At 39.2% G+C, this 288358-nt stretch overlaps 9 protein-coding genes across 13 annotated transcripts; 5 read left to right on the top strand and 4 right to left on the bottom strand.

The window, feature by feature from the left end:
* Positions 1 to 399: 399 nt before the first annotated feature.
* On the bottom strand, positions 400 to 14383 carry zbtb44 (zinc finger and BTB domain containing 44). 2 transcript variants are annotated; one of them, XM_026328129.2, is made up of 6 exons: positions 14119 to 14383; positions 10376 to 11476; positions 9832 to 9916; positions 9214 to 9365; positions 8431 to 8731; positions 400 to 4833 (listed from the first exon to the last, which is right to left on the bottom strand). In XM_026328129.2, exons 2-6 carry the CDS (start codon positions 11439 to 11441, stop codon positions 4425 to 4427), a joined length of 2013 nt encoding a protein of 670 aa, XP_026183914.1. In that variant the 5' UTR covers positions 11442 to 11476; positions 14119 to 14383; the 3' UTR covers positions 400 to 4424. The 2 variants fall into 2 exon arrangements, with proteins under 2 accessions (XP_026183914.1, XP_026183923.1); XM_026328138.2 differs by having other exon boundaries at positions 4662 to 4833; positions 8648 to 8731.
* Positions 14384 to 15866: 1483 nt separating this feature from the next.
* LOC113124992 (A disintegrin and metalloproteinase with thrombospondin motifs 8) lies at positions 15867 to 31514 on the bottom strand. Its single transcript, XM_026298224.2, has 9 exons — positions 30472 to 31514; positions 28768 to 29007; positions 25180 to 25312; positions 24841 to 25008; positions 23778 to 24070; positions 21024 to 21210; positions 20219 to 20391; positions 19317 to 19492; positions 15867 to 18573 (listed from the first exon to the last, which is right to left on the bottom strand). The coding sequence occupies exons 1-9, from the start codon at positions 31204 to 31206 to the stop codon at positions 17829 to 17831; spliced, it is 2850 nt and encodes a 949-aa protein (XP_026154009.1). The 5' UTR covers positions 31207 to 31514; the 3' UTR covers positions 15867 to 17828.
* Positions 31515 to 32984: 1470 nt separating this feature from the next.
* On the top strand, positions 32985 to 46473 carry LOC113125653 (A disintegrin and metalloproteinase with thrombospondin motifs 15). Its single transcript, XM_026299245.1, has 8 exons — positions 32985 to 34202; positions 36301 to 36433; positions 37945 to 38112; positions 40146 to 40429; positions 40544 to 40721; positions 41322 to 41497; positions 42430 to 42605; positions 43244 to 46473. The coding sequence occupies exons 1-8, from the start codon at positions 33237 to 33239 to the stop codon at positions 44019 to 44021; spliced, it is 2859 nt and encodes a 952-aa protein (XP_026155030.1). The 5' UTR covers positions 32985 to 33236; the 3' UTR covers positions 44022 to 46473.
* A 45670-nt stretch (positions 46474 to 92143) lies between these two features.
* Positions 92144 to 124991, bottom strand: snx19b (sorting nexin 19b). 2 transcript variants are annotated; one of them, XM_026328715.1, is made up of 15 exons: positions 124926 to 124991; positions 123469 to 123751; positions 123031 to 123225; positions 121077 to 122297; positions 120447 to 120645; positions 120224 to 120324; positions 120016 to 120135; positions 119717 to 119841; positions 119260 to 119353; positions 118911 to 119070; positions 117664 to 117802; positions 97030 to 97214; positions 96520 to 96607; positions 93356 to 96132; positions 92144 to 92567 (listed from the first exon to the last, which is right to left on the bottom strand). In XM_026328715.1, exons 2-14 carry the CDS (start codon positions 123670 to 123672, stop codon positions 96018 to 96020), a joined length of 2946 nt encoding a protein of 981 aa, XP_026184500.1. In that variant the 5' UTR covers positions 123673 to 123751; positions 124926 to 124991; the 3' UTR covers positions 92144 to 92567; positions 93356 to 96017. The 2 variants fall into 2 exon arrangements, with proteins under 2 accessions (XP_026184500.1, XP_026184508.1); XM_026328723.1 differs by lacking the exons at positions 92144 to 92567; positions 93356 to 96132; positions 96520 to 96607; positions 97030 to 97214; positions 124926 to 124991 and adding an exon at positions 117015 to 117142 and having other exon boundaries at positions 123469 to 123672.
* Positions 124992 to 127414: 2423 nt separating this feature from the next.
* On the top strand, positions 127415 to 134469 carry il4i1 (interleukin 4 induced 1). The gene is made up of 7 exons (XM_026296819.2): positions 127415 to 127513; positions 127939 to 128153; positions 128923 to 129035; positions 130019 to 130220; positions 130342 to 130410; positions 130534 to 130670; positions 132723 to 134469. Exons 1-7 carry the CDS (start codon positions 127483 to 127485, stop codon positions 133489 to 133491), a joined length of 1536 nt encoding a protein of 511 aa, XP_026152604.1. The 5' UTR covers positions 127415 to 127482; the 3' UTR covers positions 133492 to 134469.
* Positions 134470 to 135300: 831 nt separating this feature from the next.
* timm8b (translocase of inner mitochondrial membrane 8 homolog B (yeast)) lies at positions 135301 to 138354 on the bottom strand. The gene is made up of 2 exons (XM_026296835.2): positions 138119 to 138354; positions 135301 to 137040 (listed from the first exon to the last, which is right to left on the bottom strand). The coding sequence occupies exons 1-2, from the start codon at positions 138218 to 138220 to the stop codon at positions 136873 to 136875; spliced, it is 270 nt and encodes an 89-aa protein (XP_026152620.1). The 5' UTR covers positions 138221 to 138354; the 3' UTR covers positions 135301 to 136872.
* Positions 138355 to 138611: 257 nt separating this feature from the next.
* sdhdb (succinate dehydrogenase complex, subunit D, integral membrane protein b) lies at positions 138612 to 144220 on the top strand. 2 transcript variants are annotated; one of them, XM_026298190.1, is made up of 4 exons: positions 138612 to 138704; positions 139325 to 139435; positions 142458 to 142608; positions 142851 to 144220. In XM_026298190.1, exons 1-4 carry the CDS (start codon positions 138656 to 138658, stop codon positions 143014 to 143016), a joined length of 477 nt encoding a protein of 158 aa, XP_026153975.1. In that variant the 5' UTR covers positions 138612 to 138655; the 3' UTR covers positions 143017 to 144220. The 2 variants fall into 2 exon arrangements, with proteins under 2 accessions (XP_026153975.1, XP_026153983.1); XM_026298198.1 differs by having other exon boundaries at positions 142461 to 142608.
* A 9267-nt stretch (positions 144221 to 153487) lies between these two features.
* On the top strand, positions 153488 to 157897 carry LOC113122679 (beta,beta-carotene 9',10'-oxygenase). The gene is made up of 12 exons (XM_026294178.1): positions 153488 to 153576; positions 153713 to 153902; positions 154133 to 154344; positions 154442 to 154557; positions 154748 to 154850; positions 155000 to 155128; positions 155647 to 155807; positions 155927 to 156094; positions 156264 to 156401; positions 156738 to 156920; positions 157069 to 157179; positions 157633 to 157897. Exons 1-12 carry the CDS (start codon positions 153540 to 153542, stop codon positions 157747 to 157749), a joined length of 1665 nt encoding a protein of 554 aa, XP_026149963.1. The 5' UTR covers positions 153488 to 153539; the 3' UTR covers positions 157750 to 157897.
* An 8676-nt stretch (positions 157898 to 166573) lies between these two features.
* Positions 166574 to 240198, top strand: sorl1 (sortilin-related receptor, L(DLR class) A repeats containing). 2 transcript variants are annotated; one of them, XM_026318406.2, is made up of 48 exons: positions 166574 to 166950; positions 178179 to 178295; positions 179011 to 179145; positions 180310 to 180471; positions 181152 to 181219; positions 193065 to 193245; positions 204095 to 204196; positions 206001 to 206170; positions 207307 to 207499; positions 207934 to 208051; positions 213605 to 213678; positions 214397 to 214485; positions 214820 to 214998; positions 215484 to 215670; positions 216538 to 216666; positions 217004 to 217089; positions 217829 to 218001; positions 218309 to 218440; positions 219447 to 219538; positions 220047 to 220293; positions 220437 to 220575; positions 220782 to 220955; positions 221101 to 221214; positions 221336 to 221458; positions 222609 to 222728; positions 222907 to 223032; positions 223467 to 223577; positions 224194 to 224325; positions 224796 to 224927; positions 225154 to 225288; positions 225955 to 226107; positions 226300 to 226476; positions 226812 to 226940; positions 227168 to 227294; positions 227539 to 227708; positions 228954 to 229066; positions 229840 to 229944; positions 230276 to 230342; positions 230627 to 230709; positions 230797 to 230887; positions 231014 to 231204; positions 231982 to 232101; positions 234618 to 234782; positions 235326 to 235500; positions 235961 to 236067; positions 236253 to 236445; positions 236575 to 236787; positions 237690 to 237757. In XM_026318406.2, the coding sequence occupies exons 1-48, from the start codon at positions 166630 to 166632 to the stop codon at positions 237755 to 237757; spliced, it is 6708 nt and encodes a 2235-aa protein (XP_026174191.1). In that variant the 5' UTR covers positions 166574 to 166629. The 2 variants fall into 2 exon arrangements, with proteins under 2 accessions (XP_026174191.1, XP_026174183.1); XM_026318398.1 differs by having other exon boundaries at positions 166630 to 166950; positions 226297 to 226476; positions 237690 to 240198.
* Positions 240199 to 288358: the final 48160 nt, after the last annotated feature.

The raw sequence follows: 288358 nt of genomic DNA on the forward strand, positions 1-288358 counted from the left end.
GGACAGGTTCTTGCAGAAAGATAGGTAAGTGGAGCTAAATCATTGACCTTCAGCTGACCAGTTGGCAGCATCACTGACAGTGAGCCAAAAAGATAAAGCTGCTCCAAAGCTCTGAGGTCTGGTGTGAGACAATGCAGCACTGAAGGAAAAGTGGCTGGGCATCAGCAATTGGGCAGGGGGCATGAGGTGCAGGTGAAAAGAATCAGGGAGACAGTGACTACAAATAGAACTGCAGAGGTAAGGGTAAAATCAAGGGACATGAAGTTCTTCAAAATAAAAGCCTGGGGCTGGAAGGGTGTATGGATCTGGATATGAAATATTTCATTTTTGTATTTCTCACAGTGTACAGACTTGCTTTAAACCTAAATATATTAAAGTAAAAAAACACCTCCAGACAAGTAGAGTTATTCTTTTTATTTACATTTGATACTTTTACAAAAATGACTTTTTTAATAACAACAGGACTGGAAAGCCGGAACACTAGCAAAGATTCAGTACAACCATAAACTCTAAAATACAGAGTGGTCTTGTCAGTTTAAACAGCCAACTGTGGAATATGATCCAGTTAAAACACTCAACACCACAAACACCAGTTCTCCCTATGCACTGTGCAGGTTGCATTACCATCTGGGATCTTTTTGTACAGTTTCTCCAAACTACAGTTTAAATACAGTATCAAAGACACAAAATACAACATCTGTCTCAAAGCAGGTTGTAATCAAGTAGCCTACAGTATAAAGAATATGCAACATGATATGAGTGTATATACTGTATATTTACAAATATATACACACATTGCAGACAGTCACAAAAGGAAAGCTACTAAGGCCCCCCCACTCCCACACAAAGCAGTTCTATTCACATTTAACAAGAATATCCAAAGATGCCATGAAACAGTAACCATAATACAAAAGTCACCAAAAATATATATGCCATTATGAAGAGCTACCATTTTTGTCTTATATTTTCTTACTTTTAAATAAACTATATGGACTGGAAAGCGTATACAACATCAACAAGTGTACATTGAAAAGGCATGTCCTGTATATAATCAAGATATTTTAAAACATTGCACATAAAGGGATAACATAGCGAAAGAAGAGGGCATGCTGAAAAACAGATCAAAGCTATGCTGGATGAAGAGTAATCAACAAATAAGGCCTGGACAGAATGCAATGCCAACTTAAGACATGCTCTCCACTTCACAGAACAATATGAACATGCAACTTTACAGAACACAAACAGCTGAATAGAACCAGTCATTTGATATCAAAGCCTTGTTCCTTGTTTCACAGATCAAATGGGGTCCTTGTCTATTTGATTCACCTTCAGTCACATTTGAATAAAACAAAATGATACATTCTTTTTTATTCACATATATATATATATATATATATATGTATATATATATTTCACTATTCCAAAGACAAAATTAAAACTTTGAAAACGACACCTGTCCATTTATTGCACACAATTGATTCACAAAAATATTTTGGGCACTTTACGTTTCAACAAACAGCAGCATTTCATTATAAAAAAGTTGTTTGAATACAGACATTGAACAAAACAGATGAAAAGCATGAGATACAAATGGAGAATAGAAAATGTTTAAAATTCTGACATTGTGCAACTAGAGTTAATAGGTCCATTTACTAAGGCTAGACTCTTAAATGCACAACATCATACAGTGTTTAAGGGGTAAAACAACAGGACCCCTTTTGCTAAAGATTATGGACCACTTAGAATGATTATCTCTTTTATTATGAGCAATTATTGATTGCCATGGCAAATCCCCAATGAGTAGAGAACATTTGGTCCTGTAGGCAAAAACTTGATTTGTACCCAGATAAAGAGGGCAAATGGCACAACTTTGAAAAAGTGGCTGCTATAATGGCACAGAGTAACTCTATTATTAGAGACCTCTCAGTGAATTTCAGTGACATTGTAATATTGATGCACTCATCACAGCAATATATATGATTTATCATTTACAATCAACCCTGTACATGAAGCTTTTACATCCTGCTAAATATGGGCTGTTAGTACTACTGTCAGAGAGCAACAGAAGGTTTTACAAAACAGTCACAGTCAGTAGCATTCAATTCGTGGATTATCACAATGGGGAACATTACCTTTTCAAAGTACAGGCACAACAAAGTACAGAATAACAACCATATTGGCACAACACAGGTGAGAGGGGTTGGAGGTTTGACCCAAAGTCAGAATAAGACGTTACTGACATTTGAAACCGAAACTGCCAAACTGTTGTTGAGCTCTTGCCTTACGCAACATATTTCTCATTTATAATGACTCATCTTACAGTATTTGAAATCACACATTAGCACACTCCTATTGCTTCTAAAGCTATATTATCTGAAAACTGTCCATTACAGAAAGCCATTATAGTCTGACTGCACCAATTCCTGCTTCCCTGGTGGCCGCTGTACAGTATATATATTTTTTAAATTTTAGTCAGGGAAATTTTTATAATGTAACTTTTCCCTTTGTGACAATTTACGAAAATAATACAAAGAATTTTGATGGTTAGTCCAAAATTCTGGGTTTATCACCCACAAAAAACAAATAACCAAAAAAAACAAAACAAAAAAAAACAAAAAAAAGACAATCATGGTGTACCTCCAGTCACTTCTCAAAAGCATTCACACCCCTTTTGTGTTGTTGATATTTGTGCATATGTATTAAAAATCATAAACTCAAACCTCTCATTTACAAATGTGTTCAGACTGACTGACTGACCCAAGCTTCAAGTCTTGAGTCAGTCTCTACAGGTTTTCTACACCTGGATTTGGGCAGTGTATCCCATCTGTCCTGGCACATCATCTCAAGCTCTGTAGAAACAGTGTCTGTACTGCCATCGTCAGGTATCTCCACAGTTGTTTAATGGGGTTTAAGTTTTGGCTTTGGGTGGACCACTTAAGAACAGTCAGAGACTTGTCCTGAAGCTACTCCAGTGTAGTCTAGGCTGTTTGCTTCAGGTCATTGTTATGCTGAAACCTGAACTGTTCCCCAAGTTGGTTTTTGTACTGAGATGCAGTCAAATACACCCTTTAAAAACCAGGGATATGAATATTTAATGAAGTGACTGTAGGTGAAAAATCACTTCAATGGCCATGCATTATTTTAGCACATGAGCATTAGCTGTTGATTATTTAGGACAACTATAATTTAAAAGCCATGAAAAATTATACATAAATATAAAAATGATAACACAAACTGTGTTTAAAATGAAAAAACTGCCATTTGACAAGCAGACCTAACCTCAGCTAGGATGAAAAGCTACCTTACATATCTTTGAACCCATTTCAGAGAACAACAATGCAGTGAGAAAACCTTGAAATTTGTGTTACACCTAAATTTCATATTTTGTCATTTATTCATTTGGATTTTAAAATAAGATGCATCAGCGCTAATATGAGTTTTCTTAATGTCCTTGGGTTCAGGTTTTATCTAACAAAAATTACTTGTAACAGGTCTGAAAAATGATATACTGCACCAAGGTCTTAATATGCTGTGACTATATAATTTCAAGTTTTAACATTTAAAAAAAAAAAAGAAATGTACTGTGTTTATACTGATAAAAACAAAAGCACATACTCACACCTGACGTATCATATTTCACAACACCCAACATACACAGCATTCAAAAAGTTGAAACTACAGTACAAGCTATTTCAATATATATAATATTGACATTTAACAGTTTGCCTATAGCGACGGCACTCAAGGAATAACACAGTCTCTGCCCATACAAACTAGCATTATCACTACAAATGAAACACAAGAAATCTTTTTCTTTAGCTCAATTTGCAAGTCTTGAACTGTCACTGTTGGCAAAGTCAAAACCTCTTCTTCCTCTACATGTTACTGTTAGAATGGGAGCTCTCAGGCACTTTCCAAAAATAGGGCAATGCTTGGAAAACAGACCTCAAATCGGCTAAGACAGAAATGACTTAAGCTAGTGATGCATTCACGTCATATGGGAAAAATTCAACCTTCCTAAAAATTACTTTAAAAAAATCTGTTCACTTATCTGGGTGACAACACTAGTCTTAAATTCAGGTTTGGATATGTGCTGCTAAAATACACCACCAACAAGAAAATAGCTTCAGTCAAGTCTAGGAAATAATGCTAGCATTGCAAAGAAAAAGGAAATGATTTGCTTTGTTGGATTTGATTTGGTGTAAAACTCACTTCAGTGCATCTCCGTTGTGTGTGGAAAACATCAAGGCAACTGTAGTCTTCAGGTAATTTTAATAAACAGCCTCTTGATGGCTTCACATGTTAAAGTTTCAACATGTGTATATGTCCAAGTCTTCTCTTTTAGCCAGCAAGGCATTCCAACAGATATTCCCATATGACATGACTGCATAAAATGACATTATGGGCAAGCAGAAGACTTTGAATCATTCTATGGTAATCGAAGCCAACTCCTTGGCCTGGGCATGATGTTGCTGCTGCTCTTCTTCAAACACCTCTGGGGAACTTTCTCCTACATTGTTGTCCATCTTGGTCTCCTCTGTCATGGCTGCTGTCTCATCAGCATCCATCTTGAGGGAGCCTGGGGCTTCTGGGGGATCGAGGGGCTCGGGTGAAAGGAAGCCAGAAGAACTCTCGCAATTCTGGGTAGAGGAGGACACCTGGGAGATGACAGGCATCTGGACTGAGGAGGAGGACGAGGCGGCAGTGTTGGTGGAGGTGGCGGTGCTGCCCAGGTAGACAGGGTGATGCTGGGACTCCTCCAGCTCATACTGGACTCCCAGCGCCTCCTCCTCCTCCTGTACCTGGCTCAGGTAGTCGGGCACGAGGAAATCACTGCAAGGACGGAGAGAATATGCTGAATTTAACTATTCTCCTATGTGACAAAAAAAATGAGAGTTGAACTGAAAGTAGTCATATTAGCCATTTTTCACAATGTCATAAATTTCCTCAGGATAAGAACAATGTGCAAATGGCCTGGTTCTCCTGAGGAAAAAAAGTAGCAATTTGGAAAGGGTTTTTGCCAGGAAGTACATTTTTCAGATTTTAGTACGGAGTTGGAAATAGGTTTGCACATTTATCTTTTTTTCCCTAAATCACAAAACAAAAGAGACTTTACCTCAAAATGTGGTCTATCTGGATATCCGAGGGATTGATAAATGAATTTCAAAACAAATGTTGCTAATTATGTAACAATAATGTACCATTAAATCTGACATCCATTAAAACAGGCCAATGATAAAGACTTAATGATTTGTTGATTTATCAATTAACCAAATTAGTTTGCAACTAGTTTATTAATTAATTAATTGTATAAAAAATTCAAGCAGTTTAAACACAGCTTCATTAATATACCAACAAAAACCGAATTGAAAACCTAAAGCCCATTATACAGTCTGTCAGACTGGATTTTCCTCATATTTTAGGCAGGCAAACCAGAAAATCAACGTCAATACATATGCTTCAAATAATCCCTCACTGAAAAACTAAAACAGGATATAGGAAGCCTGAGGTCATTTGCATGGACACTCCTGAGCTCTATACTGGGGCATCTCAAAACCCAGTGCAGGTGGTGGGAGACAGGAGGATGTTAGCCAAGCCAAGCTAACATTCATGCTGGAGAATGACTCCCACTCTCTGCATGAGACTCTGACAACACTGGGCAGCTCTGTCAGTCACAGACTGCTTCACCCAAAGTGTGTGACGGAACGGTACCGCAGGTCCTTCCTTCCTGTTCAACTGACACAGCTTGCAGTAGACAACTCCCCACATGCCTAGCTGACCAAAGACTGAGTACAATATGTCCATTGTTTTTTTTAATTTTATTCTTATTGCAAAAACCTTTGTAAATACCCAACTGTTATTTTTAACAGTACTGTTGCTATCTCCTCTATTTCTATTTGCTGCTGTAATATTTGGAATTTCCCCAGTGAGGGACAAATAAAGGTTAATCTGATACATAGGAATTAGTGATCATAAAGGGCATTATGTGTGTTAGACTAAGAAAATCAAAATGTGGCTGTGATAATACCCAAAGAAGTGCATTTGAATTCCAATGCCATTTTAAAGTGAGAGTACAGTGTGATCATGGTTGCACATACTGTAGACTAACATATACAGACTCTTAAACAGTGGGAATTAACAGCTCAGTATCCAGAATAAAAAGTTACAGCTGAGTGTAACCAGCCCCTTTGGCACAGAGTAGTATGGAAATCAGGAACTTAGAAAAAAACTGTCATTAACATATCAATTTCTGTGAAGCACTCATGGTGGGAGTTAAGAGCCTCACTGGACTGCTAGAGAATTTTCCACAATGTTATGATCTTAAGCATAGACCTTCTACTATAAAACTATTGAGGAGTCAATGGCCCATTTCAGTCCTGACAACTTGCGTGGGTTTTTAAAGTGGAAAAGTCTGGAACATAAAAACACACTTTGATGTAATAAAGACACTGTGTTCTGAGTTTCACGAGGCTTTGTGAGCTGGGCTATCAATATAAACAACCCACTCAATTTGGTTAAGAAAAATCCATTCTAAAAACAAATACTAAATGGAAACAATTGTATTTGCCATAGTGGCTATGATGGTGGTTGAAGTCATGTTTTATGGGGATTGTATGATCAAACATTTAATCACACTTGGTTTTCAAGATGCAACTTTTCCTCCCATGAACAAAGAGTACGACTATAAAGTGAGTCATTTTAAACAACACAGAACATATCTGATGTGCTTTTAGAAATGGGCTTTAGTTTTGGTTGGTATGTTCAGAAAACATAAACACAATTAATTTTGTACGCTTGTTCACCCACTTTGATTACTGCTGCTCTCCCATCAATCATGCTCACAAATGTATGGTCTTAGGACAATAAGGGGGACTTCATATGGAATGTTTGTTTTCATTGAAATGTGACTACACAGCAACATTGTGAACATGGCCACTGGACAGTTAGCCTGTCCATGGCATGACAAGCAGGCATCATCACTGCCTGGTACAAGTCATGCTGGTAAACTGTCTACTTATATCAACAAGAAATGGTGCAAGAATACTGTTTCCAAAAGTGCCAGCCAGACTATCGGCCAAGAGAGTCGATTGCTGTTTTTATTGTAGCAGTGTACCGGCCCCAATCACTAACTTGACGGGCACTGAGATCTGATAATCAAAGAACACACACGACAAACTTTTCATTATTGCTGGCAATCATTGAAAAAACTGTTTTGCTGAAATTCCACCAGTGTGGCAAATTTTCAGCAAAAGGAGAAAATATAGTGGAACTTGTTTACACACAACTTTTGCCAGAGGATGTCACCTCAGCCACAGGACTGTTTGGAAAGCATTGAGTGTATTATGTTAAGAGAAGCAGATTCCTATGAAGATTGCATTAATATGGAACACCACACAGACTGTGATACTTAGCTTACATCAGTGAGTGTATTAATCATGTCACAGTCACTAAAACCATTGACATAAAAGTTAACCAGAAACCATTGCTGACGCAGGTTTGGACTTTGCTGATGAGGTACGGTGTCTAGATCCAGGGTAAGGGTAGCCCTCAAAGCAGCAACAACTAACGTGTTACGTGACCTCAAAGAAGCAAACCAGAGTCAATAATCCTCTGAGAATATGAAGCTACAGCTCGTTAAATCCTGACTTCCCATGATCACCCTTGAAGGCAGTTACCATAGCACAAAGTTCCTGGATGTTCAGATCAGAGAAGCTGTGAGGATCCATCTAGAATTTTACACTTATCTTTATGTCTGTTCTACACTGCACTGGGACCCATGAAAAATGACATTTTCATTTTCCTGCATGTCCTTTACATGTATGGAAATGACAATACTCCTTTAACTGGCTCTGTTCAATGATAATAAAACCCACCTAACAACACTTCTGAAGCTCACTAACATGTTATATCTTGTTATTACGTCTTGTTTAATCCAAAAAATGTAGTGTAAAAACACCAACTCACATAACCAATAACGTGGTGAATTACAGTCTTTACACTTTTTGCACATATCAAACAAATGACATGTTTGTTCAGTAGTGGAAACTGTTCATTTGTAGGAAGATTTTGTTTCCTTTGGACAGAGCTGGTTCCCTAATTGATGTAATGCCAATTTAACTGCTGGGCACTGCTAAATATTTATCATACATACACTAGAGTAGTACCAATCTACTGATCTCAAAAACTGCTAAGCATATTTCCCAAAGTGTCTAACCATTAATTAAACTCCCCCCAAAATATACTCAAATACATCAGGTGCACTTGATCTGAGCATTCAAATCAATTTCAATCTTAAAATCAATTATACGCAACCAAAATCATAAAAGGAAAAATGATCAAATGAACCTCAGGTATTAGAAACTGAAGTTATTTTCTGATCCAGGTGAGATCTGAGTAAATGATGGGTGTCAGCGCCCCCGGACTCCTCACCTGCTCTGGAAGTAGTTTGCTAGTTCGGATGCCTCATGGTTCAGACTCCTCAGGTGTACAATTAAATTGCCAGAGTTGGTGAACATGGCGCCGCATGTTTTGCACTCGTAAATCCGCGGCTTGCGGATTATGTGTCGGGAGACCCTCATGTGGTGCTTATATTCACCGAAGGACGTGAATGTGGCGCTACAAATCTGGCACCGGAAACAGCGTTTACCTTCGTGCTTCAGCCGATGCATCTTTAGGGAGTAGGCCCGTGTGAACTTTTTCCCACAGCGGTCACACTGGAAAGGTTTAATGCCTAAGGAAAGTAAAGAAAACTAATCTTTATTTGATCTTTTAGCGTTTAAATATTATTTAAAAGTGATCATTTTAAAAAGACACTGTCTCCCACAAGCTACCTACCCAGGGTTTCAGCTTTTTCAGGCTACCTTTTGAAAGACAAAATACATATCTCTGCCCTAACTGTCGGCAAAGAAGGAAAGAAGAATGCATGGAAGAAAAAAGAATAAGAAAGACAATTTCTAGATGTGCTGCATTTTTTAACAAGTCATTATGCAGCCAACAATGCTTCAGGGGTACAATGCCAAACCAGTGGAGTAACACTTCCAAACACTTTAACACCCGGTTACTTTCAGAATTTGCATAATGCCTGTGTGATCCTGTTGCTGTTGATTACTACAAATGCTTAAATACACTGACAGTGAATCAGTGCACATGTGTTGCATTCCAAAGCTTCCCAAAATTAATAAGCAAGTTATCTTAAGTTTTGATTTGACATACCGGAGTGTATGAGCATGTGCTGCTTCAGATTTTGAATACGTGTGAATCTGACTCCGCAGGTTGGACACTGAAAGGGCCTGTCAGGGCCATTGGTGCCAGGCCGGGCTGAGGGGCTGATATAGAGGTGGTATGGATATTGAATACCTTCCAACCTGAAACACAAAGACATAAAATCAAAGCAACCTCATATTGGCCTTTGCTTGCAAGGAACTTACTTACTTAATACTTAAATTACACCCACTTTGATAAATAACATTTTCATAACATACATAATACACATCATTTCTTGTTAATTTTGGGAAAAAAAAAAAAGAAAAAAAAAAGGCCAAGCACTAGTTATGTCAATTTACTGGGAATTTTTGGACACACAAAAGAATCTGTTTAACAATGAGACATTCTATATATCATATTCAGTTGTTTAATCTTTGACATTCATACATTTGCTTGTCACATAAAATTTTTAATTTTATAATGAACCATATCTTTGCCATATCAACATGACATGTAAATTAATTACTTAAACAGGTGTGGCCCAGACACTCAGTTATGAGGTCCGTGTCTACAGATTCTTTGCTGCTTATGACTTGTCTTGCTACAAGCTGGACCAAATCATGATACCTTTCATCATCTTCTGCATGTCCTCCAGCATTAGAGGTGCTCTGCATGGATGGTAAGCCCTCAGACACTCCCTCATCCATTGACCCTGAAAAAATGGAAGAGAAAAAAAAAAAAAAAAAAAAGACTCAGGACGGTAGCTGTCTGCTAAATTTCTGCTGAATAAAGCCTAGAGCATGTCAGCTTAGACTAATATACTGTGGATCTGTGAGGGTTAAAGCACATATTTAAGGGGTGATGCTGCTGGATACCAATTAAGATGACAAGTGTTTCCTTCTTTCCTTTTTTATGGTATGTTGGGCCAATAAAATGTTCCACTTTCAGGCTAGTGCAAGGCTGGTTCAACTGTATGTTTACAATACAACACTAAACAAGGTCAAGAAACACAGTTACAGATACATTTAACACTAACAATAATTTTACTTTGTCGTTGAATATATCTATGTAACTCCTGACTTACAGTGAGGTGTTTAAACCATACCACCACGTTAGACATGAAAAACTAATTCTAAATCCTATGGACCCATTAAGTAAGGAGAAGACTCACCTATAGAGGAGGACTGTGGACTAATGAGAAGCTCCTCCTGCACCTGTTCACTTCCTGGCACTGTCTGCTGGTCACTCATTGAGCTCTGGGAAGCACTGACTGGTTGGGAGGATGCCTCCTGAACTTCTTCATCACTGAGTCTCTCCACCTTCACTCTCACATCTTCCTCTTCTGCTGCCACTGGTGAAGACACAACTTTGGAGCTTTCACATGTCAGATAGTCACTGAGCCTTCGGCTGACCACCACCTCTGAGGTTCCTGCAGCACCCTGCTCTAAACAACGCGGGCTCTCTGGGAGTTTTGATTTGTCTGAGTGGAACCTACGATCAATACCAAATGGGAAGGTCCATGGAAAGGCAAGGGAAGACTCCACTGGTTGGGCTGTGCTGTCTGAGAAAGAAGGGGAGGGGTTGGGGATCTGAGGGGAGGTATTGACCATCTGTGTAGTGCATTTGAGTGGACTCTCAGGTGATGCCATTGTTACAAAACTCTTGCGTTTCCGTCTCGATTCACGGCATATAGGAACATTTCTCTCCATCACGCTGCAGTCCGATGACACGGGTGACACACTGCCATCCAGTGGTGTTAGAGCACAGTTTGATGAGGCGCTCTCTTGTGCTGATTCATGTGGTTTATCTGGCGTCATGTTGTTGTTGTTGTTGTTGCTACCTGGGCTCCACAGAATACTTGATTTCATGAACTCTGAACACGTGCTTGCCACAGCAAACATCTGCATGTAACTTGCAGCTGCCAGAACATCAATGATATTCTCTGTGCTTATAGAGAGGGTAGATGTGTAGGCATATTCCAACAAAGGAGCAAAGCCACTAACAGTGACATGATGAAGGTCCAACACAAACTTGTCCTCATCCTCTGGCCGGCCCACTAGTTTGGAGCGGAAGAATTCACTGCAGCAGGCCAGGACCACTTTGTGGGCCAGGAAAAGCTTGTCTTGGACCCGGATGGTGACATCACAAAAGTGACCTTCATTGCGTAAAGCGTTTAGCTTCTCCAACATCTCCTGACTGTGGGAGGTTGAGCTGTGTGTGAAGGTTTTGAGACCCATATTGGAGTCAACTGACTCTGCACAGGAAATGCGTCCTGCAGGGAGACAGAAAAAAAAACCAAACAAAAACAAAACTTTAGTTTGCAGAAGTTAAACAATACAAACTATTTATCAGGACTCCTGATAAATACTATTACTAGTAGGAAAAGGAAAAAAAGTTATCAGTTTTAATAATAAGCTTAGTTATTCTTCTGTGATAAATACTTTACACATACTGTTTGCAAAAAAAAAAAAAAGAAAAGAAAAGAAAAGAAAAAAGTCAAATATCACTGCAAAACAGCAGTTCCATGGTGGCGGGGGTTGGGGGGCATGGAGGAAAAAATGCCAAGTTATGTAACAACAATCAAAGCAGATGCACAGCAATGCAAGCCAGACCCAAGTGGAGGCCAGTGCACTACAGGATGCTGCTCAGCAGCTGTCTGCAAGACATGTGGATTCTCTGAGGCATGAGATTTTCCATAAAACAAAAGCCCAAGTCAAGGGGCTCTTGCAGGGAGAGTGCACTCCCCCTCAGACACACACAAACTGAAGGAAAATACTCTTGGGCTATGCTGGCCCAGTAAAGACAAAGTGAATTATAGCCATGGACTGCAGTGGCGCAACAGGAGAGTGTCTAGCATGAACCAGCAAACCAGGCTAAAAGAAAAGAGTTTTATATTTTTCACATGCCTATAATGTCTCCTGAAGGAGAATTATTTAGTAATATGATCTCTATGAAGATGTTTCTGCCAAAGAGGAATGTTATTTTATTCCTGCATACAAATCAAATATTGTCAAATGGTTCTGAATACAAGTTTGACCTGTGACATAAAAACTTTAAAGACAGGGTTCTACAAAAACGTCACACTTTTTGAAAAAGTAAGATCAATATGATTTGGCTTTCCTATTAATTGTCTTATAATTTGTTTAATCCTTTGTCTGCTTTATGCTTAAATTGCACATAATCCTAAATCTTAATGTGGTGTCTGAAATATACATAACTAAATAAATTTATCCCCTACTTGACTCACTTGTAAAGCCACAGCCATAGCATGGATAGCCTGACAATCATTACAGTGTTTTTTTTTTTTCCTGTGTGGCTTCTGTTTTCTTTAAAGTGCCAAAAAATAGACCACTTGGAGACATTGCGTCCTCATTTTAAACATGGACAGAACAACTGATTAATTGGTGTGTAAGTAAATAAGTGTTAGCAGCAACGGTAGAACACTGTTAATGTTGCCCAAAGAAATGTTTATGTTGGTGATATAGCAGATTTGATTATTTATTGTAGGTGAGGACAGGCACTGGGCCTGTACGGTGGCCGACAAGGGCAAACGCGCCGCAAGAGACGAATGCTGCAAATACTGAAACGCTTCAACAACCAAAAACACACGCAAGAGAGAAACGCTGCATATTCATGGCACGGAAGTGCGCCAGGCCTCTAGGGGGACCCCGAAGTGAGGGATACTATGAGCAAACTTTGGTTAACTTTTAGAGAGGCGATATAAAAAAAGGTACAGACATCCCACCTTTCTGGGAAGTTTCGGCAGTCTCCACATATTCATAGTTGTTCCCTCATGCCCGCAAATTAGATACAATATCCCGGAAATCGTGCGAGTGACACAGAGAGACACATGTAATGATATAAGACGCGTCTCATGCGGAGGCTGTGTAATGAGACACAGCTATAATAAGTTTTCAATTGCAACAGAATGAGCATCCTCTGATGATTGGTCTCCTATGCGCTAATATGTGCTAAAAATGTTCTAGTCAATTTAAAGTGTCATAGAACATTGGGAGACATGTTTTGGCTGTTGCAGCGTTTCTCTCTTGCATGTGTTTTCGCTGTTGCAGCGTTTCTGTATTTGCGTTGCGACGCGTTTGCCCTTGTCGGCCACCGTAGGTTGTACAAGGGGGGCAGACGATCCGTCTAAGAGGATGCAGAAAAACAAACAAAAGGCTACATGCATGACAAGACTGCGGGGTCGAGTGTCCCTAAATCTCGACTGAACAAGTTGCTGGAACAAACATGTTTCCAACAACTCTGAGTTTAGCCAACATCGTCAGGCTGATATGTGAAGTCAGCCAAGAGCTGAAAAGCACATCCGACCCCAACTGTCAAAATAAAAGACAAGAGAAAATGCAGCGTTTGTTTTTTTTTTTTTTTTTGTTTTGTTTTTTAGCTTTTTTATTTTTAACGCGTAGACCTGTGCTCATTTTAGTATATCTACATCAAAATTAAAAATCTTTTTACCGATTTTAAACATCAAGTTTTAGTTGTTGCCAACAATTTGTGAAATAAGGTTACTAAAACATTTAGCTAACAATGTGTTAACGTTAATTTGTCATCTACCAACTAACGCTAAACCGTATTGTTCGGTAACGTATTGTTAATGTATTATATTTGTTCTGTAATTCACACTTCAATTTTTGGTAAATAGCTCCATACACCCATGACAATATATCAGACACGCCTTCATGGCCAAACTGGTTTATTTTGAAAGAAACACTGGCCGCGGGTAACTGCTGCTCATTAAGTTAGCTAACCACCGCTAGCGGCCGAGCTATCGCCTGCCCACACAGCACTGCGATATAAGGCGGTTCCACTGCCCTTATCGACGCTTAGACAACAAGAGGGTGAACACATACGTCCTCCGCAGGTTAGCCTTACCAGACAGAGAGCACGAAAGGAGTTTACCTTCTGGGATGAGGCCTCTGATATCGGCCGGGCCTTGGGATGCAAGCAGCTCAGCTGACAAAAAGCAGCAATAGTCGCTCCACTCCACTCGTTCACATTCCCTGCGCTGCTCAGGCACTTGTTAGCCTGCCAGCCGCCAAAACCCCCAGCTTAAATAGCGCTCACATGAAGCGCCATGACCACCAGCTGCAGCCTAAAGTTGTCGAGATGCAGTTTTCATCCCTTTGTGCTCCCTGCTGCTGTCTGCGCTCCACGGCTGTCCCCACAATGCAACGCGCACCTCGCACTGTACTCTACTGTAACAGGAAGTCTCACTGCGGACACGCTGTTTTCACTAATTCACATTCATATGACCACTAATAGACTCACATTTTGTTTTCTTATGATCTGTTTGGTGTTTTTGGAATATATTTATTACATCTACCTCGACTGAGACAAGCTAGAAATGTGTGTTGCTCATATTTCTCCACACCCTTTATTTTCAAGCTTATTGTATATTATGTTATCCTCTATATTGCATTATATTTACTGTTACTATAGTAATGATCATATTTTATTATTTTTATTTTTATTCTTATTCTTATTATCTTATTATAAATATTAAAATAATTCTTTCTTACCCATAAGACTGAGACTGCAATCACTGCTGGATAGTAGCTACTAACTAACACATTGTGTACACCTTGACATTTTTTATTATTATTTTATTATTTATTAATATTAGCCTGACAGCATGGCGGATTAGTGGATAGCACTGTTGCCTCACAGCAAGAAGTTTTCTGGTTTGAAACCCACCAGAGGCCTTTCTTTGTGGAGTTTGTATGTTCTCCTTGTGCTTGCGTGTCTTTACTCAGGATACTCTGGTTTCCTCCCACAGTCCAAAAACATGTATTTCAGGTTGATTGGTGACTCTAAATTGCCCATAGGAGTGAATGTGAGTGTGTGAGGTTGTTTGTCTCTATGTGGCCCTGTGATGGACTGGTGACCTGTCCAGGGTGTACCCCTGCCTTTCACCCAAAGAGACCCTAATGGAAGTAATGGAAACAGGTTTCTATCCCTGACAAAACTGATATGTGGTAGTTTTTAAATCTATTAGAATATGTTCAATAACCCAAATCACTCCAAATAATGATATTTGTAACCCATTATGACTGTCACATCTACTAACCTCAATTTGCTGTCAATAAACTGACATTAAAACAGGGTCTAAAGTCAGTGATGCTGTCTGTGGAGCGTTGGTCATCCAGGTGAAGTTGATGTTGAGTCATGGCAACTGGACTTCTAGAAAAAAAAAAAACATGAAAACTAGAAGTCTGTTAAAATGCTGTTCCTCCTTAGCCACAACTACTGAGTATTTCTCATATAGTTGTCTTTATTTCAGACATCTGAGCAGAGAAATTATTTTAGCGGGACTTCCTGAACATCTTAATGGATGTGAATTTGTAAAACACGGAGTGACTTGTCGGGCTTTTTTAAGAGCTGCCCACCCACCGAAAGAATTCCATTAGTCTGCCCTTAAGTGGTGGTTTTAGTGTCCCACAGTGGTCTAAAATAGTGCACTGGAAAACATGGCAAACTTGAACATTTGTGTGGAATTTATTGGTCATATTAAAGCAAGTCTCCTAGTAATGAATCTTTTGTGCACAACAGAGAAAAGGACCAAGAAGAGGGTTTTCAGTGTTATGGCTTGTGATTATATGTTGCATAAAAAATACCTTTCACGTGTAGAAATCAGTAATGGAGAACCATTATTGACATAAATGTGTTTATTTGAAAATTTTCATAGATAAAAATCTCAAAGGCAGCACGTGCCATGATAATTACATGTCCAAAGTAAAAACTTTACAAAAATAAATAGCTTAAAAAGCTGTAATAATAAAATAGTATGGTCCTTCACTGAAGGGATATAGGCCCAATGCTCCATCTAGTTTTATAACATACTGTAAATTAACAACAGGAATAAAGAAATCAAATATACATACAAGAGTCTGAAAACATTTGTGAACTTTTACATATGATGCATTAACAAATAAAAGTCTGAACATGAATAAAATTAATGTTATTTGTTATATACACAATACATAGTATGCTTATCATTTAACTTATTAATAACACCTCCAAAGAAACATTTGTTGCGTTGTAAAATATTTGTAACACTGTTCCTCAAATGCATTATAATGCACCACCTGGTTACAGTTAAACTATACTGGTAAAGGGATATTATCTGTCATGATTTTTTCTGGTCAAGAATGACCAGTCATTATCTAGGCTAACCTTTTACACAGTGTTTTAATTCCATCCATTTCTATAAAATCTACAGTTCATCTGCTTTGATGTAGGCTTTAACTGGTGCATTTTAAAGTTCATTGTCAGGTTTAGTGTTAGTGAATGGTTTTCTCATAGTTCAACAATATGATTTTCAGGATAACACATGATATATTCATCACAATTATGTTTTGCATTGTGTGTAGAAAACACAGGCAAACAAACAGGACCACACTTCCCAAAGGCTTAAAATCCAAATGCCTCAATTGTCTGTACCTACTGTAGCTCAATAATAGGTAAATGGCTCGATCAAAGCGTTGCTGGGGGTTGAGTGCTGAAGAGGACAATTGGAGGTATATTTATACTGTACTTGTGTTTGACAGCAGGTTTCATGCCCCTGTTCTATCCCCAAATTAAATGACAGCTAACTTAGAAAGACAAACTGCAAATTATACCAAACTTCATCCAACAAGTTAGTTTCTGTTTAAAGTGGGTCTAGAATGTTTCTCATGCTCGAGAAAACACACACACACAGCATCTTCATCTAGCATCTATACATGCATTACATGAGGTAGGTTTCCATTGTTTCAAATTTCAATAGTGGTTGTCAAAGGTCAACAAAAAATGACAAAACAATATTCAGGCAAATGCCCTTGATGTAACTTGAAGTGACCAGTTGGTAACATGGATGGATTATAAAACAATGGGCCCCTGGGTACAGAAGTGTAAAGACCCCCACCCCCATTACACTGGAGTAAGACACCCAAAGTTAAAGAGAGAAAAAAGAGGCTACAAATGACACAGCACATAATTGTTTTCTTAGAGACACATAGAACCTGGAGATATTGTGTGTTTTGTGTCTCTTTGTTTGGTTATTGCAAATTTATAATTGTTTTCAGAATAATTGCTCTGCATTGCTTCGTAATTGTTTTGTGTTTCTGAGTGTCATTTATAGTTATCTGTGTATATGATAATTTTGTGCTTGTTTTCAGGTGTTTTATGTCTTTTCGTAGTTATTTTGCATCTCGTTGGAGTCGTTTTTCATCTCTTTTTTGCTGTTTTGTGTCTCTTTGTAGTTGTTATGTTACAACTGTGCCCAGCGTGTCAGTTCAGCTAATCAATCCATGGTTGGCAGTGCAGTCGGATGAAAGTGGGAAAGTTCTCTGTGACTTTTTGTAGATGTTTTGTGTCTTTGCAGTCACTTTCTGTCCCTTTGTAGTTATTTTGTGTCTCAGTGTAGTTATTTGCACCTCTTTTTAGTTATTTTCTGTTTCTGTGTGTTTTGTTTTTCTTTTTAGTGGTAATCTTTGTGGTCATATTGTGTCTCTGTAGTTATGTCCCCTGACCCTTTGGGACCCTGGTCCTGTGCCTAGCATTCCTGTTCAGTAATCCACCCATGATTGGTTAAGTGCAGTCAGACCAAAGATTCACTAAACTCATGTTCTTCATAAGCACTCCTGGTTCAGACATTCTCCAGAGACTGCCTCTGGGATTTTGTTTGGATCACACTTCTCTGGCTCAACAGTCTTCCCAGTGTAGTCTATGCAGATGACACTGCGGCGGCGCTCCCCCTGTCCACAAGTTCGTGAGCAGGCAGACCAAGGTCCCATCTGCCATATGGGGCATGGCAGATCTCCACAAGGCCTGATGTCTATTGGCTTCAGGTCTTTGTCACAGTGGCTGGAGAGAAACCCTGCACTGTCTCTGCATTCAACAGTCCTCCTGGACCATCCGGAGCTGCAGCTCTTAGAGCACTCAGACCACTCCCCCGGCACCCATTCAGGCTCACCGAAGGGATGGATCAAATACAAAGACTGTGACGAATCCTTCTTCTCCTTGGATTTATTGAAACTCACCTCTTTAGGGATGAAAAAGGTATATTTGACCTTAGGAGGGTTAACATCCCCTGCGGTGGCCAGTAGTTGGATTGTGATGGTCTCTTTCAACTGCCTGAAACTCTGGATCCTCTCCAGTGTGGTGGAGGAGCCGCTGTATTTCAGCACAGCACCCAGCACGGGAATGTCCTGCTCCACTGTGGATACAGAAAAGTTACCATTGAGGATGTAACCACCGTTTTCTCTCTTGATAGCCAAGTAGTTCCCATCATGTTTGATTCCTCTGTGGCTGCGCTGTTTGATGTCGATGTTAGTGGCACCAACGGGAATTGTGACAATGTCATTGTATCCATATCTGGTAGAGAAAAGAAAACACTGGATTTAGATCATCTGTAAATATAGACATTGTTTTGCTTATAGAGCTGTAACGTAAGACATGCTTTCTTTCCTACAGAGAGAAGATGGACACATCTTTCATGTCCATAAGTTCATTAAGCAGCTGGAAATGGGAGAAATTTATCCTAACTTAGCGTGAAGTAAATCATTAGACTTGCTCTGTCCACAGTTCAAAAATACACCTACCAACGCTTGTAAAGTTCACTGGACAGCGTGATAAACAAGGCTTATTGCTTACACACAGAGCTGAGTGTGTAAGAAAGTGTGGATTCATTGAAATAAAGCAAATAAATCTCACAACTTTTCTTTTAGGTTTTAATGACCATTCCTTTTTTATCATTTTTTTTATCTCATCATCCTGCTCTACCAATAGAGACATATTAATTAAGCACAACAATATAGGACGTATGATTTAGATTTTCAGCAAATGTTCAAATATTATTTCCTCTGGATAATATATTTTTTGAATTAAGTTTTAACTTTTGCTGCTTATATGCAAAAATATTTGCAGAATTACTGCAAACATGGAAATCACTACTTTAATAAATACTATAAAAGGCAGCAGCTAACACAATGTATTCTTCCTGCTAGTGTGCTGGTCTCTCTTTTCCTCACAGCTTCATTAAAAATGCCTTGTTGAAATGTCTTAATCATTTTTATATGTAACAGATTTTCAGTTCAGTTTTTTGTTATGTCACTTACGTTGCTTTGTTATAGGAGCCTGTGATCTTTCTGCATGTGAGCCCACTCCCTCCACACACTCCACACTTATCCACTCTCTTATTGGATCCAATCACCTGGTCACAGCCTGCCTTAACACACTGTCCTTGGACACACACTGATGTGGTGTCAGGGCCACAGGTTGTCCCATCAATCACCTGCATTGACACATACAGTGGGCATTGGTTATGCAATTACAGGTGTAAAACAACAGCCGAATACATCTGAAAAGTAACACTGCCTGCACAGTTTTATTTGTTTTCACATTTGTTTCTATAATGCAGCTCATATTTCTTTATAACATGCAGCGACAATGGCATTTGAGAAAGAAACTTAACTCAGGGAGTTAACCTGAAGTTTTTCCAGAACCTTCATGGTCTTCATCAGTGGATGGAATTTACAGGTTACAATCAGATCATCCAACGCCTGATTGTCCAATACCTGATGATAACTTCCATCTACTGATGAAGACCATGGGGTGCGGTTCCGTATAATGCCAGCAGTTTTACCTTAAGTTAAGATTTTTTTGTAGATATAAGGTTTTCAAAGTCAAGAACCTTTAGACTGAATAAAAAGTGTAATTGCATTAAGACACCTTTACAATGCTACATTTTTGGCTTTTCTTCCACTGAACTGTTATCCTTGCAAAAATCAGACACCAAAGAAAAACCTAGATTCCAGCTGTGTTATGAAATTTCTAAAGATTAGGTTATTCTTATGTTTGAGGGTACAACTGTGCTCTGAATATCCAAATATATCACAAAATTCTTTTTTTAAACAGAATTTGCAGAAACAGAATTGATTAGAAGGTGTCAGACTGGGACAGCTGCTGAGTGAACATAATGTTTTGGCAAAATAGTTGATGTTGAGTGCACGTATGGTACCTTGGATTCAAACACCTTAAATTCACTGCTGCCTCTGGCCCTGCAGAACAGCTTACATCTGTCTCTGGGAGAAACACCAGCATACTTTGGTATCCACTGCTTCATGTTCCCATTGTAGTCCAGGTAGTTGGGGCTGTTGTACTTCTCACACTGCTCCTCTCTGAAACTCTTCCCTATGGATAAAAGGCAGAAATTGTACTACAGATGTAGGCATGTACTGACAGCAAGCTTGCCAAAATACAGTAGTCCCTAATTACATTACTCATTAAGTCAGCCCTTCCAACATATATAATTAATATAAGCTAAAGACATAATTTCCAATAGGTAATAACATTTGTTAATTCTAATAAATATTTTCTATTTTGGTGAAAAATCATAATGATGCAGTATAGACTACTGTGTATCAGGTTAGCTTTAGCCTTAATAATATTATGATCCAGTCCAGAAGAAAATTAATCAGTAACAATTTTAATAACCAGCTAAGTTCTCAAGTAAAAAAGCGAAAACTTGCCCACGTCAAGCTTCTCAATTATGAGAATTTTATGTTTGTCTTATCTGATCACAACCTTAATATCTTTGTGTTGGGCAGCTGGAAGATGTCAACTTACGTGATATTTATAAACTGTTCACTTATCTGGGAACATAATCACCAGATTAATTGTCATACAATAAAAAGCTAGGTCAAAATATTAAAAATCTGTATTTTGTTTTTAAAAATATGTCAAATATTTACAGTGTATCAAAACACTGGCAACAGCAGCCTCAAGTATTGGATTTTGAAACTCGAATAGTACAAATTTTTTACCTTCGTTGTTGTCACAAGGCTGAGTGTTGCAGGACTGGTACTGAACCCTCTGTCCCTCACAGTACCTCCCTCCGTTCTGAGGCACAGGGTCAGTACACTCCCTGTAGGAGAACTCTACCCCACCTCCACACGTTCTAGAGCACTGCTGCCATGGTCCCCACGAGCTCCAGTCTCCATCTTCAACCACCTGCAGTAAAACACCACACAATAAAAGTTGGGGTGGAAGAGCAGTCAGAGTAGTTGGTCAGAGCTCAGTGCCAAAGGCAATCTCAGTGGTGCAGCCCAAACCGCAGTCTGGGCTTCTGGGTTTGAGGCTGCACAGTTTGTTGGCGTGCCGTGAATCCAGTCTAAATCTGTGTTGAAGCTTGACACACGTCTGCTGTCTGATTCTACCCACATTCCTGCCACATGTGTCACACACCGCTGGTGGAACCTGCCATGCTGCAGCTTTGTAAGGCAAAACTGAATGTGTGTGTGTGTGTGTGTGTGTGTGTGTGTGTGTGTGTATGTTACTACTTTCATGGGTGTCTTTTCCAAAGGTTTTATAAGTTTGGACTAGCTAACATCTCAACTCCCAGCATGTCTGGATTCAAAAACAGATGTGCGATCATAACATAAGGAGAAGTTATCAAGGCAACCAAGCTAAAATGAAACACTAGGGTGTATAAATGTTTTAAAAGGACATATAAAAAGTCACCCAGCTGGTTTTAAATTCACAACATTCTAATAATGTTGTAATCCATACTCTTCGCTTATAGTTTTCATTCATGTATTTCTACTCAAAACAACATGCAGCTGCATTACAGAAGAAAAGTGTCATATCTCCCCTAACTAGAACAATGTATTTATAGACTGTAGAGTTTTGTATTGACTACTTTATTTGTGTTTTAACATGAAAGTTAAATGTTTTTCTGGTATGCAAGATTTTGAATGTTTGACTTTATATTGGGTTTTTGATTAAAATTGAATATCAAGTTTGAACCAAACTTATTTTATGATAGTTATTCTGGAACTTTCAACTGTGTTACATGATCTTCTTCAGCAGAACGACGAATGCCCAATTGTTGAAGAAAGCATAATATGTAATGGTCACATGGCTTAAAAAGTGAGCTTGACAGTTCATTCCTGGCTCAGGAAAAAGGCAGCTGACAAAATAATTTACAACAATATCCCACAACAGTTTTTGTTTTAAAGGTCAAGAATGAACTTTGAAACCGCAAATCTTATAATGACAATTTACTATTACAGCTATAAACCACATACTGATATGGACAGATACTTAAAGATAAGAACTGGAGTCATTTATGCTGCAGAACAGAACAGGACATTCAGCCTTGGATCTAATTTCCATGTATTTTAAAAAGCTTAGCAAAAAAAATACTTTGGAAAATCTACTGAGGGAAATTGTTTTTACTGTATTTCTGAGGAAGAAGGTGGCTTATCTAAACCTACGGGCAGCAGCAAGCAAGTACAGGCATGTACACAATGTCAGCATGCAGCATATAAGTTAGTAAATGAAGTCCATGGAGTGGAACATGGGTATGTGTTGCATGGTTAATGTGATCAGCTGGACAAGGTGTGACATTTGATGTTTGCAGTTTTAACACATTTTTGTATGTAAATGGCCTTAAAAGAGCCTTTAGACTTTTTCACTGTGGACTAAAACAATAGTCAAATGCCCATATGAAAAGTTTTCCCTTGCTGTATTCATTCTTAATGTTCATACAACTGACAATTAAATCCGTCCTTCGTAATGTGCACAAAATTCACAATTGTCATTCTGTGTAATAAAACAAGCAAACAAACAAAAAAACTACATTCCAAAGTTAATATGATAGTCAATTCTGCCTTTTTTGTTAAAAGAAAATCCTAAGTATCCCCTTTGAAATGGCTCAGCATAAAAACACTGTCAGGGGGAACACATAAAGAGAATTTTGTACTCTGGAAAATATCCACTAAATACAATTAAGGCTGTTTTGAGGCTGAATTGAGCCCTGCATGAAAAAATCCTGTTCCCTTCTTTATTCTAAAGGAACTGTTCCATCAGTGCAGGTGCTAGTGCAGGGGTTTCTGGTAAAACACTGCAGACTCAAAAAAAAAAAAAAAAATTTCCTGGTACTGGTTATTACAATCTATTTGTTGTGTTTCTAATTTTCCAGAATTATAAAATTCTGTTTGAGTATTACAAAATATTGTGCTGTTTAACTAGATAATCTATTAGTGCAACTGGACTTCATCCATTGTATTTTATTATCTCAAGTTACCACAGAACTAAAGCAATGGGCTGAAAGGTGCTGAAATATTGCGTGGAACTTAACATCAGATGCTCAGTCGCGGTACCTCTTGCAACTACATAAAAACTACCCATTCATGCAACTATAAATGACATGTAACTTTTGCTTGCTGGAACCACTGTCTCCACAACTGATAATCATAGTGTAAAGCTTAATGGTAAAACATACTGTAGCACATTGATAGAACAACAAGAGAAGGGTCAGAGCTCAACTCAGTAATGTCAGTTCCACAGCTAGGTTTGCTAACATTAGCCACCATATGCTACTGCTCATACTAACACAAGCAAGGCTGTGGCAGCATCTAGTCTAGTAAAGTTGCTTTTTAATGATAACATGAGAAAATTTTATTTGTAAGAAGGGCATGATACATTTTTTATATTGTCAAGTTTTCAAGTTTCATATTCTCACTTGAAGGCCAGTTGTAAATAAATAAATAAAATAAAAAAAGAAGCAGTCTTACCAGTGGCTGCATCACCTCCTGGGTGGACAGGCATACTCCATGGAGACAGGTCCCGTTGAGGCTACAAGGGGTCCCGTCAGCCCAGGGCAAGCTGCCATTCTTGGTGGAGCAGTTTTGTGTGCCATACTCCTGACACCAAAGCTGGCTGCAGATATCACTGTCAGAGGTGTTGGAGCAGTGTAAATACTCCTTTCCGAATATCTGTTGGCACTGTTGGTCCAGGCTGTATTTGGTGCCTGGAAGCTCACTTGGTAATGACATGGCATTGTCTGGGGTATCCAGCAGGCAGTCCCCTGTGATAACAACACAAAGCAACACTGTATGAAACTGATTATATTGTGGTGTATGGAGATTATGCACTCTGTATCAGTGTGACAATTGATATTGTGTTGCTCTGAGTGTGTGGCATGACAAAAGTGGAAAACTATTCAGGGCAAGTTGTGCCCTGACTATAAAAATACACAATAAAATTTGAACTAGAGCAGTGCATTTTATAGGCCTCACAATGCTCTGAATCTGGATATTTGACAGCTATTCTAAATCTGAATTTATTCATTGTTCCGCTAATGATTCTTTATTACATTCAGTAAGTTTTTGTCTGTAGCTGTCGATGACATCTGCAGTTTGGAATGAACATTCTCAGCCACATGAGTTTTTGCTGGAGGCATTTTTCAACTGATAAAGAACATATTTTGCTGACACCAGCTGTTGCTTTTGGCTGGGGAGGTGGAAGAAGGAAGAAGTCCATAGTATGACTCAGTGGAAAAGAAGGTTCACTGTTAGGTCTAGTAAGGATACAAACAATACAAGATGCACAACACAAGACTGGGAGAGGGTGCTACGGTGGAAAGGAAACAAAAACGGAAAGTGTGAGAAGAAGTAGGCAGACTAGAGAAACTATCACTGCAACCCATAATGTTGGGGGAGTGAGATGTTTAAGCAGGAAAGTCATAGCTAATGTTGAAGACGAATAACAGTATGTACTGAGCCGCACTGCCACGGCAGAGGTCCACATCTGTGTAAGTTTTGACACACTGAGGTGACAACCTGAAATGCTTCCTACCATGTCCGTTGTCAAAGAACTCAGTGATGTAGAGAGCACTGCAGGGAGACCAGGGTGCTGTCTTGTTGAGGCTGAGAAACAGAGGAGCCATCAGGTAATGTCCTCCCAAATCTCCAAATAGCCTCTCACAGGTCTTGGAGTCATCATGAGGCATACTCAACACATGACCTGAAGTAGGACAGGATGGTTTACACATGCTCAATAGTGTGGTTATGAATGACTGAAAATAACTTTAAAGTTACAGATAACAGAAGTTCTCCACTACACTACAGTTGAAAAGATTTTTTAGAATCCTATGTCCACAGCAGCCCACCCATATGACAATAGGTGTGACCTAACCAAGCTCATGTGCAGCTGTGAAGGCAGCTTGCAGGCCATTATCCTCAATAACGGAGCAGCTTCTTTTGGGATCACACATCGTCCCAACATCGGCTACGCCCAGCGTGTCGCAGCTCTTCTGTCCGCAGATGTCCTGTAACACAAACACAGGAATCATTGCAACTTGATCAACAAGGTGATAATGATGGTGTGAGATTCCAAAGGCTGATTCTAACATGGACATCTTTTGCCAAAGCTGATGGTCAGATTAAAGTCGGACTATTTTGGGCCACAAAAATGTATAATTTTGTTGTTTCTTAGTATGCTACTGCAGTGTGCCACATAAAAACACTGCACCAAAACATTGCACTAGCACAGTGCACAGCCAGTAGGTTATGCTTTTTACTGGAAGATTTTTATAGGCAGCTGCCACTGTGGTAATGAATAGTAGACCTTTCTAATGACTAAGGTAATTGAGTATAGATCAGTGATGTCATAGATACAGCAAAAACAACTGAGATCTTATGAGGTTGAAAAACATGAAAAACTGTTTTTTTATTCCAAAACCTGCACTAATTGCAATGAAAATGGGTGGAAAATATTACCACATTATCACAAAAACAAAACTTGCTTGTTAGCAGAATTAGCTATTTTCTCCAGTGATTTGGTCAGAGCTCTGAATTTTATGAAGGCTGTGGCAGGTTTTACACTGAAACTGCAGAATTAGATTCCAGTTTTAAGTTCAGACAGCTCACACTTAAAGGTGTTCTTTTTGCATTAATGAAGCACATCTGGCATGTATCCAGTGTCAACCTTACACTCCTGGAACAGATCGCACCCCCTAAAAGATTTCACGGTTTTGTAAATGTGCCTGATTAGTTTCTAGTTTTCCACAGTTTATTTGCATGTTATTTTTATTTTATGTTTGTGTTTTTACAATGATTCAAAAAACATGGCATTTAAGGTGTCTTGCCAGAGACCAGCAGCAACAGATCTGTAAGATCTCACAGATAACCAGTTCAGCTATTTGATGCAGTTCAGTTCAGGCCACGCATAGTCAATGAAGTGTTGACCAGTTACTCAGTGAATCTGTAATCATTCCTAACAAACACAGACTGTATCAGGTGTATGATATATTGCTAATATTGCCTTGATGCACTGTTCTTAATCTATAAAAGGGTTATATCCTTAAGAAACATAGGAACCATGTGTTTTGAACCATGCAGTTAGAGTTTAATACATTAAACATAGCAAGTGTATGGGCAGCCATGAGTGACTGGTTTATAAATCATGTAGGAGGGCGAAGTTGTTTTTCCAGCAATTTTGCTAAGGAAATAAATCAAAAACATGTTGGTTGGTGTTCCAGTGATAAAGCAAAGGAAATTAATAGCCATATCATACAGCTTTAAAGATCAGTTATTCAACAGCTGTATCAGAATTCTTTCACTGCTTCAGAATATGGCTGTCTGTGTATCAAAAATTCATCTGGGCTTGGAGCTGCAGTTGAATGAAGCTCGGCAAGTGTTTGTACACCTTATTCTACAGCAGCATCTGTTGCTCATATATATGCACACACTGGCACAAAGCTAGATGTGTGGGTCAAAGGCCATGTTAAAGCCTCTGCAGATAGTGCAGAGAAACACACACACACCCCCTTAAGACCACAAAAACCCATGAGAAAAATGTTTCCACTACATGCAAGAGAGTGTACGTTTCGAGTTTCACAACTGCCAGTAGTAGCAGCAGCCTTCTCTTGTGCCTGGCATGGCACACATTTTCAACCCCAATCCTGCCGCACACTCAAGCCCTAACCATTTAAAGTGGCTTCATCATGTCAGGGCTGATTTGTTGCGGCACTAAAGTTAGCTCATCCACAAGGAGCCTTCCGCCCTGTATATTTCTCATATCTCCGCAGAAATGGAAAAACAAACACAAACCTGGCTCATGTGAATGATGGTTTCCCCAGTTGAACAAATCCAGTGCCAGACTGGAAAAGCCCACATGTTATAATCATCACTTCCCTGATCCAGGGTCAGATTCACATGTCTTAACATCTTAACGTCATCCAGTAGGCGGATAAATGCCAACCCTGTCATCAAATTAAGCTGCAACCACGCTACTTAGCTAGAAAATGTAATATTACAGAAGTTATTTGCCTTATTTATGCAAACATGTTGTCAATGTGCACAGCAGATGAAAGAAGGCAGCCAAATACATGCAGAACAAACCAATCACAACTCAAATCCTAAGAACTTCTGAACTTATTTTCTGCTTCCACATGTTTGGACTAGGTTGACATTCCCCCTGCTTGGAAAAGATAACTATTCAACAATCTGATCAATCCCTTTTTAAGATCCTTGTTTTATTCAAAAAACAAGCTGTTTTTTCTTTAACTTACCTTGTTTCATCTTCTTTTTTCTAATCTCACATGCACTAGGAGCAATAGACAACACTGCATAACTGGCCCAAAGCAAGGGGGCTCATTTTCAGTATGGACCCCCCACATTAAACACAACTGGCCGTAAAATTCACCTGCATTACACTAAAACGCTTTGGCTTGTTATGAAGTTGACCCTTGCTGTGTTATTGCCTTCTGAACAGAGAACAAACTATTCACAAGATTGACTATATATATTCTTGCTATTCTATTACCAATATTCGCTCTGCTTTAACTTAAAGCTGGTGTGAGCAGTGAGACAGAACCAACCGTAGATTTGCAGACCATTGAACCAAAAAAATAACTGAAGATGCTAAACTGCCTTCTAGCACCGAGGGGAACTACATAGTTTTCGTTAATTCCATGTTGTTTTGTCACTAAATCATTTTACACAATGGCACTTTAACTGTTGCTCACATAAAACATTAATTAGTGGCACTTTAAAACTTGTGCCAAAATTCAACATGATATGACAGGACATAATGGAGCCAAAATTCTCTAGTAAACAAGCGATGCTACTGCTCATTTCAACACAGAATGTTGTGCTCCCAAATCAATTATCAGACCACTACTGGATTCAATTTGCATAAACATTTAGGAAAATTTAACTCAAGAATTGCTTATTAGCTTTTTTCAGAGATTTTAACCACTGTGTTCCTCAGTGGATGGATGCCCAGGAGGATGGCCCCATTGTCATCATGTGACGTGTATATGAGACTCCAATCATATACCAATACATCACATCACATAGCGGATGATGTCATCCTCTTCAAGATCTTTAGCGTGTAATGTGAAGCTGTGATCATTCTCCAGCCATCCAGTGATTCCTATTCAATGACCTTTGACCCATTCACGATCGATGCTGTTCTTGTCTGGTGTTCACAGTCAGCCAATATGGTCAGTTTCTAACGTTCATTCAGTGTCTTGTACAAGGTTCAGAAACTCCAGAAGACTATGGGCTGCAGTTTAAAACTCTGAAAAAAGCTACTAAGTGGACATTGATCAACAGCTTTTCTATTTCTTCCATGGTCAAGACTGAACTTTTATGCTCAAATGCCTTAATCACATATTTACAACATTATACGCAGACGATGGCATGTTTTATTGCAGAAACTCAACAGCCATTATGCATCTGAACACAGAAGCTAAATCAGATTTGTGCTGGCCCTCACCTCTCTTGTGAAGAGCGTAGCAGTGTCATAGTGCTCGGGGTGCCTCTGGCTCGGTGGATTGAAGAACTGCTGCCAGGAGCAAAAATTTCTCAGAGCCACACCTCCATTGCTGGACACCTCCGGCCCCACATCGTCATCCTCCAGCTGCAGCATCTTCACCACCACCAGGTTCACTGAGTTCTTTATGCTGGGGTGTTTGTAAAGCTGGGCGGCTATTGACATTAGGGTCAGAATGTAGTGCTATGGAGGACAAGAGACAAGACAAGATTTTTGAAATCTTGAACAAAAATTCCGAGACCTTGGACAACACAAAGTGCAGGACCTAGCAGACATAAAGCCAAATGCGTGGTAGCTGTGGAGTGTATGTAGCTGTTTTTGCATTATACAATGCGTATGTATCTGTATAACAATACTAACTTGTCTTGTTTTGTAATAAATTATGGTCTGAGTATGATTTATATTTGCCTTAACAGCATGCAAATAGAGTTTTCCCCTTCTAACACCACTGGTATTTCTCACACATTAATGTACAGTATGGGTGCACCTCACCAAGATGGCCTAAGAACTTTAAAATGACAAATATTAGTTGGAAATACATGCAGTATTTTAAGCTTATGCAAGCAGAAGCATAATTTAATGTCTGACTGTCTTCTCCTTGGTGAAGAATTCACTTTTGACCTTGATCACATAGCTGACACCAAATAGTCTTATTCGCTAGCCTTGAATGTGTAAAGGGTGATGGGGCAGGGTTTGCACAGCACTGTCATGGTTTTGTGTCTTAGTCTTAAATCATAGTGAATGTGTAGGATGTGTGTGATCTATAATGTAAAGGCTTCCATCAGCCTTGCGGGAATCATGTTTTCTAAAGTGTATTTATATTCGCCTATAAAACAATTTTCCACATGTATTATACACACAGCCACATGTTGCTCCAAATCATTTAAAACGCCACAGCTCATAGAAAATGAGAGTAGCGTGTGTGAAAACTTAAATATGATTGATTTGCACTGAAAATCCAATATGAGCCCAATTATTTAGTGGAAGCTTTGGCCACTTGACCCTGGTACCTGCCTGCTCCTGACTTGCTGTGGAATAAGCTTGTTTTTGGCAGCTGAGGAGCTTTCTAAGTATAAACAGACTACATTTTGGCTGCTGCATAATGTGGCAGGATCATGGATTGTCCTACTTTTTCAAAGTACCTCTTTCTGGTTAGAACCAGTACTGATATTAGTTATAAAGACACTATTCCTCACATTCTGTTCAATTTGAATATTTGACATTTTTATATAACATATTGCAGGAGTGGATTCAGGTGATTAAATAATAATAATGAGCAAAGACAGAATACAGTGAATCTCCCTGGATGATGCTGGTGATCACCTGCCAAATCGTGACCAAGTCCTGTGGAATGTGGTCCAGCATTTCTTGCATTTCTGTTCCCTGACCTCTTTCTCAGCCTGTGAAAAACAGGGAGCCCACAGATTTCCTCCCAAACTCACTCACTGCCAGAACATTTTTATGAAGCAGCACAGAAAAACAAATTCCTGCCACTCTTAATCTAAGCTTTGAGTCCTGACGGGGCAGACAGAATGAGGAGATAAAGAAAAAAAAGTGACGTTTGTTTATGGAGCGGTCTAAATTGCGACATTAAGATAAGGTTCGTTTTCCTATTAACTCTATGTGCATAAAAGATTAAGTTCTGACCTTTGTTTTATCTCCATAGAAATGGGTCATGGTTGAGTCTGCTACCACCAGAGTCTCTATGAACCGTGGCGCGGAAACAAAGCGTCTACGGCGGGGTTCCCTCTGTGCGTCACTGTCGCCGTGCGTAAAACTTTCCCCATTGTGCTTCTCCGCTCGACTCCGCTCTGCCGCGTGATCAAACAGGAGGGAAACACCGGGGCTTCGGGTGAATGTCTTCCTCTTGATGACATGCAGCTGCTCGGTAGAGTCTGGCCCCATGCCGCCGCTAAGTTTGGGCTCAATTAAATACTCTTTCCCCTCCGTTATGAAGGAGCCAAAGATGCCAGAGCACAAGCTGACAGCCACAACTGAGTTATGGTCATGATCTACGTTCCCGGAGTAAAAACAGCTCCTCAGCTCACCTTCACTATCCTCTGTCTGACTTATAAATTCCTGGAGATCTGCGTCCAGGACAGTTTTGGCACCTCTGGCGCCGCGTAAAACGCCAACATCTCTTGCTTTGATGCGGTGTACGGTAAAGGAAGGTGAGATAAAGCTGGTATCTGGTATGAGATTCAGAGTGAAGTCCTTGCCAAACGCACTGAGAACAAACCTCGGCTGTTCCTCGCTTCTTTTCCAAAAGCGACCGCTCACTCTTCCATTTATTCGAACAGGTACAATATCCTCTGATTCAAATAGAAGAGCCACGTTCATTGCGCACATGGACAAAAAGATCAAACGTATAGTGAAACACATCTTCTGCAAAGTATATTTCACTAAAAGACAAAAAAAATAAGAGCTGATAGAAACGTAAGTCCTTAGTATAAAGTGGCTCGTCTTCTCAAATCGATGACCTTTTCTCACAAAAAGTGATTATCCAGGGCTGTGAATCCAGTCTTGGCCAGAGTATCTCTGCTATTTCATTTCAGTCTGTCTGAGCAGTAGTTTCTAATTACCTAACCAGGCTAAATCTTGTTGTACTACCACTCACCAGCACCGCTGTAGTCTGGACATATCGGGGGTATTTATACTCTTTGCTCTTCCCTGGACATGAAGGGGGATTATTTTTGATATCCTCCGTTGCTGGAAATTCTCCTCCCACTCGTACTTCATGAGAAACTCGCGGATAATACGGATCCAATGAGAATAGGCCCACACCCCCCGTCTGAAACAGCTTGACAACCGCTCTCCTATTATTAACCCGGCGGGCTATATGGCAGCGGCAGGACATCTATAGGCTACTATGCATAGCTGGAAGTCCGCTACTCAAGTTATTTCGGAGCGGTGTGTGAGTGACAGGCCCCCACAGAGCCCAGAATCCCCGCGCCCCACCCCAAGGACGAGCTACTTTATTCCCGCACAATAGACCACCGCTAGACAGAGAAGGGCACAAATGCGTTGACTACTTGGAACTGACCACCACCGTCCACACTGACAGGGTGGAAAATATTATGGAAAGAATAGATTTAGCTCAGCGTGTAGTCCATATTAAAATATAGCAATCTTTATCTGGACGAACAAAAGAACGTTTTTGTAATATGTGAAGTGTATTTAACGAAACTATGGTTCAGTGAAAAATAGAGTGAGTCGTTCAAATAAACCAAAGACCTCACTGAATCCAGTTTTTAAATGACATGCAACAGCCTTCTGCAAAATTTGAACATTTGTATATTAATAACTGTTTTCCCAGCAGCCTGCAGGCTGACAATAGACGCATTTTATTCATGGTCTCACAGAGATCTTTACTAACAAAAACGTGATTACCCAGGGCTGTGAATCCAGTCTTGGCCAGAGTCTCTCTGTTATTTAATTTCAGTGTATCTGAGCTGTAATTTACCTAACCAGGCCACGCGCTAACACCGCTGTAAGCTGTACATTCTGCTGTACTACAAGACCTAACACATGTTCTGCCAGACACCATGTGCATAGCTTCGCTATGACTGTGCCAGAAGAATGCCAGTAAACAATAAAAATGAGCCCTGAGGCGAGATTCAATACACTAGCCGACAGATGGCGCCAGAGCACAACAGACTTGGGTCAAGTGTAACCGCGCGCTGATGCTTCAGTAAATGTCAGGCGCAAACAGGTGTCGCTCTTCGACCGGGTTTAAGTTTTTGCGTCTTATGTCTGTCTCCTGCTTGGGACATACTGAGACAAATATGTTCCTTTGTATTTTTATTCTTTTCCCGAATGTGAGTGTTTTCTTTATTAATGTAAAATTATTTCATCTGTTCTTGGAAACATATTCTCCACTAAATGGAAAGGGCTTGAGATTTTTGGAGAAATGCACAGAATGTGTTTAGGTTATTAAGTTAAAGTTTAAATCTTAATGTGCATTGGTTTGAAAGACGTCAACACGTCAAAAACCTCCTAGCAAACCAGTCAGTGTGTGTTGCATTTTGTCCTTGTGTCTGCCTGCTTTGCAGCCTTGAGTCTAGGCGGTGGGAGGGGGGTGATGCTCCAGCTGCTGTCACACATGCTGTACAGCAAAAATAATATTTGGAGAGTTACAAGTGGTTGCGGTTTGCAGAACAAACCAGTGACCAGTGAGCTCTCTCTTCCGCACCTACTCAGACTTCAGCTGAGAGCGACCATCGGTGTTTATGCACTACAGTGAAACCCAAAGGCTCAGAGAAGTTGGTAGCCACAGTTGTCACAGTGCAAGATGGGAAAGAAGCAGGGCAGCGGTGCACAAACGGTGCCCCCTTGCCATTGCGCATAACTTCATACTAGATGCAAACGCACCTCAGTGGACTCAGTGTGGAGTTCCCTGAGCAGGAGCAGAGATGGCTATACTTATCCGTTCTTTGATCATTTTTGCAAAACTCCTACTTTATTTGAAAATAACATGTTGCATGGAGGTGGATTTCTTCGTACCTGTCCGCGTGGACAACCAAGAGCACGAGAAGCAGCTGCACGGGCGCGCGGAACAGATGAATGAAAGACGGGTTATTTTTAGATTAAGTGCCTTCAAACAGGAATTTTACCTCCACCTGACGCTGGATTCTAGTTTCCTGGCACCGGGCAGCTTGCCGCCTGAGAGCGACTCATCAGCATCCAACGCCTCTGTAACCGCTGACCTTAGGGAGTGCTTCTATTCCGGTGATGTCAACACAGATCCGGACTCCTTCGCCGCGCTCAGCCTGTGCAAAGGTCTCCACGGGGGGTTCTTCTATAACGGCATGGAGTATTTCATCAGCCAGACTAGCGGTGAAGACGCAGGGGCCGCGTCTGAAAACTCCCTGGACAGGGTGCATGTGATCCGCCGCAAGAGACGCACTGTGCACTCAGGCGGCAACTTCACCAGCAGGTGTGGAGTTACACCTGACACCAGCTTCAACATTTCCCTGGAGAAATACAGGCATCTGAGCGCACTGGAGAATGATGACTTAACTGAAACTGTGTTGAAAACCCTAGGGAGGTCCAAAAGGTTTGCCTCCATTCCCAGGTTTGTCGAGGTGCTGGTTGTGGCAGATGAATCTATGGCCAAATTTCACGGGAATGACCTGAAGCATTACCTCCTGACCCTGATGTCTGTAGCAGCCAAGCTTTACAAGCACCCCAGCATTTTCAACTCCATAAACATAGTGGTAGTGGGCTTCATGGTGATAAATGAAGCTGACAAGGGACCCAAGGTTTCCAGTAATGCAGCCTTGACTCTGCGCAACTTCTGCTCCTGGCAGAAGAAACTGAATAAACACAGTGACAAGCACCATGAGTACTGGGACACTGCCATACTCTTCACTAAACAGGTAAGCAAGGAAGCAGTGAGCTCCATCAAACTCAGCTCTAATGAATCATATTGGTGCAAAGACTATTAGTTTATGTGCATGGACAGATAATGACAAAATGAGCCCTTGGGTGCAGACAGTTAAAGGGCCCCCTCACCTCCCCCACAGAGTCCCCCAAAATAAGAGAGATACAAAATTGCTACATTTTTAGCCATCTTGCCAAAGAGTCTTCGCCTCTCAGATACACAAAACCAAATTAATAATATAATTTATTGTTGTTTTAAACCATTTTGTGGTTGTTTTGCACCTTTTTCTTGTAGTTAAGTGTCTTTTAATGATTGTTTTAGATTCATTTGCATTTATTTTGTTTCTGTGTGGTAATTTATTGTTCCTTTGTGGTGATACTGTGATAATTCTGTGATAATTTTGCATCATTGTGGTCATTTGCCCTGTGTCTGGAAAGCTCATTCAGTCATGCATCTATGAACTAATGTGTTGGGAGGCCATGCACGTGCCCTTTATTTACTTCTGCAATTGCTGCTGTAATAAGTCACTTGGGGGACAAAAACAACCAAACTTTAAATGAAAGACCTCTGTCTTCTACAGAAAGCGAACTAGGTCTATGCCTACTTCATAATAATCTAGTAAGAATCTAAATTACTCCCTCATTCATTCAAGCTGATGTAAAGTGACACTAGCTAAAGCATTCAGCCTATAGTCACAGCTGCCAGATAATCCCATGTGGCCACCAGAGCTCTGACCACCAACTAGTAAATCCTTCTGCATAGTCACTAACTTCTCTTTGTCTCTCTCTCTCTCTCTCAGATGCCAGGTTGTTGTTTCTGCTTTTCATTATGTCCATGTTGGCTCTGGCTGGCCATATGATACACAACCGCTCTCCTTCACTGCAAAGCAAAAAATACAAAAACACTTCAAGGTTAAAAAGGGTGACAAATTATCCCAGTGCTGGGAAAGTCCTTTACTTACAATGAGGTCAATTATATATAGGAAAGTCTAGGTCCAGTGTCCTTGTAGGGCACAGTGAACACAGATGCAGTCTTGGAAAAAATCTTGTAATTGGTTATGGACAGCAAGTGTTGCGGAATACACATGGCTGGAAGACACTGTTTCTGGCATTGTCGGGCCTCTCTGTAACAGTGGGTTAACAAGGTCAGCCACTGTGTATTCAGGTTTACTTGGACACTGCACAAGCACAGGAGTGTCATTTTGATATAATATAATAACATAATCCCTGACCACAAAGTTCCAAACAGGAATAAGCCTTGGGTCAGAACACAGCAATGGTTATCCTAAGAAAAAACCAATGAGTCACAGCCATTATTCACATTATATTCACTTGTTCCAAAAGGAAAGGGCTTGTAACTATTCCTGTAATGTTGAGTGACAAGAATAAAAGTCTACAGCTGTGCTAGAGTCTCACGAGGCTGTACATGTACTTAGGCACAGGGGGGGTTTAATATAAATGCTATCATTAGCACGCTAACATGCTCACAATACTATAAACTTACCATGTTAACCATGTTGCTTTGGTGTGGTAAAATGTTGACTAATTATCAGTTTAATTAAGGCCAGTGGGAACTGACCAATTAAAATCATGACCTGATGATGGCACTAAATGAAAAGCTAAGGGCTGGCTGGTTTGTTGTTTTAGGGAAAACAGAGCCAGATACAGCCAAATTAGTAAAATGGTAGAACATCAAGGAGAAAAGAGGAGAAAGAGGAGATAGTAGATATAGTGGTTAACTTGTAAAGTCCTTAGTGAACTTAACATAGTTTTTCTTTACTATGTGTTGCAGGTAGGACTTATCTCATCCGCCCAATCTATCTTCTTACCTCTTTAACCAAACACCAACAACTCTGCGGTGGGCTATCCCTCTGACCCTTTGCTTCAATATATATTAAGAACAGAGCAGCAATAAGCAAAGCAGGGTCCCATGTGGTTTTTATTAGAGGGCTTCATGGTCTATTCATTCTGTAGCTCACGGCTCAGCCACACAAAACATGATTTGAACATGGCAAGTCCTATCTGATTCTCTCAACTTCCTAAAAGAAAAAAAGCGCCTGTTCAAATGTAACAATTAAGTCTCTGTGTCACCAGGATCTTTGTGGGGCCACCACCTGTGATACACTGGGAATGGCTGACGTTGGGACCATGTGTGACCCAAAGAGGAGCTGCTCTGTCATTGAAGACGATGGCTTGCCCTCTGCTTTTACAACTGCCCATGAACTTGGTAAGATGTTTGGTCTAATGTTGTAATGTGCAGTTGATTGGCAAGGACTGAACACTCACATTATGCATTTTAGATTTATGCTGATACACATTTGGACTGCAGCAAGTCTCAGTGTGAGAAATGCTTAAGGCACGAGCTGCGTATAACCTTAACTTCAAATATTAAAGGAGTCCTGCAGTTCGGATTAATAGACATATACGCACATAATCAGCGTACAAACTGCCAGTGGTTTAACTGCATGTACCTGACGTCTTTTTTGTAAATAAGTCCCTAATTACACAGGCTGAATCAAAACCAGCAGGTCTCTGGCTCTCAATGCCCAAGGTTGAGATCTTTGCATGTTTGATGTTACAGCTGCACAACATAACTTTGCACACTGGTCAATGCAAATTGCAAATGAAAGAGAACTAAAACAATTAGAACATCAGTCCTTAATTGAACTGAATAATTGACAGTCATGGGGAAATTGCACCAACAGACGTTCTGACTTCAGGAAATACAGTTTTTTGCTTTCTTTCTAAAAGGGCGATAAGAAGATTGGGAACACTCTTGTGTCAGTGCCTTCATTGTATTTCCTGATAAACAGTCTATGTCCTGGCTCCATCTTCTCCCTTTACCGGACAGTATTGTCAGTTCGCTCATTTTATTCTAGAAACAAAAGCCAAAAACTAAATTTCCAAGAATGCTGAACTATTATCTTTAATTCCAAAGATTCTTCTCTTCCTTCAAATCAGTGGACTGATTCGGAAGAAGACAGTTATTGATTGAGCTGTTTCATGGTAGATGAAAACAAAACTCCTGAATTCAGTATAGCTCTAATCAGAATTCAGATGGGTTCAGTGGGTCAGTAACATATACATTTTTTTGGAACATAGCAAACAATATATTATTCTTTATTCCTCTAGTATTTGTGATTTAAATACTACTTATCCTTCCTTGTTTACTTTTTGATGCTATTTAATGTATAGTATTAAGCTGCCTGTAGTTTTTCTCTCCACTCTAAGGATAATCCTGTTAACAATGCAAGTTATACTGTAGTTTCCTTCACATTCTTAATAATCAGGAGATCAGAAGGGTATAAAAATAGCAGGGCTCCTGCCAGATACACAAGTAACTCTAAGAGAGCCAGTACACTATCGTCATATATATTAAATAACAGTTTCCACCCAAAATGATCCTGGCTTATGCCTGAACATGCCGAAACCACAGTTTATGTTTTTGTTTTTTGGAAAGTACTTACATATCCATTTTAGGAATGGATATGATTTCCTTGGGAAATAAATTCCTGTCAAGGATCGTTTACAACATGGATTCATGCCACGCTGTACACTCCCATGCATAGCTGTATTCCTGTCCGCTATAACAAGAACTTTCAAAGTAATTGAAGTTGAGTTCTTTCTCTGGCACTTCACTGTATCTACCCTGTAACTCTTAAAAACTGCTTATTGTGTTTAGGTACTTGACTCTAACAAACTTTCTCACTGTTTCTCCACCCGACCCTCTCCCCTCAGGACATGTCTTCAACATGCCCCATGACAATGTGAAGGCATGTGAAGAGGTATTTGGGAAGCTAAAGGACAACCACATGATGTCTCCTACGCTGATTCAGATCGACAGGAGCCGGCCCTGGTCTGTGTGCAGTGCAGCCATCATTACAGAGTTCCTGGACAGAGGTCATGGTGAGTAAACACTGTCTGTATATGTCTCTAGACTCAGATGGTCCACTAATCCTGTCCAGGCTTCTCGCTCTCAGCTGGTAGCAATTTAATTGTACCCACCCTAGAAAACACACACCTTGGCTCTGTAAAACTGATGATTTCTGAATAACAAACATTTTTTATTCTTTCTCACTAATATGTATATTTGGATTAAATGAAACAGCATTTGAGTCTTGCTTGTATTCTCTGATGGACTCTAGCTATCAGAGAGGTCACTCATTCACACAGCATTCTCTCACAGCAGTGTCACTAGTAACATCCGATCCTTTTCATTCAGGTGTATGTCATAGAAACTAAACTTGTTTGAGACAAGCCAAGCCTGTGCAGAATCAATCATCAGTGGCCACACAATGCACAATGGTTAAATTCAACTTGCTCTCAGTGGAGGTCTTCAAGGGTACACTTGGTTCTGATGAATCAAATTCTACTCAGTCTACATGGGTCAGGCTGGGTTAGCTCCACTTCTCCTACAAGTCTCGGGTCTGTCCAGGGTCTAAATGGATCCAAATGGACGTGGGTGCTCCTGATGTGTTTTAAGGCAGAAAGGACAATGAGAACTATGAATTTTACAGTTTTCAAAGTAAACCATGGCTATGGGTAAATCTTTATCCAAAGGAATACACCAGGCACTGCCTATACAACTTCACAAGGCTAGACAGGCAAAAAATGCATTTAAAAAATTTGCATTTTGCCATGACAGGACAAATGACTCTCAGGCCAGGGGCACTGCTGATCAAACATCTGGGCTTATTTTATAGTATTTTTTTAATGTTTTCTCCAAATATCCAGCATCTGCAACAATACATGAGAGCCTGTTTTCTTAAAATGTAACTGCCAAATTTTAGATACCAGATTCTCACAAGCCTGAACAGACTGCAATGCATCAACAAGAAATAAAGAAACACTTCATGGCAGAATTAGACTTGAATCTGGAGTGTAGTAAACATTTCATACAGAAGAAACTGTACAGGTATATCCAAGGGAGGATTTTTTTTCTTTGAAATGTAATATTGATGATATACAGTATCCAGTAGCAACATTCAGTATAAGTGCTTAAATACACTGTGTCATTTTGTCAGTATCTCCTTTATGCGTTTTCCAGTGTATGTAAACTCTCATAAGTGATCGTAAGTGGATTCTGTGTAATAGATATAATTAAACACAGATTTATTACCTCCCCTCAACCTGCCCTCTCACTGGGCACAGCAAACAGGCATTTACTAAGTTTACCACTCCTAACCTAACACTGCTTTCATTTCTACGAGTCATTTGCTTAATCTAAACATCATGAGGTGCCTGCACTGTCTCATGCAGAGGTAGCTTTGCTTTTGTACAGAGTGAAGACCAGTTTGTTTGAACATATAAATATTGCTTGAATGAGAGGAAAGCATTTGGTTTTGTAGGTACAATAAATTTCCCCACAGTCCCTAACATTTATAAAAAGAAACACTGGTTTATGTAATATGAGAGGGATGATATGTTTGTCCCACTAGAAAAATGTTCATGTTATCATTTTAGCTCAGTGATTTTCATATTTACATGTTCTGCACAGAGTGTATCAGGGAATACTATTGACTCCAAAATTATGATTACGAATGATCTTACTAAGAAGAATGTAGAATTAGCCAGTGATGCACAAAGTATGTTGCTTTTGCTAAATGCTCACCAGGTAGTCACTAACCTAGTTTGCTAACAGGTCTTCTACAGTGGGTTTATTAAAGCCTTTGCACTGAAAACTGAACATACTTTACTAGACTCTTACTACAGTATACGTAAAAGAAGGTTGGTTGAAAGAGTATTGAGAAAATGTTTAACATTAAAGAAGGCTGATCAGTAGCAACTAAAAGCCACAAAAAACTCGGGTCATGGTGGCTTTGTATGAAAGGGTATTTGATATTCCACATTTTCAGTCATTAAGTCACTTCTATTTTAATCATATAAGGGAGTACAGATTCAGGGTGATTGATTGCAGTGCTGTTGGTTTGTTTCTGTAGGAGACTGCCTGCTGGACCAGCCTCAGAGGCAGCTGTCTCTCCCAGACAATTTGCCTGGCTCCAGCTACAGCCTGCACCGTCAGTGTGAGCTAGCCTTTGGGCCCGGTTCCAAGCCCTGCCCATACATGCAGCCCTGCTCCAAACTGTGGTGCACTGGGAAGGCCCGTGGACAGCTGGTGTGCCAAACTCGACACTTTCCCTGGGCAGACGGTACCAGCTGTGGCAACAGCAAGGTTTGCTACAGAGGGTCCTGCACTGATCGGAACAGCACCATGCACATTGCAGTGAGTGTTGAGAAACCAGCTGTTCATAATCATCTTTATGGGGATAAAAGGATGTACAGTACTTGACTCCTGTATATTCTTTTTTTTTTTTTTTTTTGACTTTTTTAACTTCAGGTAAATGGCCGGTGGGGGAAGTGGGGTGCATTTGGAGACTGTTCCCGAAGTTGTGGTGGAGGAGTTCAGCTGGCCAAGAGAGAATGTGACAACCCTGTTCCACAGAATGGTGGCAAATATTGCTATGGACTTCGCATCAGATATCGCTCTTGTAACCATAACCCTTGTCCTGAAACAGGTATGCTATTCTCTGTTTGAATACATTCAGACAGGAAAGCAATGGCTATAATTGACCTCTTCCCCATACAGAGAGCAATCATAGCTGATCAACTGTACCCTATCAACATCATATCACTGAACCCAGCATTGCTTAAGGCTAAGTGATAAAGAGATAAAGAGAAGAGATAATATCTTCACTGCTTTTTGGAAAACTTACAATCATAACCAAAAACCAAAATTTTCTAGAAATGGCAATGCTGGCACCCAGAATTGACTGATTTCAGAGCTTCCAGTTTTGAGGCAAGGTATACAATACTCTTTCTAAACATTAGTCATGTGATCACCAAGTATTTGTATCTCGCATTTTTGTTATATCTGCAGTTCAACTTTTTTGCCAGCAGGCTGTCCAGAGCCAATGTTTCAAAAAGTTTTTAAGCATTTTACAAACAGCAGCTCTGTTTTAAATTAACAGATGTACAAAAATGTAAAGACTGATTGGCATAGCAACACTAACCAAGGTTGGGTAGGGCTTAGTGAACAGTGAGATGCAAAACTGCAATGGTATCAATTGTGCTGGAGTAGTTGTCAATCTACTCTGTGGTTGTTTTTACATCTTCAGGTAAGAGTTTCCGTGAGGAGCAGTGTGAGGCGTTCAATGGCTTAAACCTGAACACGAACAGACTGGGTCCGTCTGTGGTTTGGGTTCCCAAATATTCTGGCATCTCTCCTAAGGACAAATGCAAGCTCATCTGCCGTGCTAATGGGACTGGTTACTTCTATGTTCTTGCTCCAAAAGTATGTATCTAACTTTCTGTTTTCACTTAACTTTTCTTTCTATCAAATGTACTATCAGATTGTTGGTTTCTACTGTTCATTAATCACTGACAAAGTTGAATTATAGCGCACATAAATTAAGTTCATTAGACCTGTCTATAGATATGATGTGTTAAAGTAGAGAAACACCAATGAGTTCTGAAAACTTCTGGGTAAATGACATATTGACTACTTTCACATTACCAGCAAAACATAATTACCCAACCTTCTGGCAGCTGATGTGAGCCTGATAATTACTGGCTGCAGCGTAAATGTGGTCATAGTTTGTAGACACAAAGTACATGAAGCAGCTCCGTCAGCTTTCATTATGCTGCAGTGAATATAACCTTTAAGAAATCGGGGAATTCAATACATATTCAGAGCTAAATGTCTATGAACTATCATACTTTCAAGTGAAAATTGATCTCCTTCTCATTCACCACCTCATCATGAGTCAAAACCTCACAGGAAGAGTAGCTGAAGCTTTTATTAGAAATAGTTGCTCAATGTTCAATAGGGTTTAGAGGTTTGGTGTATTTAATGTAAGTGTTTGCCCAGTGTGATCTGGCCCTTGTCTGCAATCAACTGCAGTAGATAAAGTAGCTGCTGTTGCTGCATAGATGGAGGGGTGAGAAAGGGAAACATGCAGGGTCAATATCACTTCGCAGCTGTGGTCTGTCAGCAACTATTAGCAGCAGTGCAAGCCAACATCTCGTTTACACTAAAGGACACAATACCCTCCGTCTTGTATTACTTTTGGCTTTCTGTGTATGTGGCTGTTGGGTTCAGGTTTGCCTATTTCAAATGTGAAGGCTGACTTGCTGCCTTTATTTCTTTGTTCCCTTCTGTTGTTACATATTACCCAGTGACATTAACCCAGCATGGTGTAATTTTTAAAACCTTAAACCCTACAGGTTGTGGATGGGACACCCTGCTCTCCCGACACTTCAGCTTTGTGTGTTCAGGGAAAATGCATCAAAGCAGGCTGTGATGGCAAGCTGGACTCGAACAAAAAGTTTGACAAGTGTGGTGTGTGTGGTGGGAACAACCAGGGCTGTAAGAAGGTCTCAGGATTGTTCACCAAACCTATGTGAGTAGTATCTTATCACATGACATACCACTATGTATAAGGTCAATTTAGAGGTCATCTACATTTTATTATTAGGTATATGTTACCACAGTAATGGCAACATTGAATAAGTAAATTTAAAATATATTTTCAAAATGATGGAGATTTTATTCTTTTCCATACTGAATACAGTATTCAAACATTCACAGTGTAGGTTGGAAAAAGTATGCAAAATGGCATTAGCAAATGCAACGGAACCAGATTGGAGGTATGGGTTAGAGCTGCCTTGACTTATAAAATACACCCAAACATTTTGAGCCTGCTATTCTAACAAAAAAAAAAAAAAATCCCCACCGATGTGTGTAGCAGCCTTTTTTTCAACCTGTTTCGTGTTAACTTGTCTCTCAACAGTATCAGAAATTTGTAGGAGAAAACACAATCAACCCCTGCCCAGTTCTTGCAGGCCCCGTGCAGTATTTTTGTAGCTGCTGTAGGCCCAACATATAGTTACATTTTTGGGAGATGCATGTCAAGTATTGTATAGCCTGTGCATATTAATTTTAGGTAGAAATGCTGTAAGTTACATCATAGTCACAAAATTTAAAATGAAATATTGGAACGCATCATTAATATTTTTCATCTCAACCATTCTTCTACAGTCACGGCTACAACTTCGTGGTGATGCTGCCAGTGGGAGCCGCCAACATTGACATCCGTCAGCGTGGCTACCGAGGATTGGTCAGCGATGAGAACTACTTAGCGGTGAAGAACCAGCATGGCACTTACCTCCTGAATGGCAACTATGTGGTGTCAGCTGCTGAACGGGACCTGCTGGTGAAAGGCAGCCTGCTGCGCTACAGCGGCACCTCCACATCTGTGGAGATTCTGCAAGCCACCAGACCCCTGCAGGAGCCTCTGACTGTAGAGGTACTCTCTGTGGGCAAGATGACTCCTCCCAGGGTGCGCTACTCTTACTACATCTCTAAGATGAGCAAGGAGGAGAAGAATTTGCGTAAAGACGAAAGAAGCCACAAAACGCAAAACAGCGTCTTAGCAGATAGCAACAAAGTGGAAGTTAAGAAGCAGGTTATGGGCAAGAAGCCAGCGAGTCACTGGGTGACAGGAGATTGGGATTCATGCACAGTGACTTGTGGTAACGGTCTGCAGAAGAGGCTGGTACAGTGCCAGAGCATGGAGGGGCATCCTGCAGTCGACTGTGACAGTGATGACAGGCCGGCAGCAGTGAGAACATGTGGGGATCCATGTCCCATCTGGGATGTAGGTGCCTGGTCTTACTGCTCCAAGTCCTGTGGAAGGGGCTTTAAAAGGAGGGCTGTGCGCTGCATGACTGAGAATGGTATGAGTCTACCCAGAGACCACTGCTCAGGGAGGAGGAAGCCTCAAGAACTGGACATCTGCATTATAAAACCATGTTAGAGCAGACCCGACAAAGCCCATGGACCTTAAACGAAATAAGCAATGACTGTATGGGTGTGCTGGGCAGAAATATTCTCAAATGTAGTCTGACTGTGTCTACATGGGCGTCTGCTCTACAGAAAAAAATTCCAATTGAAACAGAGAAGGTCCTCTGTTGTTTAAAACAACAGTTTACATAAAAGAAGAAAGAAAGCTGTCTTCTCATAAATTGTCAAACCATCTGTGGCATGTTTGACTCATGGTTAGTCTACCTCTAGTGGGACTGATTATACAATGCCTGCGCAAACTGTGCATAGGAAGTAACAGAGGAGGAAGTTACAGAGACAGTGATCACACACACCTGCACACAACCATAATTTCATAACAGTAATTACACACACAGAATGAGATTCCAAGGAAAGGACGGATGGAGGTTTGTGAGATTTAACTTCAAAGCTCACACTGTACTGTTATCAGAAGCAGATATCGCATCTGTGAATTAAAATTTTTCTCATCCAAGTTTGAAACACTTCTCATCCAAGTTTGAAAGTAGTACTGTATCTGCCACACTTGAAGACCTGCTGGGTCCGTGCAGTTTCTACACATTTGTTTGTTTCTTGATTGAGTTGGTTGTCGTTTGATGTAGAAAAATCTAATTTTACAAGCTTTATATCCTTCTAAATGTTTCAAAAGTCAACGTTATGTCCTGTGCAGTTGATACAATCTTTATCAAATTGATGAACGTCAAAGTATTTTTGAATATTTCATGTGACCAAAAACCTCAAAAATATTTTTTTTAAAAGAGGAAAATTAGTTTAGTCAGAGGTACAATGTTAGCATGATCTATACAGTGAATGTAGGCTGTTTGTATGGTGCATTTGTGTCTTTTCAGTGTAAAACAAAATGGTCAGTGGTATTTTTAATTAGTTAGTGGTTTTTAATCTATGCTGCCAAAGAATTTCCACAAGGCCTTAGTACTGGTAGAAGCACCTCTTTGCATGAACAAGACAGAAGCATGGCTTACTCCATGAGCCACCACTGTACATTACTTGCACCTTTAAAACGATCTTCGGACTGTTTAACACTCACCCCCTGGCAGCAGGCAACTCATTGATTACCAGAAAATGAATCAGCAGCAACACTGACAATCAATTCATTTGGTGACAGGACTCTTTGTTTTCTGGTTCAGCCATTTTTTTTCTTTTCAGCGTTAACATTGTACAGTAGTTTACAGCATTTCAACTGCCAAACCCACTGTGCTAGTAACATCATGTAAGAGTCAAATTGTGTTGCTCATTGAACAATGCAGAGCTATTGCTTTTGGTAATACAATATAGTATAATATAATACTAGAAAGTACTGCACAAAAGAAAAGATGTAAACTCACAATGGAAGAAATTGAACATTCACAAAATCTGAAATTAGCCATCTCAATAAAAGAAAGAACATTAGTTTAATAACCAGACTGTACTGTAAAAATGGATTTTAATGATAGAGTTTTAGCCAATCTGATGCTCAGTGCAAAGGTTGTTCCATAGGTCAAGGAATCAATACAACAAAAGTTTGATCATCCTTCAATTTTTAACCTTGACTCTGGTGTTATAAGTTTGTTTATACTCCTTCTCCAGACCATACAAGGCTTCATATGCACAGTACTTCAAAATGAATCCTAAATATACTGGCAATCAGTGGAATGAAGCCACAATAAGGGTAATATGAAAAACAACAACATTTTGCACTGGGTCATTATGTTTCATGAATTCAGGGGGTGAGTATTCTAATTCACTGTGTTGCTCTGTGTTAAATGCTTAATGGCTAGTGGCATTTCCACACCTTTCAAATATATCTGTATTTCTGCTGCATGGCTGCTTTAGCCCTTTATACCTTAGTATACGTCGTGTTTAAGTGTAAATTAGCCTTTTTTCGGGACCTACTATATGCCTCAACCATGAAAAGCAAATGGTTAGATTACTTGCCTTAGTCACAATCTTTATTGAACTGTAAAGTAGATCTTACATCATATACAAGCAGAAAGAAATTTAAAGGGAAATACACCCTAAATTACATTAAATGACCAAACAGCTTTTGGCATGATATTTGTTGTTTTGAAGGAACTGTTTTCTTTTTATTGGATAACTGTTACTGCATTTAATTTCCTAACTAGCTGGGTATATGTTTAGTAGAAAATGGATGGAAAACAGTTGGAACAATATTTGTTGGAAATCCCGTTTTAGTGTCAAACCTTAAGATTTGAAATGCAAGGGTATATGTCCAACTATTTTAAGAATATACTATATTCAGCAATAAAACATCGAAATAGTTTTGAAAAGACCCCACCTCAGTAGAGTAGAGTTTATATATAATTTCAACACACGGCGTAAAATATAATATCACAGAATCATGACAGAAAGCTCCTTGTATTTAAAGGTAGAGTTAAGTATAAATACAGTATCAACAAGTCCTTCAACCGAGACCTCATTTCACTCCAATGTCCAGTCTGTTTGGTTCAGATGGAACAATTATACCATCTAAAAGATGGTTTTTTGTTTTCATATCATGTATAGATGTTATTTTTACCTATTGTCTTTTGTATTGTATACTATGTATACATTCATCTAGCTGTATAAAATAAAGTATATATATGAGATTATAACCACTTGCTGAATCATCATTTATTATCTATCTGAAACTTCAGGTTTCTAGATCTTTTACATTAAAAAGTAATAAGGAACTATCCCTTTACAAGATATCGCTTGCTTCCTTTTGCTTCTGCAGTATGTTATATCAAATTGCTGCTGTAACCACAGTCTTTCATCACATGACATGAGACACTCTTGACACCTCAGCTCTTCTCCAACTGAAGCATGACTGCAGATGAGAACACTTTCATTCATCCACTTTGGCATTCTGCTGATTTAAGCTCCATTGTCCCAGTTGTACTGTAATAACATACCCCCAACTTGGCTAGCGCCTACCCAGTAGGCCTGATGAATTGTTAGTCACCCTCAACCCCAGGATTTGACCCATGTGAGGGTTCATTCATATACACTACACTCCAAAAGTTTGAATACACCTCTAAAGTTTTACAATGTAGGTTCAGTTTCATTCAAGTTTATTGCTGTACAATGCTATTTGGAATGCAACAAGATTATTTCTTAGGATAACAAGACAGAACAACATGGGTTTTAATGTTACAGTCATTAGATCTATGATTTCTGAAAATATCCACCTTTGGCTTTGATTACAGCTTTGCAAACTCTGACCAATCTGACTTCTTCACGTCTCTACTTTTGCAATAGTCCTGAGTTTGAAAAATCTGAAAATGCTTTCAACGCTTACAAAATTCAGCTGCTTGGCTTTTATCAAGTTAGAAGACATGAACATATTGCCTTTATTTTAAATTCATTACACTGGCGCCCTGTTTCATTTAGAGTGGATTTTAAAATTCTATTGCTTTTCTATTTCTTTTAAGGCATAAAATGGCATGGCCATTTAACCCCTTATTGGCTTCTAAATCAACTTAGATCATCTGACAAGGATTTATTAGTAGTTCCAGCTGCTTCCCTAAAAACTAAAGGGGATAAAGCTTTTGCTGGGGCCCCACAGCTCTGGAATATCCTGCCAAAAGCGATAAGGCAAGCTGAGTCTGTTACCTCATTGAAATCCTTCTTAAAACATATTTGTACAGGATAGCTTTCTCCAACTTTTTATGAAGTCATTTTTATGTGCTTTCCTAATGCCAATCTGCTTTTGCTCTTTCTTCTAACATGGCTTTTGTGTTTGACTGCCTTGTTTTAACTTGTTCTTTGTTGTATTTGTTAATTTGGAAATGACATTGTACTATTATTATTATTATTATTATTACTCAATCCCAACAAAATATTACCTATTGACATACTCAGCATAAACAAATATTAACACAGTATGAGTTTTCTTTATACTTGGAGCATCATACATGTCTGAAATATGTTACTACCTTTTGACACTTTTATTTATAATGACAGCTATGTCTGGCTACAGTAGGTTCACAGAGTCGTGACTCACACAAGCGGTTGTAAGTAATCATAACAGTGTGTGAAAAGAGTTAGTTGATGGAGAGGCAGGAGAAATTCTGTGTGGCACTGCAAATGTTTTACTTCAATGCATTAAACAAACATGAACAAAAACCTGCAGTGTCTGTTGTCACAGTTTGAGTCTTTAGTGGACATGGACTTGCTACTTCCTGCAGCATTCTGAATGGATCAGGGCTCTATTGAATTTGAGATCTGGCCCGATTTAGAAAATCACCTTGTGGAGTTCACCTTTAGGAGGTTTTCATCACAGTGGGCTGCTGCTACAGAGAGGTGTGAAGGAGCTCTTTTCAGGAAATCGCATTATCTACTTTGAACAGCAACACAGCAGTTATAACTGGTCTCTGCCAAGATCTGAGGGGATTTTGAGTTAACCCCCACCCCTTTCTCTAACCAGAGGCTGGTCCACCTATTCAGACCCTGCTCATATGGGATAATGAGCATGAAGGGTTAAGGTTTCCCAGTCCATGGGAAACGCTGAGGCTTTAAGTTGGCTTTTCTTTTCAAAAGACTGAATCACAGTCAGAATGACTAGTGTTGCATAATTAGGTGCATGTGGAGTTCTGTGAACAATTGGCCGTGAAGTTTATTTGCTAAGCCAAGACATCAGAATTTATAACAAGCATCGGAATCATTACTTGTTTATCAGAGTCGGGGCAAATACACATAAACTGAAATTAACTACCATTCATTGAAGTGCAAACAAGATACAGCAGTACATACTAACTTGAACTAGAATGCTACCAAGAACAAAAAGTAAAGAATAAAGCAAAACTAACATTTCACATTGGTATGTTGAGTATTTACACTATAGTTTTACATGTATGTGAGGTCAACTGTGGGGTCTCCTGGGAGCAGGGCTGGTTGGGTGGTCAAATATTGTGCCCTGATCGCTGCCCACATAACGGACTTGGACAGTTCTGTTGCTCAGGGAAGACTCAGTCGCTCAGTTTTTATATTCATTTTAATATGTGACTGAAATACTTTTTTACATTCATGCTCCTCAACCATATGCTTTATGTGGCATGGTTTGTGGGATTGTTGGAGAGTGTGTGAAATCCCCTACGTCTTCCCACATTAGAATATCAGGGATCATTTGACACTTTCTGTAAGTTTTTGAAACCAAAAACTCAACACACATACTTATTTCATACAGAAGTCCTTCTCTGGGCTGCATATACAGGACTGCACTGTTAACATAGAGAACATGCATACTTGAAAGTGAATTTACTTTTTTGTTTAGTTTACACTTTTTTCTTTCCAGAAACATTTATTTGTGTTTAAAAAAAAACATTCTTTGAGTTTAAGGTTAAATGGTCTTATGTAAGATCTCACAGCTAATGGTGGCTGGTATTTAGAGTCATTTTGTGTTAGAAGAGCCATGTGTTTCAGGACATGGAGTCTGACAGGCTGCCTGAAACAATGCTGGATGTTTGCTTGTGATTTATCCCTTTGTTTGTTACAACATTATATGATACAACAGGAAATGCAGCTGGGCTTTCAAAGTCAACATAAACAGTTTGAGCTCATTTCACTGGCGCCGGTGTCATCATATTTAATCTTGGCTCAGGTCAAACAGGAGTCCTTACTCTGGAGGAAGCGATGCTGTGGTTTGAATCAGTAAATCAAAGGATCAGGGGTGTGGATTTAATCTGCAAGAATGTATTGGTTGGTGTTGTGTCCCCTAACAAATCCTGTTGAAAAAGTGAAGGATTAAGAGTCTTCACCTAGAAATGACATACTCATACCACAGCCACATGTGTGACTTCAGTGTGTGGTTTTAATTATGTCTTGCTGCTGGATGCATTCAGGAGCGCAACAGAATGACTGGAATCTTTTTCCTTGCTGATCCTGTTAAACTTGGACTGTGTCGATTACCATGAAACCAGGAACATGACTTAGTGTACGTGACACAAAAATAAAGCTTTTGCTTTGTCGTTGAACTTTTACTTGAGGATATTTTCTGTAAAATATGGAGTTTATTTATCTAAACATTTACCTGTTTATGTATTTATTAATTGAAACATTTTTTTATTTCTTCTATAAACCAACTTTGTGCCTTCTCTCTCCTATAGTTTATGCTTTCTCTCTCTCTTTCTCTCTCTCTATGTCCTCTCTCTGTTCTCTCTCTCTCTCTGTACCTTCTGCAGGTGTCCCTGATTTATTGTTGCTGTTCTTTTCTCTCTCCTCTATCAACTCACCCAAACCAGTCGAGGCAGATGGCCACCAAAACTGAGCCTGCTGGAGGTTTCTTCCATTAAAGGAAGTTTTTCCTCTCCACAGTCACTTTCTCATCCACAGTCACTTGCTCCAAGTGCCTGCTCATAAGGGATTTGTGGTAAAGTGCCTTGAGATGATTGTACTGTGATTTGGTGCTATAGAAATAAAAACTGAACTGAAAGATTGGGGAAACAAATGCAAGAGGAATTTCTGGAAACCTATGCCAGTGAAAGCCCAGCAGATGATCTGGCAGAGGACAAAGGAAAACTGGTTTAAATAGTATGAACTAATGACCGTAGTGGAAACAGGTTAGGGGGACAGAGTCAAGTGACTCTGGAGCTGTTCAAGGGAAAAGTCTGCAAACTGAGGAATTGTGACAGGATAAGTATGACCAGCTAGCATTGTGCCTGCTAGCTGCCAGGAAAAAGGGACTGAGTAGAGGCCATTGCATCTTGTGCTAACTGACAGAGAGTCAGGAGGAAGTTTGAGGCTAACAGGTTTAGAAGTTGGATGCCAACTAATGGGCTGACCAACCAGGAAGCAGAAATATAGATAGCAGGACCGCCCATCAAATCCCCCCTTCTTCAAGATCCCTATAGTTTAATAGAGATAACATCCTGGTAGAAAGCTGAAGTGGCCACATTTATTTACAATATTTTGTTTTGTTTTGTAGCTTCACTAAGAAAATAAGCACTAATTCAAACTTGATCCTGTTTGGCTTCACCAGACCAGACAAGATCAATCCTAATGGAGCTTTGCTGTCATTTTATATAAGAAACTGTAACATACAGACCACACGTTCATCTTGTGGTATGAAACAATTAGTTTTAGTTTAGTTTGGTATTTACTGCATTTGCACAGGTTTTGTGATGTACTTTGCTTTGGCACCTCTGCTCCTATACAGCTGTGGTTTCACGTTAATATTTTTTTCCATTTAAAATGCAGAAACTTCTGCATCTTCAAAAAAGAATGAACGAGAAAGTAAAGTATTTTAGTTTTGCACCAAATAAAACTAAACTAAAACACAGGTGTTAGCCTATGTTACCTGACCCTAAATGGCAGCTCCCTTGTCTCACATGCATGCACACATTTCAAACATTTGAGTCTAGGACACAAAAAAGAACCAGTTCTGTTATCCTTTAAATCACAATTGTTTTAACATAAGAACATAAACACTGTACTATACAATTGTCTATATTTTTCAGTTTAACATATTCCTGTCCAGTCTGATCTGTCTGCATGATAACCTAATCCTTTTCCTCCTCTCTGCTGCACACAACAAAAAAAGCTGAGGACTAAATTGGGGGTTTTCCAGCGCCTAAGATTGAAGTTGCCATGGAGGTTTTGCAAAATAAGGACTGGGCTTAGTTAACTCCTCACCTAATGTTTCAACAGTTGTCCTGACTGTAATGAAAAGCAGCATGTTTAAAAATGACAGTGCCTCTATACAGTCCATTGCTCTTAGTTTTATAGTTTTCAAGACCGTTATAGCAGATTTACTGTTGTGTTTTTAGACTAAACTTTAATATCACAAGACATGTAGCTGCTACACAAACTGAGACAAAGTTACTGTGTATATTCGCAGATGCTACACTGAGTCCCAGTTGGTTAGAAAAGGTCAAGTTAATGAAAAAAATGGGAGCAGCAGGTTTGGGATCCAGTCTGCTGTGCTGCTGAAGACATTAGCAATGAGTGACTCCCCTGCCTGCAGAGACTGCACAGTTTAAACGCTTGCTTGCTCTTGCACAACAAAATTTTTTGTTTTTTTTGTTTTTTTGTCTGAAAAAGGTGAAACGAAGAGATGGCAGGAATCTGCTGAAGACGTCCTAAAGCATTGATCCCACACACCCTCTGCTCTGCTTTGGCTAACATACAAACAAAAGCATGGTCAAACTGTGAACTGGACTTAATGGAGAGAAAAGTGAGAGAAAGGGATAGAATCAGATCACCAAGAGATGTCCCACAGCAGTAAAAATGCTGGATTTAGTTATGTTGTGAAGGTGTAGGGGGTATAGGCAGCATGATTTTAATCTTAACTTGCTGTTGCTGTTGCTGCTTAAGTTTACACTAGAGTGGTTCACCTCTGCCCATGCTAAAGAGCCTCTCTGAGGGGAGGCAGCGGTTCAGGGGCCAGGCTCACAGCAAGTCAGTCAGGTGGAGCAGAACCAACCGGGAAGACATCTCCACACATATTCACACACAAGAACAAGGTAATGACATTTTTTTCAGATTCTTTCCATTCATAGATATGTAAGGTTTTCTGTTCTCATATATAGGAAGTGTCAATGATATGTAAAAGTATAAATGCATTTAAAATTTTACTTAAGAGTACTTAAAGTATAGTCAGCCATCGATACTTGAAGTACAAAAGTGGAAGTACTCAAAGGCACGTCTCACATTAACGTATATGATATTATTGGATTATATTTACTGATGTATTATTGTGTTCATCAATATAATACTGCAGCTGGCAAAGGTATATTCTTATACTTGGAGTTGCTCTATATGCTGCTGAAATACTCAAGTACAAAATACAGATACCTCAAAATTGTACAGTACTTTTCACCACAGAAACTAATATATATAATAAATATAATAATATAATATAATATAATTAACCTTTATAAATCTACTTTCATTGACTTCAGGTTTGTTAACTACTGTTCTTCTTTCAACCTATACTGTCAGTGTTTGAATTATGTATTCAGTATCAAAAAGATCAATAGAGTGATTTGTGTGTTATTGGTTAAAATGATTGCTCATAATTCTAATTTAAATACAAATTTGACCATATTTTAAGACAAAGTAACACATAAATGTAAGTGATTCTGAAGTGTAACTTTTTCTTGCCACTGTAGTGATTTGATGATGTACTCCCTGCCATCACATTCCACCCCATCCATCCACTCTGCCATGATCACTCAGCAGATGAACTGGATTGTGGTTATCCTCATGACAAATCGTCATCTACAGCTAAATTCTATCCACTGATTATGTTTAGTATCAGTCAAATGCTGAATTTCCCTGCCAGGGATCAATACAGTATTGTCATCATTTATACTGACTCCACTGTCTTTGCTTTGCCAAAAAGTGAGAACTTTTTTTTTTTTATAGAATTGATCTCTTCTAAATGTCAGGGCTGAGCTGTATTACATAAGGCTGTTGTTTTTTCAGGAAATATTTAAATCCATTAAAGCCATGCTTATATCATTATATTGCTGTGTGCATGCATGTACAGTATGTATGTGTGTGTGCGTGTCCTAGCATACAACACAATGTAGTGAGAAAACTTGTGGTCAAGCAGTAAAAGGCCCTTTTTTTATGATGGGTGTTCTAATGCTATACAGCGTGTTTGCAATGTAACCGCACTGGCTCAAAGACCAAGACTCTGAAACATATAAAATACTGAACTCTGATCTTGGTGACATAATCTTTTTAGGTTTGGCAAGGTATCAGGTGTCATTTTGGAGAGAGTAAGAGAAAAAGAATGATGTAAGCAGCATAGCAGAAGACTTTCATACAGACCATTAATCACTGACAGCTTCAAAGCAGTCTCATGTCACACACTGGACCACTTAGCCCAACTGTGATGGGAATCGAGAGGGATCCAAAGTGAAACCATATACACTAACCTACTCTATGACAGGTTCAGCCTTATTCAATTCTATAGTTACACGGCTGTGCAAGTTTAATCAAATTTTTGAACTTTCGGCAAAATTAAATGTGCATGTGTTTCCTCAACCGTTGCAGTTGTACTGCATTTTACATCATCAGTATCCACAGCAGCATGGTTGTGGATTCTCACTACAACGTACTATTATTTATTATTTAGGTCATATACGTGTGACAAATGATATCTTCCACCTCTAATTTGAACTAAGAATAGGAAAAGAACATGACTCTAGTGAAACACTGGTAAAATGTGCTAACACTTTAGAAACATGTAGACCTTGCACTCTGTGAACTGTGCCTGCCTAGGCACTGAAACCAATAACAGGATCTTCCTTTTAAGCTGGGTCTCCTTGTTTAAAGTTTCTCTGAACTTGAGAGTCTACACAGTATTTTCTTCTACACTACACATGTGAACTTTTCCAAACTATATCAAGAGCTGAGTGTGTATATATGTGTTCATTGGAGAAAGTAAGACAGGGTGAACAAGCATCTGGAGCCACTCGACTGGTATAAACAAATTATTAATCAAAGCTAAATAATCATCGACTCTTGTATGGAGCATGTTACACTGAGGCAAACTTCAACACCAGTGGACTGACTGGTGTGGAGATATGGCATGTTGATGATACATTTAGCACTAGTTTACTCAAGGAGCCAGGGATTTGTCATTGGGGATTATGGCAAGCCACAAAGACAACTTCTGAAGCAGAAGTGAACATAGGAACGAGTGGTTTGGCTTGAAGGAAATGGGCAACAGTTGGGTCTAAATCCTGGAAACTAGTCCTGTGACCACAACAGTACTCAGACTTCATATGATGGAAAGCATAAGAAGCAGAGCACGAGCTAACCAAAGCTTCAGTTTGTGCCTTTCACACAGAAGGCGCTTTAGGACCAAACAGTTGTAGGGACTCAGTTCTAGGAACCACCTAACTGAGGAACAGACCTGAGAACTACAGACATCAAAGGTCTTTTTACAGCTGACTGACTCAGTTTTGCATTCAACAGTGACATTAAACAACACAAAAATGTTCACATTTTGCTTTGATCCATCAAAATCTCAATGAAATTTCTCTGTCACAGGGGCAGCCAAACTATACTTCAGTGTGGATTCATTTGTGAGTTTTTTTCCATGTCAAAAGCTGTTATTTAGTTCCTACAGTTTCTACGCAGAAGGGGAACTTCTTCCAAAGGTTCTAAGATATATGAAAAGTTTCCTCTGGTCCAAAAGAACCCAGGTGTGAAGTGAAACCAACTCATGAGTGTGGGTCTAATGACTCTCACCCAATTTACATAGTTCACCTAATGCGCCTATTTGGGCTAGAGGTGGAGTGAAACAACCTGAAAGATAAACTGCAGGTTCCATACCAGCTTTCTCTTAGACTGATGAAGCTACTCGAATAAGTGGTGAAGCGTTTCAACCTAAAAGCTAGAAGTCCAGTTGCCGTGACTCAACCACTAGATAACTTCACCTGGACGACTTTGTATCTCCACAGACTAAAAAACAATGTTCTGCTCTACAACATAGATACTACCAACACAGTGACTGTCTTAAAGGGCCATAAACATGCTTGCAATTACTATCAAAGCGCCAAGACATGGGACAATAGGACAGTTATAACTCTGACTACCAGCTCTACATCATCATCCATGTTACACTGAGTGGTGGTCTGTTTCCATATCGCACTATGTAGCAAGACCACGCCTCCTGTAGTTGCTGTAGTACTGCGTGCAGAGAATTGTGTGTGGTAATGAGCTTTTCTCATTCTCAAAAAGAAAGAAAAGGAAGTGGATCAGATAAACCCTATGCCACAGAATAGAAATTTTTAGTCAGGATAACAAAATCTGTCAGTTTTTATTTACACCCTCACTTTCAAAGGGAGAGGACACTGTCTGGAAACAGCATTCACACCACCATATGATGTAGTCAGTTAGCGTTATACATCACTGTCCACTGTTCATCATTCTGACACACGTGAAAATAATTGTGCCATAAATGTCACTTTTATGAAATGTGGTGCTGAAAGGCATAATAGAAACATGTCTCAAATTGTGCCCCTTTTGCCAAAATTATAAAACTGAAAATGGGAAAAACATGTTTTATAGGGCTTTATCCGAAATACTTTAGAGCCCTATGAGCGCATTTCTCTTCAAAACAGGTGCTGTCTTGCAGTTGCAAGATATGGCATAAACTACTGAACATCATGAGATAAGAAACAACTTTATAAAACATGTCATTTTATTTTACCATGAAAGTTCATGCCTCATTGCAGCACAATGGTTAGCACTGTCACCTTACAGCAAGAAGGTTCCAGGTTTAAATCTTGTTGGCCCTGGGTTTGTATGTTCTACCTGTGTGGATTTTCTCTGGGCACTCCAGCAATGTTAGCTGGGATTGGATACCCCTACGATCCTGAATATGTCAGGATTAGCATTTGATGATGGATGGATGTAGGCTGTGCCTTCATATTGTGCAGAATGTTTCTGTGATCATCTTGATTGGTCCCAGGTCTAGAAAAGTGAAATTGAAGTCAAAGAACTCAGTAAATGTTTTGGTTTGAATTTAGACATTTGGCCTGCATGGTATCCAGATTGTTTGTGTCCTACAGAAAAAAGAAAAAAGAACTAGGGAGGAGACATGAAAGAGGGTGTGCTCTAGTAAAGAGATGTGAGCTTAATTTAGTGTTAGAATAAAAACAAAAGCCCAGCAGGTCAAGCTCTAATTGTAGCTAGGACCAGTGCAAGTCCAACCCACAGCAAGCATTAGACCAAAAGAAGTCCAAAAAAAGGAGAAATATGGTCTGGAGTTTTCAGTCAAGAACAAGAATCAAGTCAAATTTCTAAACCAGTATGTTACACCATGTTCCCTGTCTCTCATCTGAGTTTTACAATGACTAAAAGCAGCCAAACGCTTTCACATGTTTTCACGCTTTCTTCTTTTCTTTTTATCACTGCTTGAATGACTTCAGCACTACTGCATTCTTTAGGACCTGCAGTGAACAGTGGTTCCTCCTCCACAATCTGCCACACTGGCTGGAGATGCAGATTGGGCAACACTAAGAATGAAGTCATGGTTGTCAACATGAAACCCTTCGCTCCTTACATCCCCACACAGAAACCTCAGCACAATTTATCATGCCGCAAATGTCTGTCCTCTGAACTGTATTTGCTCTAATTGATAATGAGAAGAGGTCATGAGCCTCCAGCTTCAGTGTGTGATTATTTCAATGACTGTCAGGTGGTCAGTGAGCCCACTGTCTGATATTAACGTTCACCACAACATCCCCACAGAGGCATGGGTTACAGAATTACTCAGTCCTTGGGGTATTAAAGATGGAGGTAGTACTGGGTTTTGTGTGTACGTGTGTGTGTGTGTGTGTGTGAGGGTGTGTGTGTGCGTGTGTGAGCAAAAATAGTGGGAAATCTCAGGTTACCCCCACATCATTCCACCACAGCCTGCAATACATCACTGTCACAGTGAATGTAGGCTTGTTCCAAATAGTTTAGTCTGACAGCATTTTATTATGATAGCATGGTATTCATGCTAAAAGCTGCATTGTTGAAAGAAATGGAGAACATGGCTGTAGGTTTATTTTATAAAAAATTCAAAACACATAGGATACATGTTTTAGATCTCTGGAGGCCTCCTCATGGTGATGTGACATTGAACACAGCGTATTGAGATATTTTGCAAAATAAGTTAAGTATATAAGAATAAGTACAGAATAAGTGTAAAAAATAAGTTATCTGATGGTGGTAAAGTCACATGATCTTCAAAGGTGTCATCTTTTGAGGATGAAGAAACAATGGGGATTGGTGAGTTGTCAAAAGCCTAGATATACTTGGTTTTAACTATGTGTTTGTGTGTATATCATGGCTTCCTTACAACACAGTTCGATCTCTCAGGGGAGCCTGTAATTGTTGTGGTGTCTAGGTTATATATGAACAATTCTGGAATGAGACTGTACATCAGATAAACCCTATAACACAAAATAGAGACTTTTAGTCAGGATTACAAAATTTGATTGTCAGTTTTTATTTACACACCCACCTTCACACTGCTTGTGTTTTTCTCTGTTATTACACTCCACAGTTGGGTTTGGTTTCTGACACTTTCCTCATCTGCCTTTCAGTTACGATAAGGGCAATCCCTCTGGAACAAACCATGAAACTTAGATTTCCTCTGGTCTTTACTCAGAAAAGGGAGAAGACACTGTCTGGAAACAGCATTCACACCCACATGTGATACAGTCAGTTAGCATTATGCATCACTGTCCACTGTTCATCATTCTGACACAAGTGAAAATAACTGTGCCATAAATGTCACTTTTATGAAATGTGGTGCTGAAAGGCATAATAGAAACATGTCTCAAATTGTGCCCCTTTGCCAAAATTATAAAACTGAAAATGGGAATAGCATCTCTCACAGGGCTTTTATCCGAAATACTGTGAGTGAGTGCATTTCTCTTCAAAACAGGTGCTGTACAAATCAAATACCCTTTGTAATGTGAAAATACCTGATGTAGAAGGTTGAAATATCAACCCCCCCTCCCAAAAAAATTATTAGAAGAGTTAGGAACAGGCTTTTGGAGTCCAGTTACACTTCTATGCCAGGTGAACAGTTGAGCTCACAGAGGTTTGATTTCTGTGAAAAGATCAAGACAAGTTGAGAAGAAAATAACCCACCTCACGACTCAGGACAAAAGCCAGACCTGACCCATTATTTTGTCTGTGTGAAGTAAAGCCACAGAAATGCACGTGCAACTGCCATGCTAAACATCTGGTGCAGCCTGCATTTATGATGTCATCTAACAGCCATCCACGTAAGTTAACTCAATAAAGAAAGACAACTCCATTAAAAACGAGGGCAAATCAATGCAGCGTTGCTCATCAGTGAAGGTATGAGTCCTTGAACTTATCATGGATTGGGTTCACATTCAGTTTGACACACTTATTTACTGTATGCCTTCTGGAAATTCCTAACTTTCTCGACTGGTTTCAGTGGGTGCTACTTCCCGTAATGGTGACCAAGGAGCTACAGGCCTGTATCTATAGTGTAATTGTAGAGCCCTTCTTAAAGTGAAATTAGATTACATATTGAATTGATTGAGGATGTCTATTTTCAGGTATTGATCATAAACCAAAGTACTGAACAAATAAATATTCTGACCTGACATGGCATTAATTGAAAGATATCACCAAAGTGAAATGTAAAAAGTAATCGTGAGGGGAACATGGATGTCAAGATGAGCTGGATGTCAAAGAGAAGATATTTCACTCAAAACCACAAACGTCTACCAAAACTATCATTCTGCAATTACCTAGGTGCCATAAATGGTAATCTATTTGATAGATTTTTATGTATTTCACTGGAGAAGTGAAAACGACCAAAGAGAGGACTTGCTGGCTGAACTACCACCAAAACTGAATGACTGAGTATTTTCCACTGTTCGATAACAATCGAGTTTCTATATGCCATATGCTCACACTCTGAGGCTTTTTATTTGAGCGTAACAACACTGGTGGCAGAGTTTGGCATCCATCAGATGGTCTTCATACACTTATACCCTAGAGTCCATCAGCTTCATTGACCATAAAGTGGAAATATGTCCATGAAAGCCACTTGGGTGAAGTTTACCAGAACTTCCATGGGCTGTTGTGACATAAGCACTTATTAAGGTGCTGTTGGAGGATGTCCTGGAAATGTTACTTTAACGTTATTATAGTTTGGTAAAGTCTGTCTGAAAGAAGCATCTGTCCATCCACTATGTATACCACATATTCCTTTCTGTGGTCACAGGATCACTCACATTCAAACCTTTCAGGCAATTTAGAGTCACTAGTTAACCCAACCTGCATGACTGGGAGGAAGCTGGAGTATCTGGAGAAAACCCACACTGACACATGCAACATGCAAACTCCACACAAAAAGGCCTTCGGGTCGACCAAGGTTTGAACTAAAGGGAATGTGTGTCCCTGAAATGGCACCTCCCAAGCAGCCAACTTTAGACCCTTCTGTTCCAAAGTGATCTGTTCTGTTCCCTGATCTTGCCATCAAACTACTTTGCAATCTGATTCATCTTCTCAGTGTGGTGAGCATCTCTACAGAGTCATTATTTGAAAGTGCTGGTCACAATAACCTTGATGAGATCAGGTTCATCAGTGAGAATCTTGATGCCGTTAACAGGCAGTGGCACAAGGGAAATAAAAAAATATTGGTGAACTTGTTTTGACATTGCTGATGACAGAGTCCCCTATAACCAAAGCTGTGAACTGATATGGGTGTTGACTTGTGGACTCGGAGCTGTTTACATTGGAGGCAGAGTGCTTGTGCAGTTCACAGGGACCAGAAGCTGCTGGTTGCTACGATGTACTTGCTAACAGCTTTATGGATGGGTGGCACTTCAGCTTTCTCAACACCCTGAACATGTTTCCCAGGTGGATAGAGCCAGATGCAGGAAAATGGGATAGGTTCCTACCAGATTTCTTCTCATCCTGGACAATAATCCAAGGGTCCATAGAAGCAGTTGTGATTTGTGTGCCAAGCCCGAGTGAGGCCACTTTGCCATGGCTCATTCTGACAATCCATGGCTGGAACTCTGCAATGGCTGACTGCCCCACCTAGGGTAGTATAGTTGGGTAGCCACTGAGGCTCATGGCTCTTTGGATGTAAAATAGGATAGAATCAACCTTCAAGTCAGTTAGATATTTTAGTTAAATCAACCTAAGACTAAAGAAATGCAGCAACATCCAACTAACATCTAAAGTAACATAGCAGTTAAAAAACTTATCAGCTAAAAAGATAAAACTGCCCGATGGCAGTAACAACACACCATCAGAACATCATACAGTAATACCTCTGATTGAGGAAAACGCATACCATTCATTTGAAAACTATGGGCGGAACAGAGGAAGTTTGGTCTTTGTCAATGTGTTGCCATGTACTGTACATCCAAATATTGGCCAAACACAAGAGCCACAGTTTATTTAAGACAAAGCCAGTTTAATCTCCCTCCACCAGCTGCCTTCTTTTAGCAGATGAAAGATAGAAAATGGGAGTGAGGATCTTATGAGGAGCTGAGATTAAGAAGTGTGGGTGTGACAGGGCTGTTTGACTGCCCCACACTTCGCAGGTCTATTTATCATTTTCAGATTCCATATGTACAATGTGTTAGCTGCAGGGTGCAGTGGGAGAGGAGGAGGAGGAGGCTAGGCTCCGACAGCCTCTGATTGATTACCTGCATACTTCCCAATATTTCTAATTAAATCTTCTACAACAGAAAAAGAACAGGTGTCACATGCTCTTCCACCTTTCTCTCAACTACACAGTGAAGCTGGGATCAGTGACAGACCTGGAAAAGTGTCTGAAGAATGTTCTGACAACTTCTCTGTAGGATCACTAGGTCAGATGGAGAAATATGCTGCTGTTCTGAAGCAATCTTTTGACAAGCTTCAACTTCTGGTAACTCTTACTCTAACTCACGAAGACTCTAGTGTTTTGATTGACTCTCAAAGGATCTTAAACCAGCATGAATAAATAAATAAATAAATAATAAAAAAACAAAAAAGAAAAGTTGCTGCTTGGCAACAAATGGCACAAACTCAGAGTTTCGCCAGTGAACATAATACAACTTTAACTGTGATGATATCCCAACATTCAAAACTTATTCATGCTGCCCCAACTACAAATTGTTTAATCAACAGTTTGAACATTATTATTTAAACTACTAATTATTGTAAAATAATAATAGTTATAATAATAATAGTTAGTCCAGAGTTGTCTCTATATCAGTGTGGCAATAGAAGATAACAGCTTTTACTACCAAGTCATTCTGTATTAGTATTGGAATTTACGCAATTATTTACTGTATGCCTTCTGGAAATTCCTAACTTGGAATTCCTAACGCTGACCATTTTCATAATATATGAATTGTGATGCAGAAAACTAGACTTCCCAGATAATATTTCATTGTGTAATGAGTATGTGAAACAACATATCCTCACCAATGCAGTTCATTGCCTTTTTTTTTTTCATGCAATGACTGTGTGAATAGGGTGTGAGTGAGAAATGACTATTTGCAGTTTGTTAAATTATGTCAATCAATTACATTGCTCCCTATAAATCTCTGACAATTAGTGTCTGAGTGTAACGTCCCTGAAATTCAACACAGACTAGAAGGAGCTCTTTGTGTATGGACTTTATCCAAGCAGAGTGCATGTCAGTGGATGTCTATGTTAATGTGCATGGTAGCTCTATGCACAGCACTCATGTATGCATGACCGACAGCACCTGGTAGAGATTACCTGTTGCAGAGCAGAGCATTAATGTACAATTAGTGTAGTGCTCACGCCTGGCCTGCCCTGCTGGGCTAGTAAACAGCACGGGGGTGCTTAGCAGTTAGATTTTACAGCTAACACCTGCCCCTTATGGTCCAGAGGTAGACTTTTTCTACAAGCACACCATTAACCTTAAGAATGAGAGCTCACTTGTGGCACTGCTATGACTAATTCCTGCATTCTTTATACATCTTGTCAGAGTGGTTCATGATCATGGTGACAATCATTTCTGCCTTGGGAGATGATGTAATTTTAAAGTCAGCCCTTGTATGTTCTTTTATGTGCGAGGATAAGGTGTGTTTAGTTGGATCATGCTTTCCATTCAGGGGTCATGAGTAAAGAAAACGTGTTAATTTGTGTGATTTGTGCCTCATTTCTTTCTCCACATTTTGACAAACAAAATCCATTTTGTCCTCAATAAAGGAATTTGCTTGTTATCCACATAAGCAGAGAGTGAGAACCTCTTAAATCAGTTTCATTTGTTTGCCCCCTCCCCTGTCTGTAGTGAGTTATTTCTAATGGGATCTGTTCTCTCCAATACAATTAAAAGTAGCATTATCAGGTACTAGGCAAGTAGGGAATCACTGGGAGAAGGCAAGCAAACCATAATATAGGTAAGCATTCAACAGAAAGATTTTTTTGTTAGATCACTAGCTTTATGAAGTTATCTTTTTTATTATTCAGGATTAAACCATACCTACCCAGGGCCCACCTGTGGGCCTGAAGCTGTAGAAACTGTGTTTCCAGATGTATTACCAAAAATGATCATGAATAGTAATAATAAACTCACTCACTTCAGCCATCTATCCAGTTTTTGTTACATTTTTGATGACTAAAGTATTATTCTTACATATTTGCACAATATGCTTGCAAAAAGCCTATTCTGTGTTTAAAATGCCAGACTGAACATTCAAGACTGAGGGACAAACACTTATGTGATTGACATGTAACTATTAAGAAGTCCAACATGCACCAATCATTTGTGAAATGTCGCTGTTTTCTCTTTTGCTGTTGTGTTTTGTGAAATGTTGCCATGTTCTTACACCTTAAGGCCTGGTGGTCAACCCTTTATAGAGCTGATAGAGCTGTGGCCAGGGGCTGATGCTCTAACATACTGAGAAAATGATCAGCTGGATTCACATCTTCACTGATAGACTATGGGTTATTATTAAGGCATGTTATGCTTTGGCTCACAGGAATGATGGAAATGTGCAAATATATGAAAGTCATACACAACTGTTTTCATGTCTTCTCATACTGAGTATAGTAATAGCTTTAAGTTACAGCATAGTAAATCATCAGCTTCTTTTTGGAGATTAACTATTAATAATCATTCATTTTCCTGCCTATTGCAGCGTGACGCCAAGGAAGGACAGGCTAAAAGAGAAATAAAGGAGTTACAGCAGGTAGCAGCTCTTTTCTATCGTGGATCAGGCCATCTAGAAGTAAGGATGATGAGGGAGATGTATTGCCACATAATACAGAACCCGGAGATCAGGGCCAGTTACAAAAACAATGCTCTCTGACATGTCAGCTCAAGAGGATGGTGAAATGAAAGCAGGATCCAGTAAGTAAATTGGAACATAACTCTAAACCACAGAAATTTACTTAAATTTTGCCTAACTTTACTCTTAAATTTACTCTTGGTGTGTTACTCCCACCTGCTGATAAGTGGTGACATCATTGTTAGGATTGTGTAGTGCATCATTTTCGATCATCCACTCCTTCGGTTGTGAATTAAGAAAGGCCTCTACACCTGCTCATCTGTTTATGCCATCCCTGTCTCTATGCAATGACCAATCTGTTTAGTATGAAGGCAGTGTCAGTCAGTTCCACACACATACAGAAAACACTGGATTCTTTGTGAAACAGGTGAAGATAAACCATAGGCATTTGGCAGCAAAAAACACTCTACACATGTGGGTTTTGGCAAATCACATCTATTTATTAGCTGTGTAACAGGGTACTGTCAAAGCCACAAAGCAATACTTCACTTTGTCACGTTGAAAACCTGCAACTATCCTCTACCCAAATGACAGGTGAGGGTCAGGAATGATGTCCCGGGGGGACATGCAGGAGATGAGCTGGGGGTGAGGCATTAATCTTTCTGCAACTATAACTATTACGTACTTGGTGGTGGTGAAACTGATGTGAGGTCAGTGTACCAAGGAGCAAATCTGTGACACCATCCTCAGAGCCAAGAGATGAGCTCATCACGACATAGCTTCACTGTCTTATCTGGAAATGTCACTTAGCAAACATGTTTCATCAACACCACAATGCATCAGCTGTAAAAAAAAAAAGTACCACCAACTATACTAATCTATGTGTGTGTGTGTGTCTGTGTGTGTGTGTGTTTGCCATTGTGTTACCATCCCTGTAAAGATTCTCATGTGGTGAACAGACTTTATTTGGAATTCATGCAGTGTGAAGATTGAACATCTACTCTTTTGCATTTCCTGCCTGCCCTTCAAACAAGAGGCCCTTCCAAGCTAAACAATGTGCTGGAGAAATAATAAAATAGTAAAATGACACATGCCTAAATGTGCCTAGATACAGAGGATTTCCATCTACAGAAAACATATGACTGAAAGCACATCATGTACTGAACACAGTGTTCAAAGCCCAATTCCCATTTGGGATAAATTTTTTCAATGTAAGTAAATTTGATGCGGAAAATATAATGGAGCAAAGAGCTTGTGCAGTAGATCCCACCCTCACATTTTTAACATCTGACAATTCATTTCAAACTTTGCTAGGTCACTGAGGAAGCACAAATATTTAATATTATAAAGTAGATACTGCTTAGAAGTTTCTTCGAAAAATGTCTGCTTCAGTTACTGTGACACACGGCAGAGAACAGGTTTATTTAACTTGGGCAACAAAATTAATTACACTTAAGGGTATGGTTGTGGCTCAGTGTCTTAACCACATGTTGGTGGTTTGATCCCTGTCCTGTTCCCATGTGTCAAAGTGCCACTAAGCCATCTGGTGAAACATAATTGCTCCTGATATCCAAGCTGTGGTGCGGTGTAGGCATGGGTTACACCGGGCTGTCGCCCACTGCAGCTCAGCTCTGTCCCCGTGACAATTCTGGCAACATTCACACTTCTGGTTTAAAACATTCACTTCCAGACATGGTCTCATTCTGACCAAACAGAAATATAAATATGACTCGTCTGTGGTCATCAAACAACAAGATCATGCTTCCACACTGAGCTTTATGGAATTTACACATCACAGCAACAGTAAGTCTATTAATGATGCACATCTATTGCTGTAATGCTGTGATCTTACTATAGCCTCATTAACCTAAATGCTTTACAGCTCAGCTGCTGCACACACATTCATCGTTTCCACAGTGAAACAAAGCAGCTGTGGTCACAGTGAGTCCAGGATCATCAAAGCTGTGTCTACATTTCTGATTTCACCAAAAGTCAGAATATCATTTCCTCTGGAGAATACAGTTTTTTCTGGCTCGTTAAGTTCATTCATCCATCCATCCATTTTCTATACCTGCTTATTCCTAACCAGGGTCACAGGGATCTGCTGGAGCCTATCCCAGCTCTCTTTGGGTGGAAGGCAGGGGTACACCCTGGACAGGTCACCAGTCCATCACAGGGCCACATAGAGACAAACAACTACACACTCACACTCACTCCTATGGGCAATTTAGAATCACCAATAAACCCAGTCAAAAAACATGTATGTTTTTGGTACATGTTTTTTGGACTGTGGGAGGAAACCGGAGTACCTGGAGTAAACCCACACAAGCACAGGGAGAACATGCAAAGAAAGGCCCTTGCCAGGTTACAAACCTGGGACCTTCTTGCAGTGAGGCAACAGTGCTAACCACTAAGCCACTGGATTGTTAAGTTTTGCTGCATAAATCTGTACCATTATCGAACCTTAGACCTTAACTAATCACTGAAATAAATAACATAAAAATCAAAAGATTGTTGCCTTATATTACAGTTGTAGAGTGTAGTTGCAGACAGCTCTTTGTATTGACACTAATTTGTTGGGGCACCGCAGCTGGATACAGGGCAGTGGATTGCTGATTAAGCCCTAAAAGGTTAGGGAAAACAAAATATATAATGTTGTGTATCTGAGAATGGGCTCTATGGTACTGTGTGGTGCACGGTCAGCTGATGGCCTGCTACGACTCCATGACTGATGGGTAGCAGAGCTCTTGGCGCAGAACTTCTACAGCTGCACAATACGATGACGTAATGCTGCCAAGCCAGGCACTCGACATTCTGCTATAAGCAGGGGAAATGAGGTAGTATGCTTGTGTAGTGGCACGCAGCACCATATAGTACAGTACATATATACATTTGCATACATGTTCTGTATCTAAAGTTGGCATATGTAAACATTAAAAAACACTCCTGCACAGTATCCATACATATACCTTCACAATTACCCAGTGGTTTGTATGTGATATAATATTACATAAATAACATATCTGTTTCTTATTAAGACTTGATGTATTTGACAACTAATCACTTTAGCTTTATAGTTATATTACAGAGTAAATATATGCCTTTAAGCAAATAGGGATATCCTGTCACATATACTATGAGCTACTGGGATAAAGTCCCATACAAAATTTACTGCCAGTACAATGAGTCAGTGGAACAGCTATTATATAACTGAAGTATTGAGAGACAACCACTTACTGCATGCTGTGGTTGATACAGTCATATTTATGTGATTTCATATCCACCAAGTAGATCTTTCATTCTGTTTTTTATGGCATGTGGCTCACACCATTAGACATTATTCACACGTTGAATAACTTGAGACTAGATGTCAGCTGGAAAAAAATGAAATGATACTGTAAACCTGACATCTCTTTTGTCATATTTAAATATGTCCCACATTTGAATTTTATTGAACATACTGTATGTAGCAGACCTACAGCAGGAGCATATTTTCACATTCCAAGAGTGTTTCCAAGAGTTTTACCCTTAAGAAATTTATTGTTCTGAAACTGATAACCCCGGGCGCTAAGTGACCCGTGAAGGTAACGGCAGGGCACTGTAATCAAATACTGCACTGTCAAGACTCCCTTTGATCAAGAGCAAAAAACAGAATTTACACTGGCTCTTACTAGGAGAGCCCTTTGTAACAAACAGCCTCCCGTTGGTCATCCCTTGCCATAAATACATTAAGACTGTTCCTGGTTCTCTTCCAGAAATGACCGGAAACTTATGCAATGACTTATGAATTGTTATTGTTATATTTTTGCTTTGATTGCTAAATATGTAACATGTGTGACCAGACCTATGGAGAGCATGGCTGCCAGACAAGATAGAAGCCATGAAACAGTGTCTCCTCCTCATCTCTTGAGTTGTCTGAATGCTGACACTAACTCCAAACTTAGTTTCAGCTTCATACTTTATAACCTGCAGCCTAAAATCTGCAGTATAGCTCTTTTTTTCATTTTCAATTTTGTTATTTACTATTTTGAATCAATAGTGCCAAAAGTGCCATCTAACACAAATGACTACTCCATAAAATTGCTGTAAATATACACATATAAGTCACTTAACTGTATTAGTCGCAGATCAAGCCAGAGGAGTAGAAAAAATGCGACTTATAGTCCAGAAAATATGGTATTGTTGCCCATTTAGAAAACATTCTTAAATATTTACAACACTTAAAGGAAAGATTGGTCTTTCACATCAGACAGACCACTGAGACTGCACCATCGCAGCCAGGTGACTGTGATCCAATCACCAGCAAGGATGGAGCACCTCCTGGACCAACCACATCCTGTCAAGCATGATGACAGACCAATCAGATGGATTCCCCACCCAGCGCGGCAAGACAGAAAAAGACAGACACTCTCTCTGAGGAAAAGAATCTCTCAGGAAGACTCACTGAAAGAACACAGTTGCTTTCACCCAGAGTCCGACAGATAGGGACTCTCAGAGAGCACCAGCAGAAGATGAGGTGAGGTAGAAAAACTTTTATTGCCTACATGGAGGAGACAACCCAAAGACCTCCTCCCTACATGTCACTGACCTGTAGCAAACAGCTCACCTCAAGCTTACATCAGTAAAACTCCACAGGACAACTCTGCAGCGGCCAGGCCTCCAGGCCTGCAGTCAAGGACTTCAGGGAATACCTACATTTCTCCTGAAAACATGCCAGCAGACTGCAGTGGGATCAGCCCAGAGTGGAACGGACCGAGCCTCAGTAAACTCGTAGCTGTGCTGGTTGTTTCAAACTGATCTCAGTTGGTCTCCATAGTTACCTATGGCTTCCTCCAGAACTGCCATTTAGACCTCAGACTCAAATCTAGAATATAAATTGATTTCAAAATTCAGCACCACACAGCTGACAAAGTTAGTGACTATCTCTTGCACACATTAGGGAATTTAGTAACTGAAGGACCAAACATTTCCTTCAGGGGTGGGTGGAGACCAAGACAAAGCCTAAAGCAGAGTGAACTCTGAATCATCCGGTGGACAGAAACACCAAATGAACTATGAAACAAATGAACTGTTCTAGACAAAACCAAGCCAAATCAAACCTTTCTCCAGAGTTTTCATTATGTCAAATATCAGGTTGTGAAAACATTACGCTCAAAACAGTGCTATTGAAATCGACCTCCGCCTGCCTCTTTGCCAAATGATTGTCTGAAACCCATAAAGATAATATATTTCTTGTGCCACACTGTAAAATGCAGGAAACTACCTAACTGACTACTGGCACCTTAAATAAAACCTGCACTGTACATCTATCCCCTGGTGCGACAATTCACCCCTTTTACATTTTAATCATTCACCAAATAGTAGTAAAATGTAAAAGGGACATTGTTTGACAAAAAAAAAAAAACTAACTTCAGTTGAAACTTAAACCAAATAGAGCTTAGTGGGAGCGAGATGTAATGTTTTGTTTTTCTTTTTCCTCCCTTCAGTCTACCCTGTGCATGAGATGTGGAATGTGCAAACACTAGAAGACACAGACTCTGTAGGGACAACACTGTTTCCCTCCAGTGTATCTCAGTACCATAGTAACCCACCATAGGGGTACAGATGACTGTAGCCCTGGCAGAGAACAAGGCTGTGTCCGCTGACAGATGCTGTCTGAAAGGGGAAAAGGAAAGGAGAGAACTGGGGGATGCAGTGCAATTCAGTACGTACAGTACATCATCTGTTTACATGTGTGTGTCTGCCCATATCATCTGAGGAGAATCTGTCTTGTATTTGGCAAGGTCACACTGAAATAAAACATTTAGTTGTGATTTTAAAATTTCATCTCTCTCTTTCTCTCAGAGCCACTGGACAAGCAGACCTTGAAATAGGCAATTTCATGTCACATTATCTCCCGAGGTTCACAGAATCAGACCTAGTTATAAAATCTACAAAATATCAGTTCGAATCCACTGAGTGTATGAATCTGCAGTCAAGCTCTGTCATATTTCCTTTAAACCACAGAGGGAAAAACACCTCATTGTCATGAATGGATTATGAGACAGTGCTGCTTTTGTAGTCATTTTCAATAAAAAATATTAACATACAATGGCCCCGTTCTTGTCTGTTCAGTAATCATTCCAGGCTTGCAGGTCAGAGTGTTGTTCCAGCATACATGTTTATACACACTACTGGTATGGTCTTTCAGTCCCATCAGGTAGACCACAAGTGTATCGAGCTCCTGTTATGAAGCCTAGAATTGCAGGGTTCTATTGGTTTCTTACCAGAGGGGAAAAGAAAAAAAAACACAAAATCCTTGTTGTGTTTGTAGCAACCAAGGATACACTAAGGGTTTGTTGTAAAACAAAGGAGATTATTCCTTCAGGGATTAATAAATGTCCATTTGACAAGATATAATCTCTGGATGGAAATGGAATAAGTGAAAACATTTCACCATTAGAGTTGCACCAACAAATGCACCGGGATTTTATATTGGCCAAGATACACCATGGTACAGCTTTCAGTCACAACAGTCCTCAATTATGCCAGTGCCTCTGCGAGTCTATGCTTTGAGGTAAATGTTAACATTAGCCAGTTAACATACTCACTGTGCCAATGTTAAAGGTACTGTGTTGAGTTTTTGACTGCAGCATTCCTTTTATAAGTGGATCCCACTGTGTTTGCAAGTTTTGTATGTGCACAAGGACTTGCAAGCAAATTCCTGCAGATGGTTTCACAACAGTTGGTTGCAAAAATTGGTTGGGCCTCAACACGTTCAGTCTGCTGCCTGTCTGCACTGAGATCCTGTTACGGCTCATCCTGCTCGTACTGTCATTCCTTTGTTGTGTAATTTTCATGAAATGTGTCATTGCCAGGTAACTACACCAAATAACACCACATCGAATAACTTGAGGTATTTGATTATTAAAAACTACTCTTCTACACATAGTCAAATATATTGGTGATAAATTGACACTCATAAATAACACAACAGCGGGACTAGTATTAATTTATATAAAACCAAAATAAATTTGTGATAGAGACACTGCTGTAAAAAAGACATTCAAACAAGGCAAAGTAAATGGTGCATTTAAACAAAAACAGAGGGAATATTACATCATACAAATACTAAAATTTTAGGAATATGCATATGCTGAAACTTAAAAGTAATCGCAGAATAAAACCTCATAAAAACTAGTTAACAGAAATTTTCAATAAAATTATTCGATGTAGTGCAATAAGATGCAGATAAAGTGTACATAAAAGAATCCAACATTTTTTAACAAAAAAAAAAAAACTAGTGATAAAAACATGAAAGACTTGTGTACATTAACCTGCTTAGGTTGTAATAGGTCGGCTATACGTGTCAGTCTGGTCAGCCAATTTGACTGTTGTCTTTCTATTTAATAGGCATTATCAGCGTACATCAATCCTATTTATATAGGTCAGTAGGAGCCTACTACACCTACTGGACACAATGCGAGTCAATGGCAAACTGACGTTGCTAATGCTGTACCCGCACAGGCAGTCTTGTGTGGTTGGGTCCAACCTGCAATAGTTCTGTATCCCATATACTAAGCTGCCACTTTTTGATTTCAAGAGGTCAGAATGTCTGTGTTCAGCTCACTAGTTTTGTAACTTCTAACTGAATCTTTAAAATTAATATCCATTCCCTTGTTTATGTTTGAAATCAGCCTTATTACTGGTTACTGATGGAAATCAGTAGTATCAAAGTGTGTGTTAAGTTACTGGTTATGTGGAGCCAATGTTTCCTGGAAAGTAAATACTGCCATTTCACATTTTCTTATGAAAACCAATTTGTGCTAATGTTGGTCTTGGCTTGACTTGATTACACCTCCTGTGATGGAAAAACAGTCATGCCTTTACTGTTTTTATGTTTACAACAAGAAATACTAAGTCTGTCCTGCAATAGAGATACCATCCCTTGACTTTTATATAACAGGTTTCTTCTCTGTGTTTTACTAACAGTATTCTCTGTTGCAATAGGGAGATCTTATAGATTAACCATGCAGCCAAGTTTTTTAAAAATATTTTTTTCAATAATAGGAATCTGACAGGAATCTCCTGTAAATATACAGCATATGCATGCAAAATGACTGTTTTTTATTTTTATTTTTTAAAAGCAGAAAAGTTACTATTTTTGACACTTCCAATGTCTTACTGAGGCAATACACGGGTGACAAAATGGAACAGTTTCTGGCTGCACACTCACCAGGCCCTCAGACACAGTGTTTATATTTATAATAGGCCTAATGATGAAAATATATTACAGCATGTGGATGACAAAATGTTCTCTCCTTGAAATGTGACAAATGAACTGTTTTTTTTCTCAAGTTGACATCACTCATTTAATATGTTGTTCTGTAATAACAATCACAACTTTACACTCCACCTTGACAACATATGACTGCAATTCTGCTGTCACCTGATATGATATGAAACACTCTGTAAATGTTTTTCAGAGTTATTAAGTGGGGGACTAGCATGTCCCATGAGGATATGACAACATCAGTAATGTCATGTCAGGGACATATTGTAATCCCTCTAAGTATTAGTTTGTCAGAATGCAGGATATATTATACTGTACTGTCTACATGTATGTAATGCAATACTGGCCTTTACTCATCCAACCAACAGGTCATCAAAACAACCTACCTAAGTCATACTGATAGTCCTTATCACATAGTTTATGAAAACCACATAAAATGTCAGGTATTTCACCTCGAGTTACTTAGATATTTCAGTCGGGACTGAAGTGGTGCAACAACAGACCCAACATTACCATCCCTTGAATCATTTCACTAAGACAGCCAAAAAGCTAACTACTCCACTATCCCCTCGCACATGTTGTCCCCAGTGCACTTTGCATTGATTCTTCAACTTTTTTGTCATGTCAAATTATGTTCCCCCATTTTTTTCACACCCGGCCCAAAGTGTGGGGTGGATTTGGGCTGCCCCACTAGGTCTTCATCTGGGCCCCATAGTGTGGGGCCTGCACGTGCTCTTGCATCTCACGCCGTTAACGGGACCCAGACTGCACTGCCCGCAGTAACCCCCACATGGGCCTATATTGTGTGAAAGTGCCCACAGTATACTCAGGTGATAAGTGGTCCCTGTGCAGTGGGTATACTGTGGGCATACTGAGGGTATAACAATGTGATCCAAGTGATTCCAATGATGACAACCTCATTTTTGAAGAGGACTCTGCTCAAGTCTAGACTTTTAAAACATGGCAAAGTGTCGCTGTCGATGTGGGCATGCTCTCTGGGTCAAGTAAAATAAAATATGTTCCTATTTAGTAGCTGCAGTACAAAATACATCTGGGTCCAGAACATTGATATCAATGTGTATGCAGAATAATTGGCTTCTTAAATGAAGTGGTGATATTTTAATATTTATTGAAATGAAACTGTCTAAATATCTGTTTGATATATATTCTTTTATATTTATGAGTGCAACTCATGGCTTTATTAGTGGATAACAGCATTACAAATGAATGGAGCATGTTTTTCTATCTGCGTTTGCAATGGCTTAATGATTTAAACTGCAAAAGATGAACTTATTAATAGCGATGAGGTCCATGACAGCACAAAGGTTAAAGGTAGTTATTATTTGGCAGAACTCTGCTGTGAACGTGTCAAACTCAGTAGAAAGGAACATGCACACCAATGTGCAGAGCAATCAATCACATGATGTCATGCAGAAGGAGACAGCGTACGATGTCTAAATTAAGTCAGCTGTCTAAATACACGTTAATAGCGTGGTCCATATCTCATGTACCTGGTAGAGAATAAAACACACAAACCTTTTTACACCATTCTCTATTAAAAACACATCACAAATCAGACGCATGAATGAAGCAGCACACACTTTTCAGCACGTATGTGTCTGTGTATCTTTGTGTGTGCTTCTGCAGACCTTTCTCCAAACCACTCACTCCGGGAATGAACCATAGACTGAAGTATTTACATTACAATTACTTTGTCTGATGTCCAATCACACACCCTGATGAAGTAACAAAGAATGTATCTTGCCAATCCCTGCAGAGAAAACAATCACTGAAGGTTTGTCCCAGGAAACAGAGAAACAGTGCAAAGCTTTCAGGATCACACTGTAATATAGCTCCAGTTTTCAAAATAAAAAATAACCCCTAGAGTTTATATGCTTGCTGGCAATTAAGTTGTTTTTCAGCAGGATATTCTAAAAACATTCAGCTTGGGCCTCCCATAATCATGTATAATTTCTAGTTTTGAAATGAAATGCTAAACATGTTTACCTCCAATATGTTTTAAAAGAGACAAACTTGCAAAACCCTGAAACACGTGACAAAGTCTTAGCTAACAGTACAACAATTACTTCTCGTCACTGCAGTGCTTGTAAGAGTTTGGCCATGAGCCTCTAGGGAGCATGGGGCTAGAGCAGGTTGCTGCCTTATCCCCGTACAGCTGTCAAAACCTACAATAGCCTCACATCTGGCATCATCAGCCCGCTGCCGCTGCTGCAACGTCACCCTGTCTGAGGTCACTGCTGCTGTCATAAATGGTCACCCACCACCCTGCTGCCAATCATCGTTCAGTTGGATCTGCATTCGTGCAGGTCTACAGTCATCCTAGCCCATAAGAGTAGTCCATGGTGAGCTGTTTTATCATGTAAAGGAACCAGACTACTGTCTGTAGTTACATTTTAGATTTCCATAATGGTATTTGTCCTAGTCAAATGTGTATTTCCACTACTCAGAATGGTAATTAAAGATATCCACAATAACATTCTGCAATAACATTAGTGCAAACTATATTTGTCAATGTCTACGACATAGTACTCAGTGGATGACAGGACATGGGTCATGCTGCTCTTTCTTTAATATGCAAATGAAAAAATATGCACATGTAGTAACCACATCCTTAGCCCCGCCCATCAGAGCCCTCCCCTCATGCCGCAACAGTGACAGAAATATGAAACTGCAAAAACTGAAGATCATAAGATTGTCACTGGAAAAAAAACAACTTTGGCATTGAAAACCAACAAAATACCAACAAGAGACAATAGTTTGTTTTAAATGCCAAAGGTTTTCTTTTTCAGTACAAATGCCTCAGTGCCAGTCATCTTATTTTTCTGTTCTGATTTTGTTTTCAGTGCCAAATGTTATTTTTCAATGCCAAAGTTTAACTGTACACTGTTCTGGCTCTATAGTGTTGGCAAGGTTACCACTGGTTGGATCATGTTCAGAGACAACTTTTATTTTGATGAAGGAAGTGCTAGTATGCATTTGTAAATGGCAGCAGAGTTTGAAAAGGTGTAGCCAAGTGTCACGTTTTGTATATGTGCTGGGCTCAAGAGTGGAGACACAAAAACTAGGCAGGGTAAGGGAGAACAATGATATATACACAGTTTATTAGATACCTACGGCAAAACAATGAACTATAAGTGTGTCCAGGTGAACATAGGGAATTACACAGGACAAAAGTGTAAACACGATAGCTTAGCAAATCCAAGATAATTTAGAATTGCACTGCAGAACGACATGGAGCCTACTGGGGACAATACAACAAAGCATCTAGACAGGAACATAGGCTGAGATAAATACACTAAGGAAGTTAATAAAACACAAGTGAAAGTCATCAAGACAAATGAGAACATAAAGCATGGGAAACAGGAAATTATTTCAAAGTAAAAGTCGAGGACAGGAAGCTCAGGGCAGATCCTGAGACCAAGAATTGTCAGTGAATATATTTCTGATGTGTTGATTATCAAGATATCAAATCATAAAATTACAATATCCTAATTATTAATTGAATATAAATGCAATTTCTAGGAGCTTGCTGTGATATCTAAATGTACCCATGACTCTGACTTCCATATATACTATTCCATTTGTACTTCACTATAATATTTAATATTCAATACATGTAGAAATGGAAACAGAGGCAAATAAATTTTAAATTAAAAAATGTACTCATAATTTGCCAAATTTGCACAGATAATTCTCAGAAAAATTAGTGACTAGCTGACTAGCTGACAAGCTTCAATGTAACATAATAATAAGAACGTTATGTAGTAGCTGGTCCTAGCTGGTCATTTTAAAAGGCTAGCTGACTACACAGGTGCCAGAGTGCCACATAAAGCTCCACCGATCAAGATGTTTGGATTCAAAATGCATCAAATGGCTGTAATGTGAAAGATTTCACTTGTAGTGATGAACTAGGAGAATTAATAACCCGAATCTGCATGTCCATCCCTCTGCACGCAGCTTTTTAGTAGTAGCCTCACTGTTTTGGTTTATTAAGGCCCACAACTTTACTGTTCTGTGGGACAGCAGGAAGCTGTTTTCTGCCAAACACCTTTGATAAACAAGTTGTACCGTACCTGCCCAGCAATCAGTTAGTAAATATTTATTTTACTGACAAAAAATTTATTCGTTAAAAATGCCTGTGACCCCATAGATATTACAACATTAACTGGACAACTTGGACAAAGAAAAGGAAAAAATTATTATATATATTATACAAATTATTCAAGAGAAGACGTATCTACAACAATCTTTACTGTAGATGCATTTAGTGTCTGTGTATATGATTTGCTATGTGATGAACTGGGCTCACTTTGTGTCCATATTACAGTCAGAGTGAAGTGAGTGAGGGACGGGGGGAAAGAGGGAAATCACCCGCAAGGCCAGACCCAAAACATTAGTTAGTAACCACACAGCATGCTGGCCAACACTAACAGCTGAAACGCCTCAGTGAGTTTAATGCTCAGACGCCATCATCCAACCACCACACCCAAAGCCAGAGCAGCCAAAATCTCCTTTCTCTGAGCCCCTCTTTTTCTCTCTTCCTCAGCACATCCTGCAAGACACACATGGACTGAGCATGCTTGTTTATCACTGAATTTTCAATAAGCACTAACAGCATCATCCTCATTACGTCTGACAGGTCTGAGCTCTCTTGTTCTCCAAATACAGACACAATACTCACATCACATTTGCATGCTTTTCTTTGGTAAAAATCAATGACGTCATAATGCTGTTTCCAGTGTGTTGGGAGGTGAGTGCATGACCTTAGCAAGAGCAGATGTTCTGCATTAGTATCTGTGCTAGCTAACACTCCCAGTGGGTGGATACACACTGTTGTCAAAGACACATATGTCTGGATTTAGAAGAATTACAAGAACTTTTTTTTTTGTCATATTAAATATTTTCTGTGTGTGACATGCTTTATATGGCCCTTATGCAAACACACTGAGACATATTAAATATCTAATGTTTTTGATTAGTGTGGGATAAAGTGAATTAAAGTTCAGCTGAAGTTAGAGTTTCAGGCTCATTACTACAATTTGTACTGATTAATAAACACTCCGCCTATATATATATATATATATAGAGAGAGAGAGAGAGAGAGAGAGAGAGAGATAATGGTTAGAATCATATACACAGCATGAATATTCTGGAAATAGTTTGCCTTCTAGGGCCAAATGCTTACAACAGAACTTCCTCTCCCAGCCTTGGAGATTACATTGTCATTTTATGAAATTTCTCTGCGCTGCCCGATCTATTGACCAGAATTGATGGTGACAATCAAGTCAAACAGAAGAGGAATGTTAATCTCATGAGAGAAATACTACAATGACCAATCAGATAATTGGATTAATAGGGGACAGGAAAGTTCTGCCCCACATTAGCCCCTCGGTCTGAGCATGAACAAACGCACAACTGTTTGTAGGCATTATCATCAAAATCATATGGCCCCTCTCGTCCTCCTCTGGCTTGTTGTCATACGGCTTGAGCCCATGCAAATTGTTAAACAAAGCTTAAGTATTGGCCAAAGGAGGGCTCTTTCAAGTGACTGGCAATTATTTCTACGAATGCTTTTTAAAAACACAAATAGGCAATTAGAATATGCACTTCAGAAATGCCATGCATGTGTTTAAACTGGCCTGCAGCACAATTTAAGCGCTAACATTTTCCAAATGTGTAGTGACACACTGAAAGATGACATCATGAATGCATAAACCATTTTGTGTTGGAGCTCGCTGCAGTGGAAAGTCCCTCTGTTTCTAGTGAGATGTGAAAGCAAGGATCACAAAACTCCATAACACTCACTTCTGACCTTAGCTACCTCTGGAGAGGCTGACCAATCACACAAGCATGTTCCCACCAACCTCTGGATCTGTGTGCGTTCTTCTGTTTGTACGTGCATATGGGTGTGCGGACATACATGTGTGTGTGAATGCCTACGTGTGTGTATTCCCACCAAGTAGTTCCAGAGTCTGCAACAGGTGCAGCTGATTAACTAATCCCCCCTCCCTCTTAGTGGAACTGTGCATGGGGAAAAAACTCTACTCTGCTCTTCTCCCAGTGGGTATATTGGCTTTTTGTCTATTTGGCCCGTGTCCATGTAGAATAGAGAGATCTCAGCTGCTCTCTGTACTCTTCATTCGTCAGCCTCCAGAGCTCCAGGCTTAAACCTTGAGTCTTTAATTGCTTTAAGTGCTGTCGTCACTCTGAGGCTATCAAAACCTGAGCAGTACAACACGTTCCAAATTTTTTATGACGTTTTAGTAAGAGCACAAATACAGAGATTTGCCAAGGTTTGTGAAATAAAAGAGCAGAAGCAAGGGTTTCAATTTGTTATGAAGTGTTGGTGGTGGTGATGAAGGAGGACAGGAGAAGACCCAAATGCAGGACAAGTTCTTTATTCTGCCTGGATTTACCAGGCATAGGCAACAAACATCTTCGCCACTCAGTGGGTAGGCAGGCAATACAATCTCCGCCACTCGGCGGGCCAGGCATAAAACAGAAACGAAAAAGACCAACATAGACACATACGATAAGTTAATGCTCCAACAAAGAAAAAAGAAACACAGGAGGTATAAATACATTCGGAACAAAGACCTAATGACAAACAGGTGAAACTAATCTTAACTAATGAACACAAAGCCGCCCAAGCTTAACACAGTAGAAAAACAGGAAGTTAACCAAAATAAAAGTCCAAAACCTGAAATGAAACCTCACTCCATAACAGAATTATATCATTAATATGGCTTGATGTTTTCCTCATTGGATCCAATGATAAATAGCATCATAAAAAACCTAAACGCAACAGTCAAGTTGGATCAGGTCCCCGTCTGTTGAGGTTGACAGATAAAATTGTAATAAATGCTTCATATTTGCGACTGACATTGGCAATTAGGAAATTGAAATTAGGAATCTGACCCATATTGCACTTTTTTTCTTTATTTAGGGTTTTTTTTTTTTTTTAGGGCAATGCTCACTGCACATAAACTGCAAGCTCCAGATTTGTTATGATGCAAGAACCCCCAATTTCAGGGTTATGTACCATCACAGGTCCAGTGGTTCAGCATATGTATTAATATATTTACTTTAAAAAACAACTTAAGAATGGACTCGCGAAAACATGCAAGCCTAGAATCATTAAAGCTACAAGATAAGCCCTCGGATAAAAGATGATGAACATTTTTTCAGACATTACTTCCAGAAAAAAATGACATTATACTTGTGTAATATATTAATGAGTTTGAAACTATGTATAACAAGTTTTTAACAAATTAATATTGTTATAGTTTTTAAGCTTACATTTTCTATTTAATTCATTAATTAATTAACTTTTTGGTCAAACTACTGTTCTGAACGTCAAGAAACATTCATACTGAACATGTAACATTTGTTTGTGGAATCTGATCACAGGTTTACTCAGATGGCACTGATGTTATAGTCAGTTATATAATTATATATTAATATAATATATATAACTATTTTTATTGCAATTACCATGGTATGAGTTTTTTTTTTTGTTGTTTTTTTTTTGTCCTTGACTGAGACACTCACTCACTAGACATACAAGTGGGTGTTGAATTAATCTTTAGCCAAGCTTTCTTATTAGAGGATGTGAGGAGGAGTGATTCAGTTGATGACTTCCTGCTGAAACTCATCTTCTGGTCCTTTTTCTCTTCTTTTTATTTTGCTATAATAACGACTCTCCTTGTTCCCTCCACCCCCTGCTTCCTCCTCCTACTTCTTCCTTGCTTGTTCTATTACAGTGGTGGTAAAACTATTACCTGAAACCAGCTGCGGCCTTAGAAAACTCCCTTCCCGAATGCTGATATAAACATGTTCTTTTGATTAAATCACTGGCCACTGAATGAAATGTTATGATGTGATGTTAACTCGAGGTTCTAGTTCCTACTACAGTAGACCTGACAGCAAGGCTACCAGTAAAAATTCATATGTAGACATTTCTTACTAATGTAGTGTAGGTTTTATACTGACTTTTCTTCAAATTCAACTTGATTTTAAAGCATGTTTTGTGTTAAAATACCAGATCACAAGATGAGTACATTCCAATGTTCATCTTTATTTATCATACTGAATCTGTTGTAGATTTGATATGTTTTATCCACCTGTTACAGGTTATTAAAATGCTTTCAGTTTTGCAGCCTCAGGTACCCATGTTCCATGTGTCATGGATCAGATGGGTCAGGGTAAGACCTTAGCACCTTTGCTCCCCCTTTGCCTGCTTGTTGGCCTCTGTTTCCTGACTTGGCCACTTAGCACCCGACCCCCTCACACACTCCACTTGCCTCTGCCTGTTTGCTTGCACTTGAACTGTTTGAACTTTTAACTGGTGTCTCTGGGTTGTGCAATTGATTCCTGTGTTTCTGAGACATGGTTGGAGACAGAAGTCCTGTAGACCTTAAATAATCTTAGTTTCAGTTGTGCTTTTTAGGGTTATGAGCAGCTTTGTCTATTTTTGTTTGTTGGTAAAATTGCTATTTAACCTCTTTAACTAACACAAACACTTTAAAGCCAGTCTCATCACATGTGTTGGGAACAGCAAAAAAATTATGTCTGGATTGTCTTCAGGTTACTTTCCATTTATGTTCTTTTCCTGGAGGTCTGTATTATCACCGGTCTTAAATGAATGTCATTAAGCTATAAATAAGCTGTCCAGCCTAAAAGCCAGAGGGAGGCTAAATAATGATCGCTTATCTTCTTAGTGACGAACTTGTCTGCGTCATGGTCATTTTACTAATGTTTCATGTTAACTACACAGTGATGTATTGATACTGACACACCATAAATGTTTTGCATGTCTTGGTGACCTCTTTGTGTGTGTTACAGCTGATACTATCTAATGAAAGAATGTGATGGCTTCTCACAGTCATTTATGAATGGCCAGGACCCTACAAACTAATAGTAGAGCTCAAAGAGCAGCTGATATGGATTCTTACATTTAAAATCATTTCTAAATGTATTTCTTTCTCTTCCAACCACTTTTAGAAATGTGTTTCATCCTTTGCTGGGTGCAGCCTCTGATATAAGGCCCCTGGACAGCAGTAGGCACAGATGGACATCAACCCACAACCTTGCTAGGTGTGGCAGAGGAGATGAGAAAACACTGCTGTATGAAACATTTGATGGAGCTTGTATATTCCCCCACAGAGACTGAAAGATCTCTGCAAAATCTGCTGCAAACACAAATCTGATTGTCATCAATGGCAAGGTTCAAGCCAAGAAGTGTTTATGACTGACCTTTGCACATTCACTATTCATGATCTCTTGTTTTCATTCAGTTCATTACAAACAGACAAATGTTGCTGCCTGAAGAAATATAAATCACAGCACCCAAGAGAAAGATTGATGGCCTGCCTGAACAGCAAAAATTGAAACGTATTAAACCAAATGCAAAAAGAACAAAACAGTGCACTGCATCACATAAAGTTATCAGTGTCAACTCAAGTATCACGGGTAAAACAGAAGCACTCTGAAGCATGAACACTCTAGCCTTAAGACATCAACTGATGTGATATCTTGAAGTTTGTTACTAAGGGCTTGACACTGAAAAAGTTCACAGAAAAGCACTTTACTTTAAAAGTCATATTGTTTTCTGCAGAATCATCACAGCAGCAACTGCCTCCTACTGAGATGAGATTTCACTTCATCATCTCTTGTTTGTAAAGAAGCAGATGGGGCTCTTGGAGGAGAACAAAAACCTCTCATGCTTTGCATAAATCACATCCAGTGATTACATTGATGATTGGATAGCGATCTCACAAAATCTCATTCTATTCCCTCTCTTAAATATGTAGCGATTCTAATAGGTAGAGGGTTGAAAACAGCTGCTTCCATTCAAGGCATGGCCCCAGTTGTGGATAGATAGATGGATGGAGAATGGGTGGTCTTTCTCTAAAGACTGTCCATTATCTACTCTGCATATTTCAGACTGGAGCGCAGATATGTTAATTCCATTCCCCTTTGAATGATTAGATCTTAGAAACCAGCTGAGTCCTTAAGGATGATTACTGTAGCCAGGCTGAAATGAGAGCCTTTCTGATAACAGACAACAAGAAAAAGAAAGACAAGGAGACACAGAGAAATCATCTATTAAAACAGACTGGCATCCTAATTTACTGCTAAGCTCAAAGAATGGATCGCTGCAAAACTGTTTTGCTTTTACTGATCATCACATTCAACTTAAAGCTACACAGTGAAGTTTTTAACTGGGAACCATTTATGGGCAACACCATTCTGATACACTCACTGTGACAGCAGCTCTAAATCTGCACAAACTTTTCTTTTCACCACTACGAGACAATCAAAACCAGCAGTGACCACAACATTGAATACCATTTAAGGTAACATGACAAACATGGCAGCAATTTATTTATTTATACATCCAGAATCTATCAGGCTTCATTATTATAACAGTTGAGGTCAGGTTTCTGACCAGCAGGTCCACTTTTAGCTCTGCTTTTGGTCTCCATCAACTCCTGTGGGAAATGTGTTACAATGGCTAATATTGTCTGTCTGCTGTTGTCTGGGTAAGTAAGTATTACTTTTGTTTAACTTTTAGTTAGAGTCTTTTCTATCATTGCTCATATTACTATTATGCCATCTTCTACAAATGTCAAATCATATAACGTAAAAAGGAACGGCTCTTCTGTCAGGCTTTACTGAAGATAATGCAGTGATTTTTCTTTGTTTCAGTTCATCCTTTCAGTCGTCTGTCCTTAACAGGTGAAAGATGAACTAACTCCTGATGTAAACTGGTGCTGACCTCAGCTATGTACTGCTGGCCCCCGAGGACTGCAGTGGCATCAGGTCAAATCACTTCATGGCTCCAGCTTGAATGACTGTCAGTTAACCTCCTGTTCACCTCCTCACTGAACTTTCCTCTATAATTACAAGAGCGTCTTTCAGAAATGATCGTAACAGTTCTGCGGGAGTGAATGTGAAAGAGAGATAGAGAAAATGGGATAAGTGTATTCCTCTGCGTGTGCAGATATCCCCATGTGATGAGCAGACTGTTCATCTGATGAGGTTTACACAACGTACACTGAGCCAAAGCGCATATTTCTGTTGCAGCTTTGGAGGCGTGTTGATGTCTACTGCACGTTGCATGTGTGGCTCGCAGACACACACACACACACACACACACACACACACACCAGCACTGTGTTTGAAGGCATGTTGTATCATTCCCATTTGTGAGTTTTCATTGCCAGCATTGTTCTGTAGAATGGCAGGGATGTGTCTTCTTTTGGCACCTATTCACTTCAGGAATTTAGCAATCACGCAACAACATTGTTTCCATTTTCTGAAGACAACCAGAAGGTCGTGCTGCTAAGGACACTGGAAATGACATGTTAAATATAATACTGCTAAAACAATATAAGACGAGGAGGACAGACCCTAAAAATCTTCCTCCACATAGAAGCAGTTAGTTTTATCCTGATAAACACAAACGGGAAAATGTTATTTGTGGTTTTAGGGGGATTTGTGCTATGACAAGTACTTCTTAGTCAACAGCAGCCATGCCACATGTCATATTAGCATTTAGAAGTTGTATTACAAGTGCAAAAAAAGTAGTTCATGTCCCATATTTCTCTCAAAATGTACTTGCTGTTGCAAATAAAGAGTATGTACCATAAATGTAATTTGTAGGAATCTCTGCTTCCAGCCTTTTTGTTACACTATGATAAGCACACCCTGTACATTTGTAGTATACAGATATCTGAGTAGTATTTATTTTTCTCACCTAACTCTTGATGTTGAAGTTTGTCCTTAAATGACTTGTGTGCCTGGCTGCTGCTTACAAGTCAAAAATCCAGACCTATCAGAGCTGAAATGTCTGTGAGACATGAGAATGGAACTTATTCAAGTAAAAATGAGATAACTTCATGTCTTAAGGTCCTACGAATAGAATTTGTACATATTTTAATGTTTGAGTAATGATGGACACTGACAGGAGGGCATTTTTTTTCTCCCCTCACCTCTTTATTCACCATGACCTCACTGTCTGTTACAGTCTTAATCCAGCATGAACCGCACTGTTAAATTGACTGTTCAAAGCAGTTTGGTGTAATTTGACAAATGAAGGCTGAGTTCTCCGTGTTCCCAGAACACAGCTCGCCTGTGAAACAATAACAAATACAACGTAAGCCAATTATACATGTGGGGCAAATTAATATGGCAGAGGAGGATTCTGGTTACAAACACAGCTGTAGGGGTTGTTTTGACTGCTCAGAGTTTTGGCTGCATTACAGCAGTAAGGTACGCAACTGGCAAACAGTTCTTCCCTCCCCTCAGTATGACTACAGATCACCATTTATTTCGCTTATTTACTTCAACCCCACTGTTTTATTATCTCCCCGCTACCTTTAGACTGACGCAATTCTTCAGCAAAACAGCTTCGTACTGACAGTAAATTTCATCATCATAAAGATTCACAGACTTCAGCTTCAAAAATCACACGTTTTCCCTTTGACAGAGCAGTTTCTGAACAGACAACACCCAGAGCTTACTCTCCCCTCTGTGCATCCTTCCTTCCACAGCCTCCCTTTCAGAGCAGTAACAGGTGGATTGCTGGTAGATGACCATGCAGCACCTCCATGTGGTCTCTTTAAAAATGGACACTGAGGGAATAGTTTGATGATGTTGCCATCTAGAGGTGGAAGATTCACAAATGATCTGAAAAGTGTTACATCACTTGGTGATTCAGCCGGTTTGGTACTTTTGTGAATACCAAAAACCTACCTGACTTGCCTTTCGTTATTTTTACTAGGTCAGTTGTTTCTATTTTATGTAATGCTTTTGCTCCTCCAAGCGACAAATGGCATGAAAAGCTTATACAAAGACAAATGTCCTCAGATTTAATTTTATTTTTACTGATAATATTGCACAGTACAGTTTTTTATCTCAATGTGTTTTAATTTAATACACTCGTACCTTCTGTAAAACACTTTGAATAGCCTTTGTATTTAAAAACTGTTATAAACTGAAGTTTCCTTGGTGTGCCTAGGAGCCACCAGAGGTCACTGCAGCAGGTACACTCATGATAGATAACCATATTTGCACTAATTTAAAAGACAGTATGTGCATGTTAAAGCAGGTGAGATGATTTTTCTTAGCTTCAGATTTTGTCATGCAGTGACAGAGAAGGTGACATTTCAGGAGAAGCAAAGAGAACTGTCAACATAGTGTCACTCTTACAGATGTTCTTCAAAGAGGAAGCTCATGTAAGTTTTCGCTGAAAGAAAAGTTTTATTTAAAAAAAGCAAAACACTCTAAATCATACATTCAACAGCAAAGAACAAAATGTTCTTATTTGTGTGCTTTATTTTTATTTATTTATTTTGCTATAATAAGTAGCCTTTCTGCACGTCTGACCAGGCATTTTGAAATGTTTTCATTAGCTTGGACAGATTGGCTACGAGAAGCAGACCACACTCTTTACTGAACTGTTTTTTTTTTTTGTTTTTTTTTTTTGGTTTCCTTTTTCTGGCTGGCCACAGAAAATTCTATTTTTTGTTATTTTGTATGTGTTTCAAGATGTTAAAACCATAACAGCGTTGTCAAAGGAACAACTCCAGATGTCTCCAAGTGGCACTAAAGATGATTAAAAAAAAAAAAACAAAAAAAAAAAAAGCCAATCAGGTTTCCAAACATAGACAAAACAATTTAAGGGCAGTGAAATACCTTTTGGGGTTCTGGCTCAGGTTTTGCCCTTTAAAGGGCAGTCAGCTCAAACATGTATGCACTCAGAGCTCCAGTCCTGTGTGTGGATGTCTGTATTTTATTATGTAAGAAAGAAAACAAGACTTTGACGGAGAACAAAAGGTGGAGTGTGATTGCATAACCTATGCAGAACAAGGAGCATATGGTTTTCATGTAAATCAGCGCCTGATGCAGATGCTGATGCGATCCAACACTTTTAATTCACTTACTCTGCGAGGAGGGCATGTGGGTGCTGCAGAACCCTGTGCTAATGACATGGCGGATTAGTTCTGTGGTTTGGAAGGAGATGGAAATCTCCAGATGACCGCCGCTTTCATTATCATCTGCAAATGTTATTTGAAGTGGAAATTAGTACAATTTATGTTGGACTATTTCTCTTTTTGGTGCTAGGTACACAAACTGTAGTTTTGGATTAATCTGACTGATGACAATACAGTCTAATCCCAAAGTCCATTAAGTAGCTGTTGTGAAGCTTTCAATCATATCACATGATCTTTATTAGTTGATGGGACAAATGTGACAATAACGTAAAGAAATGTCTGACCGTCATAGCGAAATCATGTCCTCCAGACAAAGTAATATTAAAGCATAGCTGTGACATTGTCCAATTAACACCATACTAACCAAAACACAAAAGCTTCCAATAAGACTGATTTTAAAGCTGAAACAGTTAATCCACAGAAAATATGTTTACAACAATTACAACATACTTTTTCCATAATTATTTTTCAATCACGAATACCAAACATTCTCTGGTCCTAGGTTTCTGTTTTATATCACTGTAAACTGAATATTTAGTTTTTTCATCTGATAAAACGTGTATGTGGATGTAAACACGCTGCACTTAAAACAGTTAAAATTAAGTTTTGTAACTGCTTTATAAGGAAGGAAATAGATTCAACATGTTTGTTAGACCTGAAAGACTTACACATGTGTCTGAATGGATTACCAATTATGACTTACAGGAACTTCAGGGGGATTGTTTAACTGCAAATTTGTTTAGGAATTTGCACCACTAACAAAATCAAAATCTTGAGTAGTGTATTATCAGCATATTGTGGGGCCCTGTCTTGCCCAGGAGCCCCATGTCAAAAATGCAATTCGACTGCTGAACATGGCATGCAGAAAACCCAAGGGAGGGCGAGTACCCTAATATAGGAGTATTCTGCTGCGTTTACTGTATGTAGCTGGTTGGGAAAGTTTTTATTTTCATTTTTTGCATTTAATGAGCATCTAAACATATAAAACACACTGTGTGAATACTAAAAATCCTTGTGATTTAAAATCATCTTCAAAAACAAAATATAAATGCCATCCTAAAACTTTAGCTTTGTGTACAAATGTCACAATACAACACAACAACATGACTCTTCCTGCACATTTGGAAGCAGTTATTTGTTTTGGGGATGCAAAGTTGCATCCTTCTCTCCTGCATTTTGAAGAATTTGGTGCCTCCACCTTTTTTGAGTGTTCCATACCTTTTGACCTCTTTTTTGGGCTGTGGTTCAACAGACTTCCTTCATCACCATAAATACTCATTGCACCATACTCACCACAGGATACTTTTCTAACTTGTTAAACTGAACCACACTGTGCCCGGGACAGGATTTCCTCAGGCAGAAGCAGCTTAAAATCAAAATACTGCAACCGCTTTGTTGCAGGTCTCCCAGAAGATTGGTGGTCTGATCTGTACTGGATCCAGCTGTTTGTGGCAGCCAGATCAAAGAAATTCTGGATGGAGCAGACAGTCCATTTCCTTTTGTGGCTTGACATTGGATACAGCCTGATTAGGCAGTCACACAGCAGATCTACCCCACCCTTGCAGGTCAAGACACAGTGACTTGGCACTTCTCGTTTGTTTTGCCATCTTGTGTTGATGTTCTATTCCCTGGATATAAGACACCATGAAATGTTGATTATTGTCCAGACACCTTGTTATAGCAATATCTCAGGATTGCCTGACCATCATCTCTGATGTAACTCTGGACTTACAGATAGAGGGGATGCAATTCTTTATGATAGTCCCTGCTGCCAGGAGACCTTTTGCCTTTAAGAGATTGAGCACTTTAACAGAGGAGAAATACCGATCAGAGTATAGATGGGATCCTCGTAGTAGAGACTCTGTCATCCAAACAGCAGCATTTCCTCCAGTACCCACCTGCTCATCTCAGAATGTGTTTCAACCTTTGTAGACTGCAAAATGAAGCACTAAATCATTGGGACTTGCAATGACTGTCATGGTTAACTGATGCGTCCTTGTTGCACTAACTCTCTCTTTTCTGTTGGATTTTGAAAAACCTGTCCCTGGTCATGAATTAGGCAATGATGGGAACCTCTTCAAAGTACATAGAGTAAAATATATACTCAGAAAAAATTAAAATTAACATACTCTTCAAAAATTGTATTATAATATAGTTAACCTTCATAAATACAGAATAAACAAGGAATTTGACTAAGCTCTCTCTATGTACAAGAATTAAAAAAAGTTTAACTTTTTAAGAAAGGAAGGTAGGAGGTTAAAAATAAAGGAAAAGAAATTTTTAAAAAAGTTAGAAAGAAGTTAGAAGTTAGAATTATATTTTTAAATATGCAATATATATAGTGTATGAACTATCGCAGTATGAGTGTAAGGATTGAACTATAAGGTACAGATGTAGAAATATACATAGTTATTGCACAGTTATCTCTGCCACTCTATGACACTAGAGTTCATAAAAGTGACAGCCTGGGGGAAAGAAACACAGTCTCTGTGCCAGGTGGTTTTGGTATAGAGTCCTCTGTAGCACCTGCCAGAGGGGGAGAGTCTGTTTGTTGTCAGTTTGTGTCCAGAGTGTGAGGGGTCTGCAGAGAGGCTCCTTCCCCCTTTCCTGACCATGGACAGTACAGGTCTTGGATGGAGGGAAGATCAGCCCTGATGATCCTCTCTGCAGACTGGAATGTCCATTGCAATCTGTTCCTGTCTAGTTTGGTGGCCAATCCAAACCAGTGATTGAAGTGCAGAGGACAGACTGTATGATGGCTGTGTAGAAGGTGACCAGCAGCTGCTGTGGCAGGTTAAACTTCCTGAGCTACTGCAGGAACTACAGTTTCTGTTGGGCCTTCTTCAAGATTTGGTCTATGTGGGAGGTTCATTTCAAGTCCCGGGAAATTGTGGATCCCAGGAACCTTAAGATTTCCCATAAGTAGACACTGTGGTGTTGAGGCTGGTGAGAGGGGAGGGCATCAGGGGACATCATTCTCCTGAAATCCAGAGATCTGTGTGAAGATGGACGCCAGCTCGTCAGCACAGACTCTCAGACAGGAGGGGAACACCATCAGTCTTCCTGATCGTTTGTCTCTGTCGTACATCCTCCTCACAGATATTTAGTGCAGGCAGGGGATCTGGGTCGAGAGGGTGGGGGTTGCAGGCAGTCCATTCACATGGGCAGTAAAGGGACCCTTTTCTGCAACAGAAGCTGCTCAGGTTATCTGCCAGTCTTAGGTTTTTTGTGAGGGTGGTCTCCTGTAGTTGGTAATGTGCTGCAGGCCTCTCCAAGCTGATGCAGTCTCTGGCTGTGAAGCTGGTTTTTAGCTTTTCACAGTAGCTCTTCTTAGTTACCCTGGTCTCATTTGTCAGCTTGCTTGAACAGGGCCCAGTCCCCACTTCTGTAGGCCTCCTCCTTGGCCTGGTGCAGTTTTGTGAGGTTCCTCGTGAAACATGTTTTTTTGTTGCTGTACGTGCAGAAGGTCTTGGTCTGCACACACATGTCCTCACAAAACACTGTGACATCTTACATCAGGTTTTGATGTAAGATGTCACAGTGTCGTTGGGTTCGTTGAAGTCTGTGGCTGCAGTGTCAAAGACACTCCAATCAATGCAGTCAAAACAGACATCACTACAAAGTCCATGATGTCCTCTTAGCAGGACATTAGGACATAAACAGACTGCAAGCATAGTGTTTTAAAAAAGGCAACAATTGCATGTCCCCCACAGAGGACAAATATGAATTGTCAGGTCTCAGGAGGACACATGAGTAACAGGCTGCCAGTTGAACCCCACAGAGAACAGTACTAAATATTAAATTATAGTTCCAATGTGTAGTGTGCAGTTATGGAACAGAGCATAACAAATGGCCACAAAACTATTCTGAAACAAACATATTGATTAGACTGGCAAAAATGGCAAAAATGTGGGTAGGAGCTCAGTTTAAAAAGACAATAAGTGTCAAACTTCAATCAATAAAGCTCTAGCAACACAAAAAAGACTTACCACAGAACTAACTACCACTGTTAAATAGCATTCATATCACCAAAACTACTTTAAACAACTTAATGGTGCAGAGGAATTCAATTCAATTTATTTTCAATTTACTTTATTTGTATGGCGCCAAATCACAATACAATCATCTCAAGGCACTTTACAAAAACAAAAACAAAGCCCAACAAATCCCTTATGAGCAAACACTTGGCGACAGTGGAGAGGAAAAACTCCCTGTAACAGAAGAAACCTCCAGCAGAACCAGGCTCAGTTTGGGGTGGCCAACTGTCCCAACTGGTTGGGGTGAGTGGATAGAAGCCTAAACTACACACAATTAGAAACAGAGGATTACAGTTATGGATCAGTCATGGATTCATTCATCATTGTAGGATCTAAAATGACTTGGTTAGGTCAAGGAACTATTACAATTTGGGTTAAACTACCTTCTGTTGTCATGATGAGAATAACAGGCTTCACATACGTAAGACCTTAATGCCCGGTTCTAATTTGGTTCCATTAAAAGATCAAGTCTAAGTCACCTGGAGGGATAAAATCTGAGCCACCTGAGAATCTAACGTGAATGTAGCTATTATTGTGGTTATTAAGGTTGTGAAACATAAATAAAACAACACTAAGGAAACAAATACCAGTCTCCTGTGGGAAATAATATTAGCCACACTTTACTATGTTGTAGTAAAGCTTTTAATGTCATGAGCTTCAGCTCTCAGTGAATTGTATGTTGAAATTATTAAGAGTATAAAGGCTTCTTGCCCCCACTATCTTTCAAAGTTGAATATCTCACATCCAAAAGCAACAATTGACTGAAAACTGAACAAATTCAAGCGGCTGATGAAGGTGAAATCATGGAAAGTTCCAGAAATGGACCTGGAGGTGAAAACAAGCTTTGAAACTGTTGTGTGTAATTGCACTTGTATGCAAGTTTAATTCCAGGAAATTTCCCACATGCACGCAAGTTTTCAATACTCTTCCCACTTTAAAAACACTTCGATATGTTAAAGGGTGGCATTGGTGACTGGACTGAGTTGTCACCACAGCAACCTGACCTTCCCCAGGCTCTGTTAGCAGCAGCAGCAGTAGGTAAAAGCCCATCATCTCCTCCTCCCCTCTGGCTGCAGTTGCTACAGCAACACGATGAGTAGGTCTGGTCATGTGGGCGGATGGCTGTGGCTCTGGGTCTTCTACGCAAATGCTGCTTTGGCTACTGACACACAAAGAGCGCTCAGTGGAGGGCCTCCTGCCAAAGCCACTCTGAGTACGGACCATGTGAAGTCACTGCAGAGCAACTTCTCCAGTGATCCAGAAATAATGCAAATGTGTCTTCCTCCTCTTACCCTGTTCTTCTGTCTTCAAACTGCATGTAAATAAGGAGGCAGCCCTGATGTCACTCGGTCTGTATCTTCCACGGTGACATGAGGCGCCTCCTTAACCACAATCATATTGAAACAGTCTGGGAATCTCATAATTAAATTTATTCTATTTTCATTGGGCATTGCATTTTAAATGAACACTATTGTTTTGGGGGATCACAGCACTTTGGATCCCAGAGGACCCCTGCTATTGAATGATGGCCCGCCAAACCACCAAAGCAACATTTCAGTTTAGAGTTTAATGTTGTATTATAGTCTATTTGGGACTTTTCCTCCCTAAAGGCAAAACCAGAGGGAGAAACTAAGAATATTTTATTTACTAACATAAAGCATCTAGAAACACTAAATCTAACACAAATCATTAATCCTTTGTGGGTCACACACCATTCACAGACCCCTGATCAGTAAGACAAAGCTCTTGGAATAGCATTCCAGGAACCAAGGCTCAGACTTTTACTGGCACTGTTAACCTTTTGGACATCTCTAATATTTATATACAATCACAGTAACAGATCTGACGAGGTAATAAATTCTCAATATTATTTCTGTCAGTGGCATTTCACACCTCACTGGGGTACCTAATGCAGGACTGGGACTTCTGAATTGTCCTGAGAAAGGAAAAGGAGAGAGAGAGAGAGCACAGTCCAGGGCTGTATCAATCCATACAAAATGAAAAAACAGTAAATGCAATAATCAAGTTATCATTTGAAGTTATTTATAAGGATTCAAACATCTCCCAAATTAACTGCTTTAAACTCCTTAATGTTATTGTAAACTCAAAATCCGTTGGCTTTGGATTTTTGGTTGGAAAAAATAGGCCGTTTGATGATGCCGCTTTGGAATCTTTTACAAAAGGCTAAATCAATTTATTGGTTCAACTGGAAATTACAGTCATTAGTTGCACCTGTAGTTCAGACAAAATATGGAAAATATTGGATATATATCAATCTAAACTGTCTGTGTCGAGCCTGACAGATTATCCTTCACCTTGGAAACCTGACAAAATAGTCATCAGCAGATGGGGTTTGTTCAGCTGTCACATCATGTCAGGGACTTGCAGGTGTTTAACTTCTATTCCTTTAGATCATGTGATACAGAAAAGAGCTCCAGAACAAGCAGGTGAGTGGACTTTGAGTGGAATTTTTTTCGTCACGCGTTGTCTTCAAGTCTGGAATGAAGTCAGAAGCATGTGAGATGTCCTTACAGCGCTCAGCGTAATGGAAACATTCATCTATAAGCAAACTCCTACTATTAAAGACCATGTGCTACAGTCAATAGCTCCAGAAAAAGCATCACTTTACTGTATCACTTCTAAAAAAGCAGGTGTTACTCTGTTCCATTCCCATAACCATTCCCTACAGATTCATTTATTAATACAGTATGTTCCATAGCACAGTAACTTCTTATCTACTGTGTATGCCTCAGTGCAGAGTTATTCAGGAATACCTCATTACAAATGAATTCTTTGTCAGGTCATTCCTTGTTCTTGTTCCTCAGTAACTACCACATTTTTGTTTATTGTACTGTAATGGGTTTCACTGAAAGACATCTATTCAATGTAAATTTTAACAAAAATATTAGCACATTTAATCATTCATCCCCCTCTGTGCTTGTCTAATTGAGTCTATTACAGTTTTATCTGGAAAGCCTATTTAAGAGGATTTCCTGCAATGCTGAGTTGCCTCTAACTCCCCCCCCCCCACTCCCACTGTTGTTAAGGAAGTGGAGCTTAACAGAAACCGTTCCAAGAAATGGCCCTGACTTTTATTACAGGGTACTTAAAGCTTTTTATCCACACGTTTCTTCAACAGCAAGTTAAGCAGAGAGCTAGGGTAAAAATGAGAAACTCAAATGTGTGAGTAGGTAGAGTTCACTTCTGGTGAACCTCCAGACAGTTAAAACGTGCCTTGGATTAATTTAAAGCAAAATTTCTCAAGAAAAGACAGAGCAACTCACCAGTGTCTTGTAAAACGCAGGCACCACTTCAGGCCAATGAAATAACCAACAGCTGAAGCTTTAATCACTCATGTTTGGTAACTTTATTGTTATGGCAAATATACTCAGAAACAACCAGCAAATGTAGAAAAGCACGTGACACGATCTGTGAGAGCAAATAGAGAACAGATTCACAGTTTTACCATGCCATATGTTCACAAGTCACACACAGAAGCTCATAGAAAACAAGACAAAGAGGTGGAAAGGGCTGCAAAGGTGACAGGCCTGTACAATATCATATATATCTGTAACAAAGGTACAGTACAGGAGGTTGTGGCTCCCTGTATGTTTCAATGTATGTAGCAAGCTTAATAAATCTAATGCTGACACTTTGAGTTGTTCCACTGTTTTCACATAGTTTTACATAGTTTATAATGTGGACGATAACTGATTTTTAACAGCTACTAACAAGATAAAACAAGTGATTGAGTACTGACATGACATATTTTCTTGTAACATGAAAAGGAACATGTGAAAGCAAGACAATGCTATGATACAGCGGCAGCAATATGCAGAGAACATGTGCTGCATCAGTTTTAGCACATTGCCATACATAAAATACCACCAATGAGCAAGCAAAAATTAAATCTCTCCAAAACATAAGAAGTGTAACAGCTTCAGCATTATCTGACACAATAAAAAGTACACGTGCTCCAAGAGTTTCCCTGCAGACAGCTGGAACTGGGTGTTTATGTCCTACTAAGGCATGGTCAGTGGTTACACTGCAGCTGCATTGCTGCACGAAAACTTCATCAAGTTACCTCCAGGAAAAAGCACTTCATCAGAGAGGACGCTCCTCTCTGTCAGTCCTGACACCTCGCTCATTTGTGCATGGACGGAATTCAGAATGACTCATTTAATTATTTTAAGTAAAGGAATCAGTTAATACATAGACTGGATCGCACGTTGACAATGGAAAGGAAAAAATAAAAGTTAAGGCATGGATGAGACCATTAAAGCAGGGTACAAGTGCAAAACACTGGAAAGACTAACATTAAAATCTGACATCTGGAATGTAACATTTCTTGGCATCAGAATCCCATGAATTAACTTAGAAAGCAGATTCATCCACAAAAAAACATATCTGATATATTTTAAATAAGAAAATAATACACTTATACAATTTCTCAACTTTTATCAATTCCAAAAAGTCATAACATTTTGTACCTTCAAAAATGTTGCCAGAAAATGTAGAGAAACTGATTTAATTTATATTATATCATCACTCTGGCCATCACTGAACAGTAACTAATATTTCAAAACAGTCTGTGTTAAGACATTAGGGTTACACATGTCTATGACAGAGATACAAAGAATGATGGTGTTGTAACATATTTGGCACAGACATCTCTTCAGTAAACCACAGGAGTTTTCTATTCATTGTCTTTATTTAAATAGGAAAAAGGCAATGAGTGCCATGTTACTACCATTAAGGCAATAAGACCCTAAGGCAAATTTCGTAAGTGCAACAACCATGTTTAAAGTGAATGTGGTCTGTGCTCTTTTCAAACAGTTTCTAAAGTGACAAGCTACGGAATTTTTTCAAATGAATGCCCAATGCTGCAACCACCTTCCTCAAAATAAAATAAATGAATAAATAAAGCTATTAGCATTGATAGACACCCCCCCAAAAAAGTGGGGAAATATGTACTATGTACTTTACCCACCCTTTAAGTCTGGTGGTTAAATAAATATCTATCTAAAGTATTATCAAAGATGACGGACCACAAGTACAGTATATAGAGACACCAGCAGGTCACTGTTTTACAGAAACCTAGAAAAAAAAAATAGAGTTTGACCTACATCCAAACCATTCATAGGCTTATTAATGCAGAGTCTAGTTCATAAATTTACTGAAATTTACTGTGACATGTCTGTAAGCAAGCATAATATCTTTTCAACACAGCACAGTATGTACTGTAATTCACCTTCACCTGCATGACTGCAGGTTAAAAAAATACACTACTAGAGTCTTATGCTCCCTCAGGAAGGCTCAGATTTAGAAAGGAGAGCTCACATTATGACAGAATCACATCAACACTAGTGAGGTACTGAAGAAAAGGTCACCAGAGAACAGAAACAGTAATGCTAAATTCCTATTAAAATGTTTCGAGATTTGAGTTGGGGGCACGGGGGGAATCCAGGTTAGAGCAACAGGTATGGATTTTTCAACCCAGAGACTGTGGGAGGGCACGAGAGCAAAGTTTGAAACCCACATGAAGTGAGTTTAGCAGGGGAGTTTAGCAGGCAGGAAAAGGCTGGAAGTGGAGAACAGAAGAGGCTTTGCCACATGTGCAGATCTGCATTGCTCATCAGACACTTTCTGAGATCAAACACAAAGCAGGTAGTCTTTTGTGATCAAAGCTGCATGAAACGCAATGTGTGTGTGTATATACAGAGCCTCATATGTCAATACATCACCCCAAAATTAGAGACAGAACAGACCAATCTGAGGAGTTCAGACTGGGGACAGAGAATATTCAGTCTCACCATAAACGTGCACCTAAACACAGCAAACGACTAGGAGCAGCCCTGTTGTCACACTGCTTTTCAGAAATTCATCAGAGGTAAATGATCATGTGGATAATGAAAATTGTAAAGCTAGATCTAGAGGTTCTCCGGCTCAACCTTTTTGGTTCTGTAAGAGGGTCTGCAGCAGACTCTTCTGAAAATCCTCCTCAGGTATTTCGGGAACCAGAAACTCCAGGAGAAGGTCAAATATAGAGTAGACCAGGTGTCTAAGAGAACAAGAAAGGAATATTTTCTTTAGTGACTTCTTTAGTGCCACCTGGAAGGGGACAAACTATAACCTGAACACTGCTTGCAAGGATACAGGACTAATGGTTCACTGCTAGATTTCTGTAAATGCTGGTAAAAACCTACACAACTAAGCATCATATCAAAAGAGAAAGAAGAACATGGACAACTTAGAGGCCAATATCAGACTCTTATGAACCTCTTCTTGCTTTTCCTCTTCCACTTCTGCTACACATCCCATAATCTTCTGGGAAATTCTGGTGCTGTGGGTTGTACCTTAAGCTCTCCCACTCACTGGTGCCCTAGGCAAGTTGCCCGTGTTGCTGTAATGAAATGGTCACTGAGTGTGTAGTATAGAGTACAGTCACCTGTTGATGGAAGGGTCTTGCAGAGAGTCCAGTGCAGTCTGCCAGCTGAGTTTGTACTTTTCTGAACCCAAGATATCTGTGACTAAATCTGGAAACACAAAGACATGAAGAATTAGATAACACTGTGCACATAGCTGTTTGTTGTGTGCGTGCGTGTGTGTGTGTGTGTGTGTGTGTGTGTGTGTGTGTGTGTGTGTGTGTGTGTGTGTGTGTGTGTTCATCAACTGATGAAATTAAAGCATAATGTCCAACTGATGCTGGACATTTGAGGCTGATATTTGCAATTGTAAAACTTAAAAACTTTAAAAAATTGTTTTTAACATTAACTATAAACACAAAAAATAAACAAAATATTTGCCTTTCATTTATTTAAGAATTGTGGCCAGGAACTGTTCTACATGGGGCAATTCATAGTTGAGATAAACTGATTTGTTGGTCAAACTGTACAGTATTTGCAGGCTCTAATTTGCATAGTCAGCATTGTTACTCCTCCTCTGTGGGTACATGTACCTGGAAGGAGTCTCATCAGACAGTGCAAGGCTTGTAGCCTGGTGCTGTCCCTCTGCTGCTGGCTGCGTTCTAGTTGAGGTGCCGTAGGGAGCACTCCACCTGGCCATACAGCCTCCTGAATGACCTGCAGGTATACTGCCCAGTACCGGGTACAAGTCAGGTTGGCTACGCTCACATCTAGCCATCTGAAATTTATAAGCATACAACAGGTCTCAGGTTTAGTTTAGAGGATCGGAGTGTCTTTTTGTTAGAGGCTCAAGCAGATACTTTGAAAAAGTTAATACTCAAGTAACAAAATTCAACTGAGCTCACAGTGGAGCTACAATCAATATTGTTTGCTAAGAAACAACAACAACCGCCTGGATTTTGTGCACACGTCATTTGGGAACAGAAAACCAGCTATGTGACTTTTTACTCATATCTAGAGTACACATGAAATTTTAAAAGTTCTTACAGCCTTCCAAATTGATTCAATTTTCACAACTTAACAGTCAATTACAAAACTCCTCAAGAATTTCTTCTTCTTGAGTTTGAGATTTGGAGATCAAAGTGACAGTACATGTACATCAATAGGTATAATATGTACAAACAAACTGGTGGCCTGTCCAGGGTGTACCCCTGCCTTTCATTCGAAGCGAGCTGCGATAGATTCCAGCAGATCTCCGTAACCCTAAATAGGAATTAGGGGTTATAGATAATAGATGGGATGTACAAACAAGTCATACTCTACGAAATGTGTGATCAAACCTTATGAAAATCTCAGAACACATTTCTTAATTGACCCCTATCACATGATTTTTCTTTCAGCTTTTTAAGAGCATAAATGCTTGCCATAATTACATATTATTTTCAATCTGGTTGAACTGGAACACTGCCCCCATTCATTCAAGTGTATCACATGTCAAGATAGATTGACCTTCCCACAAATATTGTGCCCTTCACATCATGCATGAACTTATCAACACTGAGTGATCCTGTCTTGAGACTAGCTAATCCGTTTAAATGTAACCCATGCCTCGTTGCTTTCCCACACAGATTTGAAATTCAAGGTGCAGCAGTCTAATGTGGCATAATCTTAAATTGGAAGTGATGGGGCAAACTGAGCCAATCTTCCTTTAAATTTACATATTCTTAACATGATCAAGGATTGTTCCAATTTTTAAAGGTTTTGTGCAAAATTGTTTATTTTCTTTTTTTTGCCATTGTCTATTTTTTGAATGGATTAAACTATGGGATTTAAGATCTTGTGATGACTCTTTGGTCCTAACCGGACCTTTTTAAGGTTTAAGATTTAACAGCCAAGGAGTGAAAACCCAGACAGTCATTATCCAGACTGGATGACGTGTTTTTTTTTTTTTAAAGCATAAAACATCACCAGTGTAGTTAAAGAATTCAAGCATTTTATGGGTCAGACTTGTAAAGGTATAGGTGATACTAGCAAGCTGGTTTTATTCTAAACAGCAAGAAAATAACTAATTATATGCAAAATCATTATATTCAAGATAATTTAGATGATTTCAGCTCCTGCAGGAGTTTTCCAGGCCTTGCAGAAACCTTCAAAATGTGTAAGACCATGCAGATGCTGTTTTGCAACACTGCATTCAAAACCTGAGAGCGGTGTTATAAATCCCTGTCTGGGTCCAGTGGTCTGGTTCTTTTGCTCACGTCCCGTGGGCCTTAATGAAGTTATTTCATTAGCTTGTCCTGGCCTGTGACCATTCTGCTCAGTTCTCGCCTTCCACTATTTAACATATTTTTATTGCTTGGTGTTTAAGAAGAGCGTAAGAGATGCCAAAACCTGAATCCCAGTACTTTTCAAGTTGTACAACAGCAAGGGAAAAACAGGTGTAAGAAGCACAAATGGAGCTCATTTATGTAACAGACACACCCACTGCTTGATTCGTAAGTTTGACTCAACATGATTTCAGTCATTTTTCCATTCAAAATGCCAATACTTCACAACTGTGCCGCCTCGTTGTCATACACAATAGCAAATTAAATATCTACTGGTTGGCAAAACTAGCAATACAAAAGTGTCCCAGCTTAAGGATGTGTCTCTTTTTCATCACAGATATTTTACTGCCATACAGATATTTATCTGTAAAGTGCAGGAACACACAGACTATGTACAAAACACAAAAAAGTGAGTACATGACAGCTACAATCATAAGTAATGCTAGATTGTGTCTGATTAACTGTATTTCTTTCATTCAGAATTTTGGTATAGAAACTGGCATTCATGATGTCATCTATACATGTCTGTGCTTGTATTCACTAAACTCCATGTCAGCACACTCCCACATCCACTGTGCCCCACTGTCATAGCACTGGCCCGGTCCACACCAAACTTGCTGGATCCCATCCGACCCAAACAATTTTAGTTAGGTTTAATCCAACTTAACCATGTGCTGCCAATATTCATCAGGCTTCTTTTCATATTCTTCGGCAAAGTTTAGTCTTGCAGTTTTGTGCCGTTTCATACGTAATGGTTCTCTCCTTTTGCACAGGTTAAGTAAATGCAATGTCCTTCACATGGCGTGATCAGTCACTGAATCACTAATTTGCTTAAAGTTAGAAGCGCTTACCCATCTGTTTTTCAATGCAATGTTGCATATGTAGCAAAATGTCATCAGTTCTTGAGGGAGATCACAGCTCTTGTTTCTGAGAATATGGTTTTTCTTCATGCAATTAACCTTAATTAGGCATTACAGGCATTACTGCTTTTGGTGCAGTGATTTGAGTTTGACCACCCAGATGATTTCATCTAGGCCTATATTTGATTTAACTCCATATCTACATGTATTTCCATTTTCTATAAGTGCAAAGGACCCTCAGACTGAACACTAAACATATCCCTTAAAAAGTTAACACCTTATCTTTTAGTTGGAAGAAGCTCAACTAAGCTCAACTTGCCTCTGCAGAAGCTGATAACACAGTCTCCAACACAATGTGGGTCCAGACTCAAAATGAATGAGAGGGTGCTGGAACAGTAAGCAGCCTTTACACAGGTGCTGAAGGTTGACAGAAAAGAAAGACACATTGTGCCAAAATGGCAAGTTGTCGATGTTCTGGAGTCTGTTAAAGAAGGGCCTCAGTCCACTCTGAGATTTTACAGAACCACTGTCAAGTCAAAGCTGTGTGTTTCTGTGCTGGAAGCCATGTTTAAAGCGCAGCCTGAAACAACTCAGCCAACAACATCTGCAGCACAAAGTGCTGAAGTTAAGGAGCCAAAAAAGAAAGAAAACATAAGCTAGCCTCTTTTAAGCTTAAAGTTCTATAACAACAGACACATATTCCACCATATTTAAGAGAGGGGACTGAGGGCCAGCTAACGTAATACCCCTCAATACCCCGCTGCTAGAGAAGGGCATCCCATAAAATGGGAGAAGGTTTGTCACAAGTTGATTTCTTGGCAAAGAAGTAAAAGTATCTCAGAAAAGGTGGCAATATTTTCATGTGCCATATGCCTGAATTTCCTCTGGGATAAATAAAGTAAGTATCTATCTATCTATCTATCTATCTATCTATCTATCTATCTATCTATCTGTTTAAAACTAGGTAAAACACTGGTTGCATTGCTGTGGAGTTTCTCAGTCCAAAGCCAAACGCATCAAAAGTAATGTGTGGGAAGCACCATAGCTTCACAAACGCTCAGGGGAATAAGAAAACGTTGTTCTCTATGGTTAAAGAGTATAACCATAGGGAGATTTACAGTCGTAGCACTGAAGGGACAGTGGAATCACTCAGGAATTATGTTCATGCAGTGTGTTACTGTTTGCTTTGACCCGCTGTAACACAGGGGGATATAGTGAACTAGTCAGTGTGGGCTTGTCAGCTGCTGAGCTTTATTCAGCCTCTGTCAAAATACAGTTGTTGTTTTTTACTTGGTATGAAGTTGGGCTAATCCACATAATTTACAGCATTACCAGAATGTCCTTATATCAGTTCTGTTATCAGTGGATGTCTTTAATTGTACAGTTAAAACACTGTGTAGTAAAAAAAAATTAAAAGAAAGTAATAAAAATTAAAGTTGTAATCTACAGTGAAAAATAATATAATATGGAACAGATAAAAAAGTGTTCATCTTTAAGCTCTAAACAGCAGAAGCAAAAGCTATTAAATTATCAATGTAAGTCACTGGGCAATAGCATAGAAGTTCTGACTTTTGTCTGTGTATCTTGAACTTAAAAGTAAATTTTTGACAGCAGTTGACAGAACATATTGTATGGTGTAGGTACAACTGCAGTAAGCAGAGTGCTCACGTGAATATCAGCTTCACATTTAACTACAAATTTTGCAATCCTAATTGATAACAATATACGTATTCAAATAGCATTCTTTCAGCCGATTCAGTGGCTGCTGGAGATGCAATATTGTCTTGACACTGTAGGTGGAGCTCATGCAGGAAGTTTATAAGGACATTCTGTTACAGATTGACAGCCCCTTTATCAGAAAAATGTGTTTCCTTGAGTTCTGTCTCCTTGTAGTTTCTTTTTGCATCTTACTTGAGCTGGACCAAGACACAAGGAAAAGATGCAAGTCAGGGAAACAAAAATTCCATTCTTGAAAGTGGGATTCACCAAATGTTGATGCCCACAAAGTCCAACAATGGCAATAGCAAAAAAAAGCTCCAGAGCAAGCAGGTCAATGGGCCTTGGGTTGAGATGTCCATGTCATCTGCTGTTTCAAAAGTCAAGCATGAACTATAAGCTCAAAAAAAAAAAAGTATTGTATTGTGTATTTTGTATGATGACCAGCAGAAAACATTAACACAAATTGTCATTTTTCTCTGGTCTGGTTTATCGGATCCAAATCATGATAGCTCTGGAGAAAACCTATACTAATTCATTGAAACCAATGTCTGATAACAAAATAAAAACATAATATTACTGTATATATTAAGTACTGAGTTTATTACTTGGTTATGGTTATAATGTTCTTTCTACTGGTGGCTAGTGACACAGAATACAGAAAAATTAACATGTGGAAGTGTGTGAAAATGACTAAGGCTTTTAGTACTGGTACAAACATCAGTAATGATACCAAAGCAAAATAATCCTGTAGCTATGCTGATTAATGAGTTTCAGCTGTGCACACAGCGAGTAAACAAAACAAAAGCCCAATTTGGACAGGAATTATTTTTGTAGGGCAGGTGGGCTGACTTTAATATTACCTGCTGTGGTCAGTGATTTTAATCAAGTCCAGACTCCATCTGGAATCATTATGGTTTTGACATTATAGATTACACTGTAACTTCTCTGACACTTACACCACACCCCAGCTGGAAAATGACCTTACCTAATGAACAATTAGAGGGGAAAAAATGACAGAAGGGTCAGGTTGGGTGACTGTGTGAGCGTACGTCAAGTGAGTGAGAGCATTAATAGTCTGTAATGTGGGTAAGTTGGCAGCAGGGGTTTAAGGTTGATGTGTGGCTGCTTTTCAGACTTCAGCACGTTGTTCATTTGTGTAATGAATGTTTGTTGGCTGAGGTTGTGTTAGTTTGAAATGTTCAATTTGACATGTCATGAAAATGACAACAGCTAAACACACACCATGCGCAAACCACAAACTAAGTTAAAGTATTTTCACTCCATTGACGTAGTTACTACCGCACATGCAACAGCAGTAATTTAAGCAACTACGTCAAAGTGAAGCTGGCTTTTCCATTAAGTCAATTAGTTGCTCTTGGTTAGAATATATTATGCAAACTCTTCTAACCACCAATCCATATTTCTAAGGCATCATTAGTGGTCTGCTGTAACAACAAGCCCATTATAAACAAGAATATCATTACACTTTGTCATGTTTTATAGATACAATATTGTACAAGTTCAATTCAGTATTTGGTTTCAGCATCATTTTCTGCTGAATAATGCAATGTGAGTGCTCAACAATAAGGATTACAAATTATTTTTAAAAAACTGCTTTTGCTTTTTGAGAATTCACTGTCAAAAAGAATTACCAAATAAATAAAAAATCTAAATCTAAATCTTAAATAGGACTTAAATAAGTGGTATAGGATACAAATCGTAATGATAGGATGAATTTCACTTGTTAAGATGAATACCTTCCCCAGAATCTACTTCGCAACTGGTATGTTGCCTTTCCCTCTTCAGGTAGGAACTGGAACAAATTAGAGAGCTTAATTTCAATATTAATTTGATAAGAAGAGTACCCACGAATAAGATATAAAATGAGAAAATAGCAGAGGACCCAGTATTCCGAATTTATTCATTTAATGTATGCTTGCACTTTATGTGAATGATGTAGCTGCTGGCATCTCTATTTCAGGATACTATCTTGGTGAAACAACTACACTCAACTTATTATTAGTAGTAGCTAATAAAAATAAAAAGTAATCAGCATTTTATGTTTTTGGTTGCTCACCTCATTTTTGAGTGGAGGCCACAGGTTGTCAATGTCAACGAGGTTGCTACTTTAAAACTGCAGCGTTTTCACCTTTTTTAAACCAATAAACCCTGAACACAAAATCTGAGAGTGAGCTGAAAGAAAAGCAAAACAAAATTTTCTGTCCGATGCAACTTCCAGTTTGCCACTATTTAACAATCTGCACAACTCTTTGCTCATTCCATCATGACCTCTGGCACAAAACACTGAGCGAAACTGGTGCACACATTACAGGCTATAACAGGGTGACAACTTGTTGCTGGACATTAAAAACGCACATATAGACATTAAAACGCACAGTGACACAGACAATGCATGTCATTCAGAGAGAAACTCCTCAAGGTTTGAAAAGGACAGACTAGAGCAGAGAGACACGATGTGGAGTCAAAAACAGCATGACTGTAGTCTAAGTGAGCACATCACCGCTCACATAGACAAGTCAGTTATCTTAAATTATCTCCATATGTCTTAGCTACAGGCAGTGTCTCAAGAGTACAGTACAGTCCTGCCCATAAAAACCTCAGACTTCTTTTCAGAACGCTGCACGTGGAAACATGAAACGAACAGGATGGACACACACAGCCCCCTTCGTACCATTGCTGTCACAGCTGAAACTGCACAGCAAAATTTGATCTAAAGTTGTCTTATAACTACATTGTATATGTTGTGAAAATGTTTAGTATTTGGAAAAAGCAGACTTTTCCAAAATTTTATACAATTTGATTTTATTTACACCAATTCACTTTCACAGTTTTTTTTTTTCAGATTTTCCAGAGCTGTATAATATATCTTTAGATTAGAAGTGACATGAGTGTATAAAGTTTGTAATTTTTAACATTAAACCAAATAAACCAATTTTGTAGTTTTAATTATAAATAATTATTTACAGTTATTTGGTAAATGCAGATAAGTTTGAAAAATACATTGCTGACGTCAAAGGTAACATTTAAAAAATTGCCTGAATTCAAGTTCATGTTGCAAAATTTAAGTTACAAATTATGCAACAAACAGCAGAAGAAGGGAAAGAAATGCTGAGAAACTAAAACGTATCCTAATAAAGGGGTTTTTCCACATTTCCCAGGCTTTCTCTCTTTGTTTTCATCCATATTTTAAAAAATCTAATTCTGTTTTAATCTGGCTAAACTAGATTATAGTGCGGTTCCCAAAAACACAATGGTAAACAAAATGAAATTCAACTGGATAGATAAAGATCTTCACTTCTGAGATAAATTATAAACAACGATTCTGTACTATATTCATATTCTATCATCTGAAATTGGTTTAACTCTTGTCATTTCCCCACTGTTCTTTACTCTCAGCAAAAATGATCTCACCAAAACCTAATTGTAAAACAAAGTGTGCACTTGGTTTAACTAACAGACATGCACACATGCTTGCACTGGATCTACTAATATAGACTTTGTGGTATACCAGTCAATAAATCTTGCCTGGTCAGCTGAATTATTAAGTTGTGGAGGTGGAAATGCATGCAGATTCTTAAAAGGGATGAAGGCAATAAATAGGTAATGACTCTTTTCTGGCACTGTACTAGACACCACCTAAACTCTGACCCCAGTCCCGAGGTGAGCACTGAACTGTGACAGATGTGAATTCATACTGTTTACCCCGGTTCGCATTAAGAGTTCCATTGTCAGTAAATGGTCTTACATCAGACACAGCAACAGCAGGAGAACATAGACATCATGAAAACAGTTTACATCCTCCCAGATGAGATCATTTATCTGTAGCCTGCGAGCAATAAGGAAGAATCACTAGTCATGTTGTGGACTGGGCAGTGAGGGCAGACAGGAGCCATGTGGAGCTGAGCTTTGTACAAAACCATGACCAAAGAATTCCTGGGTAAAGGCAAAAGGACACCACTGAGTTTCTTAATATGAACACGCCATGACTCCGTAGACTAGAATCTGCGCTTATCGTAAATGGGAGCAGCTGTGTCTGGGACTAATGGAATAGCAAATTTTGTCCTGTTAAGCATTTTATTCTCTTGAATATCTTAAGTCATCATGGGGCTAAAGCATTTGATGCTTACTCATGTAAAGTTTTTGACGACTAGTGCTACTCCTGTGACTCTTAACAAGTGGTACTGAACTTGAACTTTCGACAGCTAGGGGGACTCTGTGGTATCTGTGGAATCTCTGATGGCCATTTGCTGTGTTCCCATAAATTTCTACAAATGCTGACGACAGAGGTATGTGTAAGTGCAACTTCAGCAAGACAAGGTCTCAAAAATATGTACGTATCAGTGTGTGTGTGTGTGTGTAACAGTGGCATTGATAGGCCTGATCAGTAGGTAGCCTCACATAGTTTAGCTCTGAAGAAAGAGGAATTTTAGTGAAGCTCTGGCACAACCAAAGGAAGGCGGAAAGTAATCTAAAGCTGCACATGAATGAGGAAGGTGCAAAGGTATTTCCACAGTAGGATGTATGCATAAAAAGTCCTTACAGGAAAAACAAAACGAAACACAAAGTCTTTTTGGCTATTTTAAAGAAGAAAAAAAGTGAAGTAATAAAAAGTGCATATTAAATCCTGCTGAAACTGTGTTGAAGTCCAAAAATGAAATGTTACAGAAATAAGTTCTGTTTCCTGGCAAAGATGATAGAAGCCCAAGGTTGACGGCACATTTTCAATCTACACTGCTGCTCCTCACAGGCCTGGCCAGTTTAACAGTCCTTTCCTCAAACTCTGTGCAAATTTAAATTTAAACAAAATATCGCAAATTCAATAAGGCACAGTGGAAATAAAGAAATCTACAAAATATTGGATAACTGTTTATTTCAAGGAAAACATTTTGTTCAGGCAAAGTTTTATTATTTTACTTTTGTATTTTGAATTGAGCCTAGCAAACTGTTAAATGACTGATTCAGGATCAATACTATAGAAGAAATCTTTTTCCATTGACATAAACACAAAAACAAGAATAGCAGGCACATGATGTGGTATACACGTTAAAAAATGGAGCCTGACAAGATACATATAATAAAGCTGGCGATGGAGGCCAAAAGACAAGGGCACTAAGAAGAATGTGGAAACAAAGGAAGAACCGGAGAGAGATTTTTTGTCAACAGCCTAGCAGAGGGTTAAAATAAACAGCAGAGGATAAGAGAAAAAAGAACAGAGACCATAAAACAGACAAAAAGGGAAGCAGCTTTAAGAAAATCGAAGTTGACTGGACATATAGACTTGAATTACAAAACAGAATGTAGGGTGGAAGGACAACAAAGAGAAGAGAGAGCAGTGCCAACCAACAAGAAGACGGATGAAACAATAAAGTGAAGCATCCACGTTGGGAGATTAATTACAAACGACAGATAGGAACAAATCCTGAGGTAAGCCATGCTTATACCAGCATGGTATTTTACCACAAGGACCAACAACCACAGACAGTTTGAGTGGCACTGAACTGAAGGAAATGTAAGGTGCAAAATAATTTAGATGTATATATAACCAATTCGGTCTACCCCCCTCCAAAAGACTAGTCCTAGGTAATCTTAGCCCCTGAATTGCCAGAAACACATCTGGTGTGGTGCACAGCCACAGCAGAGGTGCTCCACAAACAGGTACAGAGGGCATGATGAGATCATTAGGACTCAATATTAGGAGGCAAAAAGGCAACAAGAATAACAGATAGGTGGGTTTCAACATCATAACATAATAGCCTACACAGTATAGTCATACAGTAATACAGAAAGACAAGAGAGCTCCACCAAGACACACACAGGCGCCAGCAGAAGCAGAGAAGAAAGAAACTCAGTCTAAGCAGTTGTGAACACTGTGGAGGCTGAGCAGTCTGTGACATGTCAGACCAGTGCAGCCCTCTGGCTCAGGGCTCATGACATCACTACCTCCACTCAGGCCACAGTGGTGTCTTACAGCAGTCTGCCCTGATGTCTAAGGTCAGCCCTGTTTCTCTGCATAATGTATGTGAGTGATTGCACGTAAGTGCTGGGTCCAGTTTTTTTGGGACTGTTGTGGCGCCTCGTTCCCAATCGCTGGTCAAAGCACAGACATGTCGCATTAACACACACGCACACACGCATGCACGCACACATGCACACGCAGGTCAAGGTTTCTGCCTATTCTACAATAATATCCAACAGCAGTCTCTGCTGTCATCACCATTGCAGTCTTATGGCAATCACTAAACAGATTACTTTTCCCTTTGGCGCATGCAACCACAGGCAGATTTAGACCCTGCGCTAATACACACACATACAGAGCAGAGTTCTTTCAACCAATTAGAGCTGACAAATGCCAAGTAATTCTATATGAGAGATTGTGGTCGGGTAGAGTCTTAGGCTGTACAGCATTAAAGCTACCATGAAAACCACCAGAGTTGTTTTCCAGGTCCACTCTGTCAAAGAAAATTTTCAAGCAAGACGAGAGAGCTCAACAAATGTTCTGCTCTCTGTCACATTAAGCCCACAGGCTTAATGTGACTTAAATAAAATTAAAAAAACATGTAGTGCAACTGTAATCAACAGTCACAATAATACACAAGTGTGGATCACATCAGCAGAAGTTTTACGAAATATGTCACATATCGCCTGTCTGGTCTGTCAGTCAACTAATTTTACAAATTTCTTGTACATGATTGTGTCCTTGGCATTTAAAAAAATCTTTAAAGTATACAGCACCAATCAAAGAAAAAGGCTGATTTAGCAGGCCTGTACACAAATAATAAATGTAGCTGACCCAGGACTGCCTTGGTGAAAAATTTGTTGCTCACATGAGACACAAAGGGACCTTGCCAGATATTTTCTCTGCTAGTGATTACTCCATCCAATACTCTCATACAAATATTAAGTTTAGCGCATTGAAATAAAAAGCTAGTGGTGCTATTTCTCCAGTCCCATACCATAAAACCACTGCAGAAGACCACGTCGCAACCTGATGACATACAGCAATTCAAAGAGTGGCAGGAAAACCTGAAATGATGGAAAACCATGTAGAAAATGTGATGGAAACATGAATTGTCTGCTTGTTTTATGTATTCGTGTGAGTCGTTAATGTCCCAATCAGTCTACGCAGATCTGAACAATTTATTTGTAAGATCTGTTTCCACTACACTTGGATTTTGTTTTTTCCACTTCAGTCAAGCATATAACATCTATTAAATTGAAAGTGTGCTTAAAACATGTGGATGGAAACACTAGTGTAGGGGCGTTAACAGTGCAAAAATAGGTTGACGTAACAAAAACATGCATATAGTGTATTCATTTCTAAGCTGAATTAAATGAGTTTGACATTCTTTAATACAGTTTATGTGTTCATTTTCTACTGCTCCTTTAAATCAGTGAGCCTTAGTGCCCTCTGGAAGACACACTGTAATCTTTGCATTTGTAAGTATATAAAGGTTTGAATCACGTGATTAACTGAACAACTATTGGGCTGAGCTCCAACAGTCACCATGGCAAAATCAGCAACAGTCAAGATAAAGAGGAAATGATTTGAATACTTATCAGGAAATCAATAATAAGCAAACAATGGGCCAAAAACTAAGTATGTAGGAACTGGCGTCCAGTGTGATATTTTAGTTACCATTTATGGTAAACACAGGCAAGCATAACTAGGTCCCATTTGAGCTAAAATAAGCCTACAGCCAGTTTTTGACATGCAAGATGTCATTGCACAAGTATGTCTCTGGAGACAGAAGATGAACCACAACTCTGGAGGCCAATCTCAGACCCCAGGCTCAGGTGAGTGGTGAAAGCAGACACCAGTGATATAAAGCAGCCAACAGACCACTACATGACTTCATCCTGCTACCGTCTTATTTAAGACACAGTATTTATTACTTATCAAGTCCATTTTGTAAACATCCCAGCAGCGTTTCATCACGCTGTCCTTCATCTAAGTTTATAAAGCATGTGGACAATAATGAGCCATATTATCTTTCATGTCCTGCCAAGAGAGGATTTTGGTGTCACTACAACTCTCTTACACTAATTAAGGATAAATGGACACTGAGGCTGAGAAGCTTCAGCTGATGGCACACTAGAGCCAGGGGGTATCATTGTGACCTAGGTATATGACCTATAAAGTCCCCTTGAGATAATTACATAGATCTGTACAAATAGAAAAGTAAATGCCAAGTAGTGTTAGCCTGTAATAGAAGAATTATTTATAGTTCAGAAAAGTCTGCAAATGCAAAAACGGAATAGTTGTTTAAAAACACATGACAGAAACATGGTACAGGACAAACTTCCAACTGAAAAACAGGATTACCCTGATCACTCTTTGAGAAGTGTGTCTGAATTTGTCTCTTCTCAAGAACAGTCTGTCCAGGGATGTCACGCCTCCTCCAATCTAAAAAGCTGACAGAGCCCACACCATTATGTAACAAGCATCTTTTTCATCCTATACTCCCCCCGTTCTTCCCTCTAATACCAAATCCGTCACGTACGATCCACCTGTCTGACCAAAGGCACAGTCAGCCTCAGGCCAAACACCTGCTGACTCAAGAAACTTGGAGCTTATAAGTGGGTATTAGGTTTATACTTCATGCCTGGCCCCGGGACCCATGTGTCAAAGCAAAACCCCAGAACAGACTCTGCACAAGATGCTGATATCACCTCTTCTGTTAAGGGTTAGACTTAAGTCCCTGGATTGCCCACTTTTCTGCCACTGCTAACCATTATATCTTTACACACTAACAAGTCATGAGGTCTTCTGTTATTTTAAGAAATGAAATGTTATCTCCACAAGAATAAATGCTAGAAGCTACATATGGCTATTCACATACTGGTAGCATCTCAAACTAAATATACTGTATGATAATTCATAATCAGAATACGTAAACATGTACAAATCACTTTAGAATAATGTGCTTTGAGCAATTAATCAGAACGGTGAACCTGCAGCAAACTACCAGGCAAATAACCTATTTGACATAGGTGAACATCACTACACATGGATCTGCTTAAGACATGACAGGAGTCTGGAGCAACTATACCGCAACAGCTGACAGGAAGGGTTGTCCACTGGTAGAAAAAGTAAAAAAACATTCAATTTAAAAATAACTGTGCACTTTTTTTGTATTTTTGTATCTGGTATTTAACCAGATACAGTATAAGTCAAACAGCTTTTCTTCAGTGATTTTTGGTTTCTGTTGTTCTACACCTTGTAAATTCAGCCAAAAATGTAATATAGAAACCAGCCTGGCATAGTTCATGGCTTTGACACAATTTCAATTCTGCCTCTATGGGCGTGTATCAGCCACAGTCATGGTACCAGCCACCACCAGAGCACCAGTGGGTGCAGTTAACCGAGCCCCCTGACCACAGGGCCTCTTTTTCGCCTGTAACCAAGCTCCAGATGACATCATCTGGAAGAGTTTTGGAGCTAGAAGTACAGAAACAGCTTATGCTGAGGGAAGTTTGCCATTCATATAGACATACTCTCCAAACTAAAACCACAGATATTGAGTTGAAAATGGATGAAGTTGATCTTAATTGTGTTTTCACATTAAAGGTAGACTTTCAGCAGATTTTCAAACAGGTACTATTGCCACCATTGAATGTCACTATCTTTGTGCCTTCTCTCTCTAGTTTGTGCTTCTCTCTATCCTCGCTCTGTGCTCTCTCTCTCCCTCTCTCTCTCTTTCTGTACCTTCTGCAGGTGTCCCTGGTCCTGGAGCTGTATATTGCTGATGTGCAGTTACTGGCCCCACCATCCTGCAGTGTTTATTTGTTGTTTATTGTTGCTGTTCTTTTCTCTCTCCTCTATCCACTCACCCCAACCGGTTGAGGCAGATGGCCGCCCAAATTGAACCTGGTTCTGCTGGAGGTTTCTTCCATAAAAGGGAGTTTTTCCTCTCCACAGTCACCAAATGCTTGCTAATAAGGGATATGTTGGGTTCCATGTAAAGTGCCTTGAGATGATTGTGATTTGGCGCTATACAAATGAAATGATTACCTAGATTTCAAATGTGCGGTGTTCATACCAGTGGATAGCATGAACAGGATGGAAAAACCCGAAATTCAAGTGGAATTCCAACCTGCACAGCATGATGACTAAAACGTTTGCCCACTGATCTATAAAACAGAAAATTCAATTCTCTTTGATCACAGCTTTTCTATTGTCAAGCAGAAGTTGGCATTTAAACATAACTATAATTGATGTTACTTTGGGAACCAGCCACAATGCATCCTGGGTGTTAGAGGATTTTTCATCTTGGAAGCCTTAGAGAATGTCCTTTTTCAGTGCTGACTACAGTCACAGGGTATTTACATTTTTTGCCATCTAACCACATAAAGGGTATAGTTGTTTTAAATGATCCGCTCTGTAGTAGCAAGTCATAAGTGGCACCAGTGACATCAGTGGCAGCAGGGCACAATTCTGCCATGGCTCATGGCTACCTTTGTGTCCGGCTCTGCACTACCTGTATACATTTTAAGATGAAAGTGAAGCTAAGTGAAGCTGATTTTGCTGCAGTGCTTGGTCACTGCTGGTGACGAGCTGTGTAGGTGACAGGACCAAATAATGACCATAACAGTCAAATTAACCTTAGAAATTGTTTTTTTCTTTACAAAGCATGCACAGGGCATTGAAGTAATACACCTGACTATACTCAAATAGCACCTGTGCATTCTCCATGTAGGTGAAGTGGTAAAAATGTCAGTCATCAGCAGATATGACGTGTCCTCTGGACTGGCAGGGGTAATATTCCACACTTAGTCTTTTTACTGATGCAGCTTGATTAATTACTATCATTATATTGTATCATCATTGCCACTGACCTAGTTTCTCCACTACATGATTGCTGCCAATGTTGAGCATAGGAGTCTCAAAGGGCCCATTTCATTCTGGTCTAAAGCAAGTATCTCAACACACATGCATGCATTTATGAAATTGACTTCACACATTTTAAAAGACTGACACAGACACAGATAAACATCAGATGTCCACAGTAAGATAAACTAAAAGCAGACATCTTAGCCACACTTAAATGAAATTCTAGTGCACCGTGGAGCCTCTCTCCCAGCAGGCTGCTGACAGCACTGTCAGCCGAACACTCAGTCACATGGGATGGCAATACAGGAGGCTGTAGCAGCATGTGGTTCAGAAGCTTTTTTGCCGACATCATTAAAAGTCAGCACCAGAGCTGTGAGTGTTGGAGCAGCCAACGCGACGCAGCACGAGCCATGCTGTCTTGCCTCGTGCTGTCCTCGTGTCGCACTGACCTCCCTTTCCATGCTTGCAATGTTGACATCTACAGTACATCGAGACGCTGACAACAATCTGGCTCCAGCTGTATTTTCCATCCAGACTGCTGTCTAAGAGAAAGAGGCTATATTCATCTGAAACTGCCCCACTTTCCAGTCCATAAAAATCAGACATCTCTCAACCCAGAGCCTCGCCTTGGACCCCATTTATAGGAGCAGAGCGCCGGTTTCTCAAGCCAGATCTGTCACACATGCACAGAGCCAGATTTGGCTTGTTGAGTCCTGGTTTCATCTCTCGCACACAGACACTTTCTCTATCCACGCAATTTTAAATTAAACTCTGACATATGTGCACCACAGCTGTAGATTGACATGAATACGATTTTTGCTTCTATATGCCTCCTATGAAACAGCATTCAGCTTATATACAACGTTCAAAACACATCTGATTCTTAGTCCTGATTAAAAAAGGCCCAACATAGGATTTTTAGACACATTTGTGGACCAATTTATTAAGAATAAAAGACAAAACACAAACTATGATACACCACATGGAAGGGTTCAGTTAAGTCTTAAATGCACTTAGGTGGTGACATAGAGTGTCTTACATTGTCTTTACATGTCTCCTCTGCAATAATGCACATCGAGCGGTCTTGCTTTGATCAAAAGATAAGGTGGAAGCAAAGGTATTTCCTTTTCTCCACTGATTAATAAATTACTTTCTACTTTACCCACCATTCCAGAGAATCTTACAATACTAATTATACAATTAATATGGAAATATCTATTGACCATATTTTAGTTCTATAATGTCAAAGTTTCTAAATTTCCTAGGTGGCTTTTGGAATTAAGAGTGAAAAGACAACTATAGAGGTCCATCCGTTATTATGGCTGACAACTGGCAATTGGCAGAAAAATGTAGGTGTGAGCCAGAAAACCAAAACAATGAGACACAAGTGAATAAAAACTGCAGAACTTCTTAAAAGTACCATCTCTTTGACGTTTTGTCATTTGATCCTGAGGGTGCATCATATTTCATGATAATCCATCTCATAGTTTTCTATACAGTTAAGTCTGACCCAATGGATTCCCACCTACTAGATGAAAAGTCATGGAATTTCATGGCAATCAAAACAATGACGCAGTTTTGACAATGGTACTGGACCAACTGACTGAACATTAGTGCCATCCCTAGAGCCAGGCTGCTAGCGTTCCTTTGAGCTCAACTAGGAATGAACAGTAAAACTTCTGCAACTTTTCCTCCTGTTAATGAGATGGAATGCTTCCAGAAATCCTCAGGCCTTGTTCTGTCAACCATCAATAAATACGGGCTAAAGCCAAAAGGTTGTGGCCTGGATGCCTTAAAACACAGATTTATATTAATAATGTCTACTGTTATTCACATAGTTTTTTTAATCACTTTTTCCCTTTTAGCAGAGTGGCTTTTCTATACAGACAAATCTGTTGGTATGCTTCCATGAAAAAAGAAAAGTTTTCTCTGAAATAATTAGAAGCTGACAAAAGTAATTTGCATCTATGGTTGTTTATTCCATATTTAATAAGAATCATATTTCCCTTTTGATTTTTGATTCAACAGAATACTTTTTAAATTATAAAACAAATAAAAACAGCATGGGCCAAAGTAATGGGATTCTTAACCTAATATTCTGTTCCTCAACCTCAACAAGTAATCTCAATGCCACTTCTGCACCTGTAAACAGGTAGTTTGGACTCTTTCTTTCTGAGAAAATTGCTCCAGCATGTTTCCTCTGTTTCCATTGGGTTCATATCAGAGCAGTTCTATGGTTGGTACTCAGCTGTTCTTGGGTGCTTTTCTTTTTTTTTTTTGCAAGGTTTTGGGTCATGATCCAGTTGGGAGTCCGGACACTGAGACAAGAGCTTTCTGAGACTGGGCAGTATATTTCGCTCCAGAATACCATGACAGTCTTGAGATTTCATTGTGCCTAGTACAGATTAAGGGCACTCCATGCCAGAAACTGCAAAGTAGCCCCAAAACATAACCAAGCCTCCTTCATGTTTCACACTAGGAATGGTATTTGAAAGCTTAATTTTTTCATCTCCAAGCCGATGTGACTTTTGCCTTTGTCTCATCTGTCCAAAGGACATTCTCCCAGAAGCACTGTGGCTTCTCAATGTGAATTTTAGCAAATTCCACTCTGGCTTTTTATGTTTTTCATTCAACAGCCGAGTCCTCTTGGATCGTCCATTAAGCACCCTGTTACTCAAAGGCAATCAATGGTGTGATCAGACCCTGATGTACCTTGACCTTGGTGTTCAGCTTGTATCTCTTTGGAAGGTTTCCTTGGCTCTATCTAGACCATTTCAGAATATCTTATTAGAATTAGCAAGTCTTTTCACATGTTCTTTGCTTTACTCTATGGCATGCCAAAGGCATGCAGGTTTACATGAGACAATTTATTTCATCACGTTTCAGGAGTAATGAATTATTGTTTCAATGAGCTGTAAGGGTATGTATTCATGTCTGCATGGGTTTTTCATCATTTTAAGTTAATGCCTGTTTATTTTTCCACATTGTATTTAGTAATACAATTTTACATGTGGTGTTTCTATCAATAAGCCAGAGGATCTTGTCTCCTCTGCACAGAGAAACTAGTTGATGAGAGAAAATATCTGCCAAACTGAGAGCTGTCTCTGCAATGTTGACAGACTGCCGCCTGATATAGACAAGGCCAAACAAAAGCACAACGCCTTTCATACTTGGCTGGTGGAACTTCTTAAAATAGAAGACACAGTATCAATACGAGCAATAATATTCTGGTACTGACACCCCGGGGAACGTGAGGTCACAACAGTAACGGCACAAGCACTAGAACCTGAGAACACTGTCTGCATGTTCAGTTTACTGGCAGCAGGAGCTATACCTATCTGTGGCAAATATTTGGGGGCGTTGATACCAGGCATTCTCCTGAGGGCCAAAGAGTTCTGGTATGCATACATGCACACAGGATCATAAATTTTATAATACAAAGTAAAAATCCTCCATGCTCTTCAAAAGGCAAAAGCAAGTATCTCTAAACAGATAAAGAGAACTTCTCTTTACAGCTTATGTTTTTGTTAAGTGGTTAATAAAGCATACTGTTTGGACTGCAAGGACTCTGTCTAAAGTATTGGTGCTCTTGACTAATGACTGTACATAAGCCAGAGTCCCCTTTCCAGCTCATAAACAGCCCTCTCAGTGGAATCTTCACTAGGAAACACATGTCTTCATGTCCTGACCTGGCTGTGTCTAAAGGCTCAGTGGTACCCTCTTATGTAGAAGTTTCCATCACTTTTTTGATGCAGAAAAGCTTGTAAAAACCAATCGCCATTCAATGGCAATCACTGTGAAACTGAGATTTAAAAAAAAAAACAAAAAACTTTTTGCTCTATTGTGGGAGCAGCATGGACAGACTGACATCAGGTTGTTTTAAATAAATGCTCATCACTAACTTAGGGAAAGTGAATGAAAACAAGTATGTCCTCTCCTCTGTCAACAACTCCTGTAAAAATACAATTGTAGCAGAACACTGAAGTATCTTTTGGTGCTAAAAGCAAAAGATATAGTGTTTGAGTTTCAGTAACAGATCTACTTACACAAAGCTTGTGATTTGTGACATTGGCATATAAAAATAATGTTTTATAGGAAGCAAATTAAATTAAAAGACGACTAAGTAGAAATCAATAAAACTTTCTAAGCATCATTATTTATTTTAGAGTCACACTTGAAACATTAGGAGTCTCAGTGTGCTCCAAGTACTGTATGTGCAGTTTAAAAGTTTAAAGGTTTCCAAAAATACTTACACTCTCTTTCACAGCCTACTAACAGTTCACATACCATATGTCTGCCACCAACCAACTACCGACCAGACATACCTGAATGCTAAGCACAGAGTTGATTAAGTTCAACTTCTTGTTGCCCAACTGAGGGGACCGTATCTTGTGATGTAAAATGCATAAGATGACACAGCATTTGACCTCATGAAAAGGTGTTGTCAATGCTTTAAACATAATTTACTATCATACATTTACTTATTGAGTTCACAATGTCACTTCAGCTTTAATTTTCCAGTAATTTCTATAACCTGCTTGAGCACGATGGCACACAGATAAACATGAGAACTGAAAGGGGAAAAAAAACAAAACAACAGTGTTTGCACAACCTACACATGGCAGACATTCGCTATAAACAGCACACAATACTAAATTACAAATTTTAGCATCCATTTAAAGATATATATACATATATATATATATATATATATATATATAAAACAGCTATATAGCAAAAGAATTTACTGTACAAGAGTCATGTTGACAAGGGTGTGTATGCACCTGCTCCACAGTGCTACAACTCATGTTGGGTGATGAGATAAAGAAGTTCCCTGTTCCCTCAATGTGCATCTTGGAGGCTGAAGATGTTGACCTGATGGAAGGGCTTGAAGAGCCATTTTTCAAATTTTGACAGGGCATTGGTTTTCATCTTCCTCAGTATTACTCTGCTGACAATATTCACAATTTTTCCAAGCTTCTTTGTCTGGGCAACATTAGCATAACCAATGCCAGCAGATGAAGCAGACTATTATGACATTCTCAATAAAATGTTCTCAAAAGAAACGCCTCAGTAAATTGGCTATTAGTTTTTGAGGTATTTTGTCTGTTAAAGTGTGGAAAAAAAACAATGGTGGTTGCATTACTTGACTCTGCCTACTTAAACATAATATTTCACTTTGAACCGAAATATTAGAATGACAGATGGTCCATCTATCTGACAGAAATATCAACATCATCATTATCAGAGGAACATCATTAGCATGATTAAACCTTCAGAAGTAAGGCTACATTGTTTTGTATATCTATCGTGATTTTGCCAACACTTAAACATGGATTAAATTGTATGTGTTGGATTTATTTCTCTGTATCTGTTTTGAAATTTTGTGGGGAAAAAAAAACTTTTAAAGTCTGCTGTTAACATTTATTACTGAGGTTCTTCTTATAATATGTGGCTGTTATATCCCACCTGTTAATAAGGGTCCCAAACAGCAGCCTGATGGTCTTCTGAATGTTTTCAGTGCAGAGCCAGCTCCAGTGCTCCTTCATCAGCAAGCACAGGATGTTCAGCGCCACCTCAGCCAGCGCCGTCTCAGATGCCGTGCCCACTACATAACAAGTCCGACATAAAATATAACTCACTATGACATACTACAAATTTATTATTGTTCACAGACAAAGATCAGATACCACGTTGAAAATACACTATATGTGGATTTAGCATGTTGCCTGCACTAAAAGCAGCATGTGATAGACATGTATATGTCTGTACATGCTAATATATATGTAAATATCTGAAATTAAACATTATAATCTGTTGCAAAATAATAGGTTTCTGCTGTGTGCATCTGATGAATATGCAGGTCCAGCACTTCATACATTTATTAACATTGCCCTCATGTGGTTAGACTTAAAATCTGCTGTTTCTGCTGAGTGTGATGTTTTTAAATGTAATTCTTCCACTCTAAAATGTACTATGTTCCACTTTTTTTTTTTTTTTTTTTTTTTTAATCAAATCAGACTGTCCGGTTTCAGTGCTATTAGAAGTAACGATTTAAGTCCCAGTTAGAAAACAGAAAACATTGACAGACCACCTGAAATTTTTTTGAAAGCTAACTCTCAAGGCTACAAAGGATTAACACATCCAAGGCTGCCAAGAGTGGAGTTGTCTAGAATATGGAACAAACTGATTTTGATCAGATCGTCTGATGATAATTATGGTGAAATATTGAATAGAATCTGATAGACTGACACTGAAGAGGAAGAAATTAGTGAGCTGGTCAGATACAAAAATGAAACCAGACAAGCCAGCAAGACTGAGACAAGAAGATGAGGTAATTGCACAGATTAAAATAAAAGGTGAGGAGTCTTACTCAGAAGAACAACTATAATAGAGACCAGCTGAAAGGGAGAGACTGACGGAAACAATGGTAAAAGAAAGGAAAGAAAAGTGCAGAAAATACAGAAAGAAATGAAGAACATTTTCTATGTTGGATTCTCACTAAATTAAAGATTTGAATAAATAAATGTAAGAGTATCCATCAGCAGACTACAAGCAGAAGCTTTGCAGCATGAGGTCACAGTCAGCAGTGATCACAGGTTTTGTTTTGTTTTCTTGTTAATGTAAAATCCTCTAATCTTTTAAAACTTAACTACTCTCCATGCGTTGCATGTGAATAATATATCACACAGTGTATCCTCTTGCCCTATTCTTACCATGTTCCTGACTCTGATTTCCTCTCACACCATCATCCTGATGGCCTCTGAATTCTCTGACTACTGGGTGGTCCATGTTCTCAGTTTCAGGTATGATGGACATTTTTTCTTGTTCAGTGATAAAGGCTTGGAGCTCGCCCAAGGACATCCCATTAAACACCTTTGAGAGCACAGAGGAGAAGGAAGTTTTAAAAAAAAAACTCTTTCCAAAGAAACAATTGCCTTGTTATGCAATAAAAAGCTAGGTAGGGTGTGCAGGCTACTTTCTGAAAAAATAGAAACCATGTTAGTGCAGAATTTCATCAATATGGATCATTATCAAGGACAAAATATCAGTAAAGGGACTTACTGTGCTAGTTTGCTCCCAGCTGAACATAACCTGTGGTTTGATGTCCGAACCATTCATAAAGGGAATGTTTTTACTGGAGAACTTTAGGCGAGACCTTAAGACAGGAATGTATGAACAAAGGTATATGAACACACACACAAAAAGACAAAACAATTATTGGGAATTAAATGTTTCCCACAATTCTGGTGTCTCTGCACCAGAGAATAATGCTCCTTTTCAGCTGCCACTAAGGGCATATCAAGCATAGAGGTTTGTGCTGTCTCTCAGATCTTAGCTTCCTTTATGCAGGTCATGATCACTCACAAGGCTTCCCACTTTTTTACTTAAGAACCATGGCAAAGCTTTTATTTAATTCATTTTACAGATAAATTTAACTTAATTAAATTTAATGCCTGTTGTTACTCTGAATATTTTTGTGTGCCTGGAAAAAGACTTGTCTAGATCTCTGGAATCATACTTGCTCTTCTTTTCCACGCTTATTTTCCCTCCATCCACTTCTCCCTCATTCTCATCTGTGGGGCTCTGCGGTTCAGACCGAGGAAATGCTGTCTTCAGTGTGTCCACAATGGCATTCACCACAATCTACACACAAACACAAACACACTTGTTTCACTTGCAATTGAAACACGCATGTGAACAAACAATGACATATATTTTATGCTTACAGCATCACACTAATCATAGTTATTACCAAGCACATACTGTATAAAGTGGTTCTTATTCAATTGTACCATACTGAAATATTCAGGCTCAAACCTTATCTATGCGAGACACAATGAAAGGTTTCTTGACAAAGGCAATCCTGGCATCTGTATTGAGAGCCAAAAACTCCTGCATCTCTTCACTATTAGCTATTTCAGGAATGGCACAGAGTTGCTGAAAAAAAGGACAGAATATAAATCTATAACCATACACAATAAAAGATTAAAAACATTAAATTGCCATAAAATATAAATCTGCCCACCTTCAGAAAGGTCTCCAGCAATCCTTTCCGGGCCTCTATCTTCTCACTGTCCATGTTTCCAAATGGCATGTCTGGAAATACTTTCTTTGGACCTTTCACACCTGCAACAACCAGATTATAGTAAAATGCTGGCCTCTGGCACAAGTACCGAATGTTAATCGAACTAGACCTTATGTGCAATTTCCTAGGATTAAATCAAACACATAGAGTTCACCCTCCTGACCTTTGATGAGTTTCCGTAGATCTGTTTTTTCTTCCAGCCGCGTTTGCAGGTTGAGGAACTCACTGTATCGTCTGTTGACCATGTGATAGGCGACCGGCTGAATGGGAGATGAATGCTCACAAACCATCTGAGCAACTTCAGCATCTTCAGAGCACGGCTGTATGTTTCCTGTGTTCTCACAACCCATTGCTGTCTCATACTGAAAACCAACACAACAAACTGTAAAACTTGCTATTTTGTGTTGACATTCTCAGCCAAAAGCAAAGGTAAGTCAGAATTGACTGGTCCAGGACTGGAAATCTTCTCTTATATTTTCCGATTTTCCAGGATGCATGGGAGCCCTGTGAAATGTTTCCCTCAAAATCCATAGCACTACTAGTAGTCCAAAACTCCAGAGTTCCCTGAATTTTTCAACAACTTTTGAACATTTGAAACTTCTCTTTGAATTTTGCTTGTCAAAATCTCTATGGATTGTCGTATTGTCATCTCTGGGCTCAACAGACACACCAAAGAAGAACTAATCTGTAAACATAATAATGCTTTAAGGATGCAATGGAAAGGAACCACACATGACAAAAATAATGAATAATGAGCAGAGAAAAAAGAAACAGATCAAAGATGTCATCTTACTTTGATGGTGTACAGTGTGTAGGGGTGTGAGCCTGTGCCTCTGTGTTCCTTAGCTGTGATGGTGCCAGTGATACGGAGGTTCTGAATGATCACCGGCCCATCGGGGCTGCTGAGGGGCTCGAAACTGAATGATGGCATGGGGGTAGAGCTCGGCAAAGGACTAACTACAATCAGTTCATTAGGGTTTCCTAAACCAGCCTGTTCTACATGCAGAATAAACTCTTTGGATGGGTTTACTGGAGGGGAACTGCCCTTCTTTTCCTGGTCCTGGTGGTTGACACTGGACATCCCTTCGGCTGAGGAGCCGTAGCCATAAGGATGTTGTTCTGGTCCTGAAGCCACCCGAACTTTAGGACAGGGGCCATCCCCTGGACAGGGGCAAGAATCATTTAAATCTACACCATTGTTGTTTTCCACAGCTGTGGTGCATTCTTTCTGTCTGTCATACAGACCCTCCCCTTGGCCTACCATAACCAGGGAATCAACAGAACTAAGTTTATAGTCAACTAAAGGAGAATCCAGGTCAGAGTCATTTTCCTGATAAAATGGGTTTGACTTGCTTCCTCTCAAGTAATGTTTGAGAAAGGGTTGAGTAGTGTCTTCTTCTTCTGTGTTGTGCTGTGGACAGACCACCTCCTCTGCATCAACCACATCATAGGCAGCAAGTTCAGGTGTCTCTGTCTCATGGAACATTTCAGTCTCTGATCTGGCTGGAGGACATTCAGAACTCTTTGGAGGTGCCTGTGTTGTCTCTTTTAATAAACCAAGCTCTGACTCAGCAGTTAGTGATGGTAGTGGTGGGGATGAAGTCGGTGGCTCTGAAGCAATCAATTTTGGCGCTTTGTTGGACATTCCAAATATTTCAATCACCAGAAGGTTTAGCCAGTCAGGGTCAGACAGTTTTGCAATGAGAGGAACAAGGATGTTGCAGGTGATGAGCTCTCCAACAACAAATCTTCCAGTGCGGGTCTCCAAGTGCGGCAATGGCACCAAAACATGCAGCAACAAGTCAACAACAGCTCGGGTGTAGTTGAGTTCCACTGTGTTGCTGGTCATGGCAAAATGAGGTGTTGTGACCCTGGAATATGCTTTCCACAACTGCTCGCTTTCATGGCTCCACTTTTCTGTCAGGGGAATCTGCTGCTTGTTAACCAGCTCCTTGGCTGTGATGTAGTCCTGCAGGTGGCAGCCAAACAGATCCAGGATCCTCTGTGTCAGTTCCTGCAGTCATCAGTAAAGATAAAGTCAAATTTAAATGTAACAAGCAAACAAGCTCACTGAGTGAATCCAGTGACAGTTTCTTTTAATACAGCCATGGCTAGCAGCAGTACAAAAGAGTTAATATTCATAATGAAATGTAACCACTGTGTGTGTCCTCCTGTAAACACTAGTGTTTTCATATGGTGTGTAGTATGAGTATGAAATTATCGTTTGTTCAGTACAGTTGACAGAATTGAATTAGGACTAGCTCAGTTGATATAACATTTATTATTTCTGTTGTCAGTTTAGTCTCACACAGAGTCACACATATTTTGTTATGTGCAACTTTGAAAACAGTGTTATTCATTTTTTGGCATCATTTAATCAGGGTTAGGGACAGTATTCAATTTTATAAGTAGATTTTTCCTTTTACTTACATTTTGCTTTTCTTCTCACAAGACCACTTTCATAGATAGACTTCCTACTGTCCAAATGTACAGCAAGAGAGCATTTATATTTTGATATGCTTTTCTTTATTCCTTGTATATTTTTTGTGGATATATTTTTTGGGATGTGTTTTTATATGGAGGTTAATGGTTTAACTGTTAAACTTTGTTTTTCCATTGTAAGAAATGTACCCTAGATATGTGCTCCTGCCTCTTTGCAAGTTTTTCATAACCCCCCACATAAACAAAGTACATGCACACACACTGCACCACTAAAAGCTTCCAACACTATGGTCTTTAAATCATACCTTCCTGTCAACCTGCCTTGCACGCATTTTCAGCTCCCTAGCCATGGAGATCATAGCCTCTTGAACCTCCGTTTCAAAACCACTCTCAGAGGACACAGTTGAGTACCAGGAGGTGACAAAGTCCCTGATGATATTCTTCACTGTGTTGTGGATCTCCTGGTCCAAGCGCTGCTCATCCTCCAGAGTAGGTGGAATCTGAAAATTAGCAGTCAAAATGAGTGTGAATGGAGGAACCAGGGACCCCGAACAAGGCTTCAGTTTTCCAAAACAATATTTAGACCAGTGGTTCCCAGTCCTGGTCTTCAAGGCACCCTGCCCATGTAGTACAGGTTTTCAGATTATCTTTATCAGTAAACCCTATGAAACTTATATAACCATGTTACCAAATCAAAAGTGAAACAAACTGGAGCTCTAGACCACAGGAGACTGTACATTTACCTGCTCAAATGTGATAAACCTCTCCAGGTGAACCACATTGTTGGACTCCAGCACAGCCTGCGAGCCCAGCCAGCCACCAAGCACCACCAGCAGGCTGGTGAACACGCAGAGCAACCAGATGTTGACCAGCAGGTGGAACAGTACTAGCCATGCTAACACCACACCAAAGCCCAACAAACTCCCCTTTCCCAACACCTCAGCCATGGCACTGCAGGGTTTACTGTCTGGCCTGACACCCTCAGGAAGAGATGTGGAGATTACACATGTCACAGCAACATCATGCCTTTAAGAACAAAACAAATGCAGAAAACCTAGATTAGATACAGCAGTACGCCCAAAACATGCTCAGAATACGTTTGGGAGGGTGATAGTATGATCTCAGTATGGCTTAACATTGATGAATACATGGTCAAAAATGAACCATTGGGCTTCTACTAACACCTTTTCCTCAAACTTCGTGTATTTTATGTTTTCAGGTGCAGCAATTGTCTATGGAAGACAATGCAGACAGCATCTTACTTAAACACTGTTTTGCTTTAAGTCTAAAAACAAATCACACAGCTCTTGCTTGCTGTCTGTGTAGTTTTATTACAGTTAACTAGTTTTAAAATGTTATTTAGGGATATGAAGTAAATATAATACCCGCTTATGCAGATTTTTATACAACTGGTGCTGTCAAACACTGCTTGACTTTGCCGTAACTACGGCTAACCTATAGACCAGTTTAACTATCGTGGACATAAAGCCAACACATAGTTATGCTAGTTGCTAACTTTGGTATACACGATGTCTCGGCAGTTCCGTTAAATTAATGTTTTCTCCAATAAATATCTGCGCTATTCTTTATGTGGCAACGCGTGCTCCAGTGTCAAAACGCGACACTGAAACCCGCCGAGAAATGTTAATAATTTGTTGTTTTTTTGTTGCCTGACACACATTCTCCTGAAAAACCTGCTTTAAAAAGGATAATGACTCCATTAGATGCAACTACAGCATTCGGCATACGGGCTATTTGACCTGAAGCAACACATTTCAACATAATCTAGTTAATGTCGAATCTGACGCTAATACTTTGGTTAGCGTTAATAAATAGGTAGTTAACGTTAGCGGACTAAGGACCAAATATGATTAGCAGGGGGATACAAAAGCAAATATTAGTGACATAGCGTTTTTTTATTGTATTGCATATATGCCGAAATAAAAAGAAGATATTGTTGATTTTTGTCGGAGGTCTGGAAAAATGTCCTGCCTGCTGCCATTATTTGTAATTACGAAAAGCAACCTTAAATCGATCAGAATTGGCTAAAAGTAAGTAGCGTTAGGCAAGAACCCAAAGACCAAAGCAACACTGGCTAGCTATAACATTGCATGCTTCATAGTCTTAACGCGTACAGTGCCGTCCTTTCGTAGACATATTGCCCAAAGCTATTTCAATAAAACGAAAGAAAATATGTGACCTTTGAGAGCTCTCATGGTCAGTGTGGGCTCTCGGTGACAAACCTCCAACCTTTCGTCTGCTCTGTTTATTTACTTCCTGATTCATGACGTATGTTCAAACGTGAAAAGCCTCCCGGCTCCTGACGGACGCGTCAGAATGAGGTTATCAGAAACAGATGACATGTCTGCATATCACTAAAAAATATGAAGATAAAGAAGAATTGCTTTATTGACAGTCAACACCCACAGCTCCCGTTCTCTGGCAGCGGTTGTTTCATGATGACAGAGTCGAAAGTGAAAATACTGAGACACAATGAAATAAGTGTTGCTTGCTTGGAATGGGGAGCTGACAAAGAAGCACTGTTACATGTAAAAAAAATTCCCTTCTCCCCCCTACGGGTGGTGTGTGTGTGGTGTGTGTTCCTCAATCTCGGCCTGGGAGTTTGAGGGTACTTCACAGTATCTTAGCTATTCCCAGCACTGCTCTCTTCTGAACTGAGAACTCTGATGCTGTTCCTGGGATCTCTCCCAGTTTGGGGGTCACAGCCCTGAGGATGTCGTTTATCACGGGGACCACTGTTGTCTTCACCTTCCACATATTTTCTAGTTCTTCTTTCAGCCCCATGGTATTTTTCAAGCTTCTCATGTTCCTTCTTTCTGATGTTGCTATCACTTGGGATTGCTACATCTATAACTACGGCCTTCTTCTGTTGTTTGTCCACCACTACTATATATGATTGGTTAGCCATCACCTGTTTGTCGGTCTGTATCTGAAAGTCCCACAGGATCTTAGCTTGGTCATTCTCCACCACCTTTGGAGGTGTGTCCCATTTTGACCTTGGGACCTCCAGCCCATAACCGGCACAGATGTTCCTGTACACTATGCCGGCCACTTGGTTATGGCGTTCCATGTACGCTCTGCCTGCTAGCATCTTACAACCTGCTGTTATGTGCTGGTTGTTTTGGCCCTAGTCTAGATGGTGGGTTTCGAAGTTTCCATAGGTCCCACATCCCTTCATGATGTAGCCCCTCTCGCTGGGGTTACTCATGTAGTAGTATTCCAACAGTTCTCTATTCTATATATACATACATATATGTATATATACATACATATATATGTATGTATATATGCATAATATACATACATATATGTATGTATATATGTATGCATACATATATATATATATATATATAGAGAGAGAGAGAGAATAGAGAACTGTTACACTAATACATATATATATATGGCTCAAATGTGGTATCATGATTTATGAAGCTGCGCGGAAGACTCAAATAGAAAAGCTTGATTTGGCCAAGAAAAATAGGATTGGGTGTGAGACAACAGGGTGTGTGGATCCCCCTGTGAAGCACAGAGGAGCTGTGATGGTGTGGGGCTCCTTTGCTCGTTACATCGTTAGGGGATTTAGTCAGAATTCAAGACACACAACCAGCACAGCAACATGCAGTCCCATCTGACTTGACCTTGGTGGGACCATCATTTGATCATTTGTATTTTTAACAGGACAATAACCCTGAAACACCCCAGGCTGTGTAAGGGTGGTTTGAAGTAAAAGGAGAGTGATGGAGTGCTGCATCAGATGACCTGGTCTCTACAATCACCTGACCTAAAACCAAATGAGACAAGTTCCTGACCTGAATTCCTGACCATGGTGGCCCCACTGCTGATATCAAAAAGCAGAATCTTATTTTGTCATTATTTTCCATGCTGTTTGCCCAGAGATGCCACCCCTCACCCTGCAAACGCATAGCAATACATTCCTACGATTCCCTACTATTTCCATATCTGCGACATGGCAAACTGGCTTTAGATTCTCCAACAAGACCTCTGATTTCTAAGTGTAGCCTAGTGCGAGAGTGTTACTTTACACATACACATACATTAATATGACTTAGATCCTAAAGCCCCATTAGTTCAGTGCCTCAGTGTTTTCTGATATGCTGACAAAAATGTGAAATAAAACCTGCTCCTTGACGTCCAACAGCCATGTGTTCAGCTACACACATATGGATAAACTGTGATGTAGATCAAGTAAATAGATCAGGTGTCTCTTTCTCCGAGGCTTTTGCTAACCAGGTATTTAAATGAGTGAAGATTGGGGGGGAATGAACTATGCAGATGACTAGTATAACCTCACTAATCTGATTTGTTCGGAGTGGTTGACTCTGGAGCCGGTGTGGGAAAATATTTCTGCAAGACCTGAGGAGCCACGTAGTCGCTCATTAAAATGACATTGTGTTCTATTTCACACATACCACACATCTCAGGTTTTTCAGGCTGCTATTATATGGGGAGACACAGCACTGAACGTTTAGCTTTATCAAGGACTTGATTACTTCTCTTCAGCCATGCAGAGGGTTATGACAACTTACAATACATTACCTTTGACACAGGTGAATAGAATTTAGCCTGAAAAAGCTTTTCTACTTGTTGAAATGACAACACTTCCTGAGCCTCTCCCACTAAACCTATTGTATATGTGTTGGTAGGTTTCATTTTCCTCTCAAAGTGTTAGTGCCAGCTGCAGAAGGAAGTCCAGACTGAGGACTTCAGTCTTCAAGATGATTCCTCACATGGCTCTGTGTAAATTCTGTAAGTATTAAAACTGCTAAAACTTAATCAATTTATTTCATACTTAAATGCTGATGCCACTTAAATGTTGATATTGGTTTAATAAATAACCTTTTATGGATATAAAATTAATCTTAGAAGTATGAGTGAATAAAATCTGAATTGCAGAGAGGGAAAACTAATTGTGCAATATGAGCCAATTATTGTAAAAACTATTGCTATGTAATTTGTCATAAGTTCTGCTTAGTTATGTTAATTGTTTATGCCTGTTAACTCAGAAATAAAGAAATGAAAATGAAAGTTTGTATTTCTTTAGAAATCTTTCTTTTTCTGGTTTGACTGTTAAAGTTTCACTATTAGAGTTTGAAAATATTCCTCATCTTCCACACATGTCCCAAGTTGCTTTGAATTTTTTTTCTTGAATTGATATTTTCTGTCTCTGCCAGTTCCTTTAGTTTTAGTCGGCGTTGTGGTGTTTAGTGTGAGTGGGATCATTGGCGATCCTCTGTATGAGTGCCTACAAGACACAGACTACAGTGAGCTTCTCAACATTGTGGACAAAGGTCTTCCCGCCACTAAGAAGCCGCATCATGTGGCAATCATCGGTGGGGGTATGGCTGGACTGACCGCTGCAAAGGTTTTAGAAGATGCTGGCCATAAGGTAAGTTCAGTTATAGTGAGGACGTAATGGTTTCAACTTGAAATGTTTCATTTTTCTTACTGGAATGAGTTGCAACTCATGACAAGTGAGTCATCCCTTGTTGACTCATATAATCAGAGTCTGTCATCTCAAGTCCTATTGGCGTAGTGGGATGTGTTTACATTAGCTAGCTGTTCTGGTCAGTGATTTTATGCACGTATGTGCAAAATTTTACAGGCAAAATTTCCCACTATTTAAATCCCATCCAGAGTGACATTCTTGTGTTGTAAAGTAAAGCAATGGGTTTTTCCACAGGAAGAGCTGTTTACTTTTTTATCAGCTAATAAAACCTAATAAAACAATTAACTCCTGAGCACTAAAACAATAAATCTTACACCATCTGTTGATCATATCTATTCCTTTGAATTATATAAACTCTGTATAGCCATATAAGATGGTTTCCACTACTACTAGTAACTACCACCTGCTCATTAACACTGCCTTCATTCTGACAAAAAAATTAACACATCAAAGTCTGACACCTAAAAGGGGCACAATAAAGGCTTTTTTAGATTGTTTAATATATTATATCACTGTTTTATATTTCATACTTCTTTATACTGTAACAAACCTAGGAGAGAGAAACTATGCCGTGTATAATGTACTTGTACATGTTGATCGGAAAGACACAGGTTTTCCTTTGAATTTAGGGGCATTTTACTCATATAGTCTGTACATGCAACATACAGAGTATTTAATATGCTGATTATGCATTCTCATGGACAACAAGGTGACCATAATAGAAGCCAGTAACCGAATTGGAGGACGTGTGGAGACCTTCAGGAACCGTAAAGAAGGCTGGTATGCCGAAGTGGGAGCCATGAGGATCCCCAGCTTTCATAAGTGAGTAAAAAAAATACTTGCATGTCTCAATTAACATAACTGTGACTGTTGCAATGTGTTAATGGCTCTTTCTTTGTTCAGTATTTGGAGGATCAAACTGACAGATGCCAATGGAAATAGCACAGTTGTGTGGCTCGACTGTTAGTTTGTTCAGGGGTCTTGTTGTACTCTTTTAGTGAAAAGTATCACACTGCCAGCACCAGCGCTAGCAAGCTGGTAATAAAAAGATTCTGGTTTAGATTCCGTCAGACCTTTACCATCCTCATGAATTAAAGAGCTACAGTACCTTAAAAGGCATAGGGTTAGAAAATGATTTAGTAACCGTAATGACATAAGACATGAGAAAGTAATATCAAATGTTGCACATTTAGGATTAATTTTACTGATGTAAAAGATGGACAGCAGAATGAAATAAAGTATTTTTACTGTGTGGTACTGCTACGTCCACTTACAGTAGCTGGTCTAATCATCCATACATCCATTTTCTATATCCGCTTATTCCCACCCATGGAATAATCTGCTGGAGCCTATCCCAGCTCTCTTTGGGTGAAAGGCAGGGGTACACCCTGGACAGGTCACCAGTCCATCACAGGGCTACATATAGACACACAAAGACAAACAACATCACACCCATAGTAAAATCACATCACACATGCAAACTTCACATAGAAAGCTCCATGTTTGTGAACCCGGGCCCTTCTTGCTGTGAGGCAACAGTGCTAACCACTAAGCCACCGTGCTGCTCTGCTCTAATCAATATTTTTATATTAACAATGGATCATATGACTTCTGTTTGGTAAATATAAATATCAGCTTTCATATATTGATAATATGTCAACATTGTGTTTAAGTCAACTAATGCAACTATAACTAAATTGTCTAAATCTTCCACCTATCCCCTGTTTTCTTATTCTAAAAGAAAATGTCAGATCTTTTTTTTACATATGTATATCCCAAATTAATATGCAGCATTTATTCCACAGGATTCTACTTTCTTTTATTGCCAAATTACGAATCTCCCTAAACCACTTCATTCAAGACGACATCAACACATACTATTTGGTAAATGGTGTGTTAAAGAAAACCTTTGCTGTGGAAAACAACCCTGGTGTGCTCAACTACAGCTTGAACGAAAGGGAGAGAGGGAAATCAGCTGCTCAGCTCTTCAATCAGGCACTGTGGAAGGTCTGGATACACTCTAAATATTCATACTAATATTATAATCTTGTACACAATAGTGTACAGTATCTTTTTATTAAACAAGGACAGAAATGTATTTTTTTACGCAGTGCTTTTTGTGATTAAGGTGAGAGACGACCTCAAGACAATGGGCTGCAGTGCCATGTTGGATAAATATGATACCTACACAGTGAAGGTAAGGATTCATTTACAGTATTGTGAAATTGTCTTAATAGATGTCACACAGTGTATAGTTTGAATTTTTAAATAATATGCCACTAGCCTATATAAATCACATTTTACATTCTGCTGCTGACAGGAATATCTGGTGAAAGTAGGCAACCTTAGCCGTGGTGCTTTACGGATGACTGGGGACATCCTGAATGAAAACAGCCTCTTCTACATATCACTGACAGAGATGCTGTACATACAGTCAGACATCAGTGACAAAATTGAGTAAGAGATATTTCATTAGTTTTATGATGTCAGAGCTATTGCTGAAGGTAGAGCTAATCTCATTGGCTGAGACAAAGTTCAGTGGGTCTGGAACCATAAACATTATTTATGTTCAGTAAAGTAATGCAACATGTTCATCTTTTGTGTTTAACAAGGAAGGATAACACAAAAATGTTGCACAATTGCAAAAATGTCGACATTTACAGGCTGCTTAAAGTTACTTTACAGTTGACTCTGTTTAATCCATTTTAAGAGCAAAGTTTCCATCAGTAAGATGAAAAAAACTCTGAAAGCCCAAAATGATATCAATACATGGGACGGCTGATAATTTAACAAAGATTAGCGATAGACGCTGAGGGAATGAACTATGAACATTTATTCAAGTATTGTATTGAATTACAGTTTTGATGATCTTATACGAGTATTTGAATTTCTTGCTATTTAATACAACTTCACTACAGTACAAATTCTACAGTATGCTTTAGTACTTGTGCAAATGTTATTGATGCAACAGTTCAACAGCATAAGAAGTGAGCTATTTTGGATATTTCATACTGACAATGTACCAATTCTGATTCTGTGTCTAAAAGGATATAGCTCATATTGACCATTTTAGGCTTTACAGAGCTTTCTATGCAGATTCTGCTAATTGTTTAGTGGTCCACCTTGAAACTTGCAGCTGTTTTGTTTCATACTCATAGCTTTATTTTCAGAGATAATATTCTAAAAGACTAACATGCTACCTGTAAGTAGTCTGTCCAATGTTCATTCTGCTTTTATTTCTGTTTTGATCTTCACCAGCACCTGAGAGTTGGAGTACAGTTGGTCTTTTTTAGTGGAAACTATCTATTGTAGCTGTAAAAAACATTAATCAGAGTGGTGAAGGGCAGAGTTGCAGGCCATGAAAATAATGAGCTGAAAGATGGTAGCTTGGCCAGCTAGACCCACTCATTTCTTAGTGAAAGAATGTGGTAGAATTCTTTGTATAGAATAGAAAAGGCGCTAGTTTGGCTGGCCAGGCTACTAAAATTACAAATAACATCCATGTGGTTCAGCTGTATCAGGATTTCTCCGTATCAGTAAATATAGAGATTTTAATTTAAACAATAAATATAAAGCAAGTAAAACTACATGTATTGGTACCCAACTATTTAGAAGGACCTGTTTGTCACATTTTAAATACTCATAGGGCAGACAAAAAGTTATTCCAAACTGCCAGCCTATCATTTTGATATCAATTCTTAGTAACGTGTTAGAAATGATGATGATGATGATGATAATCATAATGATGATGATGAATTAGCAATTCCAGTCATAGAAAAAATAAAAATCTATTTTCTGATTCTCAACATAAATATTATGAAGGACATTCAACTGCAACACTTTTAATCCTGATAATAGAGGACTGCTTAAAAAATAATTTCACTAATGATTTGCCTTTAGTACTACATCAAGCTAAGGTAATGATGTATGCAAATGATACAACACGATTTGAAGATCTTTCTATACTTTGAACGGCGAATTACAGTTAATTGAAAAATTGATGATGAGAAAAATGTTAATTCTAAATGTAACAATAAAAAAGTTATTGTTTTTGGCTGCACTTAAACACAAGCCTCAACTTGATTTGAATGTAAAGGGATTGCCAGTTGAGCAGGTGGAGCAAACAGAACTACCTGAAGCAATTCTGGATGGGAATTTGAATTGGTCTAGGCAAGCTGTCAAAACTATTGAACTTATTGGAAAAGTCTGCCAGTGATTAAAAGATGTGTACAGTTGGTGAGTTCTTATGTTGATTATTGTTCAGTAGTGTGGTCGAGTATGACAAGCAGTGGATTAAGAAATTACAATTAGTGCAAAATAGATGCAATTGTTCTGAACTGTGATAAGAGAATGAATGTAATATTGAATTGGCCCTTAGTTACAATCAGATAAAAAAAATGTTCATCGTAAAAACACTCATTTGATGCATTGTTAATATAAAAATAGTCATTAGAGCGTCTTAAATTATGTTTTGCACTGCAGTTTTTATTAAGTGTTTTTTTTCCCCAGGTATTTTGAAGTGACAGATGGCTTCGACCACCTCCCTAGGGCTTTCTACCCACTGTTAAATGCTACGATCCTTCTCAACTCCAAGGTCAAGCTGATCAATCAAACAGGGGGCAGTAATGTGACCATAACATACCAGGACTGGCATAATTCAGGCTCTCTGACCAACCTAACAGTGGACTATGCCTTGGTTACAGCCACGGCCAAGGCCTCCCTCTTCATTGACTTCCAGCCCCCACTCTCAGGGGACAAAATGGAGGCCCTGCGCTCAGTTCATTATGCCAGCTCCACCAAGGTAGTGCTCAGCTTCAAGGAACGCTTCTGGGAGATAGAGGGCATCAAAGGAGGGAAAAGTATCACAGACCGGCCCTCTCGTTTTATCTACTACCCCAGCCACAGTTTCCCTGGTACAGTGGCTGGAGCCCTCCTGGCATCTTACACCTGCTCTGATGATTCCACACTCTTCCAAGGGATGAGTGAGAAGGAGTTGATGGCTGTGGTCCTGGAAGACCTGGTCAAGATCCATGGAAAGGACATCAGGCAGCTGTTTACAGGGGGACACGTGAAGAAGTGGGGCTTAGATCCTTATAGTTTGGGAGCCTTTGCCCTGTTCACTCCCTACCAGCAGGTACACTACGCCAAAGAACTGTTCCAAAGTGAGGGACGGGTGCACTTTGCAGGAGAACACACAGCCAGACCGCATGGGTGGATTGAAACCGCCATTAAATCTGCACTAAGGGCAGCTAAAAATATTAATAACCTTACAATTTAGTTGTAATTGCAGAAAATATGTTCTATTTTCAACATGTTCACTCCAATCTATTGGATTAGCAATATGCCTTTTGAATATTGATCTATCTGTGTCAGCCCTCTCTGATATGACAGATATTTTACTTGATATGCTATGTTTATAGCTCTGGACACGTAGGATTACAGGGCCTGTCTATTGGCAGCCCATAAACTGACATTCTGATCACTGGTGTATTCCACAAAGCAGGTCTAACAAACTTAACCCTGAACTCTCGAGGTTGAGTCACAGCAATTAGACTCTAGATTTTAGGTCGAAATGTTTCACTACTTGGATGAGTAACCCAATAACTGATGAAGCTACTTGGATGAGTAGTCCAATGACTGACGAAGCTATTTGAATCAGTAGTCCAATAACTGACAAAGCTATTTGAATCAGTAGTCCAATGACTGACGAAGATGCAGCAGCAAAGCGTTGAGGATTGGCATGGGAGAAAAATTGTGCTGGAGTCAATGTGTAAGTTTGAGAGGCACTGTTATGCCTAGTACTCTTATTTTTAACATTTATGACCATGTATCTATTAAGAGTAGGCTATAGATGAAAAAGATGTGGGATGTGACTATGTTTTATATTCATTTAGGTACATCCAAAAGCACCTGGCAGCAGCTCAAAATAAAATATAAGAACATCCTAGAAACATGCATGGCATAGGCCTATTGTATAGGCTTAGTATTATGACCTCATCTGGGTTAAGCATATTTGACACGTTAAAGAAATGAATTCAGTAGTTTTATTTCAAAATACAGTGGCTGTCATTCTGAACACAATACACTTTCAACACACAGTCTACATTTCACCTTCAAATCATTATAATCCACCTTGACATTGTATTGTTTTTTAATCTTTATTCTCAGTATTTTAACCTTATCCTCAACATTTCAACTTTATTCCCAACATTTTGTCTTTATTCTCAACATTTCAATTTTATTATGTGCAAAAAGTAAAAAAAAAAAATCTTCCCTTGTGGCCCTAATACTCCCTCATATCTTGAGGCTTGACAGGAAGTGATCTGATTGACAAAATAATAGTTGTTCTAATAGGCCTATCCATGCAGTGCCAGTGTAATAAAAGACTGCACAGCCTATGTATTTTTTTGTGAAAAGAGGATAAATCCACAGTGTACATGGGAGGAGAAACTACTGTCCTTACACTGACTGATTCATAAAAACAATCATGTCAGTAAAGATAAATTATTAGCTACTGTCTAATTGGGATTTTTAGGTGCTTCCCCGAAGACTAAATTCTGAAAATGATTGTGCTGTGATCAGCACTTTAAGATTAACAGTATGAATGAGGTAGTGAAACTGCCTGATAGTTTCTGCAGACTTCACAGGAAGGAGTAGAAACCAAAACTCTGACTTTCCTAAAGAAAATCTGCCAACAAGCAGGTTAGATTCATGGAGTAAAATTACTCCATGTTTAAAGGACATCTGTTTCTTGAACAGAAAACTCCACATTTCCCTTAACCCAGGGTTAACTACTCTGACTTTTCACTAAATCTGCTTTATGAAATACATCCCAGATCCCACGTAGGTTCGTATAAATGCACATTGAGTTATTTGTCCCCTGATGATAGATTTTACTGTCATGTGATGTCTGTGAGGTTTCAGATGATTTTCTGCCAAAATAAAACTTTTGAAAATAACACTAAATGAGATTTCAAACCTGCAGTGGCTTAGGAAATGATTCAAACCCCTTTGCCTTTTCTACACTTTGTGTTGAAGATTTGTAATGTACTCTCTCTTACTTAACTAATGCAATATTCAAGATTTTTTGTGTCCATTTATGCTATTACTGATATTTCCATGTTAAACTGCTCAGATGGTTTCATTTAACCATGTTTAAGGTACAAAACATGTGAAATTACCTTGAAATTATTATCCAAAAAAGCAAAGAATAAAGACAGTTAAGCTCAGCTCAGATTTATTGTGGGGTCTGTAGGAATGGGCTGAACCCAAGATTAAATTTAAAAACTTTTGATCCACCTAAAGTTATGCATATATAGTGATGCATCAGTTTAATCAGTTTACCAATAGATAACACAGCAACATACACAGTACACAACTTTTTACAAAAGAAGTACTGTTGCTTTTGATAGGTTTACTATGGCACTTACAAACTGGTATGGATACTTTCACTTATGAAACTATACTTCCAGCACCAGAAGAAATTGTTTATATGATGTGCCTTATACAAGAAGCTTACAACTGGCTATAATTGGCTGGAGAATATTTCAGTTTCTTTATGATTTGGACGAGAGGTTGAGACATTCAGATACTTAGAAGAAGTATCGATAAATGTAATAATACTACATGAAAACCAAATATTCATCAGGAAAACCCTAATTAAAGTACCTAAGTATTATCAATAAAATACTTAGATTATGTTTTTAGGTTGCCCTTACTTATTAAATTAAACATGTTCAATAAATAATGGTCCCTGTGACTGACAAGTGTTATCTCATATTATTATCTCATTGATGCATAATACCAATGCATCAATATATAGAATACATGGAATGGCAGGAAAAGTACAAGGCCAAAATAAAATATAAAAACAGCCCTTCCCTACACTCCCAAAACATTTAGTCTGCCCTCCCCTTTCTGACCAGACCCCTTTAGATTTCTATATAGTCTCCATGCTAAGGTTTAAATACTTCGCATCACTAAGACATTATAGACTACATTCTTGTACAAGGATTACAAGGTACATAAAATACTGACATCTAGTGTTTCCCTAAGATAAAATATTATAATGCATTCATGCATCCTCACTACACTTACTAGATGGGGTTTATATATTCTTAGCTCTAATCTTTTTCCAGAAACATTTACTTGACTACAAATTACAGATAAATATCCTTGATAACACTTAGTGTGTGCTATCAGTCTTTATTATCTAGGTTACTGTAAATAAATATATGTAAACTATCAGTTGTGCACCAGTGCTATCGTTCTTAGTGCTGTCCTTTCCTAAAATTATATTTTCTGTTTTCTACTGGTATGACATTAAAAAATGGCCCATCCAAATTTACCACTGAACCCGAACAGTGCTCTGCCCATAGAAAAATGCTCTTAGTTTGTTAAGTACATGAAGAACTACAGATGGGATGGTGATCAGAAGTGTACTATGGCAGTTTACCATCATCACATTACATGGACTCTCTATTCAGACTGGTGTTTATTGCTGCCATGTTTACCATTCAAGCATCACCAGGCAAAAGTACAAACATTAAATTAATAAAATCAGGTCTGCTAAACATTATCTTCCATCAGTGTCTTAGGAATACAAAATAATTCTTGAGTAAAGATTTAACAAAGTTCCACTGGCATCTGTAGTCCATTATTAATGACCACTTTTCTGCACCATCTGCGTGAAGCGGTTGGTTATAGTCAGGGTGGTGTCGATGAATCGCTCAACACAGTTAACCAGGCACGTCTCTGTCCTATAGTCCAACTTAGAGCCCGGACTGTCCACACACTTGTCCCAGCAGATGTCAGTGAAACTGTGCACCTGGAACCCATATAAGACTGAATTATATACACTTACACATATGCATTAATAAGTCACAATGATGGAATTTTGACTAGATAGCAGAAACACATAGCTGGTAAATAACTATTTGCTACATATCAATTATTACCATAACCTGGAGCTGAATTGATAGGCTACTGTCTTTTAGAGGCATATAGCAATAATGACGTATATACTGTGTATTCATTAAGTATTCAGACCCCTTTACTTTTTTCACTTTTCTTATGTTGCAGCCTGATACTACACTTGTTTAAATTCTTTTTTCTCATTAATCTACACTCAGTACTACATAATGACAACATGAAAACAGAATTTTAGAAATGTCTGTAAGTGTATTAAAAATAAAAAACTGAAATATCACAATTGCATAAGTATCCAGACCCTTTACTCAGTACTTTGTTGAAGCACCTTTGGCAGCAATTACAGCCTCGAGTCTTTTTGGGTATGACACAACAAGCTTTGCAGACCTGGATTGGAGAATTTTCTACCACTCTTCTTTGCAAATCCTCTCAAGCTTGGTCAGGTTGGATGGGACCGTCAGTGGACAGCTATTTTCAGGTCTCTCCAGAGATGTTCAACAGGGTTCAAGTCAGGGCTCTGGCTGGGCCACTCTAGGAAATTCACAGAGTATTTTGGCTGTGTGCTTAGGATCGTTTTCATGTTGGAAGGTGAACCTTCAGCCCAGTCTGAGATCCTGGGCGCTGGAGAACAGGTTTTCATTGAGGATATCTCTGTACTTTGCTCCATTCAGCTTTCCCTCAACCCTGACCAGTCTTCCAGTCCCTGCTGCTGAAAAAAAAACACCCACACAGCTTGATGCTGCTGCCACCAGGCTACACTGTCACGAAAGGTGTGTGCCTTTCCAAATCATATCCAATCAATTTAATTTAACAGGTCGACTCCAATCAAGGCGTAGAAACATCTCAGCAACGAGCAAGAGAAATGGGTCTGAATACTTATGTAAATATGATATTCCAGCACAATGTAGCGATGGATCCAACATGAAAAACACTAACTTAAAGGACTGGCTGCAGGTTAACATGGGTATCATACAAACCTGGGCCTGAAACTGCGCTTTCTGTTGCTCTGTAGCGATCAGACGCTGAAGATCAGCTGCCTCTGCCTTCTCCGACGCACTGATATTATCATAACTGTCCATTGCGTTATCAAATAGCTGCTGTTATTAAACAGCTTATGTTTTCTCAGTCACAAGGTTGTGAAGAGCTGGCGTGACCTACAGTTTTACCACGCTTCTTCTTTTTCTTCTTCTTTCGCTACTACAGGAAGAATTACAACTGGGCTGGTTATTACCGCCACCTACTGTTAAATTAGGGAATCCCTCTATTCGTGTAATAAGTCTATCCCAGCTCTCTTTGGGTGGGAGGCAGGGGTACACCCTGTTGCAGGAATTACAGATGAATCGAAATATCTCGTTTCTAGCTGACTGAAATGTTGTAGTAAACAAAGATAGTTACTTGCCAAACGCATAGAGGCCGCTAATGCGACAAACTGTGGATACCAACGCACTTCAGAGCCGAAGAAGAAGAGCGACCTAAGTACATCCGGGTGAGTGTGGTGACCTTGGTTGATCAACATGGCGGCTGTGATCAGGCTGGGCTTCGTGTGCCGCAGAGGATTTAAATGTAAGCTGCGACTGCAGGCTGATGTCAGCCTTGGTGTGACGAGTGCTTAGACAGACTGGAGAGCGGTAGGTCGGTAGCAGGGGTGTTTTGACTAGACAGGTGGAACGAACAAATCATGTCTGGCAGAGACTCTCAAGTTCACGACTTTACGCTCAGCCCAAATCTACTTCGCGTAAATATTAAACAACACTTTGGAAGCCTGTGGCAGTTGGTGACAGCAGCACAGCCAGTCAGAAAGTGTCCTCAGCTCTCACTGGTGACGGATAAGGGTCGGGGTTTGTGCGTTTTTATTCGCCACGACTCCAAAGGCGAAGAATGTCTATCGGCTAAGGGTCTGGTTTGGACGAGTCAACTGCGCATGCGCTTAATATTTAATTATCAATACGTAGTTCAGTGTCCCAATGTGTAGTAGCTGTTATATTAGAAAATGACCACACCCTGACCTGTTACCTCTCCTTTATTGGACCTTATATTTGCACTGTTAGATCAGGCTGCGTGCTCTGTTCTTCAAACACCATGACTGCTGTATTGAATCACTGTGAGTGTGTGCAAATACAGGCAGCATGATGAATTCCTGCTTGCGAGTGAGTTTTATTACTTGTCCCATTTTGTCTATTCAGCTCTGTTGCACCACAGCACTTTGTTGGCCAGGCCAGCGGTGGTGCCTCACAAGTGCCAGGAACAGCTCTACCTGCCGACAGCGAAGATCCATGCATCACAGGCTCTGCACGGTCAGTGTTGAAAGGTCAAAGTATGAAGAAGTATTAACAGTGTATGCGGTGGGTGTGGAGCACACACTCCACACAGGAAAAGCTGCAATGTTTAGTTGTTATTGATTTGATAATTGACAAATATTGGATATGTTTTCATGCAAAAATTCCCTGGAGTTGAAGTTTTTCTTTGACATTTGACCAGTGGTGGAAAATAACTAAGTACATTTACTAAAGTACTCTACTTAAGTACTTAAGAGCAGTAGCGTTTTGACGATACCAAAATTATGACTTCGATACCTATGCCAGCCTAGATAACGGTATCTCAGTACCTCTACTGAAATGATACCCGGGAAAAAAAACTAAACCATCAGGGAAAGTAATAGATTTAGATAATACTTTTCAGGTTTTTAATACTCTAATCAACATGAGCATCGACAAACATGGATGCTTAATGCAAATGTATGTTTATTATTATTGAAACTACCCTAAAAGAACATAGACATGTTTCAAAGACGGTAGTTATGTTTTTCAAAGACCTTGTTCATGTCTATTAAACACATGGAAAAAAAAAAGAACAGAAAAAAACACAAGTTCCCATAATTTCTTTCTTTGCACTGAGACAGCTGCTCAAACAGACAAGGCTGTTTGACTTGTCAGATGACAGAGCAGCTCGGTTTTTCTGAACAACCTGCCCTGACAGTGAAAACAACCTTTCACAAGGTATGGATGTGGCAGGTGTTGCTAAGTATCTGCAGACATCGTTTAGTAAATGAATTTACCGTTCAGAAGACCGTTTCTGTTTGCTGCTGCACTCTTTACTGTCTATGGCTGCATTTCCGATTTCTCCTGCTACAGGTTAGGCCACGGGTGAAACAGGAAATGCTCGCTGCATTAATCGTGCGTTTAATAAAGTTAGTGGCGTTAAACTGACTTTGCGTTAATGTGTTAATTTTGAAAGCCTTAGTATAAACAAACGTTTACTGGTCCTCAGTGGGGCCAAGTGACCTTTACCAGCTGCAACATAACAGGGATAAACACAATAGTGCATCAATAAATGTCATTCAATAATATAAAATAATACATTAATATGAAATGTGCGTTACTTTTACTTTTTCTATTTTGAGTATATTTTGATATCAATAAATGCAGTATTTGTAGCAGAGAATTTTTACTATGTGGTATTTCTCGTTTCACCTGCATTACATTTTCCACCACTGTATTTGACACCATTCTTTTCACTGTTACCTGGAGTTTTCTAGACCAGTAATGAAAATAACCCTGCTTGCGCCCTGTGGTGAGCTAAGTGTGACATACCACAGCCTCAGAAATGTCCACAGAGCTCTGACACGGTGACATCAACAAGCCACACTGTTCCCACTTTTGAATGAACTGAACTACATCATTAATGCAAAATACTCTAAAGGAGATCATATTAAACCAACCAGTAGTGGTCACGAGTATCATAGTACATAGTGTAATCAGTGTATAGTAATCTGTCAAAATGGTTCAGTTTGGTGATTAACATGATTCAGTTGAATAAAATATGCACATACCTTTGCAGGGAGCACAGTTGTTCTGCTTTGACATAAAAACAGAGTTTGGTGGTGTAATGTTTTTTAGCCTCAATTGAGAAACCCAAACTCTAGAGTGAGTTCAAGCAAGGTCTACAGGTTACACCAACTGTGACCCACTATTTGGGTTAGGGGATCATTTACAGAGTGATTGAAGGGTGGAGGCTTTTTCTGTGATCCACGTTATGTCAAAAACCAAAAGATGGCTTTGCTTAGTTAGGTTTTTAGTCTAGTTGAATGAGAGTCAATATTTCCTGAGGGAGATTTATCTTTGACAGCAATATACTGAAATCTAATTTTTACGGAGTAATTTGGATTTGAGGATATTGTACATATGTTTCGAAACCTCATTATCTTTATGAGCTCTGCCCAAAATGAGTATGAAGTGTCCAGTACCAGATCGTTTGGACTCTCAACATTGTTTCCATATTATTTGGTCACAAATTTTCCTTAAACAAGAACCTTTTTTTGCCTTTAGACATAATCCTATTTAGTCAAACTTTTTTAATGCATATTTGATTGAATGAAAAAAGGTTAAAAACATCTTTATATTACTAAGTCAGGGCTACCTAAGAAGGTGTGTTTGGTAATTGGCTAGATGTTTAAGAAATTTTAAAATCTACCCTGCCTGATAAACACTCACATCTTCAAACCAAAGCCCAAGCGTGATGGTCATCGTGGTCTACCTGGCCCAGTAGTATCCTTGTTGAACTTTAGATGACTGATACCACCTCAATATCGGTCAGATATGAAACTACAGTCCGTAGGTCAGTCAAGTAGTAGTCCAGGGCCTGTATTCACTAAGCTTCCTAAGCCTAAAAGTTGCTTCTAGTGATGAAATTCTAAGAAAATACTTAGAATTATGACATTTTCTTAGAATTTCCCCTTACATTTAGGACTTGTTGTGTACTTGTACTTTGCTGTTGCAACAATGCAATTTCTCCATTGTGGGACAAATAAAGGTTTATCTTATCTTATCTTATCTTAAATCTTAGTAAAGATAAAAATGATTCACAAAACATCTTGGCCTCAAAACAGCTCCTAAGATAAAAATTGTTAAGAGTAGAAATGAGGACATTTAAGAGGCTTAAGAGTTTCTTTAGCAGAGGACAAAATGGCTGAAAGAATAAATATTCTCCAAACACTGAATGATCAAGAGTGAATTAAACGCTATGGATCGGGTCGCGATAGAATAATGTATGTGGTCGAACTTAGAGATGTGCTCACATTTCTCACCCAACATAGTAATGCCAGCGATTACAACACTGAGGTATTTGGCAACTGGAAAAATGCAGCAGTGCAGTAGTGATGACTTGTCTGTCATAGCCTTCCATCAGCAGAGTGATCATGCAAACTGTTGCAAATTGTTGACCTATTTCTTTACCATAAGTATATATATGACTTATAACTTTCAAATGTTATTTAGCCAATTAAAGGGAACCATGTCTGCTGTTTGTTTTGCTCTACAGCAGGCTCTGGCTCCAACACTGCCTCTCTGCACTGGACAGCAGAGCGAACACTGAGCGTCCTGTTGCTGGCCATGGGACCTGTAGCGTATTTTAACCCCGGTCCTGTCATGGATTATTCCCTGGCGGCTGCCCTGACGCTGCACGGCCACTGGTAAGACAAGAAAAACACTAACATGAACCCTGGTTTTATTTGTTCTGAAGAGGTAGTTTTGTTTGGAGAATCCTTAAGTAACACTGAGGATGGTTTTGTCTTGGTCAAACAAGTAGTGTTACAAAGTTCATTTGGTGCATACTGAGACCTTGACTTTAATTTTTAAAATGACATCTGTTTGTCTTTTCTCTAATTGCTCACCATTTCTCTGTATGCTTTTATTTATTTTTTTTGTCCTGTAGGGGTCTTGGAGAGGTGTTGACAGACTATGTTCATGGGGACACAAAGGTCAAGCTTGCCAAAGCAGGTCTTTTTCTCCTGTCCACAATCACCTTCTCTGGTCTTTGCTACTTTAACTATAATGATGTTGGCATCTGCAAAGCCATTGCCCTGCTCTGGAGCAAATGAACATAACTATGGACTGAGAAACTTAGGAATAGATGCTGGGAGAGAAGCAATGTCATCCTGTCTAACTGTAAAAAGTCAAGTTTTTCTGTGTAAATTCTTATAAATATATCATTTTGTCAACATCAGTGATTCACAGGTATGTAATTGTAATTAATGTTGATCATTTCAGGCTTAGTCTTGTTAGTTACAGTAATAATTAGGCAGCTGGCATTTTTTTCTTTACTTCACAATCAGCTTTTGTTTATGTTCAAGCAGACACCAAATTGTCTTATTAAATGTTATTACCATTTCTACAGATAATCCTATTTCCCAATCTTTGTTATATGTACTGGAGACATGAACAAAACAACTATCACGTTACGCAACAGCACTGTTTGGCATCCAGATGGATTCTTCTCATGTTTGTGAGAACGTCTGTGACTGTACCTTGTTTTGAACAAAATGTGTACATCCTTCCAGGGCAGCAATACAGATTTGAGCATTGTTTGTATGAGAGCTCACCATTTACGCTAATACTCGTTTACCAGTGATTCACGTCAGTCATTCACTTCATCTTTATTTGCCACAACCTTATCATGACTCTCCGCTTATAGTCATATGCTTTGAGTGACAGGCGAAAGTGCAGGTTGTAACTTGCATTGTGAGGCCTTTATGCTGAAAGAGCCATACAGTGCTGGGTTTATACAAACAGGAGCAGGGGGGCGTGTTAGGGCAGACTGCTTTTGATGATCGAAGTGGTTTGCTTTGCTGATCTGTGCTGTAGGTTCATTAAAAGTAAGGGAGGCTAGGTCTGAGCTGCATATAATTAACAGCCATACAGCAATACCTGCTCTCCTTTACAGTAACATGGACACCTCTTTAACATGCAAGTTGTGCTTGATATATGAATTAGCCAGGAAACTCAAAATTTAAAGAATGACACACTTTATGAAAAATGTAAGTTTATTTTTCATTTCAAGTAAGAGTAACAAGATATGGAAGACAAATTAACACTTGTATAATATAATCTGCCCTAAAACTTGTAGCACATGCACACAGCTCTTGCAAACAGCTGTTAAAATAATTTGTATACTGCTGCTCAGTCGGTTGATGCAATGCTCATGTAGTAAATGTTTATGAACACTTATCAGCCATTGTTCTGCTTGCGTATTACGTGCATTAATTTGCAATATTTGTTAATAAATTTGAGATTATACAAAGTCAATCTTGCTTTACAGATGAGTTCATATTTTGTTGTTTTACAATTCAACATGCAATGTATAAAATGATAAAAGTACAAAAAGTATAAAATAAAGTTTCTACTTAGACAAAGTGGGTCACTTTAGAAATGATCTGCATATTAAAATTTGTGATAATTATATAAAAATGCTTATTTTACTGTTTAAATTACATCCACAAAATACCTGTTTCAGAAAAATAAGCAGCCACAAAGGCAAATGTGGGTAGTCAACATTTTCTTACTGCTCTAAAGGCAGGCATCAAAAACATGTTGCATCAAAGATCTTAATCTAACAGTCTCTTCCACTCAAATCTCAAGTTTCTGCAAAATACACCACCATAGATTTGCTTTTGTCTGATGACAAAATATTTACTTGATCATCAACTTGTATTTTGCATAAGTGACTGTGTCTTTGGGCATTAAACCTGCAGTAATTTATATTCTTTGCTTTTCGAGTTGTACAGTATAAGTCTTATTGTTGTATAAGCAAAGGGTAACAGTTTGATCATCTGTTATTAAACTGCGCAGAGAAATAAAAAACTGTATGGACAAGATGTATTGCAAGTCATATAGCAATTTATCCTTAATAAAGCAAGCAGGTTAATTTTCTTATGACTTTTTGAAATCATTCCATACATGGGGATAAAATAACTTGGCAATGCTCATCCACTTCATCATAACGACACTCTTGCAAGACCAGCCTGTTCAGAGAGGGATTACCCTCAACAGGCTCAAATCCCAGGAATTTACTCGGGTACATGGAGGACTCAAACATATACTGGTCAGATGCTGAGAGTTTTATTAAGTAGAACAAGGACTTGTGTGCAGTTTCATCAATTGTGTCTGGAAGATCCTAGAGAAAAACAGATATAGCAAACAAAGTCATATTTACACTACTGGCTAATGTATCCTAAGAAGCATTTGGCTCCAAATATCCTGAGATTATAACAGTTATACTTTGTGCTACAATCCACATATCAAGTGGACCTAGTGAATGAAACCAGACAAGGAAGAGGTCCTAAACCTATCAGTATTTAAACTGTTAAATATTGAAATGAATTCTCACCATTGCCAGGGGGTATATTTCATGCTTCTCACTGCAGCAGGCCACCATCTTCTGGCCATCTTTATTGGCATACAGCATGACAGCCCTGCCCTTCCTGTTCTCTAGAGCAGAGTTCTGGTAAATCTGGATGTTGAACTTGCAGTCTAGGCAAATACGGGATGAGCAAGAGGAAAAGCAGCATGTCACTAAAGACTGAGGAATCATTATTATAGGAAAAAGAAAAATATGACAATGTTTAAAAGAATACTGCCATAGACTGACCACTGTTGTGTGCCTCAATGTGTATGTGTGTGCTTCAGTAGTCGATCTTAATACAGCATTTATATTTCATCTGTGCTATCAGAATGATTGATGAGATCTGGGCTTTATTTGCACAGGAATTTTAGCACAACAGCCTCACAACAACTTTAACACAAACAATCCTGCAACACAAGCCTTCCTGTTTCTCTGTGACCCATTTCTCTGGCCACAAGAATTTGGCCCTTGCTGAAGTCTCTCAGACCTTCGAACCAGCCCATCCATCCATGGAGCCAATCCCAGCTGACACTGGGTGAGACACACTGGACAGACCAATAGTCTATCACAGAGTTGACGCATAGAGAGAAACTCACACCCACCACTATGGACAATTTAGAGTCAACAATTACTCTAACCACCATGTGTTTGGACTGTGGCAGGAAACCCACATGGACACAGGGAGAACAAAACTGCAAAAAATAACTATTTGCATATCATTTGTGCATCTTTGCAGTATTTCTGTGCCTGTTTGTCATTGTTTGAAGTCTTTGTGGTCATTATGGATCATCTTTACAATCTCTCTGCATCTGTTAGTTGTTGCTTTGTCTCCAACTGCTTATGAACCTAAAACACAACTTATATAGTTTTAGTATAATCTTTTGCTATACTTAGCTGCATCTTACCAGCGTGACACTGCTGTTGTGTAGTCAGGTCTTGTACTTGAAACTGCCTTTTATTGTGTAAGAGCAGGAATTTGTTGTCCCTGTTTCGGATCAGGTATTTAAAGCACTGAATGGAAATTCTGAAGGTATCTGAATCCAAATCTGAATGTTTGAGAGAAAAAAACATGTTATAACATCAGTAACATCATACACCGTCTATTGAAATATACATGTATATATATATACAAGAGTGGCCTTACCTGCTTGATCCACTATAAATAGAGAGGAGTAGAGACCAGATGAGATTTATATACCACCATTCAAAATGCATTCAAATTGTAATAAAAACAATATTATTTCTTTTATTTATTATTTCAATATTACTACTGTATATGCAATAATAGTACTAATTTATCTATTGAGAAACAAAGCATGAAATCAGTTTTACTGTCAAAGTAGAAGGCATCACTACATGCGCCATAAAATCTAACAGGGGAGAACTCAATGGTAGCCATCAGGTAGACCTACAAAAAAGAGAAAAAAAAAAGCAAATCTTTTGTTGGTTGTAAAATACAGCATGTATTCACTGCAGCATATAGTCACTGGATGGAGTCCAGGATTCCAGTGAGTACAAACCGGTTCTTGTCGCAGCACCTTCACTCAGACAGTTTTTCCCTTTCACTAGTCAGCAGTGTCTTTATCTCTATTTGATGTTTTAACAATGGGCGTCACTTTCATGCGCTCTCCCAAAGCTCATTATGGTTACCTGTTGTACAGTACGCACCTATCCTAAATTCAAGTTTCCGCTTTACACAGCCACATAGGACAGTAGCAACAACTACAACAAAAAATAAATAAATAAACTGTCACATTAAACACATTAGGAAAATAATACAAACCAGAAGAGCGAGAGGTCAAATACAAAACACGTCACCACTCCAGAACTGTTGGAAAAAAAAAGTAAAAGAAAAAGGAAACATAACTTGGGTTTAAAAAAAACAAACAAACAAAAAAAAAAAACAACTGTTGCACATTTAATATAATAATCCAGTATAATGGATTTTACTGTGTAATAGACCCATAATACTAGACATAAATCATATTTCCAACATTTTAAAAACATTTTTCAACAGTCTTTATAGTATGTGATTTCCACTCTACAGCCTATATACAAGAATGATCGTTTCTTATTTCTACATTTGGTCAGACGGTCCCAGGGGGAATGGTTGTCGGTCGTCAAAACAAATCGGCTGTAACTGATTACACACGTTCACATAAACATTTACGTAAAGACGACAGAAAGAAAAGCCTAAAGACAATAAACTACACGCCGCATTGTTGCGTATTCGTGAGCACGTTCACGATCGCTTTCACACCGAGGCTACAATAATGCAAAGACTTCAAACTAAAGGTACAGAAAGCAATAATCCGCATTTGTTAGGCTGCCTTCATCAAAGTCTGCAATGAAATGTTAATGAGATTTACATTACCTGCAGCCAAACCTGCATGCACCTCTGTTCCACACTGACTCTGCGAGAAAACTGTCTCACATACCAAGTCCTAGCGGGGGTAGGGCCCAATATGATGACGCCACGGACACCCACTTTGTATGACATATTACACGGAAGTGAAAATATTCGAACGGATTTTCACATTTTTGTAAATGAAAATGCTACTGTTTCATTTTCTGCAAATTCTAAAAACATCCTATTTTGAGCTGATATGACTGTTTCACTCTCACATCTTTTTTTAAAAAAACATAAAAGCCTATTTTAAATGATCTTGTAGTTGGAAATATGGTTAAGAATTGTGTTTTCACGTTTGAGTGTTCTTCTCCTCTCTTTTGTTGTTTGTTCTGACCTACAGGAACCGCATGGGACCAGAGGGCCAAAACGAGCTGAGAAAGAGACCAAACGCAGTGTCTTTTATGGATGACCATCTTCTTTTATATTGTGTGATTTGTAAACATTTACCTATAAACAATATTCAACAGAAGCTTCTGGGTTTTCATATTAGGCAACATACCTGACAGGTAGAAGTTCTCGTTAAACCAGATCTGAACTACAGAACTATAAGCTACACAGGACCATGCCCCTCTGTGCTGTCACTTTTTTCTGCACATGATATGCTTATATAGTCATTCTGAGTGAGAGACATAGCAAAGAAAGGTTCTGAGATGGTTTTACACACCAATACACACCACAAAAAAAGTTTATTTGTTTAGTTTGTTCTGTTTTATTTTTGTCATGTCGCTTACTGGAGGTAAGGATTTCTACTATACACTGAGTCAAATCTGATTACAGTATCTGTAATTTCAGCTATTTTCTTCAGGATTCCAAAACCAGAGATTAAAAACAAAAACAAAACAAAACAAAATGTATGAACGTTGAAAAGGTGTTAGACAGGACATAAATCAACATGAACATGTTAGACAAGTCTCAACTCTGACAATGTTTATGTCCAAGCTAAAAACTTTTCTTTTTAGCTCTGCATACAACAGCTGAAAGTGTTTGATCTGGATTAATTCTCTTTTAATCTAATTTGAAGTTAATTTTTTATTCTATTTAAAATCTAGATTTAACTGTTTTTAATTTTAATTCTTGCCTATGTATTTTTGACTTGTCTTTTATTTCTGTAAAGCACTTTGAATTACTCTGTGTATGAATTGTACTAAACAAATAAACTTGCCTTGCATAGATTTGTAAAGACATCACCATACCTCAAAGTCATGTCACTGCTGGGTTTGCTTCCTTAAAGTGGGCACAAAAGTTACTGTTGGTTTGAGACATTTTATGTCCCCCAAAATGACAATAATCAACAAGAGGTGTTGTGGCTTCCCTTGACACCATAGATAGTGCAGCTGAGTCTGATGAGTCTGAGTCTATGATTTTCTATTTTCATCTGGAGTCAGGATGTTACTGTAGAGAGAGGAATCTACACAAGAGATTACTACTCTTACTACAACCGAGCAAATCTGGAGTACATCACCCTATTCCAGCTGAGCTGAAGAAGTGGATGCTCAGCTGGTGCTAAACTAAAGGCTAGGAGATGGAATTACAAACCTTTCCTATACCATCCATCATCATCAAATATATATATATATATATAAGAAATATATATATATATATATATATATATACACATATATATGTATGTATATATAATACATGGGGGTACATATATATATAAAGTCTGAACCAGGAAGTGGCTGCAAGGAGAACACCAACTGCCAAATACCTACAAAAAATAATTAAATTTTTTAAATAAATGTATGTGTGAACAACCTGTGGTCACTGCATATCCTCTATGACAATTCTGAGCAGCAATATGGATTCCAGGTTATCATTAACAAACAAGCTGGTTGTTTGTGTTAGTGCTGTGGTTTCAGCTCTGTTTTGACTGAATATTCCCATCAGTGTTCATTTCACAAAGCTAGTCTTTGTTTCTTTCTTAATTTAACACCACATGCAGAAATGATCAAATCGCTAGATATTCAGAAATAACTCAGCTTTAATGATAACACATTATTACATAAAACAGTACAACAGAGTAGTTCTTCCTTTGCTTCAAAGGAGGGGAGCTGGTACTTGGATTGACACATCTACATTTCCTCCTTATGTAATCAAAAATAAATCAATTTAGAACGTTATTGAACACAGCTTTGAGACTGTAAATTCTTTAGTTATGCTCCTGTTGCTCCTTTTTGGGAATTTCCTAAATGATTTATATAATAACTGTTCAAGTAGGGCAACATTAGTTACAGGCTATTAGAGCTACAAGACCAGAAACTGGGCCAAATCACAGTTTTTTCTATACATTATGTAAATTGAGGTACTTGAGTAAGTTTTGGAAGTTGGTTGGTCAGTTTCACCTGCATCTGGTTATCCCCTGCTCTCTTCTTATTTAAACCCCAGTTCTTTTGTTTTCATTTGCTGGTTCATTTTGTGTTTTGTCGTGAGTGTTTTCAGTCGGCTCCTGGATTATTTTGTGCCTTGTTTCCTGGATACATTGTGGACACTATGGACATGGTACTTTTGTTTTAATTGGTTCTCTGCACGTATTCCTGGTCAGTGTTTTATGCTGCGTCTGTCCATGTGTCTGTGTCCTGCATGTTGTTTTCCCATGTTTGACAAATGAAGTCCCCATCACCAGAGTGCCTTGTCACAGCTCTTGTGTTTGCCCACTTTTGGGTCCTCATCTTAGTTTAAATTTTGTGTCATAATGAACCAGCCATTAATGGGCCCATCAGCAAGAGTTTAGGAGTTAAGAGGTGTTTTGGGTGGTAGTGGAGTCATTAAATCAAGAGTTACCCTGACCATGGCATTGCTGCATGGACCTGTATTGAGCAGTTATGTCAGCAACTACCCTTGCTGATGCAGAACCTGTAGCTAAGTTTGGGGCTTTCAAGTTTAAGGAGTTATCATGGAGTTGCACCACTACACTCCACTCATTGCCTCAGTAGCCCAGACACAGCTAGCAGCTTCTCAGCCAGCTCTCCAGCCTCAGCCAGCAGTCAAGCCTTGACAAAGACAGCAAGGTCACTGAGCGCTTTCTGCCCAGCCAGCGCCTGCTGTCCAATTACAGCTTTCTCCAGCCCAGTTAGTCCAGCCTGTTCAGCCAAAGCTTTTTCCAGCTCAGCCAATCAAGCCCTTGTCACTGTCAACCCTGCCCGAGCACTGGCCAGCCTCACGAATGGCACCGGGTTTGTGCTCGCCTGAAACGTCGCCATTTGGAGCGACCTCGATTACCTGGCTGCCTAAGGGGTCACCTCACAGAACGACCTCAACTTCCTGCTCACCTGAGGAGCCGCCCTTCTGAAAGGCCTGGGGTACGTGTTGACATGGAGGTCACCTTCCAAAACGACCTTCACTCTGCATTTAATGCTTCTAACATTTGGAAATTTTATAGTGTCACTTTAATGAATTATTTGATTATATGCCTTCCAATGCATTTTCAAGTTTTCATCTTTACATAGGTCTAAAAACTATGATGAATTTATGCATTTTTATCATCATTTAAACAGACTTTTACTGTCATTGCTTTATCAGAGATATGGCTTATCACTCCTGCCATTATATAAGAAATAATCTGATGGTAAGGTGGTGTGTCTCTTTTTATTCATAATAATTATGAATTTAAATTAAGAAATGATCTAATGTTAAAGTCAGACAAAGTTGAGATCAAATCTGTTTGTTGAGCTTGCTGGTGCCTCCGGGGGTAAAAATTTTATTGTTGGTGTCATACCACCTGATTCTTGCATTAAAGATTTTATTGAAACAACTCTTGACTTAGTAAATTCTGAGGATGAACTCTGTTATATCTTAGGTGACTTTAATATAAATATTCTAAAAAGGCATGTTATGGGCATGTCCCACCACAAGGAGGCCCTGGGAAAGCTGTAAGGACTATATCTCATGGCTGGCCTGGGAACCCCTCTGTGTCCCCCCGGAAGAACTAAAGGAAGTGTCCAAGGAAAAGGAAGTCTAGGCGTCCCTGCTTAAGCTACTGCCCCTGCGACCCGACCCCGGATAAGGGGAAGCAGATGGATGGATGGATGGATGGATGAATGGATGGATAGATGGATAAAATGATTTGATTTGACTCATGAATTTATTAACTTAAGATAAGTGGTACTTTCTAAGACAAGGTATGTTCATAAAGTAATGCTGGTAATGCATATATCATTTTAATGCAGATTATTGAAACTCATTTTAATAAAGGTTTTCCAGTTTGCCATTCTATTAAGTCAAGAAACCATGGTTTACAGCTGACTTGGTAAAAATTTTGACAAAGCAAACTGTATAGAAGATATTTAGCTAATTCCACACCCAAAAAATAACTATCCATTCTATTGGATATGCAAAATGGATTTTCTCTTTTTTGAAAAAATAATCAAATGACATTAAAACTATATGGAAAGTAATAAATTAGTTATTACAAAGATACAACACAAACTCCAGTATTTGTTGATGATGAAAATTCATTTGTTATAGCTCAGAAATTCAATTATTATTATTATTATTATTGTTTTTGTTCATTTTGGTTTAAACTGGGTAAGAAATATGTCGGCCTCTAACGGAGATCCATTGGCATATATCAATTCTAGCTTTCCTCAGATTTCTTCTTTTCAGCCCCACTGATATTAAAGAAATAAGTGAAATATTCGATCAGTTAAAGCCATCTTCAGATGAGCATGATTGTATTTCTGCCTTTCTTGTGAAACAAAAGAGTCAATACTGAAGCCACTGGCTCACATTTTTTTTCCTTGTGTTTAAACACAGGAGTTCAACCAGACGACTTAAAGGGAGCCAAGGTCCTTCCCCTATTTAAAGCAGATAACCCTCATCGTTTCAATAACTGTAGACCTGTATCTATTTTGCCTTTGTCATTTTGCCAAGGACTGCATTCTTTCACCACCCTGCCTGATGGCAGCTGCATCCTGGGGAAGTGCAATTAAGAGAATCCATAGCGAGCCACTGCCCCCTGAGCATCTTTTTGTTTCTCCAGCATTTTGCTCTCATTTTTGGTCTTTGATACAGGCCTGTCATCCTAGGGCCACTCAAACCAGATTTCTGTTTCAGCAGGTTATGGCACCCATTTGGAATGTTGTCATGCTATTCAATAGCTCATTTGGGGACCCAGTAGGACCCTGTAGGTCCCTACCCACCTACTGAAACCTACTGGAAGGCTCAGTAGGCTGGTTTCATCCTACAGATCTTCATTGTTGTCATTACATACTACATTGCAAGTTACTTCCTTAAGTTTAAGCAGGACAACTACTCGGTTATATTTAGGCATTAAAACGTCTTGGTTAGGTTTAGGCAATAAAACAAAAAAAATGTACATTTATGTTAGTTCTTAATGCTTATCGGCACTGACTCTCATTACTTCCAGTAGGCAGTAGGCATAATAGGCTCCTACTTAGCTATATGAATAGGACTGATGTACCCCGATAATGCTAATTCAATTTTAGGACAACAGTCAAATCGGCTGAGTCTGGTGATCCATTATGAATCTGGGTCTTTGTAGCCAGTTGCCCTATATGCACTCATCACAAGTTCAATTACATGGTGATTTTTACCAGTCAGTAAAGTCAATATCCCTGTGATTAATTTACCACTTGTATTATTTTGAGATTATGAAGCACTTCTGTTAAATGAAAGCTTACATAAGCACGAAATCACTGTTTGCTTGCCAACATGTTTATTTCTAGGGGGAGTCACACCCAGTAAGGCAGTATAAAGTGTGCCAAGTACCAGTTTTGGACAGGCAGCAGCAACACAGGAGAAGTGTGAAGAGGTGTGACAGTGCTACAAGCTTAAGACACAAAGCTACACCCATGAATACCATGACACATCATCAGAAGAATTTCTCAGGTAAGGATTTCCAACTACTAATTGTGCACAATTTAGCTTCCTATTAAATATTTTTAAATTAATAATAACATGTTTTATTTTGTATCTAAAATGCAATTATTGTATTGATGTAAAATGTGCTAACTTTTTCCTATAGCACTCAGAAAATCCAAGAACATTAACTATTGCACAGATCTGCATGGTCTGCCTTGCATTGAGAAGATTGTGAGCTCAGTGGAGGACTGCCCTGAGCCCATTAACACTACTATCATTGGGAGAATCCCGGAATGGATCAATGGGTGCTTCTTGAGAAACGGACCTGGGAAGTTTGAGATTGGAAACCAGAAGTGAGTGCAAAGTGTTGATTTTTGTTAAACCTTTTTGTTTTTTTTTTTTTTTGGTGCGGGTAGAGCTTAAATTTTTCTTATCTGAATCAAGTGTGTAAGGATAGGGGGGTGTCGTATGATGTAGCTGTTGTGAAATTGTGATTTGTGATGTGCTATGTAAATAAAACCCTCTACTGCAGCCACTACATCACAAAGCTGGCTCCTATCTCCTGTTCCCCCATTCTTATCAGGTTCAACCACTGGTTTGATGGTATGGCTCTCCTGCACCAGTTCAAAATATCTAACGGTCAGGTGACTTACAGAAGTCGCTTCCTGTCCAGTGACAGTTACCAAGCTAACAAAGAGCACAGTCGCATCGCAGTGTCTGAGTTTGGGACTGTCACCATGCCAGACCCATGTAAAAACTTCTTCCAGCGCTTTCTGTCAAGATTTGAATTACCAAGTGAGTATTATTATTGTTTTAATGCAGTTAATAAGATACAATGTGTAATGAGTCAATAGAAACTGTGCCGTTAATGCATGTTCTTCCTCCCCTCAAGAGTCCACTGATAACGCCAATGTGAGCTTTGTAACCTACAAAGGTGATTATTATGTCAGCACGGAGTCTAGTGTCATGCACAAGGTGGATCCTGAAACACTAGAGACAACCAAAAAGGTAACATGATGTTTAATGTAGCTGTAGATAATAATTCTGCAGGTTCGGTGTCTTTTATTAACAGGTGCTTTACACAAGAGCACAAATAATAATTCACAGCAGGGTTGCAGGGCACTATCGCTCCCTAAAGGTTGCATTTTTCCATACTCACAAAGTCAGGATCTTTCTTTACATATTTGTTTCCTTTCAGGTGGACTGGAGCAAATTCATTGCTGTGAATGCAGCCACCGCTCACCCTCACACTGAACCTGATGGAACAACATACAACATGGGAAATTCCTACACCAGTAAAGGTATTTTAAAATGTATTTTAAAAACATCAAATCAGTTTGTTCACATTAGTGCCATGGGGACCTGTATAGTTTGAAACTAAGGTGCGGAACAGCAATACTGCTCCCCACGTGTCTGATGACCAAGAAACTAAGCATATCAGTTCTCACAGGAGCGTACTACAACATCATCAGAGTGCCTCCAACCAAGAACACAGCAGAGGAAACCCTGGATGGAGCTATAGTGCTGTGTTCTATCCCTTCAGCAGACAAGGCCAAACCCTCCTATTACCACAGCTTTGGTGAGTAACAGCTGTGGCACTGCATACTTTCACCCTTTATACTTTAGCTTTTGATCTTTGATTCTTTATAGGAGCATCTTATAGGTCATGTAGGACATCTTTAAATGTATTGGATTGCACTCTGACCAAAAGCCAACAGACACTCAATTTACTATATGTGAATGAGAAGCAGCAAATCATCCCATCTGTGGAGGTGGAATCTGCAAAATTGAAGCATTTTCACTATTCACTATTTTAAATTTCTAAAAATGTTGATCAGTCATCAAAACAGTTATGTAGTACGAATCTATGACATGACCAATTGTTTTAGCTGTAAAATGATCCCAATGAGATCTATGGGAAAATAGAGAGCTCTGGTATTGCAAGTATTGATGTCAGATACTGTCAGTATAGGGAGAAAAAGCTGGATCAATACATCCCTGCTTTCCTTTTAAATATGTCCTATACTTCAACTACAACTTAATCATCCATTCACCTTTAGAATTAAAAACTAATATGATCATCTCACTGCACCATAGCAATGTCTGAGAACTACGTGGTATTCATTGAGCAGCCCTTCAAGATCGATCTGTTAAAAATCGTGACAAGCAGGCTCACAGGGAAAAGCATCAGTGACTGCTTTTCATGGGACCCAAAACTCAACACTACCTTCCACCTGATTCGAAAGCAGACAGGGGAGGTAAGGCTCTAACATCGAGCAGGAGTTCTCCAAAATGCTGTACATTCACCAGGTTTGTAATGCCTATAATAAAAGAAATATTGGTTTCCTTAATTTCGCTGTTCAATTTGGTGTTTCAGATAAGCTCTGTCAAGTATCTTGCCAAGCCGTTGTCAACCTTACACCAGATTAACGCATATGAGGAGAATGGCTTCTTGATAATTGATATATGTGCTTCAGATGATGGTCTGGCAATCAATAACTACAAAGTTCAGAACCTGCGCAAGTCTGGAGAAGCTCTCGATGAGGTAATCAGGTCAATTAAAGGCCACTTCTCGACAAATTGAACCTCTATGCTTCTTATAACCTTTCTGGACATTCAGTAGGTATACTAAAAATTAAAAGGAATGCTTAAGTTGATTTTGATTCAGCTGAGAAGACTTGATTTGCTGAAAACATTTCTTATTTCCTCATCAGGTATATAACAACTTATGCAGAGTGTTCCCATGCCGTTTCGTACTGCCTCTCAATGTGAACCAGCTCACGCCATATCACCAGAACTTGAACAACTGGCCCAACAGCACAGCCACTGCTATAAGAACAGCCACGAACAGGGTATGAAGGCTACATTGTCTCCATGTAAATCTGTCTTGAGTAGAAAATAGAGGATGGTTGATAATCTTTCAAATATGACCCACAAAAGTGAAATAAAGATAATAAGACTGTCAGAGCTGTAAAGGGTTATTGCTGACACAAACAGAAAATTCAGCTGCTTTGCCAGTGAAATATGGGGTGGGTTTATTTTGAAGCAGCCTAAGAAAACTTGTGTTACCAAATCAACCAAGCCTTAACATTTACAATTTGACCAATGGAAGTGAGATATTGTACTGTAACTGCCAGTGCTCCCAGTCTGCCAGTCTCATTATCCATGTGGCCTTATCCTCTGTGCAGGTGTTCTGTACACATGAGGACCTCTACGGAGCAGATCTTCTTCAGTATGGGGGTCTAGAATTCCCTCAAATTAACTATGGTCAGTACAACACACGCCCCTACCGCTACTTCTACGGCTGCGGCTTCAGACATCTCGTAGGAGACACGCTCATTAAGATGGACCTCCATGGAAAACACATGAAGGTGAGTCCCATACCTATGTTTCCAGCTGTTACAGAAGGGCAAAAAAGTCTTTTAGTAATACCTGTGAGTCGTATGTTTTATATCATCAATATATATATATATATCAATATTTGTAAAAGCAAAGTAAAATGTTACCGTTTTCTCATAGGTGTGGGAACAGCCTGGTCTGTATCCCTCAGAACCAGTCTTTGTACCCTCCCCTAATGCCACAGAGGAGGACGATGGGGTCATTTTGTCTGTAGTCATCACTCCAAACAAGGTCAGTCAGGTTGATAATCTTAAAAATATTACCCTCAAGTGTGAAAGGAAGACATTAACATACACAGTCAGAACTGTATAAAATTATTACTAGCACTAACAGAAAATTCCAACAATCAAATATGGACAAGGAAAGGAAAAGGAAATTCATGCTGTGAAGACACACTAGGTCTAGCTCAAGACTTTGTTAGAGGTTCCAAGTTGCCCCCAAATTTCCTCGCAGTTAAATGCTGGCTCAATACAATCATGCAATCGCAGCTGTTTTTTAACTGTGGCAGGAAATGGTGGGAATTGGGGTCGCTGTGCTAAATCAAAATTAATGGGTACATCTCCGCTTTACAGAAGCATTAAATATATGACGTTTTATGTAAACTTTCAATTGATGTGCATACTGTTCACTTCTGGAGCTCTGAAAACACTAAGGAAATTATTTGTCTGTTTTTACTGTTTAAAGGACAAGAGTACATTCCTCCTGGTTTTAGATGCCAAGACATTTGAGGAGCTGGGCAGAGCAGTGGTGCCTGTCAACATCCCCTATGGTTTCCACGGGACATTCAATGCCACAGCATAGAAGTGCAGGGATGTAATAAACGATAAATGCTCCCTGACTTCACGTGGCTAGATTGAAGTCATAGCATTAGCTACACACACATGTAAATACTGTTTTTAACGATTTGTCTTATTCTTAATGGAGAGATCACAACACTGGTATAAATATATAGCTTCGTGCATATGTTAGCAAAAATAAATAAAAGAATAGTTTTTCCTTATGGTAGCTGTTATATTGATGTTGCACTGTTGGAAACATTTTTTTATGAAAGTACATTTTAAGATACATGCGCTGGTTGACTAAAACATCAGGACCCTGGAGCAAAATTTAAAAAAAAAAATAAAAATGTTATTCTCATATGTATTCCTGCTAATGTATACACACAGTGCCTGCAACTAACAGAAAATGTTATAGTTAATTTCAAGTGCAGCATTTTTTTTTTTATGGCATCCTAGTTTGCAAGCAGAAACTGATATGCATTGCTTTAAAACAGGACCCACATGTTGGTACAAATTTAATCAGTGATGACTTAATGACTAATGAAAATAAACAGGAACATGTAACAAAGCTTTCTCTAAAATGATTTTTCTTTATTCATGGATCTGGATCAGTGCAATTTCATTTCTTTTATAGTTCCCTTTTCTTTCTTTATTTGGCATATGAGACCAATAATGACAAATACAACCTACAGAAATTGTTTTTGCTTGACAGGCACTTTAATATGTTATAAACAGTACATGCATTAGCGAATAATGAAATTTCTTTTCGTTTCATTTCTTTTTAAAAAAAAAAGGTAATAGCATCTGTATCACAAAATGTAAGTGTAGTATGAAGAATCAAAAGTGAAATTGTGGCCATTTGTTTTGAGATTAGAACAAAATAAATAAAATCCTGTTCAAATCAGTGTTTACCTAAGCTTAAACTTTGATAAATTCATAACAGTACATTAGTTCATTTTCAAGTTAAAGTAACAGCACATTGTGTGAAGCTTTCCATTGCATGAATAAGTAATATGAACAGCAAAAGACATATGTATGGCACGCAAACAATGGTCTTCACAAAAGTAAACTACTAAGGCAGATCAGATTTCATCACAGGTAAGAGTCTATGTTTAACCCTGCAGTTTATTAGAAATTACAGCCAATGTTTGCCTCAAATGTTTTTTCTTCTCTTTTAGGTACGACTCAAGGTTTCGAGCTTCTGTCAGAATTCCCTCCAGCTCTTTCATCTGGGAGGTATCTGCTGCAGCTCTCTCACTGAAACAAATCAGAAACACAGACAATAAAGTAGTGTAATTATAAAAGTATAGCAGTTGATCAAAATGGTGTGGTCCACAGTATCAAAAGTAGCACTCTAAAAGAACAGAATTTCAAATTAAAAAAAGACTGCAGCAGTTGTTAGTATGCACTTTTCCTCCTTTTTTACTTGATGTGTCCTGATTAGCCAGCACTTCAACGCCAAATGTACACATTTTCCTTATGTTTCTCAAAGTTTCATTATTGCCATTCTCAGAGGAAAATCCCAAAGCTCTTCAATTCTAGGAGCATATTTTTCCTGTTTTTATGCACAAAGACTAAATCATGCAGGTACAGAACTAACAAAACTGAACTCTAGTTGAGAGGTGTGACCTTACCTTAACACCTCAGCAAATTTTGATAACAGCATGCTGACCTCTCTGCTTGCAGCTGTAACTGGAAGGAAATCATCAAGAGGAAGATGGCAATACTCACTTTATTGCAAAATAAATATTCATGATATAAACATTTTTTTCAATGTTCTATGTATGTGAGCTATTAAAAAATTAGGCTCTGGAACGAGGCCACATCTTTTGACAGACTGTTTACAAGACAAGCAAGTTTGACACAAATCCTGTTCCTGCCTCACACCTTTCAAGCAACTTATGTGGGTGTTATGTGCTTGCGCATATTTTAATAGTGAAAGCAGTTTGTTTGCAGTTCTCTTATTTGTCCTGATGCACAATGGTGGCAATGATGAAGAAAATATACGTGAACACAACCTAAAAGCACACCCCTGTAAGCTGAAGTGGAATTCTCTAATACAATCATTTGTGTATGTAGCAGTATCACATTACATATACCTGTAGTCGCTTCCTCGAATAAACCTGCTGACTCCAAAGTAGATCGTTTAGAGGGAGTTTTTTTCTTTATTGGTGGCGATTTTTCTTGACTTTCAGGCATGCGCTCCATCTAATCCAAAAAAGGTAAAGGCACTGAAGCATTTATGCAATAAAAAAATCTATTCAGCACTGATCAACATCAGAAACTGAGCAATTTAGATCAAGGCCAGATTGGGTCAGAGTATCTCCAAAACAGCAGGTGTTGTGGGGTGTTCCTGGCCTCTGTGGTTAGTACTGACTGATAGTGGCTCAGGCTTATGGGCACCCAAAGGCTCATTAATGCACATGGGGAAGAAGGCCCATCTGTCTGGTCTGATCTCACAGAAGAGCTACTGTAACAGAAGTGCTGAAAAACTTAAATCATGGACTACACGATATTAGGAAGGTGAGTCTAATGTTGAGGATGATCAGCATAGCTATATAAAATCTCAAGAATACAAAAGCAGTAAAAAAGTATGTAAAAGTATTTCCAGCACCAACACTAACAATAAACAGTTTCAATTTCATTTTGTTTTTTCAAAAAAACAATTCTAGAAAAGGACTGTGGAATGCAGGCGCGCATAATATATGCAGCAAAGGGCCTTGAAACATTAAACATGTTTTAATATCTTTTCCCAAAAACTACAAGGCTACTGGCTATCTGTTCTTACCTCTTGGTTTGTTGTTTGACTAGGGCCTTTGTTGTTGTTCACTGCCCTCTTGTTTAATGCTGTTGGACTCAATTTTGCTGCCACAGGTGTTGCTTCTTTCATTTTAATGTTATGATCCTGCAAGCATGCAAAACATTGTACTGTTGCATTAATGTATAAAGGTGCCACTTGCACAATTACTGCTGGCTAATATGGTTCATGATAATTGTGCCGTGTTAATACAATAGGCTCTGTGAAATAATCTTGACTATCATGATAAACACTAGATATTCTTGCCTGATGGTTTTGGTGATTTGCAGTTGGTGCTAGCTTATAACTGAGTGTAGTGAAAATAAGAAATGATTAATGTAAGATCAGTGCAATGCACTGTGTGATTTACAATGACTACAGTGATGTTTCAGTGCAGGAACTGTCTGACAACCTCCTTTGTCTTAATGTCGTCAGAATCAAACACTCTGGGCTGATGGATATGGAAAATATGAATGCTGGCGCATGGCAGCAGTAACATTAGCGAAGAAAAGCATAACAAAACTAACAAACAACTTGGCAGGTATGAGTGAGCCAATGAAATGCAATTCACACCATGGACGGCAGGGGGAAACAGAGACAATCCCAGCAGAGGACAATCCGCAGTGAGCAGGTTACAGTCGGTGTTTGACCTGACACTTACTGTGGAGATGTTTCTGTCTTTTTTCCTAAAGTCAGCGCAGACTCACTGAGGGTTAAAAACTGAACTGAACACCAATTCAGTTAGTCAATATTCAACACTGAATATTATTTAAACCACGACTGTATTGGGGCTAACTAGCAAACATAGTGCCAACACCACCTTTAAAACGTAGCTAACGCTAGTTAGTTTCATTAAATTAACGTTAGCTAGTGAATAAGCTAACGTTGGTCGCTAAATCACCCGCTGCAAACTAGTTAACGTTATAACTAAGGCTAGGGTTTTACACACACATCTACTTACACGACATACAAGAATGGAGCGGCTGATATGTGAGTGTAGCTGCCAGGTGGAGAGATGGCAGGTAACAGATGACAGTTAACGCTAACTGTGAATTTGTTGCTTAGACGTGTAAAGTCGCTACAGTTTGCACGAGATGATTTTAAAGTCAAAATAACGCGCGTGCGCTTGCCTGTCTGTCAGATGCTGCATTCAGAGCTCCTCGTAAATTCCAACATCCATCCATCCATCCGTTATCTATACCCGCTTTTTCTTATTTAGGCTCACGGGGATCTGCTGGAGCCTATCCCAGCTCTCTTTGGGTGAAAGGCAGGGGTCCACCCTGGACAGGTCACCAGTCCATCACAGGGCCTCATAGAGACAAACAACCTCACACACTCACACTCACTCCTATGGGCAATTTAGAGTCACCCTTCAACCTGATATACATGTTTTTGGACTGTGGGAGAAACCGGAGTACCTGGAGTAAACCCACGCAAGCACAGGGAGAACATGCAAACTCCACACAGAAAGGTCCGTGTCTGTCGGGTTTCGAACCAGGAACCTCCTTGCTGTGAGGCAACGGCGCTAACCACTAGCCCGCTCGTTGAAATTGCACCGTTCAACAATTATCCATATCCATATGAAGTTTCTCTGCGTTATAAAACCTATATTCTTGAAATCTTAGCATCAGTTTTCGGGAAGGACATTGTGTTCATCTTCCAGCTTCTCTCTCCCAAGCAGTGCAGAACTAGATGAACAGATTTAGGGAGGATCATGCATCCCTCCAGCCCCAGAAAGTAGCTTAAGCTAATGATGTGACACATTACATCATTTATTGCTTTTTTCAAAAGTACAGGATTTAAACCTGCCCTATGACCAATGTGTCGCCAATACACCACAAATGCACAGAAACACAAGTGCTTCTATACAGTGTGTATGTGTGTGTGTATTTACTATTATCTAGTTTTATTAATATCATTTTTTTTCAAACACATTAGCATGGTAACCTATATGAAATGTTTTATGAATATCAATAAAGCACATGGGCTCACAGTGCCACTGATGAGGAGCATTTATATCTCTCTGGTAAATTATTGTATAACTAGGCTTTATTATTTACAATACTGTAATATATGGCAAATTAACACATATAGTCATAGAATTTTATAATAGCACACAGGCTTCTTGGCCTTTTATTGCCATATGAGCCAAAAACGGTTAAAATCAAAGAGGCCAATGCTTTCTCCCTAGTCTTAAAAGGCTGGTAACTTTACAAACCACTAGATAAGATAAGAAACCTTTATTTGTCCCACAATGGAGTAATTGCCTAGATGTTGCTCTACATGTTTTGACAACGCAAAGCTTTGACTCTTGCGCTGGCACAAATGGAAAGAAAGTCCCAAAGCTTCATAAGGCTTCACCAGTCCATCACCAGCATAAACACAACCCCAGCATGTAGCTAGTACTACACCCATTGTAAATGAATGTGAATCATGACCAGAGCACAGCCACAAAGCCAATGATAGCAGCCTCCCATGTAATGATAATTACAGCTCCAGCCTGTCACAGTCAGTCTCTGCAACAACTGGTTATGGCGTAATAACATATTCCAGTGACCTGGTTGACTAGCATCTTAGTCATCTATCTAACAGCCTGGTGCAGTGTAACTTATGGTTAAGGTTTTTGAGGAAATAAAAAAAATGAACACATAATGCAGTTTTTTGTTTTTTCTATGTGTGTCTGGTGTGTCTACACAACAATTTAGGCCTATAGCACATTTCAAACCCAAAGGCAATTCAAACTGCTTTACTGAGGCAAAGAAAAGCATTAAAAATGACAAGCAATAAATAAACAGAATAAAATCAATTAAGACAAAACACAATAGATTTTTTAAAAATGATATAACATGAAAATACAAAGATAATAGTAGCCTTGAAGCAGTCATAGTGCAGTCACCATTTTTACACATATATTAACCAATCACAATGAAATAATGCATCAAAAGGAAAATACAGTAAAATGCAGAAGCTATACATAAAAATATGAACAATAAATAAACATGAGCTTAATTTGTATAAGATGGTAACTAATTTAAATAAAAGGTGAGTACACTGAGCAATTATTAACTTGTACAATTGTACACATCTCAACAGTACATCTACATGGGTTTTCACTTTTGCAGAGTGACATATTTGTTTAAACCATTCTTCCAATAAAGATGCAAGTGACAAAACAAAAACAAAACAGTATATGCTCTGACTTTTAAATGTACTGCAAAAGGAACAGACAATATATTCAAACCTGAGGCTAAGGAATTCAGTAGAAAGATATATATAATTGATTAGCTTGAATTTATTTAGCTTTGGGTAATCTAGGATACTGTAAAAAATCTAATTTCAACTTTATTGTTTTGGCAGGGTTCGTATATCTTTCATATCAAGTACAGTGTTTAAAAGATTTAGTTATAAGCCTTGGTCTGCATCTGTCTGATCAGATCGTCAGTTCTTTCTTTAAAGAAAGTTTAGTTCTTCAATACAGATATTTTTCTTTTTTGTTAGCTGAAACATTGCAAAAGTGCAGATATATGAATCAGCTAAGAAGTTAAAAAAACATGGGCTCACAGCAATGCCAACATCGTTTTAAGTCAAAAGTGAGATATTTTTACAGCAGTTTTCAGACTTCATTGATGTATGGTGTGGTAAAATAGAAAGAGGAAAAGCCTTTCTTCTAGACAAGAAATTCCTGCAGTTTTTACTCTACAAGCATATACACTGCTCAAAAAATTAAAGGAACACTTTGAAAACGGATCAGATCTCAATGGGAAAAAAATCATGCTGCATAGCTATACTGGACTGGGTAATGTGTTAGGAATGAAAGGATGCCACATTGTTTGATGGAAATGAAAATTATCGACCTACATAGGGCTGAATTCAAAGACACACCAAAAATCAAGATTAGAAAATGATGCAGCAGGTTAGTCCATTTTGCTGAAAATGTATTGCAGCAACTCAAAATGGTAGTCAGTAGTTTGTATGGCCCCCCACATGCTTGCATGCCTGGACCAGGGCGTCACTGAGCTCCTGGACAGTCTGAGGTGCAACCTGGTAGCATTAGATGGACCGGAACATAATGTCCCAGAGGTTCTATTCTCTTCCGTGCTTCCCTCCATGGATATGCCTCCCCAGACCATCACTGACCAAACACTAAACCAGTCATGATGAACAATATTACAGGCATCATCCTCCATGACTTCTCCGGAACCTTTCACGTTTGTCAGATGTACTCAGGGTAAACTTGCTCTCATCTGTGAAAAGCACAGGGTGCCCGTGGCGGACCTGCCAACTCTAGTGTTCTATGGCAAGTGCCAATTGAGCTCTACAATTGAGCTTGATGATGAGTTGAAGACTTCCTATAGCCCTGTCCAGCTCTCCTAGAGTAGCCGCCTGTTTCCTGGAATCTTCTCCATGCTCTTGAGACTGTGCTGATAGACACAGCAAACCTTCTTGCAATGGCACGTATTGATGTGCCATCGTGGAGTAGTTGTACTGCCTGTGCAACCTCTGTATGGTCCAGGTATTGCCTCATGCTACCAGAAGTCAAACTGACCCTAGCCAATTGCAAAACTAGTGGCCTCCACCTGATAAACCATTCCTGTTTTGGTGGTTGTCTCACCTTTGACAATGGTATTTTTTAAGCTGTAAATGAAACCTGTTACGTGAGGAACATTTGCTCTGTGGCGTTGTTGTAACACAAACCAACTTTTCCTGTGCAAGTGGGAGTCCAGTCGATGTCCAATAAATTCAGTAGGTTTTGCAGCAATGAATACAAATTACAAAATAATATATAGTATTAAAATTATCTCTAAATTGAGAGCTTGTGCAGAGCATTGAAGTGGATACAGTACACTTCAATCCTGTGACAGCTATGTTTAAATAAGGATCTTGAGAAATGAGCAATAAGCAGGAAGGGGCCATGCTTTTAAACTAATCTGAAGCCACTGTGATGCTACGATCAGATTTGTCTGCAGATTGATGTTGGTCATTATCAGCTTTGAAATATTTAAGACCCACAAAAAGAGTGAATAATGGATTTTAATTAATGTTTTATAGCAAATCAAACCCAGCCATGTCAACCACAAATCAACATGCTTCCTCTGGCAAGACAAGATACCTCCAATTAATGATATATCTTTTGTCCTTAAATATACAGGGCTTTATGTTTGATTCATATGAAGCAGTGTTAGTCTTTGACTACTTGCTAAACAAATCTATGGTCTAATGTTCACCTCAAAGTTGAGGCGAAGAGTGTTTAAAGTCTAAGCCCCAGACATATGTTTACTTTAAATAAATAGTTAAAAAATTTGGGATATACCGGTATACTCAATCCATTTCTGAGTCTTTAAATTAAAGCAAATCAAATTTTTTGCAAAATGCTGAAGCTGGATGTTCCTTTGAATCACACTAATTAGGATTTCAGACTTGAATACTTTGAATACTTCAAAATTGAGGTTTTTATCAAAAAGGCTCCAAAACAACAAGACAGAAAGGCCTTGAATAGACACACATCTTGAATATTTAATGATAACATATATATGTTGAAACGTGTTTCACGCAGCTCTGAAGGGAAAATATTCAAATTACAGGACATTTTAATTTTGTCACTAGTGAGAACAGAAATAATGCTTACATTATGTCATTGCAGGAAAAATGCAAATCAATAAGAACGTTTTTATTCTTCCACAGTTAACTGATTTAGACTTAAGGCTGTACTACAACAAGAACAACAACAACTACTACTACTACTAGTACAGCTCCTACTACTAATAATGATGATGATGAGGATGTGGAAACTCTTGCATGCCTATAATTAATTTAATGAATACATGAATACAATAGCTACAATTCTTGATTTTTTTATTATTCTGCAATGTTTATATTTATTAATTGTATACTTTGTTTATTTCTCTGTTTAGGGTATCTGTGCGTTTTTTTTTTTACTGATGTTGATTCAATAATATGGAGCAAGAAGTATAGTTTGACGTGGAATAATATAGTCTTTCCCGACATTCGCCGCGGCTCGTGAACGCAGCATGAGGGCCGTCATGCCGTCAGTAGAAGGAGCTCTTCTTCAGTCTTACCTAATGCACAAGCCAAACATACACAAACATGGCGATATCATCAACGGCGAAGATGCGGTTCTCTCTTCGATGTTCCTTATATTTATTAGTCCTCTGGCTTGCTGGAATAAATTCGTCGACCCTGCGTCTTCACCCTGAGCAGCGCTACGTGCTGCCTCAAAACAGAGGATTTTTCACGATAGAAACCAAACAGGATTTAGCAGACGGCGATGGAGGAGGCGCCGCGGCTCCGGGACTGCCTCTGGCCGCTCGTAGGACCTTTGAAGGCGGGTCGGGCTCCAGCGCCTACCCACAGCATCGAAACCGGCGGAGCACCGGAGACTCCACCATGCCGAAGGTGTACGGCCAGGTAATGTAGTGCAGCCCGGTCGTAGTGCTAAACAGGAACACTGTGCATCACCTCACGCAGCCAAGGATGTCTTGAATAAATTACGCAAGCCCCTGTGTTGTTTCCTAAGTCGCATCTTTTCTTGCACCTTATGCTTTAAGTAGCTTTAAGTCCCGACTGTGTTCACGGGTGTACGGAGAGAAACAGGGCAGAAGGTGCCCCCGTTTAACCTCAGCCCCACAGCCGGTGACCAGAGCAGAAAAGGCTTTGTGAGTCAGCGCGTTCACCTGGTCTTTTCCATCAAGCTATGTAACCTGACAGGTCACTGCACATGCATTCACATGAACGTGGACTCTCAAACCTGTTTTGCTCCCCGGAGCTGGTTCAGTCCGGCGGTTCTTTGAGGAGAGACAGAAATTGCATAAAACGATTAAAGTGCTTCTAGATTAAATGAATGGCGAAGTTACCAGAACGGGTTTAAGATTGCAAAAAACATTTAGAGGTTCTGTGCCTCCACGCGTGAGTGGCCGCCGACAAACACATGCATTAATCTGATTTAGTAATAGGGTAGTTGTGCAAATACGGAGAGAAGAATGGAGAAACTGTCTAAACAAATGGTCCAAGCTGTTGGTTTCATTTTACCTGCTGTGGAATGACGTGTTTAGGGTAAACAGAAGTTTGTGTTTCCAAGCACGAAGACTCATAAGTAGCTCAGGTCAGGCAAACTTAATTAAAAAAAAAAAAAAACCAGGCTAGTCACTGTCTCTGCTCATCTTCATCTCCAAAAGCCTGGTAGAAAAAAAAAAAAGACGTGTGGAGAAAACTGCACAACTTACTTGTGCAGGCTCCCAGTCATTAACCCCATTGTATCAAAGTCTGAAAGCAAATATTTTCATTTCAATTTGAATCTTTGTACCAGTCCTGCAGCTGGTGTCTTTGTTTGACCAAAGTCCAGGAGCATAATATTATTACGTTTATATGTAAATACAGTCTGATTGCCTGAGGCAATTCACGTCCAACTTTAAGAGGACTGAACTGGCTAGTTACACCATTAAGGAATTAGACGGTACTGTAAAGGGGAAGTCTTGTTTTTCCACAGTGGCAAGAAGGATGAAATTATTAGTCTGTTGGGCAAATAATTTACCAGTTCAGCAGTTTTTAAATAAAAAATGTTAAGCTAAATTCACCAAATTTGCTGGTTTCTGTTTCTCAAGAATGAGTAACTGGTTGTGTTCGTGTCATAATTACATTAAAATGAATATCTTGGGTTTTGAGCTCCAGGTTGGCCAAAATAAACCATATTAATAGGAAATCCTTTGCTCTGGTAAGTTATGGGCATTTGTAATCATATGTTGCCATATTATTGATCAAATTATTAATGAATTAATTGAGGAAATAATGTGCAGGTTAAACTATAAAGGGCTGTTTAAAGCATGCCTGGCTCAGAGACAATTCAAAGGCCAGATGAGCGACACAAGATATAGGCCTATAGCAATTATAAAACTCTTTGCATCCCTAAAAGAAAGTGCAAAATGTCTTTGAAAATTACAGAAATGATGGAAATTGTTATATAATTCCCTTTGCAGTCAAATAACCATGCTTATGAGTGTTTTACATTATTGGTCAAACAGTACAGACAATCGGTGAGTGTGCTGGTCATTGTATGTCTGTAGCTGACAAACCTAGAATCAGTAACGCAGAAGACGCGAAGTAAGCAGACGGAAGTGTTTCTCTTGATCTTCTGTCATAAGTCTGCTGTCTCACGTTGGCTGCTGCTTCCCTGTCTGATGACACCGTCAGTTCAAACACAAGACAAATAGTCCCGGGAGTCAGAATGGGATCAGTTTTTGTCCCTTATGAAAGATGTGACTGGCTGAGTGTCATTAAATAGCTTAGCTTGTCAATTGTTTTTTCCACAGCTTGCTGTCTCCACTGGTTTGCAGTGGTATGGCTGGATTTACAGCGTGCATACTTAATCATGCATTTGGGCTAGTCTTAATAGGTCTACATGTGCTTTGGTAGGTTGTTTTTGGCAGTTTTTCACTCCAACTAAACTCTATACGAGGTGTTTTCACTGACAGGTGTACAATGTGCAAGGTTCACTCTTCGTTTGATCCCTACTCCCTTGATTTTTCCATTGTCAAGTGTCAGTCCAAGTCGTATTTGCTGCTTTAAAGGGCTCTTATGCAAGATGGGGTATAAATATAGTGGTAGTCTAAGACTGGACACATGAATAGCCATCACCAAGGCAACCAATGGATGTCCTGATTGCCCTGCCTGTTATCAGTTCATAGTGTCAGTCAGTAGACACCATCCATCCATCCACTGGGCATACGATCAACCTGTAGAGGTTGGTGGGGGCCAGAGTACACCCTGGATAGATCACCAGTCAATCACAGGGCTGATACATAGAGACTAACATTCACACGCACATCTACAGGTGATTTAGATTTACCAGTCAACCTAACCTGCATGTCTTTGGACTGTGGGAGGAAGCTGGAGCACCTGGAGAAAGGCTATGCAGACAAACTGCATGCACAAAGAGCCCAGGACCTTCTTTCTGTGAAGTGACAAACTGTGCTGCCATCAGTAGATGTTATGTGTGTCCACGTCTGGTGATTTATAAGATTGTGAAAATTCTCTTAGGCGACCCCTCTGCCCTCACAACAGACACAAATACACACACCAAACATTTCAAATTAGCAGTCCTCACACTTGAAAACCTCAAGCCATGAAATATTTTTAATTGCAGGGATATGTGGACACACGCATGAGTTTGAAGAACCCACTATATGAAGCATGCAATTAGCTTAGAGATAGAAGGTATTGCAGAGTTGTTGGTTGTTGTGTAGAACTAGGTCAAAAGACATGAAGCCTGTTAGCACCAAAATGTTCATAATTAAATAAATAGGACATTATAGAATAACTAATTATTTGAATAAATATACACAATTTTATAATATAGCCATGAAATTGTAAAATAATGAAACAGATCTTCACAGTTCTGTTCATTATGAAATATTATTTCATTGCTTGCAATAAAAACAAGCAATATGTAATATGCATCTGTTTTTTCCAAAGCGGGCTTTTATTTCACAATGCTGTTTTCCCCAATGTGCTTTTTATTTCCTGATGGCATCTTTTAGCAGAATGACTTTGTCTGTCAATCAAGACCAGAAGGGCAGGACCAGTTATGTGACTTCGTAGCACCATGGTCGTAATGGTAGAAAACATTAGTTAGACAGGGCTGCCTTTAGGGCGCACCATTTGGGAACAAATGCCAGTGGATATTGATAATCTTTCAGAAGTCAGTATCAAACCTTCATTGCAATTTTGACACCCAACTTGGAAACAAAATACAAAAAAGCAGAGATCTTCACAGATTGTGTGATTATGCATTTCAGTGAAAGCCTACTGTCTCTGAGCCAGTGCAAATCTGTCTGAATGGCGCTAAATCACTCTGAGCTGCATCAATCCCCATGAAACTCCTGACACAGTCACACACATCTCCATAACACATGCATCTTTAACGCTTGCATGCTTATTCCTACTCTCAAAGTGTACTTAAAATTCAACACTGACTCTTGCTCTGTGGTAACACAGCACTTAGATCCAGCATGAAAACATTTCCATTAGATTTTGTCTCTGAGTTTGTGCAGCTGCTGTCAAGATGTTTCAAGTAGAGCTTTCTTGACGTGGAGCAACTTTAGCCCACTCCTCTTTCAGCTTTAAACAAAAACTTAAATATAATATTTATCATTTTCAGCTGAGTGCCTCCATTCTGCTCAGAAACAAGCCTTGCATTAGAGCCTTGTAAGCATTCAGTTCCACCCCACACAAATGCATTGGCCAGCTTTTCTGTCTTTTTATCTTTTCAAGTCTTATTTTGTCCCGTTTCATCAAAACATTGCTCTATCTTAGTAAAGGCAAATCCAAAATAAATTAAAGCTGTTGTCACACAGTGAGTAGGACAGTGGTTCAATTATGTGACCTCCCTGTAGCCAGAGAATACACTGGTTGCTAACAGCACAGTGTAACTTACACATGCAAACTGGAGAGTGCCGAGTGCAGTCAGCCTTCACTGCCTGCCAGTCCTGCAGAGATGATGTCATTGTTTGAAACTGGCTTTACAGCTAATGTGCTCTTGGCCGCGAGGCTTGTTGGAAGAGGTTGGGTTAACACCATTGTCTAGAATTTATTTAACTGCATTGGCGAAGTTTCCCTTACATTACTAATTCTCTCACATAATATCTGGCCTACACTTGACCAGTCTGGAGGACTAATTTTACAAGAAGGGTGGTTCTTTTTAGGCTTATATAATGCTTTTATATTCCCATCCCTATATGGCAATTAAGATGCGTTGTGAATACTAAACACTGCAAACCTGTTTAGTGAGACTATAAATCACATTGATCAATATGCATTAATGAGGCTCACATTTAACTGGTAAATATACTTTTAAACTGTTTTCAGCTGAAACCTCTGTAGCTAGGCAAGATCAGGGGCTTTTTATTTGGAGCCAAATGCAAACAAGGAATGCAGCCAGTTTCTGACGTGCATGTAATAGCTTGTTAGTGAAAAGAAAAGCTTCTCTTGCCTGCTCGGTGATGTGACAAATATGCATATGCAAAAGAACAGCACATGCCATTTGATGTGATTGAAAACAGCTAGCCGTAAGTGTGTAATGAGAGACAAACAGCAGGAAAGGCGCTGATCACTTCTCTTTTAAATGTTCACAGACAACTATGCAAAGTTTTCACTATGGAAACTATCCTTTTTGCCTTGTCATGATGTTGTGTTGTGGCAAAAGCTGAGCCAGGTTAACCTTTAATGTATAATTATATTTCATATTTTATTTTATATTTTATAGTGGAATCTCTGTTAAAGTTATTTTAAGAGCTACAGGGCAATCTGAATTTCTCCAATGGGAGATGAATAAAGTATCTATCTATCTATAACCCTAGTTGTTTTAGACCAGTTCCATTTAAATGAATAAGGGGGCTGTGATCTTTCACACAGTGCCATATGTCCTATCTATGAAGGCACTTTTTACCTTGGTTAAATTTGAGCCCCCCCACTACACACATTTGCACCAAAGGTGTAGCACTGTTTAACTTGGATTTAAGGAAGCCACTTAATGTGTTGTAAAAGTCTTTTTGGCCTTTTTCCAAATTGCCTTTCTGTCCATTTTGTTACTTTTTAAGGACTCAGTGGGCCTTAAAGCAAGAGCCATGCTGTCCTTCGCACCTGCACAAATAAAGTTCAGAAAAAACAATGGTTACAAGAGCCAAATAAAAATGTTTAAAATAACTCAGTTATATAATCACCAGTACTGGAATCTAAGATTGTCTCACCTTCATAGATTGAATAGTGCAGATCCCTGCAGACAGGCAAGATCTTCATATAATTTTGAATTAGGTTTTTTGTTCTCTGTAGGGTTAGTGCATACCAATACCAATACCGAAGGGGTGGACATAGCAAGTGTTTCCACAGTAATCATTGTGGCTTTGCCGTTTTTGATTGAAAACGCTCTTAATATTCTTAATTTTTTTTTATGTCGATATTTGTCATTTCTGTTTTTGTCAGTGAGGATGGACAATATTTTATGTAAATCCTGAGTTAGATCCTGTCACATGCATATTTCAAGTATGTGTCAGTATACACTTGGCAGGCGAAAGTAATGCTGGGTTTAAAGGGGAGCTCCCCTAATTTTACACATCAGAGTTTGTTTACCAGTCATGTAGTACTGTTGTCCATCCATCCATTATCTATACCTGCTTATTCCTAACCAGGGTCACAGGGATCTACTGGAGCCTATCCCAGCTCTCTTTGGGTGGAAGACAGGGGTAAACCCTGGACAGGTCACCAGCCCATCACAGAGCTAGTTCTGTTGAAAAAATTGTGAAAAATTTATATAAGACTTTTTCCTGGTGCCAGACTGGATCGGGTAAAGTCTGGTAAATGTAATCACATGATGTCACTTGAGTCAGTAATAGTTGTGGTGGAAGACTACAAGTTTGTAATTGTCAACAATTTAAGGGTAAGGTTCAAAAGAAGTGTCTTCTTTGAAAGTTTGACCCTAGAAGTTCTGGGTTTTATTAGCTGCTACTAGCACAACATCTGAAACTGACAGAACTGTCAATTTTGGTTCTGCTTTCCTACTATTTATTTATGTATTTATTTTAAATAAATGTTCATTCTGTGTTTGACAACAGTGCAACACTGTGTCGATGGAGTGCTCTTTTAAGCATGCTGAATACATTGTCAAATTAAAGTCTGGAATATAATTTTGGTAATAGTAGCATAATCTCAATTAAAGAGTGGTTATTGTGACAGTAGTGAATGTGGTCCTCTTGTCTTTTCTAGAACTGTCAAAGATCCATAATTTGTAACATAATTAATCAATTGTAAAATATCAGATAAATGTAATTTGTCCCTTCATCTATTCTTTACACCACTTTGTCCAGTTCAGGGTCATGGTGGACAGGGGCACATATATAAATATAATGCCAAATGAATATATTCAGTTTATTTCTGATTGTACACTTTTATGCAAATTAAAATACATTGTACCCCTTAAAATAATCCCCAATATCTTTACATAGCATCTGATTTGCCAAAATGCAATCTTTTCCTTTAAGCCAAAACCGTCTTTAAGCTCTTGAAAGGATTGTAAAATGTCCGACCTAAACAAATTGCTTATTTTACTAATACTCATATCACCCTAAAGGCAGCAGTAAGCTGCCTGACATAGTCCCCACAGCTTATTTCATTGCCGCCACCTCGTAACTCCAGTTTCCTGTGGGTTGAGTCATCTGTCCAGGTTTACTGCCCTTTCCAGCTCATCACAGTGTTTTGATTTCCTTAGCAGTTAAGGACTTAAATGACCATTCTTATCCTCTAGATTCATTGTTTGGTCCAGTCTTTCAAATACATCAGCAGCACCCAAGCTCATTGTAGGCTGTGAGGTTTTCACCAAGGAAAAGTCCTTAAGTTCTCTGTGATTGTTGCTGTGCTGCTGCAGCATCTCTTGCTTTACTCTTTTCAAAGTTGCCATGATAGCATTGCTGATCCCCTGCTTAGCTGTTTCAGACTTTAAACTTAGAGTAACCATACTGCTTTTCACAACTTATGCTAATGTGATTTACAAGCGCGGCCGACCACTGTTGAATTTTAAGTGGGAAATGTGTGTTTTTTTTTCAGGTGTGGTGTCTTCCATGGCCATGTTGTGACTCTATTTCCAGTTTGAAGAACTCGTTGACTGTTTCACCACAAATGTCATACTCCATATGTACCAATTTGAGTAACTGTCTTCTTGACAAACCATTCTTTAGCAACCACTGTGGTTTTGCATCTAATTTGTATTTGAGCAGGATGTGACAGTGCAGGTAACAACCCTAAACTGGTAAACACGCATTCATTAGCAGGTGTATTAGGGCAGAGAGAGAGATGGAAAACTGACAGTGACATAAGGCATTAACACTGCATTAGCTCTCTTGCGTTAGTCATGTTTATTTTACTCCTAATATAGGATTTAGTTTTTCACTTCTTTTTTTTCTCTTTTGTGTTTCTGTTAGCAGGATTACTTATAAGGCTCACTTCCAGCTTTCATAACACTTTTATGACAGGATACATTTTTAAAACCTCTGCCTAGGCAGAAGATTAAATTCTACTGGGCCGCCCTTATTGATGATGTTTATGCAAACTTTATCGTCTCCTCCCTTGCTAACAGCTTTGAAGCCAACCTTTCAATGAATAACTTCCTCTAGTTGCATTATGCAGATCACTTTGTGTTGTCTGAAATGCTCTGTCTCTTCTGGGCAATTCTGCAATCACTGCGTAACTTACAGCTAGCTTCCCCCTTTACAATTCCAAGTTAATGCAACCTAAAAAGTTGTAAAGACATTTTGAGAAAAGAATACTCTTAATAATTTCCATAATGACTTTACTGTACCACATTTTGTGTTTAGTATACCAAACTAGTGTGTAGCACTGTACCAAAATCACTTAAATTGAATAATGGCAGAAACAGTAACAGCTTCCACTGAAGGGACAACAATGAGTGCACTTCCCTCATGACTGACACATATAGTGCCACTCTATAGGACACTACATTCTTATATACACATAAGGTAGCTATTGAAAAACTTTAGTATGTTTTCTCCTTTGTGCAGGGACCTTAGAGAGCATTTGATCATGTTTGCGTTACTGCTGGGGAATATTAGAAGACATCTTTTCAGTATTGTTTTAAAGTTGTTTTTGTTAAGGTTCCTGTCCTACTTGATTTGGCGACACCTGTGGTTTCCACTGTTACAGAAGGTACAGTTTAATTTTACAAGAAGACAATGGATGTGAGATGTGCAGCTCACAAACTTGTGGTCACACCCTTGCAGCAGATTGGAGCCAGGCTGTAAGACTAGCCGTGGGTATGTCAGGAAAATTGGTGCTGCTGGTTCTTAAGTGTGGCTTTTTGTGTGTCCATGACATGAAGATTCTCATAAAGTCCAGCTCTAAATCTTGTGTCAGGAAGGTTATGAAAAGCCCAGTTGAGCTTGAAGGAGACTGAGAATACAGTTGTGAGCTAAACTAAAAAGCAGTTCTCTGCAGGTTATGTAGCAGTTTATGGAGCTTATACTAAAGATGCTGTGTTGCATAAGTAGATAAGATGTTTAGTTGTTCTACTAAATTCTACTTTGATCCACTAGCTTCACAGTGTCAAGGCATTTGCTGCAATTTGCTGCAACCTGACAAATAGTTTTTATATCCACAACCGTCATGATTGTCCAGATTCAGCTGTGCCAGTCTGTAGAGCCTCTGGCACCTTTCTGGCCCACTCGCATTGCAGCCAATGAAGCCTAAAATGCACAGATTTACTAGGGATGAGAGGCAGCCCTGGCTTTTACTGAGGTGACCTTAGGGAGGCAAAGTGAGTAAGATGGAAAGGATGCACAACAAAGGCCAGAGGGAAAAATACCAGTGAAGCTGGATTCATGACGGGCTCGTCACTTAGTCAACATCATGCTAAAAGACAAGTCCACCCCACGTGTCAGGAGTGTCTGATCTTTGTTTGTGGTTCCTGGGTTTATTGTGTGTGTGTTTGTGTGTGTCTATATTTTCCCAGAGTTATACACCCCTAAGTAAAACAGTATTTGTTGTTGCTGGATTGATTTAAAGATTTTTATGGGTGGAGATAATACTATTACTATTTATTGTATTTTAGATTATTGGTGAATGTTGGTGCTGGGTGGTAAATCCAAACCTTAATGCTGTTTTTAACTGCTGAAAGGTTTCATGATGAGTGTTTTTAAAATCTTTTACTTCCTCGTGCTGACACAGTCTTGAGTGTTTTGGTGCTGTCATCCGGATCAGTGCTGTGATAGTTGACGTTGCAAAGCAGAAGTGGGTTGAAGGTTGTGTCTGATCACAGCTGACAGGGGCAGCAAAGGTATTGGTTGTTTACTCCATACTAGGCAAGTGCAGAAAAGGCTTTGAGGCAATGGTGAGCTGTTTCAGAGGCCTGCCCCTCACAGAATCATCAATAAAAAATAAGGCAATGCAGAGATGAGATAGTGAGGCTGTGACAATGAAATTCTTTTTATCAGTCTGTGTGCCCGACGGGAGGTGCAGTGAAGGAGAATTAATGTGTGTTAGAAAAAGTTATTGCATTACCCACACTATGCATGGAATGGCATGGATAATGCATCCAATTCACCCACAGCCAGATGTTTTCAGGAAAAGTGTAGCCATGTTATGTATATATTAGTAGTCAATTGCATAAAAAAGGTAATAGACTGACTCTTTTATCTAGTGTTGTTTGTGGTACTAATTCATCTTTTTTGCATAGAACTCCATTGTTGGGCCTAAAACATCAGTGAGGCATACTGATGCAGTGGACTTCCTCCATTATTATGTACAATACACACGCAGTACACAAAGTGTAGTCTAAAAATGAAAACAAGTAAGCTACAATTACTGCAGTATTTTCAAGCGAGTGATTTGTTCTGCATGTTTGTCCTTCAGGTATTACTTCTCCCCAGGCTTGGTGTAGATTTAACTGGGCACCTGTGTTCCCAGTGGTTAACCATTGTGCTAACCTGAAGACTAAAGCCTAAAAAGAAAAAGTTTACTATTTGTGGTCAATGGCACAGATTACTATAAATAAAAGTCTGTATAACCTGTAATCTGCAAGATATGTATTGTCACATATCTGTAGTTAATTTTAGATAAATCCCCTGCCCAGAGGTGGGTTTATGCTGTATACCTGTATATATCTTCCACTGACCATCTGCATTACCCAACTGTGCATTTAAAATATTGACTAGTGCAGCTTTAATCTTGTGGTTTATAGAACTGTACAGACTATATTGATTTGATTATATCAAGTGATATGTCTTTTTTTTTTTTAACTAACTGTAAAGCGTGAGGTTACGTCAGGTCACAACTTTGTGAACTTGCATAAATTGAGTTCTCACGAGGCCTTAAAAAGCTGCTTGAGCACTGTTCATCTCTTTTTTTTCTTACGTTTTTAGTTTGACAGTTGGGTAATTGGAAAAAAGGAAGTTTGACTGTCTGTAGTTTCAAAAATTAAGTAAGTGAAATGAGCTTCACTCTGTACCTGGGTCTAAATCATTACAGATTTCCAAGGTTTATGACTGGAGGTTATGCTGCCAAGACACAAATCACTGATGTCTGCTGTGGCCTTGCCTTCAACTTAATGAGATGCCTGCATCTTGTGACTGTCAGCAGAGCAGGTTGATTTGTGACTGTATAGTTATTCTTGTGTGAAACATAGTCACAGCAATGATAAAAACTTCTAACAACATACATCTCGTTACTGTACCATGGTATATGTAATTAGCATCATGTATCTCATTACACAGACCTGTTAATCAACAGGTGATGGTCACATGAATACATTTTCATTCCTCTTCAAGGGTGTTGAGTCAGAGCAGCAGCAATGTAGCAAAAAAAAATATCAGTGTGAGCATCTTTATTTATCATTTGTTTTACACCTAGAAATGTCTGCAGGTGTTTTGACACTCTTTTTTTTTTTCTCATTCTTTGTGCCACTGCTTTTAAGATAAGTGCCTTTTAATCTTTCCATTTTCTATTTTACTTTCTGTCATTTTACAGTGGCACTGTATTGCTTTCGCAGAGTTTAATTTTGCATTAGCCTGAAGCGAGCAGTTTTTCCTGGGCGTGCTTGCCGCTCCCCTGACGTGCATTCATCAGTCTGTTTTGTCCTGTAGGTCAATCTGAATGACTCCCATAATCAGATGGTGGTCCACTGGGCAGGAGAGAAGAGCAATGTCATTGTAGCACTGGCCCGAGACAGCGCTGGAGCCACCGGTCCCAAAACCAGCTCTGTAAGTACACCTGAACACCACCATGCAGAAGACACAGGGGAAATTTAAAACTAGTATGCTCATGGCTCTTACACAGCTATATCCTCAGATAGTGTTTGTCACATCTCAGTAGCCTACATTTTCCTCTTCAGCTGAAAGTCATTTGCCTCAATAAATTTGCATTGCAGCAGAAGGTGTATGTGTTCACACTTGCAGAGCATGTTTTTAATGTTTCTGGTGATGTGATTGTTAGGTGACACATTAAGCGCTCCATCTGTTCTTTCAGAATACAGAAAAACATCTGAAAGCCTCAAGCACAGTTATTGAACACTGTATATCTTTATATTTCCACTTGCCATCTAGGCTGGCTCCAGAATTTAACATGACAAAAGCTACAGAAACTGGCAAAAATGTTTGAGTATCATTCATCATTAAAATAGTTAGTCAAACCTCATCATGTACTTGGTTGGCAACACAAAGTGAACCATATGCTTGTGTGTATTTACTGCTTCTTTAGCTTGTTAAGACCCTGGTAATCAAGTAATTAAAATAGCTGACCTTACTTTTTAAACATTGCACTTTTGAATCATGATTTTGACATTAAAGTGATAAAGTATAAACCTTTCAGCCCTGCTTGACAAGCTCTTCTATAGTTTTTTTTTTTGTTTTTTTTGTGCAGTTATAATAGAACAAAAGGAATAGGCGATAATTTCTTTGTCTGTCCTTTTGCCTCCAGGTATATGTTTCCTATGATTATGGGACTACATTTGTGCTCGTCTCAGACAAGTTCCAGCTTTTGGGGGCCAAGTTCAAGAGTGACAGCAAGCAGGTCATCTCACAGTTCTACCACAGCCCTGCTGACAACAGGAGGGTGAGTCACTTCCTGGGAATAGTCACAGTTTACACACAAAGGTATGCAGATGATCACTGTTTCAAGGAAAAGGGCATATATTTTCTGTAGACTTAAAATGTTATAGTTTAATGTAGTAATTATTAGATTAGATTAGTATCTCTGCACACAGGCCAGGATGCAGGTTCTCATCCTTTTGTACTTTTAAGGTAAAACTGGTGGCTCTTATTCCTTCATAGGCATTAAAAGTTAGAATTTTTTTATTACTTTGTTACATGGTCGCTACATACAAGATTTCCTGTTTTACCTATTAGTTGCTGTTTGTCAGAACAACAGAAGAAAGAGCAGGGAATATAAAAGCACAGAGCTGACAGGGGGTCATTTGTCTGGCTCAGGTGGGCTCACTACCCAAGTAAACAGAGATGAAGCAGTAGCAGTGGACAAATATGTCCTATATAGAGAAAAAGAACAGTGCCTGTCTGGGTTTCTACATAATTTCCAAAAGCATCAGAACAATACAAATTGATTCCTGAAATTAATATCAACCCAATATTAATTGAACCAATAAATTTCAATGTTTGTGCAGATAGCTTTTGCAGGGCTACTCAGTTACCAGCAGGTAGTTGTTTTAACTTTATAAAACCAAGCTTTGCTCTACATTATTGATCTGGCACCTTGGCTTTGTATTGCAAAACTGCACTACACAAACTTTATCTGTAGGAATCACTACAAGCCTCTACATTTAAAAAAATGGAGCTTTCTATTTTATCTTGAATCTCTAGATTTTACTTTAAAATGTATTATATTTAGTATACAAAAATCCTTTATAGAAATTCTAAATTTGTGGAGCGCCCCTTTCAGAACTGCAGAAATATAAAGTGAAGAGTTTTACTTTAATGTCAGTAATATTTTGTGGATATCAGGGTGGTGGATATTACTATTTCCTTATTTTTCCTGTTAGGCAATCATATGATTCTGCCTTTGAGAGGTTACTAGCAATACAGTGACAAAGCACATCAAATACAATTTCAGAAAAGTAGGATTAGCCCAATAAAATTATATAAACCAACTTTTCTAAGGGGGCCTGGGAATTCATGTTTTGACAGAGCACTGACTATACATGTCTGTATTTTCTCTTCAGGAATATTTCTCCTAAAACATTTCAATGTGTTTTGTCTTTCTTAGTATCTTTTTGTAGACGCCACCAACAACTACCTGTGGAACACCTTTGACTTCTGTAAGAGCGTCCAGGGCTTCTCAATACCTTTCAAACCAACAGACCTGCTGCTCCACAGCAGAAGGTCCAACCTTGTGCTTGGCTATGACAGCTCTCACCCAAACAAACAGGTAAAGACCAGCTGTACCTGCAGCTGCAGCTTTACTGTCACAGGCTATAGTTTGTTTTATGATAAAACATAATCCACCAGAACAACACAGGCATTTTAAGTAAAAATCAGGTTTAATTCTGTTTTTTTTTTTTTTTTTTTTTTTGGCACCTTGAAATACAGGAGAGCTGTACTGCCTTTTTGCTTATTTATAATTTAGACTGATAAAGAAATCAGACTTCCTGCTAGAGCAAAAAATATTCACTTGCAAATATTTTTGATTCAACTGTAGACATACATTAAATCATATGTGTAAGAATAAGGTAATTCCCATAAATATTTTTGTTTGCATTTCTTTGTTTTTTGAAAAGTGGGAGATTGATCATTGTTATGGTGTGCCTGTCCTGCTGCTAAATTTTTCCCTTATTGTCTTATTTATGATAACCAAAAGATCATACTATTGATATTGATACTATAATCAAGACAAAGAAAGTAAAAAAGCTTACATAGGTTTTTTGCATGTAAGCTTTTTTAGTTTCTTTGTCTTGGGTTTCAGTGTTCTCCACTGTTCTCCTTGTCACATATGTAAGAGCCAAAGGAATGAGCTTGACCTACATTTTTACATTGCACCATCTCTCTCTTCTTCTCTCCCCCTCCTCTGCTCGCTTCTGACACCACCCCTCTCCCCTCCTGCCTCTGTAGCTGTGGAAATCAGACGACTTTGGGGAGACATGGGTGTTGATCCAAGAGCACGTGAAGACCTACTTTTGGTAAGACAACCACTGTCTCAGCTCATGACAAGTACAAGTACACTATGCACAGAAAGGTGTATATACTGTAAGAGAGAAATGTGCTGCACTACAGTACATGTTGCGTTTAATTGTATATTAAAATAAATTGTAGATTCTTCTGGAAAATACCATTGAAAGTATGACCAGAAAATACATTTCATTTGAGATTGTAGGTGGAAATTACTAGGAAAATAGTGTTTAATAGTTTAATAGTGTTTCACTTTTACAGTAATTCAGCATTTGATCATCCAAAAAGTCTCAAATCCTGAGTCATCTTTGCAGTGATCCATCAGCTTTTTAAAATCTAAATAAAGGAATGGCAGAGGACAAACATTTTTTTTAAGTTTTCCATATAATTCAAGATGAGCCAGAGTATAATGGTTGAGGGGGTGTTTTTAGGAACTGAAATGATCACGGGTTAAGTCATGTTTGCACTTGGCTTATGTTTTCTTTGGTGGGAGATAGGTGTTGGTTGGTTGGGCACATTTCACTTACATATATAATAAATAATGTAATAACGGTTATTACAGACACACACACAAGGTTAAATTGCTGTCTAAAATGGGTTTGTTTACCTTGTCTTTAGTAAGTTTCTTTCACTTCACCTCAGGCACTGTCCATACAGTCTACATCTGGTTGTTTATCTGAATGTAAATATCAAGGTAACATACTGTACTTTACCTGAGTAATTAGCTTCCCTCTTTGTTAAGGTGCTTAACACTTTAATATTTTTTGTATAAGGAGTAATTGCCCACCCTTATGTGCCCACACAGAGTGCAAAAGGAGGTAAATGGTTACACTGGAAAGACTTAGAGCAGTCTGTGTAACTTGCATTTGGAAGAAAATTTTCCCACTGGTTTGTGTTGCAACTAAAAGTTATATCTGTAATAGTTTCAATCTCTGGCCATCAACTTTGTTTCCCACACAGTTTAATGTGCTAGCTTTCTTATTATTCATTGTTTTCTTAAAATAGACAAGAAAGGTAGACTGGGTGTCCCCACGGGAAGGTTTCATGTTTTTATCACTGCTAGTCACTGAATTTGCACCTTCCTCTTGCTTTCATGTACGTTGCTAAATTACTGCCCCTCTCTCTGATGCTGTGATTAGTTCCACTTTGCTCCAATATCAGTGGCCTTACAGTTAATCTAGTGTTAACTTATTGTTAGTGTTAATCATTGACAGAACCAAATATGTTCAGGACTGAGGTCAAAATAAATCAAACAATTTCATAAAACAAATGACATCAGTGGCTGATATTAAAGTCGAAGAAGCAAAAAATATAGATATATTCAGAGGTGATTCTAAGATACAGCCTACTATGATATGAAAATGTACAGTGTTTGGTGCTCATGAGGCTGTTGTATGTGACTGGTCAAGCAGCTGTCGCACACCTTCAGTCAAAACAGTTGTGCCATCACATCTCAACCAGAGCAAACACAAGGACTTAGCTGTAACTTCTGTCTGTGTGGACTCATTCCCTTTTCCATCTGACAATCCGACAAGTGTTCTGAGCTGACAAGAAAACCTGGTGTTTGCATTATTACTACTGCTACACAGCTAAGTGGTAAACTGCCAGGGGCAAAAAAAAAGGTCTTTAAAATGAAACTGAAAATTCACGTACATTCCGGAGATCAAGTAATGAGTTACTTACTTCACCACACCCAGTGCTGTCTTTACTAATTTGGAAATATTTCTATCAGGCTGGCTCATGCTTTTCTAGTTGAAGACTAAACTTCACTTATGAATGTCCAGTAAATATCTGTAACAGTTTACTTAAAATATGTGTGTGTAATTAGAGAAGACATTACTGTTCAGGAGAATGAAGCCTTTGCTGCAGATTTATTTTAATTCTGCTACATTGTCCGATGAAATAAAAAACAAGTATTAATGAAGCAGCTGTGTTGTGAGATTAGCTATATTGACATTTAAAATGAGTGAAGTCAAACACACTAATTATACCCTAGAGGTGGCCAGTAGCTTATGTTCTGCACTCTGTCAAAGCTGGGACTTGTTGTGACACAAGACAGCATTTTTTATTTCTACTTACTGTAGAAATTTAAAGACAACTTGTGTTAAGCTTGTGTCAAGTTCTACTCAGTAGGTCAATGCACAGCACATCCTGTGACTGCAACCAGGTTCCAACTTTTTAAAGTTCATAATCCCTCCAAGCAATAGTGGTTGCATCTCATGAATTTCCTCAACTGTTTTTCTTTAAGACTGGTATGTTTATGAAAATCAAACAGAAGCAACAGACAATAGACTGTTAATATAATCCAGGGCATGAATCTTGTAGCCATTATGGCCTTGACAACTGTGTAAATGGATTTCATGTTGGCATGGATAGAAAAGATGATTCAGGTCTTCTTGCATCTCCTGTAGTTCTTGAACACCACCACAAAAGTAGAGTAGAAACAAATTTGCTTAGCTTTGGCAGCAGAAGAGATCAAAGGTGGCCCAGATTATACTGGATCATAATGAGAACACAGCTTCTCCTTTGTGTTTGTGCATTACAGTGAAAATAAATATTAGTCCCTAACACCAATCAGTGAAACCCTGGAGTGGTACCTTTATCCACCTGTGCACCTCACAGCAACAAAGCTAGTGGTCTGCAGTTAAGTTTGTTTGGAAGTTTGTTTGTTCCATTGAATACTTCTACCAGCTGCCTGAGAGTTGGACCATGGGCCAGTTAGGTTATATGGCTGACAAAAGGCTTACAACCCCACAGGACAAAGCACAGTATGACTTGACAGTGCAAGTTGCATTGTCTGTTTGATTTAGGGTATTTGACTCTTAAATGAGATTCATAGTGCAATATAAGCGCTGCACTAGTTTGTGAGTCTTCCCTGTGTGTTTTAAGTGCATTTTGTAACATAGGTTTGCCAAGCCCTCGATTGTGATTGATCAGCCAGTGAAAGGCAGATTTTTAGCTAAAAACAAAAAATATTTATCAAGGAATAGTTGGATAGAGATGCAGTGGATCTCACTGCCGACATTTTATTCAAAGATTGTAACAACAAAATCCATATTTAAAATGGAACCACTTGACACAGCATTTGGGGCAAGAAGGATTGTCGTTATCAGAGGATGGTTAGGGATTTGTTACTATGAATGAATGAATCCATGGCTGTGAAACATTAGACGGCTAATGGTATTTGTTCAAATGGCCGTTGACTTCCTCCTCTATGAAAAAAAAAAGTTTTCCTCACACTTTTGCCATTAAAGGAGAGAATGAGAGAGATATATAAGAGATAACAGGTTTAAATAGTACATGTGTTAGTTGACACTGTTTATGGTGACTTGCTCTTGCGTGCGGACATTGCAGCCAAGTGTTGCAGCAATTTGTAAACCTGCTGCCTGATTCACTCCTTTTTGGAGTCGCTCAATAAGCAGCACAGACTACTGTCAGATGATTTGGGATTTCTTACAGACCATATGGCCAAATTGAACTTGAAGAGAAAAACAAAGGGGTGTCACACATGATGAGCACTGACACTGCATTAAAAGCCAAAGTGTGTCTGTGGACTTTCATTTGAGAAATGGGAGACTGACACACTTCCCAAACCTGGAGAGACTGACACAGAATGTGAGAGAAGCTAATCCTGAACAATTCTGCCTGTTTGGATAATTCAGGAAATGCATGTAGGACACTGTCAAATTAATCCCAAACTTTGTTTTTACCACTGCCATTGTCACTGTGGTTGCAAAACAGCAAGATCCTTTTTTTTTTTTTTTTTTTTTTTTTTTTTTTGTAACTAAATGAAGGGGATAAGGAAATAATTCCCATGTAAAGGGACACTGAAATGTGAGCCAGGGCAAAGCACAGCAACTTTTGGTGGGGACTTGTGAGCCTGGTGCTCTGAAGGTCAAATCTACTTTGGCTCCACTTATCTCTGTGAGATGGCCTTTTCAGAGAGAAATATAATAAAAATAAAGCACACGACATGCCTGACTGACAGGCACCTTCCTGATTGCACGACACTACATGTCTCTAGCCCAGCTACAGAGCACTAGCTCCAGCTTATGGACATCTATCAGCACAGCCATCACACTGACTTTAAGGAGATTTTACACAGCTGTTTTTTCCCCACTTCTTTGGGATTTTGACAGTGTGAAAAATTATGCTGTTCTCTTTACTTAGTGAAACTGCATTTTATGTCCTGCAGTCATTCTGCCATCTAGGGTGGTTTTCAGAGGACCCAAAGGTCTTTCTGTTCATATTGTTCCTCTGATGCATACATCATATCCCAATGGACTTGCTGTAAAAAAAAATAAATAAATAAATAAATAAATAAATAAAATAAAGGCAGCATTACTACAGCATTTGTAGTGTGACTGAGCAGGTTTGTCACTAACCACAAGTAGCACATACACACCCCCACACCATAAAACTGATAGTAGTTCCCTGCTCGGTTTTTGCCCTTCTGCCATCCAGCTCTGTTGGTGTAATAGCTGGTCTGCCAGTAGCAAACCTTCTTGTGACTGCACTTACAGTATGGGTATGCCATGTTGGAGTAACTGGATTACCTGTGCAACTTGATTGGGCTGCAGGTACTGCCTCATGCTGCCAATAGTGACAAGGACACCAGCAAAACACAAAACCTGAGAAGAATAACCTAGGAATTATAAGGAGAGAACAATTGTCTGTGGCCACCACATGTAAAGGCATTCCCTTTTTGGGAGTTGTTTTGCTTTTGCCTCTCCATTTCACCTGTTGTCACTTTCATTCACATCAAAGCAGGTGAAACTGATTTACAACGTAGTGCTTCCTCAATGGACAGATTGATATCCCTGAACTTTAGCTGTCTGTAATACTGTGATGATTAAGTGTTCCTTTAATATTTTTGAGCAGTTTAATTTTATAGACTGCTTATCCGATTATAATTAAAGCTAATTGTTAATTTTGGTGTAGAAGTAGGCTTTGTTTTAATGTTCTTTGAGCTGAGCTACTGCAAAAAGCCTGACAATGAAACAGTGACTGCATATCTCCTTTCCATGCCAAAGCATCACACCACTTTGACATCTGCTAGTTGATAAATGGCATTTATCATTATCAATAGCTTCTTGTGTCTATTTCCTGTTCAAGGAAGTGGTAGATGTAAGTGGTTTTAGACAGATGCCAGACCTGCAAGTCACCTTCACTGCTGCATTGAAGTGAAACTAAATTATTTTAAGCTTTGTGAGCAAGGTTCTGTTACTGATAACAAGATAACACACACAGTATACCTGCACACACCCGACTTCACACCTAGATCATGTTCACTACATTGTAAAATTGTAGGGCACCTGATTAGTTGAACTGAAGGGCCTAGCAACAGGAACAGGGTTTTTTTTTTTTTTGTCTTTTTTTTTCTCTTCAATATGAAAGTGTCAGTAGTGATATCTGACTAAACTCACTAAACTAAAGTAAACCAAAATATACTGAAACTGATATTGAAACATTTTCCATGTATGTTTATAAAATACAATATTAAAATAGACAGGAGCAAATACAACTTATAAAAAACATTACATCTTAAATATTAATTGTATCTACAGGAGCACAACTTAAAAAATCTTCTGCCTGACATTGTGATCTTACTGTAGCCTTATTAACCTCAATGCTTTCCTGCGCTGTAGACTGGTCAGCTGCTGCACACACATTGACAGTGAAACAAAGCTGTGTTCCCAGTGACTCCAGTAATATTTTTATTACTACATTTTCTTCAGTAAAAGTCCAAATACTTTTTCCTGGCTTGTTGAGTGGTTTATTACAGTTTATTTACAGTTGACTTTTTGCTTCTTACTGCAAGCATGGAGCTTATCTAATCACTAAAATAAATAAAATATAAAGCAATGTGTTTGGGTGTAGACCAGTGTTGTAGTATGGTCTCCTGGGGCTAAGAGTGCTTCATTTTATTGAACCGTTTCACCCGAAAATAAATAATAATTCAATTCAGCTTTTATTCCAGATTCATGGTCCAATAACAAAGATAAAAACAGACAACACAATCACAACAATCCAATATTCAAGTAAACTTACTAAAAAGACAACAGTGCCAGTGTTTCCACAGCTTTGACTGGTAACGTATTGCACTGAACCCAACATTATTTAGACTCAACATAATAATATTTTCAGATTCATTCGTCCTACAGATAAATATGTGAGGTTCCGTTCTGTGCAAGGTTATTCTTGCTGTCACAAACATTTCACTTAGACTAGTCCATCTAGGTTTCCTCAATAGCACCCACTGAGCAATGTTGTACGCACCTGTAATCTCCATAAACTGGCTTTCTTGTAATGTAATACTTTTCTAATAATGTTTTAAGGGGTTGTTTTACACACATTATCAATAAGTAAATGAATAAGATACATGTTTTAAACAAAATTCATACTTTTCCGAAGTGGCATCTAAGATATTTAACTGCCAGTTTGAGTCAACACTGTTTGGCTCACTGTTGACTTTGGATTAAGGACCTGGGGGCTTGGCTTCACTACCTTTAGATAAACCAATTCTTCCTATTGTATTCTTCTAAGTGTATTTGATATTCGTTTTTGAAGACTTCTCCTTAGTAACTCCACATTTGTTTACACATTCTCAGGTCAGCTAATGCATGTATTGTATGATCAGAAAGGAATAAATCTCTATATAACCATCATATTTGTAATTATGCCTAAGATTTTTCTAGTTATAGCTTATTTTTCATTTCATCATATGTAACTCATTGTAATTCTACACACGTTCTTCCCTTCCTCTCCCAGTCAGACATTTTATATTTTTTAGATGAGGTGAGAATGAACAAAAACCTAGTCATGTTTGTCCATCATGTATTCAGGCATATACCCCTTATTTGTTTCAAGCGTGTTTTAAAGGCACTTCCATCACCACAGCTGTCCAAAGACGATTTGCAATGATGCCTTTAGCCTGGAAGGAACCTCATCTTATCATACACACTTAAAGGGAGTCTTTGTAACTTCTGAATAAGCAAATAAAACACTTTCTGTATCAAATGGAAAGTTGAGTTAGTGAGCAATAAAGTGCAACATTGCTCAATTTAATATACTTATATACTACCTTACTTGGCCTGGTATGACCAATAGCATATGGTGAATACTGTTAATGTTAATAAACTTAGAGGTACTGAGTTACTTCTGTGACTTGTGTGTGTTATACTGTTTTAGAGAGTTACAGATAACAGTTTAAAGGTTTTATCACACAAGTAAAATCAATACACAATAGACTAATTTGGCCAAGACACAAACAAATTTTCATCTTGCTTTGTTCAGACAAAACCCAACCTCCAACTGCAGTGTTTTTGCAGTTTGTGTTTATTTGCCCCCATAGAAAATCATAACGCAGTCTTTTCATCTCAATGTGTTTTCGAATTTAAGTCAGAAAGATTCAGGATACATTCTGAGACAATGTGGATACAACGAGAAGTGGAATCTGTCCGGAATAGAAACAATCCTAAAAATTCTGCAGAGTGATATTAAATCGGCTGAGAGAAACAAAAAGGAACAGGAAAAATGAGAGATGAGGCAACGGGGAAAGATTAAGAAAACACACAAGAATCAAAAGACTAAGTGTCCCTCAGTTAACATCTCGATCAAAGGGCTTCTGCTTTTTATTCGGAATCCAAATTATCTATTAAATGTGCGCAGAAAAAAGCCTGTGATGCTGTGTTCATATTTACAATAATAGTGCATTAGCACAACAGACTGGCTACTGTGATCTCCTGTGTACTCTGCTGCCCTACTGTATAAATAAACTAGGCTACTGTTATTGTTTTCATTTATGCATAACAGAGAAAAATAGCAGGCCATATTAAATGGTTAATTATGACCCCAAGGCATCAAGAGCTAATGTATGAAAGCATTCAGGATCATGACAGATGACAATATCCAGAATGGCGCCTGTGTGGTGGCAGCTTGTATTTGTTGTTTTTGACAAGTCTTTAGTGTGATTATGAGGAATTGTCTACCAGTTCTTATGCTATACGAAGTGGGAATGCAGCCTAGTATGCTTGGATAAAACTGGGAAAAATGGACTCACTCAGGACTCTCTTGTAACTTTGAATTCTTTTTCCACTCCTGGGGGATCAATTAAATCTAATCTGATCTAACAGCAGTGTATGCTCTCCCCTCTGATGATATGCACTCTGTTTGTGACATCATTCACACCGTCACAGCCAAGCTACAAACACTGTACCTCCAGGCTCTAATCCTCATCTCTGAATTCCACCCTGTCACCCTTCAACCCTTCAACCCTTAGCATGGCAACAGCAGAGACAATACAATCTAGGATCTCTGTCATGCAAATGTAAATAGTGCGTGTAACTCCTCCCCCCCCCCCCCCCCCCCCCTCCCCCCCAACCTCCTTCGAAATTCAGATACTTAGTCCACCTCATGCCTGTTTACAAACCTTTTAAACAGAAACAACCAACTACTATAAGAACGGTAAGGAAATGGTGTGACGAGCCTGTAAGAACCCTGAGAGACTGTTTTAAGACAACAGAGTGGGAGGTGCTGTTCTGAAATGATTGTAGATGATGTGCAGACATGGCTTAAAGGATAATTTGATAGGTTTGTATTTTTTTTCCTTCAGTTTGATGAATCAACAGATGTTATTGATACAGCTGCACACATTGTAATGTGAGGTGGCTAAGGCTGCAAAGATCTTATAGATGAAAAGGTCTTCCTAGCTGCAAGAGGTATTCAGCTTAAGCAGCAGGATGGCTCTGCATGCCTTTTGGATTTGGCTGTCTTAACAGACAGTACTGCAGAGTTGAATGCCGGCCTTCAGGGAAAACAGAAAAAAATGTAACAGAAATAATCACTATTAAAGCTCTTCAAAATGAAATTGAGGTTGAGGTCATGTGAGCTTGAGCAGCATGAACTGCATATTTTTAAGAACTTCTGATTTGGAGAGTCAGGGAAAACCAAAAAGCACCAACCTTAAGAAAATGTGCAATATACTACTGTCCTGTGTGAATCACCCTCAGACGTGAAGCTAATAAAATCCAAACGTGAAAGCACCTTGACAGATGAGTATTTTGAAAACTGCCTCTGTTTAGCTCTGACCAGATACACAACAGCATATGAAGAATTGACTGACTCACTGCCATGCAAAGCATCACTGAGCTCTACATAATCAGCAACACCATTAATATCATCATCATCATCATCATCTTCTTTGTAATTTTAGGTATGTTAGACTATACATTTGCTAGGGATTTTATGGAAAATTACCTATGGTAGCTCCTCTCACTGGCTAAGCAAAAAGAGTGATCTTGTATGAGCCCCCCTGTTGTAACATTATGTTGTTACACTAACTTGTAACAGTTGAACTGGGAAGTGTCCTTTAGCTCAGATATGATGACTTGTTTCAATATATGTTTTGTTTGGTGTATATTAGAGCTAAGGACTGAGTTGGCCTGAAGATTAACATGTATTAAAAACCTGGCTGTTGGGGGGAAAAAACCCCAGAAAAGCCCTAACTGAATGACAAACAGGACTGGCAGAAAATCAGAAAGCATCAAAAATAGTAGAAGATGGATGTTCAGGAAATGTTTAAACACGGGAGAGTTTAATTCAGTGAGAGTGACAGACTGGAAATAACCCTCTATGCACTCTAAGCCCAGACAGTGTCCAGCAGTTGAACATGGACCTTTGATAAAATGCCACAGAGGCAGAGCCAAGCCAAGACACTGCTCCCTCTGTTTAGCTCTTGAGGCTTTGGAGGAAAACACACTGATTTGGAAGGCAGACGATAAGATGGTAAACCTCCTTCATTCATTTCAGCTGACTTTCTGCACTATGGTTTCTGACTGCCCTTGTTATACTCTTGTGGCCACAAATAGTTTGGCACTGTTCTTTAGGGTTGACACATAGACAGATATTTTTGGTTTGAACATGCTAATCGTCTGTGTTTTGTGCTGACATGTATTATCTTGAAATTTGGCCATTTTTCATAGCAAAAAATGACAAAGATTCTTTGTCAGAGTGAAAAGCCTCTGAAACAGTTCAGTGACGAGCGCAGTAATTCAGTTATTTTAGGTAGTGTAGTAGCTTGTCTTTAAGACTGACACATCTGCAGATTTTGAGTAAAATTCTCCAAGCTGGAATAATTTCCTGAACAAGACATCTAAAGGAACACATTGCATAGCAGAATATGTTGGCTGTCCTTTTGTGGCAAACTGGATATCCCTGCAGGGGAAATGCAGAGAAAGATATTTAATCTGTGTGCAGTTTGGAGCCATACATTCATGTTACTTTTATGTCTGGTAACTCAAGGAAGAAAACACAACAGTGTAGGGAAAATTTCAACAACACAGCTCTTGGCAGAAGAAACCAGGATGTGGTTCAAACCATGAACCTTCAGGCTTGGAGGTGACAGTGCTAACCACGGAGTCACTTTGTGGCTATAATAACCATAAAATGTCTTTGACTAGCTGTGACTTTAAGGGTAGACAGATAGCCTATTTTCAACTTTTTAGGAGCACACAATGGCAGTGTCAGTCAGTTTGTCACTGTCAGTAGGACAGACCAAACACACAATAGGTCAAAAAATCAGAACAGTCTCAAAGTACAAAGCTGGACTTTTTGACCATTGTTAGATATTTAGACCAAAAATGGCACTGTGCTACACAAGAGACTGTGTTTGTAGGAGCCTAAGGGTAAAGTGAGCAGTAGTTGATGCTTTTCAGGTACAGGTTCAAAATTAAGAAAATAAAACAAAATACACTAAGAATGAGCAAGTACATTGGGAGCAGGTCTTAATTTTGTACCCCCTGCTCGATGGTAATAGGGTGAAGAGACTGGAATGGGAGTGGTCTTTCATGGTTTGGCTGTATGAAGTGCAGATAGACGGACTTTTGGTCAGAGACTTTGAATCTTCCATAGCAGACAATGATATAGGTTGCCACCACAAACCACTAAAACAACAACTGTAGTCATAACTTATTATAGCTCTCTGTTGTCAACAAGGTTTATTTAACCTTCTCTATCTTATATATCAAAGTATCTATCTATATATCTATCTATAGATTCCACTCTATATATGAGTGAAAAATCTACGTGTGTAAATGTGAAATTTAAATGTTTGACTCTATTCTGACACCCACATTGCTCCACATCTGCCTGTTCTTACTTATTAGCAAAGAGCATCATGCAAAACAGCTAATATCTTTTATTGACTATAATATAATTGATAATGGCAAACAGGTCCACCAGCAGGTCTTGTAAGGTTGTTACTAATGAAGGTTAATTCCATGAAAGGTTATTTCAATGTGTCAGATATATAATTAATCAATACCTAAGTTATATAAGTTTCAGATTAGAGATGCATTAAAATACTGTGTGGCCAAACAAAACTGATCTGAGATATGTCTTTTGAGATAATGTTTGTCAAATAAAGACAAACAGTTTTTAATTTACGGTTAAACAGCAGAACTTTGTTAAAACAATAACAAAATATGATTATAATACCACAGAATTTCCCCGAAAGACTCTGATGGCAATATGACATTGCTGCTCAGGTGTATCTGTCCTGTGGACCCATGAATGTGAGAGATAGGACAGGATACCCCCTTTGATGTTGAAATGAGGGTTTAGTAGATGAAGTGGGTGGAGGAGGTGGTGCTGAAATTTTTATGTGAGCCTACTGGCACTCCATTAACTATACAGTGTTTGGTAGGAATTAATAATGTTTTGATATAAATATGCAAGAAAAAAAGTTTGAATTTGGCATCCATAAAAAGTGCATATTTCATTTTAAGAAGTGCTCTCTCACCTGGTCTTGCTATTTCAACCTTTCTAAAATCCTCCCTCTGTTATCTCTGTTTCTAGGGGTGTAGAGCCCTATGACCCTCCCACCACAGTGCTGGTCCAGAGACATGAACCCCAGGGAGTCTCCACTATTCTCAGCAGCACTGACTTCTTCCAGAGTGAACAGAACCGCAGAATGATCCTGGAGCAGGTGGACAGCTTTCAGCTCCAAGACAAGTATATGTTTGCCACCACCACACGGGTAAGAGAAAGACACTCGTTTTATTTTAATTAAAATTAGAAGACAGATCTGCCAAAAAAACATTGTCCTCAAAGATTCATTTTGGCAGTGTTTGGCATTTTAATATATTTGTGCTAATAATATAGATGATCTTACATCTTATTACAGGTTTAAATTGTGCTTGAATGCTTGCTTAGGTGACAGAAACCTGATGAATGAGTTGATTCAACACTTTAAATGTGTGTGTTTTTCTTCATTTTTTATCATTACAAATGGAGGCCTGCATAGAAAATCAATCAAACAATTTTAACAGATTTGTAGATTTGGTAAGAATATTTGTAATTATATTTATAATGTATATAATAAATGACAAATTTAGTGGAAGTAATGCACTGAAACTATTTCTCGGTGGAAATGGCTGGTTGCTTTTCATAGACTCGTCACAGTGAAATTGTGTCCGTCCAAATAGATTTTTGAAACTAAAAACCCCCTCCCCCTTATCTGCTTTGAGAATAACTGACATGGTTGAGGAGCATTCACTGTTATTGTTAGAAGCATCTTCAGTGGGGCTTTGAATATTCAAGACTTCAATGAAAGAAGTGAGTGCTATAATACAGGAGAAGAGTCTGAGCAAAAACAATAAACACACCTACATGGTTGTAGGGTTAATGGGAAATTAAAAAGCTAGTGTTTTGTTGTTTTTTTTTTACTTTGTTTCATCACTTCCAATTTCTCTGGTAGTGTTGCAGAGTTCTATGCAGTTTCCGTGTGGTTACAAAAATAAAGTTTCTCACTTAAAAGTCTTTATTTATACTGTACCAGGCAGACAGAAATGTAATGTAGCATCTGAAACTAATCATCTATGCTAAAACTAAAAATCTATGCAGCTGCACAGTAGGAAAAGCAGGACTTTCCCTACTGTGCAGCTGCATAGATTTTTTTTTTTTAAACCCACATTGCATCACAGCAAAGTTAGGCAATGTAGTAGGCAGCACTTTCCCACTTCAGCATAATGTGCTGAGTGTAACAGATGTTAGATCAATATTTGGCAGGTGGTAACGTGAAGAGCTGCATGTTTATCATTGTTGGTCTCTTGTGTTTGTGTAGTAGAAGCCAGAGTTAGGCAGCAAACAAACACACAGCAGAGCAGATGGTGAATATGATTTGGATCTCACCTCCTCTCTGCTATCACAGGCTGCTATGGACAGATTTGCTTTTCTCTGCGTCGCATGTCAGCTTTGGCGGGGGTTGATAGCAGCCTTTAGCTCCAGTGTTTTAGAAACAGTTGACTGTAAAGACAGGTCATCTGTGAAGGATTTGTCTGATCTGATAATTGATATCAGATGGTTCAGCGTACTAAGTTAATGTTATTCAAATCAGCAAGGAAACTGAGGAATTACATGATTTATCACTGCTGTGATTTAAGTGGTTTTTTCCATACTGCTTTCATACTTTCACATCACAAATCTGTTCTACTGAATTACGACAACTGACGATTGCTATTTCTGTACATTACACAGCAATTCTAAGTGAAATATTATACTCAATATATGCTGATCTCAAAGAGTTATAGAATTAATGCTCTCTGCATGTAAAATTTGATTGAGAAAGAAAATGATCCATTTTTACATTTCATAAATGTGTCATCATTTCCTAGTACAGGTTAAAGTGTACAAAATAATCAGGCAGTGTTGAATATTATAGACACAATAATATAGAGCAATATATCAGCCCCAATATTTCCTAGTGGTAATAACTTCAAAGAGCCTTAGATGTTTTATTTGCTGCTCAGGACGACATAGTGACCCTCTTGAGACATACAGTACACACAACTTTTGTGCATAGCAATCACTTACAAATGTGTTCAGATGAATACAGGTGACGTTTGGTGGAGGTGGGGACAGATCACCAGTCTATCCCACAGCTGATACAAAGAGACAAACACTCACATTCACTCCTTTTCTCAGCACAAACTGTATGAATCTAGCACACCTAACTCAAGTGTTAAGTTGCAGAAGCTGACGTTTAAAATTTAGTTTCATTTCTAATTTAACTTCACATATACAGTATGAGTATGTAAACGCAGCCAGTGAATTCAGATTACTTGATCAAATCTTCCAATGTCAAGAATAAGCTATTCACCTCTTGCCGAACCAATAGAACCACTGCGCTAAATTATTTAGCATCCACAAATGTATGTAGATTGTAGAACTAAATATTCTCAAATTAGTCGGTGACCTCATAATGATCCATATGGAAACATGGAAAGGTTAGAGAAGGTCTGGGGCCAAAAGGACAAAATAATACTGCCAACACTTGAATTTGTTTTGTCCTTTATGTTCTTTCTATAGTGTTTAGTCTGATAATGTCATTCCTAGAAAGGTTTGTCAGAGTTACATTTTAAAAGTAAGTCAGAGGGGAAACACTTAACATTACTGATTTCCAGATAAGCTCAGAGACAGTTTAATGTTCACTTAACAGTTCAGAGACATGGAATGAGCCAACAGCCAGCATGAACACTGTGTCCGTGCAACAAAACTGTTAGTTTGGGGTTTTTTTTTTTTTTCATGTACTTTGTTGACAAGAAGAAAACTATATTGCCTGCCTTTAAAACAAACACATAATACAGCAAGCTCCTTGGCATTAGACATCTGGATTTGCTCATAGTTGTTATGCTTGACCCTTTTGTGACCTCTCCCGTCTCTGAGCTCTGACTCAGACCTCCAGAGCTGAAAGGAGCTGATGAGACCAGTCAGGCAGACCGCTATGGCAGTGCAGCTACTGCCCCAGGGCCCTGTAAAAATATTGTTGTGGATGGAGAGGAATGAAGCAGACACCAACTGAACTGTCACAAATCATCAGTTCTATTAGCAGTTTATTGCCATAACGTAAATAAAGCTGGGAGATCTATACAGTAGATGGATTTCCCGTTTACACAGCACTGAGGAGAGAACACATATTGGGGTTATTACATTCACATGTATGAATACCAGACACTGGATACATGCCAGATGTGCTTCATTAATGCCAAAACTATTACAGATGACCGCGGTCTAAATAGGAAGTGCTTCACTCCTGACAAACAGGATTTAATCTGTATTATTGATCAGCCACACAGAGTCCTGAAAGAGACAATTTTTCTCCTGTGGAAAGTTATAACAAAAACAACATGATACATTTTCCATCCAAACCATCAGTCTGCTTTTTTTATCACCTGCCTTCGACTTCCAAACTGAAAGTCTAAATTCATGTTAGAGATAGCGTTAGCAGTGTTCATTAAACAGTGTTCCACGAACAGTATCAGTGTGAGGTGTGTGACCTTAAAACTAACATTTATTCCTGCAGTTTCAGGGTAAAATCAGCCACAGCCTTCAGAAAATTCAGAGCTCTGACCAAGTCACTAGAATAATAGTTAATTCTACCTTCTGAACTAACAGGCAGGTTTCCTTCTTGGGGAAAATGAACATTTTCTACTTGTTTAAACAAAAACAAAATCATATCAATCTCCTCATAAGCTCCAAGTCAGTTTGGGCCATTTTCTACCTGATGCCTGCACACTTGCATACCACTGATGATGTTCAGAAAGCCATCTATAAGTACTGACATGCTCATTAGCTATAAAAACAATGATTCTTTAACTCCAGCCTCAGCTTCCTCCATTCTGCTCTTGTCTTTGGCTTGTACTAATAGGATTAAAGTAATGGAATATTACAAGTGCTTTTGGCAGTGCCAAGCTGCTTAGGCTAAATAAAAAAGCAAGAAATGGAGAGTTTTATCTAACAGTAGGGATCCTGAGGAATAGAGTGCTAATCAGACCCTAAATACCCCAGCCTTCAGTCCTATTTAGGAGACCCGGGGAAGATAACTGGCTCTTTAGATGTAATAGGAATCTCAATAAGACCCATCTCTTATCTTCCCAGGTCTCTCTCATTTAGAGCATATTCCCTGCTTGAAAAATCTGGGACAGTCAGAGAAAAACAGGAAGTGGTGATAGAAAGAAGAATGATTCCTCTCAACAGTTACCCTGCATGTTTTCATCTGGCTTCTGAAGCTTTTGGTTACTTGAAGCTCCTTAGAACAACTCAGTTTAGTAAATACTGTTAGATTAACTCAGTAAATTCTGTAAACAGTGCCATGATTGAAATGAGAGATAGGGAGCTTATAAAAGAATATAAAAAATGTAAGTTTACAGCAGCAACTTGGTTGGTAAACTGTATGAACCTCTTCTTTCGTTGGCTTTGCCTTTTGGGCTGAATTCAGGTTCCAGGTTGTTATGGCCATTTAAGCTCTGAGGTTTAGTGGATTAATAACAGTGTTACCATTATCATGTTAAACCTACTAACCATTTTAATCAATGTGCCATTTGCTACTTTGATAAAACTGTATATAAACACAGATAAACATATTGCATAGTGTAGTCTGCCTTTCTAAGAAAGCCTGACTTTATGTGCATTCCCACTGATACCATAATGTCTGTGGAAGTACAGAAGTATCAGAGACTAGACATGATGTGTGCCTGTTGTCACATACACTGTTCTTGATTCCTTGATGTTTTACTTCCAAACTGTGGTAGACAAAGCAAATCATATCATATTACTTTCTTAAATCTAAATGTAGTTCTATGGACAGATGTTGAGATTTCACGCTCAAAGATGAGATACATTCTGTCTTAAATTTGCAGCTGATTACCAGACCCCATGAAGGACAAAAAACATCTTAACTACACCTACTCAGAACAGACTGATCTGGTGATTTCAAAGAATGTACAAATGGACATCCATTTGCATTTTTAAAGATTAACATTTGCATGAAAAAGAAGATAAATACTAAATTTACAATCATCTACTGTACATAAGCACCTGAGAGCCTCTTGATGAACAGAGATTGCTGATAGAAAGACATATTGGCTTTTTTCTGTATTGCAAGCCCACCTGAATAACAACTTTTCCTGAGGTATACTGGGCCAGTGGCCATGAATATGTAACAGATGATCCCTGAGATACAGGTTGAGAAAAAACAGAGGTAGCCTCGTTGCCAAAACTGTAAGGCACATAAAGGTCTGATGGGATTCGACCCACAGCAGTTGGGTGAAGGCGCTTTGCCTCCGTGTTTTGGCTTGTGACATTTCCAGCTTGTTTCAGTGTCAGTGCAGAAACCTTTTGTTATAATAAAATGTCAGCCTTAGGATAAGAGCGGCAACGGTGAAAATGTGCTTTTACTCTGGGCCCGCCATTAACAAATGTCACCTTGTGGCTGTTAAGTGTGTGGGAGTGGAGCTCTCTCTTCATCTCTGAGGGGTTATAAAGAAATATTATTGAGTGGTAGGGAGTTAGTGTAAGTGTCAAAATAATGTGGTTTTTGTAAATTCTGGAAGAACTGTGATATACTGTATGTGATATTTGAATGCAAAATGCCAAATAATGCAGCATGGGCAAGAAGTCGGGCTTAAGTTTGAACAAGTGATACTTTACAATGCTTGACACACCTGACAGTAGTTGTGACCATGAGAGTTAATGTATCTAATGGATGGAGACAACAGAAGGCATCATTTGACCACTTTTGATAACATTTCTGGCTGATCTGGTTCTACTATAAGGATGTTACCAGTGGAAAAAACACACAGCTGTTATTACAAAATGGGTAAAACTCTACAGGTGGCAAAGTTTATTAGAAGAGAGATGGGATTGGATGTGATAACCTTTGAAACACGGATAACAGGCTAACACTATTGGACAGTCTCTTTTGATACATTCAATGTGTTGCACTCAGCTGTGTGCATGGAAAGTGAAGTATGTAGTTGTGTGAACAAGGATGTGTGCCTTACTTGAGTGAAAGATGTGTGAAATGACAAGAAAAGCTTGGTGTCAACATAGCAGTTATAGATGTTATGTGAGTGTATAATAAAACCAAGCCCTATTATTTAGAAGAAAAGGAGACCCAGTATTGAACCCTGTTGAACTCCTTTAATTGGGCTGCATTATTCAGACACAAATTTTCATATGTAGAGGTACAGTGGGTACGGAAAGTATTCAGACCCCTTTAAGTTTTTCACTCTTTGTGCCATTGCAACCATTTGCCAAAATCAAAAAAGTTCATTTTATTTCTCATTAATGTACACTCAGCACCCCATCTTGACAGAAAAAAACAGAAATGTAGAAATTTTTGCAAATTTATTAAAAAAGAAAAACTGAAATATCACATGGTCATAAGTATTCAGACCCTGTGCTCAGTATTGAGTAGAAGCACCCTTTTGAGCTAGTACAGCCATGAGTCTTCTTGGGAATGATGCAACAAGTTTTTCACACCTGGATTTGGGGATCCTCTGCCATTCTTCCTTGCAGATCCTCTCCAGTTCTGTCAGGTTGGATGGTGAAGGTTGGTGGACAGCCATTTTCAGGTCTCTCCAGAGATGCTCAGTTGGGTTTAGGTCAGGGCTCTGGCTGGGCCAGTCAAGAAGGGTCACAGAGTTGTTCCGAAGCCACTCCTTTGATATTTTAGCTGTGTGCTTAGGGTCATTATCCTGTTGAAAGGTGAACCTTCGGCCCAGTCTGAGGTCCTGAGCACTCTGGAAGAGGTTTTCTTCCAGGATATCTCTGTACTTGGCCGCATTCATCTTTCCTTCAATTGCAACCAGTCGTCCTGTCCCTGCAGCTGAAAAACACCCCCACAACATGATGCTCCCACCACCATGTTTCACTGTAGGGATTGTATTGGGCAGGTGATGAGCAGTGCCTGGTTTTTTCCACACATACCGCTTAGAATTAACGCCAAAAAGTTCAATCTTGGTCTCATCAGACCCAAGAATCTTATTTCTCATGATCTGGGAGTCCTTCATGTGTTTTTTGGCAAACTCTATGCGGGCTTTCATGTGTCTTGCACTGAGGAGAGGCTTCCGTCGGGCCACTCTGCCATAAAGCCCCGACTGGTGGAGGGCTGCAGTGATAGTTGACTTTGTGGAACTTTCTCCCACCTCCCTACTGCATCTCTGGAGCTCAGCCACAGTGATCTTTGGGTTCTTCTTTACCTCTCTCACCAAGGCTCTTCTCCCACGATTGCTCAGTTTGGCTGGACGGCCAGGCTGGACGGCCAGGTACAGTTCTGGTCGTCCCAAACTTTTTCCATTTGAGGATTATGGAGGCCACTGTGCTCTTAGGAACCTTGAGTGCTGCAGAAATTCTTTTGTAACCTTGGCCAGATCTGTGCCTTGCCACAATTCTGTCTCTGAGCTCCTTGGGCAGTTCCTTCGACCTCATGATTCTCATTTGCTCTGACATGCACTGTGAGCTGTAAGGTCTTATATAGACAGGTGTGTGCCTTTCCTAATCAAGTCCAATCAGTTTAATTAAACACAGCTGGACTCCAATGAAGGAGCAGAACCATCTCAAGGAGGATCAGAAGAAATGGACAGCATGTGAGTTAAATATGAGTGTCACTGCAAAGGGTCTGAATACTTATGACCATGTGATATTTCAGTTTTTCTTTTTTAATAAATTTGCAAAAATTTCTACATTTCTGTTTTTTTCTGTCAAGATGGGGTGCTGAGTGTACATTAATGAGAAATAAAATGAACTTTTTTGATTTTTGCCAATGGCTGCAATGACACAAAGAGTGAAAATTTTAAAGGGGTCTGAATACTTTCCGTACCCACTGTATATAAGAATGACTGTGAACTACATTAAAGTCGTTAGCCATACAGTGAGGAAGATGCCTATCCACAAAGACAATATAACAACTGCACACTGTAAACTTCCAGCCTAACCTCAATGCTTACATTTTATCTCTGTAAAAGATTTATACAGGGTGAGCAGTCTTTTTTTTTTCCCAACAGGTTTGGGCTGTTCTGCATGTATGCCTCTTGACCAAAATCTCTTGCAACTTTTTAATTAGCAAAATCCATGCTACAACACATAGCTTAAACTTGCCTTTTGGATTAATGAATGAATCAGTCACATTTACCATACCATCACAATGGCAATGACATGTGAAAATACATAGGTTTCTTTCAGCGTTTTGATTTATAAGGTAAATCACCTGAAAACCTTGGCTAAACTGCTGATGTTCAGGCACTTAAGTATGAGCCCAAAGGCACGCATACATGCATATACACATAACTGTAAAGGTCAAAACATGTGTTTATAAAAGCCATCTTACGTTAGAATGGAAATTGTTTGATAGCTGATGCAGTAACTCCAGTATCTAAAATTAACCAAAAACAATGCAGATAATACCAGTAGACTTCTAACTTTTAATTCTAGCTTTTATGTAATACAGTAAGTTTGATGACACTGTCATATTCACTAGGAAACTAGAACCAGGAGGCCATTTACTTAGTTTAGTATTGGAAAACAGAAAGCATCTAGTTTACCTATGTCCAAAAGTGAGAAAAACAACTCTTTGCTATCTGAACTTGTAAAGCTCATTAAGGATGTGCTGGAAGGCAGATTTCTTTTAACTTTTGAAAGCCATGTGAAGACTGTTTCTAGTTTTTGACAACCTTAGTTAACCAACTTGTGGTTCCATCTTATCATATAACAGATATGTTGACCGTCTTGTTAATTGCTATAAAGAAAACCAATTTTAGCCAAAATGTTGTATGATCTCTTTGGTATTATTATCTTCTAATTATATATTATATTTAATATCTTACTGATTAATAAATATCTATAATTGACCATTTATATGTCTCTAACTAGTATATTAATCTAACTCTTACATCCTAGACAAAATGATTATGCATCTCAGCTTAATGAAATCAGGTGTGACTCTTTGCTTTTGTTCCCAGTTTATAGCTTTGTAAACCTGGCCTCCTGCTCATGACTCTGTACTGATCTTTCTCAGTTTAACTCATTGACAGTCTTTTTCTCCAACTCTCTTCCTCTCTTTCCTCACTTTCATTTACCTCTATCTCCAGAGGGTGTTGCTGTTAAAGCCTTGAACAGATTGGTCTAGACTAATTCAAAGTAAAGTAATAAAGCAGTTCTGCAAGTTTGAACAGAGCCTAGTGACACAATAAATTTCCAGCTGGGGGAGCATGGAATGATACAGAAATAGAAAGAGTAGCGAGTATGTAAATTGTGACTGACAACGTAATTAAGAGTATGGAATGGGGCTTTCATAAGCACAGACGGCTGGTTTATTCACGGAGAGTAAAGCAGCCCCTTTTTTCTCTTGCTATGACTATAGATTAGAAGAGAAAGTTAAGATAAAATAGTATTTCATGTTGCTAGAAAATATTTAGTTTTAAAGATTTAGCACAGAACAGAAACAGACAGACAGTTCCTCAACATCTTGGAATACAGGGCCTGGGCTGGTAAATTTTAAAATAGTTTATTTAGTCCTAGGCATACAGGGTTATGGTAAAATCCATTTAGACAGCCTGAAGTGAGAGTGGGGGATCATGAAAATAATTTACAAAATTTGAGCCTTGATGACCCAGAAATCATGTAAAATGATGTAAGTGAGCTGCGTACTCTTCTGAAATCAATTTGCTCTTTGAGGTTAATAAAGGCTCAGGTGAAAAAAACAGCCCCAGCCATCATTCATTATCTGCTGTCAAAGGCTCACTGTGAAGAAAGTCTGCTAGGCAAGTCTCACTTATAAAGGCCCCCCAAAAATAATGTTGAAATATAACTCTATCAAGCTCAAGATCAAATAACTATAATGAAGATAAAATCCAAATATTTCCACTGGCTGGAAAGTACACCTCATAATGAGTATACTCATACATAAACTCATACAGTATGAGTATGAGTTTAATGTCTAAAATTGGTGGCGCTGCCATTTAAAAGAAACCAAAAAGTCTGTCAGCTACATGATATAATTTCACCCAGTGCAAATGACCTTGTTAAATTTTCTTCGTATATTTGTGATTTTAGATTAACTGTGCCATTTCTGTAATAATCTTTTTGCCTTAATGTCAGATTTTTCTTTTGTTTTATGAAAATTATGTTGAAGGTTCAGTATGAGACTAAATTACTTTTAAAAATGTTTTTCTTCTGCAGCCTGAGTCACTTACCCAGAAATCTGGAGTATATCCCCAGGACTATGAAAATATTTCTGTTTCTCTCTCACACAACATTAGATCAGAGTAGATTACATGGTTCCATATAGACACACGCACAGAAATGAGATATGCTCAAGTCTGGCTGTCAGTCATCAGAGATCAGAGCTCTCCTCTGCCCAGGAGCCAGCTACTGAATGTATTTGTAATGACACTGAGATGTGCTGTTGGAGTTTCTTTCATCTCTCACATGCTGCACACAATACTGTTACCTCACCAAGAGCATTTTCCCGTCTAGACCTTTAACATTTTCTGTCTTAGCTGTTGGACTCTGTACAACTGGGACATTAACAAGGAGAAACATCATCAGGACAGTCAAGAGACCAAAGGCTCTACTTAAAATCCACAACCTATGTGCTCTGTGGACATCACTGTCATGCACATGTGACAGCAGTGTCCTCTGTGAACAAGACAGGACCTCCACAGTCATCCTTTCTATTTAATTTACATCTTTGCATCTTCCAAAAAATTATCAAAATATCTTACGATGATGGAATAAAACCCATCCATCCATTTTCTATACCTGCTTATTCCTAACCAGGGTCATGGGGATCTGCTGGAGCCTATGGAAGAAAATCATTTCTTATTTGTTTGTGGGGCATTTTGATGATCATGAATTTGTGCTAACTCATAAATGTTTTGTTCAGTGACAGATGAAGCCTGCATGTCGACTCCAAGTTGGAGCTGCTGCTGGCAAACAATACAGACAAATTTACAGCAGATTGGCTCCTTCTAAAATGCTCAGTTCTTTGTTATAAATGATGAGTAGCTGAATGAACCATGCCATCTCTGTGTCCTTTGCCTCTCCAGAAACTGTTTGGCAGCCATGAACCGTCATCTGTTCAGCTCTGGGTCTCCTATAACCGCCAGCCGATGAAAGCTGCCCAGTTTATGACCCGGCATTCAATCACAGTGAGCCTCCTTTTTAAATTTTGAGTAATAATTCTGAAATGAAGAGTTTGTGACAGCCTAACTAGTGGCCTTGATGGTGAAATTGGACAGGATATTAAAAATTGTTTTAAAACTATTTTTTTTTTTTGCAGACTGAAATGTTTCCATTGTAGCAGCTAAAGTCCTGTAGGCACGTGGAGGTGTGAAAGCAGCAGAAATATCTAGCCATCGAGTTTACAATATTTTGCCACTGAGAAGTCAAGAATACATTTATGCTTAAGGTTTTACTTTTCTAAATACAGACCTAATGTATTTTGTAGAAATTTGATGCAAAATACAGTTAGTTCAGAAAGTATTTAGACCCCCTTGCCCTTTTTGCTGTTTTCTTATGTTGCAACCTGATACTACAATAATTTAACTAAATTATTTTTTTTCTCATTAATCTACACTCAGTGCCACATAATGACAAAGTGAAAACAGAATTTTAGAAATGTCTGTAAATTTAAAATACCACAATTACATAAGTATTCAGACCCTTTACTCAGTACTTTGTTGAAGCACCTTTGGCAGTAATTACAGCCTCAAGTCTTTTTGGGTATGATGCAACAAGCTTTGCAGACCTGGATTGGAGGATTTTCTGCCATTCTTCTTTGCAAATCCTCTTAAGCTCGGTCAGGTTGGATGACACTTTCGGACTAGCCACTTTGCCATAAAGCCCAGATCGGCAGAGGGCTGCAGTGATGGTTGTCCTTCTGAAACTTTATCCAATTTCCACACAGGGTCTCTGGAGCTCAGTCACAGTGACCATTGGGTTCTTGGTCACTTTCCTACTAAGGTCCTTCTCCCATGATTCCTCAGTTTGGACAGGTGACCAGCTCTTGAAAGAGTCCTGGTTGTGCCAATTTGAGTATCACGGAAGCCACAATGCTCCTGGGAACCTTCAGTGCAGCATTTTTTTTTTTTTTTTTTTTTTTGTAGCCTTCCCCAGCTCTGTGCCTATCAACAATCCTGTCACTGAGCTCTGCAGGCAGTTAATTTGACCTCATGGTTTGGTTTTTGCTCCAATATGCTTTGCCAGCTGTGAGGCGTTCTGTAGAGACGTGTGTACCTTTCCAAATCATGCCCAATCAGTTTAATTTACCACAGGTGGCCTCCAATCAACATGTAGAAACATCTCAGCAACAATCAGGAGAAATGGGAGGTGCCTGAGCTAATTTTCACGTGTTGTTGCAAAGGGTCTGAATACTTCTGTCAATGTGATATTTCAGTTTCAGTTTCAGTTTTTCCTTTTTAATAAATTTACAAAAATTCCTAAAATTCTGTTTTCGCTTTGTTATTGTGTGGCACTGAGTGTAGATTATTTAGAAAAAATGAATTAAAATAATTGTAGTATCAGGCTGCCACATAACTAAATTGAAAAAGTGAAAGGGGTCTGAATACTTTCTGAATGCACTGTATTCAGAAGATCATCAAGATGTTGGTCCTCAAATAGATCATAAAATTTATGACCCAGTTGGATTATTCAGAGAGTCAAACTCAGTGTCATTACATCCCTGGTTCTGCTCTGCTTCTCTGTCTTGCAGTACACTGTGGATTAATTGAAATATGCCAACTGCATATGAACAGTGTGGTTTCATTTCTAAAAATGTATGACACATCTGACATCCTTATTTTGGTGGAAGAACCACCTACACTATTCAACACAGTGCACTTGTCCCTATTTACACTGTGACATCCAGTCTTTACACACAGTGTCCTCAGTCTAATCAGACACTAGTTCAGTCACCTAAAGATGACTTCCTCTCTTATCTCCTCTTCCCAACAGGAGTACTACATAGCAGATGCTTCTGAGGACCAAGTGTTTGTGTGTGTGAACCACCGGAACAATGTCACACATCTCTACATCTCAGACACACAGGGCTTGTCATTCTCTCTTTCATTGGAGAATGTGCTTTACTACAATCCTGCAGGCTCTGGAGGCAACACGCTTGTCAGGTACTACACACACACACTTTGCATTACATATAGAAAAACTTGTTACCGGTAATTTACCAATGTCATATGCAGATCTTCTTGTTTTTTTTATATCTTGTGTGATGTGTATGTTGTTTTGTTTTGTTTTTAACCTATTTTTACATTTAGTCCTGAGATCAAAAATCTGTGTTAGGTTTAGTCATGTATAGTCACCCTCATCCTTATTTTTAGTCATCCTTTAATCTACTGCTTTAGTTTACTTAAACCCTGGTTTTGTTGTAAAAACCACAAATACTTTAGTCCAGTGAGTGAGGATCAAAGTAAGCATTTCAGTGAAACTGATTTCAGGCAATATTTCAAGATTGAAGGGTAACATAATGTTATTTAAAATCATATACTATGTGGGGCACCCTGAGGTTTCTCTTCAGGTTTGTGGTATGATTTCCTGCAATGTTGTAGCCAGGATGCTGATAAAGAATTGGTAACACTAGGCCATGTATCTACAGATAATTAAACACAACCTGCAGCCTTGCTGGCAACCACAGGAACTGAACGTTCTAATTACAAATGCTTGATAACACTGACAATGCAATGGCTTTGCAAACACTGGTGTGTAATGTTTCTAATGTTTCCTTGTCTAATAAGAAAGACTTTTTTAAATGGGTCCTCAGCGTTGTCTGGCCTCTGAGCTCTGCATTCTTTGTTTTTATGCTTCTCGTTCTTCATAACCATATCCTAAAGGTCCTGTGTTATTTTTTTTTTTTTTTTTTTTTTGGCAGAACCACTGTTGCTCTTATACTCATGTACTGTACATTTTGTAAACATAAAGACTGGGATGCTGGACAGATAAGTAAAAGCGTGCAATTGCTGTATGAAGTTCAAGTTTGCTGTTGGCTTCTTTCTGCTGTGTATGAAGTTGCCTTGTGCAGCTGTAAATTTCCAAATGTTGATGCATTTACTTTTGCCTTGTCTATCCTGTGTTTTTGAGCCAAATCAACTTGAATATGGACATGGAAGCCAGGAAAAAAAAAATCAAACCTAAAAACAATACCGTAATAAAATGGCAAAACATTTTCTCAGCAGTAGTGGGGCTGCAATTGACAGAAGTGTAAACTGCTTCTGAATTTCTGCCATCTTGTGTCCCATCTGTGTTTTAGGTACTTTGCCAATGAACCTTTTGCAGATCTGCACCGTGTGGAGGGGCTACGAGGTGTCTTCATTGCCACGCTCCTCAACGGCACAGCCAGCGAGGACAACATGCGATCTGTCATCACGTTTGACAAAGGAGGGACATGGGAACTGCTTCAGCCACCTGCTGCAGACAGCCTGGGAGGAACTGTGGACTGCCAGGTACACTGACAATGCCAGGTTTTTACCCAACTGTGTGGTTTCACAGATCCAATCCAGCATCTACACATGGAGTTGATAAATGAGCAACAGTTTTGATAATTGTTTAAACATTTAAACATGCCACATGCCTAAGACTCAGGGGCAGAATGACTAGGTGATTCCTAAAGAATTGTGGAACTGTTTGTTTTTGATATATTGAAGCAATCTTATGCTAAGTAACTACTGGTAATTAAGCCTTGTAAGAAAAAAATAGGTATTTATACATTTTACAGCATGATATTGTTTTCGAGATTACAATAAACATCAACAAAAAGTTTGCATTTATTAAAAAAATTAATTATTTATAAACATTATTAGTGAGATTACATCAACTTCTCCACAACCCAACAACATCATCTGACTCTTCTCTCCTTGGCCCCCCTGCTGACTTTCAGCTCAACAAAGGTTGCTCCCTCCACCTGGCCCAGCGCTGGAGCCAGCTGTTCAACATCCAGCTCAGGAGGATGCCCATTTTATCCAAAGACTCTGCGCCCGGGCTCATTATGGCCACAGGTGGGATAACACACAACATCACTGATAGGAGAGTATCTCAAATTGTTCGAAAATCCAGAAGATCTGATGTTGTTAATGCAGCTGAGATCAAAGATAGTGTAATATGAGCGTGATCTCTCTGGATACCATAAATTAACTGAATATTAGTGGTTTATATAACAAAGGGTGCATAAACAGTTTTCAGTATTCAAATAAGAGAAGAAAAAGAGAGTTTCAATAAGTTTGGCAGATGAGGAGACTGGGTGCCATCTGTTGGAGAATGATCTCACTGAGAGAGTTGGCGTCAGAAAATCTTATTTTGTTTTTTTTCAACTTGTTCTTGTTCAGATGACACCGCAAATTTGTCATAAACAGGAAATATGCAAGTCTGTGGTGCTTGACTCCCTTATTTTGTTTTTAGTAAATGTCCACTTCCTGTATTGCTTAGAACACAGGAAATGTGCTTGCACCCTATGAAGAAGGTTTTTTTTTTTTTTCACTTCATGAATCTTTCATTTGGTCTACCTTCCAAATATAAATCAATGAAAAAGCATAAGAGAATGAGAAAACAGTTTGAATATAATTCTTCACTTTCTCTGCTCTGCTGCTAAAGCTGAGTGTCTGCCTGCAGTTTGAAGCGTCTTTGCTTCCTCACAGCTGGTGTGATTTGTTGATACTTTCCAGTGTCTAGGAGACCACTTCCTATGCATCCAGCTAGTCCCGCTAATTAAAGTCTTATTAGATAATGGGTATGGAGCGAGAGTGGGGAGGAAGGAGGACTGGCAATCGGCAGTGCAATTCGCTTCGTTATCACTCTCAGACAGATGGGCTAATTACTGCTGCAGCACCCAACAGGCACTCAGCGGGTCAAACACACTCATGAATACAGGCATGCACGTGCTTACACAAACCATGAAGCCATGTTTACATATGCACTAACTTGAACTGTTCATATATTCCTCTACATGTTTGACCAATATATCATTCATTCATTCATCCATTAACTATACCCGCTTATTCCTTAACCAGGGTCACAGGGATCTGCTGGAGCCTATCCCAGCTCTCTTAGGGTGAAAGGCAGGGGTACACCCTGGACAGGTCACCAGTCCATCACAGGGCCACATAGAGACACACAAAGACAAAGAACCCCACACACTCACACTCACTCCTATGGGCAATATAGAGTCACCAATCAACCTGACATACATGTTTTTGGACTGTGGGAGGAAACAGGAGTACCCGTATAAAACCCACACAAGCACAGGGAGAACATGCAAACTCCACACAGAAAGGCCCCTGATGGGTTGCGAACCCAGGACCTTCTTGCTGTGAGGCAACTAAATCACCATGCTGCCCACTAATATATCAGTTTGATGTTATTACTGAAGAATTATGAAACACCAGACAAACCATTAGAACATCAAGGAAGCAATGTAAGAACATCAACATGCACAGTTTTGTGCAAGGGATTGGAGGAAAAAGGAAAGTTTTAAGTCTAGCCATAAAAGTAGACCCAGAGTGGGAGCTGGTTCCACAGGATGTTTTCCTTGTTTTGGCAATATTGAGCAAGTGAAATAAGACAGTTCTAGAGATTTGTTTAATGTGTGAATTAAAGGACATATCTTGGTTAAGTGCTGGAGGCCAAAAGCTATGCCATCTAAAGCAGCTATATTGTTAGATCAGGTATTTCTGATTTTTAGGCCCAAATACAAAAACGTCTGTTTTCTCTTAATTTAAAAGTAGAAAGTTACTGGTCAGCTTCTTTTCACTATCTTGACTGATTGTATGATAAAGGCATCTAAGATGTGTTTAGTAGAGTTCCTTCTCCTTTCTGTCCATACTGTGTTTTCTGTGTCACACATCCCCAACGACTAATATTCCCATCCCATACTTTTGGCAAGGTGTTCTTTTCTTTAACTGCTCATCCAAGCATACCTTTCTTCCAAACATACCTTCGGTGATTTTGGCATCACTCTAGTTTATCCAGTCTTTGCATTGCATCCCCACTCAAATCGTAGTATGGAGTGAATTGCAACACCAATAACCACCATGTGGAAGCCAGTCACAGTGTTGTAGGAGTAGTGATTAGTGATTGTTTTAGTTTACTGCAAAGGGGGACTAATAATCTGAACTTTCTGTCACAGTCTAGGCAATCAATGGGCCAAACACAATAATGGCTACTGATCCTGCTGAACTGAGGTGCAACAGCTGGCCTAACCAGGTTCTGTCTGAGTAATAACAACCATTTCATTATGCTTAAATGTAAAGACCTTAGATGCCTTTTGAGACATGGTGCCACTGGCAGTTAGTACAATTCATACATTTTTTGCATTTTTTCATTATTAAAGTAGGGTTGCCAACTGTTACGCTTTTGGAGCAGCACAGCTGCTTTCAGGCTCTGTGTCACACACTTATTCTGTCCAAATAAATCTCACATCAAATATTAGGAATATTGGACTTCTTTCTACACATCAGAGCCAGGATTAAATACATTTCCGAAAGTGCAAAAAGACAGTTTTCTTGGCATTGGTTAACAGAGGTACACACACACACACACTCTCTGAGAACACAAAGACCTTTTTGGCGTTTTGAAAAAATCCCTTTGCCCTATAATTTGCATATATAGCAATTTGAAATGTCTCGGATACACTATCTGACTGGTTAAATTAATATGATTTACAAATATCTCCTCATGCCATAATTTGGGTTTTGCCAAAATGTTGATAGGATCTTAAGATTTGTTTGTTGCTTACTGATGTTTGGGGGATTCTGTCTTCTGAGCATATTAAATACCTGGATATGCTAAAACAGTAGAATGATCTCCTAAGTGAGAGCTGCTGAGTACATTTATGCATATGGTGCAACAGCAATAACCTGATTGATTATTTATAATTACTAATTATCCATAACATGTATAGTGTAGGCCAGGTTCTAACAGCAAATGTCTTTCTTTACTTTTGTCACACAGATTAACAGTTAACAAGTTACATCATTAGTTTCATAGCATTCATTCCCAGGTTGGTCCCTTCAGAGCTACGGTGACATTTTCTTTTTTTGACTGTAAAAAGTAAAAATTGATTTGTTTACTATAAAAAATGAGGCATTCTGTTCATTCATTCATTCATTTCTGTTTTGTGAAGTTTGTTATTACATGGAGGTTTCAGCTTTTTGAGTTTGCTGAAAAAAATCTGTAAAGGAGGTAGTTGTTGAAGCGAGTCCACCAGCCTGTTTAGAATCACTGATCTGACTCCAAACCCATGGAATTACGTATCGGCACAAAGACCAATAAATAAGGCAGACCACGAGCCACGATAAAGCATATATCTGAACATGTCCTTTAAGCAAGTTACGAGTATTACTGAAAGCAGAAAAACTCAAGTTTAGGGCAGAGCTACACTGTCTGTCTATTGATCTATAAAGCAGTGTTGCAATGCTGTACTGTGCAACATTTGGCCATGTTATTTGACATTTGACATGAGACAGAGTTGAATTAAGACAGAAAAGGAATTTGATGGAGCATAGTAATGTTACATGTAATAAATATAACAGTACAAAGTTTGACATCTAACTATTCATACAGATTGTGCTACAAAGGTCATTAATATGTCAAATTGTGCAGCTCACTTTTTCTAGTTTCTGTTATTACCTTTGGTATTTCTAACACATGGCAAGCAGCTTTTGCAGCCAGTTAAGTGGCTTTCTGTTCTTGATTTAGTATTGTTCACCCACTCTTCTGCTGATTACTTCAGGTTCTGAGATAGGCAGCATGTTTATGATCTACCTGCAGAATTTCGATGGTGTTCAAGTCAGGGGACACGAGTCCGTTCCGAAGCTTCAGCATGGGCTTTTTGAAGTAGTTCATGGTGGATTTTAAGGTCTGCTTTGGATCACTGTCCAGCTGTGGAAGCCAGTCATTTTTCAGTTTCTATTTCTTTAGTGGAATTGATTCTTTCGTCTGTGCAGTGTTTCCTTTGCCGCTGACTGTAGCACAACCTCAGCAGTTGGTAAAGTGTTCTTTTCATCAAATGCTGCTTCATTTTTTTCCAAACACATCTGTCTACAGTTCTTGTTTCTAAAACAACTCCGGCTTATCCAGATGTTATTTTGAGTTAGTTGGACATTGATTGTTGAGATGATGTAACAGGTAAAATTTTCACCTGACATGTCTTTCATGCGGAAGCTGTTTGTATATCCTCGCAGTGCAAACTGGAAACATCCTACACTGACCCCCCTTGACCTTTGTTGCTCTCCTGTGTTTATTTTTACCAGTTTGTGAGGAGCTCATGATGCCAGGTGATATGTGCAGAGGAGTGATATGTTCCAAAAAGAAAAAAGCCACATGAAATCCAATAAAACTGTACTTGCATTGTCATGAATCTAGGACGACATATACTGTAAAAATGACCCAGATTTGGTTTGGTGGTTTTGGTTTGTTCACGCATATGAAAAGATCAGCTCATTTGGAGGGAATTTAGAATTGGGTCACTTCAGTAGGTTATGTGACTGTAGCTTTAGTCTTCCATCTTTTGGCTTGACTTCTGTGGATTACGTTAACTGCCATTATGACATTTCAGATGGTGGAAATTTCAAATGCACTGATATCTTTTTAAAACCTTACCTGCGCTAGACTCATCACTTGGCTTCAAATCCAAATCCTCATTGAGTTGGTTAAAGGAACCCAGAGTTTTTTAGTGGTACCGCAAACTTTGAAGAGTCAGAGAATTTATCAGCTCCGGAAATGTCATCAGTTGACAGCTCCTAAAGACAATTCATTGCCTGTCTTAGAAATCCTGACAAGTCAATTAAAGTTTAACAAGTTAATAAAGCACTGGGTGTTTTACAACTTTTTGCAAGAATACCCAAACTTTTGCACATGCCATAATTACATTTTTCATTTTCTCTTTTTAAAGTGCCTGGAATCAAAAGTAACAGCACATTAACATTTGAAGAAAGTTATATTTTCTTCTTTCCACTTCCAACATCTACAAAATGTGGCAGCTGTAGTGCAATTTCCAGCGAGACTGTTTAGTGGAGTCAAAGGATGTATAAATTCCTGTCATGACCTTTAACGAGGACACTCAGTTGTGTTTGGAATTTTTCTTGCCAAAGAAATACCAGTGTTAACACAACACATATTAAACTGGGTCACAGTATCTTTAGGAAATACATTCATTACAATCCACCAAGATGCTTTCTCCTGTGGACTTTTGTTCTTATTATAAAATTCAACGATAGCAATTCCTAAACCAGATACTTGCTGAAAAAAATTATGGTAGTTTTACTAGTGAATCGTTTTTTTAGATTTGATGCAAATACCAATAGAAACATTATCTATAATTAGTTTCTTTTGGTCCAGCACTGGTATGTATTTGAGCTGGTGTTAGAAATTACAACATACTGTGAGAGTACAGTATTTGCCAATGCGTGAGGACACATGCAAGAAACAATACATGATGGTATGAGATCTTGGATAAGTTTTTGATATGTGAAAACAAAAACATTACCACTGAAGTGAAAACATTCAGGGAAAAACCTCAAAATGTGTAAAATGCTTTTTCTGTGCTCTGATTGCAGGATCTGTAGGCAGAAACTTAGCCAACAAACCTAATGTGTATGTATCCAGCGGCGCTGGAGCCCGGTGGAGAGAGGTCAGTTTCTGACACAAATGACAAGAAAATCACGGGTTGTAAAACTCACAAATGGTCTGTCTGTTCAACAGTTTTGAAATGTTGCATTGAATTTATTTCAGTGCCTACAAACACAACCAAGCTGATAGATATATCAGCATTTTTGCCACTGCCACAGAGGCAAGGATTTTTATTGTTACTTTAAACCTTGTGCATCCACAAAGGAAACCATTTGTCTTGATTGAATATATAAAATTTGTTGTGTATGTCATATGTAAAGAAGTGTCCTCTTTTACATATGACCAGCGCTGTGACTTGCCTGGAGCACAGTGAAAGATATCCAAGACCAAGAGTTTGTATTTTGTAACACTTAATGAAATGGACACTTTAAATGAACTGGTAAAATGTGAAGCTGGGAAGCTGGGACACAATCTCACCAGTTTATTAGTCGGTATTTTTAATGTAATCCTATCCTTTTAAAATCAAAAATATTCTAACATGCCTTTCTTCTTTAACTGATATTTTATTGGCTTACAGCTATAAGGAATAAAGCACAATTGTGTTTTTTTTTTCTCTCCCAAGCATCCTGTTTCATCAGATATGCAATGTGCTGTTGCATAATTTCATGCAGAAATGTTTTTAGATTTTCTGTTTGAGATAGAAAAGCTTGTATTCACTGAACTCATTTACCCCGTTGTACAGAGTATGTTTTTATAGTTCACTGTTTCCTGCAATGCAGGCACTGGCAGGTCCTCATTTCTACACATGGGGTGACCATGGTGGCATCCTGATGGCCATTGCACAAGGTGGAGCTACCACACATCTCAAGTAAGTGGCCTGTTTAAATATTCTCCCTGTGAAGAAAATAAATCACATTTGAGCTCAGAAGTTCAGTTTGTTTTACCTAAACTGAACATTTCAAATATATTGTAAAGCCTAGAAGGTTCGCTGTTACTGGTGTATTTCCATTTGACATCCTAAAAGAATTTGAGGAAATGTGGAAGTTGAAGTGCATGCGTGATACCAGTCTATATTGTCATTTGTCAGCAGGAGCTTGTGTGAATGTAAAGCTGCTTAAAAACAGCAGAAAAGTGTCTAGAAATGCTCATTCCCTTGTTATTTACCTGAAGGATGACTTAAATATTGGCCATATCCTAAACAGGTTCAGCACCAATGAAGGTGAAACTTGGACCGACTTTAAGTTCTCAGACAGAGAGGTGTATGTTTACCAGCTGCTGACAGAGCCTGGGGAGAAGAGCACCATCTTTACCATCTTTGGCTCCTATGCTGACCAGAGACACAGCTGGCTCATTCTGCAGGTCAACACCTCCGACGTTTTGGGTAGGTTGGAGAGAGAGATAGGTACACATGAAGAGAGAGAGCCATGGGAAGTTCCTATGTTAAACATCTGCTCTTAGCAGCAACAGTTCACAATAGTTATATTACATTTATACTCCAGCTGTAGCACTCAATAGAAATTTTAAATTATGTGGCAATTTCTTTACTACTTTTTAATATGTCAGCTAAAAACATGCTTAAAGTAAAAACAGACTGACTGTGGAATGTAGATACGCACAGAAAAGGCTACCTATTGTATTTAAGGAGCTATAAAAAATATAAGTTGTTTCCTTATGCTTGGTAGCCATGGTGCTGACAGATATTCTCTGGTGTTTTTAAGAACTGAACCTTTTAATTAAGGATGCCAGATGGGGTGTTTCATTACTTCAAAGCCCTCTGCACGGCTAGAGGAGAAGGAAATAGAAGACCCATATTATTAGCAAGTAGCTTTTATAAATATCCACAGCTTTAATATTTTTTTTTTCCAGGTGTCCCATGTTCCGAAGCTGACTATAAGCGCTGGTCTCCGTCAGATGAGCACGGTAACGAGTGTCTGCTGGGCAGAGAGATAATGTTTAAGAGACGAGCTCCTCATGCTACATGTTTTAATGGGGAAGACTTCGACCGGCCCATCACCATCTCTAACTGCTCTTGCACACGCCAGGACTATGAATGGTTAGGGAGCCACAAATGCACAAAACATTCTTTATAATTCCTGAGGCTTCTTTCATCAGTTGGACTGTTATCACTATCCCTATGGATAGAAATAGGTGTGTTTCTTTATAAAATCCAACCTGAGCTTCCTTTTCTGACAGGTGTAGACACTCAGCTGTGTTTGTGCAATAGAGAGGCTTTTACCTTTTTTTTTTCCTTTTTTTTTTGCTGAAATCACAGATAGAGCTCAGGTGTATTCTGTTTACTTTGATCATCCTTAAACTCTCAGTGGAACTAGATTAGTCTACCTGATAAAGTCTCTTTATCACACATGATTTATTTTTTCACTCAAAACTGTGACCCGAAAACCAATGTCCCAGTGCGTAGAATAAGCTCTGCATTCGGTGAATTGTTTACACTGACAGAAACATTTCATATTCACTTAAAGATTTGTTTAAAAAGTCACAAGTGAAGAAGGTTTTTGGCACATATTTTTACTTATATATTTATATTTAACTTCTACCCAAATCTGCCCATTAAACTGTTATTATAGTGTTATAAACATGTGTTTAACACAAAATTACACCACATTAGAATGATTTAGCAAAAAGATATTGGACTTAAAAATTCTAAATATACAGCCTTGCTTTGGGTGGGATGTTAGACGTAAATGTAAATGACTGGTTGATGTCTGACTCTTAATTAAATTTCAAGTATTGGCAGACCAATACATTGGCCTAAGCCAACTCTGCACATTTTTATTGCTCCTGCAGCTCCCATCACAACTCATAGTGAATCTTTTAAAATGCACATCAGAGGCTGGTATTCATCAGAAGGCAAAAGTTAATTAGCTGGTTTCCATTTGTCTTCTTTCTTGTCTCCTTCCAGTGACTACGGCTTCAAACTGAGTGAAGACTTGTCTCTGCAGGTGTGTGTACCTGACCCCGAGTTCTTAGGTGACCTTTATGCTCCTCCAGTTCCATGTCCGGTCGGTACCACCTACCGCCGCAGCAAAGGGTGAGCTGCTATTATCTGACTTCACAGTGCCAAACTGTGCAGCCTGTATTCTTTATCTGTGGTTTATTAGCATAATGTCAGATGAACTATACTATCAACTATTGTAATGGTTGGTTTTACTTGTGTTAATAAGAGTTCAGGTTTTGATATTATTACATTTGTGGAAAATTCTAAAAACATGTTCTTACTATAAAATTAAACCTACAGACAATAATAATAAGGTTTGCAAACACTGAAGGGCTCTGTGAACTTTTTTTAATCCACTGTATGCTGCCATCATTAGATGTCTTTGGTGAGTGTGTCCAACTGAAGAAAACATTTTTTGTACCTCCTGCAGTTACAGGAAGGTACCAGGAGACAGTTGTAGTGGAGGAGATGTGGAATCCAGGCTGGATGGAGAGACACTGCCATGTCCTGTTGGAGGTAAACTTAATCAAATGAAATACATCTTTCAAGAAAGCAGTTCATATGGTATTCCACTCTTAAGTGCAGTGAAATTTTCTCATAAATGTATTTAGCAAACGTGTTTTTGCCATTTGTGTCTGTGAGTGTTGAAGGGAGTGCGCTGGGAAAGAGTGAATGTGTTTGTGTGTGCCGGTCCATGTGATGCACACTGCTCTTTTGCTAAATCATGTGTTGCTATTCAGTACACTTGGTGCCACCTGAATGGCATCTAGGGTCAAGTATAATAAAAAACAGCCCTGATGAGAGACATGGAATGTGGGATGCGGAGTGGGATCTTACTGAGCAACAGTGACAATTAATTTACCTTTATCAAGAGAGGCCAATTTGTCCTAGGGAGATTTAGTTAGTGAGCATGCTAATCAGCACATGGCCTTTTACATTGTCCCTGATCCTACAGTATGTACAGTGGCTTCAGACCACGTCACTTTTTGCACACTTTATTGTTCTGTAAGATGACATTTTAAATGAATAAAGTTTCCATTTTTAGCCATCTGTCTAAACACAATATCTCATAAGGATAAAGTGAAAAAATGTTTGTAGATTTTTCAAACTCAAAATCTGAAATCTTACATTTATAAAAGTGTTTGGGTCCTTAATTCAGTACATTTAGAAACCCATTTTGCAGCAGCTACAGTCCATTCACACATATCGTCTCTTCTCATCAGTCATATCTTCTATATCTTCTATGTTCTTGCAGAAAGTAATGAGTTCATCCTATATGCGGTGAGGAACTCTATCCATCGGTATGACCTGGCCACGGGTACAGACCAGGCCCTGCCCCTGGCCGGCCTCAGGGAGGCTGTGGCTCTGGACTTTGACTATGACAGGAACTGCCTGTATTGGGCTGACATCTCACTGGACACCATACAGGTTAGTGAGGAATTCCTGCGGAGAGAGCCAGACTAGCAGTTGATTTAAATTGACCCAGACCAGAGCTGTGACAGTTTGTTTACAGTGTCAAAATACAATGTGAAGCAGGGGTATAAGCACAGAGGTTCAAGAGAAGCTTGTTTATAAGCCACAGCTTTGCTAAAAGTTGATTCCGTCAAGCTGTTTTTCTGTGGGAAATGAATATAACTACACAGCATTATGCACCTCAGTCGTCTGTTTTGTTTGTCATACTCATGCCACAGTTCCACAGGTTGTGTCCTATTGACTGTCTCCCTGTCTCCTGCAGCGTCTCTGTCTAAACGGCAGTACAGGTCAGGAGGTTGTAGTGAGGAAAGACTTGCAGAATGTGGAGGCACTGACTTTTGACCCCATCAGCAGACTGCTGTACTGGGTTGACGCTGGAGCGCAGAAGATTGAGGTATGGAAAAGTTTGTTCATACAAAAAAAACAACAACAAAAAAACGGGAAGTTCATAGAACTGAGGAGGCTACCAATCTAGTTGCATTTTTTTCTGAAGTTACATCTGAGCTCTGTTCTTTAAAAGTGGTTGCACTAGTCCAGACTTTATATATTGTTATGAAACTTGGAGTGATTTGTTAATCACAGTTTTAAGAGTGTGTTCTTGTTCTACATTGTGTACCATGCTGTTTTTACATTTAAGTTGTTGTTACATATGAATACTGTTACATTGAGTGTATTACTAATTTGATTTTATCAAATGGTTAAAAGTGGTGTGTCAAAGTCTTGTGTCACACTGAGGCATTTGATATTGTGTCTATAATTGTGTGGGTTTATTTTTTATTTTTATGTGTTGAAATGATCAGGGGCTAAGTCACATTTGCACTGGGCTTATGTTTCCTTTGGTGGGGGATAGGTGTCGGTTGGGGAGGTTTCACCTACATATAGAATCAAAATGTAATAAAAACTGTTATTACAGACATACTCAAAAGGTTAAATTGCTATCTAAAATGGGCTTCTTTACTTTGTCTTTAGTAAATTTCTTTCAGTTCATCTAAGGCACTGTCCTTTCAGACTCCATCTGGTTGCTTATGTAAGTGTAAATATCAAGGTAAATTATGGTACTGTACCTGAGCAATTAGCTTCCACAACATGTAAATCGTGCTTATATGGCGAATATTCAACAACATGATTAGCAAGTCCGTGTGACTAGCTGTGTAGATCCTGCTTCCTGAAACCCCCTGCTGAAATATACATCAGTGGTCTTTGTTGAGTTTACACAGGGAGGCTGATTGTGCTGGAGCAAAGGTGGCACCTTAAACTGTATACTGCATTTTTCACTCAAACTCACAACAAGGGGATATTGCTTTATTTTTTCCAGCCCTCCAGAGGTTATTTAGAGTGTAAAACTGAACTTGATACATCCTGCAGACATGTAAAATGTTTCACTTTTGTTATGTTTAAAGGTTTCTAACCCTGATGGAGACTTGCGTCACACTCTACTCGACTCTTCGGTCGTGGAACATCCCAGGGCTCTGGTTCTGCTTCCTGGAGAGAGGTAAAAGCACACTGAGACACACATACTCATACACTCACAGATGCATAAGCACTACAGTAAAGTGTTGGTTCCACTTCTGCAAAGGCAGTTCTGCTTTTATTTGAGATGAGTTCAGCTTGTCAACACAATTACCACACTGGGGTATGCATTTTTCCCTTCTTCCCTTTCTGCTTTCGTCATTTTGGAAAATTAAGTAATGTCTGCCTCAACGTACCCACTTCCCTGTTCTCTTTTATTAGAGGTAAATATTGCTATTTTTGTAGCCAGTCTCTCTTTTATGTGTAAGGAAGGAATTACCCAGGCCCAGTATCCTAGCCAAATTTTTTGCCATTCTATAACCTTAGATCAAATATTTAATGAATCTCAATTATAATGGAAAAAAAAAAAAACATAAAATTCCTATAAGCACTTATATGATGAATATTGATTGTATTTTAGAACTGCATCACAAAGTGTACTTTGGCAGTGAAAAAATCCCACTTTTATTCATGCTGAAAACTTCCCACAGTCTGATGTTCTGGACTGACTGGGGTGATCGAGCAGCTGGAGTTTACCGGAGCTACATGGATGGAACCAATGTGTCCTGTATCGTGTCGGAGGGTGTCCGCTGGCCAAATGGGATCACAGCTGACGACCACTGGCTGTACTGGACTGAAGCCTATAGCGACCGCATTGAGAGGGCCGACTTTACTGGGGGCCAGCGGAGCGTACTCTTAGAGGGGCTGCCCCACCCGTATGCCATTGCTGTCTTCAAGGTGAGTGTATGAATCCCTATGTTTAGCCTTTCCATTAGTCTTTTACAGGACAAAAAACATTGGATTAGATTTACTATAACAAATCTGTTGTTGTGTTAGTGAATAGCATTCAGAAGCTTCTTCCTGTTGTATGGATTTTTCAGAATGACCTGTACTGGGACGATTGGTCCAGAATGGGAATCTTTAAAGCTCCAAAAGCTGGTTCCCAAAGCAATGAGCTGATTGTTGGCAGATTAACTGGTGTCATGGATCTCAAGATCTTCTATAAGGGGAAAAATCGAGGTGAGGAATCAAGTGTGGAATCATAGCCAAAAATAGAAAATCAATGTTCACTTCTATTTACAGCTTCAGATAAGTTTAAAGCAATCACACTGTGTTAATTTAGGGAAATATTATAGATAATAGGTAGATTTACAGTCATGGTCAAAACTGATTTTAACAAGACCGTAATAGTGCCCATCTTGAGGTTGTGAACTTTTGTCTACCAGGCCACAATGCCTGTGCTGACCAGCCCTGCAGCTTGCTGTGCCTGCCTCAGCCTGGCCACAGACACACATGTGTCTGTCCAGATGGTGCTCCAACTGTAACCCTGCCCAGTGGTGAGCTGCAGTGCCAATGTCCCACTGGATACCAGCTCCAAAACAACACCTGTGTCAAGACTGGTAAGACAAAGTCACATAGTGTAGGATGATGAAGATATGTGCTGTGAAATGCATGATCTTGTCTCTGCTGAAAATGAGGCTTTCCTCTGAGTGGATTGGCCGATTAATTAATGGTTCCATGTGATTCTTCATTTCTTCCAATCAGAGCACAGCTGTTTGCCCAACCAGTATCGCTGCTCCAATGGTCGCTGCATCAGCAGCATCTGGAAGTGTGACAGTGACAATGACTGTGGAGACATGAGTGATGAACAGGAGTGTCGTAAGTATTCTGCAACATGTGTCTTCACACAGTGTAGGGCAGGTAAATCAAAAAGCCATTCCTTTTGGAAAAAAAACTACTCCTATTTATTTGCCTTTGTTTGTGTGCTATAACTTTTTAGCCACTACGACTTGTGACCCATCCAATCAGTTTCGCTGCATGACCTCAGGTTCCTGCATCCCCTTGTCCTTCAAATGTGACCATGAAGACGACTGTGGAGACAACAGTGATGAGGAGCACTGTGGTAAGATAGGCTGCTACTTGTTTACTGTCTGTGTAGCTGTAAGTACATGTGTGTTGGAGGTGCTCACAGATATTTCTTTATAGAAATATTACCGTTACCAGTGGCAAATATGCAATTTGTAAAAAGTGAAGCTTGTAATTGAGAGTTTTTGTGTTTTCAATAGATTATAATAATCAACACAATTAACAGAGATCATACAAAATATTATTTAAAAATATACCTGCTCATAAAATAACCAGAAAATGAACTCACTACAAAAAAAAAAAAAAAAAAAAAGAGATTATCCTTGCAGGACAGAAATGTATCAAATGTGTTGATGATAGAAATTAAATATAACCTTGCAAATTACAATCTGATTCTAGTAAAAGTGCATGACCTGTAAAGGGAGGCTAAACTGTAGGTTTAATGAGCTCTATATCTAACATACACAATGCTTTGGCAGGGTTCAGTACAGCAGGGACTTCTGTTTGACTCCAAAATCATATTGGTAAAAATAGGGTAATCATTCAGTTTTTAAGCTAAAAAAAAAAAAAGCATTTAATTCCCTCAAACATCTACCTGACAGCAACAGTTCTTTAAACATACAAATGTTCACTTACAATTGAAGCTGTCAAGCCATTGCTTGAGCAAATAATACTGAGGCAAGAACAGCGCTCTGTGCGATCCCACCAGTCATGTCTAGATTACCAGATAAATACTTTTTTTTTTCCAGTGTTTAAAAATATGTTGGTGTGGTACAATACAGTATGTTTAAAAAAATAGTATATAGCACACTGAAACTCACTTGAAGACTGTAGTATAATTAATATTTTGAGAATTGTCCACAACTAGGTGAAAAAGTATTTTAACACTGTACTGTGTTTAAACATTGAATGACTTTTTAAAATGTTTATTGGACACAGTGTATCTGAGAAGATGTTTGGTTTCTTCTTGTTGTTTTTGTATTTTATTTGCCAGCCTCTTACACTCAATGAGTGTAGTATTTTACCCTTGTACATCTACATTTAAATTGGCCATTAACACTTAACAATTTTTACCCATCTAAGTCAAACTTGACACTTGTAATTAAGTTGGTTTTACTTTTCACTACTTAAACTGAAATTACATAGTTTCTTACAACCACAAACTATACTGTGGTTATATTTCTTAGAGTCTCACCAGTGCGGCCCTGGGGAGTTCACGTGTGCAAGAGGCGTTTGTATCCGTGAGGCGTGGCGCTGTGATGGTGACAACGACTGCAGAGACTGGTCAGACGAGGCCAACTGTACAGGTTACTAGTTCCACGATACATTGTAAAACTGTGGAGTAAGACAACATGATGTATTACAGTGGCATTGTACCCTTACAGGTCATGAGACAACACATATTATCACAGGCACAGAAAACATAAATACACTGTCATGTAATTATCAGCCTCCCACATTTGTTAAATCCGTGTTTGTCTCTAGTTGGCCACCACACATGTGAAGCAAGTAGCTTCCAGTGTCACACAGGTCATTGTATACCACAGCGCTGGATGTGTGACGGTGATGATGACTGTCAAGATGACTCAGATGAAGATCCTCGCTATTGTGGTAAGCTGTCTGGCCCTTTTAGCATATTGGTGGTATATATTTAATTTTAAATGGATTGGGTGTAAGTGAATCACTCTGTATTCTGTAAGAGATTTAGAAAAAACATGAAATATGTTTTAATTAGTTTAAATCAATGGATACACAATCCTAGTGAAAGCGCTGAATTACAGCTGTCTGATCAGATGCATAGTGGTTTGTGTACTACTAATTATTTTTAAAAATTTCCACTGATCACATTGGAAATATTGTATAAAAATGTGTCTTTTGAAAGCTTCAGTCAACAACTGTTGGAATTATAACACACAACATAAATGCACAAATATAATTGCAAGAGGTAAATTGTTACAGCTAAGGAACAGTGATTAAAGCAATGCTTCTTTGTTGGCAGTAACATTTTACTGTATTTATATATTTATATTGTGCTGTATTTCCAGAAGGAACTCAGTGTAAAGGCTTCCTCTGCTCCAATGACACTTGCCTGCCAGCCACCGCCCACTGTAACGGTATCCGTGAGTGCCCAGATGGAGCTGATGAACACAACTGTGGTGAGTGATCTGAAGTGTTTTGTCAGACACACACATGATTTTATATTAAATGTGAAAGACACTTCTGATATGTCTAAAACTTGAATCGTCACATTTTTAGGTTTGGTTTGGTATCTTAGAAATCAAAGATGACAAAATATATATAGGTGTAATGTAAAATTGAAGTTCTAATAGCTAATCAGCACACCATTGATGATGCCAAATTGCCAAAATGTAAATAAATACAGACCATATGGTAGGTATAGTTAAAATTTTGCATGTGACTTTCAAATGTCCTGCTTTTTGGCTGAATGCACAGTAGTCCTAAGATATACAGTCAAATGTACAGTGGTAAAAAAAAAAAAAAATGGTTAGTTAGTGAATTATTATACAGTTGTGCTCATTACAGTTGTCTTTATGATTTTAAAACACACACAAGTTCTGCATTTTCAGTTATATTTTCAAAAATATTTCTCAAATTGTGCCAGTGGTATGTAAATTTTTTAGGAAAGCTGTAACAGTAACCTCAGTATTTGTACAAAAAGCAACTCTCTTAAGCCTCAGGGTAGTTATAGACAGGACAGTAATATTTAACTGATGTCTGTTGAAAATTTTTGCTGGTTTGTTTCTTTCACAGACCCCCTGTGTACTCGATACATGGAGTTTGTATGTAAGAACCGAGCCCAGTGTCTGTTTCAGTCTCTGGTTTGTGACGGGATCAAACACTGTGAAGATGGATCTGATGAGGATGCTGAATATGCTGGATGTGGTGAGGACCACTTACATACCTGTTCTGAATCTCTGGATTGAACTTAGAGAAGACCTATGTTTACATGTATTTCCTTCAACACCTATTTGAAATACTTTAATTTACTTTGATCCTTGGAAAATAAATTAAGGACTGGGGCATTATGATTACATGATTCACTTTCCAAATACTATAAACATGTAATTTGTGGGATTTTGATATATTTTTGTGAAAAGGCCCTTAAGCAATGTATTGTAAGTGCATAGTGTTCATTATCTCAGTGATGAACAGAATCCAAATCTGCACTTTTCAAAACCCAGACTACACTTTTATCAGTTGAAGCTATAAATGAACCAATGTTAAGAGATTTGCCAGCAACACTGACAAAAACAACAAGGAATTGTTTATACTGAACTTTTTTCAAATTATGATGTTGCAGGACATCTAATAAAATTAAAAGAAATCTAATGTGTGTGTGCGTTTTCTTTCAGCCACACCGTCTGAATTTGGCAAAGTGTGCGATGCCTACACTTTCCAGTGTGCCAACAGAGTGTGTGTGAGCCTGGAGTGGAAGTGTGATGGCATGGACGACTGTGGGGATTACTCGGATGAAGCCAACTGTGGTGAGTGGGAAGTGTATCCGCAATTATTCTAATCACATCCAGTAGACAAGTGTTTATTGATAAATGATCTTTCAAAATATGCGTGTGAACCATGAAGAATACACACATTGGATAAATAACAGACAGCACATAATTTTGGTCTGCTGATTTTTTTTCAGAAAAATGAAGAAGTACTGATATATTTAAACAGTAATGTCTGATGTTAACTTTGTTCTGTGTGTTGCAGCTGCGCCCACTGATGTTCCGGGCTGCTCTAGGTATTTCCAATATGAGTGTAAAAACGGACGCTGTATTCCAACCTGGTGGAAATGTGACGGAGAGAATGACTGTGGGGACTGGTCTGATGAGGCCCAGTGTACAGGTACACAGTTGGTCTGTGATGAAGCAGTGCAACTCTCAGGTTAAAGTGTAATGTGTTATCATAAATGGTGTCCTGTACTATACTGACAATAACAAACTCCATTTTGTAATCTCTCAGCACATCATTTAAACACAGCCCAGTGGTTTGATGTGGACATCATCTCACCCCCTTTTTTCCTCAGTCAGCTGTAAATTAAAGGCAGCAATAGCAACATTTATCCATATTTGCACATGTACTGGTCTGACAGACACCTGCTTCATTTTTAATGGATAAAATTGCCATTTTGCCCATCAGTTTGCATTCACTGATACCTGATACCTTCCAAAAACATCTTTTCACTTCACATTATGTCATTATGGGTTAAGTAGAGACTGATGTGCAAAATTGCAAATTTATTTAAAATTCAGTGACTGTGTTTTGGGGGCTTGATCACCGGTTTATCTAGTCCATGTGCTGAAGTCACTGAACCCCTGGTGGCTGTTCTATCGGTGTATGAGTGTGTGTGTGTGCGAATGGGTGAATGGGCAAATAGTGTAAAAAAGTGTCTGTATGTCTGTTAACTCTCTTTTCCGTGTTTCTGGTTGTTGGAAATCTGAGTTTTAGCTGATTGAAAAATCAGATTTCTCATCTATGACAGTCTGTTAATTTAAAATTCCTACCTTGTAGGTGGTGTTACTCCTCACACAGTAGTGCCTAGTCCCTCTACCTGTGCCCCCAACCGCTTCCACTGTGGCTCTGGAGCTTGTATCATCAACACCTGGGTGTGTGATGGCTACGCTGACTGTCCCGATGGCAGCGATGAGTTCGGATGTCCGACAGGTGCCACCTCTTTTTCTCATTGGTTGAGGTTTTTCACATATGTGCGTGCTTGAGGATGTACTGGCTGGGATGTGTCTCTTATTTGACCAAAACTCATATATATACTCAAATATATTCTACTTAGTCTGCATAAAAAGACACAATATCAAATAGCGAATTAATTCTCACACTTATATGCTTGTCTGTCAGCAGCTAATGGCTCTGTGACATTGGCTCCAGGACCCACTCAGGCCCCTCCCCCCCCACCCTTCCCTGGCCGTTGCACTTTGGGTCAGTTTCTGTGTCGCCGCCCTCCCCACTGCATCCCCGACTGGCAACGCTGTGATGGACAGCTCCACTGTCAGGATGGTTCTGATGAAGCTGACTGCCGTGAGTCTCACCTATAAACCCACATAGCAGACAAGAGTCATGTTTTTGGGTTTAACAAATACTTGCAAAATTACAGCTGCGTGTGTGTTGTGAATGTTATGAATTAAATGAAGATCAGATCAGAATTTATGACCAGTTAATAATAATAATAATAATAATAATAATAATAATAATAATAATAATAATAATTAATTAATTAATGCAGATTTAAAAAAATTTAAAAATTAAATGCAGAAGATGAGGTAATGTGAAAGGGTTCTGTTATTTTCTTCTGACACTTTTCTAGGCTTTCACATGCAGATAATGCAAGTGCACTTTTCCTGTTTGTGTTTCAGCAACCCGTGGACATCTGTCCTGTGTGAATGGGACACGTTGTTCTGATGGTGAGGCCTGTGTGCTGGACAGTGAGAGGTGTGATGGCTTTCTGGACTGCTCTGACCACAGTGATGAGGACAACTGCACCTGTAGGTCTACACTGCTTTCACCATGACAAAGTTTGCTAGAATTAGAAATGAACCACTTAACATTAAGAACACTGTAAATCATGCCTTTCAAGCTAACCACATGCTATTGTTTAAAAGCAGTTCAGTATTGCCACCTACTGGTTGTTAGCATGCACTGCTAGTGTGATAATCACTGCATGTCATGTAAAATTAAACTGAGCCGATCTTTCTCTGTCTTTTTATTCCAGCGGACAGCTTGGCCTATAAAGTCCAGAACCTCCAGTGGACACCAGACTTCTTGGGTGCCATTACTCTAACCTGGTCTCGTCCCAAAAACCTTCCCCTGGACTCATGCTATTTCCTCATCTATTACAGGTGAATTCTTCTCTGCCATCAGTCACCTAGAACTGTACACTGGCTAAGTGTAATTGGACCCATTCCTTTACTGATAAATGTGCCAGCATTGGCCCTTTTATTAAAATCAACCAGTCATATTACAGCTATACTTCACTGTAACACGGACAGCTGTGAGTACGTGAGGCTGTATGGTTCCCTGATGCCCTGCGGTATCTTATCGTGTATTTATTTATTTATTTTATTTTATTTTTTTTTCCCACAGGCTCGTGGGCACACAGCAGTGGACAATTATGGACACTCACAGCAACAAGACTAGCTATAAACTGACTGTGCTGAAACCAGACACCACTTATCAAATAAAGGTGCTCACTCAATGTCTCAGTAAGCTGCACAAGACCAATGAGTTGGTAACAGTGAGGACACCAGAGGGATGTGAGTAACACATGATTTATGTCAGAATTGCTTGTAAGAAAACACTACATTTTTACTTGTTTACTCATTTTTAATTTATAGTGATTACTATGCTACTGCTAGATTTCACTTTCAAGTTACTGCCATTTTTTAAACTCTATAAGCAAACATTTTACATTGTTTTATTAAAAGAAACAAACACATACAAAGTCCTTTGCCCACACTGCAAACGCAAAATGCACATGAAAGATTTCAATAGCTCTGGAAGAGTTATAGTTCAAATGAATATTTTAAACAAAATAATTTTTATAATTTAACATTACAGTCTGTATAGTTTGTACATTTTCACTCAGGGTACATTTGAATTCTATTTTATCAAAGTATTCAGACCCTTAGGTCAGTAACGAAACCCCTGTAGGTGCAGTTACAGCTTTGTCGTCTTGGATCAGTCTCTACAGGCTTTGTACACGTGGATTTGGGCAGTTTATCTCATTGTTCCTGCCATATCATCCCAACTTTTGAACTAGGTCACTGCACTCTGATGCAGTTTTTTTTCAAGGACTTCTTTGTATTTAGCTGCATCCATTCATTCCTCTGCTAAGAAGTCTCCCCCCACCAATGGCATGATATTACCACCACCATACTTCACTCCAGAGATGGTGTTAGCAAGTGTTGAGCAGAGCCTGGCCATGTAGTGTTCAGAGATCTCCTGGAATTGTTGTTTCATCAAACTAGAGTCCTTTAAATTCGGGTTCTCAGTTTTCAGAGGACTCCTGAAGCTCTGTTACATTGACTGCTTGATTGCTGGACACCTCTCTGACCAGAGTTCTTCATACCCAGTTATTCAATTTGTCCAGACATTCTGATGGTTCCAAACGTTCATGTCACAATGATTGAGACCACTGTGCCACTGGGAGCACACAGAGCTTTAGTAATTTTTTTTATGCCCTTGTCCTGATCTATGCCTCACCACAGTTTTATCACAGAGGTCTGGAGAGTTCCTTGGGATTCATGGCTTGATTTTATCCTGACATGCAGTGCGAATTGTTGGACTGTGTATATAAGATAAGATAAGATTTTTAGCACCAATGTGAAGGATCTCTTTTTGTAAAAGAGTCAGTTATTGACTTTTAATAGTTTTGGAAAAATTTGAAATGTTTTCACCTTTGTCATTTAGTGTTTTTGAGTCTTGATTAATGGACAGTCCATTTAAAATTATATTGACAAGAATCAAAGAGGTCTGATTAAATTCTGTGTGTGCTGTAGTACCCGACCCTCCGAGGAACCTGCAGCTGTCATGTGACAAGAGTGAAGATGGGAAGGTGGAGGTTTCCTGGAGTCCTCCTGACAAAGGACACGGCCTCGTCAGGGAATACATTGTAGGTCCTTTTTCTCTCATAAATTCTAATGACACTATCAGCATGGGTGACTGACCTGAATACCTCTGCACTGTTTGGTATTTGGATATGGTTATAACCAGTCATTATTTTATTATCTAAATTATTCCTAAACATTATAGAAGTATCACTTTCCATAAAAGTTAAAGTATTGTGATATAACAATCCTGATTTTTAACTTAACTAAGTATCTTGTGTCATAGATACATATCTGTCATTTGTAGAAAACCGAACCTCTTGCTTTCATACACATACATAAATTTGGGCAGAGGCTTCCCCATACCAACATGATGGCCATGTTATCACGTCACCAGAATAAGTAGTAGCAGGTACATGTATATCTCTGTGATATATTATGAGCCACATACAGAGCAACAACCCAGTGGGAACCTGTGCATTAAGCAGAGCTGTGTCAGGGACCAGCTGGCATTTTAACATAGCTATTAAAGTGTTTCTCATAATTGCTCTCAGGACTGGTTTTGTAGGAAGTTATTTGAATTTTATCTGTTTGTCTGTTTTCGTCTGGTATAATCTGTGGTCTCAGACTATTGATGGGTTGAAAGGGGGGGGGCAATTTCATTTTCAGTAAGCAACAAAGGTCTAATTGGTTTGATAGTCATTCTACATATAATAATATGCAGAGATGTTCTGTCACACTCTGACATTGTGACAAGCATGCACCTTTTCTGCTAGGATGTTCTAACATGTTCTTAACATGTCTTAAACTGCCATGTTGTGTGTGTGCTTCATGCCAGGTTGAATACAGTGAGCATGGAGGTCTAGATTGGACGTCACAGAGATGCACCACAACCAGCACTGTGGTGAAGGAGCTGCAACCAGACAGGATGTACTTGTTCAGGGTAAGACAAACACATACACCCCTTTTTTCAATAGTTCTGAGAACACTCATTGTGACAATGATAATACATTTCCTCTCCCCTAATCTAGTTCTGACCTTAACCCTCAAAGAGCCACTCTGTCCTCACATCGATGTTATTTGAACTACTTTTGGTCCACATAACCTTAGAAGTACACTCACAGAGTGTTCCTTTTACCACCATTTTAAAAAACTATTGTAAAATAAAATTTTGATTTTTTTAGTTTGATTTTTCACAATTACCGGTATCCAGTGGTGACATTGTCATTTTCAGTATGTATAAATGTTGATGTTGCTGAAATGATCTTTCCCAGGTGGCAGCTGTAACCAGTCGAGGTGTAGGGAACTGGACCGAGGTTAAATCCATCACACCTAAGAAAGGTAAGCTGTGTAAGCTTTACAACAGTGCCACCTACTGGTGTTTAGCAGGTGCAAATGGGAGTTAAATGATCTATTCACGTGTTGCTCTTTTCACGTGTTGATTCTACTTTGATTGATTTTTACAATGATAACCTGCAGCTAATAAAACTCAGCCTCTCCTTGGAAGGAAGGTGAGGAAAATTTAAAAAAAAAAAAAAATGTATGTGAAACATGGAGGAAGAGCAAGAAATTTTGTCCTTGTCAAAAGTTTTAATTCTACATTGTCCTTCTGTTCTCTGCTGCAGCTCTGCCTCCTCCCTCTGTGATCACTGACAGCATCACCACCAACTCCATGAGTCTTTCATTCAGTATAAACTCCCAGTATGATGTAAGTATGCCTGTTTAAAACACCTCTTAAATTTTGGTCTCTATCTATATAAGAATGACTAATGTCCTGTCCTGTTGTCTCTTCAAGGTGAAACAGTACATTGTGATTCTGTCCTGGCAGTTTGACACCCACGTCAAGGAGAGCAAGAACTACACAGTCAGAGAGGGGATTCTCAAAGGTGCACTATTTAGTATTAATGATAATAATGAGTCTTTGTCTAGGTATTGGAGCCCTCTGAGATGAAGTCAACGGCCACCCATCATCATTTCTATGTAGGTATTTGATGTTTGCTGTCTGTTTCCAGTTACAAACCTGACAGCAGGAACCATATATGAAGTGGCAGTGTGGGCTCACACCAGTATAGGAGACAGCCCCACTGCTCTATCACGTCATCAGACCACTGGCACCCAGCCAGACAGACCCCTCCTCAAAGCCAGGGCTCTGAATCAGACGGCTGTCGACTGCAGCTGGACCATCAGTGGATCCCCTGCACAGGTAAAACACACACTTCAGAGCTCCAGTCGTCATTTACATTTAATTACATATAAATGCTTAAATTAAATCAAATCAATCAAACTGTATGTGTTTACTGGGTCATGACATGAAAAGTAAATTGTACATAAATAATCTCGGCTGGGCAACCCAGAAATGCAATGCAGAATTTTATTTACAGGTCTTGGGAAGAGGAGACATCAGCCGCTACTAACATAACACACCCCTAACCGAACAGTCGGTAGTGTAGGTGCATTGTGAGTTATTGCTAAGTTTTGGCACCGAAGACAAATGCATGGAATACAATATCGTCCTTCTGCATTCATTTTGATTCTTTTTTTAAATTAAACAATTGAGTGCAATGAATCAGTGAAGTTCTCTTTCAAAGCAAAATTAATGTTACAATGAATAAAAGCAAAATAGCAGAACTGTTGTATTTTTTTAATCTTAGAATGAGCCTTTTAAATCCACATAGGGAGCAGGTCTCCTTTCATGGAGGCAGCCATGGTGCACCACCATGTTTCTACAGTAGCCCAGAATGGACAAACACTAGATAAGGAGTCACATTTTGTTTTTAAGGTGACGGACAACATACATTCCGCAATCTCACCACATAATGCTACTAAATCTTTTACATTTGATACATTTTATACCTCTTCAGGCTTGTCCGTTATAATAAAAACAACTTTGATGTTTATTGCTAAATGACTGAACCCTTTACTGAAAGCCTGTTACTAAATATGCACCTGTTTTTTTTGTGGTGTGTGTGTTTGTGTGTAGATGTATGGAGTGTTTTATGCCACCTCGTTCCTGGATCTGTACAGGAGCCCTCGCCTGGCCCACACCACTTCTCTCAGCCTCACAATCACAGTGGACAGTGATGAACAGTATCTCTTCCTGGTTAGTATTTTTGAGATTCTTCTAAAATTGTATAAAGAAGTGACTTTGTGTTTTTTTTTTTTAAATTATTTATTTATTAATTATTGGGGTTTTTTGTATCTGTATATGTAGATGTGGAAATTTTGTGTTCATTTTTCAATTGTTTTATTCATTTGAATCTCATATTTTTATAACATACTGGTAAAACAAGGAAGAAAAGAAAATAGGGACAGTATGACGGGAGGGCTTGCCATATATTGCTATGTACTGAATATGTGCTTTATTTGTAGAAATCTGATGGACCATATCATGCATATACCCTATGTTAAAAATATTGCTGATAACACAAATTCTTTTGCTAATTCTGCTAACAAAGAAATCACTGGCGCCTGCTGTGCATATCCTAAATCTGCTGGGCCCCATGACAGGTGACACCATTCTCTAACCCTAACCTATCCTCCCACCGAGCTGACAAACTTGAAAGCTGCTTTTAATTCCTACCCTCAGCAGAGCAAACAGTAAATGCTCAGAGTGACCCAGCTTCTGTGTTGTATCTGCTTAGGCTAAGCAGCAGTGTGCTGTTCTGGGTGTCATCTGAACCCCACAACCCACTTAGTAATCCAGCTGCTATCCCTACTTTAAAGTGTTCATGCTAGTCCTACTAGAAGTTACTGTTCCTTCAGAAAAATGGAGCTCTCTTATGTAGTATATCTTTAAAGTGTTCTTGACCTCTATCTTCACCCAAGCAAAGAGCAGATAAATGAGAGCATGACCCACCCTTACATTTGCAGCGTATTTGCTTGGGTAAGGCTACAGCAGCTGGAAGACTCCACTTCATCTTGGTTATCTACCAAAGAAAGCAGCCAGACATCATCTGCTAATTCATCTTAGAAAGCAACACACCTCATGCTTCTGTTTAAGGCTGCTTGCGAACAGACTACAAACTCTGCACTTAGCTACCTTAGTCACTCACTTTCTTCTAAGCCACAGTGATTCACTGGAATGGACTGCAGTGTTGGCCATATTTTTTACTGCCTGCTTTAGGCTTCAGCCACTTACACGCAACTCAATTAATAGAAAAACTGAGCAACAACAAAATCCCTACAGCCTAGCTCCACAGGTTGGACCTTAGGTTTCCACCCACACCCTTCTGCCTCTGCTGCCAGCTCTGTATATCTAAGCCTCTTCCTTTCACAGGCCATTTCTACTGCATCCTCCCATGCTATTGTCAGATCCATAGCTCACTTTGCTAAGGTTTTAGGAAGATGGTGGAAATGGTATTCCTACTGTACTTGCCTACATCTCCCACAGTTCCCTCTAGCTTAGATTCTACTTTTCTACTTTTCATTGACCCTGCTTGGCCTGAGAGACTGCTCTTTCACATGTAGCAGCCTTTTCTTGGCTCCTTAAACTCCTCTACAAAACAGCTTCCTCCTGTCAGTCACTGTGCATGCTTTGACATGCTCAGACCAAACCCACTCTATCCATGCTGTACCTGCCCTATGATGCTCAGACCAAACCCACTCCATCCATGCTGTACCTGCCCTATGATGTCTTTGTGCTTAATTTCAGCCTGTGCCTGTAAAACTGCCTCCCTTAGGTTTCACTTTCTCCCTGCTGAGTGTTGATGATGTACTTTAAATTGCTATATTCCTACATTCTAACAGCATCTTCCAGTCTTGCTCTTGCTCATTTAAACTCCTGTGTTGAACTGGTTATTAGGGGTGCCAAAATCCCTTTCACATACAGGATCACATTGCTGAGGCAGCTGGTGCTCCCAGCCACTTTCTCATGTAAGAGCTATAGATTCACTCTTACTGCTTTACCTTTGGAACAGGTACATCCTTTTGTACTTAACAACTATGGCAGCAGACCAAACTGCAGGTATCACAATTTGAATTTGATTGGGCGGCCCGATGCCTCTATGCTCTTATTACCATCCACTGTCTGCTGTCATGTAATAATGAAAAATAACCTTCACAAGTTCCCATAGACCAGTGACATTTTAAAACTCCTTGTTCCTGTCCTAATAAGGAACAGCAGCAAGGCATTACCATTTTTATTTATTTTCAACAGCAAAGCCTTTGGAATGCTTCACACAATATAAAGATAAAGTGCTAATGTTATATAAAACTTAAAATAAATGCTCTGTAGTTTTGATTAATAAAGGAGTTAGAGCATTAATCATCAAAATAATTTACAGTATATAGAGAGAAGGGGATCATGGGATACTGAGTTCAAGCCCAGCATTATAATAAAAAGCTTTTTGTAGACACTTTTAGTTGGCATGCTTTCCATACATGCAAGCATCCAATTTATTAATAGTAGGCTAACTGTACAGTATATAGGTGTTCTATTTCTAGACTACAGCTTAAAACTTTATGCAATACCATATACAGGGATGCCTTATTGAGAGAGGAAGTCTGAGTGGGTGATTGAGGGCAGCACTGATCAATTTTTATTCACTGATGATTTGTGTCGTGTCATTGGTTCATTACTGAATGATCTCAAATCGCATTTTTTGTCTTTGTCTTCAGGTGCGTGTAGTCTCTCCCTTCGTGGGTCCACCCTCTGACTATGCTGTGGTGAAAATGATTCCCAATGAGAGGCTGCCACCCAGGAACCTCCATCGTGTGCGAGTAGACAAAACACAGGCCACGCTGAAATGGCAGCCGCCCTATGATGCCCCAAACACACCTCTGGTACAACACTGTTTCATGTTACTGTGACATGAATGCATAGTGCATGCATAGTGCATGCATGCATGCATAGTGAGAAACATTAGGAGTATAATCTGTTGAGTGTGTTATGATACCAGCTAGAGTGGGGTGGAAAAAATAATTTCCTCTGCAGAATCAGTTATGCAAATGCTGATATTCAAACCTGTACTGACAGGTGCTGTTAATTCAGCAGCAGTGCATTTCATGGGATACCTATCAGCTCTTAAATCTAACAGACTGTTGTGTCTGTTGTGTGTTTTATTGTATGTGCAAGAAAATTTGTACTTACAAAACATGTACTGCTTAATGTAGCATTTAATACATTGAACTTAACTAATAAAGGGAATATACCAATATGCAATATAATCATTTGTCTGAATGGGAAGACAAACTGTTTTTCAGTGTACCAGACGTCATTAAACCCTGTCATCTGCTATTTAGATGTACAAATTGTTTGTAACCTTTATTTACTTACTTTTCAGATGTTGGTATGTAATGTATGTTTGTGTCTTCCTGCATCTGTAGACATATGCGATCCATGTGCGAGACGTGATCCGTAAGGTGGAGCGTGATTACAAGCTGACCACGCAGAACAACACAGTGGAGTACCTGCTGAAAGGCTTGGAGCCTGGAGGACGATACAGCATCTCTGTCCGCCTACGTAACATGAGCAAGGAGGCCAGCTTCACCCTGAGCACAGGTTACACACACAGTACTCCACTGGATATTTTTGATTTTTCATTTTGTTTGTTTAGAACTACACCACATGCGACTTGTCAACATGGCCATGAAGTTTCAGCTATTACTGAAACATCTAAAAAATCAGATCAGAACAGATTTAGAACTTCACAAATACCCTATACCTGTTAATACCTGTTTAATGTGTAATTGCATGCATGGTTATTGTTACTTAAACTGCAGACTGGTTATGGTTTTGTAACTGCTGCAGCACATCATGGCACAGTATGTTGTATTTGTAACTGTGCTACAGATTCATGTAATTTACTGTTAAGGCATTAAATCCCCCAGTACTTAAGTATAACCAGTGCCCAGAACTGCTGCTTTCTTAACAATAACATACTTAGACTACACAACACATGTATGCACTGTGTCCTTACAAAGAAATATTTAGCCTAAGGAAGCTTTTCCCCCTGCTGCAGTTCCACTTCCAGCTCCTGAGGCCCTGAAGATTTTAACAGAAAAAGATCATGTGTTCCTCTTCTGGAAGAGTCTGGCTGTCAAAGAGAAGGGCTTCAATGAGAACAGGGTGAGACAACACTGACTAATATCTTGCATTTTACAGAGTTACAACCTTTTCTACCACCCTCCTAAGCGGTTTCCTTAAAGCACTCTATTTTTGTACAATAATCTGCAAGTACAGTAGTCGAAAGTGTGTTAAAGAAGCTCAGCTTCTGTGCATCTGTGCTGTTATTCTTCTTGTGCTGTTTACAGGGGTATGAAGTGCATGTATATGACAGTGTGACCAACCAAACAGTCTACCTGGGAAACACCACAGAGACTTACTTCCGCATCAACAGCTTGATGATGGCACACAACTACACATTCTCTGTGCAGGCCCGATGCCTGATCAACGGTCAGCTGTGTGGGGAACCTGCTCTACTGCTCTATAACCAGTTGACTGCAGGTACAGGAGCATTTACATTTTTGTTGAAATGTAAGATGCAGCAAAAAATTGCGTTCACAGATGCTGTAAATGATGAACACAGGCATGATTTTTCATTTATGCTGGAAATGTTCCTTTCCACTTGTTCAGGTGCCAGTGATGCCTCCGGCAACGAGGGCCACTCAGGGGACATGGCAGCAGTGGTGGTCCCCATCCTCTTCCTTCTGCTACTCGGAGTGTGTGGTGGCCTGGTGGCACTTTACCTCCGACACCGCCGACTGCAAAATAATTTTACAGCGTTTGCCAACTCCCATTACAACTCTCGCCTGGGCTCTGCCATCTTCTCCTCTGGGGATGAACTGGGTAAGAAACTGTGTTCTTTTTTTTCTTTTTGCATGGATGTTTATGGGCTTGGACCTTCCAGGTATTGTTGAGGAGAAACTCTCTTGACACTGCAGTGATCAGTTAGTGTTCAGGGCCTACACGTGGTTCTTTCACTTGACTGGGCACTTTAAGGAGAACACATTACACAACTAAGTGGCAAATGGTGGGAGACCAGTTTGGGTTTCATTTACTTGTTTTAGAATTAGAAACCTCCTGTGGCTGCTCAGGTTAAGAAAAAAATCAACTCAACATCGAATTGGAGAATTAGGTCTTCCTACCAGAGGGGAATAGAAGTAAATTATTCAAATAGAAACAAAAAGTGGAAGATCTCATGAAGAGGTGAACCCCCATGTGTTCCTTTTCATCTGTGTGTTTTATAGATCTGCATATCTAAGAAATGCTGCTTTCTGAAACTAGACAAGCCAAATGATTTTGATTTATGGCACTAATTTCCATACAGTCATTGTTAATCTGAATCACAATTCACATCATGGCTCTGATTTATGATGTTGCTCATCTGTCTGTGTAATTAAAGCACCATAGATTCTCAGTAAAAATGCCTTAATATACTGTGCAAATTAGAGGTGTAGCATCGAGAACTGTTGCATTGATGGGTTTTTGTCATCTGTGGGAAGCAAAACAAGCTATAAACACAACATTTGACATAACGTTATGTGAAGTTGTTACAATTAATATGTTAGCAGTGTTATGTGTTATTATCCAGCAGAGGCATTACAATATATACTTGTAGTTTTGTTTTTGTCAATTCAATTTATGTCAATAGAAGTGTAAAATTCCTAGCCGCTAGATGCAGCGAGCAACTCCCACAGTGAAGATATTTTTGTAAAATTTCCTCTTTTCTCTCTCCTCTTCTTCTCCAGGTGATGATGATGAAGATGCTCCCATGATTAGCGGTTTCTCGGACGACGTTCCCATGGTCATCGCGTAGCAACCTATCCCTCCATTACCTATTCCGCGCTCTCCCCTTCTCTTCTTCTGCTCCTCTTTAAACCCCATCACTCCCATCAGTGGCGTGGTATGATGGAGTGAAGGGCTGAAACAGGCTGAAACTTTGCCGCCATCCAATAGGATAAATGAAGAAAAATGGAAAAGTGTAAAGAGAGAGAGCTATTTTTCAAATATACAATGCACTTTTTTGGATGCGCAATAACTTATTTTTTATAATGTTAAACAGACACTGAAGCAAACTGTGAAGGATTTTAGTTTGAGGAGCGCACCAGGGAAAGAGAGGTCCTATTTGTAACGCAAACTCACTATCCATAGCTGCAGTTCATTGCTTAAAATAAGCATCCAGAGACTGGAATATAGACAGCTAAAAAACACACATACTGTACACACACTGAAAAGAAAATCACAAACAAACATCTATAGATATATGCTATACACAAAATGTACAAATAAAAATTATTGGAGCTGTAATAGTTTCATATTTTGGTTATACTATACAGTGTGTACTATAGCAGTATACTGTATGTAAAACTGGTACCCAGTGTGAGAGATTTGGAAGTTTAGCTTTTCAGAGTCTGAATTGTTTGCATCTTTGGTCACCAGTGTGGAAACTGTTGGTTCTTATAAACATGCTAACAATGTCTTTGACACACAGCTCAACCAAACAGATCAGTGACTGGATTGATCAGTGGCACTGTGTAGTGTCCCCCATAGGTACTTTTATTTTCCACCACCAGCACACTGCTGTATGTCTGTAGAGGCAACACATGTACCATAGTACAAGAATATTTCTGTCTTTGAGGGGAAAAGAAACCCTTATAGCATTGCAGAGGTCCGAATTATTTGTAAATACTGGCTTTTAATATGTCTTCTCCTTTTAATGCTGCACCATATTGTTATGTAAAATGTCTTTTTGTTTTAGAATTCAGGACCACAGCTTTTCATCCCAAGCATTTTGCATTTTAGTCGCAGAGGAAGTGTGTTTGGGGTTCTCAGGGAATTGTGTCGGAGCAGACATCAGTGCAGCAACACCATCACTACCATGGCTTAAGTAGCACTGTCTATCTAGTCTTTGAAGAGGCACTGGATCAGCTGTGAGATTAATGGCTGGCAGCAAACTAATAGCTAATGGGCTAACAACAGAACTTCAAAAATAGGATTCAAGATTTTATTTTCCTCTCTACCTTGACTTTTTATAAATGTGCTTGTACTCAAATCCCGAACAAATAAAACTAAAACTGAAGGACAAGATTCTTAGAGGGACATGAGCGGAAACATACTTTTTTTTAAGGACAGTGAGGATATTAGCTGTAATCTCACTGTTGCACATCTATAAATGTGTCAACGCAAAAAATTTTTTCAGTAGCCCTTGTCAGCGTGAGCCATTTAAACTGATGGTGTTCTGCTCTATGACTTTGTTTTTGTTTTATTTGTCAAGATGTCTTCATGAATGTATTTTTTTTATCTGTATGTTTTAAGGTATTGTCCCAGCTCATTATGCTACATTCACCACATGTGAAGTTATTGCACACTCTCTGGTTTCGTCTTTGCTACAGTGAGTTTGCAACGCACTCATTCCACTGTGGCCAATGTTGGTACCCTGTAGACCAGTGTCTGCAGGCAGATTTCAGCTGTTATAACCTTCAAAAGCCCAAATTATCAACTCAGAGCAACAAACCTTTTCTTTGTCAGATAATGCTCAGATACTTCCTGCATCCTAACTCTTTCAACCCATTCTTCCCATGATCATTAAACGGTGTCTGTACTGAAATTTAATGTTTCTTCAAGACTTCATCTTGACTTCACACAGCTCTATACCCTGACCACCATATACTTTATTCTGTTTCTAGCCTTAAATGCAGACTTTTCTGGCATTGATGCTGTTTTTTGCTCTGTGGAGTTTCTCTTTGGTGTTACGCCACATAATGCCTTATTAGAACGCAGTGGGTTTCTGTGTTGTTTGTATGATAGAACACATGCATGCATACACAATGGTGCACACACACATACACATAATCTACCCATACACAAGGCTAAGGAGGCTGAAGAGGTTTCTGTTTGGGCATTTGATTAATTTTGTCACAACACTGCTCCTTTCTGTGTCAGCTGCTGTAAGCTGGCCACTTAGTCTCTTTTTAGTCAGGTTTTACACAGATACAAAGTATAATTACTGTTTTTTTTTTTTTTTTTTTATGTGACTGTTTGCTCCCCACTTATCTTAATGTCAACTCTTGTCAAATAATTTACTTCAAAATGTGAGGTGTTTGGCACAGTTTAGTCATGTTGGCCCTGGCTATGTTTTAAGATGTTAATGTCTTGCTTGCTTATCTTGGAGGTTGCAAGAAAAATTAAATGTTTGGAGAAGCAGTGTGAGGTGTTTTCAAAATCACTTATACTGAAATAAACTTGCTGAAAATGAAACTCTCTCATACTTCTTTATGCAGCAAAGGAACAATGTTTTAGTGTTGGTGAAAGATCTATAAATAACATAAACAGTCTTGTTTGAAGAATAAGTAAGTGCAGCTAGCATAAATATTTGTCAATTTTTTTTTTTCTTTAAAATTTGTTTTTCTTATTTCACTGTACATTTGTCATTTATTTTGATGCAAAAATCGTTTCTGCAAAATTCTAAACTTTGATTTGAAAATAACAAAAAGCATTTTGACAGCTGTCCTGGAGAATGTTATTTTGCCATGTACAGCTGTGGCCAGCACTTATCAGCCCAACAGTTTTGTGACTGACTCTGGGGACTAGTTGGGTGTTGCTTGACGTGGGTTGGATGGGTTTGAATGGTTGTTGAGAAGTGAATCTTTGTTTCAAGGTGGATATCAGGGTCTGTAGATAAACAGCCCCCATCCTCTCCCTGGTCAGGAACAGGATGGGGCCACTGCAGCACCCACACAGAGCACACTATTGAATAAAATGAACAAACTCATAAAAAGTTATTTGCTTCCCACTTGAGCCATCACAAGACATCCATATAAACCTTGTGTTGTAACTGATCATTGTTGAAGCTGAAACTGGGCTGTTTTTGGCTCATTGTACCTCTCAGGTTGCTGAGGAAGAGAGATCCACATGGACAACAATATTTGCTGAACTCAGTCAACAACAGAGCTTTTGTCTGCGTTAGAGACAGCCACCAGGGGGCTCTGCAGGGCCCTGTTGTGTCAGATGATGCGTTTTATTCAGTCTGCTGAATCTGTATCATTTTACTACTGTCTGCAGGTGAGTGTTTATGATTTATAAGGCATTTAAGCAACATTTAAGATTTCTTACGAAAAACCTAGGGACACTTGCACAGAAAAAAGGGTAATGAAGTCACGGTGAGTCAGCAGAGGCCAGTACCATAAATTAGTGATTTGCATTTAACTAATCAGCAGAAGATTATGTTATTTCAGCATATGTTTAATAGAGAAGAGGTGGGTGATGGGGGATCATCAGCCTGACTGGATTAAACTAGTCAAATCAACCTGACATACATGTTTTTGGACTGTGGGAGGAAACCAGAGTACCTGGAGTAAACCCACACAAGCACAGGGAGAACATGCAGACTACACACAGAAAGGCCGGGTTGCGAACCCAGGACCATCTTGCTGTGAGGCAACAGTGCTAACTAATACGTCAACATACAAAAGCTGTTTCAATTTCTTGAGTCATATATAGAAAGTATCACTATATGTTCCTGTCTGTAATGTAGCTACATATGTGTCCATGTAAGTTTTGACAGAAAGCCATGCACTTATTTAATTTGAAATAAATCCTCTATCATGAGTATGTATCCTTAGTCACTAATTTAGAATGGAATCCATATGATCCTTGCAGTGCCACACATAACACATCTCATCACACATCAAGCCTATGACTGTTCTACTAGCAAGAGTGGGTGTCATAGAAACAATCACAAACACACGACTATTATTATGGAACCATCACAGTTTAGCTATGTTTGGAAGCAAAAACTACTTAGGTTTAGGAAAAGATTGTTTAGGTCAAAATAACTACTAGCTAAAAAGTACCAGTTTTTTTCAGCCACTAGAAATGGGTGGATTATGACAAATTTGGCCCCTGTAAAAGGCCCCTATATCTCCTACATTTGTAGGGAGAGCCATGTGATTTGTAGTCAGTTTACTGTTTTGTGTGTCTGTAGTTTTTTTTAGTGTCTTTTTAGACATTTTGTGCCCATTTTGACATTTTGTCATTTAGTAGTAATTTTGCACTTATATTTAAATTTTTTGTACCTATTTTGGTCATCTATTTATAGAGTTTTGGATTGTTTTCACATTCCAGTTTATTTGTAGTATTTGCATCTCTTTAAAGTTGTTTTGTATATTTATTTCTCTACATTATGTTGTTGTTTGTAGACTTCAGTGGAATGGCTAACAGTTCCTTCACAGTTCTCTATTAGAGTCCCCTGACCCTTTGGGCCCCTGGGCCTGTGCCAGTTCATTAATTTGCCCATGCCACTACAAGGTCTAGTAAGACTCAAAACCAAACGCAATCCTAAACTGCTACTTACCACTCTTCGCCCCTCCCATTTCATCCTGTTGCCTAAGGCAATGACATGGACTACGGATGCCCAGTTGTGACAAAACTGGCAGTCTCCTTTCCAAAGCTAGCATTACCTGGCTAACTGCAAATGAGACACTGTTACACAAATCTAATAATACAAAGGTAAAACCCTATGAGATCACTAATGTTACAAACATGTTAGCTTTAGATACCATCACATCCAAAAGACAGAATGCCACACCTAAATCTAATTCAAATTCTTTGGCTGTTTTTAACATGCTCCATCTTAAAACAAATCCTTTCTCTCTGTGATAGAGAACATGGTCTCTTTGGTTTGGCAGCCATTGCTCCGAGCAAGGCCTTTCATGGGTGACTGTTTGAAATGGCAACCTGTGGCGACACACTGTGGTGAAGCTGGAATAACAACAGGAGGCTGAAAGAGTGGAGTCATGGAGGGGGGTGGTATACCTTAGAGACGCCACAAATTTTTCAGACATCTTGTCACTTGTCTTTAAGGTTATATATCTAGAACATTTCACAATATGAAGTGTGGTACAAAAAAAGCTTGAATATTTAAATATTTGGTCACTGTCTCCGATTCAGATTTCCCATTTTTTGAGTTTTTTTCCTCTGTCCTCTCCTGAACAATTTCCTCTTCTTGCCTCTTCTCGTCTTTCCTCATTTTTCACTACCTGAACTCCACCTTCCATTTGTAAGCCATGTTCCCTCTAAATCTATGGAGATAAATAAACAATAATTACATTTTTAAGTTTTAAGGTTGGATGTAAAAGCCTCACCTGAGTCAGACTATTTAAAGACCGCAAAAATGTCTACTTCCATTAGCACTGAAACTTGGAAGAAGAAGCCTATCTATTTCCTATCCATTCCGGCTATTTTGAGCTACTTCTAGGCCCCCCGTATTTTTACAGGATGCATGAAGGCAACCCTGCCTAGCCTGGGCGACTTGCTTATTTGTGCCCCAGGCAGTAAAACACAGCTGAGGTCATCACTCACACCAAAACATTGGACAACTGGGGGAAATGCGCATTTCACCCAACACAGCAGACCAGTTTCATGCCCATACATTGATTGTGGAAAGGATCCAAAAGCTGCTGCAGTCTCTTTGGCTGGAGGCAGAAATAACAGTACACATAGCTCAGACTGCTGGGGATTACACCACAGGTGCTGCTACGTCTGCACCTTCTACAGAGGTGGTTCAACAAGTTTGCACCTGGTCCCTCAGAGACACGAGTCAGTCAGTGTGAGGGTGACATGCTGATGCATGGCCATATCCCCAACTCTACAGATGGGAGATAGCCTTTCTCTGGTGCAAGAATGTTCTGGTCCACACAGACAACACCTCCACAGTGTTTCATAGCAATCACCAGGACTGGACCAGGTTGCAAATGTCCCTTCTAGGGGCTCTGATGTTACTGGACTGGAGTTATCCATTTTTAGCATCCTTGAGAGTGATACAACTTCCTGGTACTGCCAGTGGAGTAGCAAATTATTTATTGCACCAGAGGTTGACCTTGAGGTCATGATTACCCTGCTCCTCAGTCTGGTGAACGGAGATTCATGGCAACTCTTGGCCAAGAAGCACCTCCTGCCCCACTTGGGTGGTGGAGAAGTTTGGCACCTGACAAACTTTTGGCTCAGAGTAGGGCCACTGAGGGGAAACCACACCTCCTAGTCAACTTGGAGCTTGTAGTGATTGAAAACATTGTGGAAAGCAAGGGTGCCATCCATAAGAATGGTTTACAGAAGTAGCTGGGCCTTTTTAACCTTGTGATGCAGAGACCTGGCACTTGATACAAATGTGTTCCCTCTCTTTCAGTCCTGCATGCATCCATTGGAGTTCAGAGGACTGTGGAGTTATGCTGTGGCCAAACATCTACTTCTTGTATAAAGTCCTGCTCCTGAGCCAAGTTAATTAGGCGATTGTATTGGGTGTGTACGTTCTGCCCGTCTTCAGAAGTAGGGGGTTGATGTCCTAAACCAAATGGCTCGCCAATATTCTGTCAAAGGTTATTATATTGTTGTTGTTGTTGCAGTACAATAGATTATTTCAAAAATAATATTCTATAATTATTATAGGAATGCAACCACAAGGGGGCACAATCCAGTGTCTTCATGTGCCAGTCCCAAGTACGGGTAAATGGGTTGTGTCAGGAAGGGCATCCGACATAAAATTTAAGGCAAAATGAAACATGTGAATCACAGAAAGGAGGCGGATTCTACAGTTATTATAGGCTAAATGATCTCTCCCTTTCACACACACAGTTTTTTACCTGTCTCATGTGTAGATGGCCCGTTGCCATCTTTTACAACCTTTTGGATTTGATTGCCATCAATGCCTGTGTGCTGTACCAGGCTTGCCTGAATGACAACATCCCCAGAAGAGTCTTTATGTTTCAGCTAGCCCAGGAGCACTGTGGTGAGTGGACGGGATTAAAAGTGGCATCACATTTGGACATACCCCTTGCCAATGGAGAGGAGAATCAGTTTGCATGGTGGAAGCATAGTGCAAACAAAACAAAATGTTTGCCATGTGTAGTGAAAAGGAAAATGGCTGTGGAAAATGCACAGCCAGGGTACAGAAGATTTGCTCCAAGTGCATATGAGCAACCAGTATATTAAGATATGTTTCAAAGATATTTAGCCTAGCCACAAATGTTCATTGTATTAAATATTAATTATCCTTAAGTACTGTGGTCATTTATTGAAATGTATTTAGAAGATTTTACAGCTCATGCGCTGCTTTCCGCATTAACCACGCCCACTTCAAATTTCTGGCCAATCACACAATAGCTGTCGGACACCACACGAGAAAAAAGTTCTGCTTAGATGACGTGTCGAGAACAAGCTGCTAGAACTCCCAAACCAAGAGTATGCATAGGCCTTAAAACTCCATAGGAATGTATTCTATAGGAATTGCTGTGAGTATCCCTCATGGCGCTTTTCCACCTGCACTACTCGGCTCGACTCGACTAGGTTTTCAGAATTTGTCATTGTTGATGTTGAATGCTGAGGGAGCTGTGCTGTGGTTACACTTCAAACTTCTGCCTTTGGTGATATGGTGGGGGCATTTGATTGGACTCAAATGGCAACAACAAATTCATTATTCAATGAATGATGCTAAGTGAGCATTCTAAACTAAGGTTAGACAGTCCTGTTGGGCTAGGACATCTTTGGGAGGCTCATACTATGGATTCCAATAATGACCCCTCAAGGTTGACCTACTCTGGATATGCAGGGCAAGATATCAAGGTACTCACTCCCAGGGCTTCAGAGTTAATCAGCAATTTCTCTCCTACCCTCATCCTGCTTGCTCAGTTCCAACTGATGCCTGCAGTCATTATGGTTTTTGTTAGTTCTTAACTGGCTTTAACAAACCAACTGTTTGGTTTTTACACTTTTGTTCACTCTATAATTTTAGTGTACTAGTGATACCACAGAAGCCATTGGTATTATGCAACATGATATTGTTTGTATCACAGCTGTGGTGGTGTTCTGGGCTAAGTTCAGACTCTCCCTGTGTGCTTGAGGAAATATTGCTCTGACCTTCTCTGATACATTGACAGGAGCAAGAGCCTAAAAGAAATAATGATTTCTTCCTCCCTTAAGCCCCTATGGGTTCTGTAAGTTTGCCTTTTTTGCCCTTTCGAAAGATTTAGAAGACTTAAAAGTTTCTAGAGTTTCATGAATGTTGCAGCATGGACATATCCCTGGAGATGAACAGAAAGCAGGTCAAAGTACAGTTATTTTTAGATATGAAAGTTTGTTTAGTTTTTATTTTCTGATCAACCCCAAAGAGAGATAAATATCCCACTTTACTGAAATTATTTATCTCTTAGATTTACTATTCAGATGGTGTCATGTCATGAAATACATTCAGACCATCATCACTATCACCACCGTAGCATGGTTCCTGGCCTCATTGATTTGCAGCCCCAAAACTCAGATTTGAAGAATTCAACACAATTTTGAATCATTTCCGGAGCCAATCAGAACTTCTGTGGATGGGATTTAATTACCAAGTAGCAAGTAAGGCATAGCAGGACTAATCACGGATAACTTATATTTTTTCTTGTCAACGATGTTCATGAAAAGACCAAAACCAACAATAAAAGTATTATACTAAAATATAAGTATTTATCCAAAGTCTGACATACTTTATTCTTTTGTCTCATCAAAACCATGACAGTTGCTTGCGTGACAGCTCAGCATTCTAGTATCAAAATGCATCCATGCTACCAGCATGGATGCTTTAGATTATTGAAAATAATGTCTGCGGTGCACTTAAGTATAGTAATCAAGTACAATACACATGCATGAACTGCTGTATGAGGCATTGTTTTTTCAGGCTTCTATATAAAGCTGCTAATACCGCCCTTTTGACATATGTGTCATGATGTTTTCATGTTGCCATGGTTCTCAGTCTCAGTGATACTGATAGTAATGTCTGACCTGGGATATAATGTTCTCCGGCATATACTATAAATTCTGTTTAAAAAAAAAACACAGATGACTGGCATAGATGATAATGAATGGTTAGTGTTTTCAAGTACAGCACAGTTTTCTTGCACCTTATTTTAAATAGTCTGACCAGGTTAATTCAAATGATGGCTACAATGCTTCTTCAAATTAACTTAGTTTTACCAGCTACAATGCTATATGTGCTATAATATACTAGCAATATTTTTAGGTTTTAATGGTGTATATACAACTCACATATGTAGTGTGACACCTCTTTTTAAAACTAAATGTAGTCGATTTTGAAAATGTACCCAAAGACGATGCACAATGAATAGTCAAACACCTACTTTAGAGATTCTTATTGAAACTGAAAAACTGTGAATTTGTATCTTGTCCTTGAAATTTGTTCAATGAAAATAAAAGCCTACAACAGCTGAAACTGTCAACACAAATGCAGTCCCCCTGTTTTAAATAATGCACTTATACACAGGAGTGCAAAAACAACTGACTATATTACTAGCAATTTACTAAATATGCCCCCTTTAAGCAAGAGAAGCTACTATGCCATTATCTGACAGCTTCTGCTTCCACTGTTAAGACCATATTGCCATTTTCATCTCATGAAAAATATATTTATATACGGTAAAACAATACTGTCAATAACTGAAGTTGGCATATGACAATCAATTTATATTCTTAATAAATCTACAGTAAATGAATAAATAAATAAACAGTTCTTCTTAGGCTTATGTCAGTTGTTATTTGATGCTGCCATTTACAGGCCTGAATTCATGAAGAAGAATTTGAATGTCACTTCATGTTTTAAAAGGTATTGTGTACCTTCAAAGGAAGCACATTTTGCAGCTTAGTAATGACACGACACTCAGTTCATTACATTTTTATTTCCTTTTGCCTAAACATTGCAACTCTCTCAGGTTTTAAAAAGGGGTAGTGCTGCCTTTATAAAGGATAACAAATTATTTGGTATCACAATAAAAAAGATAATCAGGTAACCATAACAAAACAATGATTAAAGCATTTATCCATTCATTACACTACACTAACGACTGCACCTCAGGAGACCTTCCTGTGAAGCTCTGTGAAGATGACAGTCATTGGTCTGATCCAGGACAGTCAGAACCATCTGAAGCTAAACCTGCTCAAACTGTGGAGATCATAGTGGATTTCAGGAGAAGCCCCCTCTCCTCTGTCATAGAGTGGCACTATGCAATACTGTTTTATGCATATTTGCATATCTGTTACCCGACTTATGTAAGGTGTCGCGTCACAGTTATAGTCAATTATATTTAAATCCTTGCACTCCTATTTGCACTAGTTCACAGATTCTATATGTTGTATATATACAAATATTCATTTAAGAACCTTGTACATAACACTTCTAATTTCTAGTCTTTTTTATTTTGCTTTCTTCATAACTCTTATCTTCCAGTTAACCTTTATGTTAATTTTTGTACATCTTAGTGAACTGGTGTCAAATTCCTTGATTGTGCGCACAAACTTGGCCAATGAAGCTGATTCTGATTATCTATCTATTCATATTCAGGGTCTCAGGAAGGGGGGGGGGGGATGCTGGAAGCTGGAGGCTATGCCAGTTGACATTGGGTGAGAGGTGGGGCACACCCTGGACTGGTCACCAGTCTATTACAGACTTCCTGGAGAAAGCACACACAGACACAAGGAGAACTTGCAAACTGAAAGGCACCAGAATAACTGGGGTTCAACTGGATGCTAAAATGTTGTTTTTAGAAGGTTTTCCACAACACCCTAAAAAACCCATACCAAAGACAAAGAATCGGTCGGTGTACTGGTCCGTCGTGGTGAAGAATTTACTGGTCAATCTATGTTCCTACTCTCACCTATGGTCGTGAGCTTTGGGTCATGACTGAAAGGACAAGATCTACAAGCGGCTGAAATGAGCTTCCTTCGCGGGGTGGCCAGGCTCTCCCTTAGAGATAGGGCGAGGAGCTTGATCACCCAGGAGGAGCTTGGAGTAGAGTCGCTGCTCCTCCACATCTAGAGGAGCCAGCTGAGGTGGCTCGGGCATCTGTTCGGATGCCTGCTGGACGCCTCCCTGGGGAGGTGTTCCGGGCATGTTCCACCAGGAGGAGGCCCGGAGAAGACCCAGGACACGCTGGAAGGACTATGTCTCTCGGCTGGCCTGGGAATGCCTCGGCGTCCCCCCGGAAGAGCTGGAGGAAGTGTTCAGGGAAGAGGAAGTCTGGGTATTTCTGCTCAGGCTATTGCCCCCATGACCAGGCCCCAGATAAGCAGAAGAAGATGAAGATGAAGACAAAGAAACTAAACATACCAACAAGAAACTGCACATTTAAACTCTGTAAAGTTAATGACAGACTAAAGACACCAAAAAATATAAAAACATGCCAATTCACTTTCCTTTAACCCCATGGAGCTCTTCCTCCTGCAGTCTAGAGATGAAACCGTATGTCTGAAGAGACTCCCTGCAGCCTCAACCGGTACCACCCCCCATAAGGCTAGAAGAGGGATGGAAGGAAATGGGACCACTGAGGGAGGAGTAAAATTTGGCTGCCACAGCTGAAGATATAGATGTACAGCACAGACTCCCCAGCTGCTTGTTTGGAGGGGCAGAAAATATTTGATATGTTTGTCTGTGCATGATGCCTTCCTTTAATCTTTGTCAGTATACTAGTCGTTCCAAGACAGTCTGACTGTGAATATGAGCTCATGGTAGTGTCTGACTTAGTTATCTGTGTGTGTGTGTGTGTGTGTGTGTGTGTGTGTGAGAGAGAGAGAGAGAGAGAGAGAGAGACATACTGAGAACACACTCATTCTCATACATTGCCCTATCCCCTCCCCTCCCTTCTCAGAACAAGTCTCCTACTGGACATAAAGGAGACATTTGTTCAGAACCTTGTGCTATTGTTCTGCCAGTGCTCTACTGATAAAACCCGTTGCAAATCTGCTTACTTTCAGATTCCATCAATATGGGTGGGGCAGACAAAGAGAGGACTATGTGGCCCAGAGAAAGGATGTGAACAGAGGTTGTTAGTGTGTTCGTTGACTCTGGGAGGGCACTGACAATGGCAGCAGTGTGAAGGGGCCTGGTGATTGATCAGTCTGATGTGCTGTATGGGATGGATGTTGCAGACAACGGTTGAGAGGAAGCTGCGTGATTTATTTGAGGGGCTTTAAATGGATGACTACTGTACGTTCCATTGTGAGTTTACATGACCTTCCTGTAATCCATAAGTTATTTCACATTGTGTGTTGTTTAAGGTTGCTTGAAAAAAAAAACAGAATCACCTACAGCAGTTTTTCCTCCACTAAATTATGGTTGTTACAGTCTAGACATAGTTTTAGTGGTATTTGTTAGACAGTGCTGCTCTGGGTGGCAAATAATCATAAAAACCAAATAATCACATTTAGTTGATTTGAGTGTTAGTGGGTAAATGACAGGGGTCCCTAAGGGTCTCTCAGCTAGACAAATAATCACTGATTAAAATTCATCCATCCACTCCGAGAGAGGGGCTGTAACCCTGGACAAATCAAAAGTCTATCACAGAGGTGACACAGAGACATTCACATTAACGATCAGTTTAGAGTCACCAATTAACCAAACTCCAACCTCTGTGGACTGTGGTAGGAAGCTGTACCCAGAGAAAACCCACCCAGTCAGAGGGAGAACATAAAAAATCCACACAGAAAAACCCCCAGGGTCAAACGGGATTCAAACCTGGGGCCTTCATGCTGTGAGGTGACAGTGCTAACCATTTCATCACTGTGTCGCTGTCAGGATCCACCCCGTGCTTCCTGTTTTGGGACTCTTATTTTCTATTATTTCCTGTGTTCCCTGTAGTTATTTTTCTTTAGCTATATGTTTGCCTTGATTACTTTCACCTGTGTTTGTTCTTTTTTCCTTGGTTTCACCGCTATGTCTCCTCCGTGTATGTGTGCTGGTTAGTTAACGAGGTGATAAGCCACACTTGAGGGTCATCTGGTCATTTAGAGGAGAGGTATACTGTACAAGACGATGCTTTTCACCACCTTGTTGCCAGATTGTACTGTGTCCTTGGATGGTGTCAGTAGTCTTGCCAAGTGCCCTGTTATTCCCAGAAGTTCCTGTTGTTCCTGTTTCTTTTGTTCCCATGTCTGGAATCTCACCTCAGCCTTTGCAGTTCATTCTCCTGGTTCCTGCTCCAGTGTTTCCTGTGTTCCTGTTTCCCAGTGTGAGCAACTCACCTGTTCTCCATGTTTCCTGGATTCCTGTCTTGCAGCTCACACTACTCTCATGCTCTTCCATGTGCCTGAGATCCCTGTCTCCCAGCTAGTACCAGTTCTGGTTTTCTGTGTTTCAATAAAGCTCTTTGTCTGCAAACTTGCATCCAGATTAACAATCTTTTACTAAAATTGTGACAGCCACTATTTGCAGACTGGTGTGACGGGCCCAGCAGTGAATTTGAGTGGGCACGGCCCACCAAGGCCCGCCCATAACGACAGGTATGTGTCCATATATACTGTATTTGTCTGATTTTAAAAACTCTTATTCAGAATACAGAATCAGCTTTATTGCCATATTATTTATGTTGTCATAACAATATGTACATACAGCACTTCAAAAAATATGAGTCGATAAAGTGAATAAGTGAAGATGAAGATAAAGAGCTTCCAGGTGATTGTTATATTTGAAATTTGCAATTATTTATTTATTTACTGTAATAATTGATAGTTATTACACTGACAATAATATTGCAGTGTTTGGGTGTTTGTGTCTGGTGATTTTGGCATACAGTTTTCTGTGGTGCCATCCAGATGGGAGGCAGAAGATGAGAATTTAGTTGATGACAGAACTGGAAAGCAGTTCTTGACACTGTATAGGAATTTGCACTGATGAAGCTGTTTGACAAAGTGAAATGATAAGTCAAAGCTATGATCACAAATCAGCAAACACCATAAATATCAAAGTTATATCTAATACTACCTGGATGTTTTTAATTCTGTAATATTTGCAACATTTGAAGTGTACTGTTTCAATACTGCTTTTGTAAATTAGGTTTGAAATTCATTGGGGGTTGTATTGATTCAAGGACTACACAATTATGTGTTCAGAGAATTGTATTTTGTTGAATGCAGAGAGTAGCTGTGTAACACTGTCTTCAGCAATGTATGTTGAATTATTAGTTGTTTGTGGCCAGGTTAGCAAGTGTTTTCAAGGCTTTGTATAATGTGTCTTCTTCCATAAAAGTGTTTCATTAGCCCAGTTAAACCTGTAAAAGTTTTATCAAGGTTAGGTTCTATGTACTGTAAAGTGCCTTGAGATTATATTGCTTGTGATTTGGTGTGATATAAATAAAATTGAACTGAATTAATATTGAAAAAATAAATTCATGATTACTGAAACCATGTTTATACCATCCATCCATTTTCTATGCCCGCTTATTCTTTAACCAGGGTCACAAGGATCTGCTGGAGCCTATCCCAGCTCTCTTTGGGTGAAAGGCAGGGGTACACCCTGGACAGGTCACCAGTCCACATATAGACACACAAAGACAAACAACCACACACACTCACACTCACTCCTATGGGCAATTTATAGTCACCAATCAACCTGACATACATGTTCTGGACTGGGGGAGAAAACCCACACAAGCACAGGGAGAATATGCAAACTCCACACAGCAAGGCTGGGTTGCAAACCCAGGACCTTCTTGCTGTGAGGCAACAGGGCTAACCACTCAGCCACCATGCTGCCATGTTTATACCATGACTTAATATGTTTACTACAGAAATTAACCAGGGAGACAATCTGCAAAGAACCATAAAATCGTAACCATTAAATAATCATAACCATCACTATAAAATTCAGTGATTTACATGTTAGGGACGAGCATCTGGCCCTTGCAAGAAAGTCTCTACACACTATGTGTGTGAAGGTTTAAACAAAAATCCTACTGTAATGAGCTGGATTTTTTTTTTTTTTTAGCTTATTTTGCATAGGGTGCAACAATGTACACTAAATGCTTCCTATATAAAAAGTCAGAGTTTATGTTGACTTTGAAGGTTGTATAAAAATGAATTTTTACTTGCATTTCTGATTAAATAAATACATGTAATTGTTTATGTGAAATAGGCATATAGGTCCCCTGAATTCAATCAAAATACACTGATCTATGCAGCAAAAATTGAATTGCTGGATAGGAGAATCCATAAAGAATCATTTTGTAATGAAACTTGTGATTTATACCCCTAATACTGTACTTACTGCCATGTGCAGAGCAGTATTTAGAAATACAGTGCACACTGTACATAAAAAGCTCTGAATGTTAGATGGAGTATTGAAGGATTTATCTATAAAGATGTTTTTGTCTGGCAATAGTGTTTTTACTAAGATGACATATAGTTTGACATATGGTAGCATTGATCAGCAGGTAGCATAACAGTAAGACCAGACAGAAGTGGAAAACATGAGCATGCAGTGCGTTCTTCACGAACACAGTAGTTACATATTTTTCCTTATGTTTTATAGCTGGCACTGAGCAAAGAGAAGTGAAGCCATCCATCTCACTGATTATTCTCAGGAGGCACTTTTATTCTTTTGTTCTTGCTGAAGTATACTGTGGATGCTTTGCAAGCTAGTGCACCCTGGCACTGCTTAAGAACAATGGAGCCATCGTGTGAGCTTTCATTCTGTCTGTTGTCTGTGTAATGAGGGAAGTTCTCCCCAGTGATGAAACCTCATCCATTTAATTTTAGACACTCTGCCTGCTGCCGTCCCTCACTGACAGTCTCCTGTGGTTAATGAAAACATAACAGACTGTTTAGCTAGTCCAGGCAAAATCCCCATCATCTCCCAGCCAAATTTACTGCCAGCCCACCCCCTATGCTCTCACCCAAACTGTCCCCTCAGTCCTCCACCTCTCTGTTTCCCCTTTGCCTCATTTTCTATGCTCCGGTGTCACCCCCCTGGCCTTCCAAATGTTTGAATGTCAGCCAGACCTATTCTGTTCCCTGTCTCTATATCCTCTGGGCTTCTTCCATCTTCCCCATTGCTCCTCAGACTCCATTCACTTGTCTTTCACTTTCTCACCCCTCCTCAGTCTCTCATCCCTCATCCCACAAAATTCTCCCCCCACTCAAGCCACAATTTGTTCTCAATTTGTGCACCTGCAACCACACATTTCTTGGTGTCCATCTGCTTTTGTCCTAATGTCTCTCTTTCCTCTCACTTGTCAATTTCTAGCTGTGCTTGTCTAATTTCCCCCCTTCTTTCAACCCTTCACCATCACTCTTTCTCCTCCCTTATCTCATTGCACCCCCACCCCATTCTCCTTCTTTTTGGCTCTTCTGTTTGCTGATTCAGTGGCTCATTCCATTTTCCCTGACAGCCCAGTCTGGGGAGGCTGCCTAACCCCTCTGAATGCAGCCTGGGAGACATGAAGCCCTGCCAATGTTCGATGTCATTACTGCACACAACACAATCAGACAGGAAGACGCGAACAGATACACACACACACACACACACACACACACACACTCACATACATGTGCACATGTGCACACCCATGCACTTAAAAAGTACGCACCACCAGTACATTTTATCCAGATTTGTATTGGCAGGAAAAGCAACACTATGAAGAAATGACCAGATTACATTACACAATTTCCCCATATTTTAACATATAACATTGGTTGTCTTTATGTCAGTTTGGGAAACTTAACACAAAATCCTAACTGAACACAATCAGTATCTGATTTTACAATGGGAACTCTGGCTTAGATTTGGTTGGGAACCTGCTTGGAATGAATATGCACAGGTAACCCAGTGGCTAAGAAGAATTTGCATTTTAATTTCTGTGTATAAGTGCAGTTAAAATCTATTAGATGTGTAAACAGAAAAGGAATGACTCAATATCACAGGCAAATTTTAACCCTTTGCTGGCAATGAACCATATATTGTAACTTCATTGAACTTTATTTGCAATCCTCCAAAAATGGTCTAGGGTTTAAATGTTGAATTTCCAAGTATTTTATTGAGCAGCCAATAAAGGGTTAAAGAGTTGTTGCATACATGCACTACTCACAATATGGTCCTCTACCTTTATTGTTCTTTGTTCTCACACACTTTCATAGAATCTTCTCAGACACAAAATACCTAAATTGATCTGATTAGTTTTAAGGCTTCTATCTATGAAATATCTATGAAAGGATACAGATGGGAGCCTTCAGTTTTTCCCACTGACAATTCAGTAGGCACTCTGTGGCTTTGAACTTGCCTCACACTTAATTTGCTGTGGGAGGCTTAGATAGACAGATAGTACACCTATTGTTGATTAAAATCACACGTGGAGTACCACAGGCTTCGATTCTTGGGTACATTACTTTACTCAGAATACATGCTGTTGAATTTATAAATTATGAGCCTCTCTTACTGCAAAGAAAGCAAATCTTGCAGAAAATCAGCTTTGTGGCTGTGGTTTTAGGTAATAATGTTTCTCACCAGGTAATGATGACAAGTTTAAGAAAAAAAATTATGTTAACATTTTTCAGTTTTAGATTATTGCACAGTAGGTTATTCTACATTTGCTCCATTTCAAATTCCAAGTCTAAATTTGCCAGTCTCAAATTGATTTCAGTGTTTTATCAGTATTTCTCACCAATAATTCTGTGAACTTTCTGAGAGGCACCAGCTAACTGAATTTTTACCATCAAGTTATTCATGGATTGATAGATTTGGATTTCCAGTCCTCTCAGCACTAAAAAGATGATGTTGACCTTTGAAACATCAGAACGTCTGATGACACAATATTTTCCAAACAGAAATGACATCCTTAAAGCATCTACAACAAGTTGTGACTGAGCAGGCATCTTTGAACAATGATAATATTTAGAAATGAAAATTCTGAGCATACAGCTAAATATTTTGTTTTGCCATGACATACTATAGATAATTGCTGTAAGTTTGTTTCAAACAGCACCGATCCGTTCTTAACGCAAAGAATTATAAATATTATAAAGAATTATAAAGCTGCAAATATAGTTCAGCTGTAAAGACCAAATAGTAGTTGCTTTTATAATATATTAGGTGTTTGTGTTGGCTTCTAAAAGTTTTTTTTTTTAATTTAGCAGCAGACAGAGTCAATACTGTAACTACAATACATAGAGCTCTGGGGAGAGGAGCAACAGGATAAAGAGGGCTATGGAATGACAAGAGAGAGGAGGAGTGCAAGGCTAAGAAAGGTGGATTCAAAGTAGCAGGAGGGGAGTGGGGTGGGTTGTTTGCTGAGTGGTGGGGTTAGAGCAGTGCAGTGAAGCTGGCGTCTGCCCTAATGTACCCACAGTGTGATTGGCTGAAATTGCTGGCCTGCATACCTGATACCCGCTTTGTTCTAATCGTCCCTTTCCTGTAGCTGGGCTCGGACAACGCTCCTTTCTCCTTTTATCTCGCCCTGCTTAACTCCCAGCTCAGATCAGGTTGCTAAAAGAAAAACATCACCCACCACCAACTCTCCCTTTCGTTGCCCCCTAGCAATTCCTCTCTCACACACTGCTGTTGCAGTCCTCCTTTAGCATCCAGCAAAAATCCTTCTACAGTATGTTTTCACACTAGAAGCTAAGACAAGATAAACAAGTTAATATCTCAGATACAGAACAGCAGTCTTCTGATGACTGATAGGTGTTATAATGTTAAAGGTCAGACTATATCTGACCTTGGAAACCAAATGGTAATAGTTTTGTATGAAGAATGTAGGTATAACACAATCCTTGTGTGAATGAAAGGTGTCACACAGCTTGTTGATAGAGTCCTTACACACGGGCACGAAGTGGAAGAAAGATGTAGACCTAAACATATGCTCATCTCAGAAAAATGCATTATGTATTAGTGATCTCTCAGGCTTTAACACAAAAGTGTAAAAAGATTAAGCGTGCAAGCTACAAGGGAGACTCATGGGAGAAGGCTATCCTCTAGTGAGGGGCGAGCCACAAGGTAAAACTCTGGTCTGGTAATCCCATGAACCTATCCCTCCACTACCCACATCTGAACTGGCAAATAAAACGTTCAGAAGAAGAAGAAATTAAGAATTATCATTACATTGCATTACTTTGTGATTTGTGAAAATAAACTTGTAGACCATTTGCAATCATTTTCCACTGAAATAGATGATTGCAATTGCGATTTTTTTTAGCTTTTTTATCTGCTGTATTCAAACCTTTTCCACAATAAGCAGTTTAGTCTTTTTTTTAATCTGAGAGAGGTTTTGCAAAAACATTGCTGCTCTAAAATTATTGATTGTCGAGTAGACATACTTTTATATTTAAAGGTTATATATGTATATACAATCACACACACACACACAATATATATATACAATATATAAAAAAAATTTCCTGTCTCACCCCTATGGGTGGTGTGTGTGTCTTCCTCAATCTCGAGTCCTCTACCAGAGGCCTGGGAGTTTGAGGGTTCTTCGCAGTACCTTAGCTGAAGCTCCAGCTTCTCATGTTCCTTCTTTCTGATGTTGCTGTCACTTGGGATCGCTACATCTACCACTACGGCTTTCTTCTGTTGTTTGTCCACCACTACTATGTCCAGTTGGTTAGCCATCACCTGTTTGTCGGTCTGTATCTGGAAGTCCCACAGGATCTTAGCTCGGTCATTCTCCCTCACCTTTGGAGGTGTGTCCCATTTTGACCTTGGGACCTCCAGCCCATACTCGGCACAGATGTTCCTGTACACTATGCCGGCCACTTGGTTATGGCGTTCCATGTACGCTCTGCCTGCTAGCATCTTACAACCTGCTGTTATGTGCTGGATTGTCTCAGGGGCATCTTTGCACAGCCTGCACCTGGGGTCCTGCCTGGTGTGGTAGATCCCGGCCTCTATCGATCTTGTGCTCAGGGCCTGCTCTTGTGCTGCTACGATCAGTGCCTCTGTGCTGTCTTTCAGTCCAGCTTTTTCCAGCCACCGGTAGGACTTTTCGATATCAGCCACTTCTTGTATCTGTCGGTGGTACATGCCGTGCAGGGGTTTGTCCTGCCATGATGGTTCTTGCTCTTCTTCCTCTGCATCGGGCTTCTGTTGCCTGAGATATTCACTAAGTATTCCATCGCTTGGGGCCATCTTCCTGATGTACTCATGGATCTTAGCCGTTTCATCTTGGATGGTGGCTCTGATGCTCACCAGTCCCCGGCCTCCTTCCTTCCTCTTAGCGTACAGTCTCAGGATGCTGAATTTGGGGTGAAGTCCTCCATGCATTGTGAGGAGCTTCCTTGTCTTGACATCAGTGGCTTCTATGTTCTCTTTTGGCCAGCTTATTATGCCAGTGGGGTATCTGATGACCGGCAGAGCGTAGGTGTTGATGGCTTGGACCTTGTTCTTCCCATTTATCTGACTTCTTAGGACTTGCCTTACTCTCTGTAGGTATTTGGCTGTGGCTGCTTTCCTTGCGTCTTCTTCTTGGTTCCCATTTGCCTGTGGGATTCCAAGGTACTTGTAGCTGCCCTCAACATCCGCTATGCTGCCTTCTGGGAGTTCAACTCCTTCAGTCCTGACAACTTTCCCTCTCTTTGTTATCATTTGACCACACTTGTCCAGTCCGAATGACATTCCAATGTCGTTGCTGTATATCCTGGTGGTATGGATCAGTGAGTCGATGTCTCGCTCAGTCCTGGCATACAGCTTGATGTCATCCATGTACAGGAGGTGGCTGATGGCTGCCCCATTTCGCAGTTGGTTGCCAAGGCCCGTCTTAGCGATGATCTGGCTGAGGGGGTTCAGGCCTATGCAGAACAGCAGCGGGGATAGAGCATCTCCTTGGTAGATGCCGCACTTGATGGAGACTTGTGCTATCGGCTTGAGGTTGGCTACTAGGGTTGTTTTCCACAGTCCCATTGAGTTCCTTATGAAGGTTCTTAGGGTTCTATTGATGTTGTACAGCTCCAGGCATTCCAGGATCCATGTGTGAGGCATTGAGTCGTAGGCTTTCTTGTAGTCAATCCAGGCGGTGCACAGGTTGGTCTGCCTGGTCTTACAGTCTCGAGCAACTGCTTTATCCACCAGTAGTTGGTGTTTTGCTCCCCTGGTGTCCTTACCTATTCCTTTCTGGCCCCCGCTCATGCTCCCTTTTGGGGGTCCTTCAGGATCAGGACTGTCCTGCCTTCAGTTAGCCACTCTGGGTGAGTCCCATCCATTAGAAGCTGGTTCATTTGAGCTGCCAGGCGTTCATGGAGGGCAGTTAGCTTCTTTAGCCAGTAGGTGTGGATCATGTCAGGCCCTGGTGCTGTCCAGTTCTTCATGTTGGAGACCCTTTCTCGGATATCTGCCGTTGCGATGGTTACTGGTTCCTGTTCAGGGAGGTTGCTGTGGTCTGCTCTCAGGTCTGCAAGCCACTGGGCAATGGTGTTATGTGATGCCTCCCTCTCCCATATGTTTTTCCAGTATTGTTCAGTCTCCAGCCTTGGTGGGTCTGCCCTCGTGTTGCTGCCCTCCCACTGAGAGTACACCTTGGATGGTTCGGTGGAGAACATCCTGTTTATTCTCCGTGCTTCTATTTCTCTGGTGTACCTCTTCAGGCGTGTGGCCAGGGCTGTGAGTCGTTGTTTGGCAGTCTCCAGGGCCTCTGGTATGGACAGCCTGCTGTATTGCTTACCTAGCTTCATCCCCCTTCTCTGCAGTTCTGATAGTTGGCTGACTTCTCTCCGTGTTGCCCTTATTTTTGCCTCTAATATCCTTCTCCAGGCAGGGTACTGCTCCAACACAAGAGCAGCTGACCTGAGAGTGAAGATCGTAGGCAAGATGGACACCTGGAACCTCCGCAGCCGGTTACCAAGACTAAGTGAAGTACTCTCTGAAAGTCTACTAGAAGATGTGAATGCAGCATTACGAACAATCCCCACTGTGACCATCACCGAGACCAACAAGCTGATATAACAGTGATCAGTGATCCTTGAGATGCTTGGCCACAAAATACATTTCACCACCAAGGAGCAGTACACACATATATATATATATATATATATATATATACATATATCTTTAAATATAAAAGTATGTTCACTCTACAAATCAATCTTTACAATCTTTAAATATATACTAATGATGAGTAATGACTGATGATTTGACTGACTGTCAAATACTATGACTCAAAACATGCTGCTAAAAAACTGACTCTGTACGTCCAACTACCCACCGTGAACACCATGTTGTGCAATAACATACAACTTCTGCCATGACAGACAAGATTCATGAATCACATGGCCACAAGGGGGTGCCTGATAGGAAATTGCAAACATTGATGTTGAAACAAATGATCAAAGCTGTTGTGTTTCTGTTGAGGACAGTCTTCAGTATTTGCTATTCTATCCTATGCTGTCCTATCTTATGTTGTCCTACATTGTCCTGTCCTGTCCTGCCTCTTCCTGGGTTGAAGCAGAGGAGACACAGAGCGTTACAGGGGCCAGGTGTTGCTGTGTGTGGATTCTCAGTGTCACTGTGCACATTTGGAGGACAAAGACAGTATTGAGGAGGCAGGCATGGAGCAGGGAGCAGCACAGGATACTCTTACAGACTGGCCAGTGTTTGTGCCAAGTCCTCCCTTCATACACACAACAGATACTGTGTTCAGTTTCTCCCCACTCCCATCTTTGTCCTGTCTGGATCTCTTTTTCTCCCTCTCATTCCCTTTACCTCCTCTCCTCCTTTTTTTGTTTAGAGCAGGTTGGCTTGCATTGGATTCAGCATCTAGGGTGTAGATGAGAGGCCCAGATAGCAGAGGGCCTAAGAACAGACTTGAGCATTTGAGACCATTCTAGCTACCTCCTGGACACAAAGAGGTGGAGGGTGGAATGAAGTTGAAAGAAAGTCAGCCGAGTTGCACCTCAAACTGGATGACACAGGGCAACAAGGCCAGGAAAAGAAATATGACTGAATATATTGTATTTGTATGATGGTGACTTCTCTGTCTTTGGCCTTTAACCATTCAAGTAATATTTGTTGTTTTTTGTGGAAAATATCAGATCTTGTTATGCACAGCACTCTAGGTTAATGTGTGATATTTGTGCTAATAGTGTTAAAAGAGGCGGCAGGTGAATATAAATATGCAAGAAAAGGAACAATACAATAAATTCAAAAGGGGCATTTGAACAAAAGCCTGAGGAAAACCTCTGCTGTCACGGTTACAAATTTCTTGAAGACTGTGGCACTTTGTCTTGACAAGCTTAATTGCTTGCATTAGCCTCATAATCTGGCTGAATGGCCATTTTGTTACCACTGCATCATTCAGTTTGGACTTCTTGATTGAAGTTAGCTGTATCGTTTTTATTTATTTATTTTTTTCATCACGAGTCAGTAGTCATATAAAGCCTCTCCAACATCATTTCTCACATCATGGTGTTTATAAGTTAAAGCTCTAATGAACAGTCCCTGTAGAGGGTTCTAGCTGACACTAGGCAAAAAGTAGGACAGGTTCAGGTTGACTTCACCAGTCTATCACAGGGCCGACACAAAGAGAGTCACTCACATTTACACCTATGGACAATTTAGAGTCACTTGTCAACTTAACCTGCTAGGTGAGTAGCAGTTGCTATTAATATTTGACTTTCACTGGATATCGTGACCACCTTTAATAATACAGTAAATATTTTATTAACATTTTTTTTAAGATGTCATTTTAAATCTTCTGTAGCACTGTAAAGGTGTGTCTACCTGTGTAATATCACTGAAATAGATTTAAAAGCTCGCTTCAGTGACTGCTGCTGTTATATAACCGAACCCATCTACTTTTTATATATTTTGTGACTCATGGGGTCACTTTGTAGCAATGCCATGCCTTTTAATGGAGCGCAGTTGGATATTTTTAACAGTTGTCGTTACAGTATTCTAAAAGCCAGCAGATGAATTTATCTCTAATAGGCCACCTATATCAAAATGTCAGGATTTGCCTGTCTGGTGATATAAATGAAAGGATGTTAATATCTGGCTAGCCTAATTATTTTAGGCACTCTTTTGTTAAACCTACCAATCCATTAGTACAGTACATAACACTAGGACACATTTGCACACATACAGTAGTCTTTTATTGCTATCTGGAGCCAAGGAGGAGGCAACTCGTGGAAGACAATCATCTAGGGCCAATAAACACCCATTCATGCATACTCCACACAGAAAGGACCCGGGTTGAACTGGGTAATTGCTTCCAGTAAAATGCTGTGATACACCACTGGTAAAAGAAGCTTTTTTAATCAGAGCACGTTGAGATTGGTGAGATTTCACAAACTGTCTTGGCTTGTGACATCATCAGCCTAATTGATGAACCTGAACAATCAGCTAGTATTTATTTGCTGCTGTTGACTCTTTCAAAGTGAACCTCTGTGCTTGGGATGTTCTGAGGCAAAGCCTAATAACATAACAGGCTTCAGTTCCACCTACAAAACACACTGAGTGGCTCAGTTATTTCTCCACGCTGGTACGAGCAGCTGACCAAGGCGACACCGAGCCTCTGAGTTGCTGGACAGAATTTAAAAAGTGGGAGGGTGATTCAGGGGTCTGGAATGAGGCCACAGTTACATTTCAAATAAAGTATTTGTGCATTGAAACGCCACTTCAGCTCTACTTCATGACCAGCCACTCAGCCTGTTGAACAAATAAGGTTAAAGGATGACAGGAAGCGTGTATTACACAGTGCAGGACACCTGCTCTGGCAATGTTCTATCGTTCACACAAGCAAATAGACCTGTCTGATAACAGGCTATGGACGAGTATAGCCATGAGTATTGTGTTTGTGTGTGTCTTCCTCCCTTTCTGACACATATAATCTGGCTTTTGGATAAAAACAGGGAAAACAGTGTGATAATGGCACCTGGAGAAGACAAAAAAAAAAAAAACTATTCTGGCCTTCAACAAGCTGTGTTGTCATCAGACTGCAGTGCACACTATCTGCTCATTCTATATCTGTAAATAAAGCATTTAATTAGGCTGCCAGGCTGTCTGCAACACCTGCAGGTCTCACACATTTTCCTCTCTCTTTTTGCTCACTCCAATTTTTTTTTTTTTTTTACCTCATCTTAGTCTCAAAACAAGTGAACAGAAACACGTTGGAGACAGAAAAACAACACTGGGGTTGAAGCCTGATTTTTTTTTGAAAGATAAGCTTTTAAATCTCTGGATTTCTGATGACGGTAAATGGCTTCATGAACCTGCAGTATGTAATAATCAACTTGTCACACAATAATGTCAGATTTTTCTTAACCTGACATACTGACATACCGTGTCACTATGGTTCTACCTGTTTCTCTGTTACTGCGTTATAGCGTTGGGTCCTGACTGACATTTCTGAAAGCTACCTGTTGTTTTGCCCTGAGATTTAATCATGGCTTCATATGCCTGATGCTTTTGCTCCACATATAGTACATGTCAAATAATTTGAAAATTTAGCCATTTAGTTACTTTCCATCGACTTTTACATACCAGGTAGTAGGTCCTCACTCCTCAATCACACTGATGTTTTGTCAAGTGCCTTTGGTATCTCACCGGGATCCTACATCAAACCTCTGCTATTTGTTAAAGATGCAGGGAACAGTGTAACCCACTTGCCTCAGCATGTAGCCCAATAAGTACCAGCGCATGGATTTATGTGGTTAGGGTTAATTGCTTGTTGATGACCCTCTCATGCGTCCATATATATAGGGCTTCTCCTATTAAATAGTGTGTCACCGTAAATCCACAATCAGAGCCATTATTGTGCCTGTTAACTACAGATATAACAGAGATAATACTGTTCTGGCCACTGAAAACATTGTGCATCTCCTATAAACCCTTTCACATCTGTGAGGTGCAAAAGGTGACAATGTTTGATTCCCTGGGAATGAGAACGGGCTAAATATTCAGTGTGTAATAAAGGAGAAAACTTTCCAGTGTCTATGGTAACAATTCAGTGTAATCTGACACTAGCAGAATGTCAGAATGCAGGTTAGCTTGAATGAAAGTGTGATATTTTTTACTTTATCAATATTATGCTCTCAAACAGAGCAGGTGCATCCCAGCATTCTTAGCAGAAGATAGAGAACATCTCCAATTCCCTCATGCAAATAGGACAAAGATATGACACACTGATAACAAGACAGGCAGACAACAGCTAGACTTAGACTTACACGGCATGTCATCCATCAGACAATCGATATAAAAGATAAATAGATGTTCCTTGCAATCGATACAACTGTGCCTCTAAAAGTGTGCCCCATTTTTTTCAGCTGATATTTATTTACATTTTGGTGAACTGGCATCATTATAAGTATGCTGAGTAAGCTGTTCCTGTTGGATGGATGAAAAAGTGGAGACAACAATTCTCACCACCAGTGGGGGCAACAGTGGAAAGTTAAATCTGAGGCTGATGCCAGCAGTGACACTGACCTAAATTATAAGGGTTTATTTATAATCTGAACAGTGACCCTTTTAGCACATTTCAGATTTGTCAGGCTCAGCTCTATGTTGTCAAACTTGGTTTAACTTCACCTCAAAGCCCTGTTTGAACGGGATTAACGTTATGGGGGGAGGTGGAGGAATAAAATATTCTCTCTGGTCCCTCGTAATTTAACTCACTGTTCCAGTTGGGATTTTAAACTTTGCAAAATTGCAGGATATGGTCTGTAATAGACAGTATCATTCAGCAAGGCAAAGCCAAAAGAGAAAGCCAAAAGTCTACCCACGGTGATGTGAGTATTGAAGGGAAGAAAAAGATACTGTGTGAGGTGAATTTGAATCAAAAATTGTATTCCTCCTTGGAGTCATATCTCTGTTATATCTTAAGACATAATCCAGCCATCCATCATCTATATTGCTTATCCTGGGGGTCCACTAGCAAGATCACATGCATGCACAATGGACATTTGTAAAGTTGATGGCCATTCTTAGCCTTTGGAGCAATGAGCATCCTGCTGTAGCTTCTGCAATACCCTGTAAACTCAGGATCCTTAAATTATTAAAAACTTTACAATGTCATGATTAGGTTTTATTCTCTTGAATGAATCTAATGTATTCAATGCTAAGTTTGAATTGTTTTATTTTGTGAATTTTCTTTTCAATACTTCACAGTTTCTTCTTGACCTTGGAAAATGCATTTTAAGGTCCCTTTAGCAATTCTTCTGAAGCTCTTGAACATATCACACGTTGTCTACTTCTTATGGAACTTGTACTTTTTTGGTGTGTTATCTGGAAAATTGATGATTCTGCTGAGCCTGAATAGATGTTGCTTGCAGCAAATATTGGTGACAATGTGTTTGGGTAAATAAGGCTGGATTTGGCTGGAAGTGAGTGACAGAAAGGATGTGGACATATTTTGTATGTGTGTTTCTACATGCACAAACTTAGTTGTATGTGTGTGTGTGTGTGAGGGTGTGTGAGGGTGTGTGTGTGTGTGTGTGTGTGTGTGTGTGTGTGTTGTGGTCTATGCACGTTATCTGCATTTGGGTCTGTGGTCTGTGCACATACTGTGTGTGGAAGTGGGTGTCTGTTTTGTGTGTCTAAGATAATTAAACATCCACAGAAGCGTGTCATTCCTCTATTGTGTGTCAGAGTAGACCACGGGGGTCCTGAGATGGAGCGGAAATGCTGATTAAGTCTCACATTAGTCCATGGGCTCCTTTTTTTCCTTGCTTTTCCTTTTGGTTAGACTAGCATCCTCCTTGGATGAAACACCCTCAAATGTTACCTTCCTACCACCTGCCTCACAAGCCTGGAGCCTAGGAACACACACAAATGTATACACATTCACACAATCATCCTCGGTCTGCTATATCCACCGGCAGACTGTGATCTGGCTGGCTTGATGGCCCTTTCCAGAGGAATTTTTAGTTTTTTTTCTTGTATATATTCCATGCTGCTTTGTGCCCTCAGATTTCACGCTGCAACATTAACACGAGCTGACACACTGGATTAAAGGCAGACAGCTGGAATGCCCGAGCCCTTTGTGTAGCATGGACCTCAGCCAAGAGCCTTTGCTCTGAGGCCAAAAGAGACCTGGGAAAGAGAGCCCTTCTTGGAAATAAACACAAGACTGGCCAAGAGGGTGGAATGCACCTGACAGGGTAAAATCTTCACTGGCCTGCTCTGGTCTGGTCCTGTGTTGTTAAGGTTCAGTCAGATGAAGCTTAAAAAAGATAGCCGAGTTATATTAGAGAGCAAGAAGAAAAGTCAAAACATAGTTGCTTGAAACATCTAAAGCCTGTCTAAACTGTTCAGAATATCCTAATTCAATACAGCAGACACAAACTGTGTGTACTATAAGATCATATAGAACTTAGAACACTAAGCTGAAGCTGGTCTTCATCAATATGTCTATTCATTACAAATATTATCATCAGACCAACTAAGATGCAAAAAGTCTAAGATTTCGTCTATTTTTCAAAATTTCCCTAGTGCTTTAAATATTGTTTCAGACAGTAAATCTGATTCTGTTATTTTTCTGACCTTCAAGTGAGCCTACTGCATATCACTTAGCAGAGGCCACAGTGGCTACAAGTCACTTATATAAAGATGGGAAATGCTTGTGTAGATTGCTTGCATGCAGTGTAATAAGAGCATGTCGTAAGTGTCATAAGATGAGAGGTCAGTAAACTTACACAGTATAATATCTATATATATCCATTGCTGGCGTTCTCACAGTATTTAGCAACCATAAGGTATGGATTATAGACCCTAGTGCAGCGAAAGTCTCCTATGTGCCTTTGCAAAAGAGATGGTGCTGGAAGCTTGGTGACGTAGTCTCAATTTGCAGGACTAGCCAGCTAATAACAGTAGGTCTGCTAATTAGCATGTGAATTTGGCACTTGGTCACAAACTGGGTAGTAAGTTAACATGTTTTTTAAGTGCATTATTAATAACAGCAACAGTATAACTGCACCTTGCCTGGCTTTTAGAGCAGCCTGGTCTAACACAACTTTTGGTGCCAGATAATGTTAATAATTGTTTCGTATTTAGATTAAAGCCCTTTTATCATCTCCAGGCCATTCTTTGCTTCTGCAGCTGTCATTATATAGCATACAAATTGTGCTTCTAAATTGAATTATTTAAATGCTGGTTTGACCAGGCCATAAGGCTGTAGTAACAAAATGCCTGGGTATTTTACTTCTTATAAAAGATTATATTTAGAAAGATTATATTTAGAGTCCATGTTCCATTGAGAAGACACCAGCCAGAGGCATCAGATCAGATTGCTTCACCTGTAAACAAAAGACAATGTCATACAGTAGTTGCCATTTTTACCTACACTTGACCCAGATTAACCTGGATAAGCTGCATATTGTGTGTTTAGTTTTCAATACATCATTTTTAGCTTCCACTCTTATAGCTTCTCCCAATGCACGTCATCTACTTCTTATCCTGGGGTCACGGGCAGGCTGCAGCCAAACCCACCTGGCATAGGTGGGAAACACCCTGGACAAATCACCAGTCTATCACTGAGATGGCACACAGAGAAAGGGGGGTCAATGTTGACCCTCCACAAATCTGCAACAAGAAGTAGGCCTAATGTTTTTGCCAAGTCGAGTCTGAGGCACCTGTATAAACAAAACGAGGTAGACTCGGGGGGTTGGGGCAGATAGAGAAGGGCCACATTACTGCATTGTTTTTTCAACATGTGACAGATTGGCAACCACGATAAGCATAACACCTCAACTACTGGGATACTGGCAGCTGTATAAAATGAATATTGAGGCAGCAGTTTGCCAATTTAATTTTAGTATACATCAAAAAAGCCATCTTGAATGAAGGTCACCAGAAGAGTAATTTGCTGTGATCTCAGTATAAAAAGGGATGTAGTCCTGTAGCAACATAATCCAACAGAAAGACATTGGGAAATGATAGAAAATATAATGTATTTCAGCAAATAGACATCAAGCCTCTATGGGCCTCAACACTGTTAGAATGAAATACAGCAACACATTTTATTACTTAAGCCTTTAATCCAGTCTGCAAATAAAATTTATTGAAATTATTGTTTGAATGCTAAGAAATAAGGTAGAATGAGACAGAGAGAGAGGGTGGGAGAGGGTCTCCAAGGAAACGGGGCAGTCTAGTCACACCTCATTATGGCGAGCTGTTTGTATTGACCAGCCAGTTCCGGAATATATTCTCCCCATGTTAATAGCTTTCAGATGCCATCGGCTCATTGCACTCAGCAATGTCACCCAGCTCACCCAGAGAAGTACACACACACACGCACATAGACGCAAACACACAGGCGCAGGGAGAAGAGAGAACTGGCAGTTTTGTGGCTTCAAGTATTTCCCTCCAGAGATCTGTCTGAATAGATAACATAATCATTCCTAAAGTACTGCTGGCTGGCACAACTGTCTATGTTCACTCCACTAAGCTCTCCCCTGGTTATGTTTGTGTGTCCATGTGTCCTTACACATCCTGTGTACTGTGTGTGCCTGTGTGTGCTTGTGTGTGCCTCTTTTGTCTTTTCGATGGCTATGACTGCTGCTGATGAGCGTTTGCTATTTTTTTTTCTTTTTGTGAGGTCCACAGGTAGTAAGAATTTACTATATAGAATTTACTGTATGCATATAGCCCCAGTACATATGCCTATATTCCACAGTTTGCATTTAATTCTTTATACCAAATAGGCAAATGTTAATGTTATATTAACACCCATTACCATTTCTAAGTATAAAGGGGATATTGTGAACAACACAACCTGTCAGGGTTTGTCAGAAACCATGGTTTAACAAGCTATTCAGATTTGCCTCCTTTCCATTGTAGGAAGCAGATATATTAGCATATGAAACCCATCTATATGAGCACCTTCCCCATCGCCCCCCTCAAGGTTGAAGAACCACCCTGTGAAGGTGTGCCATTTTTTTCTCACACGCATCCCATCCAAGCTAAGAGCTAAGCATACGACTGACCAGGACAAATCACTACACTGGCTCTCATTTGCAAATAATGCAAGAGCTGAGTGAATAAATTTTTCATGTTCCAGTTACAGTAAGGAAAAAACCTGCACTAAGGACAAATTCTTTTCTTAGGGTGTCAAATATTGTTGCTTTGGCAGGTATTCTTTTGCTGTCATACTTACACTAAAGGGATTGTTGGCTGGTACTAACCTTTGCCACTGACAGCACTGCATCCACTTGTCATTAACAAAGGACCGCCTGCAAAGCTTTTCCTTAAAGAGCGATCAATATGAACTATCAGATAAAGTTTAGGTGTTGAAAAAATAACATTTTAGAATAATACAGAGAGCATGTCACCACCAATTATGTCTACTGGAGAACAGAATTGAAAAAATTACTTGGATGAGAGGTGAAATGTCTTAAAAGAACCTCAAGCAAGTCCAATTGCCTATACTTTTAGCACTTTGGATATACCACAACCTGGATGAAGCAGAGTAACTCCATAAAAAACACAAAACCTTTCTAGAGAGAAAGCGTGAGAATGAGGAGTAAAAACCTATCATGTGAAAAGATCAAGTTACTGCATGGAACAGAGAAAGTGCAGTCCTCACTGAAGCAAGTGATACTTTGCTTACTGAGCAGAGTTACCATGTGAGAACAGTAATCCCACCTTAAGTAATGTTGCCATCATACAGATTATATATAACTCAGAGCTACATCATGATGGCAATCTGACTTTATTAATGTAGTTCGGATGATACATGGAAACAGTGGCCACAGCATTTACTCTACTATTACTTTGATTGTCTTTGTACTTTTATTAACTGGTTAGTACCAGAAATATGTAGCTTTCCATTCACAAACTGACAAATATTATTGTTGCTAGTACTAATGTTTACGTTGCATTACACACTGAGTTTTGGGAATGCTAACAATCAGGTTATTTCTGTATCTCCTCACAGGAAACATTTCACTGGGCTCTGTAGGTCACTTCCCACATATGTTTCTGTAAAGCCAAATGTAAAACACAGTTTACACTAATGGTTTGGGGCATCACAGAGAGTTATATAAGGTCAGGATAAGTGAGCAGTCTTAATGACGAAGTAGAATGCTTGGAATATAAGAAGAGATATCTCTGGTTCTGCATTAATTTTGATCCTATAAAAACACTGTATTCTGTGTTTGACTGATATAGAAGTACAAAATTAAATTAGTATCCATTTAAATTATTATTCCAGCATGAATAAAATGACTTAGCCTGTATGAATCAGCCATATGCTTGTTGTTGTGTCTTCCCCTGCAGAAAAAGTCTGCCTAGAAATTCAGTGAAGTGAAGCAGTTTTCATTATTGATTCAAGTGATGGTTACTTTTGAAAAAAGAGATTTTACAATTTTCTCAGCACACACGGTGACATCCTATATTCAACTTATAGTGACATTGTGTATGTTTTTTCTTGATTAATGACTGCAGTGACGCAATGAATAAACTTTTTTTTTTGGCTCAATCTTGCGCCTTATTTTTACTTTGTGGTTAACTGTTTGCTAGAGGACCATGAAAAGGTAAGAGGGTTGTGTGAGAGAAACTGATCCTGTGTGCAGTGATGCTCGACTCAATGCTCCTCTGGGACTTCACAGGGATTTAGTTTTCCCAGGCAACTCCAAAGTCCGGCCCAAGCTCACTAATCTGCACAGTGTAAGGCTACCTTACTTTAGAAAATATCAATGAGCCTTCATGCAAAGAAGATAGCGGCAACTCAGCGCAGCTCAGCACGGCGGCTGAGTGAAGAGGGTGGAGGCCCACAGAGGGAGGGATTGGGTGAGAAGGGGGGAAGTGAGTGCAAATAAAGCAATTATGGAGAGTGGGAAAAGGCAGCAGAGAGGGAGAGGAAAAAGAGATGAATATAGGAGGAAATATATGAATAGCAAGAGTGAAGAAAAGGCCCAATTTTCCCTGTGTATTTAAGGGGCAAAATCAAGGAGAGCCGCAGATGATAGGGAGTTGAGAGAGGCCTTGGTGCTAGCAGACAGTACTGCTGAATACTGGGGCTGCTGTACAACACAAAATCATAAATGAGCGTGAGATAACTTCACTGAGCTGTATGCTTGATTAAAATAAGTAGAATCATTAAATATAATGTATTAAGCTGCCCTAGCTACTATAAAACAGCTGTGTTTTCATATTGGGCAAGTTTGACTACATGAATCCATTTGTTATGTGTCTATCGATAGTGTCACGGGGGCTGGGGCCAAACCCAGCCAAGCTGTGTGAGGTGCCAGCTACACCCTGGACAGATCACCTGTCTGTCACATAAAGACAGACAGTCACATTCACATTCACACTTATGGGAAATTTAGAGTCACCAATTAACCTAAACTGCACATGTTTGGACTCTGGGAGGAAACTGGGGTACCTGGAGAAAACCCACACAAACAAAGTGAAAACATGACTTGACTACATTCAAGGTTCTCAGTAAATTGGCCAGGTAACAACTCTATAGTGTTTGTTGAACTATTTGTGTAGGATGAAGGAGAATCAGCTGACTTTGCCATATAATTTCATCAAGAGTACATTTTGCCTACTCACAGCTAGCAGTTACTTATTTAATATGCTCTAATTTATTATGTTGATAATAAAAAATGTATAGATGAAAAATATCCGTACATGAACCCTACAGATATCCATCTTAGGCATAATTGTTTACACACACACATACACCTCCCACTCGCTCTTCACTCACATAAGGTAATTGGCCACAAGGCAGAAACACACACATGCCAAAACTGGCAGAAGCTACAGGTGGGTTGTAGAGTGAGCCCCTGTTGCTAAGCAAAATGCTCACAGGGCTGTAATTAAACCTAATTTACACCTAGTTACTGACGGGGTTTAGGCTGATGCCTGTTTGTGAAGGTCAATGGCAGTGTTTTATGATTGCTACTAGCGTTAGTTTGATATCTCGGAAAATGACGGATTTTAATTTAAAAGATTTCAAAAATATATACTAGGATCCAACTGTAATTATATATAACTGACTCTGATTCTGCAATGATAGAGCTATCAACTGAACGGCACCCCACTCAGTGATCAGACAAATTTTATGCAACAGTCCAGAGTGTGGAATGACAGGATCAGACACTGTTCTGATTTATACCCGTCAGTGGTGTTCAAAGAGCTTTCTCTGCCACTTACATATTAACTACTAACAGTAAAAAGATCAAAAGTAAGGTGAAAAAATAAAAATATAGTGCATTAAGCCATTAATAAAATGAGAGAAGTGAAACAATATATTTGTCTGGATAAATATCAAGTTATAAATATCTAGTTGTCTGATATTCTTTGGTATGGTGGACGTGTTCTGTTCAAATATGGTATCAAAGGAAGCCCTCCATAATCACCATACAACTCTAAAAGACTCAATTAGCAACCAACACCCTTTTCAGCGTCAGGAAGAACACTAACTGATTTGTGTATATTTGTAATTTATTATTATTCTTTGTGTAGGTTATAGGCGTCCCATTGACCTGAATAAGTAGTAAGTAGTGTAAATAGCTAGTAGTGTAAGCAACATCTTATATCTGATACTTTAATGGTAAATAATTAAACAAAAATTTTTATCCAATAATCATATATGGCCTAATAAACAAGCAGTATATATGTATCAGTATAAAACGTCTGAAATCCCTGCAGTAATACATGTAGTACGAGTATGGTAGACAAGTGGCTGTTTGGATAAAGTCCCTGTGGGTTTCCTCAGTGTTGGCACCGACTGATAAGTACCCTGTGATTGTACTTATCTTGATGTGGGTGGGTTGAAAAGGCACATTTAGTCAGGCAGGCGGGATTGAAAAAAGACTACACAACACCTACGGCAAAGACTGTTTATGTAGTTCCACACAATTGGATATAAATAGTTTGTAATATGAGGCCTGTTACGATTTGGTTGTGGTAGCATTAGTCTGCTTGTGGCTTAGTATGACACACACACGTGCTGAACACACACAGCGATTGTATCAGCAGCATGGTTCATCCAAGCATTAAACAACCCCAATGTCTTTCTGTAAGAAAAACAAGCAAAGTTTGCAACCAAGTGCAAACGGCTGCAGCATGTCAGCTGGCTGCAGTCGTCTGCTGCAGGGACCAGCTTATATGTGGGTGGCCACAATCTCTACTAAAACTGTTATCAGCACAACTCTGGAATAAGTTAGAGGAGGAACATACAGACTGAAGAATGATAAGATACTGAGAACTGCCCAAAACCTTGTACACAACAAACAGGCTACACACACATTCATAGGGACAATGGCAAGAAGTCAGGTCATTTTAAACCCTATTAAGGTAATTTTTCCCTTTTTTTAATTGATTTATTTAAATGGTTTTTGAATGTTCAATTCTAACGTAGTGCTTCCATGTCTGCTTTTGCAATAAAGCATTCATATTTTAAATTTATCTCATGAAAATTGCTACTTTAACCCACTGATACACCTTACTTTTTTGGTATCTGTAGTGAAGCTGGCAGAAACTGTACTTTTCTTTAATTATAGCTACTTGTTTGAATGTCTCTGCTCATTTGCTCGCCAGTTTTGCACTCTTAATCACAGCAGGTGGAGTCATGCTGATAAAACTTCTGTTATGAGAAATACAGAGAGCTGTAAAGTATGGCCCACAGTCCCAGCATTCTGTAGATAAGAGTGACACTGGAAGAGAGATGGGGTACAACGTAGACGGATCACCAGTCTATCACAGGGCTCAGAAATAAACATTTGTAATATGGGCAATTTAAAATCATCAAATAATTATCTAATAAATATTATGTTCTAAAATAAATAAAACCACTATGCCCGTTCACTAAAATTCCTTTCAAGAAGTAGCATATTAACGTCTCTAATGGCATAAAGATTCTAGTTGTCAAAAAAATCCAGTAAATCCAGTTCTAGTTTGACATGGAACCATGTTGCCATTAGACATGAATTAGAAGTTAATCAGGCTAATTCTTGATTAACTTGACATGCAGTAGAATGATGATGAACAGGCAATGCAGCCCTTTCTGACCATGGGTAATTGGCTTGATGTCTCAGGTTGGCAGAAAAACTAAGCTAAAAGCACAGTAGCAAGATTCAGTTATTCCACATATCTCTATGAGTAATAAGGACAGTGTGAACATATGTAGATTCACCAGTCTGGACGAATCTACCTGATTGTGATGGTGGGCTTTCCAATGGGTGCTTTTCATTTATACTGTAGCCTTTGGCCTCTGTGCATCCGCATGACACCCTGAATGCAGCCCATCCTTGAGGATACAATAGGGTTTTGTTTGCCCCTTAAACACTGTAGGAAGCCCAAAATGCAGCTGCAGGGCTACTTGAGCACCAGGTTCACTCTAGAGGAAGGAAAAGACAAACTCCTCAATAGGAGGATGGAGAAAAAAGAAGTATATTGACTAAGGTGACCAATGAATAAATCTTCTTCTATCCGATGAACAGAGCAAGCTGATCAGTATTGTCCCCACAGACCCGAGTTAAGCTTTAAAGTATCAATAACTAATATCAGCTGCTCTTCTTTACTTTTCCTCCACTGCTACGGTTTTTAACCTGGGGACTAGAAAAAATACACAACATTCTGTGGCGTATATACACATGGTGAAATTGTACATTGTGAGAGTATTTAATAACTGATATACCTAACTGTTTCTTGTATATTTGTACTCTTTACATGTAGCCATATCGAGTTTCACTCTTAGGCGGCGATGTTTAAATCCCTTGAACAGCTTGTCAGGGACCCCCTGCTGCCTGCTGTGAATGGAGAGTCACATACCTTGCTGACGGCCATTTGTGCAGCAGTCTGTAGGAGAAGAAAGAGCAGAGAATAAGAATCACAGCGAGAGAGAGAGAGAGAGAGAGAGAGAGAGAGAGAGAGAGTGGGGGAGGGAGGGGAAGAGTATAAAAAGAAGCATGTTCTTGAACTTGGCTGATAGCATCTGTAATTTCCTCCTCCACTGTTCCTCTATATGTATCAGCTATTGGCTTATTACTGGCTGGCCCTGCCTTGCCTCTGATCTGGCTGTTGTGAGTCAGAGTGTGAAAATAAGAGAGAAAGAGTGAGAGATACAGACATGGAAAGAGAGTGATGAAAATTGCATTTCTTCACAAAGGTCTTTATAAAGCCCTGTGCTACAAAGGCTTACAATGCTGTGCTCAAACACAGCAACGTGACCTCTCCAGTGGACCTGTAGCCATCAACAAGTCTTTCAGTACAAACCATGGTATGTTTAAGCCCACAAAACTTTATTTCAATCAACGTTATCAGCCATGTAAAATCATGCAGAACAGGAGTGCATATGGATTACCTTAACTGATCATTCCTCGCTTTTTCATGCTTACTTGACCCAGATGTTGTTCTCATCCACCATCTTGGTGGACATCTCAAAACTCTGAGAAATGAGGCTCGAAGGGCCCTCTTGGGGGAGACATGAGCAATGATACAAGAAAGCATCCTTTGTGGAAGTCTTTTATGGGGCCGACAAACCCCTTTATTGGACATTTGTTGGCGATCGGACATTTCAGAGGAAATGACATCTCATGTCTCTAAAAATGTGTTTCCTTGAGTCCACTTTCTTCACATTTACTCCATGAATCTTATGTGGGCAGGATTGAGATGCAAGGAAAAGGTGCAAGAGAGGAAAACATGGATGGATTTAAGGGAACAAAATCCCTTAAACAACCTCCCACAAAGAAGATTGGTACAATTTGCTGTTTTGGGGTCTGTGGCAATATTTACAAACATGATGTGGGCTGAAGAACGTCTTTGCTTTCTGTCTGAACACACTTTTAGGAAGATAAAACAGTTCAATTCAATTCAATTCAATTTTATTTGTATAGCGCCAAATCACAATACAATCACCTCAAGGCACTTTACAAAAAACAAAAGAGAGTTTTTATGATCCATAACTCTCAGATTTAAATGGATTAGTTGGATTTTTTTTTTTTTGTCTCGGACATTCAGAATGTCATTAGCTTCAAAATGTTGAGTCAGTATTGGCCTGGTCGAAGCCACATTGTTCATGCTTCTGTCTGTACTATTGAGCTCAGACATCCCCTGCAGACATAAGCAGCTCCTGTATGGTCACATACTTTCAATTCCACCAAATCGTCCCCTCAGATAATGCTGCTCCGCTTGGCTAACATATTGTTCAGCCTGTGGGAACCAGTTTCCTATATTAAGAAGGGGAGAGAGAGAAAACGTCGGCTCATTCCCCTACTTTCTTTAGACATAATGGCATTCTTAGAGTGAGAGAGCAATGAAAGACAGTGGGAGAAAGTTGCACACTCTTTACACTTCAGTGGTCCTCGCCCCCCTCCACTCCCTTCTCCTCCTCCTCGTCTTCCTCCCCTTACCTTTTTTCCTTCCCCTCCAGCACACACACTTCTATCTGAAGGGATTCTTTTGAAATGGGACAAGGGAGAGGGTTAGATCAAAGGAGGCCAATTGCCACACACAGCATTCCCAGCCCTTCAACATGTACACACACACACACACGCACACATGCACACGCACACGCACACACACACACAAATATGTTTCCTTCATTTAAAAATTCATCTTATCTTTTTGCAATGTTGAAATAATATTGTACATTTGTAATATAGACTACTTCAATTACAGCACTGTTTGCTTTGAATGCTGTATCTTTGTTTTAGAGCTAAAATGGGGAAAATATTTAGGCTGCAAACACACTTACACACACACACAACACATGATAAACACAGAGAACACAATAAAGCTACTATAAATAATTTTTGAAAATCTAAACAACGTGTAGAACTCTTGCTACAGATGCTTGAGAGATCTGGGAGCACTTTTAAAAGATCTGAAACCACCCCGTTTTGATCAAGAAGGTTACCCCCCCCCACCCACACTCCCAGCTGTGCTAAACTCCATCCTTCTTTGAAGTGAGTGATGAAGTCCGAGCTTAGATGCCAAACGTCAACTACATATTCTACAATCACATAAAAATCCATTCCATGTGACCTGAGTGACTAATATTTGTTTTGCCATGGTCTAAAGGTAATTTGTTGATCTTGACTGACTGGTCTTGGGTTATGCTCACTCGGAACCAGTTCAAGTCTCGGAATGGACACTTGCAAACACAGTTGGCGATGATACTATTTGACTTTCCTGATAAGCAGTACTGAGCAAGTACTGTGTATTTTAGTATGACAAGACTGACAAATTTATATCTTTTTGTTAATAAAGTCTGAGTCTGCAGTTGTATGGCCCATTTTGTGCCTTAAATACTTATAAGGTGCAGCATGTATTCATCTCAATCAGCTGGGGGTCTGAAGCATTCATGTTGATGTGTGAGTGATGGACATGACAGTCAGTTATTAACTGTTCAGTCCTCTTGAAATGGCATACAGTATGTTCAAAAACAGTATCTCTAGAACTTTGCCAGACAACGGTGCGTTAAGGGAAGTTCTGGCCTGGTGCTGTTGTGCTGCTCTTCAAGAACATAATTTAACTGCACTTTCCCTTTCTCTAAAGGGATTTATCTTAATTACCCACCCCTTCTCCTTCTTTTCAATTTTTTGACTGCCCATCGTTGTTCGAGAAGGTCCGCCTATATTTCTGTCTCTATTTCAATAGTTAAGAATGGGCTTGAGTTTTTCATTGTTGTGTGACAGACATCTGGTCTCCTTTGATCCTTTTGCAGTGGAGAAAAATGGGGTCTAACTGTTGGGCATCTTTATTTCCTTTTTTCCGTCCAGGACACTATTATTTATACTTTCTGTTAAACAATGCACTTGCAGAACTCTTTCTGCACTGCACTAAATCTGGCCTCACACCTTCTGAGACACCATATGCTACCTTTCTGTATACCTCAGTCACTATGTGGCACCTCTGCTTGTTAAGAGTACTCCCACTGGTTTTCGGGGAAATGAGATGTGGATCACAGATATAGAATATACGCTATATTGGCGTATATATACAGTCAGGAAGTTCTTGCTGGCATTTAATGTTCCTCTGCTAAAAGTCTGCATAAAGATTGATGCTACCGCCCCAATGTCTAAATTTGAGTGCTTTAAATCCCTTTCATCATTTTTTCTTGCAAATTTACTTTGTCTAGTTATACCACTAATCTTAGAGAAATATTATCGACTCTGAATTATCAAAACAGATGACTGCAATAAATTATATACATAGTACAATTAAAATTCCTTCACTTGTCCATTTTTTGGGGTTTATTATAGGCAGGAATTGTGGGGCCTCGGTGACTACAGCTGTATAAATGATTGCTAAGGTTATCAGAGTCTCTGAATCACACACTATTGCACACAGTTAGCCTCCGGGAAGAATGTGATACATAACTGATAGTTGCACTGTAACTGCTCTAAAAAAAAAAAAAAAAAAAAAAATTCCACTTCCCTACACTTTAAGTTGAACATTTCTTTATGAGATAGCCTACTAGCATCAATAATCTTTGATGGTGTTTTGGGCCTTTAAGATATCAGTTTGGTCCTTGTTCTTCACTTGAACTGTTTAACTGCACACTCATTTTAAAATGGGACTTATGTGGTTAACATGTAGTTTGTCAGAGCTATTATGAATTGCATATGAATTGCAATTGTTGCATTCATGTTCTTTAATCCACTGTTTGCTAGATGTGTGTTACTGGAGTTTTTGCTGTTGTTTTCCCTCTCAGCAATCACCACAGACATAAGTAAGTAACCTGTAAGACAAACATATACAATACAAGGTGACCAATCACATTTCCTGTGGTCCCTACACCATGCTGAAGCTGCAGATGCACTAGCGATAGGAATCAAGCCCTGGTTCCAGTTGAGAACTTTTTCCAAATTCTACGATCCATCAAAATCGTATGCCTCCTTGGTTATCAATTCCGTTTACTGAAACTGGCATGCTTTCTGACAGCTGTGCGTGCATCATGAAGCCAAACGCTGCACCTACATTCCTTGCAAAAAGGAGTCATGGTTGAAAGGAAGAAGTGGTCCAACACATGGCTTCATTTCAAGAAAGCGTGCAAAACCTGCAATGTTTTGGAACATCTTTCTATGCAGTATTATAAATATTCCATGTTATATTAATGCAGGCAGGTTTAGCAGATTATTCTTTGACTAACAAAACCTAAATAAAAACAAATGTACAAATAATCTCTTATTTCATCCACTGTTACTACAGTTTGCTCTGATGCCGTGCCCACACCAAAAATGCAACATGCAGTGTGTAATGTTTTACGAACATAACATGACTGTACTGGGCACATCTTCTTAATTCCCATCTCTAGCTAGTCCTGATGTGTTGTTAGATTCTTGCAGAATCTAATTCGTGGATGTCAGCAATGATGCACACTGCTGTGTTGAAGCTATAGATGGCTACATTCAGGCTGTGGAGGCTTTTTCTACTGACACAGAACTATAATTTAAGGTTCTAAAGCAATGAATACTGTATGCAGTCAATACAGAGATGTGCATAGATACAAACTAAACATATACAAATGTATACTAAGAATTTATGGCTGCAATTCATAAGCTTAGGAGAAAGATTTGAAGAAACATCAAAGGATGAACTATGACCTCTAGTTAGTTTTGAGATCAAACAAATGCACTGTACAACCACACATTCATTGTAGGATACAGCCATGGCTATTCATCCCAAACGTTTGGCTGTTTGGGATGAATAAGCACTGAAAAAAAAAAAACTCTGAGGGTCACAATCTGTCAAATAATGTCAAAATTCGCTTTGTGTTTATTCCTATTGAAGGCCTGATGCTCTCAAATTTCCTGTGATTCTTTTATATGATTTATATTTTTATATATTTATATTTCATTTATGCGAATACAGTTATCTTTATTTTAAATGAATATAGATGTGCTAAAACATAAAGACCATTCCATACTTTGTTTTTTTTTTAATAAAATGTGAATAGGCTTCAATAATATTTGGTGCAAAAATGTCATTAATTCCTGAGCTTTGACAGAATCCTTGAGAATCTTTCATAATGTGCTTATAACAAACGAAGTTCTTGCTATAAATGGAACAGTGACTAATGGTTAACAAGCTATTTTGTCATTACGATAAATTACCAAAATGTTAAAGGTCACACAAGTCCTGAGTGCCTCTAATGTAAAAGCTGTTTTTAGATAGAGCTTCTAAACTACTGTACATTTTTTTCTTCAATCCTTTCTTTATTTGTATTCAAATGCACAGTACTATACTATACTATACTATACTATACTATATTATACTATACTATACTATACTGTATACAGCCTAAGGTGGGTTAAGATAACAGTCAGATTTTTTAGAAAGAACATTGGAAGGTGTTCTTTGACTTTTTAGGAGAAGAAGAAAAAAAAGGTAAAGTACCAATGCACTTTAACCATTTTCGGTGGGTTAGCACACCTGAACGAAGACATACAATGAAAAATGTGTATGTTGTGTCCATGGATTATGGTAAAATACTGTGTTAAGAGAAGAACACAATGGTTTAAAGTAACATTCATTGATTGCTGTATCGTTACTGCTTATCCTGTGCTCCCTGGATTCAATTTCAATTCAATTTATTTGTATATTGCCAAATCACAACACAATCATTACAAGGCACTTTACAAAAAAAACCAAACAAACAAACAAAAAAATAAAACAGAAACCAAACAAATCCCTTATGAGCAAGCACTTCTGCCACCAGTTTAATCAAACTCAGATTTACTAGTTAAACTAGTGCGACTGTGCACGAGCAACGACAAGAACAAAGCATGTTAATCTTGCAAGCACAGTTTACCTGCTATTTTGGTTCACATTATGTAGGTGCAATAGACACCTACATAATGGCAGTGGCAGAGGTGTAATATAAATTGAAGGGTGTGGTGGTTGATAAGTTCACATTAAGCCAGTCATATCACTGAATTCTGAATTCTGAAACATCTGTGCCAAGCACAGTGGCACACAGAGACCACAGCCCAGTAAATAGAAAGAATCTTCTTCAAGGAAATGATTTTGTTTTCACAACACAGCACACGCAGATGGTGTGGGTTTTGATTAAATAATTATTATAGAAATAAATAATAAAAAAAATTAAACCATTTATATGATCGCATTAATCCAACAGTACTTCTCCTTTATTTCCAGTCAATGTTACATTAAAGCAGACCATTGATGATGTGTGTAGTTTCTTATGGGATTACTCTGTAGCAGCCTGGCATCATTTGCACATGATTTAATAAAGATAGACACAATGGATGGTTGCGCATAATGGCACTGTGCTCTGATGGACATTTCTCAAATTACAGGGTGCAGATTTATCAACATACTGTATATGCAAAGCTGCCTTCAGATGGCTGCAAGGACTTAATGAAGCATTTAATACAGTATAAAGCATCTGTTGACAACAAATATCAAAAGAATCACTCAAACTCATTAATAGATCAACAGAGACTGATTTTACCTTCTTTACAGTAAATGTTAATTTTGTATGTCGATTTACTGATTGAGGCCTCCACTGGTTGTGGGACTGATTAAGTTATAATGTAAATTTACATTTTAAACATAATTCTGTCATTGCTGCATATTTGCTTCACACATCTGCTTTGCTCTCGTTGATAAAAATCATCAAAGTGGCACCAGATGTTGATGATGTCACCTCAGAAACTGACATTTTTTTAGAGAGAGACATCTCTTCTCACCACACAGTTTAAGTTATATTTCCAGCCAATAATTTACTATGCTTGGCAAAAAATATAATATAAAAGTATAATATACCTGCCACCTGCTTGTGTCTCTCCTCCCACCTGTGTTTAGCACTAAAATACCACATAGATGAATAAAGCAAATTTCAAGGTCAGGAATTTACGAAACTGCATGAAAGTATTTTATTATAATTTAAAAATTAGGAGAGTAAGTAAAAAATATTAGTAATATTGAACATACTAATGTGAAGTTAACGAGACAGTAAAATATAATGGAATTACAATACAGTGCTGGGAAACAAACCTGCTTCTGTATGGTGTGTGTGTGTGTGTGTGTGTGTGTGTGCGTGTGTGTGCTAGATGGCAAATGAAGATGTGATTCTATTTCCAGTGCAGTTAACAGCTCCTCACAGACATGTGACACAGACACGCAGACTGTCAGACGCATGAAATCACAATGTCACACTTCATGTTAAATAAGTTAAATTCAAGCTAGATGCAACAATGATTCCAGAATAGAAACCAGCCCTCCAGAACATTATCTGAGGAAATGCTTCAGTGCTTTCCAGACTCTTCATACTGAGATTTTGCAGCAGAGATACAGTATAATCACATTCTTTAGTCATGAATCAATGAATGTATGTGTCATGTCTTTTTATTCAATAACTGACATACAGGTACTCTAGCAGGGGTCACCAACCCTGGTACTCAAGAGCTGTCCTGCTGGTTTTCCAACTATCCGTGCCCTTCCAGTTTTTTGATTGGCTAAACATGCCTGATCCAGGTAATCAGCAGTGGGTAGAGCAGGGTTATTTGGAAAGCAAACAGGACAGCGGCTCTTGAGGACCAGGGTTGTGACCCCTAGATGTGGTGTCTCAAACAGGGGGATCTAACGCAACAGGATGACTGATACTGTGTACCAAGACTTGATAGTCTGACATTTTTCCTACAGTATTTGAAATGTTAAATTGGCCTCTAACATACACTTCCATTCAGTTAAGCAGTCTGATTGCTAGCTGGACACTATTTGTTCTTCTCCGTCAACTGCAAGACAATTACAGTATAATCTCAGTGTGCAGTATCTTCTGCACAAAGTTGACATTTTAGACCACTAATCCCACTAGAGAAAAGGCAAAGGAAAAGTGTTTTGCCTCTGGGGAGAATAGTTCTGCCTAATAAAGTTCATTTGAATTTTCCTTTTGTAATTGGATGTTTTTGGAATATTTTGGCCCGGTGTTGGTTCTATAGGAAATACCAGTGGTCAAAGAAAAACATTTAAATTCATCTTCTCTCAAACATAAGTCAGCCAAACTTAAGTTTGACAGGTGGTTATTGTCATCACCTGAACAAAAATGTTTCTGTAGGCCATAGCACCTGGAACCAAAACAAGCGAGCGTTGTCATGCATTTTAGATTTTAACACTGATTATTGCATTACTGCTTAGATTTCGATCCATCTCTTCACTTTAAAGGATTTGACACCTAACTATTATATCATATATATAACTATATAACTATAACTTATATATCCATCCATCCATCCATCTTCTATACCTGCTTTTCCTGGCTCAGGGTCACGGGGATCTGCTGGAGCGTATCCCAGCTCTCTCTCGGGTGGAAGGCAGGGGTACACCCTGGACAGGTCTAACTTATATATATATGTATATATATATATATATATATATATATATAAGGTACACCCTGGACAGGTCTAACTTATATATATATATATATATATATATATATATATAGTCCATTGCCATCACTGTCATCATAACTTGCTTTTTGGAATTTACACCACAATTTTGATTCTGTTTTCAACAGAACATCTGACTGTAAGTAGGTCTACATTTGACTTACTGATACTGATGTTAATTCATACATTACATTCATGTATGTTGCTTTTTTTTATTGTTTAAAAGATGAACCAGATATTCTGTATTTGCTGACACCTTGTACTGTATCTATAATATGAATCCATAAATAAAATATGTACTGTAGGTGTGTTTGCAGTTACATACAGTGCATCCAGTACCTGTATTTGAAAAGCAGATGAATTCTAAACTCAACTTTGCAACTTAATCTTCACAGTAATCCACCATAAAACTCCATAATCTATCATAAAAAGTAATCAAAGTCTCCTACTAAGCATAGATGCATCAGATGTGTGTGTATTAACAGGGGTTGACTGTAAATGCATTACTAATCTATAATGATGGCCACCAATCATGCTGAAATCTGTTCTTTCTGGTAATCATGAGTAAATACAGGAGGTGAAAACAACACTGTTGTAATATAGACCATTGTTCCTACATGATAAGAAAGAAAAGAAGTTTTACTCAGCAATGTAGATCTTATGTCACTAGTGCTGAACCTGTACTTGAAATTAAAATATAGAAAAAAAGAAATGTTGAATAAAAGGTAATATTTTACTAGGACTACAAAAGCAACTTCTTTGATTCAATTACCTTTGAAATTCACTTGCAGAGCCAGAAATCAGTGCCAGTTCTGCAATAAGCTAAAAAGAGTCAGGACATCTTACAAAACAATGGCATACATCAAATACATTGTATATTCATCATCCACAGTAGCTAAAAACCTCCATGTTAGCCAGTGGAACATGCAGGAAGAACCATCTCAGCTGTCTAGACATACTGACAAACAGCAAAACCCTGAGATACAGTGGCATAGCTAGAGGAAGCCAGCCAGATTAAACCATCTTTGAAGTCTGCCATATATCAGTTGAAAACGCCCTTCCCCTGCTCTTTAAGCTAATAAGCTTAAATCTTCCAACAGCCAAAGCTGTTCCTCTGCAAAAAAAAAAGAGAAGAAGAAAAAACTTTTAATCCCAGCTTTGATGATACATTATGTGGTGGTGGAAAGAACACTCAAAGTTCCCCCTGAAACTTAAAAGTGACATGGACCCCATCAGGATGTTCTGGATGGAGGAACCAGCAGAAGGAGCATCCACATGACAATAGCACTGGCAGCTGCAGGGCTAGGGGGGATTGGGAGAATGGAGTGTACAAAAGGGGGAGGCATATTACAATTCTTCGTTAATGTATAATCACTTGTAGTCCTACACAGCCCAGTTCCTCGGGTATGATGGCAACAAACAAGAGGCATACACAAGCATAAACTCAACATGACCCTGCTTTTGCATGTGTAGCACTCAGCAGCTCAGTGAGTGGAGATTAAGCTTTGAGAAGAAGCAGAGCGAAGGAAAGGGGAAAGACAGAGAGTGAGAGATAAAAAAAAAAATAAGGAAGGAGGGAGTGAGGATGGAAAATGGGGGGATCACAGTAGGAGGAGAAGAGAGCTCTGAAAGGGTGTGAAAGGAGAGCAGGAGGTGAGGAGAGGGAGGAGGGGGAAAAGCCACTGAGTTCAGATTCAACTGTTATTTGCCAGCACAGAGAGAGAGACAGAAAGTGGGAGAGAAAACAGACTAGTGCAAAGATCTGCTTTCTGGTTTCTATGGCAACTGCAGGTTATTATCCTCAACTGTCATTTATTATGAAGAGATCTGACTTCAGGGAGGGAGGAAGTGAAAGAGGGAGAGACAGAGGACAGACAGAAAGGTCAGGCCTCTTGTTTACCTTTGGGAGCAGACAGCGATCTGTGAAGTCAAACGAAGGTAATGGGGTTTAGCTGCCTCTCCTCAAATCACATGACAACATCAGGATCTGGCCGAAGACAGTACGAACACTTCAAATATGGTGCTACAATATCACTCACTATGTTAACAATACACTTTGGCATTACCAAAATCCATTTTGTTTCTGTGTCAGGGGGAGCAACAGCAATTTACATTTAAATGAAACATAATAGATATTGTCTTTCAGTCTAAAGCGGTATTTGTTTTTCACAGTACTGGAAGAAGGAATAAAATCTCTCACTTATGTACATTAGCTATATCAGCAGATTAACTTTGCATTGTGATAAGTGAAAAAGTGCATGCAAATGTTTACAGCAAAAATATATTTCAGTGGCAAAAGAAGAACAGATCATTAGAGCTAATTCTCATTTTACAATCTAAGATCTGTCACTGTAGTAACCACAGCTGTCAAATAAACGCAATAGAGTTTTAGTGATGTAAAAGTAATTGTTCTTTCTCAAATGGAGTGGAGTAGATTTAGTAAGAACTACAACTGCAGCAACTCAAAACTAAAATGTGCTTTCCAACAACTTAGTATTTGAGTTCCATAAGGTTCAGGGACTTGCAGGAGGCAGATGAAAAAAAAAAAAAAAAAAAAAGATTGATTCAAATTATGGCAGTAGAAGCTGAGATTTCCTGACTCTTGGTTAGTTTTATGGGTTACATTGAAAAACATTAACATTAAAAATGTGAAGCCAAGTTTAAGATATAGGTTAATGTAGTTCACTGCATTAAAGAGCTCATGCATCTCCACAGCATCATTAGAAAGATAATACTCAAAGAAGCTCAGAGAAAAGTTACAAAAATATTTTAAAAAGTTGTGCTCTAGCAGCTGTGACTATGCAGACAGCAGAGAAGAGGAGCAGAACACAGCTGTCAGTGACTCCAGAACAAACAGCTTTTACAAGTAAAGAGGTATATTCTGACGATGATAGGAAACTAGAATTGATTTTTGTTTTTAAACAGGGCAATGTTCTAACTTTTTGGTCATGTTTTAGCAGATATTACAGTATTCTAATTGAAACCAACAGAATTATGAATGAATAAAGACAGAAAAGAAAATATATCTGGAGCTGTTTTTACTGCTTTAGTGTCTAATTCAAATACTAATCTCACACTTATGAGGTGGAAAGTGAAAAATGCAAATTTCATTTAATTCATCACAAAGCAAACTGAACAGCAGTAAATAGCAGCAACCTTACTTATTAATGTTCAGTTTTTGTTGATACTTGCTTGTGTATCCACTCAGTTATCTGGTAATTCTGAGACTGGAGCTGCTGCATTGTTGTAGTTGTGGAGTGTAATATGAAAATGTGTTTTTGATAGAGCAGGGACATGAATAGAATCCCTAGGGTTTAAGCTTAGTAACAATTTTATTTTGGATATGCCAATTTTGCATTTGTGCACAATAAAGAAGGTTGAATTTCAAGGGTTAATATAAAAAAACAGCAATCTCATAATGTTTTTTTTTTTTTACAACAAAATCTTTCCCCCATAAAAAGCAGCAATAACAAATAACAAATTAAGTGCCATGTGCAGTGCACGATATCCATCAATAAACAGCAGCAGTGTTGAGCCTGTAGTGGGTGGGGGGGGGGGAAGAGGGGGTACGAAGACCATTACTTTGGGATCAAAGCTGTTTGTGTGAAATTGGATGACCTTGGACTGTCTGCCCGACAGTCACAGCTAGAAAAGAGACTGTCCAGGATATGTTGTTTCTCTGCCGATGCTGCAAGTCGTCCTTAGCCAGGTAGCACTGGCATTGTGCAGATTTGGGAGGTCTCTTTCTACAGGTCCTTCTGCTTGGTTGCTTTGCTACTGGTGTGCCATGCAGTTACAGAGTGGGGAAGGACACTTTCAATTATGCTATGGTAAAAGTCCACCAAAAGTTGCTGGAATAATTAGCTGTGTTTCAGCTTCCTTATTATGCATAGACTACATTCTTCACCAGATGTGTAGGGGTTAAGAGACGATTATTTTTTTATGGAGGACCCCAAGGAACTTGAGGCTCTCTATGCACTCCGCCACCTCTCTGTGTATGTGGAGCGGCAGCTGGTCTGTCCTCACAGTTAGTCTGAGGTCCACGTTGACCTCGTTGGCCATTGTGTTGTTTAGAACCACATTACTGGCCTTACACAACAGTGCCAGGTGTTCCACCTTACTCCTGTAAGATGTTCAATCACAATCTGAAGCCAGATCTGATATGTGAGAGTACCATTCTTTCAAATCATCAGCATCATGGATCTTCTGCTTTGCTGATGTGAACTATCTGAGTCTCTGTGGTTCTCACCTGGTGTCTGCCCATCCTCAGGTGGTGTAGTTTAAGGGGAAGTTTCACCCTTGCAGTGCAGATTCTTTTCTTTTTTTTTTTTTCCTTCAGGTGTGGTCAGTCAGTCAGAAGCTAGAAGATACCATCTCAGATAAGGGTGGGGGAAGACAACATGAATTAGTATTTTCCAGCTTCTGATTGATCAAACATAATCAGCAGTGGGTAGGCAGGGATAGTTAGAAAACAAGTAAAACAGTGACCCTTGGGGAACATGGGTTGGGCACCCCTGGTCACCTTAATACCATTCAAAATACTACATACAGTATGCTGCTCTCAAAGCCTCTCTTGTCAAGCTGCCCCTCCATGCACTGATTGCATTTTTTATGCCTCTTTCGAGCTTCCCATAAGCTTCCTTCTAAGCCTATTTATCTCCACACCTGAAAAGTTTCCCTGAGCAGTGCATACACCGTTGTTGAACCAGTTTTGGTTAGGAAAACACTTTTTATTGTCCTTCGTACAAGAACATTATTAGTGGAAAAATCCATGTATCTTAGGACTGTTGTACCATTATCTTCTTGATCTGCCCCCTGTGCAAACAGATCCCAGCATGTACTATCAAAACAACCCTGCAGGATACAGGTGGTTTCCTCAGTCCATACCTGGATGGTTTTTCATGGCTGGTCTTGTTCTGCATATCCATAGGTTCCATCCTGGGATGAGAATTAGAGAAATATGGTCCTAAGCGTGCAGGTAGTATGGCTATAAATGCTCCTGGTAAGTTTGTGTATACTTACACTGGGATACTGTGGGAAAGTTCACGCGTTTCTGGAAGCATGAGTGTTTTAATGTCTGTAGATTGAAAGGCTCCTGGTCCAATGACGGCACTGTATGGATGAGTCAGCTGTTAGTTAATGGTGTTATGTAGTTTTTATTATGGTTTTGAATTCTCTTGGGAGAAAGACTGGTCTGCCCTTTAGCATTAGAAAACTCCAAACCCAAGGACCAGTGTTTATTTATGATGTCCATGTTTGTGCAACATAGAGCACAGCTGTTACACTGACTGTGTAATCTGAAGTTTAATCTTGT

The sequence above is a fragment of the Mastacembelus armatus genome, chromosome 13 (assembly GCF_900324485.2).
Source record: "Mastacembelus armatus chromosome 13, fMasArm1.2, whole genome shotgun sequence".
In the NCBI taxonomy this organism is placed as follows: domain Eukaryota; kingdom Metazoa; phylum Chordata; class Actinopteri; order Synbranchiformes; family Mastacembelidae; genus Mastacembelus; species Mastacembelus armatus.

Excerpts from the sequence above, each read along its gene's own strand:
- zbtb44 (XM_026328129.2), bottom strand. The coding sequence starts at position 11,441 with ATGGGTCTCAAAACCTTCACACACAGCTCAACCTCCCACAGTCAGGAG. Across the intron at positions 9,917-10,375 it reads TCCACAGTCCTCCTCTATAG|GGTCAATGGATGAGGGAGTG; the intron begins GTGAGTCTTCTC and ends CCATTTTTTCAG. Across the intron at positions 4,834-8,430 it reads GCAAACTACTTCCAGAGCAG|TGATTTCCTCGTGCCCGACT; the intron begins GTGAGGAGTCCG and ends CCGTCCTTGCAG.
- LOC113124992 (XM_026298224.2), bottom strand. The coding sequence starts at position 31,206 with ATGTGTTTCACTATACGTTTGATCTTTTTGTCCATGTGCGCAATGAAC. Across the intron at positions 25,009-25,179 it reads CACAGCTGCACATGAGCTTG|GTCATGTGTTGAGTATGCCT; the intron begins GTTAGGTCACAC and ends GTCCTACTTCAG. Across the intron at positions 21,211-23,777 it reads AGGAGGTGATGCAGCCACTG|GTGGTTGAAGATGGAGACTG; the intron begins GTAAGACTGCTT and ends GTTTTACTGCAG.
- LOC113125653 (XM_026299245.1), top strand. The coding sequence starts at position 33,237 with ATGGCTATACTTATCCGTTCTTTGATCATTTTTGCAAAACTCCTACTT. Across the intron at positions 38,113-40,145 it reads GTTCCTGGACAGAGGTCATG|GAGACTGCCTGCTGGACCAG; the intron begins GTGAGTAAACAC and ends TTGTTTCTGTAG. Across the intron at positions 41,498-42,429 it reads TCTATGTTCTTGCTCCAAAA|GTTGTGGATGGGACACCCTG; the intron begins GTATGTATCTAA and ends TAAACCCTACAG.
- snx19b (XM_026328715.1), bottom strand. The coding sequence starts at position 123,672 with ATGGCTGAGGTGTTGGGAAAGGGGAGTTTGTTGGGCTTTGGTGTGGTG. Across the intron at positions 120,325-120,446 it reads TCTACGGAAACTCATCAAAG|GTGTGAAAGGTCCAAAGAAA; the intron begins GTCAGGAGGGTG and ends TGGTTGTTGCAG. Across the intron at positions 117,803-118,910 it reads AAATCAGAGTCAGGAACATG|TGGGCACGGCATCTGAGACG; the intron begins GTAAGAATAGGG and ends CTTGTTATGTAG.
- il4i1 (XM_026296819.2), top strand. The coding sequence starts at position 127,483 with ATGATTCCTCACATGGCTCTGTGTAAATTCT. Across the intron at positions 130,221-130,341 it reads TCAATCAGGCACTGTGGAAG|GTGAGAGACGACCTCAAGAC; the intron begins GTCTGGATACAC and ends TTTGTGATTAAG. Across the intron at positions 130,671-132,722 it reads GACATCAGTGACAAAATTGA|GTATTTTGAAGTGACAGATG; the intron begins GTAAGAGATATT and ends TTTTTTCCCCAG.
- timm8b (XM_026296835.2), bottom strand. The coding sequence starts at position 138,220 with ATGGACAGTTATGATAATATCAGTGCGTCGGAGAAGGCAGAGGCAGCT. Across the intron at positions 137,041-138,118 it reads AAGCGCAGTTTCAGGCCCAG|GTGCACAGTTTCACTGACAT; the intron begins GTTTGTATGATA and ends TATGGGTTCCAG.
- sdhdb (XM_026298190.1), top strand. The coding sequence starts at position 138,656 with ATGGCGGCTGTGATCAGGCTGGGCTTCGTGTGCCGCAGAGGATTTAAA. Across the intron at positions 139,436-142,457 it reads TGCATCACAGGCTCTGCACG|CAGGCTCTGGCTCCAACACT; the intron begins GTCAGTGTTGAA and ends TTTGCTCTACAG. Across the intron at positions 142,609-142,850 it reads CTGACGCTGCACGGCCACTG|GGGTCTTGGAGAGGTGTTGA; the intron begins GTAAGACAAGAA and ends TTTGTCCTGTAG.
- LOC113122679 (XM_026294178.1), top strand. The coding sequence starts at position 153,540 with ATGAATACCATGACACATCATCAGAAGAATTTCTCAG. Across the intron at positions 156,402-156,737 it reads TAAGAACAGCCACGAACAGG|GTGTTCTGTACACATGAGGA; the intron begins GTATGAAGGCTA and ends TCCTCTGTGCAG. Across the intron at positions 157,180-157,632 it reads TAGTCATCACTCCAAACAAG|GACAAGAGTACATTCCTCCT; the intron begins GTCAGTCAGGTT and ends TACTGTTTAAAG.
- sorl1 (XM_026318398.1), top strand. The coding sequence starts at position 166,630 with ATGGCGATATCATCAACGGCGAAGATGCGGTTCTCTCTTCGATGTTCC. Across the intron at positions 179,146-180,309 it reads GCCCTGCTGACAACAGGAGG|TATCTTTTTGTAGACGCCAC; the intron begins GTGAGTCACTTC and ends TGTCTTTCTTAG. Across the intron at positions 231,205-231,981 it reads TCAGTGGATCCCCTGCACAG|ATGTATGGAGTGTTTTATGC; the intron begins GTAAAACACACA and ends GTTTGTGTGTAG.